Below are 288,358 nucleotides of genomic sequence, written 5' to 3'. Positions count from 1 at the left end.
CAAAGCCAGACTCAGCAACTTAGCAAACCCTAAGCAACTCATCAAAATAAAATATAAAAGGGTTGGGGTTATGGCTCAGTGATTAAGTGCCCCTGGGTTCCATCCTTGGTACTAAAAAAAGGAAGGGGGAGGGGGAATAATAAACATTCCTTTGGCAATAGTTTCTTCACATGACCACAATTAGCCACAAGGAAGTCTGGGGAATGTACTCTTCACCTAAGTGGCCATGTGCCCAGATAATAATCCTTGTACTTTGAATAAAGGGGAGAGTGGATATAAATGAAAAATGAACAGTCCTGAGCAAAAGGCTAGGTCATCACAAGTGTCCTCATTCATGTAAAGGAAAAAAATAACATCTTTAAAAATTGTTTATGTCTTAGAGTTTTCAGGAGAAAAGGATTAACCTCTTTGTCTTCTGACCATAAACACCCCTAGACAGCCACTAAAACAGGATTGACACTCAGCAGATCTGTCCCAATAAGGCTGTTTCAGTTGTTAAATTCTTGGAATCCTTTCACACTGCTGGTAAGTAGATACTGCTCTAAGACCTCTCACCTGTTAGTTGATCCATCCCTCACCTCATTCTGCTCTATACTTCCCTTGATCCAGCATCTAAAGAGTTAAGACCTGGCCCAGCGATTGGCTTTGAAACCTGGCTCCAGAGCTAAGCCATTGTCTATTCGAATTGATTACTACAGGTCAGTACAGGTGGTAACTCATTTTGACTATCACTCCTAATGGAAGGATGCTCCAGCAGGAGGTCAACTTGAGATTTTTCAGTTGCTTGATTACACACACCTTACCTAGTGTTAGCAAACAGCTCACAAACCTGGCTGACACTGCGTCTGTTTTGGTTTTTCTATCCCTAAAATGTGACAGTTTCTTTATGTAATTAAGACAGGATGTTGACAAGGAAAGGAAATAGTGATATTACTAACCAGATACAAATGTATAACAGTAAGGAATTTCATCATGACTCTAGTCAAAGAGAAAATTTAAGAGAGACTATTCCATAAAGGGAACAAAAGGAACCATTAAATGAGGTTTAAAACGACACGGTGTGGATTAGGGCTGGCAAAAAGAAGAGGCCGTGTCCTACAAGAAAATGTAATGAAAACAAGAGCAAAGCTAGATGGAGTCTCTAGGTAGCAATACTAGCATCTTAAAAGGCAGAATTATAAATGAGTGCCTTCCCTCATCCAGGCAGAGAGGCCTGATGACTGGCCTCCTCTCTGTTATTTCCCAGGGGAACACCAAACATACAGTATGTGTGGAGACTCAAAATAATGTCATAATGCTAATCACACCCAATGCACACTTTGCCCCATAAATATTCAGTCTGCCTTTGTGTTCCCAAGGAAGCACAGCAAGAAAACGAGGCTCAGACAAGTGAGTTTCTTAATCTTTCCAAGCCTTGACAATTTTCATTTGTAAAACAAGATAACTCAACCTGCCTTTCATGATGGTTGTGAGGTTTAAAATGAGAAAATTCACAAATGTATCCTGTGGCCCTGGTAAATGGTAGATGCTCAGAAATTTTCAGTTTCTTCCTTGTAAGTTACTGGACATTTGTATGTCACTGGTTACTATCAAGAATAAGAATTTAAGCTCAGCACAGACCTTCTACCTAATTTCTCATACTCAATCTTTCTAAAAAAGAAGTCTTAATATTATTAAAGTGTCTATTCTATAAAATTCAACTCCAGATCATTCTACTCTGCCTGTCATCTCTGCTCCTTCCTCGCGACTGCAGTACTCTGTTGTAGATAACCATATTAGCATGCTCATTGGTGCTGTATGATCTACAGGCCCAACTGAATTCTTTCTTTTTTTGTAGTTGTAGATGGACAGAATGTCTTTATTTTATTTATTTTTATGTGATGCTAAGGATCGAATCCAGTGCCTCACATGTGCTAGGCAAGTGCTCTGACACTGAACTACAGCCCCAGCCTCCAACTGAATTCTTTTTTTTTTATTGGTTGTTCAAAACATTACAAAGCTCTTGACATATCATATTTCATACATTAGATTCAAGTCCAACTGAATTCTTAACATGAAACCACCCTTTAATGGGTCCAGTTTTCCCAGCAGTCTTTCATTTTCCACACCCTTTTAACCATTGCTAGTCTCAGCCTCACTGTCCTCCTTTCTCCATCACAAAGCATCTGGTTTCCTACTCACTAAGAAAACAGATTAAGCACTGCCTATGAGTTTATCTGTACCCCTCCTTTAACGCTTTATCTTTTGATTTGATAGGAAAGGAATCCTGCTATTTGCTAAGACTTAATCATACTACCTGTACATGAATAAATCCAATCCCATCCCATTCTCTTTTTGGTGACTTCAGACTTTCTCTCTCCTTCCCTCTATGTCTATATCATCTATATCCATATCTATATCTACATATTAGCTCCTTCTCATTAGAATTTTAAGCAGATTCAAATGTGTACTATCTTTTTAAAAAACTCCACAATTGATACTTTGTTCCACTGTAGCCTCTGCCTTTTCTTTTACAGATATGCTCCCTGAAAGAAGCTCCTATTCATTCCTTAGCCATTTAGTCTTCTATGTCTAACATTCCAATTTCCAATATAAGATGCTAGTATTGCTACCTAGAGACTCCATTTAGCTTTGCTCTTGTTTTCCTTGTGTTAGATCCAAAAGATATTTTTTTTATTTTGTTCATTGATTTATTTATTCTTTTGCTGCACTGTGATAAAAAAAGGAATAGAAAAGTAGGGACTAGGGTGAGGGTAATGTAGCTCAATGGTATCAGCACTGCAAAAAAATAAAGATAAGTTAAAAAGAAGGTGCTATTATTGTCTTCATTTTATGGATGAGGAAAATGAGGTTTATCAAGGGTAAGAAATTTACCCAGACCTAGTAGGTATCCAAGATTATATAGCTACCAAGTGGCAGAGCTAGGACTGGAACCTGAATCTATCTCCTGTTCTTCTTATACCTCATAGATTATTATTCCTAGAAGGATTTGTGAAATTTTTCCTATACCATTTGCTACCCACTGGGATGGAGAGTGACACAAGATTAGACCAGTTATCATAAATAAATAAGATGTCCTAAATAAATAAATGTGGGTGTCATATTTTTGTACTATGTAGTATATGTTATTAATCATACAAAAGAGGAAATAGACATCTTTAGTATTTTTTTAGTTTAAAAAAAAATTTATTACTTCTAATCAGTTATACATGACAGCAGAAAGCTCTTTGATTCACTGTACATAAATGGAGTAGAATTTTTCACTTCTGTGGTTGTACTCAAAGTAGAGTCACACCATTTATGCAATCATACATGTACCTAGGATAATGATGTCCATCTCATTTCACCATCTTTCCTACTTGCATTTCCCCTGCCCCCTCCCCTTCACTGCATCCAAACTTCCTCCACTCATCCCATGTCCCCCCATTATGGGTTAACATCCACTTATCAGAGAAAACATTTGGCTCCTGGTTTTCTGGGATTGGCTTATTTCACTTAGTATGGTATTTTCTAACTCCATCTGTTTGCTTGTGAATGCCTTAATTCTATTCTCTTTTAATGCTGAGTAATATTTTATTGTGTATATATACCACAGTTTCTTTATTCATTCACCTGTTGAAGGGTATCAAGGTTGGTTCCACAGTTTAGCTATTTGAATTGTGCTGTTATAAACATTGAAGTGGCTGCATCACTGTAGTATGCTGTTTTTAAGCCCTTTGGGTATAGACCAAGGAGTGAAATAGCTGGGTCAAATGGTGGTTCCATTCCAAGTTTTCTAAGGAATCTCCATACTGATTTCCAGATTGGTTGCACCAACCAGCAATGTATGAGTGTGCCTTTTCCCCCACATCCTCGCCAACATTTATTGGTGTTTGCATTCTTGACAACTGTCATTCTGACTGGAGTGAAATTAAATCTTAGATTATTTTTTATTTGCATTTCTGTAATTTCTAGAGACGTTGAACATTTTTTCATATATTAATCAATTGTACATTGTCTTCTAGGAAGTGTCTGTTCATCTCCTTAGCCCATTTATTGAATGGGTTGTTTGATTTTTTTGGTGTTAAGTTTTTGGGTTCTTTATATATCCTGGAGATTAGTGCTGTGACATGTGTGTGACAAAAATTTGCTCCCAAAATATTTCACCTCATTGTTTCTTTTGCTGAGAAGAAGCTTTTTGTTTGAATCCATCCCATTTATTGATTCTTGATTTTATTTCTTGTGCTTTAGGAGTCTTGTTAAAGAAGTTGGGGCCTAACCCAACATGATGGAGATTTGGGCCTACTTTTTCTTCTAATAGGCGCAAGGTCTCTGGTCTAATTCCCAGGTTCTTGATCCACTTTGAGTTGAGTTTTGTGCATGGTGAGGCATAAGGATTTAGTTTCATTTTGCTGCACATGGATTTCCAGTTTTTCCAGCACCATTTGTTGAAGAGGCTACCTTTTCCCCAGTGTATTTTTTTGGTGCCTTTGTCTAGTATGAGATAATTGTATTTATGTGGGTTGTCTCTGTGTCTTCTATTCTGTACCATTGGCGTATATGTCTATTTTGATGCCAATACCATGCCATTTTGTTACTATACCTTTGTAGTATAGTTTAAGGTCTGGTATGGTGATGCCTCCTGCTTCTCTCTTCTTGCTAAGGATTACCTTGGATATTCTGGGTTTCTTATTTTTTCGAATGCATTTCATGATTGGCTTTTCTAGTTCTATGAAGAATGTTGTTGGGATTTTAATTGCAATCACATTGAATCAATATAGTGCTTTGGGTAGTATGGCCATTTAAAATTTTTGTTTTAGTTGTAGATGGACATAATATATTTATTTACTTATTTTTATGTGGTGCTGAGGATCAAACCCAGTGCCTCACATGTGCGAGGCAGGCGCTCTACCACTGAGCTACAGCACCAGCCCAGTAGGGCCATTTTGACAATATTAATTCTGCCTATCCAAGAGCATGGGAGATCTTTCCATCTTTTAAGGTCTTCTTCAATTTCTTTCTTTAGTGTTCTGTAATTTCATTGTAGAGGTCCTTTACCACTTTTGTTAAATTGATTCTCAAGTATTTTATTTATTTTTTTTGAGGCTATTGTGAATGGGTTAGTTTTTCTAATGTCTCTTCCAGAGGATTCATTACTGATGTATAGAAATGCATTTGACCTATGAATATTGATTTTATATCCTGCTACTTTGCTGAATTCATTTATTAATTCTATAAGTTTTCTGGTGGAATTTTTTGGATCCTCTAAGTATAGAATCATGTCATCTTCAAATAATGATAATTTGAGTTTTTCTTTTCCTATTCATATTCCCTTAATTTCTTTTGTCTGTCTAATTGCTCTGGATAGAGTTTCCAGGACTGTGTTGGATAGAAGTGGTAAAAAAAGGGCAACCCTGTCTTGTTTCAGTTTTTAGAGGGAATGCTTTCAATTTTTCTCCATTTAGAATGATGTTGGCCTTGGACTTAGCATAGATGGCTTTTACAATGTTGAGAAATATTCCCACTGTCCCTAGTTTTTTCTAGTATTTTGAACTTGAAAGGGTGCTGCATTTTATCAAATGCTATCTCTGCTTCAATTGATATAATCATATGATTCATATCTTTAATGTGATATGATGTGATTAATTATGTTTATTGATGTGATGAACTATGTTTATTGATTTCTGTATGTTGAACCAACCTTTCATCCCTGGAATGAACCTCACATGACCATGGTGCACTACTTTTTTCATATGTTTTTGTATGCTATTTGCCAAAAATTTATTGAGAATTTTTGCATCTATGTTCATCAGGGATATTGGTCTGAAATTTTCTTTCCTTGATGTGTTGTTGTCTGGTTTTGGTATCATGATGATATTAGCCTCATAGAATGAGTTTGGAAGGGTTCCTTTCTTTTCTAATACATGGAATAAATTTCAGCAGTATTGGTGTTGATTCTTCTTTGTATGTCTTATAGAACTCGACTGAGAATCCATCTGGTCCTAGGCTTTTCTTTGTTGGTAGGCTTTTGATGATGTCTTCTATTTCCTTGGTTGAAATTGATCTATTTAAATTGTGTATCTCCTCTTGATTCAGTTTGGGTAGATCATATGCCTCTAGAAATTTGCTGGTGTCTTTGAGGTTTTCTATTTTATTGGAATATAAATTTTCAAAATAGTTTCTAATTGTCTTCTGTATTTCAATAGTGTCTATCATGATATTTCCTTTTCATCACAAATTTTAGTAGTTTGACTTTTCTGTTTCCTTCTTTTCATTGGGGTGGCTAACGGATTGTCAATTTTATTTATTTTTTCAAAGAACCAGCTTTTTGTTTTGTCAATTTTTTGAATTGTTATTTTGTTTCAGTTTCATTGATTTTCAGCCTTGATTTTATTATTTCCTGTCTTCTACCACTTTTGGTGTGATTTGTTCTTCTTTTTCTAGGGTTTTGAGATGTAATGTCAGGTTGTTTATTTGTTGACATTTTATTCTTTGAATGAATGAGCTCAATGCAATAAACTTTCCCCTTAGCATTGCCTTCATAGTGTCCCAGAGATTTTGGTACATTGTATTAGAGTTGTCATTTACCTCCAAGAATTTTTTTTAATCTCTGTCCTAAGGTCTTCTGTTATCCATGCATAATTCAATAGCATATCATTTATTCTTCAGGTGTTGGAGTAGCTTCTATTTTTTAATTTTATCATTGATTTCTAATTTCATTCCATTATGGTCTGATAGAATGCAGGGTAGTATCTCTATTTTTTTTGGTACTTGCTAAGACTTGCTTTGTGGCATGACATATGGTCTATGTTGGAGAAGGATCCATGTGCTGCTGAGAAAAAATGTATTAGCTTGTTGATGGACAGAGTATTTTATATATGTGTGTTAAATCTAAATTATTGATTGTTTTATTGAGTTCTATAGTTTCTTTGTTTAGTTTTTGTTTGGAGGATCTATCCAGTGGCAAAAGAGGTGTGTTAAAATCACCCAATATTATTATGTTGTGGTCCATTTGATTCTTGTAGTTGGGAAAGGTTTGTTTGATATTCATAGATGATCCATTCTCAAGGTAGTGAATTTGAATGGATGAGTTGAAAGACTTGGCTTTACTGCTATAATGATCCTATCTTTGATTTTTACTCAGTTTTAAAAACATTGTTGCATTATTATTTAATCTAATTGTATAAGAAATCAAAATTGCAACTCATTCCAATTTTTAAGAAGAAGGTCATGCATGCCTCCACAATCAGTTCTACACTGTTATGTTTGAACCATACTGTTAATTTTACATTATGATGGGGAAGTCTGAAATTTACATATAAAGCTTCAAATTACAAACTGGAAGCAGTTTTTAAAACTCTTTGGAAAGTGTTCATATTAAAGATAAAGCCATTTTTAAATTGTTTTCTTTCTCTCTTTTTTTTTTGCTTTTTATTATTACTCCATTGTGTATACATATGAAATTTTAAAAAATCCATTCATCTGTTGAGGGACACCTGGGCTGGTTCCATAATTTGACTATTGTGAATTTTGCTGCTATAAACACTGATGTGGCTGCATCCTTATAGTTTGCTGAATTTAGATTTTTTGGATATATACTGAGGAGTAGGATAACTGGGTCATCTGGTGTTTCCATTCCTAGTCTTTTAAGGAATCTCCATACTGCTTACCAGAGTGGTTGCACCAACTTGCAGTCTCACCAGCAATGTTTGAGTGTACCTTTATCCCCACATCCTTGCCAACATTTATTGTTACTTGTATTCTTGATAATTACCATTCTGACTGGAGTGAGATGAAATCTTAGTATAGTTTTGATTTGCATTTCCCTGATTGATGGAGATGTTGAATTCTTTTATATATTTATTGGCCATTTGTATTTCTTATTTTTTTCGGAAGTGTCTATTTAGTTCTTTTGCCCATTTATTGTGTTATTTGTTTTTTTGATGTGAATTTTTGGAGTTCTTTATATATTCTGTGTATTAATCCCCTATCTGAGGATTAGGTGACAAAGATTTTCTCCCACTCTGTGGACTTTCTCTTCATGCTCATGTTTCCTTTCCTGGGCAGAAGCTTTAATTTGATACCATCCCACTTATTTATTTTTAATTTTATTTCTTATGCTTTAGGAATGTTCTTAAAGAAGTTTGTGCCTATGCCAATACTTTGGAGTGTTGGGCCTACATTTTCTTCTAGTAGTTCCAGAGTTTCTGGTCTAATTCTTAGGTCTTTTATCCACTTTAAGTTGACTTTTCTGCAGGGTGAGTGATAGGGATCAAGTTATATTCCTCTACAAATGGATATCCAGTATTCTCAGCATCATTTGTTATTAAAAAGGCTATCTTTTCTTCAATTTATGTTTTTGCCACTTTTGTCAAGTGTCAAATGACTGTATCTATGTGGATTGGTCTCTGTGTCTTCCATTCTATTCCATTCGTCTTCATGTTTGTTTTGGTGCCAATATTATGCTGTAAAATTCATTTTAATGGTAACTTATTTTAAGTTACAATACACCAGGTTGCTGCTAAACTTTAAAAAGTTAGTCACTAAATATATGGACCTTGGGGCTGAGGCTGTGGCTCAGTGGTAGAGTGCTTACCTAGCATGTGGGAGGCACTGGGTTCGATTCTCAGCACCACATATAAATAAATGAATAAAATAAAGGCCCATACATATAAAAATATTTTTAAAAATAAATATATGGACCTTGAACTGGCTTCAATTCCTAAAAAATAGATATCTACTAATAATCACTTAGGGAATCATAATTCCCTTCACTTCAAAAGACTAATCCATAGTTCGTTGTGTTTCCTGTAAAGTAAGAACTGGATAACCAATAGCTTTCTATGGGTTATGAACAATGATAACAGTGGGTTCAACTGACTATTCTACAACTATGCTAATATTTTATTAACTCAAAAGCACTTTACAAGAATATACAAGTATAGCTTCCAAATAGGAATGTTATACCTACACTTGGTACCAAGCTCATAAATTCAAGTATGCAAGGAAAAACAGGCTTTTAAGCTAAACAATAATTTGTAACCAAAACTTTAATCTCAAGTATTCTTATAAAATATACTATAGTATTCACTTTCAAAACACATGTATTAAAATTGGAATAATATAGAGAAGATTAGCCTGGCTCCTAAAATAAATACATACATACATACATACATACATACATACATACAAATGATATCAAGAAAAAGAATCTTGCACAGTAACTCAAAAGTTCATCTCTACAATGTACCCTTAATGTAGCAGGATATTGGTATTGCAAAATCTCAAATTTACAAATAAAGAATGTTACATATAGTTATGTATTTACATATAGCAATCATATAAATAATTTATAACGAAAGGAAAATTAAACTTTCCTGAAACTTAACATATTCTATACTAACTAAGTAACCTCTGCCTAGGTTGCTACTAAACTTTAAAAAGTTAGTCACTAAATATATGGACCTTGGGGCTGAGGCTGTGGCTCAGTGGTAGAGTGCTTACCACTGAGTTAAACTTTTTTTCAAAAATGTGTAAAGACTAGTTAAATTTTTTTCAAAAATGTGTAATATAGTTTAATTGTGCAGCTTTTATCTTTACTTGCTGCTTTTAAAGACGGTTCTTCTATAGCCACCTATATCAGTTACAAAGAAAAGTAAATCTGAGTTCAATTTTTGCCACTTTTGTTTTTATGATATTAAAATATCACACTTTTGCTTGGCAGAAATTTGAGGTTTGTTTTCAGTCTGTGCAAGACTAAAGTTCAAAGCAAATTAAATTTGCTCAAGGGAACATTGTAAAGTAACAATTCTTGGTGTTATATGCCTCAGATGATCCATTTCACACCTCACAGAATTACATCTTTATTATGAGTATCACTGTTGCAAGAGTCAAATGAATTTGAAGAGCTTAAACATCTTAAAAATGCACCAAGCTTATGAAGTCTCAAACAAAACTTGAAATATGTGTAATACTCCTGTCAAATGAAGTTCTTTCCTGTACACCACTTCTCTTGCAAACTGGGTTTAATTTCATTTCATTTCACCTACATCATCTATAAGACTTAGAGGATAGTGAGGCTGGCAGTTTCTCTCCAGAGACAGTAATCTTGCTCTTCTCCCATCTTTAGAAAGGGACATGTTCCAGCTGCAAGTGGAGCTTCTCCTTGGAGATCTGCAGCAAGGCAGAGGATTCCTTCTATGATTATCATCTCCTGATGACCCTGAGAGGCAGGTGGGACATGATTTCAATTTTTTTCTTCAGTATTTGATAGTTCCACTCTTATGCAATAGGTACATAGTGCCTTTTCATGTAGCTGTTTCACTGCATCGACTGCACCTCAGGGCTCTTCAAATTCAACAAAAGCAAAGCCAGCAGGGTTTGTAGCAACCCACACACTTTTGAGTAGTCCAAAGTAGCCAAATACCTGTTATGATTCAGTCTTATTGCCATTGTTTCCAAGATTACCTATATAAACCTTATAGTATAATGGACAGCAAAAATGATGCATATTGAAATCTGGGGTTAGAAGTGTGGAGACTGAAATCCACTCCCTCAAATGGGTCTTTCTGCTTCTTCCTACTTGGCTCCCCCAGGTGCTCTCACCTAGTATTAAAGAAAGGACCTGCTTTAAACCACCTTTATGGCCATAGAAAATTTGCCAGCATCTCAGAAGTTGTGTTTTCAATGGATATTCTAGTTCTTGTACAGATTACATAATTATGATGAGGACAGATTATGATTTCAAAGCCCATATGTAAATTCATTAATTTTGTTAACTTTTAAATATTATATAAGCATAAGATTGTTTTTAAAGGTCCACTGAGTCTGAAAATGTTGATCCATTCTGATATTTTTTTAAAGTTCTTAATCTACCTTTTATATAATGATGCCCTCTGCTGTTCTTTTTTATTATCTACTTCAGATCAAATGGTTCATATCATCATTCTGTTTCAGACTATTTGAGTTGGAATGATACTTGAATATCAACTACTCTAATTTAAAAGATGAGAACAAAAAAGGGCATATATAATAGCAAATTGCTATCAGTCAAACCAGGACCAGTCCTCAGCCTTCTTAACTCCAAGTTCAGAGTTTTTTAATGAGGATGCTGATATAGAAGCATAAAAATACTATTGGGTTTGACTTAAATGTCCAAACAGACTTTATAATCCTGACCAGCACTTGCTTTTCCTCCTAAATTCATTACCCCTGTTTAAAGAGTTATTAGTGGCATTCATCTAGTTATTCAATATAGAAACCCCTGAATCATTTTTAATTCTGTCTTCTCCTATATTCATCAAATATATTTTGTTATGTGGTCTCATGTATTCCACCTTCTAAGCCTTTCACCCTCTTCTCCATGTAGACTGTCCTCATTAAGCCATCATCTTTTTAGCTTCCTAAATGTGTTAACATCCTTTGGGTTCATTCAAATTTCCTTCCTTTACTCAATAAATTCTTGCTTAAAATCCTTACAATATTCCAGGCAATATGCTAGATATGAAGAATTTAAAGATGAAGCAGACCTTGTCTGAGCTCTCAAGGAACTCAAAATCTATTAGAAAGAAATATGTAAATAAATATGAAATTATGATTTCCCCAAAATATAAAAAAAAACAACTTGTTGATGATACAAAATTGCATTTATTCTCTCTGCAATAAGGGGTAGCACTACCTCAACAGACTTAGTAGTATCTACAAATAAAAAGGGCAAATAGGAATATCCAGGCAATTTTGAAGTCTAGTCAAAGGCACATCTATTAATGGGAAGGGGGATTGTTATAGTTAAGTGAAGATCTAATATAATAGTTTCAGTTTGGAGGATCCAGCATGTAAGGATTTAAATATAAATGGATACAATGCTTTTATTTTATTTTTATATGGTATTGAGGATCAAACCCAGTGCCTCACGCGTGCTAGGTGAGCACCCTACCACTAAGCCACAGCCTCAGCCTAGCATGTAAGGATTTTGATAAGGGCTTGTTTGAATGTAAACTATTGGCTGATGAGTGGAGGATTCTTTTTGTAAGTTCCCAAAATTTATAACAAAGTTCATTTGCAACTTTAATCTTTCTAGGTAAGTTTCCAGGTATTATAGAACTATGTTGTTAAAGACGGTAGAAGAGTAAAGTCATGTTGATGTAGATAGTAACCTGTGTGGTGGTAGATGGTTTCAGTTCTTGTAACTAAGTATAGTAAGACATTATAGACACATGTATGGAGTACTGTGGGAGCATGGAAGAGGGCATAGTTAATGATCCCTTAAGCCAGAGTAGGGAAGAATCCTGAAAGAATCTGTAGACTTGAACTTTTTAAAAAATTAATTAATTAATTAATTAATTATTTTTTTAGGTGTAGATGGACACAACACAATGCCTTTATTTTTATGTGTGCTGAGGATCCATCCTGGGTCCCGCCCATGCTAAGAAAGCACTCTACTGCTGAGCCACAATCCCAGCCCCACTTGAACTGTTTTTAAAAATCTGAATAATATTCCATTTATGGATGTATCATGTTTTATTTATACATTCATCAGCTGATATACATTTGGGTTGTTTCCACTATTGGCTATTATGAATAATGTTTCTATGAACATTCATGTACACATTTTTGTGAACACAGGCTTCATTTTTCTTAGATATATATTTCAGAGTGAAATTTCTGGGTCATATGGTAATTCTATGTATAACTATTTTAGTAAATGCCAAGCTATTTTTCAAAGAGATTGAATCACTTTGTTTCTACCAGCAATGTGTGAAAGTTAAATATTCTCCACATTTTTGTCAATGTTTTTTGTTTCTGGTTTTAAATTTTTTTTTTATTAGAGCCATCCTAGGGATGTGAAATGGTCCCTCTCTCTCTCTCTCTCTCTCTCTCTCTCTCTCTCTCTCTCTCTCTCTCTCACCAGGGATTGAAATAAGTTGCTGAGGCTGGCTTTGAACTTGTGATCCTCTTCCTCAGCCTCCTGAGCAGCTGGGATTGCAGGTGTGTGACACCAGGCCCAGTAATATCTAACTTAGATTTTGATTTGCATCTCCCTAATGATTAGTGTTATGAATATCTTTTCAGCTACTTATCAGCCATTTGTGTAACTGTGTAGAAACTCTTTTCTAATCCTGTGCTCCCTTTCATTGAATAATTTGCCTTTTTATTATTTGTATTTATTGGTTCTTTTTAGTTATATATGATAGTAGAATCCATTTTGATCAAATTATATAAACATGGAATATATCTTATTCTAATTAGGACCCCATTGTGCGTGGACATAATGGTGGGATTCATTAAGTATTTTCTTGCATGTACATAGGAAAGTTATGTCAGATTAATTCCACTGTCTTTATTTTTCCTATCCCCCTCCCTTCCTTCATTCTCCTTTGTCTAATCCACTGAACTTCTCTCCCCACCCCTTATTGAGGGTTAGCTTCCACATATCAGGAAAAATATTCAACCTTTGGTTTTTTGGGATTGCCTTATTTCACTTAGCATGATAGTCTCCAGATCCATCCATTTACTGGCAAATATCATAAAGTCATTCTTCTTTATGGATGAGTACTATTCCATTGTGTATATATACGACAACTTCTTTATCCATTTATCTGTTGAAGGGCACCTAGGTTGTTTCCATGACTTAGCTATTGTGAATTGAGCTACTATAAACATTGATGTGGCTGCATCACTGTGGTATGCTGACTTAAAATCCTTTGAATATATGCCGAGGAGTGGGATAACTGGGTCAAATGGTGGTAGCATTTCTAGTTTATCGAGGAATCTCCATACTGTTTTCCAGAGTGGTTTCACTAATTTGTAGTCCCACCAGCAATGTGTAAGTGTTCCTTTTCCAAGATTTATTGTTATTTGTATTCTTGATAGTTGCCATTCTGACTGGAGTGAGATGAAATCTCAGTGTAGTTGTAATTTGCATTTCTTTAATTGATGGAGATTTTGAACCTTTTTTATATATTAGTTGACTATTTGCATTTCTTCTTTTGAGAATGTCTGTCTAGTTCCCTTGCCCATTTATTGATTGTGTTATTTGATTTTTGATTTTAAGCCTTTTGAGTTCTTTGTATATCCTGGAAGTTAATGCTTTATTTGAGTTGCAGCTGGCAAAGATTTTCTCCCCTTGTGTAGGCTTGCCCTTGATTATTTCCTTTGCTGTGAAGAAGCTTTCTAGTTTGAGGCCATCCCATTTATTTGTCTTTTTATTGTTGAGTGGTAAAATCTCATCACTTTGGATGTAATTACCTTGCAGATGTACAATTTTTAAGTATTTCTCCCATTCCATGGCTTCCTTCCCTTTTTTACTTTAATGATGGTATCCTTTGGAGCACAAAAGTTTTTAATTTTTAAAATTGAGGTGAAAGTCACATAACAAAAAATTAACCTTGTTAAGTGAACAATTTAGTGGCATTTAGTAAATTTAAAATGATCTCTAACCATGATCTCTATCTAGTTCCAAAATATTTTCATCATCCCAGAAGGAAATTCCATACTCATTAAGCAATTATTCCCATTCCTTCATTCCTCCAGCCCCTAGCAACCACCATTTCATGTTCTGTCTCAATGGATTTGCCTATTCTGAATATTCCAAGTAAATGTAATCATGCAAGATGTAACCTTTTGTGTCTGGTTTCTTTCACTTACTAAAATGTTTTCAAGGCTGTTGCACATGTCTTCATATTTCATTCCTTTGGATAACTGAATAAATAGGGAAATGTGAGTCCTCTAACTTTGTTCTTTTTCAAGATTGTTTCAGCTACTTGAGGCCCCTCAAAGTTCCATACTAACTTCAACATCTGCTTTTCCATTTCTATGAAAAAGACAATGGACTTTTGATAGGGATTGCATTGAATCTATAGGTTGCTTTGGATAGTACTGTCATATTAACGATATTAAGCCCAATCTTTGAAAGCAGGATGTCTTTCTAATTTATTAGTTATTTTTTATCTTCTTCCAGCAATGATTTCAATTTTTAGTCTATAAGTCTTCCACCTCCTTGGTAAAGGTACTTAATTATTACTTATTATTTTGAGTGCTATAGTAAATGAAATTCTTTCCTTAACTTATTTTTGGGATTTTTTTTTATTGCCAATGCATAGAAACATGACTGATTTTTATTTGTAGATCTTTAACTCTGTAACTTTGCTGAATTTGTTTGTAAGTTCCAGGAGGTTTTTGTGGGTTCTATTGAATGTTCTATATATAGAATCATATCATCTTGCAAATAGAGATGGTTTTGTTTTTCCCTTTCCAATTTGAGTGACTTATTTATTTTTTGCTTAATTGACCTGACTAGAACTTCTAGTACAATGTTGAATTGCAGTAGCAAAAGTGAGCATCCTTGTCTTGCTCTTTGTTTTCAGGGAATATTTCCATTTTCTTTTTCATTTTTGAGTACAATATTGGCTATCAGTTTCTCATAAATATTCTTTATCATGCCAAAGGAGATCCCCTATATTATTAGTTTGTTGAAAATTTTTATCAAGAAAATGTGATTAAACTTTGCCAAATTGCTTTTCCTGCCTTAATGGAAATCATTAAATAGCTTTATTCCTCCTTATGTTAATCTGCTATATTAAATTGATTAATTTTCTTATGCTAAAACATCATTGCATTCTTGGGATAAATTTCACTTGCTTATGTTATACCTTTTAACATGCAATTGGATTTGTTTTGCTGGTATTTTGTTGAGAATATTTGTATCTATAGTCACATGGGATATTTATCTGTAGTTTTCTTGTGATACCTTTGTATAGCTTTGGTATCAGGGTAAAAGTGATCTCATAGAATGTTGTTTCCGGGCTGGGGAGGTGGCTCAAGCGGTAGCGCGCTCTCCTGGCATGCGTGCGGCCCGGGTTCGATCCTCAGCACCACATACAAACAAAGATGTTGTGTCTGCCAAAAACTAAAAATAAATAAATAAAAATTCTCTCTCTCTCTCTCTCTCTCTCTCTCTCTCCTCTCTCTTTAAAAAAAAAGAATGTTGTTTTCTTCTCTTCTATATTTTGGAAGAGCTTAAGAAAGATTGGTATTAATTCTTCTTTAAACATTTGGTAAAATTCACAAGTGAAGCCTTCTGTTCCTGGAATTTTCTTTGTTGGGAGTTTTAAAAAATATTATTAATGATTTGGCCTTTTAAATTATTATGTGTCTATGATTTTCTATTTTTTCTTGATTCACTTTTGGTAATTTGTATGTTTCTAGAAATTTGTCAGTTTTATCTGGGTATGTAATTTTTGAATACCAAACAAGTTTTGGTAGAGATCAAGTTTTCTTCTTTTTCTCGTGTTGCTTACTCTTTTATTATCATATCTAAGAAGACTTTGCCAAACTCAAGGTAGTGAGATTGACTGTCATGTTTTCCTTCAAGAATTTTATAGTTTTAGCTCATTTGTTTATGTCTATAATCCATTTAATCTGTTAAATGTTTGTATATGGTATGAGATAATGGTTGAATCTCATTGTTTATCCTTGCATCAAATTACCCAATTATGGGGCTGAGGATATAGTTCAGATGGTAGAGATCTTGCCTCACATGCATAAGGCCCTAGGTTCAATCCCCAGAACCACACACACACACACACACACACACACACACACACACAATTACCCAATTGTTTCTGGGTCATTTTAGAAACTATTATGATTTTAATGTCCATCAGTACACCAAACTTGGTATAGACTTAAGCATCAGGGCAGGGTTATTACAGGGAGAGTTTTAGTTTAGTGTCAGGTTGGAGGAGAGGGAAGTGCAGCTGTCTGGAAAAGGCCTTACTTGTTGGGCAATTAAGAACAAAGCAGGACATTTTTTTTCAGCTTTTTAAATAGCTTTTCTTTTTAGTTATACATGACAGTTGAATGTATTATACATACATATTATACATATAAGGAGTATAACTCATTCTAATTAGGATCCCATTCTTGTGGATGTACATGATGTTGAGTTACACTGGTTGTGTATTCATATATGAACATAGAAAAGTTATGTCTGATTCAGTCTACTGTCTTTTCTTGCCTTCATTCCCCTTTGTCTAACCTAGTGAACTTCTATACCCACCCTCTTATTGTGTATTAGCATCTGCATATCAGAGAGAACATTTGGCCTTTAGTTTTTGGGGATTGGCTATTTCAATTAGCATTATAGTCTCCATTCATTTATTGGCAAATGCCATAATTTCATTCTTCTTTATTCATTTATCTGTTGAAGGCCACCTAGGTTGGTTCCATAGCTTAGCTCTTGTGAATTGAACTTCTATAAACATTGCTGTGGTGATGTCACTATAATATGCTTATTTTAAGTACTTTGGGTTATGCAAAAGAGTGGTATAACTGGATGAAATGGTTGTTACATTCCAAGTTTTCTGAGGAATCTCCATACTGTTTTCCAGAGTGGTAAGGCAGGACATATTGACATGTCCCTTAGGCTTCAATCCTAAGCCAGAGGACAGAAAGCTGGTGCTTGTCTTCATTTAAGTATTTATAGTGCTCCATGTTCCTATCCAACTGCTTGAGGTTTATCTAACATGAGGTAACTGGGATGAGCTGATGTCTGGGCTGCTCGTAGTTCTAAGTGCATAACCTTTTCTCCTCTCATTCAATCCTTTTGGACTCTTCCCTTATGCTTTTCAAAGTGGCTACAAATAATGTGGGGGATCATCTAAGATTCTATAGTTGGTAGTGGTGGTGGAGATGGTGGTGGAGGCAGTAGTAGGAAGCAGTAGTAGTAGAGATAAGAAGAAGAGATGGGAAGAAATAAGGATGTGCTTGGCAGGACATGTGGAAGAAGAAATAGGGGAAATAGAAATGAACAAGAAGGGCATTCAAAAACTCAGCAGTAAGGCTTTAGCTTTTTAGCTTTTTCAGGGAGGAGTGATAGAACAGCACTTCAGGCATGCAACATCTGGCTATGACATCAGTCAAATTGGAGAAAAGTCAGAGGGGTAGGGAAGGTAAAAGAGAGCACTCAGAAACAGTAATAGAAGAAAAACAAAAAAATAAGAAACTTCTATTTCACTGTAGACAATATTCAAGAATTTTGAACATAGGTGGGGAACAGTTTCTTTCTTTCCTCCAGCAAACATTGCTTAATTCTCTTGGGGCTTAATCTCTACACTGTAGGCTTTTCTAGAAGACCCAAAACAACTCTAATAATATTAACTCAATATAGAAGCTGAGAAAAGTGTAATTTGTCCCTGTCCAGCTAACATGGGCAGTTTTTAAGGAACTGTGACTGGTTTGTGAAGAGCAATTGAAGAGGGTGAATTTCAGCTGCATTATTCAAACTTGACTCTGGGGGTCAGTATGGTAGAGTTGAAAGATCACAAGCATCATAGCCAGACATGAGTCCAAATCTTGATTCTGCCACTTTATTCCTTGTGTGCTTTTGGACAAGTTAGTTACCCTCTCTAAGACTTGACATTTCTCCCTCCAAAATGCTTATTATAAGTACCTCCTAGGGTTTTTGTGAGAATCAAATGAGAATGTCACCAAAATAGCCTGCACAATGTCTAAGTACTCAGTATGTCCCAATTCCTTCCCTCAGTCTCTGATCCCTCACTGCATTCTAGATACAAACTAAAGTTGTCTATTGTTTTTAAAGGTATTGATTTAATAATCTTACTTCCAATTTTTCTTAAAAGGAAACAACCCAGAGAACAAAATATTTTGTGATCAAGGATGATCACTGTGTCTCTTAATTATTTTAATATTAAAAATATTCTGAGCACCCTCCAAAAATATTCTTTTACTAAAAGAATAGTATTAACAAAAATGACATCTATGAATACTTTTAATAGTATAAGGACATGTTTACAATCTAGCATTAGAGAAATACAATTTATAAACAAACTTCTATGTACCACTATCTTTTTTTGAATATATGCATTTTTTGTCAATGAACCTTTTTTAAAAATTTATTTACATGTGGTGCTGAGAATCAAATCCAGTGCCTCACACATGCTAGGCAAGTGCTCTTCCAGTGAGCCACAGCCCCAGACCCATCTACACTATCTTATTTTAATTCTAATGAAAAATATATGTAGAAATAATACAGAAGTGAAATATATCAAAGTATTAATTATGGTTGTCTTTGGGTGGAGGGTTATGAGTGACTTTTAACTTTTTTTCCTACCATTCATACAACCTTTTTTAAATTTTTTTTTTTTAGTTGTAGATGGGCACAATATTTATTTATTTATTTATTTATTTATTTATTTAATGTGGTGCTAAGGATCGAACCCAGTGCCACACACATGCCAGACGAGTGCTCTACCACTGAGCCACAAACCCAGCCCCTCATACAACATTTTTATAGTGAAAAATAAAATTTAATTGAAGAATAATTTCTTTGTTTTCTTCTCCATTTTTTTTGGTCCTGGGATTGAACTCAAGCATGCTTAACCACTGAGCCACATCTCCAGCCCTTTTTATGTTTTATTTTGAGACAGGTTCTCACAAAGTTGCTTAGGGCCTTGCTAAATTGGCTTTGAACTTGTGGTCCTTCTGCCTCAGCCTTCCAAGTCACTGGGATTACTGGCATGTGCCACCACTCCTGGCTTAATTGCAGAATAATTTCTAAGAATCTTTTAAGGAATACTCTACAGCAGCAAGAGTGATCTAAAACCACATGCAGCAATATAGATGAATTTCACAAGCATAATATTGAGTAAAAGTAAACAGATTAAAAAGTATACATAGTAAAATCTTTACTCTGTACTAAGTACAAAAAAGCAAAGATAATCTATACTATCATTAGGGTAGTGGTAACTTGGAGGAGAGGTGACTAGCAACTTTTATATTTGGCTTCTTTTGCCCAATATTGTGTTTATGAAATGCATTATTTTTAGGGGATTGGAGGGAGGTTTGTAGTGACTGAAAAAGGACTCAAGGGGTCTTCTGTGATTCGGAAATGTTTTTTTTATGATCTATATGCTAGGTGTGCTCAGTTTGTGAAAATTTATCACCTTTATGAATGCTATATTTCATATGTGTGTGTTATACTTCAATAAAAATTAGCAATAAGATAGAAAATGAACCAAAGTATCACAAATCATCATTGATGTTCTAGTCTGAGGAAAGAGTCCTTAGAACAAAAAACCCTCCAAAAACAAAACTTGTTTTTTCCACAAGATGGCAGCATTAGTTGCTTACAAATCAAATTCTGAGGTTCTTCCACACAAACATTTTAGGAACCGAATATTTGGTGTATTGTTTTAGTAGAAAGAAGACAGCTTAAGGATTTTGTAGTCTGACCTTCTCTTATTTTCCAGATGAAAAACAATGCTATTGAAGGAGGATGTGCTCAAGGACACATCACTAGGGGACAATCTCGGCTGAAAACTCAGGTTTCTGGGCTATCACTTGCTCTATCACACTTAAAAAACAAAACAAAACAAAACACTCATATTTTCATCTTTAATTCCTTCCTATCATGCTTTGGAATAGAAGATTTGCCAAGAAGAAGTGCCCCTTCTTTTATAACTGCAGAAAATAGATGTCTCAGACGGAATAGAAAATGCATGACTAGAATTGGCAGTATTGACATGCTGCAGTGTAAAATTTCCTTATATGGGCTTTTAAAAATATTGTATGGCCAATTCTGCCTGAGCTAGCTTAGGCTTCTACTTCCTTCAGTGTGAAGGATAAACCAGATGACCTTTCTTCTCTCTCTCTCTCTGTTTCTCTCTTTTCTCCTATCCCTCTCTTTCTCTTTTTGGTCAATCCATATTTAGTTGTATAACTTTGTTTTTAATTTTTTCTTAGGCAAGAAGCATGAAAGTCAGTTTTTAAAAAATCAAGTATCTGTTATGCACAAGGAAGGCATAGTACAAATTTACCAAGGAGACTCCTGAAGGTCTGAGTTACAAGGTGAGGGGGTCAACATTAGCCTGTTATTTCCCTCTCCTCTGTTCTCTTTCTAAAATGATGACAAAGGAATTTGAATCTGAGTCTCTTCAAAAGAACTGATAAACATCCCCTGGCATCACTCATATTTCATAATGATCAAGTTCACTCCTACCACTAATAAGAACATAATTGTCAGCCTGCCCTGCATCCCACTGAGTTCATACTTCAGCTTTCCTGACTTCTACCTTTGGTCCTGCTTCTTGTCAACATCAAGCATAAAGTACACAAGAAAGAAAAGCTTATCAGAGGGAAGCCTCAGGTTACGTTGATTCTTGGTGGCCAAAGGGAAGGTTCTGGTTGATTTATTTTTCCAAGTAACTAAGAGATAGCCAGAAAAGGCATTGTTTCAGCCCTTGTGGCTGAAAATCTTTTTAACATATATGACTCTTTTCTGTACTAGGAAGTAAGAAAACATGGAGAACATGGTCAATGCAGATGTTTTCATGGTGTTAGTTATTATCTTGCTCATAAATGACCTTATTCTAGGGCTGGAAATCGTAACTAGAATATGAAAACTTTGAAAGTAGCTCAATTCTTCATTGTATAATGATGGAAATGAGGGCCTGTGATAGATATGAACTCTCTAAAACTTCTTCTGAAATTTGGAAGAAAAATAATCTTGCTTAATTTAAAAGAACTGGCTAGCTTAAATAGAAGGTATAAGTTTCCCTATTCCTCAACTACTTCTCCAAGTACCAGCCAGAACTTTACAGAGAAAGTAAAGGACTGAAGCAATTTTCTGAATCATTTGGACTAAAACCCCATTGCATAGCTATAGCCTTTAAATATATGTGGTGTGGCTATAAAGTAATGTGACCAGTTTCCACAAACCACACAAGAAAACTGGGCATACTATTATATATTCATACAGCATGCTCTGGATTTTCCATGAATGCAGGGGACAGGAAATCCAGAAATAACCCCAAACTTGTTTTGAAACCAATTTCTACCTCCACCTTCAACAAACCTTTTGCAAAAGGCCAGTAAAGAGAAGCAAAATTGACTTATTCATGCCATCACAGTTGTTCTTATCTTTTCTCTTGTGCCTGTTTATTTCATCACTCTTGGTGCTAATACCAAGGAAAATGGCAAAAAGGTCAAAAGGAAGGAGGATTATATGGTGATGATAATGAAAAGTGGCCTACTTACAGGATAAAAGATTAAAAAAACCAGAATACTTGAAGTAAAAGAGGGTTTATTGGCCTCTCTCCTTTTAAAAAAACTTTTTATTTTTAAATATATATATTTTTAGTTGTCAATGGACCTTTTTATTTTATTTGTTTATATGTGATGCTGAGAATTGAACTGAGTGTCTCATTCATGCTAGGCAAGCCCTCTACCACTGAGCCACAACCCCAACCCCTTTCTCCCCCTTAATGCCCAATAACCTTGCTACTCAAGATGGGGTTCAAGTCCCAGGGGCACTGGTATCATTTGGAAACTTGTTACAAATGCAAAATATCAGCCCCCCCATGGTATATCTTAAAAAGAGATAATGAAATTATCATGTACAAGAGAAAAGATAAGAAGTGTGATGACATGATTAAACCAATTTCACTTCTCCTTAATGTCCATTTACAAAAGACCCCCAAGTGAATTGTGTGCACGCTGAAGTTTGTGAGACACTTATGTAGAGTATATAAGAATAATTCTAAAGTGGAACTTGGAAAATCAGGTTTCTCTCCATGCTTCTGCCACTTAGTGGTTTAATAAATTTATCCAAACCACTTCCCTTTTCTGAGCTTCAGTTTTCTCATGAATAAAATGAGGAGATTTTACCCAAAGATCTATGAGCATGTTTATGACCAAAGTTCTGGAAATATAATTAACAGTGGACATTTGATTTTGGATGCTTCCTTGAAAAGAGCTTTATTTTCATCAGATTAGTGAAATTTATGATTGAAACCCAGGTGATAATATCTTGGCTTCTTTGTCCATTTCCTTTTTGTTTGCCCCATTGGTTTGGCCCTTCCAAGGATTCTAGGATGGGGTGGCCATAGCTATCACTATTCCCAGTTTTTCAAATGGAGCCCACCTGAAGCAACAAGAAAAGATAGCGGTGCTGACAATGGAAAAGAGCCAGCATCTGCAGCTTTTCCCCTGGAGCTGGAGCAGAGGTAAATGTAGAGGTAAATTCTCAGGAGACAGAGAAATAAGGATGGCTTCAGAAGCTGAGCCTAGTACACCTGGCACTTTCTCTTCACAAGAACACTAAGGAGCATTAATTTTACCCTTAGTATTTATTTTACTCTTCCTATTCTTCCATCTCTGGGTTCAGGTCAAGTTGACCATACCACCTCTTTGTGTTTGGGCACAGCCTTATTTTTAAAAATGAGCTAAAGTGAGGCAGAAGAGAAGTATTACCAGAAAGCTAGGGTCCTGTTCTATAAGAAGAAGAAGAAGTGGCTATTGTATCTTGTGTGTATATTTCTCTCGCTCTGAAGAGGTAAAAGAGCTTTCCCCCTACTTTTTCAGTACAGAACTTCTGGTCACCAAAATGTGCATGAAGATTTCTCCCTACCAACAACCAGTCTTCAGTGGATACCAACTGGGTATGCCATACTTTAATTCAATTCTGACAATATCTACTGGGATATATAATCAAATCACAAAGGATGAGAGCTCAATCCCACAGATTGCCTCACTTCATTTCAGATACCAGTTAAAAATAGTAGTTTTTCCCCTCTAACTTTTCACTGACTATAAATTGGGAGTTTCCACTATCCACCCTTTGGAGTCAAATAACTTTCTGCTGTGACTCAGAATTCATGGAAACATTCTGGTGATGTTTGCTGGTATATTATATTAATATAGGACATAAAATGTATACAGATGACTGACCAGATGAAGAGATACATAGGGCATGGTCTGAAAGGGTTCTGAGTGCAGGAGATTCAGTCTATATAGTGTTAGGGGTTTGCCAACCTCCTGACAGATGGGTTTGCCAACTAGGATACTCTCTAAACTCTGGCCTATGTTTCTTTTTTTTAAATTCATTATGTTGACATAATTGATTATATCATTGTTCATTGGGGATTAACTCAAACATCAGCTCTTTTCTCCTTCTAGGAGAATGGGAGGTGGAGCTGAAAGTTCCAATTTTCTCATTATGGTTGGTTCCTGTGGCAACCTGTGCCCCCACCTCTGTATCCAGTAGCTATGTAGGAATCCTGAAATTATCAGTCAACTCACTAGCATACAAAAAGACACTTATCATTTTTATTCCAAAGGGTTTAGGAGATTTGGGCCTGACTTTAGTCAGAGATCAAATATATATTTCTTTTTAGATCATAATATCTCACCCATGAACCTTAATTAACCATCTGCAGATGTTAAAGACCTGTTGCATTGACAATTACTGAATAAATAACTGCCTTAACCTTAGTGGCACAACAGTAATTTCATTATTTTCATGGATTTTGAGGTTCAGAAATTTGTTCAGAGCTTGGCCAGGTGATTATTTTGTTACTTATGGTGTCAACTGTGGTTACTCAGGGGTATTTAGATGATGTATCAGATAGTCTGGAAGATTCAAAATGGCTTCACTCCCATGTCTGATGCCTTGGTGGGAATCATAATACTGGATGGCATTCTCAAGGTAAACTTCTTACATGGGCACTGGTTTCCTCCAGATGGATTATCTTTTTAAAAAATAGGTAGAAGTGCCAAGCATGATGGCATACACCTATAGAATCCCATCTACTTAAGAGGCTTAGATAGGAGGATTGCAAGTTTAAGATCAGCCTCAGCAACTTAGTGAGGACCTAAGCAACTTAGGAGATCCTGTCTCAAAATAAAAATAAAATAAAAATAAAAAAGGGCTGGAGATGTTGCTCAGTGGTTAAGTGCCCCTGGATTCAATCCCCAGTACCACACAACAAAAAAATAACAATAGGTGGAAGCTGTATAGCTTTTTATAACCTAACACCAGAAGTCACATACTGTCATTTCTGCCATATAGTAGTGGTTGAAGCAGTCACAAGCCCACATTGATTCAAGGGGAGGGAATGTAGACCACACTTCTCAATGGGAGGAGTGATAATGAATTAGCAGTTATTAAAAAACACCCTCTTCTACATCCATGAGATAAACAATAGTGAGGAAACATTACCCAGTCCTAAATTGGAGCATGCATGCTGCCAAGGATTACTTTTTCACATATAATTTGGGGTCCACACAAAAGGGCAACTTCAGCAGATGCTGAAAATGCTCTTTGGTTCTTTTCTGCATGTATCACATCGTATCTTGGTTCAGTGGATCTTAGAGCTTTGGCCTGAAAGGAAGGAGTAAGGACATAGCAAAAAGTGTACACAATCTCTTTCTGTGCCTTGCTTTCACCTCTTCCCACCATTTGTCTCCCTCCTTCTTTTTTATAGGATCTCGATGGGCTATGCTACACACTCTCTATCTCCCTACTCTTGAGCCATCCCTTGTTTCTGTTCCAGTTTCCAAGAACTGAGGAATAGTGTCTTGCTGCACCAGCCCTCCAGGATCAGAAAAAAATTTTAAAAATCAAATTATGCAAAAAGAGGGGGGAGATCAAGAGAACCAAAAGAAAGTAAAAGTTGCCTGCCTTAGGCCAATTCTATTTAAATTTCCTATATTCCATCCTAGCAGGGTGGTCTAATTGTGTGGCTCTGTGGATTCCAGAATTTCATTTTATTCTTGATCCACACCAGAGATCTTGCTCTCTGTGTAGGAGGAGGGACTTTAAATCCCCTACTTGTCTACTTCTCTAAATTGTGTTCACTGGTCACTTATTCTGTGCCAAACACTTTATATACATTACCCATTTAAACCTTATAAAATCCTGTGACATATGTAATATTTTCTATGAGTTACAAGTAAGAAAACCAAGGTTAGTAAGCTGAAATAACTTGTTCTAGCTCACACTATTAGAATACAAAAGAACTTAGTTTGGAACCTCAGGCAGTCTGAGTTCCTAAAACCTTCAAGTGGCAATGGCTCTATGTTTTTATCAGCTGAGGAACAATAGTATTTATCATAAATCTAGAAGAACAACTTATTTACAGGCAATAAGATCATAGCATATGCACTGTGTGCAACTGACTGACATAAATAACCAATATTAATAAAAATACATATTTAAGAGAGGTTAGATAAGCTGGGCATGGTGGCATGAGCCTGTGATCCCAGCTACTCAGGAAGTTGAAACAAGGGTATCACAAGTTCAAGGCCTATCTCAGCAACTAGCAAGATTCTGTCAAAATATAATAAAAAATGTTTGGGTGTAGCTCAGTGGTAGAGTGCTTGCCTAGCTTGTGTGAGACCCTTTGTTTAATCCCTAGTACCATGTGTGCGTGCGCGTGTGCGTGTGTGTGTGTGTGTGTGTGTGTGTGTGTGTGAAAGAGAGAGAGAAGGAGAGAGAGAGAGAGAGAGAGAGAGAGAGAGAGAGAGAGAGAGAGAGAGAGAGAAAGACTAGGTAATGATAACAATGGAAGTTGAGATTTACCAAAAGCTTACAATGTACCATGCACTAATGAAATTTTATACCTATATTAATTTCTTAACTACTCATAACAATTTGAGTGATAGGTGGTATTATTATCATATTTTATAATTGAGGAAAACAAGGCATAGAGAGGGTAATTTAGTTGTCCTCAGGCAAACTCTAATAGACTCAGCAAATATTTGAATTCAGGCATCTTAACTAGAGAGCCCATGTGCTCAACCATTATATAATTCTTCTTCTTTTGATTGTATCTGCTCTTGAAAGTTGAAATCAAAGACACTATTAATCTTTCTGAGAGTCTGAAGCTATGTAGTCTACTTTAAAGGTACAGAGTATTAAATATCTAAGAGCTATTTTGGTTAAGACCTTTCATTACCCCTCCAGGAGATCTTTTTTTGATTTTTTTAACTAGTTCAATAGCAGTGATTTTCACATAGTAAAATGCTTGATAATTTACTTTATGATAGTTAAATTTTATGATAAGAGGTTTAAGAGGTTTAAGATTAAGAGGTTTAAGATTGTCTGAACTAGTAAACTAAATGAAAACAAACTGTTTCCTTTCTGCTCAGACTTGTTGAGAATCATCAGTGAATGAGGCTGTATACTAAACATTTGGGGAAACACAAGATGTGAAAATGGCCATCAATAGTTATCTTTCTATATCTGACCCCTTAATCCTAGAGAACTTACATTGTGATAAGTTAGTCTTGTTCCCAACTCCTACCTCCCCCATTTCTTTAGGTATGGTCCTTCACACAGAGATGGCTTTCTGTCTTGCCATATTCCAGCAAACATGTATGTGGAGTTGAAGTTGCCCACTAGCTTGATAGAAGAATGGGGGCAGAAACCCAGTATGGCTGCATTTTGGCTTTTCTTTCATGTGGTTTCCTCAACAAAAACCAGCCAACCCATTAATTTACTACATGGAAATGAATGAAAATGAAAACACAATATATCAACATTTGTTGGACATTGCTAAAGCAATGCAGGGAGGGAAATTTATAGCACTGAATGTACAGAGTCACAAAGAAGAAAGGTCTTAATAAACCCCAATTGAGTAGAAGGAAGAAAATAAGAATAATGTAGGAATCAATGAAATTAAAAGAAAAACAACAGGAAATAAATATGGTCCTTAGAAAACGTCCATAAAACTGACAAATGTCTATAACGACTGATTTAAAAAGAGAAAGCACAAATTACTAATATTAGGAATGAAGCACAGAATATCAGTACAGACTCTGCAGATATCAAAAGGATAATAAGGGAATACTATGAAAAACTCTACACCTGATTTGGCCACTTTGACTAAATGAACCACTTTCTTGAAAAAACAAAAGTACCATAATTCTCCTAATACCAAATAGTTCATATGAAGAGCCCTAAATTAGTAATGAAATTGTTGTTTTTAAAACTCCAAAAAGAAATATCAAAGTTCAAATAATTTTACTGAAAAATTCTTCCAAATGTTTAAAGAATAATTAACATAATTCTGCATAGTATCTTCCAGAAAATAAAAGAGGGAGCACTTCCCAATTCATTTTCACAATAGCTAGACTGTGGAACCAACCTAGATGCCCTTCAATAGATGAATGGATAAAAAAAATGTGGCATCTATACACAATGGAGTATTATGCAGCACTAAGAAATGACAAAATCATAGAATTTTCAGGGAAATGGATGGCATTAGAGCAGATTATGCTAAGTGAAGTTAGCCAAGCCCTAAAAAACAAATGCCAAATGTCTTCTTTGATATAAAGACAGCAACTAAGAACAGAACAGGAAGGAAGAGCATGAGGAAAAGACTAATAGTAAACAAAGACGAATGGGGGGAGAGAAAGGGAGAGAGAAGGGAAAGCATATGGAAATGGTAGGAGACCTTCAAAGATACACAAAATTATAAGAGGTTATGAGGGGCAAGGGGGAGGGGGGGAAAAGGGGAGAGAATTGAACAACAGCAGAGGAGGTAGAGAGGGAAGATGGGAGGGGAGGAGAGGGGAGGGGGGATAGTAGGGGATAGGAAAGGTAGCAGAATACAACAGTCACTAATATGCCATTATGTAAAAATGTGAGTGTGTAACCGATGTGATTCTGCAATCTGTATTTGGGGTAAAAATGGGAGTTCAAAACCCAATTGATATGATATATCATGAGCTCTGTAATGTTTTGAACAATCAATAAAAAAAAGAACCTTAAATTACCTTGATACCAAAAGAAGACAAAGAAAGATCAAGAAGAAAAAGTAAAAGACAAGGAGTAGTAGGACAGTAAGCAAGCAGAAAAAGACCATTACAGATCAGTATCCCTCATGAATGTAGATTTAAAAGTTCTTTAAAAATATTAACAGACTGAGGGCTGAGGTTGTGCCTCAGTTGTAGAGCACTCGCCTAGCAAGAGTGAGGCCCTGGGTTCGATCCTCAGCGCCACATATAAATAAATAAAATAAAGGTATTGTGTTCAACTACAACTAAAAAGATATTTAAAAAATATTGACAGGCCAGGCATGGCATTATACAGCTGTAACCACAGCTACTCAGGAGGATGAAGTAAGAGGATCACAAGTTTGAGGCCAGTCTCAGCAACTTAGCAAGATCCTGTCTCAAAATTTTAAAAAAGACATAGAAAGGGATAGGGATATAACTCAGTGGTAAAACACCCCAGGTTCAAACCCCAGTACCAAGAGACAAACAAACAAACAAATTAATTAATGGAATTCAGCAATACATAAAAAGAATTCTACACCATGACCAATGGAACTTATTTAATTGTAAAGGTAGCCACATAGGTTATTATAAAAGCCAACAGTTTTATATATTTTTTGGTTTATAATTCTTATTTTTCCTCTATGATGTTAAAAGCAAGTACTGCTGGTGAGACTGCAAATTAGTGCAGCCAATTTGAAAAGCAGTATGGAGATTCCTTGGAAATCTGGGAATGGAACCACCATTTGACCCAGCTATTCCTCTTCTCAGACTATACCCAAAGGACTTAAAAACAGCATACTACAGGGACACAGCCACTCAATGTTTATAGCAGCACAGTTCACAATAGCTAAACTGTGGAGCCAACCTAGATGTCCTTCAGTGGATGAATGGATAAAAAAATGTGGCATATATACACAATGGAATATCACTTAGCAATAAAAGAGAATAAAATCATGGCATTTACAGGTAAATGGATGTCGTTAAAGAAGATAATACTAAGTAAAGTTAGCCAATCCCCAAAAAATAAATGCCAAATGTTTTCTCTGATATAAGGAGGGTGGCTCAAAGTGGGGTAGAGAGGGAGAGCATGGGAGGAAAATTACCTCTGGATAGGGAATAGGGGTGGGAGGGAAAGGGAGGGAGAAGGGGAATAGCTAGGATGGTGGAAGTAGACCCTCATCATTATACAAAATACATGTATGAAGATGTGAATTTTGTGTCAACATATCTTATAAACAAACAGTGATATGATAAATGGTGGTATAAAGGTGTATTAAGAATTATAATGCAAAAAAACAAGAGAGTTCATGGATAATGGCATAACTTGGTGTGAACATACTTTATATAGAGAGTTACAAAAAATTGTGCTGTGAATGGATAATTATGAATGTAATGCACTCCACTATTGTCATGTATGAAATAAATAAATAAGAAAGAAAAAAATGAATATATAAATAAATGGCAATACTTGAGTTTAAAAAATAAGCATAAATCTATATTATTGGGCATACAATGTGTAAAACATGTATCACAATGTGTATTTGTGAAAGGATAATAACAAAGATGACATGGAGCTATAAAGCAGCAGAGTTTTTGTACTATATTTATACTATAACCAAGTTTTTTATTCATTCCAATTTGACTGTTATAAAGTTAAGGTGCTAATTATAATTCCCAGAGTAACCACTAAAGAAACAACTTACAAATATAGAGAAAAAGAAATGAGAAGGGAATCACAACAATTCATTGGGGAAAAATCAATGAGTCACATAAAAGGCAATAATGGAAGCATTAAAGAACAAAGATTATAAACTATACAGAGAATAGCTTATAAGCAAAAAGGCAGAAGCAAGACTTTCCTTATCATTAATTACTTTAAATGTAAAATGATTAAACTTTACAATTAAAGACAACATTGGCAGAATGCATTTTAAAACCTTCATCCTGTCTAGATATGCTGTCTACAAGAGGCTCACTTTTTAATTTTTTATCCCACTATTTTAAAATTATTTTCTCATTTGTCTTCCAGAAATTGTATGTTTAAAGAAATTTAAAATATACCAAACCCTAATGTCCTTGTCACTTGACATAATTTTTTAAGCCGGTTCACATTTATATGGTGCACACCTAGCACTCTCACTTGCACAGAGTAGGCAATGAAGAATTGATTGTTATGATATTTTAAAACATTTGTTAATTAACTAGATTAAACCTCTCTTTCTTTCTCCAAATATATATGTATATATATATGTGTATATATTTTAAAATATCATGTTACACATGTTAAATACATACATTTTTATCTTTTAATTTAAGAGAGAGAAAAATATTCTTTTTTGACTATTCAGAAGTTTTTAATCAGTGTTAGATGTAGTGGTTTTCTACCCTGGCTATACAAGAATTACCTGGGACTAAAGAGACCCTAAGCAACTTAGAGAGACCGTGTATCAAAATAAAAAATAAAAATGGCTGGGGATGTGGCTCAGTGGTTAAGTGCCCCTGGGTTCAATCACTGGTACCAGAGGGAGGAAAAAAAAGAATTACCTAGGGATCTTTTTTCCCCCATGTTTTATTGGTATGTTATAATTATATACAGTAGTGGGATTTATTGTTACATATTCATACATCCACATGATATAAGAATATTTGGTCAATTTCATTCTCCAGTATTTCCCCTGCCCCTTACTATTTTTCCTCTCCTTGGTCCCCTTCCTCCATTCCATTGATCTCCCTTCTATTTTTATTAGACCCCACCCCCTACCTGCTGTACCTTTCTTTTCTTTTATCCTTTCTAGCTTCCCCATATAAGGGAAAATATGTCAGACTTGACTTTCTGAGTTTGGTTTATTTTAATATAATACTATCAAGTTCCATCTACTTTCCCACAAATAACATAATTTCATTCTTTTTTGTGGTTGATAAAACTCCATTTGAGATATATATATATATATATATATATATATATACACACACACACACACACACACACACACACACACACACACACATATATATATATATATACTACATTTTATTTACCCATTCATTCATTGATACCAACCTAGTCTAGTTCTATGATTTGGCTATTGTGAATTGTGCTGCCATAAGCATGGGCATGTATGTATTGCTATAGTATGATGATTTTAATTCTTTAGGGTAAATACTGAGGAGTAGTGTAGCTGGGTCATATGGTGGTTCCATTCCTAGTCTTTTGAGGAACCTCCATTCTATTACCATAGTGGTTGTACTAATTTATAATTCTACCATCAGTGTAAAAGTGTTCTTTTCTCCTACATCCTCTCCAGCATTTGTTATTATTTGTATTCTTGATGGTTGCCACATTCTCACTGGGGTGAGATAAAATCTCAGTGTAGTTTTGATTTGTATTTTACTAATTATAAAGATGTTGAATGTTTTTTTCATATATTTGTTGTTCACTTGTATTTCTGTTTTTGAAATATGTCCCTTTAGTTTATTTGTGATTTTACTGATTGGATTATTATTATATTTTTTGGTGTGTTTATTTTCAGTTTTTTCCTTTCTTTTTTTTTGGGGGGGGGTACCAGGGATTGAACCCAGGGGCACTTAACCACTGAGCCACATCCCCAGCCTCTTTTATTTTTTATTTTGAAACAGTCTCACTAAGTTGTTTAGGGCCTTACTAAATTGGTAAGTCTGGCTTTGAACTTGGGATCCTCTTGTCTCAGCCTTCTTAGTTGCTGGGATGACAGGCATTTACTATTGCACCCAGCTTTTTTAGTTCTTTATATATTCTGGATATTAATCTTCTGTCAGAAGAGTAGCTAGCCAGAGTAGCTATATTTTCTCCTCTCTCTTCACTTTCTTAATTGTTTTCTTTGCTGTTCAGAAGCTTTTAAATATATATATTTTACTTTTAGTTGGACACAATGACTTTATTTTACTTATTTATTTTTATGTGGTGCTGAGGATGGAACCCAGTGCCTCACACCTGCTAGGCAAGCACTCTACCACTGAGCCACAACCCCAGCCTTGTTCAGAAGCTTTTTAATTTGATGCTATCCCATATCTTAATTCTTGGTACTATTTTCTGAGCTTTATGAGTCATATTGAGGGAATTGTTGCCTGTGCCTATATGCTGTGGTGAGACTATGTTTTATTCTAGGATTTGCAAAATTTTTGGTCTAATTTCTAGGTCTTTGATCCATTTTGAGTTGACTTTTGTCAAAAGGGTGAGAGATAAGGATCTAGTCTCATTCTTCTATATATGGATAACCAGTTTTCCCAGAACAAGCTCTCTTTTCTTCAGTGTTTTTGTTCATCAAAGATAAAGATGACTGTACCTGTGTGGAGTTGTCTCTGTGTCTTCTGTTTTGTCCCCTGATCTCTGTGTCTGTTTTTATTCCAGTACCATGCAGTTTTTGTTAGTATAGCTCTGTAGTATAATTTGCAATTGCATATTGTGATGCCTCTAGCATTGCTTTTTTAAATTTTGAATTGCTTTGATCACACTGGGTGTTTTGTTCTTCCAAATAATTTTTTGGAGGGTACCAGGGATTGAACTCAACCACTGATCCATATTTCTAGTCCTATTTTGTATTGTATTTAGAGACAGGGTCTCACTGAGTTGCTTAGTGCCTTGCTAAATTGCTAAGGCTGACTTTGAACTGGTGATCCTTCTGCCTCAGCCTCCTGAGCTGCTGGGATTACAGGTGTGCCACTGATCTGGCTTGTTAAAGACTTTTGCATCAAAATTCATTGGGGATATTGGTCTATAGTTTTTGTTCCTTAATGTGTCCTTCTCTGGATTTGGTATGAGGGTGCTATTGGCTTTATAGAATGGTAGGGAAATGTTTCACCCTTTCTGTTTCATGAGATAATTTGAGAAGCATTGGCATTAGTTCATCTTTAAAGATCTGGTAGGATTCAGCTGAGAATCCATCTGGTCCTTGGCTTTTTTTTGTTGGAAGGTTTTTAATTACTGCTTGTTTCATGCTTGTTATTGGTCTGTTTAGGTTTTTCTATATACTTTTGGCACTATTTTGGCAGGAGAGACTCACTTTAGGCCTGAAAAACTATTGATACATGAAAGAACCTGGATAAATCTACAGAGATTTATGCTGAATTACAAAGGACAATCCCAAAAAATTATATACTGTATTTATCATACATAATATTCTTGATATGGACAAAATTATTGAAATGGAGAACAGATTCTTAGTTGTCAGAGGATAAGTGTATGTGTATGTGAAAAAAGTGTATGAAGCTGTGAATGGGCAACCATGAGGGATTCTTACTGTGATAGAACTCTTCTGTATCTTGATTGGGTCAATGTCACTGTCTTAGTTATGATAATGTATTATAGTCTTGCAAGATGTTTCCACTGGGGTAATCTGGGTAATGGGTACATGGGATCTCTCTTTGCTGTTTATTGCAAATGTGTGTAAATCTACAAGTATCTCAAAGTTTAAAAAAATAATTAAAAATCAGAATGCATAGAAAGAAAATTCAGGATGACAATGTACTATCATTGGGATAGGATTATAGCTGTTTTTTACTTTTTCCTTTGGGATTTAAAAGATTTTTGAATTTATGTAGTAGGAACTGTGTTATTTGTGCATTGTTTGTATTTTATGTGCAGAACAGTGTGGGAATCATGGAAATTGGCTTCCCTCTCCTCCTCTTTCCCACAACACACCAAGGTTACTTAAGCAATCTATTCACATGATTCCAAACTCCACTGTACCCCACCTCATCTTCATTCGTATCTTACGTTTACACTATATAGTCTGACTACTTACCTAGCAGGAATCAAAGCCTTACCTTAAGGTTAGAATCTGTTCATGAATTTCAGATTTTAATCTGGGAAAAGGGCAGGAATAGAATTTGGAGGATTAAAGGGGAGGTCATAAGGGCCTTTGCTACATCCTCAATAAAAAACAAATTATACAAGATGGTAAATGAGAGAAGGACTCCCGGGAAATGGTTGTGCTTCTTATCTTGCAGTCGCCCACATAGCTTTAAAAATAAATCAGGAAATAGGCATCTGCTTCCCTTATCTCGAGAAATGCTGATTCTTTTCTTCTGAGGAAGGGGTGCTTTCTCCTTCTCCTAAACAATAAAGCAAAACTCTGAATTTTTTTTGATCGACACCAAGGTTTGTCCTTGATTAATTTCTTTTTTCACCCTCTCCTTGCCTAATGCTAAAAGCATGTGGTGTGTTTCAGTCTTAAATGACAGCTGCTAGCCTGTATTCTTGAAGGATATTCCTTGTCACTTATTTTTTGGAAGGAAAGAATTTCAGTTAAAAATTTCTAGTGTTTTATTATGAAATTTTCAAAGATACAAAAAAATTGAAATAATTTTGCCATGAGCATATGTGAAAATACCTAGATTCTATGATTTATATTTCATTGAATTTGCTTTATTACATACTTATGCATTTAGCCATGGTATATATTCATTCATCAATTAATTTGATTTCATTACAGACTTCAGTACATTTCCCCCAATCACATTACTATGCATACCATTAGTTAGAGTTTAACAATTGGCTAAGGTTCTCTTTTACTTTGATGTCAAATTTATATATAATAAAATATGCAAATCTTATGTGGTACATTGGCTGAGTTCTCATATACATGCAACTGTGTAATTCAAACCTCTGTCAAGATGCAGAACATAATCATCACCAAGAAAAATTTCCCTCATACCTGTTCTCTGTCATTCCCCACCCCCAACACCCTGCAGAGGTAACTAGTGTTCTAATGTTTTTACATGAGTCCTAGAGTTTCATAATAGAATTATGCAGCGTGTACTCTTTATGAAAGGCTTCTTTCACTCAGTATAATACCCTTAAGTGTCATTCATGTTGCATGCATCAGTGTCAGCTTATGTTTTTTTGTTTAATATTTTATTGTATGAGAATATCCCAGTTTATCCATTTTTCTATGGATAGATACTTGTCCTATTTTCAGTTTTTTTGCTATTATGAATAGAGCTGTTATTATTGCTTTTGTGTTAATAGATTTATCTAATTTGAGGAAGTACTCTAGAATATTTCAGTTGCAGAAGTGAGGAGTAGAGGCGGGAATTATGGTTGAATCCTATATGGTAGCCCATGAACTGGACCTTGGCTTAGTGGTGGGTCTCCTGAAATGGTCTCAGGCCCTAACCATCCCTCAGCCCCATGCAGTGTGATGCTGGTGTCTTTGGGTTTAGCTCCTTTCAACTCATAAATTGCTACTTTTAAGCAGGCCTGAGTGCTTTTAATGTTTGATTTAGCTTTTAAATTTTCAAATCAGTTGCTTTTTCTCATTGTCCACCAGCACCACCTTCTATTATGTATAAGGTGAACTGCTATAGTAGGCTCACATTGGTTGTCTCCATTTCCATCCTTGGTTACCTAGCATAACAAAGCCACTGCATGTTAATTTTGATTATTACATTTTAGAATTATCATAAAGTAACAGACTAGGAGTTGTATATTTCTGTGAATTTAACACATTATAGAAAAGAATTGTATGTATCTTTTTAATACTGAGGATTGAACTCAGGGTCTGGCACATGCTAGGTTAGTGCTCCACCACTGAGCTACATCCCCTTCCTTTCTATTTTTTTTTGTTTGTTTTGAGATAGGGTCTTGCTATTGTGCCCAGGCTGGCCTCGAAGTTGCCATCCTCCTGCTTCAACCTCCCAAGTAACTGGGATTGCCAATGTATGCCAACATACCTGGTCAAAAATTGTATTTTAATGGAAAACTATGCATACTTAGAACATCCTTATAGCTTATCTGATTCAGCTAGTTTTTTGTTTTTCAGTAATTTTGCAAAGAGCAAAATCATTTTGTAAACTGTAGATAACTGACAGATATGCAAGCTCTATGATTTATTTATTTATTTGTAGCACTGATGATGAAACCTAGGGCCTTGTGCATGCTAGGCAAGCACTCTAACTAATGAGCTACATCCTCAGAACTCCATTAGAGTTTTGATTGGTTTCTCTTCTTTTCTGTGGAAAAAACGGTTTTGCCTCTATTTGCAATTCAATTTCTTCATATAATTATGTGCTTTTAAACGTTTCCTTTGAATCAGTTATAACATCTGCTTACATTCTTCATATGAGAAAAATAAATCTTCAGCTCATGTTCATTTTTATAACTATATAAGAGCTATGATTTCACTTTTTTCTGAAAATTATTTTTTACCTGTTTTAATTACTGTAACTAAAATGAAAATGGGTTTTCAATATCATAAAATTCATCCTTTTAAAGTACAATTCAGGAGTTTTTAGTACATTCACAAAGTGCAGTGTCAAGTCTCAGAACATCAGATTCCAAAATGTGGCCCCGTGGCATACTATTTTAAGTTGAAGGGAATTGAGAAAACCACAGAAGCAAGAAAGTCTCTCTGTCCTTCTACTTCCTCTTCTCTCCTGAAGAGGGTCAAAGAAACTTGAATTCCCTCTATCCATTCTTTCCTGAAGCAGGACATAAAACCTAGGAAGGTTACTCTCTGACCTTCCTCCTCCTTTCTTTCCTGAAGATCTTTATGTAACAGATGCCCACTCTATGCCAAGAGGGAAGGAATTTACTTATCTCTGAAGGTATAGAGACACAGAAAAGAATTGGAACAAACAAGTTTTGCTGAAGTCCCACTCAGTTTATTACCACTATATCATGCCCCATTTTTTGTTTAATCGTGTTTCTCCACAGCAACCCACTTCTTTAGACTTACCATAAAAATAGATAGTTTTCCCTGGGTCTTTGATTCTTAATTTCTGAAGGCTTCTGAGTCATGGAAAATTTACTTAAAAAATTTTGTATACCTTTCTTCTGTTAATCTAGTTTTTTTTTTCAGTTTTATTTTCAAGCTGAGCAAGAAAACCTAAGGGGGTTGAATAAAACTTCCTTCCCTACAGCAGCAATTAACAGGTAATTCCAGAACACTGAAAATGTTCTTTTAGCTTACTTTTGAGATGCAGCCGAGTTATTGCATTTATCAGTTGCTCATTTCTTTCTATTGTTGATCAATATTCTGCTGGATGGTGAAAGCATAGTTCAACTGTTAAATATTGAAGTGTATTTGTGTTATTTCCAGTTTGGGGAGATTATGAATAAAGTGGCTATAAACATACATGCACAGAGTTTTAAAAAATTTTTAAATTTATTTTTAGTTATATACAACACAAGGATACACCCTGACATTATCACAAAAGCATGGAAATACAACCTGCTCCAATTCAGTCCCCAGTTCTCCCTAAGCCCCAGCCCATTTCTCTTCTTTCATTCTACCCATCCGTCTTCAATCCATTTATGGTTTGCTTTTTTTTTTTTTTTAACTTTTTTTTGTAGTTAAAGATGGACAGCATGCCTTTATTTTATTTGTTTATTTTTATGTGGTATTAAGGATTGAACCCAGTGCCTCACACATGCTAGGCAAGCGATCTACCACTGAGCCACAACCACAGCCCTAGTTTTTAAAAAAAGTTTTAAAATTAATGTCCTATGAAGACACCCAGTGCCAGGACCCACCAGGTCCATACAAAAGTTCACTCAGATTCATTCCACTGTTTTTACATTTTCTTGTTCCTTCGTCCTCCACCTCAATCCCTTCATATACTCTACTGATCTTTCTTCTATTTTGATGAAATTCCCTCTCCCTTTTATTCCCTTGTGTCACTCTAAATCCCTTCTCTCCTTATTTTAAATTAGCTTCTGCATGTTTTTTTTTTCTTCAGAGATAACCTTTGACCTTTGACTTTTGGGGACTGGCTTATTTTACTTCGCATGGTAGACTCTAGTTCCATCCATTTACCAGCAAATGTTATAATGTCATTCTTAGTTATGTCTTAGTAATACTCCAATGTGCATATTTACCACATTTTCTTTGTACATTCATCTGTTGAAGGGCACCTAGGTTGGCTTCGTAGCTTGGCTATTGTAAATTGTGCTGCTATAAACATTGATATGACTGTGTCACTTTAGTATGCTGATTTTAAATCCTTCAGGTATATACCAAAGAGTGGGATTGCTGAGTCATATAGTGGTTCCATTCCTAGTTTTTTTTTTTTTTAAGGAATCTTCATACTGCTTCCCAGAGTGGTTGCATCATTTTGCAGTCCCACCAACTGTATGAGTGTACCTTCCCTCCCACATCCTCACCAACATATATTATTATTTGTATTCTTGATAATTGCCATTCTGAATGGTGTGAGATTAAATGTACTTTTGATTTATATTTCCCTAATTACTAGAGATGTTGAACATTATTTTCATGTATTTGTTGACCATTTGTATTTCTTCTTTTGAAAAGTGTCTGTTTAGTTCTTTTGCCCATTTATTGATTGAGGGTTTTTTTTTTTTTGGTGTTAAATGTTTTGAGTTCTTTGTATATTCTGCATATTAATGCCCTACGTTAGGAGAAGGTGGCAAAGATCGTCTAACCTATAGGTTCTCCATGATCTTGTTTGCTTTACTGTATGCAAAGAGTTTTTTATGTATAATTTAAAATCTTTTATGTCAATCTTATGTTTAACACCCCAAATTTTAATGTTGTTAGTTTAAAAAATCAATAGCAACTAGGTGTGGTGGCACACACTTGTAATCCCAGCAACTCAGGAGGCTGAGGCAGGAGCATCATAAATTCAAGGTCAGCCTCAGCAACTTTGTGAGATCCTCTTTCAAAAAAAAAAAAAAAGCTGAAATGGGCTGGGGATGTAACTCAGTGGTAGAGTGCCCTGGGTTTAATCCCCAGTATTGAAAAGTAAAAACAAACAAAGATCAATGGCTATTTATATTTGTACATAGATTAATTTCTTAATTTATTTTTAATTAATTTTTTAATTTACTGTGGCAAGTTGTACTTTCCTAAGATAGAGGCAATCATATCTTCTATCCCACAAACTCTTTTGCAGGTGACCTTGCCATTTTCCTTTAATTTGGGGTGGCCTGTTAATCAAAAGAATGCGGTGGAGGAGATAATGTTTGAGTTCTCAGGCTATATCACAAGGGGCAATGTGGCTTGAATTCTCTCTCTCTCCCTTTCTTTCCCCCTTTCTTTTGGAATGCCAACTCTCTGGACATGCACATTGAGAGACCATTTGTAGGTGCTACAATCAATAGTCTCCACTAACTATACTCTTTGAGGTAATCCTAGCTCACCCGCTAGATGTGTGAGTTAAGATAATGCCAGATGTTTTCATCCCTCAACCACTTGAGTTAGCCCCAGATATTGAAGACATTCTAGCTAAGGCCTCAGACATCATGAAGTAGAGACAGATCATTCTTGCTGTGTACACAGGTTTTTGTGTAGACACAATTTGTTTTTTATTTTTCTTGGGTAAGTACCCAGGCATATGTTTAAATAAACGAAAGTTAAACAAATTAAGTGTAATGATCTAATTGGCTTCTATTCACAATTCTTGAATCAGGCAGCATCTCATGCAGAAAATAGGTGCTCCACTGAGAAAGGCATAACAATTGTTTTGTTTTGTAAGAGACCTCAAGTCAGTACAAGGAAACAGCATAATGCAAAAAGGAGATTGTTTTACATCAGGTTATTTCAAGTAAGTTTTCTTCCAGGGTTAAACAGAGGGGCTTCATTATTATATTGGTTCGGGTTGACAGGGTCCCTTTGAATTTGTTGCTGTGAATGTCTTTTTTTTTTTTTTTAACTCTTTAAGTTCAGTCTATTTGGCACCTAGCATAAGGGACTTCATTCTGATTTGTTCTGGTCTGTTGGGCCTAGTGCAGGGGCTCAGTCCAAAACTATGGTCTTCTTTAAATTTTATTTAGCAAGTGGGATTACTCAGACATATGATAGGTGTATGTTTGATTTTATCAGAAACTGTCAATGTGTTTTCCAGAGTAGCTGTACAGTTTTGCATTCCTACCAGTAAAAATGCATGAGTGGTACTACTGTTTATAATCTTTGGCAACACCTGGAATTGGCATTATTTTTTATTTTAACTGTTCTGGTAGGTGTGCAATAATATCTTATTGAGACTTTAATTTGCATATTCTTAATGGAAAATGAGGTGGAAAATATTTTCACGTGCCTAATTGCCATCCATATATCTTCTTTAGTAAAATACCTAAATTTTAATATGCATTTTAATTGGTTGTTTCAGACTGACTCTCAAAATTTCAAATCTGATAATATCTGACATCCCCTCTTCCCCAAACATGACATTTCTCATTCAATTTTTCTTTTTGATGAGCATTCACTGAGTTTTGACAAAGGCATACATGTATGGAACCTAAACCCCAATGAAGTGACATAACATGATAATCACCCCAGAAAGTCTACTCCTGCTCTCTCTCCCCAGTTATTCTCAGCTCCCCAAGACCTCAAATGTAGTGTTCTTTTTTTCCACCATAGATTTTTCCTTGTTTCAAAACTTATATAAGTGGAATTATACAAAATGTACTCTTTTGTATAAAGCTTCTTAGCATAATTTTTTTGAGACTCAACCATTTAGCATGTATTAGTAGTTCATTCCTTTTTATTGCTGAATAGTGTTCTCTTCTATTGTATGAGTAAATCATAATTTGTTTATCCATTCCTCTGTTAATGAACACCTGGGCTGTTTCCAGTGGACTATTATGAATCAAGTTAATATGAATAATCATACATGGTTTTTTTTTGGAATATGAGTTGTCATTTATCTTGGATAAATACCTAATGGTTGAATTGTTGGATCATAAGATAGATATATATGTAACTATAACCAACTGTCATTATCTTTTCCAAAATGTAGATAAGTACTTCTATCATCAAGATGCCTTAGGAATCTCTGACTCATGGGTTTCCCAGGAATAGAAGTGCTCTTTATTCTGGAAATTGTGGAGGTGGAATGATTTCCACCCCCTTCTTGGATCAGAATTGATTCAAGAATATGTGTGCCTCTCCTAGCAGCTCTGCTCTCCCAGCTGTCAGCTCTGGTCACAGGGAGGCGGGGAGGTTTAATTATAATGCTTTTGACAGCTCTGAGCCGAGAGCCCAGTGCCTGCTGCACCAACAGCTGAGCTCAGCCTGAAGCTGCCATGCTGTCTCACCTCACAATATCTGCCTCTGCCTCTGCAGGCTTGCTTAATGGTTTCCAAATTTCGTGTTTCCACCTGCTCAGTCCTGGTCAGTGCAGGTGGCAATCATCGTGCAATTTAAGAGGCTTGCATTACTTGCCCCATCCACCATTGAATTAACTGCCCATTCAGAATACAGCCCAGCAGAGCCCAAACCACTTAAGAATGGAATCCTCAACACAACCTGTATTCTCAGGGTTCATCTTATTTGAACATATAGCTAGTGAACAGCTCTGTTGGGTTCCCTCTGGGATCCATTTATGTGCCCTTCAACTTCTTTCTCCTATGGCTGATTAGGAATGCAGGGACACTGAGATACAGCAATAGTAAGGTGCTCTTGGTTTTTCTCCTTCTAGGAATTCTCTTTATGTCCTGTCAAAGCACATTTTTCCCCTTGAAAATATTATTAGTTATAGATGGACATGATATGTTTGTTCATTTTTTTCCCATGGTGCTGAGATTCAAACCCAGTGCCTCACACATGCTAGGCAAGTGCTCTACCACTGAGCCACAACTCCAACCCCTGTCAAAGTAGTTTAACTGTGCATATTGTATGGCACTGGATACTTTTTAACTGGTATCATCACCATTTGAAGTGATTTATTTACTTAAAACCCCACCTTGCCCCAGAAAGGATTCAAAGTGACTCATGAGGATGAATCACATGCAAATAGATAGCATAAAAATAGAGTGAAAGAAAAACAAGGATATGAACTGAAGCCAGAAATGTTATTTTCATTCATTTTATATCCTAATAAGAATATAATGAAAGGACTGTATTGTATTCATCTTTTTACTTCTCAGAAGGCCAAACCAATTCTTTTTTTAAAGTAGTTTTATTGAGATACAATTTGCTAATCACAAAATGCACTCATTTAAGTGTAAAATTGAACAATTTTTAGTATATCCACAGAGATGTGCAATCATCATCACAATAATTTTGGAATGTTTTAATTATTCCCCAAAGAACCCCATCAACTAGCAGTTATTCCCCATTCACCCAACATCCAAACTCTGGCAACCATGAATCTATTCTCTTGTCTCAGTGGATTTGCCTATTCTGGATATTTCATTCAAATGGACTCATACAATATGTGGCCTTTTATGTCTGGTTTCTTTCACTTGGGATGTTTTCATAGGTCATTCATGCTATCGAATGTATCAGTACTTGATTTATTTTATGGCTACATAATATTTCATTGTATGGCTATACATTTTGTTTATCCACTTGTTTTTGGTAAGCACTTCCACTTTTTGTCAATTTTGAATAAAGCTTGTGTGTACAAATGTGTACACGTTTTTCATATCTCTTGGGTTTATACCAAGAAGTAGAATTGGTGGATCATATGATTAATCAGGGCTTCCTGTTTTCCAAAATGGTTGCACCAATCCTACAACAAGTATATGAGGGTTCCAATTTCTGCACATGGGTTTTTATTGGTGGTGGTGCACATCTGTAATTTTATTTATTTTATTTATATATGACAGAAGAATGCATTACAATCCTTATTACACAAATAGAGCACAATTTTTCATATCTTTGGTTGTATACAAAGTATATTCATTCCAATTCGTGTCTTCATACATGTACTTTGAATAATAGTGATCATCACATTCCACCATCATTTATAACCCCATGCTCCCTCCCTTCCCCTCCCACCCCTCTGACCTATCTAGAGTTCATCTATTCCTCTCATGTTCCCCCTCCGTACCCCACTATGAATCAGCCTCCTTATATCAGAGAAAACATTTAGCATTTGTTTTTTTGGGATTGGCTAACTTCACTTAGTATTATCTTCTCCAACCCCATCCATTTACCTGCAAATGCCATGATTTTATTCTTTTTTTATTGCTGAGTAATGTTTCATTGTGTATATATACCACATTTTTTAATCCATTCATCTACTGAAGGACATCTAGGTTGGTTCCACAGTTTAGCTATTGTGAACTGTGCTGCTATAAACATTGAGTGGCTGTGTCCCTGTAGTATGCTGTTTTTAAGTCCTTTGGGTATAGACGGAGGAGAGGGATAGCTGGGTCAAATGATGGTTCCATTCCCAAGAAATCTCCATACTACTGCTTTCTTGATTGGCTGTACCAACTTGCAGTCCCACCAGCAATGTATGAGTATGCCTTTTCCCCCACATCCTCGCCAAAACTTATTGTTGTTTGTATATATAGCTGCCATTCTGACTGGAGTCTGCACATGCTTTTTATTATCTGTCTTTTAAAAATTTTTTCTATCCTTGTGAATGTGAATTTATCTCATTTTAAAGAATTTTTCTTTTTATATCTTTATTTATTGTATTTAGTTTTCTTATGTGGTGCTGAGGATCGAACCCAGTACCTCACATATCTCATTTTTGTTTTGATTTGAATTTCCCTAATGACTAATAATGCTAAACATCTTGCCATGTACTTATTAGCATTTTGTGTATCTTCTTTGGACAAATATCTATCCAGATTTTTTGCTCATTTTAAAAATTTGATTGCTTTTTTTTGAGTTGCAAGAACTCTCTATATATTCTAGATATGTTTCTTATCAGCTATATATTTTGCCAATATTTTCCCTCATTCTGTGCGTTGTCTTTGTGTTTCTTGATATCATTTTTTAAAATTTATTTTTTTAGTTGTAGTTGGACACAATACCTTTATTTTAATGTGGTGTTGAGGATCGAACCCAGGGCCTTGCACATGCTAGGTGAGTGCTCTACCACTGAGCCACAACCCCATCCTCTTGATGATATCATTTGAGGTACAACTGTTTTTAATTTTATGAAGTATATTGTACCAATGTTTTATTTTGTCACATGTGCTTTTGATGTTATATGTGAGATAATTTTGTTCAATATAAGGTAGTGAAAATTTCTCATCCCTTTTGCATAAATTTTATTTTAATTAATTAATTTTATTAAAGCATTCAAGTTATACATAGTAGTTGGGTTTATTTTGACAAAATCATACTTGCATAGAATTTGATTTACTCCATTTTAGTTCCCATTACCCTCATTTTCCCTCCTCTCCTTCCAGGGACTATTCTCAGCTTTCTTTTGCACAGACTGGACATATAAATGTTTTACAACAGCTACCATTTGCTGAGCACTTGCCTAGAACTTGACATCATGCCATGCTCTTTGCAGGGGATATCAATGTCAATAAGAAATAGTAGCAGCTTACTTTTTTGAGCTTGTGTATGAATGAACTCATAACAAATTTTTCAGTAAATATAAATGTCTCCATTTTAAAGATAGGAAAACTGAGGGCCACAGATATTATTTGCATATGGTGTATAGAATTGCTGTAGCCATTTTCTGACCACAAAATAAAGCACTGATGCCAAATTCTGGGGGACAGAAGGGAAAGATGGAAAGAAGCTACCAAGTTAAGAGCAAAAATAATAACACCAACCACAATAGTAACAGCTGACATTTATTGAGCACTTTACAAGAGTTAACTCATATAATAATCAAAGCAATTCTTGAAGAAAATATATATTATGAGGGCTCCTACTATGATGCTCAGATATATTAGATAGTATGGAAAACCTTGTTGCTTTCTTATAATTTTTCCACACTAAAAGATTTTTACCTTTTTTATCTTCCTCTGAGTAACCATACTTTTCTGGAGAGACTGAACTCTCTCCCATCCTGAGAAGGTGAATCATGAATAATTTTAGCCTATCAGTGATCTCCCTCCTCTTGCTAGTAATTGCTTTGGACATGGAAATGTAATTAATCCTGGCCAATGGAACCTGAAGGGAAATCTGCTGAGAAGCTACTAGGAGAGATTTTCATTGAGAATAAAAAGACTCATGGGAACAAATGTTCTCTCCTTCATTTAAAATGGTTGGTTTTACATGTTATAACTAGAACATCTATAATCTAGTAGCTCATTTGAACAGATATTGCCAATAAATCCAGGAGGACAGAAAAGCTATAAGAAAAGAACAGGACTCCTGACAAGCCACTGAATTGTTAAGAACCCTAGAATTTCCCTACTTCCAGGCCTATTGGTATGCCACTCTTCTCCTAGGAATTGTACCCATGGATGCTTTACCACTGAGCTCCATCCCCAGTCCTTTTTATTTTGACATAGGGTCTTGATAAGTTGCTGAGGCTGGCCTTGGACTTGGTGATCCTCCTGCCTCCACCTTCTGAGTGGCTGGTATTATAGGCATGCACCACCACACCTTGCTGATTAAGGCATTCTTAGTTGGTCTTTATATCACTGACAGCTATGTCTACTCTGATCCAAATACATAGGTAGTAGACTGCAGACCCAGGAACCAATCCAAGGTCTCTCTGGCTCCAAAGTGCTTGAGTATAATCACTAAAGTATCTATGAATGGATGAATTTTCTCTGGTGGACTAAGGGCCTATAATATTATATAAGATTCTATAATATAGAAATCATTTCATATTGGTAAATATTACAAGCGTGCATTTTAGAAAAGAAAATTAATCTTAAGAGTTGTTAAAAAAATGAAAGTCCCTATATAATTCTGGACTTGATATAGTGATTTCCTTTCCAGCATTTCTAACTGATGGTTCCTATGATCTCCTTAAAGAATTCCAATGGAAAGGCAATGGGGAAAAGTTAGACTTAAAAGTCTGGCCTGTACCTGAATCTTAACTCTGCTACTACTTTAGCCTTTTTGTGTCATATTTATAAAATGGGTACAATCATATACATTCAAGATTGTGGTGATGGTTAGTATAATAATTAATATAAAATATCTGACTCAAAATAAGTAGTGATGAAGGCACTATTTTATAAGGCAGATCATTTCATTGTGGTATATCCAGTTTTTAACATAAAATAATGATTATGATTTAAAAGAAATAAGAAAATAGCTTATTATGAACCAAATATGAGTGATGATAGCTCAGGAATAGGGATTCATGTTACCTGGATGATTCCATTGTGGAAGAAGTTGCATGGACTTTTATAGTTAAAGAACAAAAGTAAGTAAAAAATCAATACATTTACCAATTATATTGGTGGGAGCATCAAGCAAACAGGCTACAACAAAATGGGGAAATCTCTCCTATGGTTTTATTTTTATTTATTTATTAATGTTTATTTGTTCTTTTTAAATCTACATGACAGAAGAATATATTTTGACATAGTATATATACACAGAGTATTACTTATTCTAATTAGGATCTCATTCTTGTGGTTATACATGATGTGGAGTCTTCTGTGGTTTTAGATGTTGCTAGGGCTAGTGGAGATTAAATGTCTCCTGAGCTTAGTGATACATTTTGAGAAGTTTGTTAATCAGTAACATGAATGAATGTTCAGATACAAAAATTAAGTAAATGGTTATTAAAGGGGCCTAAGATAGCTCAAGATAATTCTGGTTCTTTACCTGTAGCATTCTATCTCTCTACAACAATCATAATATGTTCCTCTCATCTAATGTCAGTCTGTAGGATCTTCAATATAGACATGACTTCTTCAGATAACTCCAATTCACACAGTCATTTCCAACGAAAATAAATTGAGCTCTATCCAAGCATATAGGAAGAAGAAAGACAATCTTCATTTTTCAAGGGCTAAAGAGTTTGAAGGGCATCAGCTGATGCTAAGTACAACAAATGTCCCATTCTATAGGGAGAGGGAGTTCTGGGATTCTCTCTGACATTTGCTCCTCTGAATTTACAGATTTGGATTATATGAAAGTTCATACTTCTTATATGACTACAACAATATCTTGAATCCCATTTGCTCTCCTTAAAACATGACCTCAATGTTCCTCCCACTGAGGAGTGTGTTTCCTCTCCTTGAATCTGGGTGGGGTGTATGACAGTTCCAATCAATGAAGTACATAAGAGTGATGCTATATTATTTCAGAAGCTAGATTATTATAAACAAACAGACATACAAAAGAGCTTCTTGAGATGAAGGCATTTGGGTTTCCAAAATTCCTTATCTTTCAAAAAATAGAGGCTCCCAAAAGAACTCAATAATCATAAACCCCCTTCCCACAGCAATTCTAATCTTAACTTTTCAGAGATGTAAAGTGGGCACCAACTATCATATCTCCTATGGGCCCATTTTCTTTCCCAAAAGTCATTTCTTTTTCTACAAATATTCTTTTTTCTTTCCTTTTAAAAGGCAATTTATTCTCCCAGAAATTGCTCTCTGCCTATCTCTGACTGCTGTTAAGATAGTATATAGGGGGCTGGGGATGTGGCTCAAGCGGTAGAGCGCTCGCCTGGCATGCGTGCGGCCCGGGTTCGATCCTCAGCACCACATACAAACAAAGTCTGCTGAAAACTAAAAAAAAAATATTAAAAAAATTCTCTCTCTCTCTCTCTCTTTCTCTCTCTCTCTCTCTCTCTCTTAAAAAAAAGATACTATATAGGTACCAAATTCAAACCTCTTCCTGGAGTCACATTTCTTTGTGAAATCCCATATATATGTATATGATTACATCTATTTTTTCTCTTACTAATCTGTCTATTGTCAATTTAATTTGTAGGCCCCAAAATAATGAACATAAGAGGGTAGAAGAAAAATTTTTCCTCCCTAACATCCCTCTTCATCATACTGTGAGACAAATCAAATTAGCCCAAGTAGAAAGACTCAACCAGGAATGCCAACATAGTGAGAGGAAACTCACTATGTTGAAGAACTGAAGACCCAGCTGATAGTCTACAACAACTGCCAGAATTTTTTATTTTTTTGGTACTGGGAATTGAACTAGGGGCACTTAACTACCGAGCCACATCCCCAGCCCTTTTAATATTTTATTTAGAAACAGGGTCCCACGGAGTTTCTTAGGGCCTTGTTAAGTTGCTGAGGCTGGCTTTGAACTCATGATCCTCCTGCCTCAGTCTCCTGAGCTGCTGGGATTACAAGTGTGCACCACCATGCCTGGTAACTGCCAGAAATTTTTGTGAACTAACCTAGAGGTGATTCCAGCCCCCCAGCCTTTGAGAATCCCAGCTGATACCTGGACATTATAGAGCTAAGATAAGCCTTTTCTACTATGTCTTGTCCAAATTTCTGACCCATAGAATTCATGAGAATGATAAATGGTTGCTTTATGCTTGTAAGATTTGAGGCAATTATTTATGCAGCCATACTAACTGGAACAAGTGACAAAGACACAAAAGTTCAATAACATATCTGCAGGGTAACTTTTAAGCATGACTCTATGAATCATAAGTATTATTTTTTATTACCAACTATTAGCTGAGAATTTTGTACACATTATTTCATTTAATTCTTAAAAATTGCCTACAGGGCTGACCCTGTTATTATCCATATTACATAGCTGAGTTAACTAAAGCTCAGTGAGATTAAATAATTTGCTCTGGGCCATACAGTTAAAGTGCACGCTGTTTCCCCCATGCCATATGGCTTCCTTAGGAAGAAGTATATTTCAAATGTGCAATGAAAGATGGGATCTCTAGGATAAAAGAGATAAAGCCACTTTCACTAAACACCTGTTATTATTATATTGGCTTCTGGTTGTTTTTCCTGTTTTCAGGGTGCAAAATTCCTACAGTCTATGATATTGAGGTTCTTCAAACACCAATAGTTTCATTTTGTCTTTCACCCATGACCTTGATGTAATAGCTTCATTCAAAAAGCTTCCCTCTCTTCTGAAAGACTCAACCAGGAATGCCATTTCTTCAAAGATCAGGGTCTACCACTGCTTCCTTATTTGTCTTTTAGTCAATTCAAAAGTCTTTCAGTGACATTTAGTCACTCAGTACCTAGCGTAAAGACTGGAACATAGCATAAACTCAGGAACTATTTTGTGGGATGAACTCTCTTGAGTATACTATTGTGTATTATTAGTTTCCACCTTCTTTGATTTTATGGGTAACTTTCACTTTGTTCTATACAATGGCAGTTTAGATAAGCAATAATCCCTGGTAATACTTATATATGAGGAGCTACTTTCTAGAAGTTGTTTCCTGGGACTTAACTTAGGCCAATGACCACAGGTATCCCTCACATTCTTCTAAATGTCTAGAAAAGCTACATAAGTAGTCATATTCTTTTTTTGGATATAGGTTAATAATATTATGTTTTGTTTGCTTTGAACAGTATTTATGGGTAACACCTTTCACATACTTGCCAAACTTTCTTCCAGATGAGAAAGAGGTTATATCTCATTTTAAAAATTGTTAATTATATGAATAATGCATAAATGCTCAAGCATAATTTCCTTAACATACTTCCTTTTCACAAATTAGTTTTTCTTCTTGCTGAAGTATATTCTCTAATAATTATTTCTGAGAATATCTGAAGGTAGGCGATTTTCTGTTTTTTTTATAGGTCCAAAATTAAGACCAATAGGTCTTAATTTCTCCATCCAACTAATGCAATAGTTTGACTTGATATTAAATTTGAATTTGGGAATTATTTTAGCTCAATAGTTTGAAGATATTGCACCATTACTTTCCTGCCTCTGGTGTTCCTAATGGGAAATCTGATATCAAATGGATTTTTAGTCCATTGTGCGTGGTCTTTATTTTCTCTCTGAAAGTTATTGCTATTTTCATATTATCATTGATGCTCTAAAATGTCAATGTGGTGTGTGTAGACTTCTTTTTTTTTTAAAAAAAATACTGTTCTTGTTTTTATAACTCATTCTGATTGATACTTTAAAGGGACCTTTCAGTCTGAGGACTATTGATTTCAATGCTGGGGAGGTTTTCTTTGTTTATTTAGTCTTTGAATATTGCTTCCTAGCCATTATCTTCAATTTTACCCTTAATGGAATAAATGTAAAATATAAAAATCTTTTGATTTATCCTCCATGCCTCTTACCTTTTAATTCCTGTTTTCCATTCTGTATACTTTTATCTTGCCCTTTGGGAGAATGCCTTTGCTTAATTTTCTAGATCATTAATTCAATATCCATTTGTGTCCACACAGATGTTCCATTCATCTATTGAAAAATTATTTATTTACTTTTTAATATGTCTATTTTTAATTGACACATAATAATTATACACATTTATATGGTACAGTGTGATGTTTCAATACATGAATACATCATATAATGATCAAATTGGGCAATTATAATACCCATTGCTTCCACTATTTGTCATTTGTTGGTGCTGATAATATTAAAAATCCTTTCTTCTAGCTACTTTAAAATATATATTATTTTTAACTGTAGTCACCCTATGGTACAATAGGACACTAGTACATATTATTTTTATCTAACTATAACTTTGTACCTATTAGCCATGCTCCTCCCCCAGCCTCCTACTCTCACCAGATACTTTAATTGCACCTGTTATTTACCTTTTAAAATCTCTTTTCATTTACTTACTATTGTTTCATATTAATTTCCTTTCATGGAAGAGAGATTTTTTTCTTATTCTGAGGTCATTATGATCATTTTATTTTCATGTTCTGGGACCAATTTCTTTAGTAAAAGTCTTTTCATTTGTTGAGTTTTTTTGTCTACATTTCATAGGATTTTTAAAGTGTTTCATGAATCTCTTATTATGTACTTCTTATTATGTTGAGATTTCTTAACTCTCTGATTGAAGCAGCCTGTTTCAGAGAATAAGGGAAACAGACATAGATGCTATTTTCCATGAGCATGGGTGAGATGGAGAAAATGCCATAAGGAAGTGTACCTTGATGAATTTGTGTGCTATTTCTTATAAATACTATTATTTATTTAGCCATTGCATACTTCCAAAGATACTACCCTGCTTCACTGCCTTAAATCTCATACTCATTGCATTTACTTGAAGATAAACTTGTTACTGTTTGCTAGTCCATGTGATAAGTAAAGTGATGGGAAAAAGTTAAGTCTTCTAGATTTTCTTCCTATAACATTGAGTGGTTGCCTCTAACACTACTCCTTAATCTTAGTTTTAACCTATTATCATAGAGAACACTTGGTGTATTTTCATCATCCCTCTATAATACATGATATATGATACTTCATGTGCTGGGAGTCTGTTAAGTATATTCTTCATACACATCATGCATATAACTAGATAATTTATATATGACATTTAGATTTGACATTTCAAAACAACCTTTATATAATCCTAGTTTATAAATTTACTCCACTACCTTTTTCAAGATTGTGTAACTAATAAGCAATAGGACTAGAATTTGATCCCAGATCTAGCTCCAAATTCTATATCATTAGCTTATTTCCACTATACCAGTGGTTCTCATCATTGGATGTATATTAGAATCACTGGAGTAGACTGAAAAATACAAATTCTTGGGACCTACATCAAACTGATGAAATCAGAGTAAAAAACTATTTTGTAAAAGCTTCCCATCTGGCTATATTTGAAATCATGGTTGCATAATACTTCACTGTCTAAATTGTTTCTCCTTTTTTTTTTCTGTTTCTTTTTTTTTTAATTTTTTATTGATTATTTAAAGCATTACATAGCTCATGATATATCATCTTTCATACATTAGACTCAAATTGTGTTTTGAACTCCCATTTTCACCCCAAATATAGATTGCAGAATCACATCTGTTACATATTCACATTTTTACATAATGCCATATTAGTGTCTGTTGTATTCTGCTACCTTTCCTATCCCCTACTATCCCCCCTCCCCTCCCCTCCCCTCCCATCTTCCCTCTCTATCTCCCCTGCTGTTGTTCAATTCTCTCCCTTTTTTTCCCTCCCCCTTGCCCCTCATAGCCTCTTATAATTTTATGTATCCTTGAAGGTCTCCTACCATTTCCATATGCTTTCCCTTCTCTCTCCGTTTCTCTCCCCCCATTCGTCTTTGTGTTTCTCCTTTTGAGTGTGTAAGCTACATGTCCTCCTGCCACATATTTTCTTGAGAATCTGATTGCTTACATTCTGCTCAAGTCTTTTACTTTTTGTGTAATTTTTTAAAAAATATCTTGAAGAGGTACAAAAGTGTATCTTATTTCACATTTGCTTCAATTAAGAAAAAAATCATTGGAAAATGTATCAGACATTCAAAATTATACAAATTTGAAAATCCATCTGTGTAATCAACCATATTAACCAAGTAAACAAGAATATCACTATCATTGGTTGTAGAGAAAGCATTTGATAAAATTAAAGACCCATCTATGATTTTAAAAACCTCAAAGAAAACCCTACATATAAAAGTGAACTTGCTCAATTTGATGAAAATGGTATTTCAACAAATGCCTTTTAAGCTAACACTGCACTTAATGATAAAGATTCAATGCTTTCCAGCGAAGATTGGAAGCTAGTTAAGGATGTCCATTTTCACTATTACTACTCAATGTAGTACTAGAGGTTTTAGCAAATGCAATAAGTCAAGAAAGACAAAAGGCATTAAGCTTGGAAAAGAAGATATAAAATCTATCTCTATTTGAAGATGACATGATGATCTATGTAGAAAACCCTATGGTAATTAAAAAAAACTCCTGGATCTAAGAAGTGAATTCAGTAGAATAACAAGGTATAAGATCAACATTCACAAATAAGTCACATTTCTACCTGCTAACAATGATGGGAAGCAAATTTTTAAATTCAATATCATTTGACAATATTAAAAATGCAATATTTAAGTGTAAATCTAACAAAATATGTACAGAGCATGTATGCTGAAAGTTAAACACTAAGAAATCAAAGAAGTTCTAAATAAATGGAAAGACATATGTTGTACATAGAGTGGAAGACTAAATATACTAAAGATGTCAATTCTCCCCAAATTGCCCTATATGTTTAACACATTCCTATAAAAAAGTCCAAAAAGATTTTATATATGGACAAGATTATTATAAAAATCAAAAGTCCTAGGCAGCCAAAACAACTTTGAAAAAGTAAAATAAAACTGGAGAGCTCTACCTGGTTTCAAGACATTAAGTGATGACATTAATCAAGACTGTTTGATATTGGAGAAAGCATAAATTCATTGAGTAGATAAAGAATCCAGAATTAGAATCATATCAATATACTCAACTTTTCAAAAATTTCGACTGACCCAAATAATTGTACATATTTATTGGATACAGTGTAATAATTCGATAATGTACACAATGTAAACCAGGACAATTAGCATTTCCATTTCCTCAAAAATTTGTCATTTTTTTGTGTTGGATACTGTAGAACTCTTCTAGTTATTTTGAAATATATAATAAACTGATGAAAGCAACAAGAGAAAAAGAGCAAGTTAAATATAAAGATATCCTCTTAGACTAACAGCATATTTCTCAGCAGAAACATTATAAGAAAGGAGAGAATGTGATGATATATTCAGGGTACTGAAATTTAAAAAAAATGCCAGCTAAAGATACTATACCTAGCAAAGTTATCTTTCAAACATGAGTAAAAATAATGTCTTTCCAAGATAAGCAAAAAGTGATGAAATTCATCCTTAATAGACAGTCCAGTCTATAAGAATTGTTTGAGGAAGTCTTGTACCTGGAAATGAAAGGATGATAATTTCCACTATGAAAACACAGAAAATTATAAAATCCACTGGTAGGACTGATACATAAATGAGAAAGAGAAAAGGATCAAACATTGTTGATACAGAAAACCACTGAACTGCAAATATTAACTAAGAAAGGAACAAATTATCTTAAAAAACAAAATGATCAATAAAATGACAGGAGTAACTTCTTAACTATAAATAATAACCTTGAATGTAAGCATATTAAATTCCCCAATTAAGAGATCTAGACTGGCTGAATGGGTTAAAAAAAAAGAATACCCAATTATATGTACTTAGGAGAAACTCACTTCATTGGAAAAGACTCACAAAAGAAAAAAAAAAGAAAGTGAAGAGATGGAAAATGATATTCTGTGATAATGGAAACCAAAATCCAATAAGAGTAGTTATATCAGATTAAATAGACTTTAAGTCAGAAACTATAAAAGAGACAAAGAATATCATTTTATAATGATAAAAGCAGTGATTCAGGAAGGGAATATTACAATCAGGAATATATTGTTCCCCAAACCAGTGCAGTGAAGTATATAAAGTAAACATTACTAGTTCTACACTGAGAGATTCCAATACAGTAACAATTGGGGACTTTGACACCACAGTTTCATTAATGTATAGACCATGAAGGCAAAAAATAAAAACAACAACAACAACACAACAACAAAAACATGGGAATGAAATTATACTACAGACCAAATGTACCCAAAAAACATTTACAGAACATTTCATACAAATGTGCAGAATGCACATTCTTCTCATCAACACATGGAATATACTTATGGATAGACCATATATTAGGCCAAAAAGTGAGTCTCAAAATTTTTTTAAAGTTCAAATTATATCATGCATCGTCTTTGCCCACAATGAGACAAAAATAGAAGACAGCAAAATAGGAACTTTAGAAATTGTACAAATACATAGAAAGAAAACATTCTCCAGAATGACCAGTGGGTCAATATAGAAATCAGAAGAGAAATTTTAAAATTCTTGATAAATGAAAATGGCAGGATGGGGCTGTAGCTTAGTGGTACTGCACTTGCCTGGCATGTGTGAGGCACTGGGTTTGATTCTCAGCACTACATATAAATAAATAAAGGTCTATCAACAATTAAAAAATATTTTTACAAAGAGCTTCTACTATATTTAAAAAATGAAAATGGCTAAATAAACCAAAACCTATGTGCTATGATTTTGATATAGTTTAAGTGTGTCCCACAAGAGTTCCTGTGTCAAAAGCTTGATCCTCACTGTTGCAATGTTGGGGGGTTGGGATGGAACCCTTCAGAGGTGGGGCCTAGGGACTGGTGGTTATGTCATTAGGGTTGCAACCCAAGAAAGAATTAATGCTGGTTATAGAGTGAGTTAATTCTCATGAGAATAAGTTGTTATTAAAAGAGCAAGCCTGACTCCTAAATCACAGTCCAACATACTCTCTTGCCATATGATCGCCCACTCCCATACACACTTACACCATAATGGCATCTAATATGCTGAGATTTAGGGGGGGCCCTCGCCAGAGCTGAGCAGATACTGGCACCATGCTCTTGCATTTCCAAACTATGAGTTCTATAAATGTTTTTGCTTTATAAGTATTTTATAAATACTTATAAAGAGTTTATAAATACTTATAAAGAATGTGCATTCTGCACTTTTGTTTTTTTTTATTTTTTTATTGGTTGTTCACAACATTACAAAGCTCTTGACATATCATACTTCATACATTAGATTGAAGTGGGTTATGAACCCCCAATTTTACCCCAAATGCAGATTGCAGAATCACATCGGTTACACATCCACAATTTTACATAATGCCCTATTAGTAATTGTTGTATTCTGCTACCTTTCCTATCCCCTACTATCCCCCCTCCCCTCCCACTTTTGTTTTTTTTAATGTCAATCATTTCTTTTTTTTGACATATCATATTTCATACATTAGATTGAAGTGGGTTATGAACTCCCAATTTTACCCCAAATGCAGATTGCAGAATCACGTCGGTTACACATTCACAAATTTACATAATGCCCTATTAGTAATTGTTGTATTCTGCTACCTTTCCTATCCCCTACTATCCCCCCTCCCCTCCCCTCCCATCTTCTCTCTCTAACCCATCTACTGTAATTCATTTCTCTCCTTGTTTATTTTCCCATTCCCCTCACAACCTCTTATATGTAATTTTGTATAGCAATGAGGGTCTCCCTTCATTTCCATGCAATTTCCCTTTTCTCTCCCTTTCCCTCCCATCACATGTCTCTGTTCAATGTTACTCTTTTCTTCCTGCTCTTCCTCCCTGCTCTGTTCTTAGTTGCTCTCATTATATCAAAGAAGACATTTGGTATTTGTTTTTTAGGGATTGGCTAGCTTTACTTAGCATAATCTGCTCTAGTGCCATCCATTTCCCTGCAAATTCCATGATTTTGTCATGTTTTAATGCTGCGTAATATTCCATGGTGTATAAATGCCACATTTTTTTTATCCATTCATCTATTTTTTTGTGTGTGTGTTTTCTTCAAACAGTAGTAACTATTTTTTTTCTTTTTTTTATTGGTTGTTCACAACTTTACAAAGCTCTTGACATATCATACTTCATACATTAGATTGAAGTGGGTTATGAACCCCCAATTTTACCCCAAATGCAGATTGCAGAATCACGTCAGTTACACATCCATAATTTTACATACTGCCCTTTTAGTAATTGTTGTATTCTGCTACCTTTCCTATCCCCTAATATCCCCCCTCCCTTCCCCTCCCTTCTTCTCTCTCTACCCCATCTACTGTAATTCATTTCTCTCCTTGTTTATTTTCCCATTCCCTTCCCAACCTCTTATATGTAATTTTGTATAGCAATGAGGGTCTCCCTTCATTTCCATGCAATTTTCCTCTTCTCTCCCTTTCCCTCCCATCTCATGTCACTGATTAATGTTACTCTTTTCTTCCTACTCTTCCTCCCTGCTCTGTTCATATTTGCTCTCATTATATCAAAGAAGACATTTGGCATTTGTTTTTTAGGGATTGGCTAGCTTCACTGAGCATAATCTGCTCTAGTGCTGTCCATTTCCCTGCAAATTCTATGATTTTGTCATTTTTTATTGCTGCATAGTACTCCATTGTGTATAGATGCCACATTTTTTTTATCCATTCATCTACTGAGGGGCATCTGGGTTGGTTCCACAGTCTAGCAATTGTGAATTGTGCTGCTATGAACATCGATGTGGCAGTATCCCTGTAGCATGCTCTTTTAAGGTCTTCAGGGAATAATCCGAGAAGGGCAATAGCAGGGTCAAATGGTGGTTCCATTCCCATCTTTCCCAGGAATCTCCAAACTGCTTTCCAAATTGGCCACACCAATTTGCAGTCCCACCAGCAATGTACAAGTGTACCCTTTTCGCCACATCCTCGCCAGCACTTGTTGTTGTTTGACTTCATAGTGGCTGCCAATCTTACTGGAGTGAAATGGTATCTTAGGGTGGTTTTGATTTGCATTTCTCTGACTGCTAGAGATGGTGAGCATTTTTTCATGTACTTGTTGATTGATTGTATATCCTCCTCTGAGAAGTGTCTGTTCAGGTCCTTGGCCCATTTGTTGATTGGGTTATTTGTTATCTTATTGTCTATTTTTTTGAGTTTTTTGTATACTCTGGATATTAGGGCTCTATCTGAAGTGTGAGGAGTAAAAATTTGTTCCCAGGATGTAGGCTCCCTATTTACCTCTCTTATTGTCTCTCTTGCTGAGAAAAAACTTTTAAGTTTAAGTAAGTCCCATTTGTTGATTCTTGTTGTTAACTCTTGTGCTATGGGTGTCCTATTAAGGAATTTGGAGCCCGACCCCACAATCTGTAGATCGGAGCCAACTTTTTCTTCTATCAGACGCAGAGTCTCTGGTTTGATATCAAGCTCCTTGATCCATTTTGAGTTAACTTTTGTGCATGGCGAGAGAAAGGGATTCAGTTTCATTTTGTTGCATATGGATTTCCAGTTTTCCCAACACCATTTGTTGAAGATGCTATCCTTCCTCCATTGCATGCTTTTAGCCCCTTTATCAAATATAAGATAGTTGTAACTTTGTGGATTAGTCTCTGTGTCCTCTATTCTAAACCATTGGTCCACCCGCCTGTTTTGGTACCAGTACCATGCTGTTTTTGTCACTATTGCTTTGTAATATAGTTTGAAATCTGGTATTGCTATACCGCCTGATTCACACTTCCTGCTTAGAATTGCTTTTGCTATTCTGGGTCTTTTATTTTTCCATATGAATTTCATGATTGCTTTGTCAATTTCTACAAGATATGTCGTTGGGATTTTGATTGGCATTGCATTAAACCTATAGAGAACTTTTGGTAATATCGCCATTTTGATGATGTTAGTTCTGCCTATCCATGAACAGGGTATGTTTTTCCATCTTCTAAGATCTTCATCAACTTCTCTCTTTAGGGTTCTGTAGTTTTCATTGTATAAATCTTTCACCTCTTTTGTTAGGTTGATTCCCAAGTATTTTATTTTTTTTGAGGATATTGTGAATGGAGTGTTTTTCCTCATTTCCGTTTCAGAAGTTTTGTCGCTGATATACAGAAATGCCTTTGATTTATGCGTGTTGATTTTATATCCTGCCACTTTGCTGAATTCATTTATTAGTTCTAGTAGTTTCTTTGTAGACCCTTTTGGGTCTGCTAGGTATAGAATCATATCATCTGCAAATAGTGATAATTTAAGTTCTTCTTTTCCAATTTTTATGCCTTTAATTTCTTTCGTCTGTCTAATTGCTCTGGCCAGTGTTTCGAGAACTATATTGAATAGAAGTGGAGATAGAGGGCATCCCTGTCTTGTTCCGGATTTTAGAGGGAATGCCTTCAACTTTTGTCCATTCAGAATGATGCTAGCCTGAGGCTTAGCATAGATAGCTTTTACAATGTCAAGGTAATTTCCTGTTATCCCTAATTTTTCTAATGTTTTGAACATAAAGGGATGCTGTACTTTGTCAAATGCTTTCTCTGCATCTATCGAAATGATCATATGGTTCTTATATTTAAGTCTATTGATGTGGTGAATAACATTTATTGATTTCCGTATGTTGAACCATCCTTGCATCCCAGGGATGAATCCTACTTGATCATGGAGCACAATTTTTTTGATATGCCTTTGTATTCGATTCACCAGAATTTTATTGAGGATTTTTGCATCTAGGTTCATTAGAGATATTGGTCTGTAGTTTTCTTTCTTTGAGGTGTCTTTGTCTGATTTCGGAATCAGGGTGATGTTGGCCTCATAGAATGAATTTGGAAGAGCTCCCTCTTTTTCTATTTCCTGAAATACTTGAAAAGTATTGGTATTAATTCTTCTTTAAAAGTTTTGTAAAACTCCGCTGTATACCCATCCGGTCCTGGGCTTTTCTTGGTTGGTAGTCTTTTGATGGCTTCTTCAATTTCATCCATTGATATTGGTCTGTTCAAATTGTGTGTATCCTCCTGACTCAGTCTGGGTAAATCATATGACTTAAGAAATTTATCGATGTCTTCACTATCTTCTATTTTGTTGGAATATAGGTTTTCAAAATAATTTCTAATTGTCTTCTGTAGTTCTGTAGCATCTGTTGTGATATTGCCTTTTTCATCCCGTATGTTAGTAATTTGAGTTCTCTCTCTTCTTCTCTTCGTTAGCATGGCTAAAGGTCTGTCGATCTTATTTATTTTTTCGAAGAACCAACTTTTAGTTTTGTTAATTTTTTCAATAGTTTCTTTTGTTTCAATTTCATTGATTTCCGCTCTGATTTTAATTATTTCTAGCCTTCTGCTACATTTGCTGTTGTTTTGCTCTTCCTTTTCTAGGGCTTTGAGATGAAGTGTGAGCTCATTTATTTGTTGGTTTTTTCTTTTTTTGAGGAATGACCACCAGGCGATGAATTTTCCTCTTAAAACTGCTTTCATTGTGTCCCATAGATTCCGATATGTTGTGTCTGTATTTTCATTTATCTCTAAGAATTTTTTGATTTCCTCCTTTATGTCTTCTGTAACCCATTGATCATTCAGTAACATATTGTTCATTTTCCATGTGATGTAGGATTTTTCCTTCCTTCTTTTATCATTGATTTCCAGTTTCATTCCATTATGATCAGATAAAATGCATGGTATTATCTCCACCCCTTTATATTTACTGAGGGTTGCCCTATGGCATAATATATGGTCTATTTTTGAGAAGGATCCATGTGCTGCTGAGAAAAAAGTATATCCATTTGATGATGGTTGATATATTCTAAATATGTCAGTTAAGTCTATGTTATTGATTGTGATATTGAGTTCTATAGTTTCTTTATTCAACTTTTGTTTGGACGATCTGTCCAATGGTGAGAGAGGTGTGTTGAAGTCACCCATAATTATTGTGTTGTGGTCTATTTGATTCTTGAACTTGAGGAGAATTTGTTTTATGAATGTCGCAGCACCATTGTTTGGTGCATAAATATTGATAATTGTTATGTCTTGTTGGTGAATGGTTCCTTTTAACAGTATATAATGACCTTCTTTATCCCTTTTGATTAACTTAGTCTTGAAGTCGATTTTATTCGATATGAGGATGGCCACTCCTGCTTGCTTACGAGAACTGTGTGCGTGGTATATTTTTTCCCATCCTTTCACCTTCAGCCTGTGTATGTCTTTTCCAATCAGATGTGTCTCCTGGAGGCAGCATATTGTTGGATTTGTTTTTTTAATCCATGATACCAGCCTATGTTGCTTTATTGGAGAGTTTAGGCCATTAACATTCAGAGTTACTATTGATATATGGTTTGTAATTCCATCCATGTTTGATTGTTTATCCTTTTTTTTTTTTAAATTTAGTTTGTTTCTCTGTGATTATCTTTCCCCTCGCCCACTGTCTTTATTGAGGCACTTCCCACTGATGGTTTTGGTTATTGTTTTTCATTTCTTCCTCATGTAGTGTTTTGCTCAAAATGCTTTGCAATGCAGGTTTTCTGGCTGCAAATTCTTTTAACGTTTGTTTATCATGAAAGATCTTTATTTCGTTGTCATACCTGAAGCTTAATTTTGCTGGATACAGAATTCTTGGTTGGCATCCATTGTCTTTCAGTGTTTGATATACATTGTTCCATGACCTTCTTGCTTTCAGTGTCTGTGATGAAAAATCCGTTGTTAACCGTATTGGTTTACCCCTAAATGTAATCTGTCTCCTTTCTCTTGTAGCTTTTAATATTTTCTCTTTGTTCTGTATATTGGATATCTTCATAACAATGTGTCTTGGCATTGGTCTACTGTGATTTTCTGTGCTCGGTGTCCTGTATGCATCTTCAATTTGTATATCTGTTTCCTTTTTTATTTCTGGAAAGTTTTCTGTAATTATTTCATTCAGCAGGTTTCTCATTCCCTTGGTTTGAATCTCTGTACCTTCTTCTATCCCGATGACTCGTAAATTTGGTTTCTTCATGTTATCCCATAACTCTTGGATGTTTTTCTCGTGATTTTTTACCAGCCTTTCTGAGTTGGCTAGACTCTTTTTAAGATGGTATATTTTGTCTTCATTGTCTGACGTTCTGGTTTCTACTTCCTCCACTCTGTTAGTGATACTCTCAATTGAGTTTTTAATTTGGTTTATCATTTCCTTCATTTCTAAAATTGTTTGATTATTTTTTATAATCTCTATCTCGTGATAAAGATGCTTAGCTTCTTCTTTTAGCTGTTTATGTAATTCCTTCTCAATGTGTTCTTTCGCTGCTTGAATTTGCTGTCTTGTATCCTCTTTAAGGTTCCATTCCATCTGTCTAAGGTGTTCCTTGAGGTCTTTATATCACCATTTTTCTGATGACTCTAGGTACTCCTGAATATTTAGGCTGTCCTGCATTGTTTGCACTCCTTTTCTTCCTTGTTTCTTGAAGCTGCTCATGTTGCTTCTTGTTCTGTTTGACTGCTGAGTTACTGCTTATTCCTATAAATTTATTAGATGCTTGGGAGGAAAGGTATTAGAAGGGAAGGGAAGAAGTCACTAAGGAGAATGAGAGTAGGCAGGTAGAATTCAAGGAAGGGGGGATAAGAAAAATGAAAAGAAAAAAGAAGAAAGAAATAGGAACTAAAAAAGAAAAAAAAAATTAAAAAAAAATTAAAAAAAATAATAATAATTAAAAAAATTAAAATTAAAATTAGAAGAGAAAGAAGAAAAAAAAGAAGAAAGAAAAAAAAACCAAGATATAAAAATGAAGATGAAAGAAAAACCCAAATCAAAAAAAAAAAACTAATAAATGCCATCTTAGAGTTTGATTAACTTCTCTTCCACTAGGTGGCGCTGTGCCCACCAGGCCAAGTCTCTCCTGTCAGTACGCGGGAACCAATCACTGTGCAGCAGCTCCTCCCAGACTGGGCGAGTCTCCAATCCTGAGTGCCTAGGTCCTCCTCTTGTGTCCAATCACTTCTACTTTTCCTCTAGCCAGGCCCCTCTCACCGCAATACTGGCAACAGGCCAGGTCTGCTGCTCCCGGGAGCCCTGTTTTCATGAATGACTGGGCACACTCCTCCAGATTGCCATTCCCTCAGACCCTAAGTTTGTAGAGCTTGGGGCTGAGAATCCTCAGCGAATTTTACTTGCCCTCCAGTAGCCACTCCCCCATAGCTGGTGCAAGAGACCTCAGCAGTCAGCCCTGGCGGGAGCGGCAGACCCACGCCACTGACTCCCTCGGGCTGGCTGTAGCACTCACGGGAGAGCTGGGAGGGGCCCTTAAGGTTTCCCCGATGCGTGGAGAGGGAAAGCCAGGGGTCCACACACCTGTAGCAGCAGGCTTCAATGAAGTTATCTCCACCGCCGCAGTCCTGCGACGCCAGCCCTCCGCCACAGTGGTGTCCCCCGCAAACGGCGACAGTTCGCCTCCCCCTGCCGGGTGACCAACGCAACGGGCGGGTCTCCACTGTCTCTCCCAAGCCCCGCCTGGACCCTGCGGCCACTACCCACGAAGGCCCGGCAGGCATCCACCTCCGTAGGATGTGAAGGGCTGACCAGCCGCCTCAGCTGGATGGATTAATGCCGAGTCGCAGCTGTCTGTCTCAGCTTTTCAGACGTGGCGGCACGGGGCGCGGAGCACGGAGAGGCTTACTCACTTCCCGCCGCCATCTTCCTCTTCTCGCTATTTCGGGATGATGGCGGGGCGCTAGCTCGCTTTCTCTGGTGTGTCTCAGCCTCGGGCTCCCACGCCTCTCTCCGCGCGGCCTCCACAGCCAGCGCTGCCCCAGTTGCTCTCTCCGCTCCCGGCGTTCCCGGCTTCTAGCCGCACCGCGGCCCGGTCCGTGTCTTTCTGGCTCGCGGCTCCAGCGGCGCCTGGGTCGGGGAGGCGACAGCCCCTCTCCGGCAAGTACCGCAGTCCCCGGGCCCCGAGTCCCGGTGGCCACAAACTGACACTTCTAATAGACCTACTAATTCCCGGCGGGACCCCTCTTCACGGAATTTTGCTAGAAGTTCCTCGGTATGTAGACTGCCACTGTTCCAAAGGGTCTTTTTGATCCCGTTAATGTGGAGACATTAGAATCGCTGCTTCCTCCTCGGCGGCCATGTTCCAACCTCCATTCATCTATTGAAGGGCATCTTGGTTGGTTCCACAGTATAGCTATTGTGAATTGTGCTGCTATGAACATCGATGTGGCAGTATCCCTGTAGCATGCTCTTTTAAGGTCTTCAGGGAATAATCCGAGAAGGGCAATAGCAGGGTCAAATGGTGGTTCCATTCCCTTCTTTCCCAGGAATCTCCAAACTGCTTTCCAAATTGGCCACACCAATTTGCAGTCCCACCAACAATGAACAAGTGTACCCTTTTCTCCACATCCTCACCAGCACTTGTTGTTGTTTGACTTCATAATGGCTGCCAATCTTACTGGAGTGAGATGGTATCTTAGGGTGGTTTTGATTTGCATTTCTCTGACTGCTAGAGATGGTGAGCATTTTTTCATGTACTTGTTGATTGATTGTATATCCTTCTCTCAGAAGTGTCTGTTCAGGTCCTTGGCCTGTCGCGACCCCCTTGCCCGCAAGGAAGACGCAACACCGGGAATCTTCTTCCAGTCGTTTATTCAGGTCCTTGATATTTCTTCTTCCTCCCCGAATGCTCCTACCAGCCTTAATAAAGCATCTCAAGCCCCAATGCGAAGCTGCCACGTGGAGCTTTCTCATAGGGTGTTAGAAAACCACGCACCAACTCTCCCAATTAAGGAGTTGTTTGTCACAAACCACAGTCGAGCCAGCGCCATCTTGTAATGGCGACCGCAGTCCGCAGAAACGGCTCACTACAGTTCCCCCTTTTGTTTTCTAAAAACAATACAGGCGAGAGTAGAGGTCCTATCCCACTGTGCAGAAGTGGCTGCATAGTATGGCTCAGCCCCAAGGAGGGCCCTTCCCCAGATCTGAGACCATATCAGCCGACGCTTTTCTCGTGGGACGGGGCGTGGACGCGTCTAACCCGCATGCAATAGGACATGCTCTCCTTGAGGTCCACTTCAAGGATCACTCAAGTGCAGTGCCTTGCCTCGCATCCTGTATCGTGATGGACGAAGGGGGATAGCCGAGGCTGAACTGTGGCTGTTTAGAAACACAACGACAAACAAGTTGGTAACACCCTAAAAGAAAGGCACGGGTCTTAAGGCGATAGAAAAGCACTAGTGTGGAAACCCATCTGCGTGCAATGGCAGTAAAGCCGGCAGAGTGCAAGGGCTTTCCAACACTAAGAGAATAACAAAGAAAGACATGTCGATCCCAGTGCAATGTTCATAAAACTTGGGGTGTAACGACCATGTCAAAGATTTACTGTTTAATCTACGCAAGCCAGACTTGAGGTGAATTGCCATTACTCATACTAAGCCTTCAACCAGGAACCTTATCAGACCCAAGCAGGTCAGGACGTTCCCACATGACCGTTATTGGCTGAATATGAAAACAGACACCACAAATCTTTCAAGGCCTTGTGAGCTCCTTCAAGGTCTTGTGAGCTGGCCTCTTTGACATGCACAAAAATCAGGGCTGGATCCAAGCCCTGGGGGCCGGGGGGAATCCGTGCCAGCAGTTCCCCCCCTTTTGTTTGTTGCACGTCAAAGGGAATCAAGTAGCCCCTGTCTTAGGTCGTTCACTGCCCCTACACTGCTTACCCGTCTTTGGGGAGGCCCCATTCCCCTGTCTTAGGTTGCAGTGCAAGCGTGAAAGTTGCCCGTCTCTAGGTACTACAAGATCAGCTTGTTGTTGCCAAGGCGTTCAGTGGTATTTATTCAGCCAGTCATTATTGGGTCTTTAATTGGTTCCGGTTCAACAAGGCATAGAGTAAAAATAAAGAAGAAAAAGGGGGCAAAAGGAGGAAGGCATGAAGCAGGGATCATTGTAGAAAAATCATCTTCGAATTGGTCGGAGACAAACTTCAGCAAGATCATCCTTGGTCTGCAGGCGTTGATAATGGATCTGTATTGGCTTAGAAGTCAGAATGTTAATTTGGTCTTTAATAAATTGTGTCATTCTCTTACCTAGGCAGGGGCCTACAGCAGCTATAAGGAGGAGACCGAAAAGCGGTCCCATTACAGTGGATATCAAAGGAGTTAACCATGGGGTATTTTTAAACCACTGTTCAAACCATCCTTGTTGTGCTTCAAACTCCTTTTGTCTTTTAGCCAATCTTTCCGTGACCTTTTCCATAGTTTCACGGATTACCCCAGTATGATCTTCATAAAAACAACACTGTTCCTTTAAGGCTATACATAGTCCTCCTTCCCTTAGGAACAATAAATCTAGTCCCCTCCTATTTTGTAACACAACTTCTGAGAGGGAGGTGAGGGACTTTTTCAAAGCAGTAATTGACTTGGCCATGGCTGTTAAATCTTATAGCTGGGTAGAGATTAACATTTAGGATCTACAGTGGTATTAGAGGATAATTTAGACAGTATTGCTGCCCCTTCATAATAGGGCGGCCTGGAGGTTAAGCATAGCCAGCAATCTTGGGTCCTGTTAGGACTAGTGGCATTGAGAGCGAAAAAGGCTCCTTGGATCAAATCAAAAAGATGATCTCCAGTTCCAGGGTGTATGGGCCCAGGGGCACAATCAAAGGTTTGATAGCCCACAGTTATTGTTTGACCGCTGGGGGAAGATATTACTGCTGGGGCTATGGGCTGTTTGGGTCCAGATGGGGCCTTTTGATCTCCGAGCACCTGATTGGGTCCTATTAAACTTCCAGTAGGCTGTTCTGTGGTCAATTTAAGCCGAAAAAGCAGACCAGGATTGTACTGTCCGGGGGTGCAAACACCCAGCCCCCAGAGATATCCTTAAGTCCAATCTGGCTGCTGTTTTCCATTGGAAGTAAACTGAATAGTAATATCTGATTCTCCCTCTATTGTTTGCCAGAAGTGGGTAACATCAGTTTGCCAGACATCATTGGTGTGTAAGCCTCTAGGATTAACACTTAGACTAGGGGAATGAATGAATGGAGCACACACTGGGCATAAGAAAACAATTTGTAGAGTCTGATCACGTGAGCACCCCGCACAGAAGCGTAAGGATTGTGCATTTAGATGGAATTTAGCATGGAGCTAAGGAGTTGATCCGTTTGTAATTGTTCCATGATAGTAAATTGTCTGCCAATATAAGGGGTTGCCTCAATAACTGAGGCTAAATTAGCAACATAGAGACTATCAGTATACACATCAAGTGGGATGGAATTGTATAGTTTAAGGACCATAATTAGAGCCTCAACTTCTGATATTTGGGCAGACAGTCTAGGAACAGGGTGTCGAATTACTTGAGATCCATCAAAAACAACAGCAAACCCCCCTCTTGCTCCGTCTGTATAAACAGTCTGAGCTCCCGGGATAGATTCCCCTTTAATAATTTTAGGAGAAATAATAGGACATTTTTTGAGGTCTTCTAGAAGTTTATGTCGGGGAAAGTGATTATTAATTTGACCTTTGAAATTACAAGGGAAGAGACACCAAAGATCATGTTCTTGTTGGAAATTTAAAATCATATCCTGGGTATAAGGTTGAATGAGAATGTCAAAAGTCTTTCCAAACAGTGCATCACCCAAATATTTGGCCTTCCAGATCAAATTTGTCACTAGTTCATAAAAGGGAGTTATTACCCGAGAGTTAGAAGCAGGTAAATGGACCCAATAGATGGGACCTATTTGTCAAAACACTGTAGTAGGAGTTAATTTTGATGGCAGGATTATAAATGATAGGGGTATAGAGTAGTTTATCTGGGTAACCTGCATGTCTTGTAGGGCCTTCTCTATCAGTCTTAATGATTGTAGAGCCTCAGGTGTGGGATTCTCTTGTAGGGCCTTCTCTATCAGTCTTAATGATTGTAGAGCCTCAGGTGTGGGATTCTCTTGTAGGGCCTTCTCTATCAGTCTTAATGATTGTAGAGCCTCAGGTGTGGGATTCTCTTGTAGGGCCTTCTCTATCAGTCTTAATGATTGTAGAGCCTCAGGTGTGGGATTCCTGACTGAGCTGGGGGAAGGGTCTCCTTGGAGGAGATCATACAGAGGCTTAAATTCCTGGAAAGAGAGGAGTTGGCACTGTTGTCAAAGTTATAAACATACCTCTTAAGAGAGGGGGAAAGGGAGAAACCTTTAGCAACTTGACGTTTCTCCCAAGAATGATCCTGACAAGGCGTAAATGTTGGGGGGAAACCAAGATTAGGGGTACAGTAAGGAGAGGCCTTAAAATGAGTGGCATTATAAAGACTATTAGAAGAAGGAGGCACTGGGATTAGTACTTCGGAGATAATAGCCAAGGTAGTTATGTTTAAAGCAGAGCTATTTACGGGGGTTCCTGAGCCTGATTGTTCCCCTGAGGCTACTTAGCTCAATACAGCACTGAGAATGCTCCCTGAGACCTGACTGGACCGCAATGGGTCCTTCCAGTTAATCAAATTCTTGGTCTTAAGGCTAATACAATGAGCGTTCCCGAAGCCAAAACAAGAAACTCCTGTGAGATTAACTTGAGATTGATTAAAAATGCTTTCCACCTGAGTTAGTGTGAAGGCGGCATCCACTCCATAAGTGCGCACAGACTCTGCCAGGGTCTTCAATTTATCATCTTATGAGTTTAACATAGAAACCTGTGGAATCAAATTTTGTCTGAAAAAGATATCTTCCGTTAGCATTTACAGGTAGGCATTTTTAAAAATACAGTTTCTGAGTAGCTCCGGTAGAAATCTGAAACGCAGCAGTACAGGTTAGTGGCTGGAAGGCGGGACTAGAAGTCCTGTCTGAGTGACTGTGGAAGAACCAATCGGTAGCCCCCAAGAGTGTGGGAGGTGGGACCAGGAAGTCGCTCTCCCGCCAGGCAGCCCATGGTTACCATGGTGATGCAAGCAACACGGAGTCCGTCGCTCACCCTCGGGGCAAAAGTTCCCCAAGATTTCCTAGCCGACCGCACCTTGCCTGATTTTGTTTGCATTTTTCCCCGCCTGGCCAAGCTCTTACTGCGGCAGCAGCCTGCTCTGTTTCTGGACCATCCCCGCACACTCCGGCTTCCGGGCCGGGGCGGGCTCCTGTTCCCTTTTCCCGGCTGCAGTGGGCGTCCCTGGGCATAGATCCCAGGGTCATAATTAATCTGCTGCTGCGGCACCCATGGCACAGCAACAGAAGGAACACAGAAAACGAAAGACACAGACGACAAAAAAAGAACACAGAAAACAAAAATGAAAGTACACATAGCAGCTGCAATAAAATATGAGGCCTACGGGGTCCCGCTCTCGGGGACGAGGGGTCCACTCACGGGACGAGGGGTCCACTCACGGGACGAGGGGTCCACTCACGGGACGAGGGGTCCACTCACGGGACGAGGGGTCCACTCACGGGACGAGGGGTCCACTCATGGGACGATTGGTGCACCACTCCTGACGATCGAAAGCTCTGATTTTCCCGGGTCTCGGCACCATTTGTCGCGACCCCCTTGCCCGCAAGGAAGACGCAACACCGGGAATCTTCTTCCAGTCGTTTATTCAGGTCCTTGATATTTCTTCTTCCTCCCCGAATGCTCCTACCAGCCTTAATAAAGCATCTCAAGCCCCAATGCGAAGCTGCCACGTGGAGCTTTCTCATAGGGTGTTAGAAAACCACGCACCAACTCTCCCAATTAAGGAGTTGTTTGTCACAAACCACAGTCGAGCCAGCGCCATCTTGTAATGGCGACCGCAGTCCGCAGAAACGGCTCACTACATTGGCCCATTTGTTGATTGGGTTATTTGTTATCTTATTGTCTAATTTTTTGAGTTCTTTGTATACTCTGGATATTAGGGCTCTATCTGAAGTGTGAGGAGTAAAAATTTGTTCCCAGGATGTAGGCTCCCTATTTATCTCTCTTATTGTTTCTCTTGCTGAGAAAAAAACTTTTTAGTTTAAGTAAGTCCCATTTGTTGATTCTTGTTATTAACTCTTGTGCTATGGGTGTCCTATTAAGGAATTTGGAGCCCGACCCCACAATATGTGGATCGGAGCCAACATTTTCTTCTATCAGATGCAGAGTCTCTGATTTGATATCAAGCTCCTTGATCCATTTTGAGTTAACTTTTGTCATTCTGCACTTTTGTATGAAATGTTCTGTAAATGTTTGTTGGGTCTATTTGGTCTGTAGTATAATTTCATTCCCATGTTTTTGTTTTTGTGTTGTTGTTGTTGTTTTTATTTTTTGCCTTCATGGTCTATACATTAATGAAACTGTGGTGTCAAAGTCCCCAATTGTTAATGTATTGGAATTGTTACTGTATAAATACCAGATTCAGGTGTTTGTTACAACAACATAAAATGGAATAATTATACTATGAGATACAGAAAAAATAGTACTGAGAGGGAAGGTTATAGTGATGAATTTCTACATTGAAAAGATAGATTACAAATAAGCAACCTAACAATACAACACAAAGACACAGAAAAAAAAGAACAAACTAAGCCCCAAATGAGTACAAGGAAAGAAATTGTAAAAATTACAGCAGAAATAAATGAAATTGAGACTATAAAATACAAAATATTGACAAAACAAGAAGTTTTTTAAACAAAGATATACAAAATTTATAAATCTTTATCTAGACTAAGAAAAAGAGAGACAAAAACCAAATAAATAAAATAGGAGATGAAAATAGAGGCATTATAGCTAATACCACAGAATAGAAAGGATTGTTAGGGACTATTATGAACAACTATTTGTCAGCAAATTGGAAAATCGAGAAGAAAGGATAAGTTCCTGGATCCATTTATCCCACTAAGATTGAACCATGAAGAACTAGATCATTTAAACAGAGCAATAACAAACAACAAAATTCAATCAGTAATAAAAAGTTTCCCAACAAAGAAAAGCCCATGACCTGGTGACTTCACTGATGAATTCTTTTAAAGAAGAAATATCACCAATAATTCTCTAATCCAGAAAATTGAAATGGAGGGTATTATTCCAAATCCACCCTATAAGGCCAGCATTACTGTAATACCAAAACCAAACAAAGATATAACAACAACAAAAAAAGAAGATTGGAGACCAATACCTCAGATGGACATAGATGCAAAAATTCTCAATACTAACAAACCAAATCCAACAGCACATCAAAAAGATTATATATTATGATTAAGTGGTAATGAACCTAGGGATGTTTCAGCTTATGCAAATCAATAAATCTGATGCATCACATCAACAGAATGAAAGACAAAAACCATGTGATCACCTCAACAAATTCAGAAAAAAAAATTTGATGAAATTTAACATCTCTTCATGTTAAAAACTCTCAAAGATTTGAATAAACATTTTTTTTTCAAAAGAAAATATACAAATGGCAAATAGGTGTAGATGTAGAAGGAAAATACCTTATCACATTTAAGACTACCCATAACAAACTCACAGCCAACAGCATACTGAGTAAGAAAAACTGATAGCATTTTATCTAGACAAGGAACGGTGCCCACTTTCACCACTATTCAACATAATACTGGAAGTTCTAGCCAGAGCAATTAGTCAAGAGAAAGAAATAAAGGGCCTCCAAATTGAAAAGGAGGAAGTTACATTCTTCGTTTTCAGATGATATGATATTTTATATGAAAATCCTAGAGATTCTACCAAAAAACTATTAGAAGTGATAAGCAAATTCTGTAAATTTTCAGAGTATAAGATGAACATACACAATTAATATTTCTTTAATAAATAATTTTCTAAAAGAATAAATTAAAAAATCCCCATTCATGATAGATTAAAAATATCGGGGGCTAGGGCTGTAGCTCAGTGGTAGAGTACTTGCCTAACATGTTTGAGCATTGTGTTTGATTCTCAGCCCCTCAAATAAATAAATAAATAAATAAACAAACAAAATAGTGGTTCATTGACATTAAAATTTTTTTTAAATGCATAGAAATATCTCTGATGAAAAATATAAAGTACTGATGAAAACATTGATCAGGACACACAAACACACACAAAAAATACAAAGACATTCTATGCTCATGGATTGGAAGAATTCATGTTATTAAAATGTTCATACCATCTAAAGTGATTTATAGATTCAATGCAGTCCCCATTAAATTACTAATGTCTTTCTTCACAGAAATAGAAAAAAAGAAAAGAATAATTTTTGTCTGATTACAAAATATCCTGAAGAGTCAAAGTAGTCCTGAGTAAAAATAAAACAAAGAAACAACAAACCACAAAAAGCTTGAGGTATCACACTACTTAACTTCAAAATATACCATTAAGTCATAATAACCAAAATTGCATGGTATTTACATGAAAGCAGACACATAGATGAATGAAACAGAGTAGAAAGTCCTCTAATAAATCTATGTATTTACAACTCATTGATTTTTCAATAAAGTCACTAAGAACATACACTGAAGGAGGACTCTCTTTTCAATAAATGATCTAGGAAAACTGGATATCTATATACAGAAGAATGAAAGAACAAAAGTTGATCTGTATCTCTAATCATATACAAAAATCAAGTCAAAATGGGTCAGAAGCATAAACATAAGACCCAAAGCTCTGAAAATACTAAGAGAAAATGGGGGAAACTCTCAGTACATTCATTTGGGCAAAGATTCTTTGGTAGAACTCCAAAAGCATAGGCAACATTTCCTTCCTTCTTTTATCATTGATTTCCAGTTTCATTCCATTATGATCAGATATGGTGCATGGTATTATCTCCACACCTTTATATTTACTAAGTGTTGCCTTATGGCATAATATATGGTCTATCTTTGAGTAAGATCCATGTGCTGCTGAGAAGAACGTGTATCCACTTGATGATGGTTGATATATTCTATATATGTCGGTTAAGTCTAGGTTATTGATTGTGCTGTTGAGTTCTATAGTTTCTTTATTCAGTTTTTGTCTAGAGGATCTGTCTAATGGCGAGAGCGGTGTGTTGAAGTCACCCATGATTATTGTGTTGTGGTCAATTTGACTCTTGAACTTGAGGAGAGTTTGTTTTATGAACGTTGCTGCACCATTATTTGGTGCATATAAATTGATAATTGTTATGTCTTGTTGGTGGATGGTTCCTTTTAACAGTATATAGTGTCCTTCTTTATCCCTTTTGATTAACTTAGGTTTGAAGTTGATTTTATTCGATATGAATATGGCCACTCCAGCTTGCTTCCGAGGGCCATGTGAGTGGTATGATTTTTCCCAACCTTTTACCTTCAGCCTGTGTATGTCTTTTCCTATCATATGAGTCTCCTGAAGGCAGCATATTGTTGGGTTTGTTTTTTTGATCCAGGTTACTAGCCTGTGTCTCTTGATTGGTGAGTTTAGTCTATTAACATTTAAGGTTACAATTGAAATATGATTTGTACTTCCAGTCATGTTTATTTATTTATTTATTTTAGTTTGGCTAGTTTTTACTTTTTGGTTTTTTTTTCCTCCCCCTTTACTGAGATACCTCCCACTGTTGGTTTTGGGCACTATTTTTCCATTCCTCTTCTTCTAGAATTTTGCCCAAAATGCTTTGCAGTGCTGGTTTTCTGGCTGCGAATTCTTTTAGCTTTTGTTTATCATGAAAGATTTTAATTTCATTGTCAAATCTGAAGCTTAATTTTGCTGGATACAGTATTCTTGGTTGGAGACCATTATTTTTCAGTGTTTGAAATACATTGTTCCAGGATCTTCTCGCTTTCAAAGTCTGTGATGAAAAATCAGCCGTTAACCTAATTGGTTTACCCCTGAATGTAATCTGCCTCCTTTCTCTTGTAGCTTTTAATATTCTCTCCTTGTTCTGTACGTTGGCTATCTTCATAATTATATGTCTTGGAGTTGGTCTATTACAGTTTTGGACGTTTGGGGTCCTGTAGGCTTCCAGGATTTGGCAATTCATTCCATCTTTCATCTCTGGGAAGTTTTCTAGGATTATTTCATTTAATAAGTTGTGCATTCCTTTGGTTTGAACCTCTGTGCCTTCTTCTATCCCAATGACTCTCAAATTTGGTTTTTTGACGAGATCCCATAACTCTTGGATAGATTGCTCGTGAGATTTAAGCATCTTTTCAGTGTTGACTATACTCTTTTCAAGTTGATAAACTTTGTCTTCATTATCAGATGTTCTGACTTCTACTTGATCTAGTCTATTTGTAATATTCTCATTAGCATTTTTAATCTGGTTTATGGTTTCTTGCATTTCTAAAATTACTGTGTTTTTTTTTAAGATCTCTATCTCCATTGGCAGCCATTATGAAGTCAAACAACAATAAGTGCTGGCGAGGATGTGGGGAAAAGGGTACACTTATACATTGCTGGTGGGACTGCAAATTGGTGCAGCCAATATGGAAAGCAGTATGGAGATTCCTAGGAAAGCTGGGAATGGAACCACCATTTGACCCAGCTATCGCCCTTCTCGGTCTATTCCCTGAGGACCTTAAAAGAGCATACTATAGGGATACTGCCACATCAATGATCATAGCAGCACAATTCACAATAGCTAGACTTTGGAATCAACCTAGATGCCCTTCAATAGATGAATGGATTAAAAAACTGTGGCATTTATACACCATGGAATATTACGCAGCAATAAAAAATGACAAAACCATGGAATTTGCAGGGAAATGGATGGCATTAGAGCAGATAATGCTAAGTGAAGCTAGCCAATCCTTAAAAAACAAATGCCAAATGTCTTCTTTGATATAAAGAAAGCAACTAAGATCAGAACAGGGAAGAAGAACATGAGGAAAAGATTAACATTAAACAGGGACGAGTGGGGTGGGAGAAAGGGAGAGAGAAGGGAAAATGTATGGAAATGGAAGGAGACCCTCATTGTTACACAAAATTACATATAAGAGTTTGTGAGGGGAAAGGGGAAAAAAAAAACAAGGGAGAGAATTAAACAACAGCAGATGGGATAGAGAGGGAAAATGAGAGGGAAGGGGAGGGGGGATAGTAGGAGATAGGAAAGGTAGCAGAATACAACAGTCATTAATATGGTATTATGTAAAAATATGGATGTGTAACCGATGTGATTCTGCAACTTGTATTTGGGGTAAAAAAGGGGAGTTCATAACCCACTTGAATCAAATGTATGGAAGATGATATGTCATGAGCTTTATAATGTCTTGAACAACCAATAAAAAAAAATTAAAAAAATTAAAAAAAAGAAAATAAAGAAAGAAAAAAAAAGCATAGGCAACAAAACCAAAAATTAACAAATGGGATTTCATGAAACGAAAACACTTCTGCACAGCAAAGGAAACAATAAACAAAGTGAAGAGATAATTTACAGAATGACATAAAATATTTGTAAGCTATTTATCCAATAAGGTATTAATATCTAGAATATATAAGGAACTCAATAACGACTCCCCCAATGATATGATTAATTAGTTGGCAAATGACTTGGATAAACGTTTTTTTTTTTTCAAAAGAAAATATACAAATGGCAAAGAAATATAGACATAATTTGTTATATTTTGCTTCATTTTATTGCTTAGATGTTGCATTTTTTACAAATCCAAGTTTTGTGATAACTCTGCATTGAGAATTCTTTCAGCATTATTTTTCTTCAATAGCTTGTTCTCACTTTGTGTTTCTGTCACATTTTGATAATTCTCACTATACTTCAAACTTTTGATTATTATTATGTCTGTTATGTTGATCTGTGATCAGTGATCCTTAATGTTACTATTTTAATTGTGTGGAGATGCCACAATTGGGCCCGTGTAAGATAGCAAACTTAATTGACAAATTCTGGCTGTATTCTAATAGTTCCACTGACCAGCTGTTTCTCTATTTCTTTTCCCTTCTTTGGGCCTTCCTGTTCCCTGAGGCACAAAATTGTTGACATTGGGCCAATTAATAAAACTACAATGGCCTCTGAATGCTCATATGAAATGAAGATTATCATGTCTCACTTTAAATCAAAAGCTAGGAATGATTAAACTTAGGAAAAAAATAAGACAGGCCAAAAGCTAGACCTCTTATGACAAATAGTTAGCAAAGTTGTGAATGCAAAGGAAAAGTTCTTGAAGAAAGTAAACATATAAATGATAAGAAAATGAAACAGACTTATTGCTGATATGGACAAAGTTTCAGTGATTTAGAAAGAAGACCAAACCATCCACAAGAGTCCCTAACCCAGAGCAAGGCCCTAACTCTTTTTAACACAGTGAAGTATAAGAGAAGGAGGAAGCTCCAGAAGAAACGTTTCAAGCTTTCAGAGTTTGGTTTGTGAGGTTTAAGAAAAGATATCTTCATGACATTAAAATTGAAAGTTGTGACAGACTTAGTGGCACATTCCTGTAATCCTAGCTACTCTGGAGTCTGAGGCAGGAGGATCACAAATTCAAGGTCATCCTCAGTAATTATCAAGACCCTGTCTCGAGGTAAAATTTTAAATGGGGTCTGGGGATTTAGCCCAGTGGTAGATGGTACTGGGTTCCATTCCTAGTACTGAAAAATATATGCAAGTCAAAACAACAACTGGCAATGTAGAAGCTGCATCAAATTATCAGGAGATCGAAGAAAGTTGATGAATTTATTATACTAAACAATACATTTTTAATGTAGTAAAACAGTTTTATATTACAAGAAGGTGGCATCTAGGACTTTCATAGTTATAAAGGAGATGTTTGTGTCTGGCTTCAAAACTTCATAGAACAGTCTAAATCTCTTCTGAGGGACATAGCAGGTGGTATCTTTAAGAAGAAACTAATGATTATTTGCCATTCCTCAAACCCTACAGCCTTAAGAATTATATTAAACTTATTCTGCCTGTGCCTTATAAATGGAGCAACAAATTCCAGATCATAGCCCATCTGTTTATAACATGGTTAAATGAATATGTTGAATCTATCCTTGAGAACTAACTCCTCTTCATAAAAATGAGTTTTTTCAAAATATCACTGCTCATTGATAATACACCTGGTTACCCAAGACCTCTGATGGAGATATACAAAAAGATTGATATTGCCTATATGCCTGCTCATACAGCATCCATTCTTTATGCATCAAAGAATAATTTCAACTTTAAGCTTATTATTTAAGACATATATTTTTGCCATAAATGGTGCTTCCTCTGATGGATCTGGGCAAAGTAAATTGAAAACCTTCTGGAAAGGATTCACCATTCAAGATGCTATTCAGAACATTCATGATTTAATGGAGGAGGTTACGATATTAACATTGGTAGGATTTTGGAAGAAGTTGATTCAAATCCTCATGGATGACTTTGAGAGGTTCAAGACCTCAGTGAAAAAAGTAATGGTAGATGTGGTGGAAATAGTAAGAAAGATAGAATTAGGAGGAGGCTTGAAGATGTGACCAAACTGCTGCAATCCTATGATCAAAGTTTATTACATGAGAAAGTTGTTTATTGTGTTTTCTTTCTTTCTTTCTTTTTTTAGGTATTGAGCATTCACGGGGCACTTGACCACTGAACCACATACCCAGCCCTATTTTGTATTTTATTTAGAGACAGGGTCTTGCTGAGTTGCTTAACACCTCACTAAGTTGCTGAGGATGGCTTTGAACTTGTGATGCTTCTGCCTCAGCCTCCCATGTCACTGGGATTACAGGCATGCACCACTGTACCCGGGCAAAAAGTTATTTCTTAAGTATGAGCAAAGAAAGTGGTTTCTTGGGATGGAATCTACTCCTGGTGAATATGCTGTGAACAAGAAATGACAAGGAAGGATTTAGAATATTACATAAAGTTACTTTGTTCAATAGCAGCAGGGTTTGAGAAGATTGATTCCAATTTTGAAAGACGTTTGGCTGTGGGTGAAATGCTACCAAACAGCATCACATGCTACAGAGAAATCTTTCAAGAAAGAAAAGAGTCAATCAGTATGGCAAACTTGATTGTTGTCTTATTTTAAGGAGTTGCCACAGCAGCTCAGCCTTTAGAAACCATCACCATGATCAGCTACAGCCATCAGCATCAAGGCAAAAACCTTCACCATCAAGCATATTGCAATTTGCTGAAGGCTTAAATGATCATTAGTATCTTTAGCAATAAGATATAACAAGTAAAGCATGTACGATATATTTTTAAAATGATGTTATTACTGTTAAAATTATAATGTAAAAATAATTTTAATATGTGCTGGGAAAACAAAAAAATCATGTAATTTGCAAAATTTTGATATTCACCTTTTTGAGGTGGTCTGGAACCAAGCCCACAGTATCTTTGAAGTATGCCTGTACAGGAAAAAAAATGCTTAAACAAATCATCAGGGGAATGCAAATCAAAACAATAAGACATTATTTCACTCCAATTAGGACAGCTATTATCAAAACAACAAAAAGTAACAAATTCTGGCAAGGATGTAGAGAAATAGAAACTCTCATACATACACATATATGTTTTTATAAATGAGATATAATTCACATACCATAAAATTCACTCCTTTAAAGTGCATAATTCAGAGGATTTGGGTGTATTTACAAGGTTGTGCAACTGTTTTAGTCAGCCTCATTTTTTGCTGCTGTGGCTAAAAGACCTGACCAGAATGACTGTAGAAGAGAAGTTTATTTAGGAGCTCATGATTTCAGAGGTCTCAGTCCGTGGACAGCAGGCTCCATTCCTCTGGGCTCAAGGTGAGACAGAACATCATGTTCGAAGACAATGGCAGAGAGAGGTGGCTTGCATGATGATCAGGAAGCAGAGTGGAAAGGTAGAGAGATTCCACTGGCCAGGAACAAAAATATAGCCCAAGGGCACACTTCCAATGCCCCACCTCTTCCAGTCACACCCTACCTCCCTTCAGTAACCACTCAATTAATCCCACCAGGTGATTAATTCACTGACTGGGTTAAGGCTCTCACAACCCAATCATTTCTCCTTGAAACCTTCTCACATTGTCTCACATGTGAGCATTTAGGGAACACCTCACATCCAAACCATAACAGGGTCATTAAATAATAATGATCAATGCCATCTCCATTTCCATTCTTTGATATCCTGGCTATAAGACAAATATTGGTACCTGGGTCAGAGAACATACTATACTCATAGGATAATAACCTCAAATTCATGATGTATGGTCAACCAGCTGAGGGCATAGCTGACTTAGCATTAAGTAATCCAACATTCTGTAAGACTAGATGCTTCTGGGTGATTCCACTCATGGTAAGGATATGAGAACATTGCCTTTCTTTTGGGGGCTGTTAAATGAATTATTTAACTAGAAGCAATATTGCAAAAGATACTGTGATGATGAAAGTATTCAGTAAATCCTTGGATGTTGGTACTGTCAGAAGCATTTTGGATATGAATGTCAGCATATATAAAGATTAATTATCCGTTTCATTTAGGGCAAATGTCTTCTCCCAAATGATGGGTGTAATTATCCTGTTACCAGGTGCCTACATAGATACACTGAGTTATGATAGCAAATTGGCAGTTTAGCAATGGTCTCTGCTATAGGCAGATTGGGCACACAACAGTAGTATAGATTGGGCTGTAGCCAGATTAGTTATTTGATAAGGGGAGCATCATGTTATTTATCTGTATCTTCTATCCTTACTATGAACATTTTACTCATGAGCCTACTTGAACAAGCTCTGATGTACCTGAATGTTTTAATTAGGTTTTTCATTGCTATGATTGAAGGACCTTACAAGAACACTTAGAGGAGGAAAAGTTTACTTAGGGGCTCACAGTTTCAGAGGTCTTGGTCTATAGATGGCCAACTCAATTCCTTGGGGCTTGAGGTAAGGCAGAACATCATGTTGGAAGGGTGTGGTAGAGGAAAACAGTTGGGAACATGACACTATTGTGCTCAACTAGTGTTGAGCTCCTCTCAACAAGGACAAAATATATACCCCAAACACATGTCACCAGTGACCCACCTATTCTAGCCACAACCTACTCACTTTCAGTTACTACTCAGTGAATCCCTATCAGGGAATTAATTCACTAATTGGGTTAAGGTTCTTATGACCCAATAATTTAATCTCTAAACTTTCTTGTATTGTTTCATACATGAGCTTTTGGGGGGCACTTAATATCTAAATAATAACACACTGGGCAAGGACATCTACAGATGAAATGCCTACCTTCACATGAGATTTTAGGACATACTTAATTCTGATCTTGTATATCATTTCCATTTGAAGATGTAATACTTCTGTGCATGCTCAACTTTATGACCTGATGTATCAAATAAGACTCATATGTGACAGGCAGCTTGCATTCCAGGATCAATTTGTTTCCCATTGTGAGGCATTTATTTGGTCTTTTTTTAAACAAGAAAATATTTTCATTTTTATTTTTGCTTATTATTCTCAAGTACACATGTACAATAGTGTCACATTTTCTTTATATGAATTTCTTAAGTATTCTAATATGTATATAGAGGAAGGGACATATAATATTTAATAGGAAAGTTCTGTGGGACAATAACTTATGTGGTAAAAATTTGTACCTCTACAAAAAATTAAACTGAAACGTCAACTTTTTAGTTTTGCTAATCAAATTCAAGAATTCAAATCAGCCTGTAACTAACAGTATTTAACAATAAGTACAGTTTAATTTTTCTTCATACGTTTTTGTTTTTATTGGCTGCCAGCAATTGACAGTGGAATCCATTTTGACATAATTATACAAGCATTGAATATATCTTGTTTTAATTCAGTCCCCAGTACCTCTCCTTCCCCTTCCCTCCCATGACCTCCTGCTCCCTTCCCTCTATGGATCTTTCTGCCATTTACCATAGTTATTTTTTAAAAATAAATGACAGTGGAATTCATTACCATTTTATTGCACATATATAGCACATTTTTCATATCTCTGGTTGACCATAGTTATTTTTTATTAATTTCTAGTGGATGTACATGATGGTGAGATTCACTGTGATATACTCACATATGAACATAGCAAGGTTATGTCAGATTCTTCCACTGTCTTTCCTTTTCCCATTCCCCCTCCCTTCCCTTCATTCCCCTTTGTCTAATACACTGAACAATAAGCCCCTGCTTATTGTGGGTTAGCTTCCACATCAGAGAAAACATTCGACCTTTTTTCAAATCATATTTACTTGACCATACTCTTAATTATTACCTTTTAAAGGTTATAATATTATGCTTAGAAAACAAAACACCCATGTATGTCTCCAGACTATATAAAAAATATGATGTAAAATGTAGTATTCTTTATCTTTCAGTTTATTTAAAATATAAATGTTGTTTATCTGTATTAATTTTGAAGAATGGTTTTAGATTCCTAAGTTTAAATTTTTCTTTTTTTAAATATGTTTTAGTTGTAGGTGGACACAATATCTTTATTTTCTTTATTTTTATGTGGTGCCGGGGATTGAACCCAGTGCCTCACGTAAGCAAGGCAAACATTTTACCACTGAGCTACAATCCCAGCCCCCTAAGTTTAAATTTTTATTTAAACATTTCCTTTTATATTATTTCAGATAAGCAGCATTTGATTCTTAACCAGGACACACCAATGAATCAAGAAATTTGTCTCAAAACAAAAGGTTCTTTTCTCCAAAACCTTTGGGGAAGGAAAGAGCTTATGTAAGTGTTAGGACTTGCCACCATCTCTACACAGCAGCCTGAATTGCTATGGATACTTTGACCAGCAGAACTTTGTTGAGTCATAAAGCCTAGATGACATAAATGAGGCAAACCAGCCAAGTTCTGGCAATATTTCACCCACTGGGACAGTGTGATACCAAGGTTCCTTAGGACTGGGTTGTGATACCGATCCAGAGAATTGATCTACCTCTGAATTAAGATGGTAAGAATATACGGATATTAGAAGGCTATAGTTAGGATACTTAGGATATATAGTAAGGGTAAACAAATGAAAGTAAACTTTACTGTTTCTTGGTTACTAGCACAGAGAAAAATATCAGATAGTAACTGTATATCAGGTTCTAAGTTGTATTTATTTATTGAATTAAAGATACCCTTATCTGAAGGAACTGTTTACAATTGGAATTATCATCATGATCATGAAAATCTACTGTCATTTGCTAAGTCTTAATCCATCCCAAGTAGGGACTTAAATGAAAATGTGATAAAAACTACTACCCTTATATATTTTAATTCTTTTAAGGGTGTAGTACTATCTATTCCCACCTCAAGGTTATGGACTTGCTTTGGTAGACTTTTTTTTAGTATACTAATTTTTTGGAATTTATAGTATTTCAACTTAGAGCTTTGAGGAAATAATGAGTTCAGTTTTTGTTCAATAAAAAGAGCTTAGACCCACTCTAGCATACTAAATCTAAACTTTTCTAATAAGCATAATATATGTGATGATTTTGACAAAGTCTAAGATTATTTTCCCTTATTCCTTTAGGTTTTTGTCAGTAAATAGTTATAAAACCTTATGATTATTTTAGTATATAATATTTTCCCTTTTGGGGGTAAGGCTTTGAATGACTTCACATTGGGTAATACTGGGATCTGACTCTTGTTATAGGTCTGGAGAACAGTAGATTGATAAAGATCGGAGACAAGGAGAACCGGAATCCATTACTTGGTGTCTTATCAAGGTAGGACAAACTTTGTCATAGCAAGTGGGCTGCTTCTGCTGACAGGAGTGATTTGCTAGTGTTTTTGAATTCAGGATACTTAGTTTATTTGAAATAAACACAATGTTCCTATTCCAATACATGGAGTCTCACTTTACCCCCATTAATGCCTTAACACTCATAGAAGTGATTGGGAAGGATTGGAATTCAACTTATGTTGTAATTCAGCCCCATGGAAAATTGGACACTGTGTCTGATTCTAGGTTTTGAAGTCTGACTACAAAATATAAGATTAGTTGAGGGAAGTCATAAAAAGTTCTCTATTCTTGATTGTGCCTAGAGCTGAGAACTTTAACCCTGACCATGCTACATTATTTAAGACTCCAGCACACTCAGAAATAGCCACACTGCTCCACAGACTTGATAATCATCATCAAACTCTGCTGCAGCAGCCATTTGGACTTTCAAAACTTTGCCTTCAAACTCAACTAATTAGATAAGCAATCACAGAATACCATCCTTGGTGGTCTGTTGCCAAAACTTATTTCTGGTTTAAACACTTTAATTCTCAGGAATCAGTTGTAGAAAACAGAAGTAATTCAAGCTATTTTAAGAACAAGGGATTTAATATAAGAAACTAGGTCCTTAGAAAATTCATGGAAGGGCTGGAGGATCAGGCTGTCTACTTATTATTAGAATTCTGAAAATGCATGACTTTTATTACATCAGGAAGAGGCTCCTTCATTATATCAGCAGGCCATTAAGACCAGTAATATATCACTGATGGAAGGGATCAAAAAGTCACTATTGTGGGGCTGGGGTTGTGGCTCAGTGGTAGAGCATTCGTCTAGCACATCTGAGGCCCTGGGTTCGATCCTCAGCACCACACAAAAATAACTAAGTAAAATAAACATATTGTGTCCAACTACAACTAAAAAAATATTTTAAAAAGTCACTGTTGTAATAGCAATGGCCTTTTTAAAAATATTTTTAATCATAGATGTACACATGTCTTTATTTTATTTGTTTTTATTTTTAAGGTGTGCCAGGGATGAAACCCAGTGTCTCATGCATGATAGGCAAGCACTTTACCACTGAGCCACAACTCTGGCCCCGTAGCAATGTCCTTTTGATACTCAAAATGTTGTTGCTGGATACTGCAATGCTGTTGGAGAAAAATGCTGACTTTCCATGATTATACTGCTGTCAGGGGCAATATAATCAAAGCAGCAGGAAGATGGTCCCGGCCTTGCTGACCCATTCTAATCCCCATGCAAATATATATAATCGGAGGAGCTTAAGTTACTTAACAAATGTAGTTTTTCAGGGTGGGGATGTTGCTCAGTGGTAGAGCACTTGGCTGGCATGTGGGAAACCCTAGGTTCAATTCCCAGTACAGAAAGAAAAAAGAGAAAAGAAATCTAGTTTTCATCTTTCCAAACTCTCCAATTCAAAGAGGCAAGCTTAGAAGGATGTTGAATGGATGCTGGAACCAATTCACCATAACCACCACTTAAACTTAGCTCTCCTTTATTCTTTTTCACTGTTTATGGTATTCTAATCAAATTAGTATGTCAAATTACTAATTACTAATCAAATTAGTATGCCACTGATTGGCTTTGGGTTGCTTTTATTTTTTTCAATATTTCAAATAGTACTTTATTGAATATACTTGTTAACTGTCTCCTTCAACACATGTATGAGAGTTTTGCTAGAATGGTATCTTATTCTGCCACTGCTGCTATAACAAAATACCACACAGTGGTAATTTAGAAAGTGATTTCTCATAATCCTGGAAGCTGGGAAGTCCAAGATCAAGGCATCTTCATATGTCTACTGACATCTTCCGTGTCTAGTGATGGGTCACTCTCAGCTTCCAAGATGGCACCATATTGTTGCATCCTTACATTGTAGAAGGTGAAAGAGCAAAAAGAAACTAAGGGACTTGCTTCAATCTTTTTTTTTTTTAAAGAGAGAGTGAAGAGGAGAGAGAGAGAGAGAGAGAGAGAGAGAGAGAGAGAGAGAATTTTTAATATTTATTTTTTAGTTCTCGGCGGACACAACATCTTTGTTGGTATGTGGTGCTGAGGATCGAACCCGGGCCGCACGCATGCCAGGCGAGCGCGCTACCGCTTGAGCTACATCCCCAGCCCCTTAAATCTTTTTTTTAAGAGTAATAATTCCATTCAGAAGGAGCAGGAGGGAGTGCTTATGACTTAATCATTTACCAAAAGGTCCCAGCTCTTAAAACTTTACTTTGCATATGAGGTCCTAAAATATAAAATTTGGAGGGGCACATGCATTCAATCCCTAGCTCATGGATACTTAAAAGTAGAATTCTGTATCAGAGGCTGATGTGCATTTTCAACTTTGCTAGTTACTGGCAAAATCTGCTGTCCAAAACTGTACTGGTTTATGTACCCTTTAACAGCATGAATTCTAGTTGTTCTTTGTTCTTACCTATACTTGTTTTCCATGCTTTAAAAATTATATCAATTTAATGGTTGTGAAATATATAATTGCTGTTTTAACCTGTATTTCTCTAGTTATGTGTGAGGGTGAGCTTATTTTCACATATTTGTTTGCCATTTAGAGTTTCTTTCTCTATGAATAATTTGGACATTCCCTTTGCCTATTTTTTATATTGGAGTTTACCTTTTAATGATATTATATAACTTTATATATATGTTAATATATATAACTTTATATATCTAGTTGTATGTATATAACTTTACATATGTGTGTATGTGTGTGTGTGTATACACACACACACACACACACACACACAGAAACACTAATCCTTTATCAGTTATATATGTTTCAAATACCTTAAGTCTATTGTTTTTTTCAGGCTTTTAAAATGGTTTTTATTTTTTAAAAGTTAATATGTGCATTACAGGAAAAATAAACACACAAGCAAAGAACAGTTATCCAATCACAAGCAGCTTAGTTAGATGTGTCTCTCTAGGTTGTGCGTATATATACACAATATCTCATTTTGTGTGATTGAGATCATAGTGTGTATCATGCTTTTGCATAAGGCTATTACTTTTTAACATTTTGATTCTTTTTCCTTCAGAAGCTTGGAATTTTTACTTAACCAAATTTACAAATATTTTCTTATAAGAGTTTTGCTTTCTGTGTGTAAGAAAATCTTTACCACAATAATTTAAAGATAATTTAAAAAAATTTATTCTAATACTTTTAAAGGTTTTTTTTTTGTTGTTGTTTGTTTGTTTGTAGTACCAGAGATTTAACCTGGGGGTGCTTAACCAGTGAACCACATCCCCAGCCATTTTTATTTTTTATTTTGAAACAGGGTCTCACTAAGTTGCTTAGGGCCTCACTAAATTGCTGAGGCAGGCTTTGAACTTGGGATCCTCCTACCTCACTCTTTGGTCACTAGGATTACAAGCGTGGGTTACTGCACCCTGCCTTAAAGTTCTGTTCTTTATATTCAGGTGTTTAACATATCTGGAAATTATTTTTATGTATGATGTGAGGTGGGTTACTAAAATTTTTTCACATGAAAGTCGTGTTAATACCATCTACTGAATACTCCATACCTTCCTTAGTCTATACAATTCAACAAAGTGAAATTCAAAAGAAATTCACCAAAGTAAATTCAGAAATTTGGAGTGCTGTGTTGGGAGAGAAGTATAACTTTATTTTTTTTCCTTTAATTTTGAAGTATAACTTTAAGTAGGACAATCTTGGTTGTCTTCCTGAGGAGTTGACCTTGGTGGAAGTCTTGGAATAAGTTGGGGAGTTGGAATGTGAATATTTGTAGGATTGTTAAAGCTAGTTTTTATATTATGCTTAATATGTGTTAGGGTCTTTTGTATATTTGTTCACAATCTTCAACACAACTGAGATAGGTTGTTATTTTCATCACTCCTGTGTAACAGATGGGTGAACTGAGGCACACAGAGATTAATTAACTGACCCAACGTCACCATCTAATAATTAGTAGTCAGAATTTGAACCCAGGCAGTCTGGCTACAAGTCCAGGCTCTTACCATTATATTATTCTATAGCAAGATGCCATTGATGTTGATATCTGTTTCATTCCATTGATCTGTGTCCTTTAGTCCTACATCACATTACCTTCATTCCTATAATTTTATAATAAATCTTGGTAGGGTAAATCTCAACTTCTAATTCTCCCTTTTTATAATGGGCTTGATTGTTCTTTGAGTTCTATATTATTCCATACAAAATTAAAATTCCATAAAATTTTGACATCAATTTTGAGGTCTCACAAACTCCTGTTGGGAGTTTTTAACTGGAATTTCTTCATATTTATAGACTTCTTTGGAAATAATTGATACAACATTGTATCTTGCTATCCATTCTCATTATCTGGCATTAATTCACAGCGTCTCTTATGTTCTTCAGTAATTTTATTTTGACAAGAAATATCTTACATATTTTTATATTTATTCTTAGGTTCCTTGTAGTTTTTTGATCCACCTAAAAAGTTTATATATTGTTCTTACCTCGCTTGCTATTTGCTTAGTTGCCACATACCAGATCATACTCTGTTCTTCTGATATGTTACAATAAACTACCACTTTGTGTGTGTGTGTGTGTGTGTGTGTGTGTGTGTGTGTGACAGAGAAAGAGAGAGAGAGAGAGAGAGAGAGAGAGAGAGAGAGGGTTTGTTTCCTGATCTTGTTTGTTAGTCTGAGTTTGATTAACCCAGAATGCAGCATGTCAAGAGAGATCTAAGCCCTTCTCCTTCATGATTTTTGCAAGGCACATAGTTCTGTCCTGTCTTCTCCATGTGTCCTCAAGCTTTTCAATGGGTAGTGATGGATGTCTCCTACTCTGTATCTTGCCTGTAGTATTGGGCACATAGTAATTACTTAAAGGATCTTAGTGCTGCATTTCTCACAATGGTTTTCTATTCTTTTCCTTCAATCTGCTTACTCCATTGAGCTTTTGACAATGACTCTTCCTTGGTCCTTAAATTGATTTCCATATTTAAATGCACTTGAGACCTTTTCTTCTGTCAGTGGCCCTTTTCTTCTGAGGAAGTGAAGAAAAGGGCTTTAGTGACAGCTGAGAGTTCTTTGAGAAGACATATCTTTGTGAGATAATCTAGACCAGTTGTTGCAAAAGTCCCCCCCCACACACACACAAATCATTAGATTGTGGCATGCTTGGTGGGAAAATAAAGGTTCTGATCTTAAAAAAAAGAGGGAGGGAAGGCTTTTATACTAATTTTTCATCCTAGAGAATGTGCCATATTTTAAGTATGTTAAAGGCTCTGATAAGTTTTATGATAAATAAAAGTAACTTCATATTTAGCCCATCACTTTTTCAACATTTTTGACCACAGATTTTGTTTTTTAAAAAATGTTGGTCTTGTCTATCCCTGTTATATATAAAGCAAATTCATTTATCCTAGGCTGTCTACTAAAGACATCAGTGGCATCCAGTGTTGGTGCAAAGCCTTTATCATGAGGAAATTGCCTCTACAATCTATTCCAAATCATTCATGTTTAAGTTTTATCATCTCATCCATTCTTATATCCTTACCGGAAATAAAGCCATCTTGAGTTCTGATGCAAAATCAGTTGCAGCATACTTACTTGAGTACATACAATGTGTAAGAAAGGAGTTTTAAAACACTAACTTTGCTGGGATTCTCATATTTCATGCTCTTATTCCTTGATATTTCTCTGCTCTTGACCTGAATAAGTCTGATTTTTCAAGAGGTGTCCACAATGTAAGGCAATTTCATATGAAAGAGAAAAAGAAAGACACATGGACTCCCCTGAGATTCTGATAGAATAACCAGGAGACCAGCAGCAAGGTGTTAAGGGGACTCTAACTGGATATGATGTTGCACCCTTGAGGCTGTCCACCTGACTTACATACATAGCTTAGGCTTTTCTGAGCTAATAGCTTTCAGAGAAGAAAGATGATCATTTTTTAAAAAGTCTTACTTGGAAGCATGCTTTTAGAGCTGAATTACCTGGAAGCCAAGCAAAAATGGAACCAGGATAGTTTTAGCCTTCTATACATTAATGTATGTAGTCTTGATTGTGAATATGATAGCAACCCCCCCCCCCCCATTTAGTTTCTCATCTTTCTCTTCTGTATTATAGTTTGGCTTGATCAAAGGAGTTCAGTTTTGACGCTTCCTTGTTCTTGACAACATACATGATATAAAGAAGCAAGTTAATGACATATAGACAGTTTGAGGAGAGACTTGTTAATATTTATGTTGTAGATAACAGATTCACTTCCCATGGAAAGATCTATGGGTTGGATTTGAACTCTCAAACTCTTAAAAGAAAACAAAGCAAATTTTATTAAACAAATTCTTATACCAACCAAAAAGGTTTTGGGTGTCCTTTTCCGCGTTTACCTTCCATGCAATTCTACAAATATTTTCTCTTGTCATTTTCCTATTTCCTCTTAGTCTACTTCACTGAGTTCATATTAAAAAACAACCAGTTATTGGATGTCTGAACTAAAATGCCTTAAAGAATTTGCAGATTTGATTGTTGTCTCTCAATAGGGTAAAAGGAAGAGAGCTACAATTTCTATGAAGCCTGGTTTGGCTGTCAAGTCTGGCCTCCAGGCAGATTAGGCCAAGGTTTTGGCCAAGTGAAATTGCCAATTTTCTAAAAGAAAGGGCTAGCACATTGCTCATTAGAGCATTCTGAACTTGCCTGTGCAATCTTTTTTGCTACCCTGCAATTTCCTGTTGGTTATAAATGAAACCTTTCTAGCTGTTAATGCAGGCTGTGAATTGAAAAAAAAAGCATGTAATTAATCATAGGAGGTTGGTGGGGGGAGTGGGATTCACTAAGCCTGAATAACAGGGGAGAAGCTGGACAAGGCACTAGGACCTAGAAGGCATCTATCCACCCTGGCAGGAATTTCTTGCTTGGAGCTCAGACAACAAAGGCATAGAGAGATTGGTTTTCTTTCTCTCAGCATCTCCACCCAACCAGCAGAAAACCGGTGAGTGGGGCTTTCGAGTGATTTTCAGCAGAATGTAACAGATGTCAAAGGGGGAAAAGCACAAGGCAAAGTGCTCTCTCTCTCTCTCTGTCTCTCTCTGTTTCTCTCTCTCTCTCTCTCTCTCTCTTCTCCTTTTTTGCCTTATTCTATTGGATTTTTTGCCCTAAGCTTCTACCTGGGATTTTTCCTTTGGAAAAGTGAGTTTGATATTCCTTTGTTTTCACTATAATGTTAATATAAGATAATATCATCTCTGATCCTAAAGCAAAGCGAAGCATTATTGGCTCACCTGGGGAAATGCTTACTACTTGTCTAGAGGAGGTGGGGTCTTACTACTGTAGGTGGTCTGACAGAGACAATGCTGAGCTCAGCGTAGGTCACGGTGACATTGGAAAAAAAAAGGGGACTGAGCCTGACAAGCCCACTAGGCACCAGTCCCCCTTTATCTCCTGGTCCCTTGCAAATATTTCGATGTGGCAGTGTATAGCAGCTGAGCCCTGCTTGCTTTGTGAGTCCTTTTATCCCCATCTGTGAGATGCATGTTAATAGTTTGGTTCCTAGAATGTAACTACCTTTTCTAGTGTTTGGCGCTTTGGTTGTGTTTGGTTTCATGTTTTCATTGTTTTTTTTAAAAATATTTTATTTTGAGGTTTTGTTGGGGGGGGAGGGTTCAATAGAAAGGGAAAAATCAAAGCCTGACAGATAACCGTTTTTAACCTTTGCAAATGCACCTGGGCAAATAGACAAGTTTGGGGTGAATTGTCTACTATGAAAGCAAAATGCCCCTTCGGTCAGGGTAGAAGCCCAGAACAATGAGAGGTGTGCTTGCTTCTAAAGTCCCATATGTTGTTCAGGGACTCATTTGAGAATCTTTCAACAATTAAATTATTCCATTAAGAAATATTGCTGCATTGGTGGGGAGGGGTTGAAGCACCTGGGGTGGGGGAAAAGGATTTTGTGAACAAATGGTTACCAAGAAGAAAGCAGAGCTAAAAACTTGTTAAATAACTGATTTTTTTCTAATCCTTTTTTTCAGCATATTTCTTCTTATGAATGTTGATAACTGCACCAGCTTGGTGGGGAGAGGGTTTGATGAATAGCACAAAGACACTGGGTATTCCCTAGAGGCTGTCCCTTTAAAAGAGAATTCTAGTTTATTCTGGGGGAGGGGATGCACACATTAGAGTAGGAAAAGGGATTTGGAATAAAATTAAAACACCCCCTTCATAGTCATTGTACTGAGGTGTAAAGACTGCTTCTTAAGCTGGAGATGCTAACCTTGGCTAGCTCCTTCTGTTGTCTTCAAGGGGAATTTTGTCAGGCTATGGATTCATTTACAACTGTTAGTCATGTGGGCTTGTGTGAGGAAACAGATGCCAGTTTTAATGTATTTAGCCCGAAGTTACAATTTGATAGGAGCCACTGTTAGTAAGTTCCAGGATTTTAAGCTATTTCAAAATCCCTCCCTCTTCTCTGTTTGGAATAGTGCCAAAAAGTGCCTCCCTTTCTATCTCTTAGTCCCAACCCCCACACCCACCAGCACCCCCGCCCAGCCCCTCCTTCTTCTCTATTAAGATCAATATTCCTGCAGGTCAGGGGCAAGCAGCAGATGGGTCACAGCCTCCCTTCAACCAGTTCTTTTCACAAGCAGCAGATTGCATATCTGAATCTGGCTAATATTTGAATTCTCTTCTTTTTTCTCCTTACCCCTTTTTCTCTGCCTCTCCTTATCCCCACCCCTTTCTCCAACACTCAGGTCTCTGAGGTTTTTTCAAAATATGGAACTTGATTTTGGACACTTTGACGAACGAGATAAAACATCTAGGAACATGAGAGGCTCACGAATGAATGGGTTGCCCAGTCCAACTCACAGCGCCCACTGTAGCTTCTATAGAACCAGAACCTTGCAGGCATTGAGCAATGAGAAAAAAGCCAAGAAGGTACGTTTCTACCGCAATGGGGACCGCTACTTCAAAGGGATTGTGTATGCTGTGTCTTCTGACCGTTTTCGCAGCTTCGATGCTTTATTGGCGGACCTCACGAGATCTCTGTCTGACAACATCAATCTGCCTCAGGGAGTGCGTTATATATACACCATTGATGGATCCAGGAAAATTGGAAGTATGGAAGAACTAGAAGAAGGTAATTCAAGTAGTGGGTGGTCGTCCTTAGTGGGAAAGGGCATCCTTGGTTGTGATTACATTCCTGGATTTCATTGAAAGAAATTAGGCAATGTGTTTCTCCAAACATCGGGCTGACTGATGCTCAGACTTCTGATCCTATAGGCATCAACAGAGCCATTAGCTATCACTGTTCATGAGCTTCAGTCTCTGCTAGCGTTGAAATATGTAGATGGTGGTGATAATGTGTGGTGCTTATCTGCCAGTCTATACAAAGGAAAATCTGAATTGTGGCATTTAGTGAATCTTGTTCATAATTAACTCTGAGTGGCATTATTAAGGCAGACTATGATATCATCAGGGGAGTAACAAGGAAGGACACATGGTTGGGTTAATAGAGAAATTATTATGTCCAAATTTCCTTTGAACTACTGTAAAATTATTTGTGAATTGCAACTCACTGGAAATATACACCCTAAAAACAGGACTTTCTGGACATACAGAAGATTATACTTTTAGGTAAGTTGTCACTGCTCAGCTGTTGCTTCTAAAAAGCCCACTTCAGGGTGTGTCCCTGAGGCTGAGATCATTGGGAGAAATACCAAAGGAAGCTGTAGGTATGTCTGGTATTTTAATACAAAAAATCCTATTAGAATGGGAACTGACTCACTGTACCTCAATCCTTTTAAATCCTCTCTAGATGTGGGTATTGCAACTGAATTTTCTGACTAGATTGCTGAACATGCTGACAACCTGTGTATCCACCTGAAAATAGGGGGAACCCCAGCTCTTTACCAAAACTTACTCAGCCATAAAGTCTTCTTTGTGATCATTTAGAAAATAGATCTCAGGTTATGTTGTTAATATTACATTATTGGATGAATTATATTGATGATATTTCCCTACCCCTACTTTTAAATTGGTGGGTATGACATATGTTATTAATTTGAGCTGATACAGTGCATTAGTGCATTAAAGGACAGCTTCAAGAAATGGTGATAATGAAAATATTCCTCCTCAAACCCCTCCCCCATTATCCAGTCCTCCCTCCTCCCTCCCTTCATTCCCTGAGCAAAGGTGAGTTTAGAGCAAACAGATCTCTAGGGAGACCAGATTATGAAATGGCCAACAAAGCAGGAGAAACCACATACTTAATGACTTGGTGTGGGAATACCCTGCCTCTGCTTCACTGCTTCTAGGTTTCTTGTGTTCCTAGACAAAGGAGCATGAGAGCTTCCCTTGTACAAGATTCCATTTCTCTTGAGTAGCTGCTATTTCCCAAGTAGTCAGGCAAAGTGATTTGGGCCAGTTACTTAGAGAAAGAGAAAGTGTTCATATGGTTGTGACATCTCAGTCTCAGGATTCAAGTCTGAGATTATTTACATAGATGACCTTGAAAAGCAATTCCAAGGAGGTTTAGATCATTTGATCACATGCAGAATGGGCAGGCAGAGGTTAATCTTAGGCCTTTCCTGACCATCAAGGGGTTGGAGGTTCTAGTACATTTCTTAAAAGAAAGGTGAAGCAGGACAGACTCAAAGAGCTTGAAGCTAGGTTGAAGGAGCTGTCCAACTGAGTAATCAATAGGATGTGTGTCTTTGTTACTGTAAAATTCAAAATTCAGTCAAATTTGAGAGATTTCTCTGTAATAACTTTCAGGAACAAAGCACCCTGAATCATTCAATTGGCTTCATTTCTACTAGCTATGATCTTCTAAAGACCATCATAGATGCTAAGGAAGAATTCTGAACCAAGTGATACTGTATTTGGAACAAGGATTGGAACTATTGTTTTACCTGATCTCGGACAGGTGTTAGGCACAGATTTCCCCCCAAAATCCATTTTCACATTTTTTTTCTTTCTGGATGTGTGTGTGTGTGTGCGCATGTGCGTGTGCACACGTGCATGCACACGCGTGTGCAATGTTTTGGGAGAGGTGATAAATAATCTCAGTTCAATATAGGTATGTATCAAATGTAATTTTGAAAGGACTGCAGCTTTCTCTTCACCTGAGTCCTCTTGAATCCTTGATAGATTGCATTCCTCTCATCTATCATCTCTGGGCCACTTTGGGTGCAGTGTTACTTCCTGATTAATTCCCAGATAATGTAGACTATAAATAGGGCTCAGTTGAATTTATTCACATGTCATCTATAAACATAAGTCACGATGGATGTCAGTGTTCCTCCAGTCCTGAGTACTGACCATTCTGTCAAGCAAATTCAGGGGTATCTCTGGGTTAATGTTGATAAATGTGATCAATTTTCCTACTGCTATAGAGACAAATGGGCAAGGGTACTAGGAGAGGAGAATAAAGAAAATGGCTTTTTTCCTCTTCTAATTTGTTCTATTCATCTAGGAAAATTGGATGCTTTCCCCTTTCACTTTATTTACCTTTGGAAGAGGTTAAATGAAAGTTTAAAAATCATGCACATTGTTTTCTGTTAGCTTCAAATTGAAAAAGTTTGGAAAGATTCCTGCATGAAGAATCAGGAGTACTGGGTTCTAGTCTTAGAGGCAGCAGGTTATAATGGGAAGAGAAGTGTTTGGAATTAGATTTAGTTCAGATTTGGGGTCTTCAGATGCTAGTGTGTGTGAACTTTGGGAAAGCATTAGAAACACTGAGCTTCAGTTTTCCATCTGTAATATAGGAGTAGCTGCTTTGAGAATTAAATAAAATAATGGATATGAAGTGCTTACAGAGTGTCTCTGTGCCAGGAAGGAACAGTAAGTACTTCATATCCATTATTTTTGAGTCTTTCCAGCTTGTAACTGGTTAGCTACCTGAGCATAGATTTGCCATTATCATCAATGTGATGAATGTTTTCTTTTTCAAAAGGGTTTTTTTCCTTAAAAAAACCTTTCAAAGCATAATTTGCATATCAAAAAACATCGTTTTAAGTTACAATTCAATGATTTTTAGAAAATTAACTAAATGATGCAATTATCACTGTAATCTAATTTTAGACCATTTTCATCTTTTGAAAAAGAAACCCTGTACCAATTAGCTGTCACTGCCTATCCTTCTAGCCTCTGCATACCTAGGCAATCATTTATCTAATTTCTGTCTCAATAGATTTACCCATTTTGGACATTTCATGTAAGTTAAATCATACAATATGTGTTCTTCTGTGCTTCTTTCTCTTAGAATAATGTTCTCAAGCTTTGTCCATGTTGTACAATGTATCAGCACTTTGTTCCTTTTTATTGTGGAATGATGTTTCATTGTGTATCCAGATCACATTTTGCATATCTCTTGTGAGTAATATTCATAACTACAAAGGGAGACTTGTAACACCTGCCTTTTCATTAGGGTGATTGTGAGGATAAAATTAGATATGGTATGGTAGAATAGTGACAAGGTACAACTATATAAAGTGTCATTATCATTAATGATGAAAGACTAATAATAATGAAAACAATAATAATAATGAGAATAACGATGCTAATGAGGGATCCTAATGGCCAGTGATCCCCAAACCTGGCTAACTTTAAAAATCTTTCAGAGCTTTAGAAAAATATAGATTCTTGGGCCACACCTCAGACTTATTGTATAAGAATCCCCAGGGATAGCACCCCAGAATTTGTTTTTACAGATCTTGATGGGTGATTCTTATGAGCACTTAGAATTGGGAAGTATTGGATTAGGTGATCTTGATAATCCTCTTCAGCAATAAACAATGTTAGGAATTCCTATGAATGCAGAAATCATTTTTGTTGTTGTTGTTGTTTGCTTTGTAGATCTTAAAGATGTTTTCAAGAGTCCACACTATTAAATAGTTAATCTAAAATGAAATGAAATAAATAGTAACTGCTTAATAATCACTGTGACCTTGTGTTCCCCTTTGTCTAGTGTCTCTAGTACACTGTCCTCTGCCAGATGCTGAAAGTATCAAGGGAAGTAGATAGCACAAAAGTTGGGTTTTTGATGTCAGCTTTTCCATAGGTCCTTGGGTATACCAAGGGTCTTAGCAAGGTCACATAGGATGTGGCCCTAGATAACTGTATTCCCAGTAGGTCAGTGAATGAAATCCACTGATGGTATTGTTTTTTTGTCTTGTCTTTCCTTATATAATCATTCTCCTTTGCTTTATATACTGTCTAATGTTTTTCTAACTCCCTTGTATATGTACCAAATCAATTGTATGGGTATATTTAAGACTAGATATTTTTTATTAATGCAAATTTAGACAAGTTTGAGCATTATTATGTAGACAATGGGACAGACTATTTATAATTGGGACAGTCTTGGAAAATCTGAGCTGTATGGTGACGTTATGATCCAGTTTCTTTGACATAGCTTGTTTGTTCCAATGAGATGAAATCACCTTTCACTAATTTATTCTCTACTAAAGCAAGCACATTGACAAAAAAATCTAGGAATTTTAAGATATCTAGGAGTGATTCATTATTAATAGGCATGATAATATAAGAAAGCATAATGTAATATTTTAATATAAAATACAATAATGTATCATTTAATATTTTATTTCTTGAGTTAGGAATCCCAGGAGAGGGAAAAGTCCATGTAAAATTGCTTTTGCTTTGAGAAGAGATAAACATATTTAATGCTTTTGAAAATGAGGTCCTTCTAAAAGTGAAGGGATGTAGACGTTAGATCATTTTGAACCCACAGCTTGTTCCATTTCTGCCCTTTAGCTGTGCTTCCATGACTTCATTTCCTCAGTCCCTCACCCTAAAGCCAGCTGTCAACTCCTGCAAATTGTCACCTTGGTTGGCTCTGAAACCAGCTTTCCTTCCAGGTTCCCAGCAGGTGGGAAGCCTCTGGAAGCTATGGCAGGATGGGAACCCAGCTGTGTAAAGGTGCAACACACCTCACCCAGCTTCCATTGCCAGGCAGCTAAATGAGTAAGAGGCACCAAGCTCTGGCAGTAGACATTGCAAATGCTTTCAAAATCAGAATAAGGAAGCCTTAGTATAGTAAAGCAGCACATTTGATATCTTTCCAGTAGTAGAAGTGAAGGGTCCTTGGTGGGAGCACCTACTTTTTTATCATTTAATTACTGTAAAAAGTTTTATTTTCTCAAATGTGCTTGGGATGGAAGAGAAGAAGAAAATCCCTTCTTATAGATCTTTAGACCTAGAAGGGATTCAGGTATCCCTGGTGAAATACTTTCAAGTTGTGAATGAAAAAGCTGAGACTGAGAGAGACAAGTGATTTGCCCGAGGTCATACAGTTCCTAAGTACCTGGTTTGGATTTGAATCCAAGTCTGTCTGATCCCCAAGTCACTACTCTTAACCCCTATAAATACTCTATCCTCATTGGGAATCATCAGTGGCTTTGCTGAGTCTTAGCTACAGATCTTCATTTGGCATTTGCAGCAATTGGAAACCCCTCCCAAGTGGCAAGAAATCTTGCTTTTGAGGGTGGGATCCCAGCAGTGCTCAAGCTATATAATGATCACAGCTCAGGGCTAAGAGTACTGACTTGATGCTTTCTATTTTCTTTCCTTCAGTTCTCACTTCTCATTCCATTTTCCTTTCTCTTAACTTTTTCTTCCTCTTCCTTTTTCACACTTTCCTCCTTGTTCTCTCCTCTATTCCATCATTTGAGGGGCTTAATAGTAACAATAAAAATTTATGAAGTGCTTATTGTGTTCTAGTCTCTGGGCTCAGCACTTTCTATCCACTATTTGGTTCAAACCCACAATTCTATAAGGTATTATTAGCATCCTCACATTGCAGAAAAGTCACTGGAGTCAAGGAAGACTAGGTATCTGGCCCAAGGGGAATAACTATGAAGTGTTAGGGACCCAATTCTGACTGACATCATATCAGCTGTTCTTTTTCCATTACTCAGTATTCAGGCCAAAAGGAGAGAGTGGAATGACTCAAATGTACCCTCAAAAGGTGCTCAACATAGATTTGGCTGAGTGCTGGGCCCTCTGGAAAGTTCTTAGGTGCCATATGATACTCTAGCTGTTTGCCATCATGTTCATTTTCATCTAGGGGTAGTTAATCATACTCATAGTTTAGAGGCTTAAGAGGTTTAAGAGATGGGGGCAAAAATGTCCAGAGTCCTGATAGGGCTACACAGCTGACTCTACAGAAGAGACTGTGGATGAGGGAAATCATAAATATATAGACTTGCACATTTCCACACCACACAGTTGTCTGACAAAGTTTCAAAGTACATGACAAGTTGTGGAAAAAATCTGACTCAAAGGCAGTAGGACCTCTTGGAAGGTACCCATGAATCTGGTGAAGTGCTAAGGCAAGAGGCTATTTCTAGTGGGTGTAGGATATTAGATATGAATATATGGGGTAATTGAAAGAGCCCCCTTTCCCTATTAATTCACAAAATAAAGACCCTAGACTCTAATCACTTGAATAGAATTGGACTAGCTAGAAAGAAAGCCAGAAAAATTAAGGTTTCTATTAGCTGGTGTCTTTGTTTCTCCCATCCTGGGTGTTCATGTGTGTACTAAGTGGAAATTGGTGTCTCTGTTTTACCTACAAGTCATCCCTTGGTTCTCCTATCAAGACAGAACACAAGCAGCCTCTCAGATTGAGGGAAGTTTAGAATACTTACCTTCCCCCTCCACACAAGCATAAATGTCCTTGAAGTTACCCTAGAGATTCTGACTGAATCTTCTCTTAGCACCAACTGAGAAATTTATTAATTAATATGACTTAAAGGATTTTGTGTTATGGCAAAACAATTGATATTTGCAAAGGCAGTGAGTTATCAGCCTGGCATGTCTAAATGTCTCTGTGTGGTTATCCTGCTGAGACCAAAGGAAGGAGAAGAGCCATCAGACTATAATTGTGTTTAATGTTTTATTTGCACTGGCTAGGGTTTATTTATTTATTTATTTAGGGTCATTACTGATGATGTAAGCCTGATTAAATCAGACTGCTTCTGCAGCTCAGCCTCTGAATGAACTTCTGTATACCTTGAGGCTACTGTGTTTTACTGAAAATTCAACCTTTCTCAATATTTTCTCCCCCAGGCTGAGCCTACCTCTTTTCCTACTTTCTTCAATGTCTAGTCTCAGGTGTCTAATCCCTCTTCTTGCCTCTGGACCATTTCTTCCTGTGCATTAGTCATTTCCTCTAGCCCAAGGTAAATGTAAAATTTACACTAGATCTCTCCAATTCATAAATCAGACTATATGATATATTCTCACATCTGTCCTGTATTACTATGGTAATCAAGGGAAGTACTAGTGAAGATGACCCCAAATACAGAGGTCTAATATGCAGTATCTAGGAGGATAAAAAGATGCAACATGGGTTGTAGAAGCCGGGAAGAGTACTTTCATGCAAGAGCCAGACTTAAAGAATGGTGTGTGTGTGTGTGTGTGTGTGTGTGTGTGTGCACGTGTGCACACATGTGTACAGTTTGTTATTTAGACTCTTTCTCTACCTAGATATGGGAGTGAGCAATAAAGGAAAGGACATACTTAAACACACATATAGACATTCAAAACACACATACACACACACATTTCAATATTCCACCACTTAAATATTCTGTACAAATGATGGACTGGCTTCTTACCAAGAGTGAACAATATGCCTCATATTCAAGGTTAATTGGTTCACTTTAACTTGGAATAAAAATGTAATAAGTTTGAACTTTCTCATTGGTTTATAATATAATGAAGGGATGGGGCTAGGAGTTCAAAACCAGTATAGGAAAATTAGAAAATAAAGACATGGTAAAAAACCTCCAGTAATGCCCCAGAAGTTAATAAATATCCTAGAAACTAACATAAATGTCTAAACTCCAACAAAACCATATTAAGCTTGAGAACTCCACTAGTTAGATTAAATTTAGGAGTGTTCATTGTCCTTATAACACTTAACTTTACAGGGTTCTTCAACAAGTTATGCCATTATATTGAAGCATGTTTTGTTGATTACTTTTGAATTTGAATGAGCCAAGTTAGCCCATTTAGGAATTCTACTTAAGGTTGGTTACTGTCACCTTTTCTCCAAAAGTCCTACTCCAATGTCAGTGTATATTAGTTTGGTTAGAGTCCATATATCTGCTATTGAACTTATCACTTAACTACTTATTTCTTCCCTTAGGGGAAAGCTATGTCTGTTCATCAGACAACTTCTTTAAGAAGGTAGAGTACACCAAGAACGTCAACCCCAACTGGTCTGTCAATGTGAAAACATCTGCCAACATGAAAGCTCCCCAGTCCCTGGCTAGTAGCAACAGTGCCCAGGCGAGAGAGAACAAAGACTTTGTCCGCCCCAAGCTCGTGACCATCATCCGCAGTGGGGTGAAGCCTCGGAAGGCTGTCCGTGTGCTTCTGAACAAGAAGACCGCCCACTCTTTTGAGCAAGTGCTCACTGATATCACCGAAGCCATAAAGCTAGAGACTGGGGTCGTCAAAAAACTCTATACTCTGGATGGAAAACAGGTAAGTACCTTTTCAAAGTAGTCTTCTCATTTTTCACAATCCTTGGATAACTATCTTATAGACAAGCTATTGTTTCTGGTTGAGGGACTCTTTCTCCACATCTCATCCTTACATGATATTATATAATACCAGCAGAAAAAGCAATGGGCCAGGAATCTGAGGCTTTGAAATTCAATTTGCCTCAGACTTGCCAAGTATAATGGTTATTTAGCCTCAGCTTTCTTATCTGCCAAGGAAAAAATTTTCTTAGAAACTAGATCCTATAAATTCTTATAAATATAAAGTGAGCAAGTACACAAATAAACCTTGATTATTCAATACATATGACTAAACATGAGATCTTATCACTTGTTTTTTTTTTCTTAAATACCCCCATATTGGTGTTTTGTATCCAGTCTGATGAAAGGAGGTTAAAGTGACTCTCATATGTTATCAAAAGGAGTCAGATATAGGGGAAGCACTGAAGCCTCTAGTTCATTGTCTTTGCCTTATACACATTTTTTTCCTCTCTCCCTTTTTACATGTGACATGGTTGTCTTAATTTGGTTCTACTGATGGTTTGTGTGAGAAAAGGACTATTTCGGGAACCTAAAATTAGCCCAAGAAAGATGGTGCCATCTGTTCCCCTCCAAATCAGGTTCTTTATGTCATTGGTTATACTACTGAAGTGCCACCTATATTAATATCTAGGAAAGAATGCAGCCAGGCGTCTCCATCAGACAGATGCACCATTCTCTTGAGCATAGGGATCTGTAAATATATGACAAAAAATGTTCCAAGAGAATTGGAACAGTGGCTGGTTCTATTGGCTCTAAGAGAATCCTGGTTCCCCATCAAAGCAGACAAATGTGGATTATTATCAGTCCATAATTCTATCTCTTAAAATACATTTTGTATTTGAACAACTATATAGATTCTAAAAAAGCATATTCACTATACATCAAAATGAATGATGAGTGTTCAAATGCAGTCATGCCTTCTCCTGATTCTGATTATAATGTGTGCTCCAAGATTTTAAATTTTAGGGAAAAATAACTCAAATAATGTATACTTAACAATATTGATACATTAGTGGCTTCCATTTACTTCCTAGAATTATGTGATCTGAGAAATACCTAGAGGCAAGTATCTCTTATTTGTGTTTGTTGTACCAACACAGTGGGTTTACCTATGATGTCAGGATAAGTGCCAACTTTTAAGCACCTATCTAATAAGAGTATTTTTCTTTTGAGCACTGTGTATATAATAAAAAAAGGAGCTGCTTAGGAACAGGCTTAATTACCAAAACCTCATCTGAGGGAAATAGGATCTAGGAATTTTAGAATCTTTGGATCTTAGAGTAGACAGTGAACTTAGAAGACATGATATTTACTCTCCTACCTAAGTTAGGGATATCCTCTTCAACCATTTCAGAGAACATTCTAGTCCACTATTCAACAGTTGTGAGATTTAGAAATATTTTCTTTATTTTAGGCATAAGTCTACTTTCCTATACCTTCAGCCTTTTGATGTAATATAAGAAAAATGCAAATCAAAGACATAAGATTAGGATTCAGAAGATTTTGTTTCTAGTCTTTATATTGCCACTTACTATATGACCTTGGACTAACCACTTAAGTGTCCTGAACTGCACAATCCTCCTTTGGTACAAATGGACCAATCCTACCTTCCCTACTCATGTTCACAGGATTCTTGTAAGGATCAAATGAAATAACAGGGGTGAGAGCACTCTGTAAATCAAAACACACATACATTTATATACAATTCATCATTAAATGACATTTATGGCAAATTACATATATTTTAAAGTTATCTGTGCCCCACCTACTTTACTTCTATCATTATTATTAAAAGTTTCCAACATTTTGTAGAAATGTAGCATATCTGGGCATTCTGTAATCACTCCTAATATAAAAAATGGCACCTTCATCTCCTAGGTAGGTGACTCCAATCTAATTTTCATCTTCAGCAGGCCATGCAGAGTGGCAAACCCTCTCAAATCCTTTAAGCATAAGTCCTCATTTCTTTGAGGAACACTACAAAACACCACCATGTGATATGGTGTGAATATACAGAAACATAAGGGCTTGATGCTCATTGGAGCAGAAGAGTGTCTTTTCAGACATCTGCATGTCTCTCTATATAGTTCCTTCTCCTTAAAATGTCTCATTCTGCCCACTCTGACCCAACAAGGCCATCTTTTAAGGGCTTTTTCAAATATTATTTTTTATTTTTGAAAATTTATGTCTCCACTAGATACAGTAAAAGCAGTTCTAACCTTCCTTTTCCTTTCCTTCTCTTATCTTCTCTCTTATTTATTTATATTCATCTCCTGATATATACTACAGATACTCTATATATGTTTGGTATTTGAATGAACTGACAGACACTCACATGGCTCAGGGAGATGTTCTGAGAAGCTCTCCTCATCCAATGTTCCAGACACTACCCTTAGGTCTATCAGAAGTGATAGGAGGTTTCCAAAGGAGTGCATATCCTACCTGGGCTCTTACATCTGGTATTTTATTTGGAGGTCACTGAGGGCAGATATTTATTTATTTGTTCTTTTTTTTAGATATACATGACAGCAGAGTGTATTATATACACATGGAGTACAACTTACTGTAATGAGGATTCCATTCTTGTGGTTGTACATGATGAGGAGTTTCAATGGTCATATATTCATATATGAACATAGGAAAGTTATGTCTGATTCATTATACTGTTTTTCCTATTCCTATCCTCCCTCCCTTTCCTTCATTCCCCTTTGTCTAATCCAATGAACTTCTATTCTTCCATCTCCCACCCTTTTTTATGTGTTAGCATCTGCATATCAGTGAGAACATTTGGCCTTTGTTTTTTTGGGGATGGCTTATTTCTCTTAGCATGATAGTCTACAGTTCCATCTATTTACCAGTAAATGCCATAATTTTATTCTTATTTATATCTAAATAATATTCCATTGTGTATATATACCACAACTTCTTTATTCATTCATCTGTTGATGTGCAACTAGGTTTTTTCCATAGCTTAGCTATTGTGCATTCAGCTGCTATAAAGATCCAGGTGGCTGTATCACTGTAGTATGCTGATTTTAAGTCCTTTGGGTATATACTGAGATGTGGAATAACTGGATCAAATGGTGGTTTTATTCCAAGTTTTCTGAGGAATATCCATATTGCTTTTCAGAGTGGTTGCACGAGTTTGTAGTACCATCAGCAATGTATGAGTGTACCTTTTCCCCACATCCTCACCAACATTTATTGTTATTTGTATTCTTGATAATTGCCATTCTGACTGGAATGAGATGAAATCTCAGTGTAGTTGTAATTTTCATTTCTCTAATTGCTAGAGATATTGAACATTTTTTTCATATATTTGTTGACCATTCGTATTTCTTCTTCTGTGAATTGCCTGTTCAGTTCCTTTGCCAATTTATTAATTGGGTTATTTGTGGGGTTTTTTAGTGTTAAGTTTTTAAAGTTTTTTTTGTATATCTTGGAGATTAATGCTCTATTTGAGGTACAGCTGTCCAAGGTTTTCTCCTATTCTGTAGGCTCTCTATTCTCATTCTTGATTGTTTCTTTTGCTTTGAAGAAGCTTTTTAGTTTGATACCTTCCCATTTATTGATTTTTAATTTTACTTGGCTTCAGGAGTCTTGTTGAGGAAGTTGGTTCCTAAGCTGATATGATGTAGTGTTGGGCCTACATTTTTTCCCTAGTTAGGTGCATGGTCTTTGGTCTAATGCCTAGGTCCTTGATCTACTTTGAGATTAAGGGCAGGCATTTAAATCAGTATTTCCCAAAGTATATTCTAAGGAGAACTGTCTCCATATCCTCACTCCAGAAGTTCTTCAGGAAAGGTTTTGTAATCAGATAATGTTATAAAATTCTATAAATGTTATGCCCATCTTAGAAATTCACAGTGCTCACTAGCACATTAAATATGTTCTGAGAACTTAGACAGTGAGGAAACATTTAATTAGACCCAGTATTTCCCAATCTTTAGCCATAAACATTTTAAATAAAATTATAAGAATATATATATATATAATTTAATAATGGAAGAGAACAAAGAAATGCTGTTTATAGAGAAGATGCTGAATAATTTAGAACTAACTACCCTTACTTTCAATGGTAAGACTGGTATGCATTGGGTAACCCACAAATCAAATATTGTTGTGTTGGTACAGCAGGGACATTAAATAACAAAATTTGGGAGTGCATGGACCAAACTACTAATTACAGAATAGCTGCTGACTCTACTGAAAGTTGATGCCAAACTCAAAATTTTGGAGCCCATCCCATTTCCCAGTGCTAGTGATGACAGACAGCTCTAATATTACCACCTGTCAGTCACTTTGATTATTTGGTGGGTATTCTCACTACTGCAATATGATCTTCTGTAGAGGCCAAAGGCACAAGTGCTGCAATGGTTTGAACATACTTGGATGAGATTCCAGTGACTGTCTTTGGCTACATGTGGCACTAAGTTGGAAAGGATAAAGTACAGTGAAGCCTATTTGTTATAAAATATTTTATTCATGAAATCAAGGCCATAACTTGATGTCAGTATATTTTCTAATTGAATCCCAGATCAACCAAACCAAGTGGTTTTGTCCCCTTCTTTTAAGTAATGATCAGCTAAAAGACTCCAGTTGATTTATTTGATTATACTGAGTTGTTGTTATTTCTGTTCTTGAGTATACCAGTTGGCTAATTGTTTTATATGGATGGACAAGAAACCATAGATATGGCTTTTTTTCTGTTAGCTTTTATTTTGCTTGGATATGCTTTTGGAGTCTTCAACCTTTTAGGGCTTATGTTTTGCTGGAATAGAAGACTGGTTTCCTGACTTCTTGCAGAGGAAATATTTGTCTAAAGTTGTTAGAAAAGCAAATCGCTTGTACATAGAGGTCCAAACTGATTTGTGTCCTCAATAAAGAGTAGTTGGTAGGACCCTGTCTACTCCGAGAAGCCAAAATGAATTTCTAGGAGGGTCAATCAAGGAGGAAATGATGGAGGGTTGGATGATTATATGTATTACTATATTCTCAGATGAGGCTATTCTTTTGATTTTTTGACTTCAAAAGTAGTTGTGGTGTTTTGGCAAAATTATCCAAATATTAATTTCCCTATCAAATGACATATTAATCTTCATGCATAAAGGTCATGGATGCATAAAAATTGAAAAACAAATTTCTGGTTCACTTGATAATAGTGGTTTAATTAGATACATAATCTAGCCTTAAAATCAATTCCAAAAGCAGAAAACATGATGCTTCTGTTAGAGGTACAGAGCTTTAATAATAGATTTCCAGGTTTTGGGCATTATACATAGGAGTGCAGCTGGTCTTCACACTATCCATTTTCATGCTACACTGATTGGCATCTCTAGGTTCAGTTTTGTCCACACACAGGATATGTGTAAGAAAAGATTCATTATTGCCTCAAGATATGTACCTAAGACATAAGCATAGCTTTACTATTTATGTTAGCTTTGTTAGGCAAATTTTCAACTGGATGAATTTATTTCATGTTTCTGTTTGTATCTTTCTAGTAGCCACTACTTGGACCAGGGATTTTAAGTCTCAGAATAATAGGAGAGGTTTAGACTGATTCCAAGAGATTATATATAGCCTTGGATCTCTAGAATAGGAAATTTGGGGGGAGTACTGGGTATTGAACTCAGGGGTACTCAACCACTGAGCCACATCCCCAGCCCCCCTTTTATTTATTTTATTTATTGCTAAGTTGCTTAGGAGCTTGGTAAGTTGCTGAGGCTGGCTTTGAACTCAAGATCCTCTTGCCTCAGCCTTAGAATAGGAATTTTAAGAAAACATTTGATGCACAATAGGAAAACAACAGCATAAAGGACATTTTAGCTGCTGCTAAATATTCTAGGAAAGACTTGAGACTTCCATCTTACCATACAGAATGATTTGGTACCATGAGCACAAAGGCAATTTCAGAACTACAGGAAGATGGGTGGGATTTAATCTTGGAAATGTTGAATGCATTTCCCAAGATGGATGTATCTTTTGTCCATATAGCTAGTTTTTCTCTCCCTTATTATCTCTACTTGCTATAGTTACATCAGGTCTTACATACATTTTTTGGCATTTAGCTCTCCCAGAGCCAACCTCTCTCCTTCCAGTTTTGTGACCCTGTCAGTCAATGTTGGACTTAATAGATAAGGTCATGTGGCCATAAATTATGCCCCAACAGGAAGGTCATTTATCATTGACCTTCACTTAAGAAAAATCAAGGCTGGGAACGTATGTATATTATGAAAACTTCCCCTTCCCAACCTGTCATAGATTCCTGGAGACAGGCTTTGGGAAGACTGGCTTGAGCATACAGTAGAAAAGAATAAAGGTGGAAAGCCAGGTGGGCTCTGTGAAAGGAAAGAGTTCACAAACTACTTCCCCATATGTTGCAGTATTTTGCACTTTAAAAAGAGGGCTTATGGGCTGAGGTTGTTGCTCAGCGGTAGAACGCTCACCTCACACATGTGAGACCCTGGGTTTGATCCTCAGTATCACATGAAAATAAATAAGTGAAATAAAGGTGTTGTGTCCAACTACAACTAAAATATAAAATTTTAAAAAAAGAGGACTTATGATGGAGGTGGTCAAACATTCTGCCCTTACAGAAAAAAGGGCCAATTTTACCCTGGCAATTTATTATTTCTTCAGTGATTCAACTTCTTGGAGTTTTGTTGTTGATGTGATGGTTCTGGTTCTGGGCAGTTATGAAGGTAGGACTTGGATATTTTAATCAAAAGCTGTGACTTAGTATTCCTATCTCCCATACCGACTAATTTGTCACTGTCTAACATTCAGCAAGTGGAAAGATCCCTAGACAAAATCAGAGACTTGAGTTCTAATCTTCACACTGTTCTCTACTAGCTATGTGATGTGAGACCAATCACATCTCTTCTTTAGGTCTCAGTTTTTGAGTGGATCTTAGTATATGACCATAGCATATAATTCTAGGATAATAGAGTATTCATCTCAGAATGTTGTTTCTGTCTAAACATTTTTCCCACCAGGCTACTATTTTCAGTGCACTTCACTTTTCTATGTTCCTTGGATTGCCAGCATGATGTTTTACTCACTTTGGTGGATATGTTGTTTTCTAGGATGGCCCTTAAATGATATTTGCATAGTACTTATATTCAGATCTTGTTACCTCTAATGACTTGACCAAGACATATTTTTATACTTATGATTTTAATTTGACCTTTTCTTTCCAATGTGGATAGTATGAGGGGTAGAAAGTGAAGATTCACAAACAAGCAAGACAAAAGGCAGACAGCTAGAATTGTGTTAAATATTTGACAGTACCATTATTAAGGCTTGTTCACTGCAGTAGTACTATTTTCAGTGCTGGAGAAGGATGGTTGCTAGTGGGGATGGCTAGCATTAGAGTTGACTGCATTCCTATTTCTTGAATAGCCTGAAGAGGCTCATCAAGTGGAGACTGATCTATTCAGGGATACAGAATGTTCCATTTCCAACTGTTGAAGTGGCTGACCTCTTTTTACTTAAATATTTGTCATTATTTCCATTCCTATGAAGTGGCACAAAGAGCATTGTCTGAAAGATACATTTTTAAACAGTTTTATTGAGATATAATTCCTATGCTATACAACTCACCTATTTTAGTATGCAAACCAATGACTTTTAGTATATTTAAACAAATTCTGCATCCATCAGCATAAAAATTTTCAGAATATTTTCATTATCCCCAAAGAAACTCAAATTTAGGCATCATCTAGGCCCAACTCCTTCCTCTATCCTATCCCTAGGTACTCGCTTAGCTACTTTCTGTCTCTATATATTTTCCTATTCAGGACATTTAATAAAAATAGAATCATGGGCTGGGGTTGTGGCTCAGCAGTAGAGCACTTACCTAGCATGTGGGAGGCCCTGGGTTCCATCCTCAGCCCCACATAAAAATAAATAAATAAAGTTACTGTGTCCAACTACAACTAAAAAAAATACTAAAAAATAGAATCATATATGGTATTTTGTGCCTGGATTTCTTCATTTAGCATATTTTCAAGGTTTATCCATACTGTAAAAAGTATCAGTACTTCATTCATTGTTATACATGAATAACATTCTATTGTTTGAATATGTCAAATTTTGTTTAGTCATTCATCTGTTGATTGACATTTGAATTGCTTCCACCTTTTTTCTATTATGAATAATGCTGCTATGAATATTCATGTACAGATTTTTTGTAGATATATATCCTTATTTATATTTGGGAAATAACTAGGAATTGTGTTACTGGGTTGTATGTTATCAGCGTACTTAAAATTTTAAAAACTGTCAAACTGTTTTCTAATGTGCTTTCATCATTTTTTCATCCCCACCAACAATGTATGAAAGTTCTCAGTTTCTCCACATCTTCCCCAAAACTTGTTATAGTTTTTCTTATTAGAGCTATCCTAGTCAGTGTGAAGGTAGTATCCCAATGTGGTTTTGATTTGCATTATCTGATGACTAATGGTTCAGACATAATTTTGTATGCTTGTTGGATACATGCATGTTTTCTTTGGGAAAATACCTATTCATATCCTTGGCCCACTTTTTAAATTTGTTTTAATTAGCTATACATGACAGTAGAATCCATTTTGACACATCATACATAAATGGAGCATACAATCATTTTTTCTGGTTGTACATGTTGTAGAATTACACTAGTTGTGTAATCATATATGCACATAGGGTAATAAATGTTTAACTCATTCCACTCTCTACTTTTATTTAAAAAAATTTTTAGTCATATATATCACCAGGATACACCCTGACATAATCACAAAAGCATGAAACACAATCCATTCCAATTCAGTCCTTACCACTTCTTGCCCCCCTCTACTCCACCGAGCTCTCTTCAATATATATATTTTACTTCCTTACTTTTTATTTTTTATATTAGTGTCCTAGTGGATACAAGGACAATGCTAGGACTCACCGTACCACATCCATGCAGGCACATACAAAAATTCATTAAGAGTCATTCCACTGTTCCCTTTTCCTGTCCTTTTTTCCTCCTCAATCCTCTTCATCTACTCTACTTATCTTTCCTCTATTTTGATGAAATTCCCTCTCCTTTTTCCCCCTTCCTCTCTCTATCTTAATTTTATCCTTCACCCCAATTTTGCATTAGCTTCTGCATATTAGAGAAAACATTTGACCTTTGACTTTTGGGGAGCTGGATTATTTAACTTAACATGATGATCTCCAGTTCCATCTATTTACCAGCAAATGCCATAATATTATTATTCTTTATATATGTATATATACATTTGTGTATATGTGTGTATATATATATCACATTTTCTTTATTCATTCATCTGTTGAAGGGCAAATAAGTTGTGGTTCCATAGCTTAGATATTGTGAATTGTGTTGCTATAAACATTGATGTGGTTGTGTCACTGCAGTATGCTGATTTTAAATATTTGGGGTATACTGAGGAGTGGGATAGCTAGGTGATAATGGTGGTTCCATTCCTATTTTTTGAGGAATCTTCAAACTGCTTTCCAGAGTAGTTTCACCAGTTTGCAGTCCCACCAATAATATGTGATTGTACCTTTTTACCCATATCTCTGCCAACATTTATTATAATTTGTATTCTTGATAATTGCCATTCTGACTGGAGTGAGATGAAATCTCAGTGTAATTTTGGTTTGCATTTCCCTAATTGCTAGAGATGATGGAATTTTTTCACATATTTGTTGTCCATTGTATTTCTTTTTTTGAGAAGCATCTGTTCAGTTCCTTTGACCATTTATTGATTGGGTGTTTTTTTTTGGGGGGGAGTTAAGATTTCTGAGTTCTTTGTATATTCTGGATATTAACACCCCATCTTAAGAGCAAGTCGTGAAGATTTTTGCCCATTCTGTTGGCTCTCTCTTCACACTGTTTCCTTTGCTGTTCAGAAGCTTTTAAATTTGATGCTATCCCACTTGTTGATTTTTAAATTTTATTTCTTATGCTTTAGGAGTCTTGTTAAGATAGTTGGTTCCTGTCCCAACATGTTGGAGTATTGGACCTACATTGTTTTCTTGCAGTTTCAGGGTTTCTATTCTTATTCTTAGGTCTTTGATCCAATTTGAGTTGACTTTTGTGCAAGGTTAGAGATAAGGGTTAAATTTCATTCTATTACATATGGATTTCCAGTTTTCCTGGCACCATTTGTTAAAAGACTGTCTTTTCTCATGGTGGCACACACTGTAATCCTAGTGACTTGGGAGGCTAAAGCAGGAGGATCACAAATTTGAGGCCAGCTTCAGCAACTTAGTGAGACCCTAAGCAACTTAGTGAGCTCTTGTCTCAAAATAAAAAGTGAAAAGGACTGGAAATGTACTCATTGGTAAAGCGACCCTGGGTTCCACCCCAGTACCAAACAACAACAACAACAATAATAAAAAGCTTTCTAAACAGAAGGGAAGGTGTAGGGGGGGCACAGAAGTTGTGTATAATTATCCCAGTGGTTCTAAGCCAGGGAAATTTTGTTCCCCAGAGGATATTGTCAATGTCAGGAGATATTTTTGGTTGTTATTACTAGCAGAAGTGTTCCACTGACATCCAGTTGATATAGGCCAGGATGCTGCTAAACATCTTACAGTACGTAGAAAGGCTCTTCACAACAAAGACTTATCTGGCTCAAAATGTCAAAAGTTCTATAGTTGAGAAAATCTGCATTATAGATAAAGCACAGGGAAGACATGGGAGAAGATGAAGCTGAGAGGGAGGACAATATCTGCCAATGATCTTATGAACTATGTTAAGGAGCTTTGATGTTTTTCAATGGGAATAGAAGCCAATGAATGATTTTAAGCAGGGGAATAACAAGATCAATTTTGCAGTTTGGGTAGGTTGTTTTGGATTTGAGAAAAGCAAGACTGGTAGGGAGTCTAGGTGGGAGGTTTCTAGTAGTATGGTACTATAGAAAGGAGAACAGAAGGAACTAAACCTAGGCAATGGTAGTGAAGATGTTAAAAAGCAGGAAACAGATTCTAATGTGAAGTAGAAACTGGAAAACTCAATGATTAATTGAATTGGAAGGTATATTAATTTTCCATTGCTGTGTAACAAATTGTCACAAATACAACAGCTTAGAATGACACTCATTTATTATCTCACAGCTCTGTATGTCAGAATCAAAGCAGGCATGGCTGGGTTCTCTCTTGAGGTATCTCAAGGCTGAAGTCAAGGTATCAAGGTGTGAGGCAAACTAGCCTGTTCTCTGGAATCTTTAGGGATGAACCCATTTCAAGGGTCATTTAGCTTTGGGGTAGATTTTAATTCCTTGTGACCATATGCCTGAAGTTCCCATTTCCTTACTGATTGTCAGCTGGGAACTATTTTCAGCTTCTAGAGGATACCTACGAACTTTTTACATGGTTCCCTCTATTTTCAAGCCAAAAGGTACATCAGATCTTTGTTATACATAGTATCTCTCTAATTACTGTTCTGCCACCAGCCAGAGCAAACTCTCTGCTTTTACTGGGCTCTTATGATTGGTCCCAAATATACAATCTCCCCTTTGATTAACCCAGAGTCAACTAATTAGTAATCTTATATTATATCTGAAAACACTCCTTTTGCCATGTAATACAACATAATCATGGAAATGATATTTTATCATATTCATAATTCAAAGAGAGGAAATCATATGAAGGCAAAGGTCTTTAGAGGTCATTCTCAGAATTCTGTCTACCACAGTTGAGGCAGTAGGAGGATTCAGGTAACTTTCAGGTTTACAGCTAAGGTATATGTGTGGATGATGGGACCATACATTGAGATAGGGAAATCAGGGCAAGAAGTGGCATGTAGATATGTTTAGTTTGGTTTACCTTGCTTAATCTAAGTGAAGGCTCTAAAACATAGTAGTATTTGTTGGTCTGGAGTTCAGGAGATAGGTCTGAGTGGAGATAGAGATTTGGGACTAATCTGCAATCATGGTAGTTAAAGTCAAGCAAGGAGATAAGATCAACATGGGTATATGTGAGAAGCTGCCACAGGGAAAGATAGTGGGGGATTTGCACTGAAGTAATGGGTGAAAGAAGGAGCCCATTGTTAGAGATAACGATGAAAAACTAGCTGAAGATGTGTCTGGAGTGGCTAAAAGAATGGTTTTGAGGCTGGAGTGGCAGCTGTGATAAATGTAGCAGATGGATTCTATTTCCAATAAAGATTTAGGATTGTAAATCAACTAAATCCAGGTGATTTGAATGGTCATTATTGCTGGGAAAAGGAAGCAAAATTCTCTGGTAGACTAGAGGGCAAGGCCTGGCTCAGCGAGACTTTCAGAAGTGACTAGGCAGAGGGAGCCATAATTGAATCAGGCTATGGTGATCTCAAAGTTTCTGTCAGCTCTTAATGCTCCAGATCTATCAAAACTTGCCTATCTTGGGCTGGGGATGTGGCTCAAGCAGTAGCGCGCTCGCCTGGCATGCGTGTGGCCCAGGTTCCATCCTCAGCACCACATACAAACAAAGATGTTGTGTCTGCTGGAAACTAAATAAATAAATAAATATGAAAAAATTCTCTCTCTTAAAAAAAACTTGCCTATCTAGTGTCCCATTTTTTTAATCTTCTATCTTTTGTGTTATATGTGATTGGTTTCTAAAATGCCTTTTATGTATAACTTATGTATGTTAGACCTTAGTCTAATAGTACTCTTGTTCTATCTTATCACTTAAAGCCCTGTTCCTGGAAGAATCAGACTATTTCTGGGGTCATATTTTCTTAGAGGCTTGATCTCAGCTCACAGATTCAGTTGGTAAAGTTCAACAAATGAGTCCTCAAAGTAATATTAGTGTATCAATTTTGAGTGCATTCCCCAAATTGTGATTGTGTAACATCAATCTGATCAAATGTTCTTCAGTTAAATAAGTTGAATAATAATGCATAGTATATTTTCTTCTTAGAAATAAGTCTCCAATAACCTCTCTATAAAGGAACCTGCTTGATTTTGTTTAGATCAATAATTCCCCAAACTTACTTGGACAACAAACCTTTTAAAAAAATCTATGACCATATGGTATAATGCTCTTTGGGAATTATTGGCCTCTGCTTCAGGTATTTATTTGCAATTTAATTAGAGAATCTCAAAAAGGAAAAATCTTCAAGGCCCAACAGAATAATTAAACAGGCATCAATGCATTTTGACAGGGCTTATAAACTGGAACAAGAAGGCATTTGTTGATATCTTTGTACCACAAAGGTAATACCTATTCACCTCACCCATGGCTTGGGGAAGGCTTGAGGGCATCCATCTCTGATACAGACTCTACAATGAAAAGAAACTGAATAAAAGGAGAAATTTTATGGAAGACATTTCAAGAGTCCTTCAAAATTGTAAGAGATTTGAAAATCCTTTTGGTTATAATAATTAAAGCTTAGTTAACCCTAAACACAATGGTAAAGAGGCAGCAATATCAATCGCCATGTTTAGGACCTTCACATTAGATTTATTTCAATACAGACCAGTTCTCCTTCCAATATTAAATGCTGCAGAGTTTCACTGGAAGAATCAGACAGGTTTGTTAATTATACTTAGCTTTCAGAAGTAGTGCTTACCATTTAAAATAGACTATACACTTTCTATTGCACCAGGTCCATGCTTCTTCAACTGGCAGCAATTTGGCAGACTCTAGAGGTCCAAATGGCTCTCCCAGTACAATATCATCCCTTAAAAGAGATTTTGGATTAGAAATAAGTACCTCCCAAAGTCTCTTTGTGTCTGCATACACACACTTGTGCTTCTATTTCTTTTAAGTATTGGCTGTCTCATCTGATGAAGTTGTATATAAATATTTATATGTCAGGACATTTCTGGTCTTATTCACCAGAGGCATTAGAGCCTTGATATAAAGCTTCCCTCTGGCAGTATTTGCCTCCACAGTTTATTTAATATAGCAGTTGATAGGTGAACTTCCTCTTGCTGTTTGCAAAGAGGATAGAGCCTTGCCTTGCTTAGAGTTCCAAGTGTTCGACTTGCCACCTGCTGGGAATTGATGTTTGTATTTTCCCAGATTTCCCTGATTAAAAGAAGTATGGGTTCTCTAGTGGGCCATCCCTTGCCCTTTATATTTCAGATCTTCAGAAATAATTGATATACTTTAGAATGCATCATGACTTTTGTGGGCCATAGACACTTTTGCTTTTGTGAATCCCTTCCTCCATTATGAGATGCCACTGTGTTGGCATAAAGAGGACTATATATAATTATTATACATTTAAAATTTTCTCTTTTTAAATATTTTTATTAGTTGTTGATGACATTTTAATTTTATTTTATGTGGTGCTGAGAATCAAACCCAGTGCCTCACACATGCTAGGCAAGCACTCTACCACTGAACCACAATCCCAGCCCTTAAAAATTTTCTTCAACCTAAAAATTCACTTATGTTTCTGATTTCCTGGGCCCATAAAAGTATTGTGGGTCTTAGGCATTGTACTTAATGTATAACGAACTCTGGACATACTGGGATTTCTGATACCTGGGCTGGTATTGTGAGTTCATATGTACTAAGCAGTTAATTAAAATGCTATGTCCAAAGGATCACTTCAAGAGAGTGATGATTTCTTGGAATTACCAACTAATAATTGATATATACCTAGAAGTTTCTTTCCCCTAACATATTTTACCCACTGTACAAAACATGATAAAATGTTGATGATAGTTGAATTTTTTCTGGCTTGAAGGACTCCAAATTGGGATAGAGATTTGCTTCCTCAGCATTTTCCATGAGCAGTTTCTGGAATTGATGAATAGCATCATTCATTTCCAGGCTGAAACTGCTTCTGTCATTTAGCTGGTAGCCCTGCAGAAAGCAGCTGTGAAACTGGAGTGGAAATTGATTAGCAAAGAGATAGTTTACTGCATTTCATCCAGAGAAAAAAGGGTGGGGTTGGTTTAATGAATGCCTTTATTTAGTGATAATTAATATAAATACCTCTACTCAACCCCTATCATAATCTTGCTTAGCAAGAGTCACTTACCTTTGCATGGGGTTCTGAATGTTACCACTGCTGTTAAATTGACTGAAGAGCTTTTTTGGCTAAAGTTTTACCATCTGGAAGCTGGTAGTTGTTGGGTTTAGGGACAAACTGATATAAAAGATGAGAATTTAAATGGGAAGCTCTTATGGGACTTAAGTCTTAAGCCGCCCTTGATTTTAGAATTTCCCCCAGCTGGGACTGGGGATAGAACTTGGACTCTAGGGACAACAGCTATTATTGTGCAGGCTAAAAAGTTCATACATGCAATCCCACTCTGCTTAACAGCCCCAGTTCTGGTTCAGTTCAACGAGTGGTATGGAGTTTGGCTACTCCACAGGGACCTTGTAGAGACCTTGAGGTCAGACAGCAATCACTCCCCCTCCCTTCTGGAAGAGTGAAAAATCTGTTTAAATCAATATGTTCCCACTCACCCCCAGTTGAATGTGGCTTTCAGGGATGACAGCATATGCTCTGTACTGCCCTTGCCCTTGTCAAATCTGAGCCTGAAACAGAACAGAATAGTGTGGGTAGCTAGGTTTGTATATGTAACACATGCATAAATGCAAAGGTACAGACCCTGGAAATCTTCAGACAGAAGACAGAGCTAGTGGGGATATAAAACAAGAGTAATCAGAGTGAAATATAATTAGAAAGAATTAAGGCTGATCAGAGTTTGCAGTCTCTAAGTACATGTCCCTTAGGAAAACTTGATTTTCCATGACTCACAATCAGAGGTCATCAAACTATAAGACTTAAAAAAGGAAGAAAAATATGTGACAGAGACCATATGGGACTGAAAAACCCAAAATATTTGCTTATTTTTTATTGACACATAATAATTGCACATATTTATATTGCACAATATATTTTGAAATGTGTATATCTTGTATAATCAAATCAGGGTAAATTAATATACTTATCACTTTAAACATTTATCATTGTTGGTGAAGTCAGATGGAGGCTAATTCAGGATGGCTTTGTGGAAGAGAGGGTATAATGAGCTCAAGAGAGGAAGGCAATAACCAAGGGTGATATTTATGAAATGTTGGATTTCTACAAATGTATATAGGCTAAAGTCAGGGTTATGAACCTTGGCACATAAAATGTATTCTAGATAATTCCTAATCCAAAATATTCATTTAGGGTTTTCTTTTCCAGTTCTACTAACATCCCACTGTAAAATTTAGAGAAAAGTAACTTTGAGGAGTACTTCATAAAAGTACTTGCATGAAAAGAGACTTATTTTCTTATCAACTTCAATTGTTTAAAAAGAAAAGAATCATACAGATAGGGACACTAGGTAAACTAAAGTCTGCTTGAAAGAGAAGTCTAAAGCTTTGAAGCAGAAAGTCAGATAATTTGGTCTTTAATCCACCTTAGAACTGACTCAGTCTTTGACTTATGGTAGTCATTTAGCTCCTCCATGCTTCTGTTCACTCGTCCATAAAATGAAAATGACATCTGCACTCAGAATGTCAGACCTGGAAGAGACCTTAGACCTCATCTAGTCCAGCGAGTTTCAGTCCTGGCTGCTTATTAGAATCCTTGGGGAACTTTTAGAAGGCTCAATACCCAGGTCTGACCCCACACCAATTACATCAAAATCTCTGGAATTGGGACCCAGGTGTCAGAATCAATATTTTTAAAACCTCCCCATGCAAGTCAATGTTCAGCCTACATTGAAAACCATTGTTCTAGTCCAACCCTCTCATTTTATATATGAATAAAATGAAGACCAGAGCAGGTTAAGGAACCTTATTCAACTTGCCTCATAGGACCACAGGGGATATTAGGTCATAAAAATTTAGAGCTAAAAGGGACTTTAGATATCAAGATATCTGTAAAAGTGGTCTGTACAACATAACACATTATTTGTTTAGAAGGGATTATCATGCCAACAGAACGAGAAAATATTAAATTGGCAACCAGACAAGGTATCCCCTGTCATTAAATTATACGAATAGGACAATGGATGAAGTCCACATTCTTTTTCATTTTTCTGGTTTCTTCTCTCTGAGCTAGCAAATGAGTAAGTGTTCCATCTCAAAAGTTAGGCTATAGACTATTTGATTGAATACTCAGCAAATAAAGATGCCACACAATGCCCTGACAATTCGTTTTTTCAAGAAGAAATTTAAACATATTGTAAATGTAGAGGACATGGATTTATAGCAGGGGTGCTGTTTAGCTTAGTTCTAGCATAATTCTAGTCTACATCATCCTTTCGGGGCATTGTAATGCCTGGGAGTAGAGAAATGTGGCTTGGAAATTTTAGCAGAATTTTGGTTATCAGACAGTTTTGCTTGGGAACACCCTTCGCTTGCTCCTGACTTGAGTATCTTCAGCCTGCACTGAGCTTACAGATACCAAGCATCACAGAGGATGAAAATCCAGGGTAATTTCCCTTCAAGATCCATTTCCTCATTTTACCCACTTCTTATTTAATCAGATCCATGCTTTGTAGTTCATTCTTCTATACAAAAGCAGAAGGTGCATTTTCTAGTTCTCCCATTTAGCTCCATGAGTTAAATTTGTCCTTTGTCTGAAAGATCATTTTCATTGAATGATTTCCTAGGGGGAAAAATAATAAAATATATGATGCCCTATTGCATGCCCATGGCCCACTTCGTTTGTGAAATTTTCTAATTCACAAATTTGTTTCAATATTAATTATACTAAGAATTCCAGAGAGTTTTCAATTTCTTACTGTGTAATTATTTTCATTTCTAGGTCTAGCCAAGAGATACTTCTTGTATCTTCTTGTATCTCCCCCATCCTAGTATTTAGCACATTATTTTTACAAAAAAATCAATGTTTGAGCCACTTATTTGAACAACTTCCAGTTGCTTAATGACTTTCAAAATCCCAGTAAAATACTTCTTTGTTGAACACATTTACTACCCAAGGAAATTTCTAAAAGAGTAAGATAACAGTTTGTATATGGGGAGAGGTGGGGAGGTTGATATAAAAATATGATAGGCTATCACTAGTCTAGAGCAATGTTTCCAAAACATGGTTGTATCTCAGAATCACCTGGGAATTGAATTTCCATAGAAGGACCTGGAAATCCATAAATTTCAAAGTCCCCAAGTAACTCTGATGAGCAGGTAGGTCTGGAAATCACTGGCCACAACGTACTCTAAGCTCTTCTCAAACTTTCATTTCTATGCAACTTTTTATTTATTTGTTGTTTTTAAATATACATGACAGTAGAGTGTATTTTTACATATTGTACTATACAACTTTTGTGTTCCTAACAAGTTCTGAATGATATTGATGCTGCTGGTTAAAGACCAAAGAAATCTAGAAGGTAGTGATTTTCAACCTGTGGTCCCTAAGCCAACATCATCAGCATCACCTGGAAATTTATTAGAAATACTAATTCTCTTAGTTCCTACTCTAAATCTACTGAGTGCAAACTGAACTGGGGCCTATCAATCTGAATTTAAATAATCTTTGTAGATTACTCTGACAAATTGTCAAAGAATGAAAATAACTACTATAAATAATATAGTAATAAGGCACAGGGGAGGGGGTACAGAGGATTCAGAAAACTTGAATTTATATCAGTTCTTTTATTTGGCTATCCCTTACTCTCTCTGAGCCTTGATTTTCTTCATAAAGCAAGATAGAAGTGTAATATACATCAATTCAAAAAACATTTATTCTTTTAGGCATTTCATTAGGTATCAGGAGTATATTTCAAGATGAATAAGATACATTTCCTGCCCTTGAGGAATTAAATGTTGCCTTGTCTAATGAAAAAGTGTATTGTGGATCTTAAATGAGATCTTACATTAAGATGCTCTGTGAATTATAAGGTATGTTGAAAATATTAGTTATAACTCTGATTAAAACAACAAAATATTGCCCCCTTTTCTTACATTGGGGGCTTGTAGTAATTCTCTGTAGTACTTCAGTTTTAGCAGACATACCACTGGTAAAAGCTGGTAGAATAGAATTGAGTAGTAATAAAAATAGCTTATACTTGTAATTCATACTTTTAGATGTCCTTTTATTATTTTTTTAATTGTTACAATAACTCTATAAGGTAACCTGGATGGATATGCTTATCTTCATTTGGTATATGCAGAGTCTGATAATTCATGATGTGACTCAACCAAGGTCACAGAACTGATCAATAGTAGAACCAGAACTAGAACTGAGATAGCTTGACTCCTAGGTCAGCATTCTTCTCCCATATCATGCTGATTAATCAAGTAAAAGTCATTTCCAAGACTCACTGCATGTTAATTAGGTTACTGCAAGCACAGATGTGAAACAAGCTGTAACCTTTTTTAGAAATCTTAAACATGTCCAGCTTTTCTTATCTGCTTGAGTTAAAGCATACAGCAACTATCAGAGAGACATAGCTAAATTCTTCTGTTTTGAATTTTTATATATCAGAAACCTTATCAACTGCTGGCAGGCTGTTGGATTACATATGCATTTTAAGAATCAAAGGCCTGCATTAGATAGCTACATTAGGAAAGCATAATAATATTCTTGCATCATCAAAACCCCTTTAGAATGGATTAGAAATAAGAACCTATATCTTCTAATACAGGCAAAACTAGAGGACTCCTCTGTTGAATTTTTTTGACACATGGCCTAATTTTTAGTGTAAATGTGTGTTGAGGAATTTCAACTTTGGACAACCATAGTTACTGAGACTTACATCTTAATGCAGACATTTCCCATTTGCAAGTAAGTGCCAGAGAATGACATATTCTGCTTGAACAGACAAAAGTGAGGGATAAAATATGTTTGTTTTTAAAAGAGGATTTCTTTGAAATAGGTTCTGGACAGAGTTGTCATCTTTATAGAATAGGCAGAACAAACAGATGCCTGGCTTCAGTTGTGAAGGCCATTCTGCACTCCTCCATGCCAACTGATCCACTCCCTTCTGTAAAAATCTAACACCCACACTGCTCTACACAGATAATCTTCAACCACATAAAATTCTGTTAAAAGTTCTCCCTTTAGATATGTGTTTTTTTGTAGTACTTTGTCTTGGGCCATGTACTTCACTGGTACTGTCATTCAGCACTGTATCCTGTCCAGTCTTTTGCACTACATTTTGGATTTTGCAGATATCTTTTGATCCAGGAAACAAATGCTACACAAATATTTTAACCTTTTTAGATTCTGATAAAATAAATATATATGTCTGAAAATATAAGGACATTGAATAGGCACAGTAAAAATATCTTATTATTAAAGAACACTTTGGAAAAAGCAAAAGAGGAAAAAGTAGAATTATGTTCCAATCATAAAAGTAACAATTCTTTCAAGAACATCTTTTCTGGCATTTAAATTTTTTTTTTTAAGAAACAAAGAAAGTGGGCTGGGTTTCGGTTTCAGCTCTACCAAGAAGTCAACTACTTAAAAAATGAGAAAAATAAATGTTCTACTAAATCACAAGTGTCAGAAGGTAGTTTTAAAAAGGATAAAACCAAGTATTGTACTGACATAATGTAGATCAAGGAATAGAGTTGAGAGTTGAGAAATAAACATTTACAGTCAAATGATTCTTTTTAAAAAGTCCCAGGGTACAGGGAATAGGAAAAGGGAGGAACAGTGGAATGACACTGACCAAACTATCCTGTTTACAAATATGAATATACTACAGTGAATTACACCTTTATATATATCCATAATGCACTAATTTTAAAAACTATAAATAAATAGAAGACAGACCAGTCGAGTAGAGGAAGGGGAATGGTGGGAGGGAGAAGGGAAGGGAAAAGGGGAAGTACTAGAGTCTGAATTGGAGCAAATTATATCCTGTGCTTGTATAATTATGTCAAAATGAACCCCATATTATGTATAACTATAATGCACTAATAAAAAATGGGAAAAGAGTTCCATGAGAATTAAGTGGGGAAAGGGTAGTCTTTTCAAAAAATTGTGCTGTAGCAACTGATTATCCACATGAAAAAGAATAAAGTTAGATCTCTACTTCACACCATACACAAAAATTAACTCAAAATGGATCTTAAAGGAGATATATATATCTTGAATTTAGGAAATGGTTCCTTAAATACAACACTCATACTGCAAATAATCAAAGAAAAATCAGCAAATTGGGTGTCATCAGAATTCAAAAATCTTTGTTCTGTAAAGGACAGCATCAAGAAAGTGGAAAGACAAGTCATGTGCAGTCTTTAATCCTAGTTTCTGAGAAGGCTGAGGCAGGACAGTTACAAGTTTCAGGACAGACTGGGGAATTTAGTGGACACTGTCTCAAAATAAAATGAAAAGGGCTAAGGATGTTGCTCAGTGGTAGAGCAGTTGTGAGGTCCTTAGTTCAGTTCCTAGTACCAAAAAGAAAAAAGAAAAAAAATGTTTGAAAGACAATTCATAAAATAGAAGAAAATATTTGGATAATCTCAGTGGTGACTTACACCTAGATATATACATTAAAACAAACAAACAAACAATCAAAAAAACCTCTGGCTGGGTGTGAAGACTCATATCCGTAATCCTAGCTACTCAGAAGACTGAGGCCGGAGGATCAGAAGTTCCAGGCCAGCCTGAGGAATTTAGTGAAACACAATCTCAAAACTTTAAAAAAGGGGGTTTGGCTGTGGGTGTTACTATGTGGCAGAGTGTTTCCTAGAATGTGTGAAGCCCTGGGGTTGATCCTTGATACCTGAACAAACAGAAAACAAAGAAAAGACCCTGCAGATTTTGTGGATTCCCCACCCCAGACCTACTAAATCAGATTTGCTAGAGGGTGGGACTCAGAACTCCAAATTTAAAGTAGCTGACTAGGAGGAAAGAGAGAGAGGGAGAGAGGGAGAGGGAGAGAAAGAGAGAGAGAGAGAGAGAGAGAGAGAGAGAGAGAGAGAGAGAGAGAGAGAGAGAGAGAGAGAGAGAGAAAGGAAAGAAGGACCCAGTCATCTGAGACATATTGAAGATTGAAGGAATGCTCCATTGTTAAAGAATAAAAGAGACATACTTTACACAGAGTGTTTGACATCTCTGTGAAACATCTTTATTCCCACCCTCCCTCAACTCTCTCATTTTCACATCTAGGAGTGACTACTAGAGCACGTAGATGTGACAGAAGCCTGAACCCAAGCATCCAGACTTGAAAACCAAGCAATTGGTTTTCAACTGGAAGAGGCTTCAATTCCCGTTATCTTCTCTCACTTGAGCATAGTATTAGACCACAAGACAAAGCTCATATTGATGCAGTCCCCACCCCACCCTTCTTCTTCTGGCTTCTTTTCTATAAGTCATGTTTTCAGTGTTTGGAGTCTGGCAGCTGCAAGGCCTGGTTGCTAGGTAACAATTTCTCAGCACAAAGAACCCTCAGCTGGGAAGGTCAGGTCTGTCAGTATGAAACAGCTGTACAGAATTTTTATTTGTCTTCCTCTTGTTTTGGTTAATCACAGGGCATGGAACCAGAATGAAACTTTTCATAGAAATGAGAAATGCTGGAGGGTACCAGTTCAGCTGCTGCTAGATATTTTTTTTTCCTTTTCAAATTACAGCCTTTCTACTCTGGCTCAATAGAGCCCCCAACAAAATGGGCAGGCTAGAACAGGAGGAACGATGTGGAGGGATCAGGTATTCCTTAGCTTCTTTAGTGCTTGGGCCATGGAGGGCATAGCTAAATCATGAACTAAATTAACTCCTTTTTTTTCCTAATTGAGTGGCAGAATTTTAGGATTATGATTATCAGAATAAATGCAGTATGTCCAATTAAATTTAGTTTCAGATAGACAATGAGAAATTCAAATTTAACTGGGTATCCTGTGTTTTTATTTGCTAAATCTGGCAACCTTAATTAGTATGTAATAAATATGCTATAAATTTTGTATGGGATCAATACCAAAAGAGTAAGAAAAGTAGAGACAGAGATGATTCTAGTGCCATTATGGAGAGGTAAATCTCAGCCCTGGCTTGTCATTGCTTTGATCAGTATACTGAAAGTTGCAGTCAGGAGTTTGTATAGAGTCACAAAGAAAAGGCAGAATCCATTTCTGTTGCTGCCAATTTTCCTTCTAGTTATTCATCAGATGCTAGTCTAGTGATTATACTTGAGTGTGGTACAAGATGATGGTCACTTATTTGCAAATCAGAAGGCCTGGACTGTAGGATTGGATAGGTGGACTTTTAACCAGCTGAGGGTTCTTGGACAAGTCAGTGCTCTTTTGGGACTCAGTTACCTTTCTTAGGACCTAAACGAGTTTGAATAGAGTGTTTGCCCAAGATTGACCCCTCCTTTATCAGCAGCATCAGCAAACCTGGGTATTTATTATAAATGCAGATTATCAAGCCACAATTTACACCTTCTGAATCGGAAACTAGGGGTTGGGTCCTGAAGTCTGCATTTTATTTATTTATATAATGATTTTCATTACTGGGGATTGAACCCAAAGGATCTCTACCACTGAGTTCAATCCTCATCTTTTTTTTTGGGGGGGGGCGGGGATAAGTTCTGGCAATGAGGTGGCCTTGAATTTGTGGTGTTCCTTCATCAGCATCTCACATGACTGGGATTATAGGTGTGCATCACCATACCTTGTGCAATCTGTGTTTTAACCATCCTCCTGGTAATTGTGATACAAACTCACATTTGATAACCTTTGAGCTAAAGAATCTTCAATGACTGTTTCAACTTTTACTTTCATTGATTCTGCTAACCAATTGGCAAGCTCCAGTGGTCAGTTGGTTATTTGAAATGGTATGTTCTTCTCATTCCCACCCTCTCTAGGGATTTATTCCAAATTAGTTTGTTAAGGGGCTCTATGTCATAACAAAGAGTATTCCCTTATATTTCCACCTTGTGGCTTCTCCTGTTTTCATATACCCCCTCTCCTCCTTAGGCAGCAAGAACTATTAAGGTCCATTCTTCCAGCAGACCAGTGCCAAAAGGTTTATGAAAGGATGAACAAGACCCTGACAGCTGAATGCATGCTTCATCTCACCACTAAATAAGACTGAGTGTAAATATACAGGATTACTGGGCTAAGAACACATCTCAGTTTGCTTTTGTTGCTTTGAACCACAGCTGCCTTCAATTCTAATTTTTCCTTAAAAACCTATGGTGTCCCAAAGTCCCTTCCCTACCTTTTCCCCGATTCTTGCTATAAAGCAGCATAGAAACCTAGCCCACTGCCTTCATAAATATCTGATTAATAAAGAGAGGGAAGCAGAATCAAGAGGGGAAACTCATGGAGGTAATAAGCCCAATAGCCTGTTTTCCACAATAGCTGGTATTGTAGTGTTGTCCATGGTGCTGAATGTGGTTGTTGATCCTGAATTTAAAAATCTCTGTGAGAAACGTGGATAGGCAAAGGGAAGAGAAGCAGGATTGTTGTAATAGTTTGTCCTTTGCTTGTTTCATTTCCCCTTGGAGACAACATAATGAATTTGGCAATCAAATCATGCAACTTAGTCAAGATGAGCAGGACAATTATGTTGTTTTATAGGTCAGTGCCTTTCTCTGGTGCTTTCCTACTGGAGTAGCAGAGAAAGGCACTCCAAGCTTGGGTAACTGTATTTTGTTCTGACAAAGAGTGTTTGATATAAAGTGTGTGTTTACTTAAGAGCAACGGATCATTGCACAAATGCTGCACTGAAAATATGAATGAGTGAGGAGAACACTAAGATAAGAAGTTAGCAATCAAAGCCTAGAGTAGAACTCACAAATCTTCTTAATTATCTAGTAGCTTTAAGTGTGTGGAGACCCAAGCATGTGTCTTTAGTAATTTCCAGGCTACTTGCAGAAATCTGTTTTATTTTTTCATCTTTTTATTTTGAAATCATAACAGATTCATAGGCAGCCACAAAAATACAACAATGAGTGTACCTTTTACCTTTCCCCAATATTCTATCAACAGTAACATCTTACATAACTATGGTACAGTATCAAAACCAGGATACTGACATTAGTGCAATGCCCATACCTTATTTGGATTTTACCAAGGCTAATTACATTCTTTTGTGTCTCTGTGTATATACAGATTTATGCACACATAGTATTTTTTATCATGTGTAAATTTGTGCAACTACCTGCATTCATCCTCTTTTCATTACTATACTAAAATATCTAACATAGGTTAATTACGAAGAAATGGAGCTTTATTAAGTTCACAGTTTTGGAGGTTTGAAGTTCAAGATCAAGAAGGGAACCATTGATTTATCTTCTGGTGAGGGTGACAGATGGTGAATCATGGTGGTCATGCATGTAGGAACAAGCAGTATATCAAATAGGAAGCCCAAGAGGATGGGAGGAGCTGGGGCTTCTTTTTAAACAACCATTTCTTGAAAACTCAAGGGGGTCCTATGAGAACTACCTTACAAAACAGAAGCATGTCCACAATGACCTAAGAATATTCCATTGGGCTACATCTCTTAAAAGTCTCACTATCCCAATAGTGCCACCTTGGGGACCAAGTTCCAATCACATAACCTTTGATGGTATAACAAGCCATATTCAAACCATAGTAATACCACTGCAATCAAAATGCAGAACTGTTTCATCACCATAAAAATATCTCATGCCAACTCTTCACAGTTATACTCATATCCCATACCCCATCCTACCCTACCTTTGCTTTAACCCTTGGCAACCAGTAATCTGTTCTATATCTCAATAATGTTGTCAATTCTAGAAGGTTATAAAATGAGAATCATATGATAGGTAAAATTTTGAGATTGGCTTTTATTTGTCATAATTTCCTTGAGGTTCAACTAAGATGTTGCATGTATCAACAATTTGTTCCTTTTTATTGCCACATAGTATGGTAACCAATAGGTGAGAAGCCCAACAGGAGGCAGTGAGGCAACCATACATTAATAATAGCAGCAAGCTGTTACCAACGCTTCCTAGGACTGGAGAAACAAAAGGTTAATGTCATTAGAGCTCAGACCAGGGTCACCTGGTAGAAGGTAGAATCATGGTCAGCTCTCCTGTGGGAACAGGACTCATGCAAGAGCTGTGGTCACCATCATAGGAAATGCTATCTAAGATGGGAGTAAGGGGGTGGTAGTTGAGAAATATCCTGGTTTTTACTTTCCTCTAAATCTTCTATTCTCCCTCCATTGCTTGAATCCAACTGGAAGCTAGACAACATGGACACCAAAGATAGGTAGCCTGAAGCAGTCATTCTGCTGTAAAACTGAACATATCCGGAGATAGATTTGAGAGCAAACATGCCCAAAGCCTGCACAGTAGTATATGTGAGTGTTCAGTATTATAACAAAATACTACACTGATGTTCTCAACAATTTGTACATATATATATATATATATATATATATATATATATATATATATCTCCCCATAAGCAATATTAGAAAATGATCTCATGGATTTATATGCTCTTCAGCAACTTGGATTGTCTATGGATATGTTAACAGGAAGTATCCCACAGAAGCTACTGTAGGCTATTCTCAAATGGTCAGATAGTGGGACCCAGAGAGCTAGCACAGAATAAATAGCCCAAACCTAACAAGCCTGCCAATCCTTCCCACTTTCTTCATCTCCTTTTGAAGATTTTTTAATGGTATGGGCTCCCCTTTAATAACTTTTAAAGCAAATTCTTAAGTGTCCTATGCCCTACATGGACACCTACTCTGATTTCTGTGTAATCTTATGGAATCTCTAATGACCTATGGGATCAAAATAGGAAAAGGGGAGACTGAGGAAACCCATATCTGTTGTTCTAGGGTTCTTGGGATTGTGTACAAGAGAAAAAGGGAGTATGCATCCAATTCCAAATTTGTTTAAAGTGTCACATTCAATTATCATTTCTGAGCATAACTAAGTTACTGAGCTTCAATGGAGTCTTATATCAACTGTAAAATGGGTTCAATAATACTGAACAAATACTGTTTATTGAGTATATGCCAGACACTATTCTTATTCAAGGCTCTTGTAATAATTAGATAGAATGCTTGTTAAGTGCCTGGTGCATAGTAGGCACTCTTTTGAGTGCCATCCATTAATATTATTGACAACAAGTATTTACTTCTAAGGAGATCTGAATTCATTTGGACCATTCATGGTAGATCAGACTCTCTTGTTGACCATGAGCTACCTAATGTTAACTCTTAGCCTATCTGACAAATGTATCCCAGGAACCACAAATATTCCTGGAGACAAGAGTAAATGCAACTAATTCTTCCAATTTCTTGATGCAGCAAACACTATTCTCATGTACTAATAATCCTGAATAAAGATCAGAGCCATCCCTAAAGTATTCGATTCTTTAGATTGAAAATCAAAGCATCCACATGAGCAAAGTCTCTTAAAGGGCTGGGCCAATCATTGCTGGCCAATATGCACACAAATATCTTGCATCTCTTCATGGAATCAGACACAAGGGAAGGAATTTCTTGTGAATTAATCTTGGCCCTTAAGTTTCTTGCGCTCTATATCCAAATGAACTGCACAGCCCCTCTGGAGAGAGAAGGATAGTGATGGAAAGGACAGCTTTGCTATGTTTGGGCCACAAGTCCAATAGCTCAAAGTTTCCAATTATGGCAGTGATTATACTGGGGACATTAACTCCATGGGTTCTGTGATAATGCAACATTGACCTCCCTAACAGAGAACCACATTTCACTGCATTGTTATCAGCTTTACTCTATTGGAAAGCATTACTTAATTGCTGACTTCATCATAACCCCAGGCATTCATTTTGCTAAATTGTCAACTATTTCCCTTCCCTAGTAGAAGGGTCCCTAATAAGCCTTCACATGATTAAAAGAAGCCTGGCAGCCTGAAATTCCAAAGGAGCTACTGAGCTTGAAGTCTCAGCACCTCTCTTTATTCTTTCCCCACTCTCTCTGCTGCCTGCCTGCTGAACTGAGATTCCAAAGCTTTGAAATTGATTTACCAACCATTTGTAGGCTTCCTGGTAGTGATAAAAGGAAGCTCTGTTCTGTTTTCAGCTGTCACCAGGCTTCCTTCTTAATGCTCAGCTATAGATTTTTCTACCAGATATTCATCTGCTGCCCTCCCCAGAGCATGCCACTCTTCTCTTTGCCAGCCAACTAGTATCATCTAGCCTGTAAGGACAGGCTATTAGACTGAGTAGCCCAATAGGGGAGACTGAGGGACAAAATGGCTTCTTGTAGTGCTGCCTTAGGAAGAAAATGGCCCCTGATGTGCATAAACAGCCACCTTGAATGGAGTGTGGATAATTGTCCAATTTAATGGGATTTTCATTAGGGGGAAGGGTAGCATAATGTAGCTTAAGTGAGCCCCAGCCCTGCCCATTCTCTGGTTCTGTGGAGATGTTAATCATGCTGCTCCTGGCAAGTCTGTCAGAGCTGAAGCTGATGATGTAACCGATTTTCCAGCAAGCCCTTTGTCTGAATGACTGCAGCACAGCTGCAGAATAGAGCGCCAGGGAGTAGAATGTGTTAATGGAAAAAACGCTTTCCCCAGTTCTTTCTTCCAGACAGATCTTGTCACTGGGAGCTTTGTGTGTTGGTCAGCAAAACTGTTTTGGTGTGTGTGTGTGTGTGTGTGTGTGTGTGTGTGTGTGTGTGTGCTGGTGGCCAGGCTTATTGCAGGCATTTTTCAAAGTTATGATGGAAAGGGCATTGTTAGGAACACAATAGATACAAATGCTCATACCAAGGTGCTGACCAGACAACATTGGGCTGCTGAGGTTTCTAGGCTTTTTCTGTGTTTAGATGAGAGACTCCATACCATTATTTTGATGAAACTGAATAGATTATATAATGGGTACATATATAAATGGATATATATATATATATATATATATATATAATCTGATGTGTGTGTGTATATATATAATGAAATGCATATAATAAACATATAGCATTTTGACCTCTCTGTGTCATGCATAGAGAAGGAAGTGTAGAGTTGACAGTATGAGAATATGGTCCTTAGAGTGAAACCACTTTCAGATTATATTCTGGACCTTCCAATTATTAACAGTATGATTTGGGACAAGTTACTTATTCCTTCTAAGTCTCTTTTTCCTATCTGTTAAGGAGATCCTACTAACAGTAGGAATGATTAGATGAGATAATTCATACTATTAGCTTAGTTCCTAACAAAATGTAAGCCTTTAACAAACATTAACTTTGTTACTAATATAATTATAATATGTTATTTAAATCTCTCAATTGACCTTGTATGGTAAGCACTATTATGATCCTTATTTTATAGGTAAGAAACTGGTATTTACACAGATTACCTTACCAGAAATGTCACAGATAGCATTGGTCAAGCTGGAATTGGCCTGAAGTTTGTGAATACTAGAGCTGTTAGCCAAAAGGCAGTACAGCCTCAATTACAAAGTGCTGGGGAGCTGAAATGTGCCTGTTTCCCTTTAAGAGATTCTGCTCCTTGGTTACAAATTGGAATCACCTGGAAAAAATCAGCGCCAAACAGTGATTGCCTCTCAAGGGTAGGGATGGGTGTTTACTGAAAAGATGCATGAGAGAATTTGCTCCTTCTTGATATGACTTTGGCATTATCCAGGTTTATACATTTGTCAAAACTCATCAAATTGCACACTTACATTTTGTGTATTTCACTGTGTGCGAGTTACCTAGTAAAAGAAAATTTAAACAAACATTGGAGTCTAGTTAATGGCATGCCTTCAGAAGTATTTAAAGGTGAAATGCACTGATGTCTGTAAGCTATTTTGAAATGTATCAAAAATAAGTGGATAGAGGGAGGGATAAAAGGATAAATAATAAATCAAATATAGCACATATTAAATGTAGAATCTAGGTGACACAGACTTCACTACATGTTTGAAAATGGTCATTGAAAAATGTTGAAAAGAAATTTGAATCACCTTGAGGAGCTTTTTATAAAATACTGATGTCTGGGTCCCCTCATAGTTTCAGAAATGATTAGTCTGGAGTAGGACACAGATATGTTTTTTTTCCAAAAGCTCCCTAGATGATTCTAACACATAGACAAGGTTGAAAAGCATTCCCAGAGTAAGACTGCTTTTGGTCTGTGAGCTTCCTAATGAGTAATGTTCCTTAGGTCTTCACAAGAAACACTGGGCTCTCAAAGCCAGTTCATAATAAGTAATTCTGGGTTCCAAACTGAAAGTGTTCTGACAGACTATTTCTGAAACTCTAACAGATGACAGGTACAGGTTTGTCCATCCACACCCTAAAGAAAGAATTATCCAGCTCAAAATGTCAGTAGTGCCAAGGTTGAGAAATCCTGCTATAGACCAGTGTCGTTCAAACTTAAAAGTACCTGTGAGTCACATAGGAGTTTTGTTAAAATGGAGATTCTGATTTAGGAAGTGTGAGGTGAGGTGAGATTATACATTTCTGACAAGCCCCTAGTGTTGCTCATGCTGCTAATCTATAGCTCACACATTGAGTAACCAGTACATATAACTTCTCTCTCCATCTTTTCACCAAATTCTGCCTGAGTTGTATCCTCTCTAGAATTTACTCTGGGATTGGCTCTTCTGAAAAACTAGGAAGGAGTCAATAGTTGACAATAGATTAATATGTTTCTTGGAATTAGTGTGTCCCTTAAAGTCTGAAACAGAAGGCAAACATGGATGAGAATTTTAGGAATGAAGCATAATTAAAAAGACAGATGCATTTGTTCTAGGATACCTGTTGGAGGATAGGGCAGCATTTTAATTTTGTAAAATATTTTTAAATTGTTGATAGACCTTTATTTTATTTATTTATTTCTATGTGGTGCTGAGAATTGAACCCAGTGCCTCACACATGCTAGGCAAGTGCGCTACCACTGAGCCCCAGGCCCAGCCTGATAGGGGAGCATTTTAAAGCCGAGTTTTCCACAAAAACCAGGTATACTAGACTGGGTTTGTGGAAGCAGTCTTATTTATTTTCTTGTCCCTGGTTTCCAGAAAAGCACCTGGCTCATAGTAGATGTCCAAAACATATTTGTTGAACCAATTGACAAATTACCCATTGCTCTGAACATAGCTGCTAAAATAACAGAACAAAGGTATCTTCTAAGACAGGAAGGACACTATCATGGATCCCTGCAAGGCTTGGAAACGATGCACCTCAGCAACTTTTCAGGTGCTCTAAAATTAAAGCATCCTCAGGGAATGCACCCTTCTACCCAACTAATGGATAGCAGCAGGATCAGTTAAAGTGCATGTTCTCATTCTCCCTTGTTGTAAATTAGAATCATATAGAGCAGGGTGAGTGGGGGGGGCAGGTTGTTGGGCACTTGACGTGTCCCTTTTCATTTCTCAGAAAGGAAACTTTGTGTTAAGGACTGAAGACTCAGGCTCTGGAAAAGGAACTGGACTGGAGAAAAAGAGGCATCATCCAGCAGTGCTGGTGTCTTCTGCTGTCAGTGTCCCCTTATCCTCTACCTCTGACTCTTAGAAATGTGTGCTGATAGATGATGTGATTTAATGTGTGCCAGCTATATGGCCATCCATGCTCCCAATGTGCCATGTTATGGGCCTGTCTAGGTATCTGGAATCACCTCTTTGGGACTATTCCTTTAGATAATTCAGGTTTTCTATTAAAATATATGGGTTTGAGACTGGGGTTCAGAGGTAGAACACATGCTTAGCATGTATGTGGGTTCAATACCTAGCACACAAATAATTTGATGATATGGGTTGCTAGATACAGGGAAAGTAAATAGTTTGGTTGCCCAGGGCTGGGAGGATTAGAGAATATGGGGAGTAACTGCCAAGAGGTAGGAGGTTTTTTTTGGAGCAATGAACCTGACTTAAAATTAATCACAACTCTATGAACATACTAAAACTCATTGAAACATACTTTATTTTTTTATTATTATTTTTTTTATTGGTTGTTCACCACATTACAAAGCTCTTGACATATCATATTTCATACATTAGATAGAAGTGGGTTATGAACCCCCAATTTTACCCCAAATGCAGATTGCAGAATCACGTCAGTTACACATCCACAATTTTACATAATGCCCTATTAGTAACTGTTGTATTCTGCTACCTTTCCTATCCCCTACTATCCCCACTCCCATCCCCTCCCATCTTCTCTCTCTACCCCATCTACTGTAATTCATTTCTCTCCTTGTTTATTTTCCCATTCCCCTCACAACCTCTTATATGTAATTTTGTATAGCAATGAGGGTCTCCCTTCATTTCCATGCAATTTCCCTTTTCTCTCCCTTTCCCTCCCATCTCATGTCTCTGTTTAATATTAATCTTTTCTTCCTACTCTTCCTCCCTGCTCTGTTCATAGTTTCTCTCATTATATCAAAGAAGACATTAGGTATTTGTTTTTTAGGGATTGGCTAGCTTCACTAAGCATAATCTGCTCTAGTGCCATCCATTTCCCTGCAAATTCTATGATTTTGTCATTTTTTATTGCTGCATAGTACTCCATTGTGTATAGATGCCGCATTTTTTTTATCCATTCATCTATTGAAGGGCATCTGGGTTGGTTCCACAGTCTAGCTATTGTGAATTATGCTGCTATGAACATCGATGTGGCAATATCCCTATAGCATGCTCTTTTAAGGTCTTCAGGGAATAGTCCGAGAAGGGCAATAGCAGGGTCAAATGGTGGTTCCATTCCCATCTTTCCCAGGAATCTCCAAACTGCTTTCCAAATTGGCCACACCAATTTGAAGTCCCACCAGCAATGTACAAGTGTACCCTTTTCTCCACATCCTCGCCAGCACTTGTTGTTGTTTGACTTCATAGTGGCTGCCAATCTTACTAGAGTGAGATGGTATCTTAGGGTGGTTTTGATTTGCATTTCTCTGACTGCTAGAGATGGTGAGCATTTTTTCATGTACTTGTTGATTGATTGTATATCCTCCTCTGAGAAGTGTCTGTTCAGGTCCTTGGCCCATTTGTTGATTGGGTTATTTGTTATCTTATTGTCTAATTTTTTGAGTTCTTTGTATACTCTGGATATTAGGGCTCTATCTGAAGTGTGAGGAGTAAAAATTTGTTCCCAGGATGTAGGCTCCCTATTTACCTCTCTGATTGTTTCACTTGCTGAGAAAAAACGTTTTAATTTAAGTAAGTCCCATTTGTTGATTCTTGTTATTAACTCTTGTGCTATGGGTGTCCTATTAAGGAATTTGGAGCCCGACCCCACAATATGTAGATCGGAGCCAACTTTTCTATCAGACGCAGAGTCTCTGATTTGATATCAAGCTCCTTGATCCATTTTGAGTTAACTTTTGTGCATGGCGAGTGAAAGGGATTCAGTTTCATTTTGTTGCATATGGATTTCCAGTTTTCCCAACACCATTTGTTGAAGATGCTATCCTTCTTCCATTGCATGCTTTTAGCCCCTTTATCAAATATAAGATAGTTGTAACTTTGTGGATTAGTCTCTGTGTCCTCTATTCTATACCATTGGTCCACCCGCCTGTTTTGGTACCAGTACCATGCTGTTTTTGTCACTATTGCTCTGTAATATAGTTTGAAATCTGGTATTGCTATACCGCCTGATTCACACTTCCTGTTTAGAATTGCTTTTGCTATTCTGGGTCTTTTATTTTTCCATATGAACTTCATGATTGCTTTATCTATTTCTACAAGAAATGCCGTTGGGATTTTGATTGGCATTGCATTAAACCTATAGAGAACTTTTGGTAATATCGCCATTTTGATGATGTTAGTTCTGCCTATCCATGAACAGGGTACATTTTTCCATCTTCTAAGATCTTCTTCTACTTCTCTCTTTAGGGTTCTGTAGTTTTCATTGTATAAATCTTTCACCTCTTTTGTTAGGTTGATTCCCAAGTATTTTATTTTTTTTTGAGGATATTGTGAATGGAGTGTTTTTCCTCATTTCCGTTTCAGAAGTTTTGCGCTGATATACAGAAATGCCTTTGATTTATGCGTGTTGATTTTATATCCTGCCACTTTGCTGAATTCATTTATTAGTTCTATTAGTTTCTTTGTAGACCCTTTTGGGTCTGCTAGGTATAGAATCATGTCATCTGCAAATAGTGATAATTTAAGTTCTTCTTTTCCTATTTTTATGCCTTTAATTTCTTTCATCTGTCTAATTGCTCTGGCCAGTGTTTCGAGAACTATATTGAATAGAAGTGGAGATAGAGGGCATCCCTGTCTTGTTCCAGATTTTGGAGGGAATGCCTTCAACTTTTGTCCATTCAGAATGATGCTAGACTGAGGCTTAGCATAGATAGCTTTTACAATGTCAAGGTAAGTTCCTGTTATCCCTAGTTTTTCTAATGTTTTGAACATAAAGGGATGCTGTACTTTGTCAAATGCTTTCTCTGCATCTATCGAGATGATCATATGGTTCTTATATTTAAGTCTATTGATGTGGTGAATAACATTTATTGATTTCCGTATGTTGAACCATCCTTGCATCCCAGGGATGAATCCTACTTGATCATGGTGCACAATTTTTTTGATGTGTTTTTGTATTCGATTCACCAGAATTTTATTGAGGATTTTTGCATCTAGGTTCATTAGAGATATTGGTCTGTAGTTTTCTTTCTTGGAGGTGTCTTTGTCTGGTTTCGGAATCAGGGTGATGTTGGCCTCATAGAATGAATTTGGAAGAGCTCCCTCTTTTTCTATTTCCTGAAATAACTTGAAAAGTATTGCTATTAATTCTTCTTTAAAGGTTTTGTAAAACTCCGCTGTATACCCATCCGGTCCTGGGCTTTTCTTGGTTGGTAGTCTTTTGATGGCTTCTTCAATTTCATCCATTGATATTGGTCTGTTCAAATTGTGTGTATCCTCCTGACTCAGTCTGGGCAAATCATATGCCTTAAGAAATTTATCGATGTCTTCACTATCTTCTATTTTATTGGAATATAGTTTTTCAAAATAATTTCTAATTGTCTTCTGTATTTCTGTAGCATCTGTTGTGATATTGCCTTTTTCATCCCGTATGTTAGTAATTTGAGTTCTCTCTCTTCTTCTCTTCGTTAGCATGGCTAAAGGTCTGTCGATCTTATTTATTTTTTCGAAGAACCAACTTTTAGTTTTGTTAGTTTTTTCAATAGTTTCTTTTGTTTCAATTTAATTGATTTCCGCTCTGATTTTAATTATTTCTTGCCTTCTGCTACATTTGCTGTTGTTTTGCTCTTCCTTTTCTAGGGCTTTGAGATGAAGTGTGAGCTCATTTATTTGTTGGTTTTTTCTTTTTTTGAGGAATGACCACCAGGCGATGAATTTTCCTCTTAAAACTGCTTTCATTGTGTCCCATAGATTCCGATATGTTGTGTCTGTATTTTCATTTATCTCTAAGAATTTTTGATTTCCTCCTTTATGTCTTCTGTAACCCATTGATCATTCAGTAACATATTGTTCATTTTCCATGTGATGTAGGATTTTTCCTTCCTTCTTTTATCATTGATTTCCAGTTTCATTCCATTATGATCAGATAAAATGCAAGGTATTATCTCCACCCCTTTATATTTACTGAGGGTTGCCCTATAGCATAATATATGGTCTATTTTTGAGAAGGATCCATGTGCAGCTGAGAAAAAAGTATATCCATTTGATGATGGTTGATATATTCTATATAAGTCAGTTAAATCTAGGTTATTGATTGTGGTATTGAGTTCTGTAGTTTCTTTATTCAACTTTTGTTTGGAGGATCTGTCCAATGGTGAGAGAGGTGTGTTGAAGTCACCCATAATTATTGTGTTGTGGTCTATTTGATTCTTGAACTTGAGGAGAATTTGTTTTATGAATGTTGCAGCACCATTATTTGGTGCATAAATATTGATAATTGTTATGTCTTGTTGGTGAATGGTTCCTTTTAACAGTATATAATGACCTTCTTTATCCCTTTTGATTAACTTAGTCTTGAAGTCGATTTTATTCGATATGAGGATGGCCACCCCTGCTTGCTTACGAGGACCGTGTGCATGGTATATTTTTTCCCATCCTTTCACCTTCAGCCTGTGTATGTCTTTTCCAATCAGATGTGTCTCCTGGAGGCAGCATATTGTTGGATTTGTTTTTTTAATCCATGATACCAGACTATGTCGCTTTATTGGAGAGTTTAAGCCATTAACATTCAGAGTTACTATTGATATATGGTTTGTACTTCCATCCATGTTTGATTATTTATCCTTTTTAAAAAAAAATTTAGTTTGTTTCTCCATGATTCTTTCCCCTCGCCCTCTGTCTTTACCGAGGCACTTCCTACTGATGGTTTTGGTTATTGTTTTTCATTTCTTCCTCGTGGAGTGTCTTGCTCAAAATGCTTTGCAATGCTGGTTTTCTAGCTGCAAATTCTTTTAACTTTTGTTTATCATGAAAGATTTTTATTTCATTGTCATACCTGAAGCTTAATTTTGCTGGATACAGAATTCTTGGTTGGCATCCATTGTCTTTCAGTGTTTGAAATACATTGTTCCATGACCTTCTTGCTTTCAGTGTCTGTGATGAAAAATCCGTTGTTAACCTTATTGGTTTACCCCTGAATGTAATCTGTCTCCTTTCTCTTGTAGCTTTTAATATTTTCTCTTTGTTCAGTATATTGGATATCTTCATAACAATGTATCTTGGCGTTGGTCTACTGTGATTTTGTGTGCTCGGTGTCCTGTATGCATCTTCAATTTGTATATCTGTTTCCTTTTTTATTTCTGGAAAGTTTTCTGTAATTATTTCATTCAGCACGTTACTCATTCCCTTGGTTTGAATCTCTGTACCTTCTTCTATCCCGATGACTCGTAAGTTTGGTTTTTTTATGTTATCCCATAACTCTTGGATGTTTTTCTCGTGATTTTTTACCAGCCTTTCTGAGTTGGCTAGACTCTTTTCAAAATGATATATTTTATCTTCATTATCTGACGTTCTGGCTTCTACTTGCTCCACTCTGTTAGTGATACTCTCAATTGAGTTTTTAATTTGGTTTATCGTTTCCTTCATTTCTAGAATTGTTTGATTATTTTTTATAATCTCTATCTCCTGATAAAGATGCTTAACTTCTTCTTTTATCTATTTATGTAATTCATTCTCAATGTGTTCTTTCACTGCTTGAATTTGCTGTCTTGTATCCTCTTTAAGGTTCCATTCCATCTGTCTAAGGTGTTCCTTGAGTTCTTTATATGACCATTTTTCTGATGACTCTAGGTCCTCCTGAATATTTAGGCTGTCCTGCATTGTTTGTACTCGTTTTCTTCCTTGCTTTTTGAAACTGCTCATGTTACTTCTTGTTCTGTTTGACTGATGAGTTACTGTTTACTCCTATAAATTTATTAGATGCTTGGGAGGAAAGGTATTAGAAGGGAAGGGAAGAAGTCACTAAAGAGAATGAGAGTAAGCAGGTAGAATTCAAGGAATGGGGGGATAAGATAATTGATAAGAAATGAAAAGACAAAATAAGAAAAAAATAGGAAATAAAAATATAAAAAAAATTTTTAAAAAATAATAAAAAAATTAAAATTAAAATTAGAAGAAAAAAATTTAAAAAATTGTAAAAAAAATTTTAAAAAAACAACAAGAAAGAAAAATGAAAATGAAAGAAAAACCCAAATCAAAAAAAAAAGAAAAAAAAAGAAAAAAAAACTAATAAATGCAGTCTTAGAGTTTGATTAACTTCTCTTCCAGTAGGTGGCGCTGTGCCCACCAGGCCAAGTTTCTCCTGTCAATACGCGGGAACCAATCACTGTGCAGCAGCTCCTCCCAGACTTTGCAAGTCTCCAATCCTGAGTGCCTAGGGCCTCCTCTTGTGTCTATTCACTTCCCACTTTTCCTCTAGCCAGGCCCCTCTCACGGGTGCCGCTCACCACAATACTGGCTACACGCCAGGTCTGCTGCTCCCGGGAGCCCTGTTTTCATGAACGACTGGGCACACTCTTCCAGTTTGCCATTCCCTCAGACCCTAAGTTTGTAGAGCTTGGGGCTGAGAATCCTCAGCGAATTTTACTTGCCCTCTGGTAGCCACGCCTCGGGTAGCTGGTGCAAGAGACCTCAGCTGTCAGCACTGGTGGGAGTGGTAGTTCCGCGCTGCAGGTCCCGTGCCACCTCTGATTCCCTGGGTCTGGCTATCGTGCTCACAGGAGAGCTGGGAGGGGCCCTTATGGGAGAGCTGGGAGGGTCCCTTAAGGTTTCCCCGATGTGTGGAGAGGGAAGGCTAGGGAATTACACACCTGTAGCCGTAGGTTTCAATGAAGTTATCTCCTCCGCCGCAGTCTGATGACGTCAGTTCTCTGCCATGGTGGTATCTCTTGCAAATGGCGACAGTTCGTTTCCCTTTGCCGTGCGACCAATGCAACAGGTGGGTCCTTACTGTCTCTCCCAAGCCCCATTTCAAACCTGTGACCACTACCTATGAAGGCCTATGAAGGCTCGGTTGGCATTTACCTCCGTAGGATGAGAAGGGCTGACCAGTTGTTTCAGCTGGATGGATTAGTGCTGAGTCACAGCTGTTTGTCTGCGGGAAGCAGGCGAACGGGAGCTGAAACATACTTTAAATAAGTGAATTGTATAGTATATGAATTATATTAAATAAACTGTTATAAATATAAAAATATATGGATTAAATTAGAGGGTACATATTAACTTAGTGATAACTGGACAAATAATGGAGTCACACATGTTAGGGGGAAGGGGTGAGTCCACCAAAAGTCAGGGGAAACACAGGAACAAAACATACAAGGCAGGAATTAGGATTCATCCTACATTTTCAACTCTCCATAAACCCCTTTCTACTCTTTCAGATCGAATTGTAAATAATCTCAGCTGTTATCAAATTGCACACCATTAGATTTTTTTTGCTTGGAAAGACAGGAAATGCTTGAATACCGTAAGTAACTAAATCCAGGTCCCTTAAGATAAAATAATCATAACATCATTAATAAACCATAGGATCTGACACTACCCAAGGGTTCTGGAAGCTCTTTAAATTAGATCAGGCATCTTGGACCACTGATGCTTACTACAGAGAGCTGCATAACTTGAGGCCTGAGAAAATTGGATTTTTTTTCACTGAAATGGAGCCTATGGTTTTGGAAGAGGTGGTGTTAAAACCACAATTCTCTCATATGCCCTGTGGCCAAAGGCTCCAAAGCCACAGAGGGAGAACCCTGTCTCTCCACAGTGGTTTTCCATGAACCCACTGTAATTCCAAGTTGGTATGGAGTATAAATAGCAGGGCCAGGGTCACTTTAATAACCTGTTTAAAGAAATGACAGAGACTAGAACCCAGAATCCCTGCTTCTAGGCCTGAGCTCATATTAGTTGAATACCTAAGAAATATGGTTTCAAAGGTGGTAGAAATTTTTCCACCCTCCAACTTGTGACTCAAAATGCTTTGGGAAGAAAAATCACAAAATTAGGCATTATATAAATGCTCTAAGGAGTAGATCATGATGGGAATTTGGGAAAAGAAAGACCCCCAAGTGGGGGAAGGGGATGCGAAACAGAAGGTCATAGGTTAACAATGACTTTGTATTTTGTTTCATTTAGCTCTAGGCTTCCCATTTGTGTCTGTGTCTAGAAATTCCTGGACTTATAAATTAAGGACCCAGAATTATAACACCAGCCCCAAAGAACCACTGAGTGTCCATTATTCGTAACCTGTCACTCCTTTAAATTCTCCTAATGCCAGAGAAACCCAGAACAAAGGAAAGGCTACAGGAAGACAAAGGGAATGGCATTATTAAATATGTGTTTCATAGCAAAGCATTATCTCTATTGGATGCCAATTGGTGGTAGTATTTGGCCAAATGCATTTGTCCAGTGACTGACTCTGGATACAGTAAAACCCTAATATTCAACAAAATATTGTGGAAAATCCTCTGATTGAATTCATCTGATTTTCAGAGAATCATGGGTTATTTTCAAGGCATAATGCTATCCTGCAATGCTCCCTTTCCTGCTAAGAAGAGACTTTATCATCTCTCCAGATTTCACACCAGGGTCAGTCTCACTTGGCTCCATTTCCTTGTGTCTGCAGACTTCAAATAATCAGGGAACATCTTGTCAGGAAAAGGCCAGATGGGCAGACAGGGAAGCGATCCAGCCCCTGAGGAAATAAAGTGTTCAGCCTATCTGCTCCCCTACAGCACTGGCAAGTGAGGAGCCAGACAGAGATGCAAGAACGGGTACCTCCAACTTAGTTCAGAGCTGCAGAAACCTGGAGCCAGAAGAGCAGTTTTTGGAATTTTGGGAGCAGGAAATTCAAAGTTCCGTATTGTAAGCTCACACGATGAAATCTAATACCACCCTTCTTATGCTATGGAAATGAACTAAGTCCTTTCCTTGAACTGAACTCTCAGAGCCACAGAACCTCACAAGGCAATTTTTTCCTCCCCATACCTTGTGCAAATGGGAAGTAAAGTGAAATATTGAGAACATAGGCATGGCTAGTGATACATGATCTAACTAAATGCTCAAAATGAGGGGCATTCTCATTGCTTTTACATTTGATTCCTAAGAGATACTTTTTTCTGGAGATTATGTGGTAAATAGATTTTAGACTAAAATATTTCAGAGTCATATGTGCATCCCCAGCAGGTAGAGCATGTGGCAGCATTAAATATTTCCTTAAAGAATAGGCCTGACTTCTGACATTAAACTCTATTTCTTTGAAATATTAGGACACCGAGGTCTCTATTTCTTTCTTTTGTTTTAGTTGTAGATGGACACAGTGCCTTTATTTTATTTATTTTTATGTGGTGCTGAGTATTGAACCCAGTGCTTCACACATGGTAGGCAAGCTCTCCACCACCAAGTCACAACCCTAGCCTAGCCCCTGAGGTCTCTATTTCTTGATCTCATCATGCAGGTGCCATCCCTTCTATGACCTATGTCTGCCACCTCGATTGACTATGCCCTGGGATCCTGGATAATATCTAGATAAAGCAGACAAGAATGACGGAAGCATTATTAACCAAGCAATCATGCATTTGATTGTTCTGAGAGCTGATCCTGGGGTGAGCTCTGGTTGGCTTTCTCTTCTCAGCCTTGACCCCTTGGCCCCATGGCTTTGAACCACAGCTGTGTGTCTGGACTGATTAGTTTCTGCAGTCTTATTAGGTATCTTGATTACTGTCCCTATTCCCTGACCCATGATATGAATATTGGTCCACAGATGTCAGGATAAGAGGCTTGGCTTTTACTGTTAATTGCTTTTGTGGTGATGAGTCAGAGTACAGTTCTGGATTGAGGAATCCCAAACCAACTAATTTAGAAAAGGAAGTCAGAAAACAAGGCCAGTTTGCCAAAGCCTATGTTGGATTTATACAGACTAGGATCTAAGAATAATAAAACAGACACAATACTCTGGCATTAAGTTTGGAGGCATGGATACGTTATAAAGATTCATATCATGATGCTGTGCTAATTATGTTTTCAACTAATAATTCTCAACCAAGAGCAATTTTCCCCACCAGGGAACACATAACCATGTCCATAGACTTTTGATTATTATATATGTGAGGGTGCTACTGGCACCTAGTGGGTATTGGCCTGGGATGCTATTAAACATATTATGATGCTAAGTGCAGCTCTCCACAGCACAGAATTATCTGAATTAAAATGCCAGTAATGCCAAGGTTGATAAATCCTGTTTTAAACAAAAAAGGAAGATACAAATTATAGATCACAATTACATAAATTATGAAGATGAAGAAAAGACTGGAAAGTTACACACCACATTAATAATAGTGGATATGCCTGTGGGGCAGATATATGCATTTTTTTCTTTTCCTCTGGCTTGTAAACTTTCTAACATAACTATTTTACCTTTAAATGTAAAAATTGTAATTATTTATGTAATATGTGAACACATCCCTCTTGCAAATATTACAGTGTTAGAATTAAGACTGAATATCTATTTGATGAACGCTGTTTTTTCCCCCTCAGTCTCCTTCCCAGAGGAGATGAAAAAGTCTGCAGACCCATCCAAGTTTTGTGGATGTGGTTTTTAAAAATTTTATCTATGCATTTACATATATTATGTACAGCTATAGAAAATATTTACTAGTACAACCCTTTTAACAGCTTCAAAGTACTCTGAAGTTTGTCAGTTTTTCTACTGAAGAACATTTAAGTTGCTTCCACTGTGAGGCTATTACAACAAATGCTGCATTGTGGATGTGACCTTTAAGAGCTTTATCCACGCATTTACACATATATTATGTGCAGCTTTAGAAAATATGTACAGGCACATCCTTTTTAACAGCTGCATGGTACGTGCCTCCTTGAATATGTTTGCAAAGCCATCCTGAAGTGAATGTGGGAATCTAAAACTGCTGGGTTATGGAAAGTGCATATTTAAAATTATATCAGTTACTACGAATTGACTTCCAAAGCACCCACAAATTTAATTTCCAGACACCCTAACCAACATTTGATAGTTATCTGTGTTTTTTTTTTTACATTTTCCAATTGGGTAGATATAAATAGCACCTTTTTTGTTTTAATTAGCATCTCCTTTGTTACTGATGAGGTTGAGAACCTCTTGATATATTTGTGGAACCTATCATATGGTCTTTTCTGTGAACAGTGGTGTTCACATCCCTTGCTTACATTTGGATTGAGATACCTTTCCAATATTTTTAAGAACAAGCAAACACAGAATCTGGTTTGTATCAAAACAGAAGTGAGCCTACCCAGCTTCTTGCCTATCCTCTCTAGACAGAGCTTGAGCCTCACCAGAACAAAATGACCATTTCCTGCCATTACTAAGAACCCAAGAAAACAAGCTATATTAGAAAACAAATTAGCCAGACCCATTCCCACCACTGCTCCATGTTTCTGTGGACTGTGAGCCTTTACAATGCCAGCATCTTGACACAAAGCAGCCATCAGGTACTGCCAGTCAGATTCGCTTCAGTTACATACAAATCTGATATGTGGTAAAGCATAAAGGACCATGAAAGGCAGCGTGTGAACTGGATGGTATCTGCAGCCCATGCAAATGGCAATTAGTACCATTAAATTTCACTTAATCTTCATTAAGAACATCTGTTGTCTAGCCCACATGAGAACATGGGGGTGGGTGATTGTGACCACTGCAAGAAGTAGTTTTATCAACTAGTTTTTCCCTACCTTGAGCATAAACTGAAAGAGATGTGGCAAGGGAATTTTATAATATATGACACATATGGCTAAAATATAAAACTAGATGGAAAGCTTCTTTAGATTTTCAGTGTTATTTGAAACTAGGGGACACGTGGACTATGTTCCTTTGTGATGGAGATGGTTAATTTTGTTGTGGTGAATTTCGGGTTCAGCGGAAAGGATTGCAAAGACTCAATCAAAATTCAGTCAGCTTGGATATGGCAAAATTGGGCCATACCAAATCTAGCCTTTCTGTTCCCCTGTAGTCCTTTTGGTTACCCCATTCCATACACCTTCCTACCCTTTTCCCTTGGGGCCATGTGGTCTGCTAGAGGACTATAGATTTAAATCATTACAAATTTCTGCAGACATATTGCCTGTCTGCCACCCTTCCTCTTGCAGGAGCAGGACATCTTCTGCCTGATCACCCCTGTGTTCCTTGGTGGAACAGAGAGCCTAAAAAGCATTTATATCATTTCCAGAAGGGATGTTAGGGGAAGGGCAGAGATTTCTGTACATTGCCCTGAGTGTAAACAGGTTAGGTTTTATTCGATAATCAATTCATTGATGGTCTTTCTTTCTGAGTGAGGAGTTGGGTGGGAATTAAATAGGTAAGTAAGTAGTCTAAATTCTGTTCTTTTGTTATACGCACCAAGTACCTCACTTTGGTAGCCTTACCACAGTTGTAATTCTAAAATTTATTTGGGTGACTGGTCAATGTCAATCTTCCTTACCAGACTATAGCAATATGGGAGTAGGAACCACATCTTTTTTGTTGTTGTTGTTGTTGTTAGTCACCGAATCCCCGAAATTTATCACAGGTCTCTGCCACATGTTAAGTGTTAAATAGCATTTGTTGAATAAATAAATAAATAAATGGCTGTGGCTCTGATGTTCTTAGAATAGAGGAAATTCAGAGATCCAGGCAGGTGGATAGGGGAAAGGCATTTGTGAGGGGTAGGGCATCTCACCTTTCCTCTCACAGAGAGATATTTCACTCTGACTCCACAGTTCACTTTTGAATAAGGCTGTCCAAAGTCACAGGCATCTCCTGAATCTGCCAACAGGATTTGGAATGACTGAGGGTGAAGCATCCTTTGATAATTTACCATTTCCCAGTAGTCTCAAAGCTACTGTCTTCTTCGGGGCAGACACACATTTCTTATGAGGGACTAGAAAGAAAATTATGCCAGTAGGTTGTGAAGCTGATATGGCAGGGAAACTGAATGATTTAAGGACTGCATTTCTATTAAATTTGAAATACTTGTATATTTCTTGTGTTATAATTGCTCCAAGAATCTACCAGTTTATCTGTCCCTTGCCTGTCAAAGAGAATTGCCATGGAAGGAGAAATGGATGAAATATCTCACAAAGATGCTGGAAATGAAACAAAGATAGCATTTTGAAGAAACTTTAACTCAGGCTTTGATTCAAGAGAATATTTATGAACTGAAGCAATGATTCTTTCTCCACCTCTTTTCAATTATTCCTTTTCACCTCCTTCCCCATCCTTGCTCCTTTTTCACAAATCTTCTCTTGATTTCTTGACTATTGCCCTGAATTCTTGCAAGACCTTGTACCTCTGTCCATTAATAGCAAAAATGAGGTTCCAACTGAATCCCTAGCCACTCCTATATGACAGAAATGAGGAGCAAGCTGAAAAATCAGATGCTTTAACTACCTCAGCTCCAAAGTTATTACTAATTGGAATAGTTTTTATTCATAAAACCAAACACAGAGATTCCCAATGCAACCATTGCTAATCCCATAGACTCAGGAGCTAGATAAAGCAATTGGCTTGGGTATCACTAATTTCATCTTCATGTTATGTTTGCCATCATTCACTGAAGGACAAGAACAAGTCAACTATGATAAAGAACATACCCTGGATTAGTGCTGTACATTGTTGTTGTAAATGAAATGTACAGATAATTTAAAGACAGTTATAGAGGAAATAAGAAGCAAAAAATGAGACTTTCATGGAAAATCACTTGGTTATTAGCTTAGTTATGTATTGGGAATTGGTTTATTTCTCATGTTTTACAAGGAGATAGTTCCCTATGAGCCTGAAAGATTGGATTTATAATAACAGTTTAGGAGCTTACTGGAATTGATAAAATAAAACTTCAGAATGTGCTGAAATAAAAGTAAGAGTCCCTGGCTATCTTAATGATACTAACAATTTCTCCTTTTAGAAACATGAAACATTTTAGGGCCAAAGAATAAACTTTATGGGCTCATCCAATCTTACCTCTCATGCAAAACAAAAACTCTCCTTAAAGTAATCCTTTAAACTCTGAATATCTCCAAAGACAGAAAGCTTATTGTTCTTTATCATCATTTAAAAAATTCATAGTATATTACCCAATTGTCATTTTTAGGTGATTCTGGCAGTGCAAATGTATAGAGAGAATATGTGAAAGTTCTCTCTTCTCCCTTTCCCCACTCCCCCTTTTTCTTTCCATAGTTAACCACTCTTAACTGTCTAACGTGTATCCTTCAAGCCCTTTTTCTATACATTTACATCAGTGGTTCTCAACAAGATCAGTTTTGTGCCTGCCACCCCAGGGGACATTTGGCAATGTCTGAAAACATTTTTAGTTGTCACAGCTGGGGGTAGGATGCTACTGGCACCTAGTGGGTAAAAGCAAAGGATACTGCTAAACATCTTACAAGTGTCAGGACACCTCCTCACAAAAATGAATTATTTCATGCCAAATGTCAATAGCATCAAGGTTAAGAAATCCTAATTTACACATTTAGAAATACATCTTCTATTCTTAAGTATATAAAATCTCATAATCTTCATATTTCTGTGGTGTCCTTAGGCATTATTCAGAGTTCTTTCTATATGTGTGCACATATTTCTATTGCATTCATTTTAACAACCACACACTATTCTATGGTATGGATATATTTTAGTTTGTTATATAATCTCTTATTGGTGGATATTTAGGATGTTTCCAATTTTTGCAATTACATTCAATACTATATTAAGCATTTTGGTACAGATATCATATCATACATCCCTAGAAGAAAATAAGTATATCGAAATTTATATACTCTATTTGACTATTTTGCCAAATTTCCCACCCCAAAGATTTTATAAATGCATACTTCCATTCATAGTGATTAATAGTGCTGTTTTCTTCTACCTTTTGTGGTACTGTTTATTCATCATTTAAATTTTTACCAGTCTGAGGGGCAAGCAATAATATACAGTCAGTATTTTCATTTGCATTGCTCTGATACCATCAAGATTGAATAACAGTTATTTCCAGCCATTTAAAATTAATTAATTTGGGCTGGGGATGTGGCTCAAGCGGTAGCGCGCTCGCCTGGCATGCATGCAGCCCGGGTTCGATCCTCAGCACCACATACAAACAAAGATGTTGTGTCCGCCGAAAACTAAAAAATAAATATTGAAAAATTCTCCTCTCCCTCTCTCTCTCTCTCCCTCTCTCTCTCTCTCTCTCTCTCTCTCTCTCTCTCTCTCTCTCTCTTTAAAAATAAAATAAAATAAAGTAATAACAGAATTACCTATTTATGTATTTTGCCCATTTTTCTGCTGGATTTTAAAAATATATTTTTAGAAGTAATCCTTTGTTGAACACATTGCAAATATTCTGTCATACAGATTGTATTTTACATTTATTTACATTTTTTGTACAAAAATTTTAATTTGTGCATAATCAATTCATTATTCCTTTGTTTCATGGCTTCTGTGGTTTGAGTCTTGCTGAAGAAAGTCTTCCTTACCCAAAGATGATTAAGAATTTCTATGTTTTATTCAAATATTTATTTTCCTTTTATGTTCATCTCTTTTTTCAGTGTTTGCTATGAACTATGGAAGGTCTACCTTCTTTCCAAATACACAGTAATATCCAAATCCAGTTTATAAAATTATTTTTTCTTCTCATATCACCTTGTTCATATATACACTAAATTCCCATATACATACTGTTCTGTTTCTGGGCTCTCTGTTCATCTATAATCTCTATGCCATGGACTCATTTCTGCCTATTTCTGACCTAGTACCCATATTATTTTAAGTACTGTAGTCTAATTTGACATCTGGTATTTGAAGTCCTCACTTGTGAATTTTTTAAAAATATGTTTGTTGTTATTACACATTTCCCCTCTATGTAAACTTTAGGATCAGTTGTCAGTTCACAAAAGTACTGTTGAGATTTTTATTCTGACTACTTAGAGTTTTATATGTAAGTTCAGGTAAATATTTCCTGAACTTACATATAAGATATTTAAATATTTTTAAAATTCAAACATTTTCATTTTCTTAAGTAAAGATGTTTATATGTTTTCACCAAATGGTTCTAATACATTTATTGTAGATTTATTCCTATATGTTTTATAATTTTGCTTGCTATTATGAGTGTGGTATTTTTCCATAACCATTTTTACAGTTTACTCTGGCTGGTTATATAGGAAAACTAGTGCCTTTGTATGTTGATCTTTTATGTGGTCACCTAGAACTATCTTAGTGAAGCAATTTTTATTTAACTCTTTTTCTGAGATTTGATGAGTAGACAGTATGAAAAGAGTGCTACTCTATTCCTTTTCAACTCATTACTTTAAGGTTAAGAAATCCTAATTTACACATTTAGAAATACATCTTCTATTCTTAAGTATATAAAATCTTTGTAAGACTACAAGTTTAAAATTTCCCTCTTGTGTTGAATTAAAATATGCTCTGAAATTTTTCTGCCCAGTAATTCTAGTTTATTTTTCTACAAGATGAACAGAATAAGGCAAATCCTTTTTATACAAGGTAGCACTTCAAATATTTTAATATTATTAATATGGTCAAACACCCATCTTCTATTTTCCAGGATATGCCACTCTTACTTTAAATCTGTGGTGCGACTTCTGTGACTCTCACCCTTGTCATCTTTCCTAAATGAACTCATTTTGTCAATGTCTCTCTTAAATCAAAGTGTCCAGACTAGAAGAAATTTCAGGTATTGTGTGAACATTGCATAATATAGAGAAACTAATTTCATTAATATACACATAATACTCCTACCCAGGTAAGTGTAAGATGGCAATGTTTGAGCTAAATTGTTTAAAATATTATTTTTTTGGCACTGGAATTCCTTTATAAGTGAAATCTTAACCAGAACTCCAGTTTTTAAAATGTTTAAGAGTAAAATCTCTCTTCTTGAAATGAAAGGAGGATGAGAGATTACAGAATCTTCATTGTCTTGACTTTTGTCCTGTCCCACAAGGTAGCCCAAAATCCTAAGGATCAGAAGAACAACTTGAAAAACACTAATTGCATTCAACTTCTTCAGAGGACAGTATGGCCCAGAGAGGAGAAATGGAACATACCAATATCACACAGTTACTTAGTGAAATAGACAGAACTAAACTTGGGCTTCCTAACTCCCATTTCAGAGATCTTTTCACTACATTGTGGTATTTCTCACTATAAATGCCCCACTTACAAGATTCTTATTAACCTTGAGATCAACCCAAATCCTTCAGCTTCAGTTAATATCCATTTTGCTCCATCTTATACAGTTGAATTTTGAAAATGTAAATGTGGAATCTTAAATTTATTAAATATATTAACTACAATATCCCAGAAATCCAAGAGACATTAAAATGTATTACTTTGGCTCTTCAGTCCTACCTTTTAAAAACTTTCTGAATCTTGATTATGTCATCCAATACTAACTAATCTTTTGATTAATTTTTATTCTTTTTGGTAAGACTGTGCAATTAAAGTTGTTCAATTTACCAAGCTTCAGACTCAGTTTTTCATTTCTTTTCTTTACCTGAAGAACTCCGAATTCTTACTCAATAACTGAAATCATTTCAAATGTCACTTCCTCTGTAGAATGCTCCTAAGTCCTCAGTTCCCATCTTTGAAGCAGAACAGATAGATCCCATTTTTGTACTATAACAGAATTATAATATTTAATACTCTTTCTCTACTATGTGGTGAATTCCTCAAGAGTCTTATGCATTTTCTGCATCTTCAGACCCCGAGCCCAAGATGGTAGGTGGACTATTGAGAAAAGCTATGTGGATGGGTAGAAAGTGAGGGGCAAAGAGTGCTTTAAGGGGTTAATGATTTCTGTCATAGACTATGGAGGAGATATTTTGCCAACCCTGACCTTGAACATAGTCAGTACTCAAAATATATTTTTCAATGGACTTTCACCCACTCCCAGATGTCTAGTAATTTTATCAAAATAAAAGTTATCTGGGTAAGGCTTGTGTCAACCCTTTTTTATGTCTACTGATTGTAATTTCTCTAGAGTGTTCACAAACTACATTCTAATAATAATTTTTAGTTTTTCTCTGAGAATCATTATAACTTAATTATTGGTTTATATTTTCTGAGATATACTTCTTCCCCTTTGCAAAAATTAGGACAACATTTCTTTGTCTTTAGCCTTCTGGCACCTGTTCCATTTTCCAAGAACTTTCCAGGTGGTGGTGACTCATTTGGAGAAAATGGTTTCTTTCACTCGGACCTTTCAACAGCATTGTTTGTAATGGTCAGGGGCCATGACTAGGAGAGCTGTTTCTTGGAAAAAGTATATTTAAATTGGGCAAATCAGAGGCTGAAGTCAGGATGGCCAATAAATGTGTTATTGACAGAGGCCTGGCCTAGAAAGAGAGCCAAGTTAGAAAGGCAGTTTTCTCTGAACCGTGGTCCAACAAGCATTTCAGATGGCCTTCCCTGTCCTTCCCTTCCCCTTCTCTTGGCTCTGTGTTCTCTTCTTAGCTGTACTTTATCTCCTCTGAGCTGAATTTGGATGGCTAAAGTGTAGCCTCAGCACAAAAATGAACAGAAGAATGCACATCTGCCCTTGAATTCCCAATTAAGGCCTAGGTCAGTAACTGTTAGTGACAGAGATAATAAGCAAAACAGAAAACAATTTAAAAAAGTAAAGATATCAGATTAATAATTGGTTCACTTCTAGTTACGTATGTTTGAAAAAGAGAGGACATCAGGTATTATAGATACTTAAAAACACAGTAAAAGGGTGATTTTTTCAATCCTAAAAGCAACAGATTTTTTATTACTGCATTTTAATTATACAGAATAGTGGGTTTTTTGTTTGTATAGTCATTATGTGTAAATAACATACTTTGATCATATCCATCCCCTACCAACCTCCCTTACTCCTCTCCCTTCTTGCCCTGATAAGCAATAGGTATGTTGTGAGTCTTATGTGTGCCCAGTCTTGTGCTAGATACTAGGAGGGTTGCAAAGACATGATCCTAAAAATGTTGCAATAATTAATTTTTCTTTCTATCTTAATAAGAGAATGAAAAACATGGGTTCGATTTTTTAAGTCTGTTTTTAAACAAGATTTGGAGCAAAAAATTAAGTGAATTTTTAAAAAGGCTAGCCTCCAATGACCGGAAGATGAAATTCATCCAAAATCTCTGTTCCAAATATGTATTAGTTAAGTGACCCTTGATCTACTGTAAATGTGAAGAGAATGAGATTGCAAAGACTGCAGCTTGATTCCCCACCCAATACTGTGGGTTGCTTTGTAAAGTTTGCGACAGGCATGGTTGTAACTGGGACTGGGAAATCTCATCATGCAGGTTCAATACAACTGAGGTCCCTGTCCCTTCAATGTGGATGGTACCACTTATTTAGGCGATACAGTGGGAAAGGGGCCTTCAACCTTCCAAGGGGTTGTCTTGCTACTGTATGCCATTGAGAGGTAGACTCTTGATCAGCAGCCCATGCAATGGGTGAATGTAAACAGGGGATGCTTTGCTCGAAGTGGAAAGGTTTGAGTTGAGCTGCTTCCAGGTAATCACACTGGTTGCCATTTTATACAGTCTATTTCTGTCTTCCTGTACACATCCCTCAATTTGCATTCCTGCTGAAACTTGCCACTAGTCCTGCCTGTGTGGGAGGTGGAATGGATTTGGATGGTAAAAGAAAGACCTTTTTGTGAGGGGCGGGGGGTAGAATCCAGAACTTTCACTAGCTATTTCTCCTATATACCTTCAGAGAGCATTTTGTCCCCTGGCCTCTTTTGAGGGTTGTTACAGAAACTCTCTTTTAGCCCAGACATCAGCCTTGGTTCTTTATGTATTTGACTTTTGGTTGATCTTGAACCAGTTTGTCTCATTATAAAAAGTGATTGGCTTAATGGAAAGATGAGCTCAAGGGAGGTAGAAACAAAACTCTAAAAATAGTTTACATGCATAGGGTGATTTGAATGAACCATCATAGGCCTTCACTATTTTTAATAAGATTTTAAGGGGTATGAGATGTCTGCTATTAAAGCTTTAATCCTTCAGATTCGGTTCTGGTCCTCTCTAGGCATCTACTTCCTGTTTGGGGTTGGGGCAATACCTAGAGAGGACCAGAACTGAACACAATATGAATTAGCATTTCAAAAATTTGCAGTCCATTCGACCTTTCCCAGAAACCAGTTGTTGTTCATGGCCAATATGTCAAACCTAGACTACTTTTCCCTCATTTTTAAGGGAAACAAATTTAATTGTGTAAGTACACAATCTTAACAGGCTTGAAAAGCAATTGGTATGAGTCAAAACTTGGAACAGCCAAGAAGTTTAGATAATTGTATAAGCAAGGTCCAAAAGTTAGTTTTTTGGAACATTAAATGTAGGTTAGATGCAAAAAAAAGAGAATTAAATTGTGACAAAAGCAACTCAAATGAGAAATTTCCACTGGACAAAGAACTCTTTGAGGATAGGAGTCATATCTTATTCTTTCCTAAACCTCTAATAGTTACCATGTTGGGTGAATTATCATAGGACTAAATGAAATTTATTCAATAAGTGGATCATCTGAGAAAAATTTTCATGACTAAACGATGGATTCTGGAGTATATTAATAATTCTTGGAGATCCTTTTTCAAAAAAAATAGAGATTTTGTAAAATAATATAATAATAACAAAGACAATTACTACTATGTCAAAAACATGGAAGTCAGGTGCTCTATAGGGACAGAGAAAAATAAAGTGGATTTCTTTCTGATTTTTGTTTTTCACATTTTGCCAAACAAGGATTCACTTTTCCAGCTCTTATTGGTCTCACCTTATTTGCCTTTATTTCTCTTCAGATCACATATTCTTGCAAAGTAGTTATAACAATCTGTATTCATATAGAACTGAAGATTTTAAAAGCACTTTCATATGTACAATCTCTTTCTGTTCTAAATTGAAAAAAAAAACTATATAAGGAGGTTAAAGTAGTATTTACTCAATTTTTCAAATGAGGAATCTGAGATACAGACCAGTTAAGTGACATGTCCATGATCATACTGAAGTGTGTGACTGAACCAAAATTAGAAGCCAGCCCCTTTCCTCAAAACCACCCAAACTTCAAAATTCATGTCGTGTATAACTAATTAGAACAAATAAAATAAATAAGTAAATAAATAACTGATAATAATGATAATTCAGGAATGAAGGTTTGTTAGGGAAAGAGCCGTTAATTCTGTTGCTTTCATGGTCATACTTTTGTTGTTGTTTTAAATTCCTTCTTCATGCTCTCTTGTAGGCATATAAGGCTGACACTTGAGAAATGGTCAAACCAGACATTATCTCAACAGTAGTGGTGGGGTGTCAATTTATTCTTTGAATATGAAATTGATGCTTAACTGACTCTAAATCACCATTGTGTAGGGCATCTTTCTATCTCTGCTCAAGAAAACTGACACAGAAATCTTCAAAAATGTGTAACCCCAGAATGCATCTCTCTCTTTCATAGCTTTTTATTTATTTTTGACAGTCACTGCAGGAAGACCTCTTGTACGAGTTGATAGTTCATTGACTCATTTCTTTCCTGGTGCTGGCACCTTCCTCACAGAGATTCAAGAGGAAGCAGGTCCAATGAAATTACCAGCCCAAACCCTATTTGGTGTCCCAGAATGGAATGAGTAAAGCAGTGTTGTAGTGGAATCATGGATGAAGTTGGACCTCAGAGCCTGGGAAGGATGCCAGGACTAGAAGAGTTTGCAAAAACTAGAGGTCACAGAGTTGCAGGCTGTGAGTCATTAACAAGACCAGCAGTTTGGAACTAGGAAATAAGCTTCTATTGGGGTTAAAGCAGGGTCAAGGGTCAAAAAGTACATAGCAATGGACAATAGTGACAACAGTACCCTGGAAAATGGGATAAATTCTGTTTTAGCCTAGAAGTCTACTGAGATCTAGCTGATTCTAGGAGTGGAAGCCTGGGACCCACAGTGGGAGGAAGAAAAACCATCTGTAGAGGTGAGGAGTGAAGAATGAGGTGCCCAAAGGTCAGATAGTATCATGATTGTCACCAAATGTCCTAGAGCAGGGTTTCTCAACTGTGACATTATTAATATCTTGCTCTTTGTTGTAGGGGGTCATCTCATACATTATAGGAGCACCCTTGAGCTCTACTCATTAGCTGTCAAGTAGCACCCTCCACACATGTTACAACAAGAAAATGTCTCTAGATATTGTCCGGTGTCCCCTGGGAGGGAGATGTTGGAGGGAAGCAAAATGGTCCTTGGTTGAGAACCACTGCTCTACAAGCTGTGAATTGTGAAAGCTTATTGATCTTGAGCCTTCTGGAATTTATCAACATCTATATTATCTTCCAAGCCAGGAGTCTAAGGTAGCAGGAATAGGCATTGCAATATCATCCTTCCCAAATGTTCTTTCATATCTGGTGCCTGGCTCATCACTTCCATTAGGCACTATTGCAATTCCTAAAAATACTGAACTCAGGGCTGAGGTTGTGGCTCAGCAGTAGAGTGCTTGCCTAGCATGTGCAAAGCCCTGGGTTTGATCCTCAGCACCACATAAAAATAAGTAAATAAAATAAAGATATTGTGCCCAACTACAACTGAAAAAAATTTATATATATATATATATATATATATATATATATATATATATATATATATATCAGAATTTTCTCCAAATACCACTTAAGTGCAAACTCAAAGGTGGATTTCCTCATCATTTTGATTTTTGAACACTCAATAGGTGGTTTAAATGCAAATTGAAACAAAAGTGAAAATACTTTTTACTTCTGCAGCTGAATTCTAGTACACATTGTTTCTATTTTCTTATTGCTTACCTTGAGTTTGTCATTTCTTTATTTCCATTTCTTCCTTTATTTTCATTCAACAATACATTTTTTTGCACTGAAAGTATATAGTTGATAAACTTGGATATCAAGAGGCCAGGAAAGCAGTAGAGGGAGAGAAGATAGGAAAACATTACCAAGGCAGTTTAGCAAAAACTGAGTCTAAGAAGCTCTGCTTTGAAAAGTAGTATAAAGAATATTATATGAACTTACCTATCTTGCAACTTGGCCTGTTCCCTCACAACCCAGCACAATGACCTTTTCTTAAAAATGTAAGGAAGAAGTTATTGCCCTTGCATGTATTTTCATGTCTGTCAGAAAAAACAGGAGTCCTTTGAAGGCCTGTTTGAATAGCTTTGTGAACTGAAACATGATACAGAGGAAACAATACAATACACTGGAAATGGTCCTAGGACCAAGAATTCAAACCCAAGTTCTGGTCTCTGTTCTTTTTATACAGACTAGAACTGATCTTGCATACCATCTAACCTTGGATGAACCTCAGTTTCCTTATCTCTAAAATTGGCTTACCTGTTTGCCTACATGATAACAATATGGTTCATATGAGACAATGAGTTAAAATAGCATGAAATATATATTCTTTTACAAATGCAAAAGTATGTTGTTATTGCTCTTAATTGTTATGCATGCCTCCTCTATATTCTGGGCTATAACAATAGTCCCTTCCTCTTGCCTAAAGTAGCACATGTATTCCCTAAGACTTTCCATCATATATACTTTTCACTTTCTACTCTATTCCTCCTTGCTCTGTGCCCTTGGAAGCTGACCCATATCAATGGCTCCCTTGTCTTCTAGATTTCAGTTGTGTTTGGCTAATGTAAAGTTCTGACAGGGAGGAGAAAAGTGGGATTAGGGTATTTCCTGGCATCCTGCCTGAAAGATTGTTGGACATCCCTTGAATAAAAGTCACAGGTTCTACCAGGGATCCCTGTCCATATAATTGCCTTTCTCCTCCTTCTGCTTCTGGTAACTTGTACTTCCTCTCTCTCCTTCAGCCTAAGATTGGTAATGGAAATTTATCCACTCTAAAAATGCCATATGTTTTCTACTGAGACCCTGACTGAGGTACCTATCAAACCTCTTTCTTTACTTCTCCCCCTGGCCCCTTTGGGCACTAAATACTTACCAAGGAGGAGACATGATACAGGTTTATGGCCTTTTGTATTCTGTACAACCATGTTGATAATTAGCTCTGAAATCACCATGTCAGAACATTTACAGCAGAGTTGTATGTTCTTTACCAATTGAGCAATCATGCTTTATTGTACTATCCCTAACCAACCATGATAGAAGCCATGACTCTTGCACCTACCCTCTTCTGCAAGGTTAGTGTCCTTGATAAATTACAACAACCTTGGAGGCAAGGGTCTGATGCATACTCAAGTCTCTGGTTTGCTGTAAATCAGTTTGCACTCCTTTGCTTCCCTTGGACCCAGTTTGCAGAGAATGAGCTTACATCCTTTTGCTTCCCTTGGACTGGAGTCTCAGGAAGCCTGGGAAGGGGGGTACAGTTAAGCCTCTGGGATTCCACGACAGCTGCCAGCATTCTGGCCTGAGTGTCTCTGTTCATTAACTGTGTCCAACCTGGAATGTTTCATAGACTGTCAGAGCTAGAAGAGACCTCAGAAATCAATGAGTCCAGAGGCTCTTAACTTAGGATCTATGCATGGGCTTCAGGGAAATTCTTAAACCCCCTAGATTATATGGAAAATTATTTCTGTATGCACACATATGCATTTTTCCTGTGAGAGAAGATCCATAACTTTCATTCTTTCATTAAAGTCTCCAAAGCTTGTGACACAAAACAGACATAAAACTCAAAAGGCCCCAGACCAGCTTCTTTACCTTACAGCAGAGGAAACTGAGGCCAAAATAGAAAACAGTGAGTTAATAGCAAGATTGAACTCAGAATGTAGGTAGATATTAACTTACTTAAAAAAAAATCTTTTCTTCCCCCATTGAATTCCAAAACCATACCCCCACAATGCTTTGTATGTAGCAGATACCAGATAACTGTTGCATGCAATAGATAACTGAAATGAGCCCTACAAACACACTTTCTTATTTTAATTGACCTTACTACACAGAACCTGGAGTTGTGTGGGGCCCAGGGCCAATCTTAGAGCTTAATGGTGCCAAGGGATCAAGCAGGGTTTTTCCACCCCAGTTCTCTCTGATGAATGGAGTTCTGTCTTGTCCCTGTTTCTCTGAGCCAACTTGTCCCCAGGGCCCTGTGGAAGGGCAGGTGTCAGTCCTGGGCATGGACTCAGCAGTCCAACTTCAGCGCTTTTGCAGCTGTTCTCATCCGTGAGAGGCCCCCAGTGGGAACTGACACAGACTCTTGGAAAAATGGCAAAGGAAAACTAAGGAAAAAACACCCCTGAGCACTGAGGGGTTGCCAGGCTTCCAAGGGGGCTGGCACTGCCTAACTCGGTTATTAAATCACAACTAGCTCCTGGTAAAATAAAGTAAAAAGCCTTATTCCTTCCCATTTTCCCTGCATATCCCCTCTTTCTTGTACCAGTGGTATATTCATGCTACCCAGAGTCCTCTACTAGCTTTCCTTACCTAGGTCTCCCCTGTCAAAGATAAGGGCCTTTGACACATACCTTGAGTACGCAGTGTGTCAGAGTAAAATAAGCTATCTTCAGTTCTAGAATCAGCTCTGTCACTAAATAACAATGTGACCTATAGGAATCACTTGATTTCATGCTTGATTTATTAATATTAAGCTAATGAACCAAATGAGATAATGGAGGTAAGAGCACCAGACAAATATAAAAAAGCAAAAATAATGTAAGATTATTATCATCTCTCACCAAAAACAAATTGTTATAAAGATTGAAACTGACAAATGCAAGGGCCAATATCACAAGTGAAATCTGACTGCTCAGATTTCAGTATAACTCTGTCTGGAGGAAATTCCAGAATGGGGTTAGAAGAATGTTTTGGTCAGTTGTTTCATCTCTGTGACCAAAATACCTGACAAGAACAATCTTAAGGATGAAATGTTTATTTGGGGTTCATGGTTTCAGAGTTTGTGGTCTATACATGGCTGACTCCATTGTTCTGGGCCTAAGAAAAAGGGACCATCAAGGAAAGCTGCTCAGCTCATTCAGAGAGAGAGAGGGAGGGAAGGTGCCACAGGAAAGATGGACCCTTCTAGGGCATGCCCTCAGTCACCTACCTCCCCTGGTCATGCCCCACCTGCCTACAATTACCACCCAGTCGATCCATTCAAACTAATATGGACTGATTAGGTTATAGCTATCATAATCCAATTATTTTACCTCTGAATATTTCTGCATTAACAGGAACTATTGGGGGACACCTCATATACAATCCATAGCAGAGAGTCACAATTGGTTGTGAGACTAAGACCAAAAGTGGAAAGATCCATTGACAAAATCGCAACCTCATGGTACTTTACCCATGAGACCTATAAAAAACATTTTTGAGAACTAGTCACTATTCATCAAACAAAGATGGAGAGGGACCCAAATCAGGTCTAGGGCTGAAGGATCACAGGAAGTCAACCTCAACATGACTTATCATAGGAATAAGTAAACTGCTATGGGAAGTCCCAGAAAATGACAGAAATAATGGAACATGATATCAATCTTATTATATTTCAAAATAAACCTTAATATGAATCTAAGATTTATGTTTTTATATTTTTTAAAAATATTTTTAGTTGTAGTTGGACACAATGCCTTTATTTATTTATATGTGGTGCTGAGGATCAAACCCAGGGCCTCGCACATGCTAGGCAAGTGCTCTACCGCTGAGCCCCAGCCCCAGCCCTATGTTTTTGTATTCTTACTGTTATAGTTACTGAAGATAACATTTTAAAATATGTAACTTTTTACTTTTAGAGTTAGTGGACATATAATATTGAACAAAACAAATGGGGTTTCCACTTCTGTGGAGCTTGATTCTCATGGTGGTGGTGTTAGTTCTATTTTAGATTAAGCAAGAGAGAAAACCTCCTTGGATAGTGAAATTTGAGTTCTGCTTCTGTAATACAGCAGACCAAATATTCTTTTTTTTAATTGGATTCTTTTTTTTATTGGTTGTTCACAACATTACAAAGCTCTTGACATATCATACATCATACATTAGATTGAAGTGGGTTATGAACCCCCAATTTTACCACAAATGCAGATTGCAGAATCACGTCGGTTACACATCCACAATTTTACATAATGCCCTATTAGTAATTGTTGTATTCTGCTACCTTTCCTATCCCCTACTATCCCCCTTCCCCTCCCCTCCCTTCTTCTCTCCCTACCCCATCTACTGTAATTCATTTCTCTCCTTGTTTATTTTCTCATTCCCCTCACAACCTCATATATGTAATTTTGTATAGCTATGAGGGTCTCCCTTCATTTCCATGCAGTTTTCCTCTTCTCTCCCTTTCCCTCCCATCTCATGTCACTGATTACTGTTACTCTTTTCTTCCTACTCTTCCTCCATGCTCTGTTCATATTTGCTCTCATTATATCAAAGAAGACATTTGGTATTTGTTTTTTAGGGATTGGCTAGCTTCACTAAGCATAATCTGCTCTAGTGCCGTCCATTTCCCTGCAAATTCTATGATTTTGTCATTTTTTATTGCTGCATAGTACTCCATTGTGTATAGATGCCACATTTTTTTTATCCATTCATCTATTGAGGGGCATCTGGGTTGGTTCCACAGTCTAGCAATTGTGAATTGTGCTGCTATGAACATCGATGTGGCAATATCCCTGTAGCATGCTCTTTTAAGGTCTTCAGGGAATAGTCCGAGAAGGGCAATAGCAGGGTCAAATGGTGGTTCCATTCCCATCTTTCCCAGGAATCTCCAAACTGCTTTCCAAATTGGCCGCACCAATTTGCAGTCCCACCAGCAATGTACAAGTGTACCCTTTTCTCCACATCCTCGCCAGCACTTGTTGTTGTTTGACTTCATAGTGGCTGCCAATCTTACTGGAGTGAAATGGTATCTTAGGGTGGTTTTGATTTGCATTTCTCTGACTGCTAGAGATGGTGAGCATTTTTTCATGTACTTGTTGATTGATTGTATGTCCTCCAAATCTGTTCAGGTCCTTGGCCCATTTGTCGATTGGGTTGTTTGTTTTCCTATTGTTTAATTTTTTGAGTTCTTTGTATACTCTGGATATTAGGGCTCTATCTGAAGTGTGAGGAGTAAAAATTTGTTCCCAGGATGTAGGCTCCCTATTTACCTCTGTTATTGTTTCTCTTGCTGAGAAAAAACTTTTTAGTTTAAGTAAGTCCCATTTGTTGATTCTTGTTATTAACTCTTGTGCTATGGGTATCCTATTGAGGAATTTGGAGCCCGACCCCACAATATGTAGATCGGAGCCAACTTTTTCTTCTATCAGACGCAGAGTCTCTGATTTGTGCTGCTGAGATAAAAGTATATCCATTTGATGATGGTTGATATATTCTATATATGTCAGTTAAGTCTAGGTTATTGATTGTGATATTGAGTTCTATAGTTTCTTTATTCAACTTTTGTTTGGAAGATCTGTCCAATGGTGAGAGAGGTGTGTTGAAGTCACCCATAATTATTGTGTTGTGGTCTATTTGATTCTTGAACTTGAGGAGAATTTGTTTTATGAATGTTGCAGCACCATTATTTGGTGCATAAATATTGATAATTGTTATGTCTTGTTGGTGAATGGTTCCTTTTAACAGTATATAATGACCTTCTTTATCCCTTTTGATTAACTTAGTCTTGAAGTCGATTTTATTCGATATGAGGATGGCCACCCCTGCTTGCTTACGAGAACTGTGTGCGTGGTATATTTTTTCCCATCCTTTCATCTTCAGCCTGTGTATGTCTTTTCCAATCAGATGTGTCTCCTGGAGGCAGCATATTGTTGGATTTGTTTTTTTAATCCATGATACCAGACTATGTCGCTTTATTGGAGAGTTTAAGCCATTAACATTCAGAGTTACTATTGATATATGGTTTGAACTTCCATCCATGTTTGATTGTTTATCCTTTTTTTAAAAAAAAATTTAGTTTGTTTCTCCGTGATTATCTTTCCCCTTGCCCTCTGTCTTTACTGAGGCACTTCCCACTGATGGTTTTGGTTATTGGTTTTCATTTCTTCCTCGTGGAGTGTTTTGCTCAAAATGCTTTGCAATGCTGGTTTTCTAGCTGCAAATTCTTTTAACTTTTGTTTATCATGAAAGATCTTTATTTCATTGTCATACCTGAAGCTTAATTTTGCTGGATACAGAATTCTTGGTTGGCATCCATTGTCTTTCAGTGTTTGAAATACGTTGTTCCATGACCTTCTTGCTTTCAGTGTCTGTGATGAAAAATCCGTTGTTAACCTTATTGGTTTACCCCTGAATGTAATCTGTCTCCTTTCTCTTGTAGCTTTTAATATTTTCTCTTTGCTCTGTATATTGGATATCTTCATAACAATGTGTCTTGGCGTTGGTCTACTGTGATTTTCTGTGCTCGGTGTCCTGTATGCATCTTCAATTTGTATATCTGTTTCCTTTTTTATCTCTGGAAAGTTTTCTGTAATTATTTCATTCAGCAGGTTTCTCATTCCCTTGGTTTGAATCTCTGTACCTTCTTCTATCCCGATGACTCGTAAGTTTGGTTTTTTTATGTTATCCCATAACTCTTGGATGTTTTTCTCGTGATTTTTTACCAGCCTTTCTGAGTTGGCTAGACTCTTTTCAAGATGGTATATTTTGTCTTCATTATCTGACGTTCTGGCTTCTACTTGCTCCACTCTGTTAGTGATACTCTCAATTGAGTTTTTAATTTGGTTTATCGTTTCCTTCATTTCTAGAATTATTGTTTGATTATTTTTTATAATCTCTATCTCCTGATAAAGATGCTTAACTTCTTCTTTTAGCTGTTTATGTAATTCCTTCTCAATGTGTTCTTTCGCTGCTTGAATTTGCTGTCTTGTATCCTCTTTAAGGTTCCATTCCATCTGTCTAAGGTGTTCCTTGAGTTCTTTATATGACCATTTTTCTGATGACTCTAGGTCCTCCTGAATATTTAGGCTGTCCTGCATTGTTTGTACTCCTTTTCTTCCTTGCTTCTTGAAACTGCTCATGTTGCTTCTTGTTCTGTTTGACTGCTGAGTTACTGTTTACTCCTATAAATTTATTTGATGCTTGGGAGGAAAGATATTAGAAGGGAAGGGAAGAAGTCACTAAAGAGAATGAGAGTAGGCAGGCAGAATTCAAGGAAGGGGGGATAAGAAAAATGAAAAGACAAAAGAATAAAGAAATAGGAACTAAAAAAAGAAAAAAATTTAAAAAAATAATAATAATAATTTAAAAAAATTAAAATTAAAATTAGAAGAGAAAAAAGAAAAAGAAAGAAAAAAAGAAAAAAAGAAGAAAAGAAAAAAATAAAAACCAAAAAAAAACAACGAGATGGAAAAATGAAGATGAAAGAAAAACCCAAATCAAAAAAAAAAAAAACTAATAAATGCCGTCTTAGAGTTTGATTAACTTCTCTTACAGTAGGTGGCGCTGTGCCCACCAGCTCAAGTTTCTCCTGTCAGTACGCAGGAACCAATCACTGTGCAGCAGCTCCTCCCAGACTGGGCGAGTCTCCGATCCTGAGTGTCTAGGGCCTCCTCTTGTGTCTAGTCACTTCCCACTTTTCCTCTAGCCAGGCCCCTCTCACCACAATACTGGCTACACGCCAAGTCTGCTGCTCCCGGGAGCCCTGTTTTCATGAACGACTGGGCACACTCTTCCAGTTTGCCATTCCCTCAGACCCTAAGTTTGTAGAGCTTGGGGCTGAGAATCCTCAGCGAATTTTACTTGCACTCCGGTAGCCACTCCCCTGTAGCTGGTGCAAGAGACCTCAGCAGTCAGCCCTGGTGGGAGCGGTAGTCCCGGGTCCCGCACCACCTCTGATTCCCTCGGGCTGGCTGTAGCACTCACGGGAGAACTGGGAGGGGCCCGTAAGTTTTCCCCGATGTGTGGAGAGGGAAGGCTAGGGGGATTACACACCTGTAGCAGCAGGTTTCAATGAAGTTATCTCCTCCGCCGCAGTCTGGTGACGTCAGTTCTCTGCCATAGAGGTGTCTCTTGCAAATGGCGACAGTTCGTTTCCCTTTGCCGGGCGACCAATGCAACGGGTGGGTCCTTACTGTCTCTCTCAAGCCCCGTTTGGAACCTGTGGCCAATACTTATGAAGGCTCGGTAGGCATTTACCTCCGTAGGATGAGAAGGGCTAATCAGTTGTTTCAGCCGGATGGATTAATGCTGATTCACAGCTGTTTGTCTCATCTTTTCAGACGCAGCGGCGCGGGGCGCGGAGCACGGAGCGGCTTACTCACTTCCCGCAGCCATCTTCCTCTTCTCGCTATTTTGGGATGATGGCGGGGCGCTCGCTCCGCTCCCTCCGGTGTGTCTCAGCCTCGGGCACCCGCGCCTCGCTCCACTGCGGCCTCCACAGCCAGCGCCGCCCCGGCCACTCTCTCCGCCCCCGGCGTTCCCGGCTTCTGGCCGCGCTGCAGCCCGCTCCATGTCTCTCCGGCTCGCGGCTCCAGCTGCGCCCCGGGCCGGGGAGGCGACAGCCCCTCCCCGGCAAATACCGCAGTCCCCGGGCCCCGAGTCCCTGCGGCCACAAACTGACACTTCTAATAAACCTACCAATTCCTGGCAGGTCCCCTCTTCACAGAATTTTGCTAGAAGTTCCTCAGTAGGTAGACTGCTGCTGTTCCAATGGGTCTTTCTGATCCCGTTAATGTGGAGACATTGGAATCGCTACTTCCTCGCTGGCGGCCATGTTGGATCCCCCCGGACCAAATATTCTAAAAAGCATACCTGATTCATTACAACTGGATCCTATAAATTATGATAAATATTTCTTTACATTTCTCCTTTTTTAGAAGCTTTATGGTTCATAAACCATACAACATATCTATTTAAATTATATAATTCAATGGTTTGATATTTATTAGCATTTTAAATTGGGTAAAATATATAATATATAAATATATCATTTTAATAATTGTACATGCACAATTAAACAGCATTAATTACATTGAAAATGTTGTCCAAGCAATATTTAGTTCATAACTTTTTTAACAAAAAATGTCTCTATCAAGACCTCAGGTGAAAACAAAATAAATTATTGCTGCTGCTGTGGCTGCTTCTCCTGAAGTATATTCTTGAGAGTTTGCAACCTAAAGTTTGCTTTTAGTTCAAGTGTATACTACTCATGTGGCAAAATAAATCATAGTAGAGAAATTAAAAAGTGGTTTTCCATTGTTGGTAACTCCTGAAACCTGGCAAAAGCAAATTCACATATCTTTAGAGGGCAGCACCCCCAATCTAGGTCTATCAAGATTCCCAGATATTTAGTTCAACCAAATATAAACTCACAATAAAAAATGTAATGAACAGTTAAGTAAACAAGTCACCATGAGGAAGAATTAGTAGAAACAACAAATTTAGAGTCACAAGGTCTTTAGCTATTAGAATTATAAAAATATAGGACATAAAATAACTTTATTATGGGTTGTTAAAAGAAACAAAACATGGAATGAAAATAGTATAAAAAGACTATCCTTTGTGAGCAGAAAAGAATTGGGAAGAAATAAATATAATTTCTAAAAATCAGAAATATAATCATTGGACTGGGGTTGTAGCTCAGTGGTAGAGTACTTGCCTAGCATGGGTGAAGCACTGGGTTTGATCCTCAACACCACATAAAAAAACAAATTTTTAAAAAGGTTAAGTTCTTTAAAAAATATAATCACTGAAATTTGAAGTTAAATGAATGGGTTAAAGAAAAAATGAAACGGGCTGGGGATGTGGCTCAAGCGGTAACGCGCTTGCCTGGCATGTGCGGGGCTCTGGGTTCGATCCTCAGCACCACATAAAAATAAAATAAATATGTTGTGTCCACTGAAACTGAAAAATAAATATTAAAAAATTCTCTCTCTCTCTCTCTCAAAAAAAAGAAAGAAAAAATGAAACATATAAAGAGAGGCAGAGTGAACTGACAGATTTTGAGGACATTTTCCATAATGTCATATCAAGAGATAAGCAGTTTGGAAAATGTGAGAGCAAGAGTAAGATATATGGAAGACAGAATGGGAAGGTCCAATATGTGGCTAATTTTAAAATGACCCCAGGAGTAAGACCTGAGATATAACGTGAGATATGGTGAGAGGGCTGGGGATACAGCTCAGTTGGTAGATTGCTTGCCTTACATGCACAAGGCCCTGGGTTCAATCCCCAGCAAAACACACACACACATACACACACACACACACACACACACAGAGAAGTGGTGAGAAAATAAACTGGCAAATATGTAGGCAAATCTAGACAATATTGACTTTATAATATAAAATAATTTAAGTAATAGTACCTAATTTGCATGGTTAAAATAGCACAATAACATGTAAATTATAGATTGCTCAGTCTTTGTGATATTGTAGATTTAACTGTGTAGAAAACTAGTCCTTTGAATATCTGGAAGGGAAGCTTCTAGGTTGAGGGAAATACAAGAATGAAAGCCTTGAAGCAGGAAAGATCTTTATGTGTTTGAGGAACAAAAAGATGGCCAGTATGGCTGGAGCAAGCTAGCATATTTGATACAAAGGGCTGCGTAACACAAAATCAAGATAAAAGCTTTGGAGGGTTTTAAGCAGAAGAATTAAATACACAATTGAAACTATAAAATATGGGCTGGGGATCTAGTTGGTGGTAGAGTGGTTTTGCACAGCATGCTCAAGGCCCTGGGTTCAATCCCCAGTAAAGAGAGAGAGAGAGAGAGAGAGAGAGAGAGAGAGAGAGAGAGAGAAAAGAAGAAGAAGGAGGAGGAGGAGGAGGAGGAGGAGGAGGAGGAGTTGTTGTAAAATTCTACTGGGACTGCTATACGGAGAACAGAATAATTGTTATGTTGGAGCATGGGGGACTTATGGAATGGACATATGGAGACCAGTTATGAGGTTACTGTAGTATATCTCAGACTATGACAATGATAATAGAGAAGGAGAAAAGTGATTCAAAAATGACTCTCAAGTTTCTGATTGGGCAACTGGGAGAATTGTGGTACCATTTGTTGAAATGAGGAAAATGAGAAATACTGTTTGGAAAGGGGGGAATAAAATTTTAGTTTGGGGCATATTAAATTTGGAATGACTTTCTGATAACCAAGTAGAGATAGTAAGCATGAAATTAGATATATATTAGATATATATTTCTAAAATTCAGGGTAAGAAGGGTTGGGTAATATCAATGTGAGTCATCAGTATATGGATGATGTATAGTGCTTTGGGATTGAATATGACCACTTAGTAACAAAACACGAATAAAGAAAAGTGACCTGAGAATTGAACCACTACCAGGGTTTTCAAATATTGAGAGGTCTGGAATAGAAATAGAATCCAGCAAAGGAGATTGAGGCAGAAAGAATTCCAAAAGACCATAGTATCCCAAAAACAGAGAAAGGAAAATATTTAAGGAGAAAGACTTGCTTAACTTATGTCTATGTTACTGAAGGTTTAATATGAGGTCAAAAAGTTACCATTGGATTTGACAACATAGAAGTCACTATTGACCTTGACATAAGCAGCCTTACTGGAAAGATGGAAATGGAAGCCCTTGGGTTGACAAGAGAATTAGAGGTGTGGAAGAGAGTATACAATATTTATAAATGTGGAAGGATTTTTATGCTTTATATTTATATTATGCATTATAGTTATACAAAATAGTTGTGTTCATTTTGGCATAGTCATACATTCATGGAATTTAGTTTATTCCATTTCAGTCTCTGGTGCCTCCTTTCCCTCACCTCCTCTTTCCCCCTGTTCCCTTTCCTCTGCCCTAGTGGTCTTCCTTTGTGCAAGGGTTTTAAAAACAGTAAAAATATTATAGCAATGCAAGTGGAATTCCTCTTATTTCAGCAGAGATTGTTAGGAAGTTCAAGGCATTCAATAACAAGACTTGTGCCAAAAGAGGCACTGCAGAACTAATGAGCTGCTTGCCCAGGCAAAAAAAATGTCATGAGAAACCCACAACCAAAATTATAAGATAAGCCCAAGACAATGAGTTTGATAAGAAAGCCAGGGTTGTCTCATAAGCATTGCTGCAGCCCCCCAAGCTAACTCAATGCCAACCTCTGACTGGAGCTAGGAGATGTTCCATAATGAGAATGGCAGTGACTTTTAGAAAAAGACTCAACTGTAATGTTCACTGACTTTTTCATTAACTCATTTTTGCAAAGCTTGCTAGCCATTCTCTATGGGCAGAACACACTGTTGGCAAGATTGGGATATTAGTGTGGTTTGTCTTCCTTTCCGCAGGGGTTACCTCTTCTTCACAATGGGGGGGGGCACCATCCCAGTAGACATTCTTTGCCCTCCTCTTCACCCTGAATTCTACCAGTAGACAATTGTATATTTTGTCTATGAAGAAGGTTGGCAGATGGATCTGGGCAATTGTGCTGTGCACAGCCTTGGAGGGTGAGAATCTGTAAGTATAGCCAACAAGATACAACTCTTTTTCTCCAGGGCTGTTAAGAAAAAAGGCATGTTCTTAGCATGATAAGGAAAAAAAAGAAAAGCAAAGTAGAGGATTTCTATAAAAATAGAAGAAAGATCAGTGGAGTAGAAGAAGTAGTTTGAGGGGAGAGAGGAGTGATGGGATAAGGGAAGAACCGTGGAACGAATCTGATCTAACTTTCTTCTGTACATATATGAATATACCACAGTGAATCTCACCATAATGTATATCCACAAGATGCTGAAGGGAAGGGAAGAGGGATAGGAATAGGAAAGATAGTGGAATGGTTCTGACATAACATTTATATGTACATATATAAATACAGCACAGTGAATCTCCACATCATGTACAACCACAAGACTGGGATCCTAATTAGCATTAGATATACTCTGTATAAATATGTCAAAATACACTCTACCATCATGTGTAACTAAAAAGAACAAGTAAAAAGCTATAAGTAAATATCAGAAAGAACAATAGAGAGTAGGGAAGCAAACAGGGGGAGGTCGAAGAGGAGAGCCTGGGGAAGCACTAGGAACTGAATTAGAACAAACTATATTCCATGCTTTTATAATTATGTCAAAATGAATCCCATTGATAAGTATAACTAAAAAGAACCAAGAAAAAAGAAAAAGGCACATTCTGGCCTCTCTGCCTTTGTTCATGCAGTTATCTCTGCCTGGAACATCTCCTATCTCCAGAAACATATATCCCACCCATTCTTCAACACTCAGTTATTTTTTTATCATCTTCTCTATGAAGCCTTCCCCAGTTCTCATTGTTAGAATTGTTCTCTTTGTCTTCTACGCTTTCCCCTTACTTTTTGTGCCTCTACAGTAGTGCTAACAACAGCCTGCCTTGTATTCTAATTATTTGTGTAGTACTAACTTGCTTATTATGTTGTCAACTCTGAAGACGGGGTCCCTTATTGTACATTTCTGTGTCTCTCGCATAATTCCTTTGCCCCAATAATTGTCTGATGTATCAATACTAGTGGAAGGGAATTTTCAGTGAAAATATTTTGCATATTGAAAGTGAGCCACATAGATTTCTAAGACCTTACTTCCTGAAGTAACATTCTTTCTGAACAATTAGGTAATAAGTGAAATGAGGAATCTAATAGCAGCAGGCAGGTGTAAGTATCTGTAATATGTGGCTGGAGAATCTAATCAAGCCTAAATCAAGCCACGGAGTAAATTTTCCGTTTTTCAGCTAATAGATTCAAACTGCTCCCACAAAGTGATCTGTTATCTCCATTTGTACTTTGACATTTAAGACACCAGACCATCCATATAATATATTACTCATGCTAATGCATAAGCAAGCTGGCCTCCCTTTGCCTAACACCTGACACTTTTTTTTAAAAGAATAGGATTGAGTTAATGGATCATTGTTAATGTGAGTTGATTTTATTGATTTTGTGTTCAAACTTGATTAGTTGTGAAGATAGGTGTCATGCTTTCATGTTCCCTTCTCTGACTTAAATACCCAAGTATGACTCATACTGAAGCTGATGTCAGCAAAACCTTTACTCTCTGAGGATGATGTAAGTGGTATTGCAATGATTATTATATTTACTACTTTTGTTGCCTTGTGATGGAAATTTTATTTCAAAAAAGCGAATTTTGAAATCATGCCTTTGTAATATAAGCCTGGGTGGACTTTGTGTCATATTATCTCAATTGATTTTTTTAAAAAGGCATTAAATGAGTGTGAGCTTTATTTGAAAGTTATATTTTATATTCCATTCTTCTCTTCTTCCTCTCTTCCCTTTTTCCTCCTCCTTCTTTCTTTTATTCATCTTTCTCCTGTTCTTCACTACATACTCAATTGTTAGTAAATTTTCTCTTCCATAGATTAAGAATATGATTAATAAAGAAAATTATTTTTTTTCAATTCAGTAGTTGTGATGCATATAAGGCATCAAATGGGACAATGGAGACTCTTCTGCCTGGCCTATATATAAGCCTTTCAAGTCAGGGCTTTATTTTTTTTCATTAAGCCTACAAGCATTTATTATATATCTATTGTGTACCAAACACTACTGTGGGGAATACAAAAATGAGCTGGATAGTCTTGTCTTTGGGTACCTGAAGGAGAAAATACATGTCCATCAATGGCTGTAACACAGGCAGAATGCAGTATGGGAAAAATACCAACAGGATCTGTAGGAGCTGAGGGAAAGAGAAAACTTTACAAAGAACCAGCAAAGTCTCCATGTAGGGGTTCTTGGCCAATTTTATCCCATGGGATCCCTCTGGAAGTTTGATGAAGCCAATAGTTCCAAGTCAAGGCTTTAGAAAGCCCTGAATTATTTTGTCCTGAATTGAAGCTGGACAAATGAATGCTAGTCTCAAGTCTGCTATGAGCCAGCTGTGTATCCTTGTGCCATTTTGACTTTTGTGCTTCGGGCTTCTCATTTAAGATGGAGAATATTCTATTTTCCCAACCTATTAAAATTATGAGGGCTATTGTGTCTTGGTATCTAAGTACTTAGGAAAGCTAGGTATCCACATTGTTATGGTTTGGATGTGAGATGTCCCCCAAAAGTTCATGTGTGACATAATGCAAGAAGTTTTGGAGGTGAAATGATTGGGTTATGAGAGCCTTAACCTAATCAGTGCATCCCCTGAAAGGGATTAATTTAGTGGTAACTGTAGGCAGATAGGGTGTAGTTGGTGGAGTTGAGTCCCTAGGGTCATGCCTTTGGGGTTTATATTTTGTCCTTGTTGAGCAGAGCTCTCTCTGCTTTTTGGTGCAAGGTCCTGAACCACTTTCCTCTACCACAGTCTTCACCGTGATATTCTGCTCTCCCTGGGCCCTGAGGAATGGAATAGGACGTTTATGGACTGAGACCTCTGAAACTATGAGCCCCAAAATAAATTTTTTCTTCCTCCAATTGTTCTTATCAGGTCTTTTGGTCACAACAGCAAAAAAAGCTGATTAAAACACACATATGTTGGGCTGGGGATGTGGCTCAAGCAGTAGCACACTCCCCTGGCATACACGGGGCTCTGGGTTCGATCCTCAGCACCACATACAAATAAAATAAAAATGTTGTGTCCACCTATAACTAAAAAAATAAATATTAAAAAATTCTCTCTCTCTTTAAAAAAAAACACACACACATATGCAATGTGAATTTTTCTGTTTGTGAGCCAGTAAAATATGGGGTAGAATCACACAAGAAATCTGATGCCAAGCAGCTGCATTATAACACGAATATATTTGAAACCATTGTGAGTTTGTCAGAAGCACAAGAACTTTGCCTTTCTTAGAAGCTCCCCAAAGGAGGTTTTATCCAAAGGCTTTTTTGAAAAGCCTGGCTGGAGTTGGTGAGGCTTGGGTTGGTGGAGGGTAGGTAATTGTAACAGCCACCCCCCTAACAATCTTCAAGGCTTTGTTATCCTACATTGAGACATCATGTAAAAATCATCCATTTAAAACTAATTATTTTATTATATGAATAATTTCTCAACTCAGTCATTTCTCCTTTCTTATTCATAAATTTTTATGGTTTTGTTACTTTTTCAAAGCTTCTGAATGCCAAACTTCGCTGTCTGTCACAATTGATTTCTTCTTCCTGTTCCTTCTTCTCTGTCCTTTTATATCTTTACAAATCCTATGAATGTTCCTCTTTATGTCTTTTTTGCATGCAGTAGAAGCAGAACTGGGGTTTGGCTAAATTCTCATTATATCTTAAGCTCTCTACCATGAACCATGGGGAGAAACAGAGGGAGAGATATACTTGATCTTTACATTCAGAAACCTGTGATCTACTGGGGGAGCTAGCTGAAATCTATGAAGGCACAGGCAGGTCATGAAACTAAGTACACAATTCCTTGTGACCATTATCAGAGGGACATCCAAGGTTGAAGTTTATAGTACTCATGACCAAAACTAAAAGCAGCTACTCAGGGGTCAAGGACAGTCTCGAACAAGAAGATACAATAGAAATCTTCAGGGTTAAGGAGGTAGCAGGTGGTAAACAATGAAAACACACCGGTGCATCAAAGTTAGAGTCTCTAGGTTGTATTAAACCAAGGTCTAAAACATTAGCTTGAGGTCTGTAGTGGGGCTCAAAGCCATGTATCCTTCATTATTGGATCTGCTATATAGACCATATACAATGTGCCTATTGAATGAATAGTGTCAGCTAGAGACTGAGTTGCTTGGATGTGGCCATCAAATCACTCTCACAGCACCTACTGATTCTCCCATCCTAGCATATAAAGTGAATTAAATTGAAATACTCTGTTTCAATGTATCTCACTCCATCAGACTTTGAGCTTCATGAAGTGATGGTCTCAGTCTTACTTGTCTCCCCAGTATCCAAACTGTATGTGTTTTGTATTGCTAAGTAGTTTAAAGCAAGGCTTTGAAGTCAGATAGATCTGTATTTGTTTGGATTTGTTGGTTTCCTTCTGGGCAATTTATTTATTGTCTCTGGGTCTCAGATTTCTCATTTCTAAAATAGCGATGACAATAATACCAACCTCTAAGGATTTGTTGTGAGGATAAAATGTGATGACAGATTTGGAAGCAGAGTGCCTGTCACAAAGTAAGCATTCAATCAATGATAACTCTGATTGTCATTAAATGATTGTGGAATGAATAGGTGAGAGACAAGTGGGTTGAAGAAGGGTGTTAGTTTATTTGATGAGGTTGGGACTCAGGACTGGGAAGATGCTATGAAATATGATATGTCAAGAGCTTTGTAATGTTGTGAACAACCAATAATAAAAAAAAAAAAAGAGTGACCCGGGCAGTCCTCCAAGAGTTTCTCCCTTCTCTGAGCATCTCATAGATGATTGGAAGGCTAAAACAATGGGGATAATCTTTAAGCATTTCTCCCTTTGTGTAAAGCTTGCAATCATCTTGACTGGGAGAACAGGGACTGAATAGACCTTGGGTGGGGGCGATGTTATTAATATAAACAGTTTTCAAATGTAACATATTGCTCTCTGCACCCGGCAAGCTGTTGTTAGTTTGTGAGCACTATGTCTTTGGAAAGCCATTGCTGGCAGCTTGAATGGGAAGCTTAGAACAATTAGAGGCTTTGAACACTTACAAGCCAAGGATTTGGATAAGCATGTTTTGACTCTATAGCTTCTCCTGGGGTTTCCCTGATTTGTGCTGGACTAATTATCAGTTGTAATTAGAAAAGCTGAGAAGTGGGGAGACTGCAGGGAGCAGCATACTTTCCCAGGGACCCTCATTTATTTCTGCAGAAAGGGGGCTGGGGAGACTGTATTGTGAAGAAACAGGCATGCATAGGGTGCTCGAGGACAGGAAGGTACTGGGAACATGGCTTTACAGGAAAGACTCAAATCTACGGGATCCATTGCTCCTGATGAAGTTTCAAGTGGTCAGCAGTTTTCCCTTCTTAGATTCTCAGTGAGCAATGATATTCTGGGCCAAGACCAGGTTCTAGGCTCATTATAGCCAAGGTCCAATTTTTGTGGGTACAAAGCAGTCAAGAAGTGGTATCCTTTAGAGCTCATGTACGTGAAGAGAGGAATTTCAACTTCTGGATCAGCTCCAGGTTTTATCCACTGCAGGTTGTAGAAAATATTTCTCATGTGCCTTAGCCTAGATCCCTGGCTCCAGAATTGGGCCAACAATAGTTTGTATTTGAAAGTCTGAGAAAAAGTGACATTTGTAGGACCAACTGACTTTACTTTGGTAGGGGCCATTCCATTTAGTTATGGTTCTAATCTTACTTTAGATGCTATGGAAACAAGACTACCATACATGAAACATAGAAAGCAATAGCACTTGATCTTCACTTACTGTGAATCATAGTGCAGACTATGAGTGTGATAGGTGTTTTGAGGAAAAGGAGCTCCCTGGTTGAAAGAGACAATGGCTTTCATGTGAAGCTTTCCACACTGCCAACATGGCATGAAGTTCATTGTCACAAGAACACCAAATACAAATCTAGTGTTTCTGTTTTCTCCACAGGTAACCTGTCTTCATGATTTCTTTGGTGATGATGATGTTTTTATTGCCTGTGGTCCTGAAAAATTTCGCTATGCTCAGGATGATTTCTCCCTGGATGAAAATGGTAAGCACAACCATTGGGTTTTTAAATTTTGTTGGTTTTGCTTTTTAGGCATTGGGTTTTATTGCCGAATTTTTCTCCTTACTTCTATTCCTTATGATTTACATGAGTTTATGTTGGCCTGGAGAACATCCAAGCATGGCCCCTCAAGGGCAGATACTATTAGTCTTTCTCCTATATATTTGAATACATGGGCCACTAAGTGAAAGTATGTCCCAGAAATCTAGCCTTCAAACTCAATAAGACTCACCATCTTCCATAATAGTGACCATATTTCTGGAAATGCATATTGTGTCATATGGGCTAATAGATACCATTAGACTGCAGGAAGGAAAATTTGGAGGAAGAAATTGAATCCAATGTATACTCTTTTTTTCTAGGTAACATCCTCCAGCTATTTGGTCCATGTTAATGGTCTCATTTTAGAAAGGTTTTCCCATGATATTCTTAGTCTCAGACCCTCTCCCCACCTTTGAGTTTGCTGTAATGTTCACCTTACTTTGTGATTCAGGATTCCAGAAGAATCATCTCAGGAAGGACCTGAACATGTATCTCCTTTGGTTAAGCTCCAGGTGTAAGATAAAGGTGACTTAGCTCACTCAACAACAGGGTTAGGATATGATCTTGATGGAAAGACACATTCAAAACATGTTTTCCTTTTAAGAGGAGTAAAGTATTAAAAAAGCAAAGGCAGTTTTACTAATATAAACTTTACAAACAACTCAAGTGACAAGAACCCTAAAAAAATAGTATTTCTGCTGTTGTTCCTTTGAGAGGAGGCAAATGATCATCAAATAGCTAAACAAATACAGGTTATGTGCAGTTTCCTATGCCTTTCTACATCTCTAACTCTGGGCAGTGATTACTAAAGTTCATCAACCAAACAAGAAGTGAAGCAAACAAAAATGAGCTTTCCACTCAGTTCAGTTTCCTAATAAGCTTGATTTACCAGAATAGCTCCCAAAATCTTTATGGTTAATTTACATTTCAGTGCACCTTTAAATAGCAGGCAAAAGGAGGTGTCTAAAAGAAAACACTATCCTCTACCCATCTGTATGATTCCACTTTTCATAAGGCTTAAGTACTTTCTACCTTCCTCAGCAAAATGAATAGAATGATCCTCCTAGTAAATCAGCACTATCAGTGCCCAAGTTTACCATAACAGAGGAAAGTAAGTGACCTGTCTAGAAAGAGTGCTACAAATATGTCAGATTGGGGCTGGGGTGAATGCAGGAATATTTGGCAGACTGTACTATACTCCTGTGAGCATTCTGAAGTTACAAGGGGCAGTCATTGATGACTCATTTATTCATTAAACAACCATCATAAAGGGATTATGATAACTTGCATTGAAAATCAAAAAGAGCTCTGTAAATGTAAGATGGTGGTGGTGGTACTTATTCATGTAAAATGACATAATATTCGTAATGTGCCATTACAAAGTGTGGTATATAATAGACAATAATTCTTACTGCTTATCCTGCCTATAAATTACTCATGGATGTTTCATCTGTGTAACTATAACCTCTGAGATGTCAACCTCTACTCCAAGGAAATTAATTAAACATTATATCCAAAAGTACTATTCTGAGACATGGCTAAGTCATCCTCAAATGACTGACTTTACTTATTACTTACTTGACCTGCTTCTAAACTCCTGTCCTTGTTCCACAATCTAGAAATTTAAATGCCTTGTTTAGCCCAGGTGACTTTTGGAAGTTTTCCTCATGCATCTCTCTTCAGGGCCATAATTCCTACAAACAATGAAGACTGCCTTGTAGTCCTGAACCATATAAGTGCTTTGGCCTGTGCTGTTTATCCCATTTTCCAAAGGCTGGTATAATATGCTGAGCCTGAGTTTTACCCTCTGCTAAGCTCTCTGTGTCCTTTTGCCCAGAATGCCGAGTCATGAAGGGAAATCCGTCAGCCACAGCTGGCCCAAAGGCATCTCCAACACCTCAGAAGAGTTCAGCCAAGAGCCCTGGCCCTATGCGCCGAAGTAAGTCTCCAGCTGATTCAGGTAACGACCAAGACGGTGAGTGCTCTTTTCTTAACTGTGCACGCTGACTTCATTTATGGAGGCCAATACCTTCTGCATGCAGAGAAATGAATTCCTCATGATCATCACTGTGTGTCCATGATTATCAACTTTTTAAGGGAAAAAACTCTCAAACTTGGTCGGAGTCATGGAGGCACAGTCACAAACCCTCATTCCACTCATAATGGACACAGACCAGAAATCTGGCCTTTTTGCCATTCTTGCTATAATGCTTATTGTCATGGTTATCATTATTGTCATCATCTTCAATATCATCCAGCCAAAACATATTCAATGAAATAATCAAGGCAAACATAAATCTGGAATTAAAAATCAGAATCAAGGACAAAAGCCTAAAAATCGACACCCAAAAGTATCAACTTAGCTGATGCACTTGCACTTCAAACTTGACTCTGAACTAATTAGATATCATAAAATAAAAAGAGAGACCAGTACACAATACATATTTATATTTTTTTTTAAAAAAAAGGAAGATGAGATTGCACGACTCTCACAATAGGAAAAGACAACACAGGGTTCTGAAAACATGCAAAGAGATTTGTCATAAAGCATTTTATTTAGTGGATTGTGAGTAATCTGAAAATTGTGGCATATGGATCACTGCCAACTAGTGAGCTGTTTGTTATCAGTCAGTCTGTGATGAGATTAGGTGCTTGTGCCAAATGTAAATTAACTATGCCACTAAGCAAACCATTTAGATCAGCTGACTTTTTTTCTCCAGAGCATTATTTCATTGAGAAAGGCAGCAGTGTGCTGATTTACATTCTGGCAGAAACTCTTAAACTTGTCTTAGAGTGGCACTGATCTAAAAGGAAATGTCTTCCATTCTTTTATAACAGATGCTATTAAAACTAAAAAGCTACAGAAGTCCAAGCTGAGAATACAGTAGACTTGCACCCAGACAATTTGATTTCTTCACACTAAGACTTACACATTTGCCCTCCCAAGGCTCAGACAGGACTCATCATGAGAATCCTTCAATCCTGAAAGACTTGGGAAACCACAAGGGCCCTTTGTTTATATGTTTATTTGGTACCCAGCATTGAAACCAGAGGCACTTAACCACTGGGCCACATCCCAGATATATAAATTTAGAGATAGTGCCTCACTAAGTTCCTGAGGCTGGCTTTGAGCTTGTGATCCTCCTGCCTCAGTCTCCCAAGCCACTGGAATTACACCATGCACCACTGCACCTTTAATTTGGGGCAGCTTGAGTAGCCTCTTGGCTTGGAAATACCTTTTCCTGGAAAAATAGCCTGTCCTGCCTACACCACACTGCTACGAGTATGTACATGACCAGCCATCTCTTGGTTCTCAAGCAACAGAAACTAAAGTATAAAAGGTCATCCCAGGCTTTTCATACCTCAATGTCTTTGCACACTGTTCCCCCACACCTGGAATACTATCTTTCCAATTCAGCACTCTTCACTTGAAAATTCCTATTCATCCTTCATGATCTCTCATAGAAATTATTTTTTCCATTGTCATGCTATATCATTGCATGCTGTTTATATTTCTGGGGTAATATTCAGCAGCCTGTGTTGTAAAGTATGTGTTTGTCTACTTCCCTAACTATTGAACCCCTCAAGAGCAAGGTGTCACATTTGTTTTTGTCTCCTCAGTACGAAACAAAGTGTATGCTCCCTAGTAAATGCTCAAATAATGTCATTAAGTGAATATATGCACAAAATGACCTATTTCACCCAGCATAGTAAGACTTTAGGTAATTTGGGGCTGGGGTTGTGGCTCAGCAGTACACCACTTGCCTCACATGTGTAAGACCATGGGTTCAATCCTCAGTACCACATAAAAATAAATAAACAAAATAAAGACATTGTGTCCATGTATAATTAAAAATATTTTTAAAAAGAATTTAGATAAGTTTTCCTGAAGGAATAAAAATAGGTGTGTCTTGATGACATCTTGTTCAAGTGTACAAAAGGGCACATGAATTTATCTAAGCACATTCATATTGCTGAAACTATTAAGCCTCAGGTTTTAACACTTGGATGGGGAATAAAATTATTTGGACAATTTCTAAGCAGAGACTTGAAAAAAAATTCAAAAGAACTTTAAAGCATTTAGTCAAGATTTATAAAATCTAGCAATAATTGCTTACCTAATCATTTTTCAGAAATAGCACTAGCTATTTCTAGGGATTTCTAACTGTACTTATATCTTGCTGTGAAACAAATTATCCCAAGACTTAGTGGCTTAAAATAAGCTTTTATTATCTCACAATTTCTGTGGGTTAGAAATTCTGGAGTGGCTTAGCTGGGTGGTTCTGGCTCAGGGTCTCTCATATTGTTGTGGTTAGGCTATTGGGAGGGGCTGTGATCATCTGAAGGCTCCACTGGGCTGTAGGATCCACTTCCAAAATGGCTTTTGGCAGGATCTCCCACTCAACTGAAAGATTCAAAAGAATGAACAAAGAAGATGTAGTGCCTTTTATTATCTAGTCTTCAAAGCCAACACTGTCACTTCTACTTTATTCTAATAATTAGAAGCAGTCATCAAGTTCAGTCTGTGTTTAAGGGGAAAAGAATTAGCATCCACCCTTTTGAGGGAGCTATTGCAGGATTTGTGAACCTGTTTTTTAAACTGCCACATAAACTATTAGTTAGAAATATTCAGGGTGCATAAGCTTGAATTTAAAAAGATTCTCTTTGTAGACTACATATAATTGGTTACCTAGTACACATGAACACAACCACCTGTAATTAAACTGTTTAAATGTGAAATCATTGATCTCCAGCATGCTACAGAACTTCCCTTCTACAAAATATGCCTCTCACTGACAGAGACAGAACAGGAATATATTAGGACTCAATAAATATTTGTCAAATTGAAGAATTGTGGTAGATTCCAGTCCAGGCCCAGGCAGCCAAGATATGCTATTGCTCCTTCAGAACTCCCTTGCTAAAGAAAAGAAATGAGAATTTATTCACTCTCACCAGGCAAATAGAATAATAAATGTGTGTGGCAGGTATCAGATTTACAAACAACTTCTATTTCTTACCACCAAAGTAAAGTGGTGTTTTCGGTAGAGAGAATTGGAATCCTCATTGCAGATAGTTCATGGACATAGATGAAGCCAAACCCTAGTATAGAACAACTTTCATGACAGTTTCCAGAATATTTGAGCTCACCTTTTTTGATATGTCTAGAACCTCTGCATGATTACATCCCCAAAAGGTAAGAAAATCCATGTAAAATGATTATGCTCATTCCATAGCAGTTTGTTTAGAGCCAAGTCCAACGTATCCACTCAGTGAATATTCCAGAGGGGCAAAGTTGATCTCAGACAAAACAGTATCATAGGACCATTCCAAGTGGGGAGGTCAAGTGGGGGATGGTGGTAGATAGGATATGGAAGAGGAGAGGGAGACATCTAAGAAGGCCCAGCCACATCACTTCCTACTTTTGTGATCTTGGGCAAATTTCTTTTCTTCTCTGAGATTTGGTGGACTTATTGTCTTATTCCTTATTTGGAATAAGATAGGATTTGCATGTTTATAGTTGAGAATAGTTTTCCATTATTAATATTATTAGTTATTTATTTACTTATTAATTTATTTTATTTGTTCTTATTAGTTATACATGATAGCAGAATCCATTTTGACACTTTGAAGGTAAATGAATGGGGCTGGAGTTATTTATATTTATAATTTATAGCATTATAAAATAGCACTCATGGGTTCAGAATCAGATAAAGAAAATAATGAAGTATAGACAATCTATAGTTTTCAGTTTGCATAACTTTTTTCTAAAAAGATATTATTTGAGATTTAAGAAGAAACAATCATTTCATAAAATGTTAAGAGTTTTCTGAACTGTTAGCAAGGGACATATGAAGGTTAATATACATTTAACCAAAGAGTAAGTGGTGCTGGGTGAAACTGAAAGTCTTTGTTCTTTTCTAGGACATAGTAGGTAGTACCACTGTGTTTCCAACTTGTATTGGTCTATCTTGGATCTGGAACTCATGGATAGATTCACATACCTTCATTCCAACTGAAAAACTAAAGATTGTAGGAGATAGGCCATTTCCATGGAATTTTAACTAACTTCCTTCAAAGGCAAAAGAAATCCAAAAATGTTTCTCTTTAGCAGGAATTCAAACCAAATGAAACATTAGCTCAGTTCAAGTTCAGATAAAGGAATGTTTTCATGTTCTAGTTCATTAGAAAATATATAGGTTTGATTCTGGTTTGAACAAGTTTGCTAGGAGATTATATATATATATATATATATATATATATATATATAGAGAGAGAGAGAGAGAGAGAGAGAGAGAGAGAGAGTGTCCAATTTATGGTTCAGTTAATATCTTTGTTCAGTTTGACTTGAGATTTAGTAATTGATGCTATTTGGCCTGTAATTTGCATCATAATTTCCTTCCTTAGTTCATAGTCCTTAAATTATGTCTTTCCTATTCTACCCTATGAATAAATCAGAATCCTTCTACTTTAATCCCTTCATGTTCAATCCCTACTCCTGCCAATATTGAGTTTGCCCCATAAATTTGAGTTAAGAAGGGATTTGGTTGTCCATATAATATTCCTGTAAGGAGATCATTCTCACCGAGCAGAGCTGATGGACTCTTGGAACCCAAGTCAGATTAGCCATATCTGTCTTTAAATAGGCCAGGGAATTGTAGTAAGCAGATAAAATCTGAACCCAGATAGTCCAATGGGATACTTGAAGAAAATTTGTGTAGTGCCACATTTTGATTAACACAGGACTTGGCGTTAAGATAGGCAAAAAGCCTTGCTTCAGAACTGAAGGAAGACATTTCTAGTATATGTCTCCATTTTCATTTTAGCCTTTAAAGTGTTAATTTTCCCTTCTGTAATTTTTCTACCAATTGAAGTGAATTGAATTAAAAGGACAAAATAGTTGCTTGGAAGGGATCTTTTTCTTTTTCTTTTTTTTTTTTTAAGGAACTCCCATGGAAGTGAATTACCTACCATGGTAGGCAGAGAGAATTGTAATGTGATAATTACTTTGCTATTCTTCAGCAGTAAGCCACTGTAGCAACCCAGTGTTCTCTATCTCCCTTCCCCCAACTCATGTGCACCTATTTCTGCAAAATCAATCTTCTCTGTTCCTAAACTTCCAAGGAAGAGTGTCTTCTCTACCAAAATATACAGCCTTTAAAAGGGAAGGTCAAAGGACACAAAACAGTAGGGGGTCCATGAGAGAATTTATCCCAGGGTCCTTTTCTGAACCTGCACAGCGTGCTTTGGGTTGCCCAAGATGGAGGCGTCTGGCTCTTCTGACTTCCCTGCATGTAACTGCCTAGATCAGCTCTGCTCAACAGAAATACAATGTTGAGCCACAAACGAAAGCCACATATATAATTTAAAATTTTCCAGTAGCCACATTTCTAAAAGTTAAAAGGAAAAGACTAAATTTTGATGTAATTTATGTAGCAATACCTTCAAAATATTATAATTTCAACATGTAATCAACGAAGAAGTTATTGAGATATTTACATTCTTTAAAATTGACATGTAGTTTACACTTAATACCACATCTTAATTCTGACTAGCTACATTTTGGTGGGGGGAACTGGGGATTGAACTCAGGGGCACTCAACCACTGAGCCACATCCCAGTCCTTTTTTGTATTTTATTTAGAGACAGGGTCTTATTGAGTTGCTTAGGGCCTTACAATTGCTGAGGCTGGCTTTGAACTCACAATCCTCCTGCCTCAGCCTTCCGAGCCGCTGGGATTACAGGCCTGCGCCACTATGCCCAGCCTGACCAGCCATATTTCTAATGTTGAACAGTAATATATGACCAGTGGCTATTAAATTAAAAAGTAATTAAAAAGTATAATACCTTTCTTTTCTTGCTAATAAAGGTTCAAGATAACAATCCTTCGCATGAATTAAGTGTTGTGCACTTTGCAAAGCATTTCCTGGACCATGGCTATCCCTCATAATAGCACCATGAATTAGTTTGGAGCAGCATAATTATCCAAGTTTGCTTCTAAAAAATCAGGGAACTCAAGAGCCAGAACTCAGCTCATCTCACTTCCTGGCAGGCATTTTTGCACTACCTGCCTGGCATAAGGCAGGGTGTGGGAGATCCAGTGTGGTGAATGCAAAGGTCTGTTTTGAATGGTCTTTGCTTCTAAGCTTCCTTCTTCCTTCCTCCATCTTCAGGTCAGAGATTTGGGATGGTGTGGTGTCTGTCATTCTCTTTGTGCTGCATTGAACCCAGCACCAGAAATAATTAAGTGCCTTTGTTTGGAGTGCTCTGGCGTAGACATTCCATCAACTCTCAACTGTCACTCCAAGGGGAAGTGGTGCCCTTGGCAGAGCTATGGGAAAATAAAAACTTCCTTATCACCCTCACCCATTTGATTCTTTCTAAACCTGCAGCTCTTGTCAAGTTTAACTGCAAGAGCTTCCCCAGATGGAAGACAATTTTTCTATCACTATTGCAGAGCCCCTTATGAAATGGTTGGAGCAAGCAGCATAATAGAGGCCACTGAGGACCCTGTAGTGTATGAATATAGTGTACCTCCCTACAACAGGAGTCTTATCAGCCTGCCTTGCCTGGAACTTATGTTTAAATACAGTTGAATCTCCAAAGTTTGGCTGGAGTATCTAGAAATTCTAGGTGCTATGAGGAAAAACAGTAAGACAAATATTTGTCACTAAGAAGATTGGTGTTTTTTTTTTTTTCAGGAACCAGGGTATATGTAAATTTCAAACTTTTTTATTTCAAAATACTTATATAGTTCTTATTATTAGTATAGTCTTGCAGACTAATTTAGTCTTTACAGCAACTTTATAAGGCAGGTGCTATTATCCCCATTTTGCAGATGAAGAAACTGAGGCACACAAAAGTTGAGTGATCTGCTCCAGGTCAAACAGACTTGCTCCATCAGAAACTTCTGAAAAGAACCACCTTCAACAGTAAATAAGCATTGACAGCATTGTCAAGCTTAAGAAAACAACTCTGGCAATTCTAGCCTCCTTACAGATGTGCTTTTCTTAAAGGAAAACCATCTGTATTAAAATATTGCAGGATTGGATACATAAATTTGTTCTACAGTAGGGAATAATCTTACTTTTTTTCCCTTATTTAAGATTCATAAGTGTATGCTATATAAGACTCTGTAGGATATAGATTTAAAATTCAAATTTCATCTTCTGAGCTACAGTATCTCACAGCCTGTGATGGAATTTGGCCTGAGAAACAACCCAATGACCAAAGCATTGAGGAATTGTTTCTGGGCCCTCAGTTCTTGCTTTCCTAATGAATGGGTCTGTGGAAAGGGACAAAAGCTTTTCTACTGAGCAGAAACAATTAGTCAAAGCAATCTAGATACCCTACCCAAACACTCTTTGGAATGGATGTGTGAAAACCACAGGGTCTGTCTTTTGGATTTATTCTGATGTAAGTTGAAACCACCTTGGTTTCACTTGGATGGTCTTCCAGAAAAACTTCTTGTATGTGTAAAGAGGAAACAGGGTATCTTTGGACTAGAATAAAGAAAAGCTCAGAGTGTCTCCATATGAAAAAATGAGGAAGTGAGTGACATAGGAGTTAGAGAACACATGACAGATAATGAAATCACTAAAAGATCACAGTGGCTGATATATGATATGCTAACCCTAAGGGAATTTTGAAATGGATTCTGTGAGCAAATTCTGGAAGCCATCATCCATGGAATAGAGACAGTTTATACCAGTTAAACAAATCATACCCTCTCTGAACCTCTATCTTTGTTGTTTAAAAGAAGACTAGTCATTTCTGGTCATCATGTTTTAGGATTATCAGGAGAATTATGTGAGTTCTGGTATTGTAAATGATTTGAAAATGTAGAAATACAATTATTAAGGAGGATCTGAAATTCTTATCATGACTTTTTTGTTAGACTGGGGTTATTTTCAGGGAGCAGTATTTCAGAAGAGACATCAAATCAAAAACAAAAGACTTGATTTTAAGTTGGGCTGAAGTATTGGGATTAGGATGAGAAGGTCAGGGCTAATTGAATAAGCATTTAATCAGTTTCGTCTCCATCAGATGTTGGAAGAAAAGCAGATGCCAAATTGACCCTTCTTTTTCTGTCCCATTCTGGTCAAGAAAATTTGAACCCAGAGTGTTAATGACATGTCTAAATTACTTCCCAGACAGCTCTTCAGTCACTAATTCCTGAGGCAACTTACACCCAAATTCTATTTTTTCAGGATCAGTCTAGCTTCCAGGCAAAGGAATCCACAGTCTGAGAGCCTCAGCATCAACTCAGCCTGACTGGTGATTCCATAATTCTGTCCTTGACAATCTATACCAGAAACTGGACTCTTTCATTGGTTTTTGGAAACTAGCCCCTTGCTACCACCACCAGCATTTTATTCCTCACTCTCAGGAGACCATTTTCCCACATATATTTTCAATCCCTCTAAATCTAGATAATCAGCCTACTTGCCCTAACAGCCATCCTGTTGAGGCTTGTCCCTTTCCATTCTGACAGGAAAGTCTGACAGAGCCAAGGAGCTAAAGATAAGTATAAGGGCAAGGACAGGAATAATCATTGAGAAAAGCCAGTGTGCCAAGACTGCACAGGGCCAGGCTTGGCAATTGTACTGCATAGCTGAAGGGCACCAACTAAGGGAGGAGACAGGGCACAAATACCATCTTCCCAGAGCACTCTGTGGCATGAGGGTAGTTACATGGCATGCTGGCTTGTCTGCCTTCTATTGTTTCATGACATTGTGTATGCACCCAGCCAAATTGGTGAATGAAAAAGAGCTCTTGCTAACCACTTTCAAATTTAAATCTGATCAAATAGGATAGAAGTCTTAAAGATGGGTATCAGCTCTGGTGTCTGCTTTTAACTGTTTATTCCTTTCTCTTTTCTCTGCCAACACTATATAGCAAATGCTGGGGGTGGGGGAAGAATATATGAAAGCTTCAGGGTTTGGAAAAGACCTAAGTTTGAATCCTGACTTTGCTTCCTGTAACTGGAGTGTGTGTGTGTGTGTGTGTGTGTGTGTGTGTGTGTGTGTGAGAGAGAGAGAGAGAGAGAGAGAGAGAGAGAGAGAGAGAGAGAAGAGCGCGCACATACCTGACTTACCATAGACACTCAACAAATAATAATTATCCTTTATTTGTTGAAAAAGTTTGAAATGTTTTTGACATACCTTGTTGCAAAGGGGGAAATGAACTGTATAAAGAGAAGAAAGAAATGAGAGGATTTGGACTATATATAAATAAAAGGTGAGAATAATGAGAGCTGTGGTTCTGAGGTAGAAAATGAAAGACACTAACTAGTCAAAGAGGGAGAAGACGCCCCCCATCCCAAGGCATTTTCAAACCACCAGAGAGCTAAGGATATTTAATAAAGAAGAATAAAGGAAAATGAAGATCAAACAATGGTGCTATTTCCATTCTCACTCAAAATGAAATGTGACAGCCTTTCTACAATGGGTTTACCAATCCAAGAGCACACAGAATTCATCAGATCCTATTTGCATTATTTCCTGCTGCCTCTTTTAGTTGATATTTATATGAATCGACTTCAGAATCCATATCAAATGGCACTTTTCCAGATTTTTCCCCATAGAATCCAAATGCAAAAATGTGTATATGAATATATTTTCACCTATGCTCTAAATGAAGGAGCTCTTTTAGCTTGTAAGGAACCTACTTTTGCCTGTGCATGTCAATGTTTTCTCATTTCTCTATGTCTATCTTTGGATTTCATTCCATCACGGAACTCTGGGAAAATATTGGGAAGTGTCTGCATTTTTTCAACAATGCAGTGCATGGCAGTTAAATTATTAAAAACTGATCTTCAAAATGTTTGTTGAATGCTGATGACAAAGTAAGATCCTTTATTTACAGCTAGCTTAAGATTGATTCTCTGGAGGTAGCAACCTGGAGAGCATATATAAATATTTACACATATGCAGATAATATGGAGAGGCATATATGGAACATGTATTTATATACTGTTTCTAAAGTTACTGGGTGAAAGAGTTTTAGAATATATTGAGAAAAAAATCTGGAACTTATGGAAAAACCTATATGTTAAGATCTGTGGCCAATAAAAACTAACTCACATGTAGACATGTTTGTGACTAACAATTTCTCTTATCTTGGCAAGGCCAATGGGTTCATTCTCAGTTAAGTGTGTAGATTTTTAAAAAGACAGTGTTAATACTTGGGATATAATAGTCACCCTTTTGCATCATGACTGACAAGTGCTGGGCAACTAGAATCTGCAAAGTATATAGTGACCTTGTAGAATAAAGCACCAGAACATACCCAGGGATGCCCACATCTGAGAGACCTCAGGAGGCTGATACCAGGGCTCTTTTTGGAAACTTCAGGTGTCAGCTCACACAGGTCTCTTAAGATTGTTCCTTATCCTGAATGCTAGGGACCAGGTCCTGATGGGAAAGCCCTCAGGCACTGTAGGCGGTCCATTAACTCTTTCATTAATTAACTCCCTCATTTCTTAAAAAGAGCAGCTGACTGCTTCAAGCAGTTGTGACTCCTCAGACTCTTGCCTTTCCTACAGTGCAGTCTTTGTTTGCCAGAAAGCCAGATGCTTTGGCAGTCTGGCACCCACATTCTCTGTGCTGCCTGGTGCAGGTCATGTTCTTTGGGTGGCTTACATGGTATGTATACATAGCACTCTAAGCTTATCTGGCCTCTAGGTCCCTCTGTATTGCTGAGTCCCTTCTTTCTCTCCCCATTGCCTTGGTTATCACCATTATCATTATCACCTAAGCAACATCTCTGTTTATTTTACCCTTAACCCAGCCCACTCCAAACCAGTATTGCCATGGCAGCTGAAGTGATAGTTCTAAAATTCAGATCACTTTCAACTTAAAATTTTTTTGACTTTTTTCAAAAATCACACCCAAACTTAATAGGCCCCACAAAAGACTCTGAAGGTCTGGCTCTTATCTTCTATCTCCAGCATCATCTCCTTGAACTCCCTGCTGACATTATAAACTTGAGCCATTATAAGCTACTTGCACTTTGTAAGCACTATATTCTTTCACATTTTCATGACTTTGCCCATTGGTGCAATTCTAATGTATAGAATACCCCTTCTGTCCTGTTGGTGTAGCTGGTTCCCATTCATCTTTAAAAAAAAAACAGCTTTATTGAGGTAAATTCACATAACATAAAATTCATTCATTTAAAATGTGCAATTCGATGGGTTTTAGTTCAGCCACAGAGTTGTGCAACGATTACCATGATTTAATGCCAGAATAACTTTGTCTCACCAAAAGAAACCTCCTATGAATTAGCAGCCACTTTCCATTTCCCTCCAACTTCTTTCCCCACCCAGCCCTAGCAACTGTTAATCTGCTGGCTCTCTGTATAGATTTGTCTATACCAGATTCTTCTTTAAAGATTTCTCAGGTGTTGCATCTCCCTCCCCGCCCCACCCCGGGCTTCAAAAATATCCTATGCATGGCTCTGTCTTCAATCTTACTCCATGGTGTCCTTACCTGCCTCCCCACAGGAAGTTTCTTATTCATCTCTGAAACCCTTTATCTTTATCTTTATCACTTTCTAGTACTTTGCCTGAATATCTAGTACTTTGCCTGACTCATGAGCAGTACTCTATAACTATTGGCTAAACAAATGAATGATGAGGAGGGAAGCCTCTCAAAAACCAGACAGTGGTGGGAGCTTATGTGCTCATTTTCCAACTCATTTGCACTTGGATAAATTCAGCAACCACCACACTGATATATTTTCCATCTCTACCATTGCTATGCATGTTCCAGAACCTAGGGAAACATAATTATAAATAGTGTAGAAGTATATCTTCAGAAAATATTCATGATAACACAGTTTAAACTTTATCTGTTAGACTAACAGTGGCATTCTCAGGTCATCTTTCTACTTGCTCAATTTTCTGTTTATTCTTTCTCTCTCTTTCAATACTTTCTCTCTCCTTCATTCTCTAAACTTGCTTTTTTTGAAAAAAAAAGTTTAGTTGTTGATGGACCTTTATTTTATTTGCTTATTTATATGTGGTGCTGGGAATCAAACCCAGTGCCTCACACATGTGAGACAAGAGCTCTACCGCTGAGCTAAACTCCAGCCCCTGCTTTTTTTTGAAACACATTTCAGAATATCTCTGTTTAACAATGTACTCCCTAAAATTTAAAAAAAAATCACTTCAGTATGAGGTGTCTGAACATGAATCCACTTTGAAAACTGTTTAATTTTTCCATTTCAATGCAACACATTTCTTTTTTTTATTGTTGGTCGTTCAAAACATTACATAGTTCTTAATATATCATATTGCACAGTTTGATTCAAGTGGGTTATGAACTCCCATTTTTACCCCGTATACAGATTGCTGTGTCACATCAGTTACACTTCCATTGATTTACATATTGCCATTCTAGTGTCTGATGTATTCTGCTGTCTATCCTATTCTCTACTATCCCCCCTCCCCTCCCCTCCCCTCCCCTCCCCTCCCCTCTTCTCTCTCTACCCCCTCTACTGTAAATCATTTCTTCCACTTGTATTATTATTCTTCTCTTACCCCTCATTTCCTCTTATATGTAATTTTGTATAACCCTGAGGATCACCTTCCATTTCCATGCGATTTCCCTTCTCTCTCCCTTTCCCTCCCACCTCTCATTCCTGTTTAATGTTGATCTTCTTCTCAAGCTCTTTGTCCCTACCCTGTCCTTGGTTACTCCCCTTATATCAAAGAAGTCATTTGGCATTTGTTTTTTAAGGATTGGCTAGCTTCACTTAGCATAATCTGCTCTAATGCCATCCATTTCCCTCCAAATTCTATGATTTTGTCATTTTTTTAATGCAGAGTAATACTCCATTGTGTATAAATGCCACATTTTTTTATCCATTCATCTATTGAAGGGCATCTAGGTTGGTTCCACAATCTTGCTATCGTGAATTGTGCTGCTATGAACATCGATGTAGCAGTGTCCCTGTAGCATGCTCTTATTAGGTCTTTAGGGAATAGACCGAGAAGGGGAATAGCTGGGTCAAATGGTGGTTCCATTCCCAGCTTTCCAAGAAATCTCCATACTGCTTTCCAAAATGGCTGCACCAATTTGCAGTCCCACCAACAATGAACAAGTGTACCCTTTTCCCCGCATCCTCTCCAGCACTTGTTGTTGTTTGACTTCATAATGGCTGCCAATCTTACTGGAGTGAGATGGTATCTTAGGGTGGTTTTGATTTGCATTTCTCTGATTGCTAGCGATGGTGAGCATTTTTTCATGTACTTATTGATTGATTGTATGTCCTCCTCTGAGAAGTGTCTGTTCAGGTCCTTGGCCCATTTGTTGATTGGGTTATTTGTTATCTTATTGTCTAATTTTTTGAGTTCTTTGTATACTCTGGATATTAGGGCTCTATCTGAAGTGTGTGAAGTAAAGATTTGTTCCCAGGATGTAGGCTCCCTATTTACCTCTGTTATTGTTTCTCTTGCTGAGAAAAAACGTTTTAGTTTGAGTAAGTCCCAATTGTTGATTCTAGTTGTTAACTCTTGCGCTACGGGTATCCTATTGAGGAATTTGGAGCCCGACCCCACAGTATGTAGATCATAGCCAACTTTTTCTTCTATCAGACGCCGTGTCTCTGATTTAATATCAAGCTCCTTGATCCATTTTGAGTTAACTTTTGTGCATGGCGAGAGAAAGGGATTCAGTTTCATTTTGATGCAAATGGATTTCCAATTTTCCCAGCACCATTTGTTGAAGATGCTATCCTTCCTCCATTGCATGCTTTTAGCCCCTTTATCAAATATAAGATAGTTGTAGTTTTGTGGATTGGTTACTGTGTCCTCTATTCTGTACCATTGGTCCACCCGCCTGTTTTGGTACCAGTACCATGCTGTTTTTGTTACTATTGCTCTGTAGTATAGTTTGAAGTCTGGTATCACTATACCGCCTGATTCACACTTCCTGCTTAGCATTGTTTTTGCTATTCTGGGTCTTTTATTATTCCATATAAATTTCATGATTGTTTTATCTATTTCTACAAGAAATGCTGTTGGGATTTTGATTGGCATTGCATTGAACTTATAGAGAACTTTTGGTAATATCGCCATTTTGATGATGTTAGTTCTGCCTATCCATAAACAGGGTATATTTTTCCATCTTCTAAGGTCTTCTTCTATATCTCTCTTTAGGGTTCTGTAGTTTTCATTGTATAAGTCTTTTACCTCTTTTGTTAGGTTGATTCCCAAGTATTTTATTTTTTTTGAGGATATTGTGAATGGAGTGTTTTTCCTCATTTCCGTTTCAGAAGTTTTGTCGCTGATATACAGAAATGCCTTTGATTTATGCGTGTTGATTTTATATCCTGCCACTTTGCTGAATTCATTTATTAGCTCTAATAGTTTCTTTGTAGACCCTTTTGGGTCTGCTAGGTATAAAATCATGTCATCTGCAAATAGTGATAATTTAAGTTCTTCTTTTCCTATTTTTATGCCTTTAATTTCTTTCGTCTGTCTAATTGCTCTGGCCAGTGTTTCAAGGACTATGTTGAACAGAAGTGGTGAGAGAGGGCATCCCTGTCTTGTTCCAGATTTTAGAGGGAATGCCTTCAATTTTTCTCCATTCAGAATGATGCTGACCTGTGGCTTATCATAGATTGCTTTTACAATGTTGACGTATGATCCTGTTATCCCTAATTTTTCTAGAGTTTTGAACATAAAGGGATGCTGTACTTTGTCGAATGCTTTTTCTGCATCTATCTAGATGATCATATGGTTCTTATTTTTAAGTCTATTGATGTGGTGAATAACATTTATTGATTTCCGTATATTGAACCAGCCTTGCATCCCAGGGATGAATCCTACTTGATCATGGTGTATAATTTTTTTGATATGTTTTTGAATCCGATTCGCCAGAATTTTATTGAGGATTTTTGCATCTAGGTTCATTAGAGATATTGGTCTGTAGTTTTCTTTCTTTGAAGTGTCTTTGTCTGGTTTAGGTATCAGGGTGATGTTGGCCTCATAGAATGTATTTGGAAGTTCTCCCTCTTTTTCTATTTCCTGAAATAGCTTGAAAAGTATTGGTGTTAGTTCCTCTTTAAAGGTTTTGTAAAACTCTGCTGTATACCCATCTGGTCCTGGGCTTTTCTTAGTTGGTAGTCTTTTGATGGTTTCTTCTAGTTCCTCAATTGATATTGGTCTGTTTAGGTTGTCTATATCCTCCTGACTCAATCTGGGCAGATCATATGACTTAAGAAATTTATCTATGCCTTCACTATCTTCTATTTTATTGGAGTATAAGGATTCAAAATAATTTCTGATTATCTTCTGTATTTCTGAAGTGTCTGTTGTGATATTGCCTTTTTCATCCCGTATGCTAGTAATTTGAGTTCTCTCTCCTCTTCGTTAGCATGGCTAAGGGTCTGTCGATTTTATTTATTTTTTCAAAGAACCAACTTTTAGTTTTGTCAATTTTTTCAATTGTTTCTTTTGTTTCGATTTCATTAATATCAGCTCTGTTTTTAATTATTTCTTGCCTTCTACTTCTTTTGCTGTTGTTTTGCTCTTCTTTTTCTAGGATTTTGAGATGAAGTATGAGATCATTTATTTGTTGGTTTTTTCTTTTTTTAAGGACTGAACTCCAAGCAATGAATTTTCCTCTTAGAACTGCTTTCAATGTGTCCCATAGATTCCGATATGTTGTGTCTGCGTTTTCATTTAACTCTAATTAGTTTTTAATTTCCTCCTTGATGTCTTCTAAAACCCATTGATCATTCAGTAACCTATTGTTCATTCTCCAAGTGATGCCTGATTTTTCCTTCCTTCTTTTGTCGTTGATTTTCAGTTTCATTCCATTATGATCAGATAGGATGCATGGTATTATCTCTACTCCTTTATATTGTTTAAGAGTTGCCCTGTGACATAATATATGATCTATTTTTGAGAAGGATCCATGTGCTGCTGAGAAAAAAGTGTAACTTCTTGATGTTGGGTGGTATATTCTATATATGTCAATTAAGTCTAGGTTATTAATTGTGTTATTGAGTTCTATAGTTTCCTTATTTAACTTTTGTTTGGAAGATCTGTCCAGTGGTGAGAGAGGTGTGTTGAAGTCTCCCATGATTATTGTATGGTGGTCTATTAGACTCTTGAACTTGAGAAGAGTTTGCTTGATATAGCTGCACCATTGTTTGGGGCATATATATTTATGATTGTTATGTCTTGTTGGTATATGGTTCCCTTGAGCAGTATGTAGTGTCCCTCTTTATCCCTTTTGATTAACTTTGGCTTGAAATCTATTTTATTAGATATGAGTATGGACACTCCTGCTTATTTCCGCAGTCCATATGAGTGATATGATTTTTCCCAACCTTTCACCTTCAGTCTATGTATATCTTTTCCTATCAAATGCGTCTCCTGTAGGCAGCATATTGTTGGGGCTTGTTTTGTGATCCATTCAACTAGCCTGTGTCTCTTAAGTGGTGAGTTTAAGCTATTAACATTTAGGGTTATTATTGAGATATGGTTTGTTCTTCCAGCCATATTTGTTTATTAATGTTACTAAACCTGATTTGTTTTCCTCTTTGATTACTTTCCCCCCTGTACTGTCCTACCTCCCACTGTTGGTTTTCATTGTTATTTTCCATTTCCTCTTCCTGTAATGTTTTGCCAAGGATTTTTTGAAGAGATGGTTTTCTAGCTGCAAATTCTTTTAACTTTTGTTTATCGTGGAAGGTTTTAATTTCATCTTCCATCCTGAAGCTTAATTTCGCCAGATACACGATTCTTGGTTGGAACCCATTTTCTTTCAGTGTTTGAAATATGTTATTCCAGGATCTTCTAGCTTTCAGAGTCTGTGTTGAGAGATCAGCTGTTATCCTGATTGGTTTACCCCTAAATGTAATCTGCTTCCTTTCTCTTGTAGCTTTTAAAATTCTCTCCTTATTCTGTATGTTGGGCATCTTCATTATAATGTGTCTAGGTGTGGATCTCTTATGATTTTGCACATTCGGCGTCCTGTAGGCTTCTAGGATTTGGGATTCTGTCTCATTCTTCAAGTCTGGGAAGTTTTCTCGTATTATTTCATTGAATAGATTGTTTATTCCTTTGGTTTGGAGCTCTGTGCCTTCCTGTATCCCAATGACTCTTAAGTTTGGTCTTTTAATGTTATCCCATATTTCTTGGATGTTCTGCTCATGGTTTCTTAGCAGACTTGCTGAGCTGTCTATGTTCTTCTCAAGTTGAAATACTTTGTCTTCATTGTCTGATGTTCTATCTTCTAAGTGTTCTACTCTGCTGGTAGTATTCTCAATTGAGTTTTTAAGTTGGTTTATTGCTTCCTGCATTTCTAGGATTTCTATTTGTTTGTTTTTTATTACCTCTATCTCCCTGTGTAATTGATCTTTTGCTTCCTGGATTTGTTTATGTAGTTCCTTGTCAAAGTGATCTTTCATTGTCTGATTTTGCTGTCTCATGTCTTCCTTGAGACTCCAGATCATCTGAAGCATGTATATCCTGAACTCTTTATCTGACATTCCATCTGTTGCAGCTATTACCTCTTCTAAAGTTGAGTTGACCTGCATTGCTTGTGGTCCTTTCTTTCCTTGTCTTTTCATACTGCTCGCGTTTCTTTCTGCTTGGTGAAACTGTTGTGTTTTTGAAATTTTCCCCCTATTTATTTATATTGCTCTTGTATAGTTGGAAAATCTCCCTTGCAGGGCGGGTAGTGGCTGTGCTCCTCCTCTAATTAGGGTGATCTGTCTACCACGCTGGTCGGTCGCAGGTCTGCCCACCCTGCGGGAGCAGGTGGCGGCTCTGCTCTGCCCCCACTCCAATTGTGGTGACGTGTGACGTGTCTACCACGCTGGCAGGCCTCTAGGCCTGTTCCGCCGGTGGGTTGCAGGTCTGCCTACCTTGCGGGCTCGGGCGGCAGTTCTGCTCGGCCCCCACTCCAAATGGGGCTACCTGACTGCCTCTCCAACGGGTCGCTGGGCCTTTTCCGGACACGGGTGGCAGCTCTGTTCCACCCCCACTCCAACCAGTGTGACGTGACTGCCTCGGTGCTACGTGTCCACCACGCTGGCAGGCTACCGGGCCTGTCCTGCCAGTGGGTCGCAGGTCTGCCTACCTTGCAGGCTCAGATGGCAGTTCTACACAGCCCCTACTCCAAATGGGTGACTTGGCTACCGCACCGTTGGGTCGCTGGTCCTGTTCCAGGCGTAGGCGGCTACTCTCTTCGGCCCCAGCTGCAGTTGGGGTATCGTGATACCATGCCGGCGGGTCACTTGGCCTGTTCTGGGCGCAGGCGGCAGCTCCCCTCTGCCCCTCTGGCCCCCACTGCACCCAGCAGGACCCGGACCGAGAAGCAGTTACCGCGGGGTCCCCGTCCCTGGGCCAAAGCCGCTCAGGGAGCCAGAACCCAGCCTCTCCGAGCCCGGTGCACGCTCCGCTAGGAGCAGGCTCCAAGGAGCGATCTCTGCGGGTTCCCCAGCCCTAGGCCAAAGCAGCTCCGGGAGCCAGAGCCCGGCCGCTCCAAGCTCTCCAAGCTCAGTGCACGCTCTGCTGGGAGCAGGCTCAAAGATGCAGACCCCACGTGTTCCCCAGCCCTGGGCCAAAACTGTTCCGGGGGTCAGAACCCAGCTGCTTCGAGCTCGATGCACGCTCCACTAGGAGCTGGCTTCAATACGCAGTCTCCGCGGGTTCCCCAGCCCTGGGCCAAAGCAGCTGCGGGAACCAGAACCTGGCCGCTCAGAGCTCGGTGCACGCTTTGCTAGGAGCGAGCCCCAAGGAGTATTCTCCACAGGTTCTCTAGCCCTGAGCCTGAGCGATCTGTCTGCGAGACGCAGGCAAATGCCAGCCTGAAATCACCTGTTCCGTAGCTGAATGAGCTGAGATCAGTAGAAAACAGGGATGATTCCATCAGCTCTCCAAGATGGCGGCCGCTGTCCTCCTCCGTGGTCCGACCGGTGTCGAGAACCAAACTGGACGGCTTCTCTCCTCCGTCTCAAAGCCAGAACTCAGCACTAAGCATGGCCATTACGCCGCTGGCAGGAGCCCCCAGAATCCGCATCGCTACACCCCCGCTCCGGCACCTCGCCGCTTCCCAGCGCGCGCCGCAGACTCCAGCCACGGGGTTATCCGCCGATCAGGCAATGCGACCCTCCGTGCGGAGAAATCGCCCGCGTCCGAGCCCCCGCAGCCGAACCTCATGCGATGGAAATCCCTCTACTAGATTCTGGAGCACCTCAATTTCGCTGGAATTTCCCAACAAGACAGCCTTCAGCTGTTTCACCTCGTCTTTCTTCCGCACAGTGACGCGGCGCCGGGGGTGATGCACTCCCTTCGCTGCCATCTTCAATCCAACACATTTCTTTTTTCACAATTGGATATTAAAAAACTCATTAGGGAATATAAAACAATTTCAAAGCAAAATGGAATATAAAGATGTTCAAAACTAAATCAGCATTTTATTGACTAGAGACAAATGAGGATATATGCTGACTCTGGCCACAGTTGTCTACCTTTGTCTCTATGCCTTTCTCCCAGTTCTCATTCTTTTCTTAACCAATATTTTTCAACCCTTCCTCTCCCCTATTCCCAGCTCCTCCCTGCCTCTCTAATTCTCTCCCCTGCCCCATTTTTCTGTTTGGGCCCTTCTTTATGTTTCAATTTCTTTTTCTCCTCTACTTTACCTTTCATTCTTCTTCTTCCTGATTAGTCTACTTCTCTCTCTTTCCTTAGGATCCTTTTTTCCACCTAGAATGAGGTAGCAAAGGCAGGAGGAGGTGAACAGGAAAAGAGAGGGAAACAGATCTACATCGGTATTGTCCCACTCCTACCCCATCATCTGCCACCAAAGTGGATGCACCCTGGTCTGAAGCACTTATATTTCTTGCCTTTTATGTAAGGCACATAACCTCTCTGTGCCTCACTTTTCTCCTCTCTAAAATTAAAGTAAACTAATACTTGTCCAGACTACCTCCCAGAGATGTTAGGGTCAGACCTGGGAATGAATATGAAAAGGTTTGAAAAGAAACAGGCCCCTGTGATTGGGAAGCACTCAGGGAGGGCTCTGGTGGGAAGGGTGGGAGGATGTCTGCCTTGCACTGCATAGGGACCTAATTAACTGAGGATTGCAGTTCTTGTCCTTTTCAGGAATGTGTTTCTTTTCACCTTTGTTCTGCTCATCAAATCACTTGGTTGTCTGTGTGCCTTGTTTGAATGTTCTTAGTGTCTTCGGAGGGGTCGGATAACTTGCTCCTTTGTATGCTGTTGATTTTTATCCCTTCCTTTTCTCTTGCCTTGGGCTAGCAAACGGAACCTCCAGCAGCCAGCTCTCTACCCCCAAGTCTAAGCAGTCTCCCATCTCTACGCCTACCAGTCCTGGCAGCCTCCGGAAGCACAAGGTATTATGTCTCTTATACCTTACTAAACTCCTTTGCACTCAGTTTCTTGAATGGCAGGGTGGAAGTTTTCTCTTCCATTCTACTTCAATGGCATATTAAAGCCAGAATTTCCCTTCATCTGGCTCTGCTAGCTTGATGTCCTGAGAATCCCAACACGGATCAAGCTTCTTGTCACTTTTATTTATTCCTCAGACACCTGCTTTTTTAGATTTCCAGTTACATCTATATCTTTTCCAAAAGGAAGAAGTACAAAGATCCCATGTACCTCCTTCTGAGGTAATTGTGTAACCAAACAATGTCTTGGGGGATGGATTGAACATTTGCCTCCCCAATTCAGAAACATAGTAAATTGATACCCTTTGAGGGCAACACCAGGTACCAGTCAAGGGAAGTAACATAAAGATAGAAGTCAAGAAACACTTACACCAAGTTACTCCCTTTAGATTTGCTGGACATCTATGAATAGACTCTTGTTTTACTCTGTTTATTGTGTGGCAGATTCTGGTGCAGTGTTTCGAGAAAAGACACAAACATATTGCAGTGGCTTTGGCACCATTTGCACCTCTTTAGCTATCCCAAATAAATATATCATTAAGATAATAGAAGTGTAGGGGCTAGGGGACTAGCATGGAACCTTCAAGGACCTGGGTTCCATAACCAGAACCACAAGTAATAATAGAAGTACATAAATTTCCTAGCTGTACTTTCCAAGCAGATTGCTGCCCAGAAATCTCTCCTGTATAAAATAAGCAAGGTGGTCACTGCCTTAAATTTCTTATACCTGAAGAATGTGTACATGGTTTCACCTCTGATGACTACACTATGAAGCAGGTTCCTCTAAAATTCTCTTGTTTTCTTCTGATTCACAAGACTTGATGTGAGATTAAGAGAGGGAAAAAAAAGGCTAACTCCATCACAGACCCATAAATGGTGACAGGTGGTGGAAGACCCCCTCAGATGGAGATGAATTCATTTCATTTGATTCTTTCACTAACTTATGAGGTTGCCATTTTACAGATGAGAAAATTGATACCTAAATGGCTAAGTTACTTACCAGGAAAACATAATTAGCTATGGGACTGGTACTGAGGTCACTACCAGTGTAATGCTAGAGTCAGTTCACACTAGCTTTTGAGAGCTGATTGTGTATATCACTACCTGTATTCAGTAACATCATGTTGGTAATTTGAACTTGGCCACAGTGGGAATATTTACACCATGAAAATCAGTTATTTCTTTTCCCCATAGAAAGTCAGTTGTTAAACATTGAACAGCATGCTACTGCCTGACATCCATTTTCATTTTATTTTTTCTACATCAGACTTTTAATTTGTCTACATCAGACAGCTGTTGCCTGTCCTATCATTCCTAATGTCCATTCCATTCCCTTAATTACCCTTTAACTTCTGATATTGATCCTGACAAGGACCTTCTGATTATCCTGCTGAGCTATTTGGTTTCAGAATTTTCTGACCTGTCTCAGTAGACGTTTACTCAGAGACTGTGAGATGGATGAAAGTTACTTTTACAATTAGCTTTCAGTTATTCTTTGCTGAACACCAAAGCTTGTTAATATTCACATTCCAAGATGGGAGCAGCCTTTACTGTTGTTCTGCTGCCCATAATGAACCTCCTACACTACGCTGCATTTTACTATATCTTTGCCTTGTGCCTTTCTGCCCCTGCCTTCCTTCTGGGAAGTGTAATCATTACCTTCCCCAAAGTGCTAGAGGCAGCTTGGGTATTTGTTCTGCACACTTGAGTCGTTCAACTTCAACTGACATGTCTGGTTCATTTAGGCTGAAGACCCATCATCCATAAACCCATTGAGGTGAGTGTTGGTATTGTTAAACCGTTTCTCCTGGTTGGGCTTGCAGGAACTTGTGGCTTGCTCGTTTTTTTTTTTTTTTTTTTTTCAATATAAGTCTAAAAATGATTTTAATTATTGAAGGACTAGAACAAGCTCACAAGTGCAGCATTACAGGGCCTCACTATTTTCTTCACTGTGGAATTTTCAGTGTATCATTTTATTTTTAAAATTATTCTTCCTTAAGAATGTTTAAAAAAACGAACAAGTAATATATCATATAATTTTCTAGAACAAACTGTAAAATAAAATAAACACTTGAATTTTTATATAATGCACTATTTTAAAAACTTGCTATTTTTATATCTTTTCAAACTTACAAAAAAGGTTGAAGGACTGGGCTGGTGTTGTGGCTCAGTGGTAGAGCGCTTGCCTAGCATGCATGAGGCACTGGGTTTGATCCTCAGCACCACACAAAAATAAAATAAAGATGTTGTGTCCACCTAAAAACTAAAAAAATAAATATTAAAAAAGTTTTAAGACTAATAAATGCTTCTGTATTTCCTTTGTACAGATTCACCAGCTGTTTTTATTTTTCCCAAATTATTGAGGATCCCCTTTGGAGATAAAATCACCTTTTTGTGTGTTCTCTTTCCCTAACCTCACAGACATACCTATATGCATTTTACTATTTTTCTGAATCATTTGAGATTAAGTTGCAAACATCATGCTCCTTTACACTGAATGCTAAAGTGTGTATTTTTTAAGAACAATAGTATTTTCTTTCATAACCACAATCAGGAAATTTAACACTGACATAATACAGTCTGTATTCAAACTTTGTCAATTCTCAGTAATGTTCTTTTTCTGGTTCAGCATCTAGGATAGAACACATTGCATTCAATTACACTATCCTTGTGGTCTTCTTTAATTTGGAAAAGTTCCTGAGACTTAATCTTTTGGTACAGTATGTTATAGAAAGGAAGAGAATAGGTCAGTTACTTGGTAGAATGTCCTTCAATTTGGATTTGTCTGCTATTTCCTTGTGATTAGATTCAGATTGTGCATTTGGAGCTGGGCTATCATAAGAATGATGTTGCATCCCCCTCAGTGCATCCTATTGAGGGGCAATAAGCCTCATGCTTACACCAGTAATGAAGCTTGAAATTATTTTTCTGTGTAAGCTAAAATGTGTCTTGTGACCTTGGCTCAATCCCCCTGGGTCTCAGGTCCCAGCTTCATACCCCTCCTTTCACACAGGTACCTGAGCCTTAGAACTATCAATATCCCAGGGCAGTGGGCCTGAGCATATCTCATCTGAACTTCTATCCAAGTGAACCTGAAAGGTGTGAGTCATGGTGGAGACAGGAAGCAGGTGGCTGAGGCCGTGACTTTCCTCCTGCACAATTGGAAACAAACTTGAAGTCCCAGAATCCCTTTGGTAACTTTTGATGGCTGTGATGGGGCCCTAAGCTGTAATCAGCCTTTTGGCTTCTCCTCTTAAGCAGCTCATGGAGAATCCTTAATGCAGCTGCAATGGGGTTAGCCAAAGTCCGCATACTCAAATGCTACAATATGGACACAAAGTAAATTTTTGGGTACTTAATGAGAACAACATTTTACATTTCTATAAAGGTTCAGCCTTTTCCACAGTCATTTCTCCTTTTCCCTTGTTATATTCCTGTGGAAGAGATAGAGCAGATAGTATTCCCATTTTGTAGATGAGAACGAAGAGGTGCAGAGATTAAAAACAGCTTCAGTACGATTCAACAAAAAAATTATTGAGGATCCCCTTTGGAGATAGTACCACCTTCATGATCTTAAAAAATTAAAAACAGGGAATCTCGTTCAATTAAAAGTTTTCCCAGATTAATAATTGCACCCATGGCTTTAAACTTGGAGGCATTTTGTCTGCAAAGTATCTAAACATAACATATTATCTGAATATATAACTAACATTATTTAAATATACATTTTCCTTTATGTTTCCAAAAATTCTTTCTTCTTTCTAGAAGTGGCCAGGGAGATAGCTGGATGAATAAAACAGAGTCCTGACCCCTAAATCACAAGGGCAAAAAATCTAATATGCATGGCTGTGCATAGTGTAATGGAGACTAAGAAAAGGACTGAAAGAGGACAAAATAGGGTGGGAAAGACATCAGACTGGGGGAGGGTGGGAGATGGGGAAAGCTTTTCAAAGAAGTGACATTTAAGTGGGGCCTTGAAGACTGGGTAAGCTTTTGATGGCTGGTAAAGAGAACAGGCATTTCAGCTTTAAAAAAATAAAAACCCAGCAAGAACAAAGTCACGCCACCATAAAAGTGCAGCATTCATTTGAGAAATAGCAAACTCAAACTAGAAGCCAGTTTTTTCAAAACTCTTTCCTGATTTCCTTTGGACTATAGCTCCTTGGACCAGAGACCAATTTATTTTTTTCTCTAACGCAATAGTATCTCCAGCACAGCTGTATTTGTTACAAACATTTTGTTCTGTAGGGCTCCAAGGGACTAAGCAAATGAATTTCAGGTGCAAATTATTTGTATTGTTAAGCAATATGTGTGTTTCTGTATTTCTACATATCAATCAACAAAACCAGAATGTTAAGATAATTCTTTTTCCTGAGCATTGTTCTACCCACACAAGAAAACACATTTTGAATGTGAAATAAATTGATGAAGGTACAGAGGTTCAGAAGTTCATGCCTAGCTCTGGTCTTGTGAATTCTCTTCTTAGCCTTTACCTCTAACCCATTCTACGTCACAGCAGCTCCAAGTGAGTCGCCTCACAATTCTACTCTATGCCTTCACCCATTGTTCCAATACAACTTCACTAAAGTATCTGTTACTTGAAAATTAAGAGCAGAGATAAACGGTAAAGCCCAGTGAGTTAGTATGATAAGACTCAAAGTGACCTTCATATTTTTAAGAGCACTTTTGTACTGCCTGAGAAATATCCAGGGAGTTTGTTAACTTGGCAGTATCCTTCTCATTCTTGTGATTTAGTGCAACTAAAGAAAAAAAATGTAATGAGTATATTTTATAGAATTTTAGCACTAAAAGGAACATTAAAGATCTTATAGTTTATAAGTTCCTCAATTTTCAGATGTAGAAAGCAAAGTCCTGGAAGAGGAAGTTAAATAGCAGAGTTGGGCCTAAAATTTGAGTCCCGTGACTCTTAATCCTGTGTTTTTTCTACTACAGCAAAATTTCATTATATGCAAATTTATATTATGAAATTCATCAGTAGCCACAATAGAGGATAGAAAAAGCTACTACAAAACTCTCTCTTACATTTATACACATCATTACATTCTGAGTATTACTATATTAATTATACAACTATACATACTGTGTATGGTTGTGTTCTCAGAAATCACATGAGCAGCATTCTACTGTTAATGTCAGGGATTTTTTAAAGTATATTTTAAAATAACATCTCATTCACACATGATTCTCATATTATAAAAACCACCATTTTAAAGTATACATTTTAGCAGGTTTTAGTATAGTAACAAAATTGTTCAACATTTACTGTCTCCTAATTTTAGAACATCTTTATCACTTTTAAAAGAAACCACATGCCCATTAGTAATCACAGCTCCTTCCCCTGGCAACCACTGTATCAATGGGTTAGTACATTTAGAACATTTCATATAAATCTCCCTCTGAGAACTGCTTTAACTGCATCCCATAAGTTTTTACATGTTGTAACTTCATTTTTCTTTATCTTAAAGTATTTTCTAATCTTCCTAATTCTTTAATCACTGGTTAGTCAGCAGTGGGTTAATTTCCACATATTTGTGAATTTCTCAGATGTCTATTATAACTTTCTATTTTAATTACCGTAGTTAAACAATATACTTTTTATGATTTTGACCCTTTTAAATTTATTGAGACTCATTTTGTGGCTTAGCATATGATCCATCCTGGAGAATGTTCCATGGGCAATTGAGAATAATGTATATTCTGCTGTCCTCCAGTATTCCATAAATGTTTGTTTGCTCATAGTATTGTTCAAGTACTCTATTTACTTCTTGGTGTTCTGCCTAGTTGTTCTATTCATTATTGAAGGTGGGGGTATTAAAATTTTCAGCTAAAATAGTTGAATTGTTAGTATCTGCTTTTGATTCCATCAGGTTTTGCTTCATGTACTTTGGGGCTCTATTGTTAAGGTGCATATACATTTATTACTTTGTTTTCTGGAGTCATTGACCCTTTTAAAATTTATTTTTAGTTGGGTATGGACACAATACCTTTATTTATTTATTTGTATGTGGTGCTGAGGATCAAACCCAGTGCCTCACACCTGCAAGGCAAGCGCTCTACCACTAAGCTACAATCCCAGCCCCTCATTGGCCCTTTTATCATTATAAAAAATTCTTTGTCTCCAGTAACAATTTTTTTGTCTTAAAGTCAGTTGTTTTCCAATATTAGTGTAGTTATTCTAGTTCTCTTTTAATTATTGATTTCATGATAGATATTTTCCCATCATTTTACTTTCAACATATTTATGTTTTTCAATCTAAATTGTTTCCATTAGCATAAGGCTGGATACTATTTTTTTAAGTCCATTCTTCCAATCATTGTGACTGAAATTAAATTTGAGTGTTTAATCTACTAGTGCTTAATGTAATTACTGGTAAAGTAGAAATTAAATCTGTTATTTTGCCATTTTCTATATGTCTTCTGTCTTTTTGTTTCTTTCTTACTCAATTCTTGCCCTTTTTTGTTGAATATGCATTGTCTAGTGTAACATTTAACTCCAGTGTTGATTTTTTTTTACAGAGAGAGAGAGAGAGAGAGAGAGAGAGAGAGAGAGAGAGAGAATTTTTAATATTTATTTATTTTTTTTAGTTCTCGGCGGACACAACATCTTTGTTGGTATGTGGTGCTGAGGATCGAACCCGGGCCGCACGCATGCCAGGCGAGCGCGCTACCGCTTGAGCCACATCCCCAGCCCCAGTGTTGATTTTTTTAACTGATTTTATTTTGAGCTATTTTCTCAGTGTTGCCCTAAGGATTATAATTAATATTTTACTACAATCTACTTTAGATTAATAGCAACTTGATTTAAATCATACATAAAATTTTTGCTACAGTGTTCCCGTTTCTTCCCTCTTCCTTTGTGTTGTTACAGACATACAAATTACATCTTTATGCACAATAAGTCCATCAACACATTTTTATAATTACCACTTCATGCGTTTGTCTTTTGAAATAAGCCAGACACAGAAAGAAAAATATTACATGATCTCACTTATATGTGGAATCTAAAAAGAAAAGAAGAAAGGTCAAATATGCAGAAGTGGAGAATAAAACAGTGTGTTACCAGGGGAACTGCAGGGGAGGGGTGAAAAAAATGGGGAGATGTAGGTCAGAGGATACAAAGTAGCAGAAATTTAGAATGAACAAATATAGAAACCATATATACAATATATGTAAGAACTATAGTTAATAAAATTGTATTGTATTAGAGAGTAAGTAAATTTCAGCTGCTCTTGTCACACAAAAAAATGTGAGATCATAGATATTAATTTGTTCCACTATGGTAACCACTTACTATCTATATGTATCCCATAACACCATGCCGTAAACCTCAAATATACAAAGTAAAATTTATTTTAAAAGACAAGAAGAGGGGCTTGGGCTATAGCTCAGTGGCAAAGCGCTTGCCTTTCATGTGTGAGGCACTAGGTTTGATCCTCAGCACCACATTAAAAAAATTAAAGATATTGTCTCCATATACAACTAAAAATTAAAAAAAAAAAAGAAGAGGAGGCAGGCATTATGGCACAGGCCTGTAATCCCAGCAGCTCAGGAGGCTGAAGCAGGAGATTGCAGGTTGGAAGCCATCCTCAGCAACTTAGTGAGGCTGTAAGCAACCTAGTGAGACCCTATCTCAAAATAAAAAATAAAAAGGGCTGGAGATGTGCCTCAGTGGTTAAGGACCCTGGGTTCAATTTCTGTTACCAAAAAAAAATAAAGATAGTTAGAAAAAAAATAGTTACAAACACAAATTTGTACTGTCTCTAGAACCCGGATCCATTAAGTCTCCTAACCTTCGCTAAGGGGGTCTGTGCATGTGTTGGAGCAGGTTTCAATGCTCTGACAGGTAGGTTACTACTCTACCTTAACTCTTTACTTGCTGCTTACACAGGGCCTCAAGTTCAGCCAAAGGTGAGAGATTAGGGCCTTTAGTCTTTTTTAAGATTACTCTCAGTCCTTGACACATGCCTCACCTTCTAGAATCCCAGGAATATATGTTAGAGCATTTCAAAGTCCCTTATGGAGAGTGCTAACCTTTTCCTTGTAAGTTTTTTGTTGTTGTTTTTATTTTTTTGGTACTGGGGATTGAACCCAGGGGTGCTTTACTGCTAAGCCACATTCCCAGCCCTTTTTATTATTTTTTTTTATTTTGAGACAAGATCTTGCTAAATTGCTAAGGATGGCTTTGAACTTTCAATCCTCCTGTCTTAGCCTCCCAAACCATTGGGATTATAGGCGTGCACTACCACACCTGGCTCCAGTAAGGTTTATTTTCCCCTACTTTTGCTCCCACGTTAGGCAACTGCAATTTTTTGAGGGGTGGGGGTTGGGTACAAGAGAGTGAACTCAGGGACACTCGACCACTGAGACACATCCCCTGCCCTATTTTGTCTTTTATTTAGAAACAGGGGGTCTCACTGAGTTGCTTAGCACCTCGCTTTTGCTGAGGCTGGCTTTGAGCTCACTATCCTCCTGCCTCAGCCTCCTGAGCCACTGAGGTTACAGGGGTGTGCCACCGCGCCTGGCAGGCCATTGCAACTTTTAAACAATTGCATGATATTAATGCCCCCTGAAAATACTGTTAACAGCAAGTGTGCTCTGTCACGCGAATAAAGAAGAACTCTGTAAGCAGAAGTTTCCAGGGAACTCCCACACTGGTCAAAGATTTGGCCATTTTCTTTCAATAAACACTTCTCAGATTGTTATAAATATTTGATCCACTTCCAGGGTTTTGAAAAAGTTGTTTTGCCAATGTCATTACACTTATGGAAGAAAAGATTTTCAGTCTTTTTTTTTTTAAGATTTTCAGTCTTAAGCCATATTTCTGGATTTCTGCAGCTTAAAGCTACCTTTGATTATGTTCAATTTTCAGTTTTCTCAAGTAATTGAGAACTAAATCCTTTAGAGACACAACTCCATCGTATGTCACTTTGCCTCAAATCAAGTTCACAAGTTTTTGTTGTAGTTTTATTATTCCCTCAGTTTTGTATTTAGTGCTATTTATTAGTTTTCTAATTAACTTTAAAAAATATTTTTAGTTGTAGTTAGACATAATACCTTTATTTAATTTACTGATTTTTATGTGATGCTGAGGGTCAAACCCAGCTCCTTGCACATGCTAGGTGAGAGCTCTACTTCTGACCCCCTCTAATTAACTTTCATTTGGTAGTTTAGAATGGAAGTGCCAAATCCTACCAGGGTTCTGGCTCTGTTTGCATAGATAACTCACTCATATAAAAATGGCTTTTGCATCTTTAAATGATTGTAAAAGAAACAAAACCCTAAGAAGTGTATGTGACTGAGATCATACATGGTCGTCAAAGAAAGCCTAAAATATTTACATCTAACCTATTATAGTGAAGATTGCCAAAGCCTGATTTACAGTGAGGGGATGGGGGATGGTAGGTTTAAAAGAAGTGGGTCCATTTGCTACAGTTGCCTTTGTAGTGTTTTTAAATCATTTAGTGTTCCTTTGAGAGTCCCAGATTATAGTCTCAGTACTGGTAGAAACCTTACAGATTGTCTTCTCCAAAGTCTTACACTAGTGAAGAAACCAACATTCAAAGACATTTCAGTATCATATTGCAAATTATCCAGGTTTAAAACCTTAGGTTTCTGAATGTGGTTTACTTTTCTTTCCATTCTCAGTAGCCTAAAATTTTTTTCTGCCACATCTTTCTCAATAAAAGTCATTCTTTCTCTGATTCTATCTCCTCTTTCGTGTGTGTGTGTGTGTGTGTGTGTGTGTGTGTGTTTGTGTGTATCTGTGTGATAATGAGGATAACCCAGGGCCTCATGCATGCTAGGCAAGCACTCTACAACTACTCACAGCTCTTTTCATTTTTTATTTTGAGACAAAGTTTTACTAAGTTGCTGAGGCTGGCCTCGAACTTGTGATCCTCCTGCCTCAAACTCCTGAGTTACTGGGATTACAAGCATGTACCACTGCACCTGGCTGGCAAAAATCATTATTTTTTATTGTTGTTGTTTGCTTGTTTATTTGGTACCAGGGATTGAACCCAGGAGCACTTAACCTGGGTTAAGTGCTGAGCCACATCCCCAGATCCCCAGGCCCTTTTATTTTTTACTGTGAGACAGGATCTCCCTAAATTGTTCACAGCCTTGCTAAATTGCTGAGACTAGTATGAACTTGTGATCCTTCTGCCTCAGCCTCCCAAACAGCTAAGATTAGAGGTATGTGCCACTATGCCTTGTAGAAAGCATTCTTTTTTTATTGGTTGTTCAAAACATTACAAAGCTCTTGACATATCATATTTCATACATTAGATTCAAGTGGGTTATGAACTCCCATTTTTACCCCAAATACAGATTGCAGAATCACATTGGTTACACATCCACATTTTTACATAATGCCATATTAGTAACTGTTGTATTCTGCTACCTTTCGTATCCTCTACTACCCCCCCTCCCCTCCCCTCCTATCTTCTCTCTCTACCCCATCTACTGTAATTCATTTCTCTCCTTGTTTTTTTCCCATTCCCCTCACAACCTCTTATATGTAATTTTGTATAACAATGAGGGTCTCCTTCCATTTCCATGCAATTTCCCTTTTTTCTCCCTTTCCCTCCCATCTCATGTCTCTGTTTAATGTTAATCTTTTCCTCCTGCTCTTCCTCCCTGCTCTGTTCTTAGTTGCTCTCATTATATCAAAGAAGACATTTGGCATTTGTTTTTGAGGGATTGGCTAGCTTCACTTAGCATAATCTGCTCTAATGCCATCCATTTCCCTGCAAATTCCATGATTTTGTCATTTTTTAGTGCTGCGTAATATTCCATGGTGTATAAATGCCACATTTTTTTATCCATTCATCTATTGAAGGGCATCTGGGTTGGTTCCACAGTCTAGCTATTGTGAATTGTGCTGCTATGAACATCGATGTGGCAGTATCCCTGTAGTATGCACTTTTAAGGTCTTCAGGGAATAGTCCGAGAAGGGCAATAGCAGGGTCAAATGGTGGTTCCATTCCCAGCTTTCCCAGGAATCTCCATACTGCTTTCCAAATTGGCCGCACCAATTTGCAGTCCCACCAACAATGTACAAGAGTACCCTTTTCCCCACATCCTCGCCAGCACTTGTTGTTGTTTGACTTCATAATGGCTGCCAATCTTACAGGAGTGAGATGGTATCTTAGGGTGGTTTTGATTTGCATTTCTCTGACTGCTAGAGATGGTGAGCATTTTTTCATGTACTTGTTGATTGATTGTATGTCCTCCTCTGAGAAGTGTCTGTTCAGGTCCTTGGCCCATTTGTTGATTGGGTTATTTGTTATCTTATTGTTTAATTCTTTGAGTTCTTCGTATACTCTGGATATTAGGGCTCTATCTGAAGTGTGAGGAGTAAAAATTTGTTCCCAGGATGTAGGCTCCCTATTTACCTCTGTTATTGTTTCTCTTGCTGAGAAAAAACGTTTTAGTTTAAGTAAGTCCCATTTGTTGATTCTTGTTATTAACTCTTGTGCTATGGGTGTCCTATTAAGGAATTTGGAGCCCGACCCCACAATATGTAGATTAGAGCCAACTTTTTCTTCTATCAGACGCAGAGTCTCTGATTTGATATCAAGCTCCTTGATCCATTTTGAGTTAATTTTTGTGCATGGCTAGAGAAAGGGATTCAGCTTCATTTTGTTGCATATGGATTTCCAATTTTCCCAGCACCATTTGTTGAAGATGCTATCCTTCCTCCATTGCATGCTTTTAGCCCCTTTATCAAATATAAGATAGTTGTAACTTTGTGGATTAGTCTCTGTGTCCTCTATTCTGTACCATTGGTCCACCCGCCTGTTTTGGTACCAGTACCATGCTGTTTTTGTCACTATTGCTCTGTAATATAGTTTGAAATCTGGTATCGCTATACCACCTGATTCACACTTCCTGTTTAGAATTGCTTTTGCTATTCTGGGTCTTTTATTTTTCCATATGAATTTCATGATTGCTTTATCTATTTCTACAAGAAATGCTGTTGGGATTTTGATTGGCATTGCATTAAACCTATAGAGAACTTTTGGTAATATCGCCATTTTGATGATGTCTTGATAGTAAATGAATTTCTCTTTCCCACTGTTCTTTTTCCTTCCTCAGTTCCACTTTTTCCTCTACCTTGAGCAGAAGGTGTTCTCCAATTTTCTTAGACAATCCTCTATTGAAGTTATTTTCTCCCATTTTACCAAATATCCACATCGTTGATTCTAGATTTTCTATTCTCTTTGGTATCTTGCTAATATCAAGCACAAAAATAGTGGTTTTCAAACTTTGCTACATTTGAAGGTGCAGAGAAAGATGGAACTGGGTAAAAATCTGCCACCCCACCTTTTCTCATGAATTGGATTTCCAAGTAATATTTCACTTAAATATAGGGGTTAAAAAGAGGAAAGAGCATGAGGGAGAGGGAGAGAGGGAGGGCGGGAGGGAGGGAGGGAAGGAGGGAGGGAGAGAGAACAATTTACAGGAGAAAAAAATTGATAAATTGTATAGGTTGGACCTAACCAAAATTAGAAACTTTTGCTCTGCCAAAGACCATGCAAAAGTTATGAAAATACAAACTACTCACAGTGAGGAAAATATCTGCAAGTCCACATATCTACAATAGACTTATTTAAAGAACATATAAATAACTCTTAAAACTGACAAGAAAAGGTCCAATTAGGAAATGAACAAAATATATGAAGAAACATTTCACTCAGAGGAAATACAGATATCATTTAAATACATGATGAGATATTTTAGTATCATTAGCCTATCACAGAAACGCAAATTAAAATCTCAATGAGATATTACTACAAATCCACAAGAATGGTTAAAATAAAAAGTAGTGAAAGCACCAAATGCTGGTGAGGATGTGTAGACACTGAAATCACTAATATTTGGTTAGTGAGAAGGTAAAAATGTACAGCCATTCTGGAAAACAATATGGTAGTCCTGATAAAACTCAGTATGCATGTGGAAGACCCTGGATTTGATCCCCAGTACCAAAACAAAAAAAAAAAATTAAAAAGGAAAAAAGAATAAAGAAAACCCTAAATTAAACATGCAATTACCATATAACTCAGGAATTGTGCTCTTGAGCATTTATTCCAGAAAAAATGAAAACTTACATTCACATAAAAACATGTACTTGAATATTTACAGCAGCTTTATTTACAATGGTCCCAAATTGGAATCATTCCACATGCCCTTCAGTGAGTGTATTGTTAAGCAATCTGTTTACTTCTGTACCATGGAAGACAACTCAGGGATACAAAGGAGTAAACTATTGATATATTTATACATGTAACAACTTGTTTGAATCTCCAGGGAATTATGCTGGCTAAGAAGATCAATCCCCAAATCTTATTAACTTCACGATTCTATTTAGCCAACATCCTTGAAATTCAAAAATTACAGAGGAGGGAAGCATCTCTGTTGGTTGTCAGGGCTTGGGGAAGCAAATGTGGATGGATATAGTTATAAAAGGGTATCACAAGAGAGCCCTGTGCTGAGAGTTCTGCATCTTGACTCTGGTGATAGTCACACAAATGTGCATGCAATACAATTGTATAGGATTATTCACTCAAACAAATGAGTGCAAATAGAACTCTAAGATGTTATGTTTGGGGAAAGTTGGGTGAAGGCTACATTAGCATATGGTTATCTCCCTATGCATTTTTCTGTTTCTTATGAATAAATAATTATTTAAAAATAAAAATTAGGGAAAAACTAGTTATAAAAACTAAAACAGTCATTCCAAATCTCAAGATGTCAAGAAAGGGAAAGTTAACTTTGCCTCTTCTCTTCTTATAGGACCTGTACCTGCCCCTGTCCTTGGATGACTCTGACTCGCTTGGTGATTCCATGTGAAGGAGGACGGAGTGTGTAGAATCCAGAGTACAAATCCAATCCTACCACTAAAGTAGGATACTTCACTCTGAAGTGTCCAACAGGGCTATTGGTGCTTTCAATTTTTCGTTTGTTGTTGTTGTTATTTTTCAAAAACACACTGTAGTATGTTGGGTTTATTTTCCTGTGATTTCTCCTCTGGGCCACTGATCCACAGTTACCAATTATGAGAGATAGATTGATAACCGTCCTTTGAGTAACTTTCCAGGGATGCCAAATGTGCTAGTCCATGACCTTTCTACTGAATATTTAGGCGCCTTCATTATTTTTCCTATCTCACTTACTCATACACTATAGCAGTCTTCCTTCTGTAGAGGGCTGTTTACATACTTAGCATTTAAAATGTTTGTGTGGGGAAAAAAATCTTATTGGTGCATCCAAGAGTGACAAACACAAGTGCCCCTTGTCTCCGGATCTTAATAATGCTGGAGGCTCCCAGGAAGATGGCAAGGCGGCTCCCCAGCCTTGCCCTTTACTCCTGATTGAGCCCCAGTTTGTTGTCTAGCACCAACCCTGTCTGTCAAGGGGTAGAAACACCAGCAGCTAATAACTATGGCACCAGATGCTTAGGACTGTGGGGGCAGGACTAGCTAAAAGAGATGAAGCAGAAACTTCTAAGATGTTTCAGTAGAAGTTAAAAAGCACAGTCAATTCCTGGTCAACTTCTCCACTGGGGCAATTTGGAATCAATAAGTAATTGATAAGACTTTGGAATAAAGGATGTTATATATTTGATTCATCTTGAAAGCTGTCCAACATACCAAGTTATTACAATGAACTGTACGGTATCCATCTATCTCTGTTCTATTGAATGCCTTGTAAACAGCTAACACTGAAAACACTGTGAGAATTTGTTTTCAGGTCTGACACCTTTCGGTCACTTTTTATAGCAAGAAACCAATATCCTTTTTATAAAAACTCATGTCTGTATTTCAGGAGCAAACTCTTCAGGCTCCTTTTTTATAAACTGGTGATTTTTCTTTTGTCTAAAAAACACATGCAGAAAATTTACCAAAAAAAATGCAGAAGAATAATGTAGTTTAGAAATCATGCTGTCACTGCCAAACAGTAACCTCCAGGAGAATATGAAATGAATAGCAGAGGCCAATTCAATAGAATCAGTCTTTTGATAGCTTTTTAACAGTTATGCTTACATTAATAATTTCAATGTGGACCAGACATTCTAATTATATTTTAAATGAAATGTTATGGCATATTTTAAGCAACTCTTTTTTATCTATAATCCTAATATTTCATACTGAAGATACAGAAACCTTTCACTTTAACACTAGAAAGGATTTCTCTTTATTAAGGACTGATCATTTAAAATAATTCTCAGTCTTTGAGGTACAGGTTCATAACACTGCTTTTTTGTCTGTAATCATAGCCCATAATGGCAAAGACAACTAAATTTAGGTGAAAGCCATGCATGCTAATTCTGTGTTTGCTTTGAGCAGATATGAAGATTTCCTTTATTGCTTTGTAATTGTTCAGATATTTTGAAAGGTGCATCATTCAAAGCCAAGCTATTGTTTGGCTACTGAATGACATGCAGTTGTCCCTCCCATGAATGGAATGAGCTTGCTGTGTGTGTCTGTGTGTATGTGTATGTGTGTGTGTGTGTGTGTGTGTGCACGCACACACGTGCGTAGACATGCACATGCTCCTTTGCAGCTGATTCACAATTAGGAAATATACTGTAAGACAACCCAACATGGATTGATGGCAACTTGGTGGCATTGCTGATGTGCAGGGAGAAACACCGGGTGGAAGGGGTAGCTAGAGGTCCCTAGACAATTTCAGAAGTTCTTAATTACCAGAAACAGTTTTGATTCAGAAGTGAGATGATGTTAATACTGGTTTCTGCTTCTTCTGATCATTCACTGAAGAACCCCCAAATTATGAGGATCTCCTTTTGATCTCTCCTGCATTTGTAGATCCATTCAAAGCATTTGAGAAACTCATTTCACCTAGCCCCTATTTCTTTCTAGAAGCTCACAGTTTTCATATTGCCTCCTAAAATAATCAAAAATTAATTAGAAAAAAATGGTACTTTGGAATGGGAGTTGGGGATAGAGAATGATGGGGGGTCTATTTTTAAACTTTACACCAGGTCTTTCTAAAGACTCCATCCACTGTCTTTCTTAAAATCTCATTTAGTCCCACACCTTCATTTTAAGATAAAGAAATAGAGAGGCAGCTTAATGACTGCTGGGAGAGTAGGTAGGACCAGAGGAAGAAACCAGATTTCCTCATGCTCTACACAAGCTGAGAACTTCCTTGCATGTGGCTTATGTACCACTAGAAAATACTAAATGGACATATTGTATTTATAATAATCTTGGAATCAGCAGTCTTCTGTAACAATAGTACAGTTTCCATCTTTCTTTTAATTATTATAAGGAAATGTTTCTGTATTGCCACTTTGAGGGGCTTGGCGTAGTTCAAAATTCAAGCCTCCAATAATTGCATTTTAAATTAGCCCATGTTTTCAAGGCAAAAAAGTGTCACTGAGCTCATTTACCCCTATTATTTGTTCCCAATTTATCCAGTTCAGTTTTACCACTCTAGTCCCATTGTGTTGACTGCTTCATGGTTAGCAAACATCAAGTCAGCAAGCATTTGCCACCACTCCCCATAACTTCTTCTCTCTTATACACTCAAACACACACACATGTGCACACACACAATCCATCTGTTGCTTGTTCCTACCTCCTAATTTTTCTTCCCTACATAAATAGAAATAGGGACAAAGAAGGGGAAATGTATATATAGGGGCTGGGCTGAACAACTAACTTCATAAGTAGTGTTAACTAGAGGTAAATTGAGAGAAAATCTCCTTTTCTCTTCACTGTTTTGGAAAGGATAGCCATTAGCATGACTACTTTGTGTCCTTATGGACTTTAGTATTAGCCTAGATTGAATCATAGAGTTTTCTAGCTGGAAGGAACCTTAAGATCACATCATCCACTCCCAAATTCCTCATTTTTTTTTCAGGCCAGGAAATGGAGACACAGAGGTAAAGTAATTTCCCTGAGGTCACACAGTTGGCTAGGGGCAGGGTTGGGATTAGAACCCGCATCTCTTGGCTCTTATTCCAGGGCCTTTTCCCACTAACCAGTATTGCCTTCCATTAGGCTCCTGAGAATTCTTTCCCAGGGTCATGTTGCATCTTGGAGCCATATGCTGCTGCCCTGATCTCAGTGGGAAATCCACCCAGCAACTTAATATGGCCCTTTCTCCCCACATTCACATGGTTCCCATTCACATGGGCTGCAGATGTCCCCAAAGAGAGGGAGGCATTTAAGACCAATAGGAACAACAGTCTATCTAACTCAGGGGATGCCCCATCTTGAGGCGCCTTTGGAATAGTCCTCTGAGCTACTTACTCTGTTAAAAATGGAATAAAAGAAAAGTAGTTTTCCCTATCTGCTCCACACATGTCACCACATACTGATTTGTCCTCCCAGGCAAAGGACTAAAGGTTTCTTGTTTCAAGAGCAGGGAAAGGAAGAAAGGAAGAGTGAAGTAATAGCTTTGTTCATCCTGATTTTCTGAGATGGCTTTTCAGCATTTTAAAAACTAGTGCAGCTACCATTGCTACTGGTAATGATTGCTTTTAAAATAGCAATGATTTCTTTCCACTAGACCAGCTAGAGAAAATAACCTAGTCTTTCTGTGGTTGTCCTCATACACAATGTCCCCATAGCCATCCTCCCCTGATGGGGAGAGTTTCCATGTATAAGCAAGGGGCATTGTGACTAAAATGTTCCCTGGTTGATGTTAAACATTGGTTCCTTGTGTTTTCACCAAAATAGCAAGCAGTGTGCTCTATGCACCATACTCATCTTCTTGTGTACACTGCTCCTGTGGCCTTCCATGGCAGAAACCATGGAAACAAGGTCTGAACATGCAGCAAGGCTCTTCCTGGGAACTAAAGGGTATTCATTAATTGAGTTCTAAGAGACCTCCTACTAGGCTTACTCCATTCCTCAGGTACTTCCTTCTTCCTTTGCTCCTCCTCAAACAAAAGTAGCCAAGGAATCTTAATGTAGATATGTAGCTATCCTCTTAGATCCTTCTTAGAATCACCTAGCCCAGGTCACAGACAAGGAATTCAGTGCTTGCCTTGGACAGAATTGTATCTCCAACCCTAATCTCTTCAATACTCGGGGTAGAGATGCACCTACTCCCTCTCAAATTTTATTCTAAATGTATTTTCTTTAAAAAAAATTGCACGTCTCCCTGGGATTGGAGAAAGAACATACCCATGTCCTCAGAATGAACTTCAGCATAATACACACCAGTGGGAATTTTTCAAAATACAGCACATGTCAGAAACATCTATGTCAAGAGACTTCCCTAGACAGAAGCATTGGAACAGTGTGGTTTGAATGACTTCCTTCACAGTTGTCTATTTGTTATGGAAATAAAAGGCACTGGGTATTATTTTTTGAAGGTGAATAAAACTTGGTTTTGGCTACATGGAGCCATAGGATTCATGGCCAGGCCTCAAGCATCTTTTGTCTTTGATGCATTAAGACACTTGGCTTTTAGACTCAGATTGGTTTCCTGAATAACCCATCAGCACTTTGCGGAGTGGGGAAGGAGCAGGAGTTCTATGTTATGAGACCTGGAGCCCAGAGAAGGAAGAAGCTGAGCACTGGCCCACAGCCTTTGATAGTATGTCAGGAGTGATATGGGATCTTTTTTGTAGCAATTGAGCCTTGCAAATCTCCTGAGTCTCTTTTCTAGGATGGAGTTTAGAAACTGTCATATTTCTGCCTCTGCTCTAAGAGGACTTCATATAAAGCTTCATCCACTGTTCTATGAGTCCATGCAGGTTTTCTTCTTCCTTGCAGGTATGACCACCTGAAGCAAGGATAGTTCATTGATTTTCATGCCTGCCTTTTGGCCAGAGAGGCATCTGTCAAATTTTCTGGCTGTTGGTGGCCCAGAGTCAGTCTAGTGCTATTACCATTCAGTATATTGCCATTAGATAGCCCTTAAAACCTGTGATTACATATAAGACAATATGGGTCATTTTTTAAAAAAATGAATTCCCAATTTTATTCTTCTGGCTAGCAGATCTCACTTCTTTGGTATGTAAAAGACAGGTGGTTCTTGTTACACAGCAGCAAAGACACAAGTGTGGAGAGGTAAACAAATTTCTAGAATCACAGAGCAATGATTTCAGAGGGCAACCTACTATGGGCTGAGACTATTAGCAGATTCTCCTAGCCCCTTCCATTTTCTCTCCTCACAGTCTAGAAGTCTCACTCTTCATCAGTCTATCTTTCAGTATGCCTGACCCTCTTATCCCTTCAGGAAAATGGGTGTTTCTTCTCTATCTCCTCTACTCTGCTTCCCAGAGCTTGCTTCCATTCCCAAAGCTCTGCTGTGGTCTTCACACGCAGCCTCTTGATGTTGCTTCCTGCTTGTTTTCTTGTTAAGGATCCATGCAGCCCTCAACATTAGCCAAGCTTGTTGGCATAGGCTACCATTTGCGATGACTGACTTTTTATCCCTTAGTTTATTGGCTTCAACATCTCCTAGAATTAGAGGTGAATTTTTCTTACCTTGGATGTCTGGGGCTAGGGGAGTATAGGATGCCCATTCGGAATTAAGGCCTCTTCCTTCTCCTGATCACAGAAGGTGGGTTAGTTGAGGGAGATCAGATGACATAATAGAAGTCAGAATAAACACCTTGTAAACTAAGGCGAAGACTTGAAGGCATAGGAATTTCTCATTTCTGGGAAATAACCTGAAGAAATCAACGGCTTTTTGCCACTTTACCTCCACCATGTATCACTTTTTTTTCTTTTCTATTTCCCTATATTTGTTCTCAGTTTATGCTCTGTTATCACTCTTTTTACTGTGCAATTCTTTGATCATTTTTTGGTTTTTCCTCCTCCCTGTCTAGGCACTGAGCATATGCTTTTTCTTAGCCTGTGATTTTTGCCTTGGAATTGATGCAAAATTATTTCCAGACTCAACCAGCCCTAGTCTTACCCCAGTATAGTCAGAAGCATATTGGTGGGAATTAACCTGACCCTGGCCCTTTGTCTTTTCCATTTTCGGTCTCAGCAGACCTCAATCATTTTTCTTAGAGCTCATTTATCTTTAGGTTGTTGCCTTCCAAGCACTGTACAGAATACTTTGTGGTTCCTTTGTAGTCTGCCATTTTTGTGGAGCAGTGAAGTGTGCTCAGAGAAATACTCAGCTGAACAGAAAAAATCCACCCATGGATTCATATCAGCTAAATACTATTAGTTGATTTTGTTTAATTTGCTCATAGTTGAAAAAGCTGCAATATAATGAGAGACCACAGGTGATTGCTCCTGCCATTTGGTTTGGCTGGGTGGGGATGGGGGGCAGGAGCAATTTGTTTAAACTTTTACCACTACTCATTAAGCTCTCTGTAATAACCTTTTGTTTTGCATTTGCCAACTGTTGAGTTGGTCAAGCTCAACTGGTAGGCAACTGGGGTTAATTTAAATGAAAAGGGTATTTAACAAATCCATACTATAAAAAGAAACATTCATTTAATTGAGATGTAGTTTTTCCTTCTGTTACAGATTCACCTCAACCTTTTATTTTTGACACCAACTGCACAGGCAGTCCCTATATATGTAATCAGTGGGCCTAGAGAAGCTAACTTGTTAGGTGTTCATTTATTCAGGAGAGTTCACAGCCCCTGGGAATGTCACTGCTTGGCAATATCATATGGGATGCCAAAATTTCCAATGAGTTTCTTTATAATTTCTCTTAATGGGGCTTAAGCAAGTAGGAGGTTATACCAAAATGTCTCCAGTGTATGGTCCTGTAATATATTGCAGCTTGAAGCCAATGATCCCTTATGACTTGTACACAACTAATGCATGTTTTGATTGAATTTTGCATTTCTCATATGTGGTAAGTTCTTTAAAACATTTTTGGTCACCTTTTTGTGCCATTAAACTTGTATAGAAAAATGTTTTTATGGCCATTTTCAAAGGGAGAAAGTTTAAAATGGAAACAGCCCACCCTTTGTGCCCTATAGCTGTAGTTAGGATTGAGTAACTGTAGTAAAACAGCTGTAATTGGTGGTTGTAGTGTTAGAGGCGTTAGCTTGCTAGTGACTAGCTTTGGAGAGTAAATGCATGGTATTGTACATCACATTTCTTAACTAACTCATTTTAACCTCTGAAAAGAATATATTCTTCCTTGTGGCCCTTCTCCCCTCTCCCGCTCCCTGCTTCCAGATATCTTCCCTGCTCCCAGGTATCTTGTAAATAAATGATTTAGGGGCCAATCATTCTTGCCAAGTAAAGTCAGCAAAGAATAAATAAGCCAAAAGGGGAGAAAGACATTTCTCAGCAGTTATTGACCATTTCTCAAGGAATGGCATAGTGATCAAAGACTCAATTCCCTTTCACATAAAAATCAGTGGCAAATTGGGAGTGTCTTTGTTTGATCACATTACAGAATTGAATAGTTCTCAGAATCACATGAAATCCAAAGACAATAGGCAATGATGTCCTTATCCCTGCAGTAGTTTTGGGGAATTTGGAGACATCCAAAGACCAATGACCAATAATTATTTGAAAAGAAAAAAGAAAATAAAAGCAGAGAAATATAACATACTTATGAGTTTTAGTCATCTCTTTAGAATGGTTATTATCGGAAAAGACGAGGACCTGGGTTTATATACATTGTTGTTTCCCAGGTACTGCCTAGCCCACTCTTAGATTGCAATTTTCCTTTTTGGTTTGCTGTTACCTTTGGACTGGTAGGTTTGGTGAGGCCCATGTAAAACTGGTTGGGGCAGACCCTTTTTATCTCCTGTGCCTGTTAACATCCCTTTCCCCCCTCCCCCTTCATACTTTGATGAGGGCTCTTTGGTCAGAGGACTTCAAGGTCGTCTAGAGAAGTTCCCCATTCGTGTCAAGTGTTGTGAACTGTGAATGCTGCAGATTCACAGTGTTCAATACTGTGCAGCCAAAGAGCTGCTCTTGCAATCATTTTGGCTCTCAAGCTCTGTTCTCCATTGCATTCTCTTTTTTGTGTACATTTGCAAGATGGGTGTAATGTCATTTTCCAAAAATAAAATTTGATTTCAATATTTTTGGCTGACATTCTATTTTTTTAACCATTAAACAAATAATCATATAACCATAAAATGTCCAAGCTGGCACAAGACTTGGACAGTATATTGCCCAACCCTTTAATTTTACAGAAAATAAAGCTGAGGATCAATGTATGATGGAAAAACCATGATTGACAGCATCTCCCTCCAGAGTTGAGCAGCAATCAAATGACTTCTTTTTGTATCTAAAATCCTTTGCCCAGGGTCAGATCGTGTCTTCAGAATAGGTGGTCACTTCTAGTACTCTGCAGAAATCCAAGAAAGATTTGAAAATATCTCTACCTGCTGCCTGCAATTCATTAAACAGTACAGCTTTCCATTCTCAATAGGTTATGGTGCAGCTACTCTCTGGGAGAGGGAACACATAAATATTTTATTCACCCTAAGGCATAAATAACTAGTTAAATATTTTTCTCAGATTGGGTTTTAATGGGGTCAATAACACAAGGAACTGTATGTGGGAAGAGGTTGATGTCAAGGGTGGGAGGAAACAGCACAGAAAGAGGAGGCTGAGATCTTGGGAAACACTTTGGTCAACCCCACAATTCTAAAGGCCAACACTGAAGTTCCCATCTGACCTGTGTTTCCAGAAGCAAAGATGCCAACATACATTAGGCATTTCCAAGGACTGAGGTAAGTTGGAATGTCTCCTCCATACAATATTTTAGCAACCAGACCCATCAACATCACTCTGGTGAGAACAAAGAAAGTAGATGGAGATGGCATTTCTTGGTGTGCCTAATCCAAAGGAAAGTTGGATGCAACAATCAGACTGGCTAGACCTCTGTAACAACAATTTTGTAATAAATTTTTCACAAAGGACTGGGTATGTATTACAAGCAAACATAAGTTCTGCTCAGTTACCAGCAGCGCAGAACAAACAAAAATCACCAGACTCTGGTGGAAAGCAAAAACTGTGCCCCCTTAAAAAACTGTAGTGTTTTCCTCATAGACATAACATACTTCATATAAATGACAAGTTTTAATTTTGAGATTATCTATTTTACCTTTTGGTATTAAAATGTCAATTCCTTTTTATTTGTTCTAATTAGTTATAAATGACAATACAATGCATTTTGACATGTACATAAGTGGAGTATAACTTCTTATTCCTCTGGTTGTACATGATGTAGAATCACACAGGTCATATAATCATATATTCACATAGCTTAATATCTTATTTATTCTACTATCCATTCTTTTATGAAATTTTGGTTACAGTAAAAGATAGGCATGTATTTGTTTTTAATATCTCAAGTGGCTAATCATGGGAGCGACTCAGACAAATCTTTTTTTGGGGGGGTGTACCAGAGACTAGGCTCAAGGGCTCTGGTTAACTGAGCCACATCCCCAGCCCTATTTATTTTTTTCTTTTTAGGCAGGTTCCCACTAGATTTCTTACAGCCTTGCTAAATTGTTGAGACTGACTTCAAACCTATCATCTTCCTGCCTCAGCCTCCCAAGCTGCTGGGATTACAGGCCTGCACCAGCATGCCCAGCCTATTTTTCTTTTTGAAATTTTAAAGATTTGGAAGTCTAGAAATTTGGAAACCACTTGTTTAGACTAAAAGAATGGAGATGTGGAGAAACAAGTATGGGTGGGGTTATAAGAAAAAAAAAGGTATTCAACAATGGAGTTTAATTCAGCCATAAAGAAGAATGAAATAAATTTGCAGGAATATGAATGGAACTGGAGAGAATCATGCTAAGCAAAATAAGCCAGACTCAGAAAGTTAAGGGTTTTATGTTCCCTCTAATATGGGAAGCTAGCTATAGAGAAAAAAAATTAAAGGGAATCTCATAAAAATAAAAGGGAGACCAGTAAAATAGAGGACGTGGATTGGGAAGAGGGGAGGGAAAGGGGAAGTAGTAGGGAATGAAATTGATCAAATTATGTTATGTGCATGTACAAATATATCACAACATATTTCACTATTATGTATAATCATAATGTATCAATAAAAAAGAAAAAGGTTGTTTAGTATTTGAAGGAAATTCTTCCTCAGGGTATTTGATCTTCTCCCCTTCCACCTCTCCCTTCTCTTCTAGGCTTTCCCCATTCCTCTCTCATTCTCCCTTCAGCTTTCCCTGTTCCCCACGGTATAAGCACCCCCCAAAACAGTGCATAGGCACCAATTAGGAACCTGTCAAAAATGCACATCCTTGGGCCCCACCCCACATAAATGGGATTAGAAACTCTGAAAGTGAGGCTTAGTGATTCCTGTGTCAACAAGCCCTCCAAGGGAATTCTGAAGCCATCTCTTGTTTAGGAATTCCCTGCTCTGATGAATTCTACTTTCTTTCCCCCAGGACTCAGAATCTATGTAACGGGTATGATGTGGGCCATTTGGTTTAGAGTTTGCATCTCTCCTCAAAGAACTTACTCAAGAAACTTACTTCTAGAGAGATCTCTATATATTTAGTTTTTTGAAAGACATCTTTTTTCAAAACCAAACTTGTGTAGGTAAAGACACAAGGTCTTCACAGCTGTTACAAAGGCCAAGATGGGGATGTAAGCAGATCATGAGTTAAGGCCAGAGCTGGTGGACCATGGAACTGCTGATATAGAAGTGCGAAGATTTGGTGGGCAAATTGGATGTAGGGAAGAAATACGAAAGAGGGAAATCCCTAACTTGAGCAATTCAGCCTGAGCTTCTCTTGGTCCCAGACCCTCTTCTGCTCTGGACAGCTCAGTAGCCTCTTGCATACCTCCTCCCCTAACTTCAGCCCTGGCTCTGCAATGCTCATTCACACTTCACCCTTGCTGACAGACTCTACCCTTCTTTCCCTGCCTAGAAAAATACCCTCTGAATGCCCTTCCACATTCTCCCCACCTGTCTAAATCTCAGACGTAGCCAAAACCTACCAGCAACGGAACTTAAGGCATATTTATAAGAAAAACAAATCCAAACATGGAGAAAAACTGGCAACTTTCTATTCCCGAACTTTCCAGAGCAGTCCTGATCTTGTGTAACTTTTTTTTTTCCTTTTCCAAATAAAGGTGATTTGTTAAACATATAACTAAATGTGATTTAGTTTTTATATGTTTCTAAAAAAGAATCCATATAAATAAACTCACAAATCAGAAAACATCCCTTGTCAGGCCACATATCCATTCTGAGAGTTTGGAAAAATAGGATTGATTTCAGGGAGAGGCTTCCCCTAGGTTTTCTTGTCAACTTGTCCGCCCACCATTCTCCGGCCCTACTTGCCAGTATGGGAGAGGTGGTACACCCTTCGTTTCTCTTCCCCCTTTCTCAAAACTCTAAGAGGGTCATTCAGATTGCCTGATTATATCCTGATTGCTTTGAGGAGACAACTTTGAGTAAGCAGGTAATTTGTCTTTGAACCCCGGAGACTGCTGATTTTCTTCAATCAAGGAGACCCCTTGCTTAAATTTTTTTAATCCTTTCTTTCCCTGCCTGAATAGATGTGACTGATTCTGCAAATGCTTCCCCCAACTGAGAGAGGGATAAGTCCCAGAGTTCTGAATTAGGTACCACTATTTACTACTCTCAGAAATGAACCAGTGCATATAGAATTGCAGAATGTCAAAGGCAGAAAGACTTTCATAAATCACTTATCCAATGTTTTCCAAACTTCACGGATATGAGTCACATGAAGTACTTGTTACAAATACTAATTCCGGGACTCCACCTTAGTCTCACTTCATTAGAGTCTCCAGGACAACAATCTGGAAAGCTGTATGTTGAACAAGAGCTTCAGTGATCATTTCCTCTGGGAAGTTTACAGTACTTCCCAAACTTTGCTGTGGACAGTATCACCTGGGGAACTTGTTAAAATAGAGTCTGATTTCAGAGATTTAGTTTGGGACCCAGACTGCATTTCTCACAAGCTACCCACCCCCGCTTGCTCCATGCTTAGGCCACACTTGAAGCAGCAAAAGACTAAGTTCAAACCTCTCATGGTTCAAGAGGAAGAAACTGAGTCCCAGGGATGGAAGGGAGTCACCGTGTTCCAACATTTGGATAAAGGCAGAGATGGTTAGTACTGGGGACTCCTGAGTCCTGGTTCAGCACTCTTTCCATATGACCAGGTTGCCAATCACCAGCAAACACATAAAGCAGCCCAGCTGTAATGGCACTATTTCCAATCAAAGGCTAATTGGAAAAATGATGCTTCCTGAAAGGGAAGCAGCCCTGGCTTGTCTCAGTAATGAGTGGGCATACTGGCAGGGAAAGACAAAGAGTGGGGGAAGGAAAGAATTTATGTTTCATTTTAATTGAAGAAATGAGTCAAGGTCCCCTTACAAGAAGCCAGGGGCTGGGGGAGGAGTTAAGGTCATATAATGTCCTCCTACAACATGGAGGGCAGGATGGGGTGGGGCGGAATCTAAACTAAACAAACAGAAACCCATCCCCCAAAACCTTGTGGAAGTGCTGTGACAGAGGTGCTGCAAGGAGCTGAGGGTGCAGAGGAGGGGCAGTGTAACTGCTGGAATGGGGTGATGAAGGCTGCTACATATTGGAGTTAGTATAATAAAGTATTAATGATGAAGAATGAGCTAAGAATTACCCTGCCTAGAATAAATCCTTATTTTAATGGTCCCCTTCAAGCACAGACTTCTCTGAGGAGGTGAAACTTGAGCTGAGACTTAAACAACAAGATGGAGTTTGTTAGAAAAAGGGGGAGAACAAGGGCATTTCAGCCAGAAAGACAAAGACAAAGAGGTATGATCCAGGCCCAATATGTCTGCAGATCAGAAAGGCCTCCAGTGAGGTAGGGGAGCCTTAGCTGTGGAGTGCAGGGGAGTGAGTAGAAGGAAAGGTTAACCAGGATTCATTCACTTGACAGATATGCAATGCACTCTGTTCCAGGTACTGTAGTAGACTCTCAGGAGTAAGTAAACATGTCCCCTCACCTCCCAGAGCTCCAAGTCTAGCTAAGGTAGATGGTAATTATGACACAGCATGTCCAGTGCTAGGATGTGAGGAAGCATAGGCAGAGGAATCACCTAATTCACTCTCAGAGACATTTGGAGAGCCCTCCCAGAGGAAGTAACATCTTAACTGAGGCCTAAAGTTAGCTGGAGGGAGGAAGAATGTTGTAGGTGAGGGGAAAATAACATGTGAAGGGCCTGAAAAAAGTGCTATGCTCTTGAGCAACTAAACAATGTGGCTCAAGTATGGAGTGTGATAGAGGGAAGGTGAAAAGTGATGTTGGAGAGGCAAACAGAGGCCAGACCACATGGGGCCTATAAGGCACAATTAAGAAATTTGAATTTCCCTCTGAACAGCACCCGGGGTCATTAAAGAGTTTGAAGCAGCTAGGCACAGTGGTGCACGCCTGTAATCCTAAAGGCTTGGGAGGCTGAGGCAGGAGGATTGAACCATGCATTCAAAGTCAGCCTCAGCAACTTAGCAAGGTGCTAAGCAACTTACTGAGACCCTGTCTCAAAATAAAAAAATAATAAAAGAGCTGGGGTCATGGCCCAGAGGTTAAGCACCCCTGAATTCAATCCCCAGTACCAAAAAGGGGAAAACAAGTTTGAAGCAGAAGAGTGAGATGAGCTGATAAAAGTTGTAGATAGGCCACTCTTACTGTTGCCATGTGAAGACAGAGCCACAGGAAACCCGAGTGCCAGAGACAAGGTGTGCACTAGGGGCTGATGTCATGAACCAGGTGAGAAATTAATGAAGCTTGGACAAGGATTGTGGTGGCATAGATGGACACTTCAGTTTATCTCTGGCAGAGGGAAGTGAGTCCGAGAATACGAAGAACTCTGGGCTAGGAAGAACTGAGGGCCACTGGTATACTTTGGGCCTCCTGCTGGGCAATGGCAGGCTTTCACTTTTCCTGTCCCTTCCACCACCTCCATTGTTGTGCTGTTTCTGAGTATAACAGGCTTTGGCTGCCTATGCTTCATCCTGACTGAAAGTCCAGGCCCAGTAGGAGGAACTACCAATTGCTGAATCTCCCCCATTATGTGACAGGCACTGTGCTCAGCACTCAACATACTTTACCAGAATAACCATTAACAAACTACAGCAGAGTGGTTGAAGATAGGAAACTAGGGCCCAGAGAGGTGAAGTGACCTGGAAGTAATCACACAGCCAGAAAATGATAGCCTGGCAATCTTTCCATTAAACTGACTTGCCTCTTTATAAAAGTTTGTATTTAAAATGGCTTTCCTGGGGCTGGGGTTGTGGCTTAGTGGTGGAGCACTTGCCTAGTATGTGTGAGGCCCTGGGTTCTATTCTCAGCACCACATACAAGTAAATAAAATAAAGGTCTATAGACAACTAAAAAAAAAAAGAATATATGAATACACAACCAATGAACTCCACAGCATGTACAACCACAAGAATGGAATCCTAATTAGAATAAATTACACTCCATATATTATAATAGGCCAAAATATACTCCACTTTCATGTGTATCTAAAAAGAATTTTTTTAAATGGCTTAATACAAAGTCCTAATGCTATGGATTTACCATCTTCTGTACCTAGAATGACAAAGAATTTACAAGTAGATTTGAGGTTTCCAGATCTGAAAAGGTAGATCACACAAGCATGGTCAAAGCAACAAGGAAGTTGTGGGTGTTAAAGGTAAATGGATGGTACTAAGAATAGGGCCCTTTATCACTAGAACAAGCCTGGTGCTGATTGATTAAAGACAAAAACAAAGAAGTGTCTCAAGGCATCAGCAGGAAGGAACTCAAAAACATGAGTCTCCAAGGACTTGGAGAAATCATTTAATCTGGCATCAATCATTCTTTTTTTTTTCTTAGTACTGGTGATTGAACCCAGGAACACTTAACCACTGAGCCACATCCCCAGCCTTTTTGTTTTGTGATTTTTATTTTATTTTATTTATTTATTTTTGAGACGGTCTTGCTAAGTTGCTCAGGGCCTCACTAAATTTCTGAGGCTGGCTTTGAATTTGTGATCCTCCTGCCTCAGCCTCCTGAGCCACTGGGATTACAAGCATGCACCACTTAAACCTGGACCTGGGCATCATTCTTGATGTGCTCTTTTTTCCATTTTAATACATTTTGCTTATTTTAAAAATGTGGACTCTTCTAGTGTTCTCACCAAAAAAAAAAAATGATAAGCAGAGATGACTCATGCATTAATTAGCTTGACTTAACTACTCCATGATGTATACATATTTCAAAACCTCATACTGTATACCATAAATATATGATTTGTGTTTTTCAATTAAAATTTGTTTTAAAATGTGAGCTGGAGCATCAAAGGACATAATCAACAGACTGAACACAAAACTTGTAGAATAGCAGAAAATACTAAGAAAATATATATTTTATAAAGGATTACTATCTGGAATACATAAAGAATTGCTATAACCCAACAGCAAGAAAATGAATAACTTGATTTAAAATGGGCAAATTACTTGAATAGGCAAAGGTATACAAATGTCCACTAAGTATAGGTAAAGATGCTCAACAGCAGTAATCATTAAGGAAATACAAATCAAAATCACAATGAGATATCACCTCACTCCCATAAAGAAGTTTATCATTTAAAAAAAACAAGTGTTGCAAGCATATAGAGACATTAAAACTCTTGTGCACTGGTGGCAAGAATATAAATAAAATGGTGAAGCCATTATGGAAAACAATATGGTGGTTTCTGAAAAAAAATAAAAAATAGAGTTATCATATACCTACTTCTGAGTATATATAAAAAATGAAAGTGGGATTTCAAGGATATATTTTCACAACTGTGTTCTTTGCATTCACAATAGCCATGAGGTAGAAGCAACCCATCACCATCAACAGATGAATTGATAAACAAAATGTGATACATAAGTACAATGGACTATTATGTAGCCGTCTTAATAAGGGAAGGAATTCTGACACATGGATGAACCTTAAGGACATTATACTAAGTGAAATAAACCCATCACAAAAATTTAAATACTTAATAATTCCACATATATGAAGTATTTGCTGTAATCAAATTCACAGAAAGAGAAAGTAAAATAGTAATTACTGGAAACCAAGGGAAGGGAGAAATGAAGAAATGCTGAATGATTTAGAGTTTGAATTAGACAAGATAATAAGGTTCTGGAGATCTAAAATATGTGAACATATTTCACACTGCTGAACTGTACACTTAAAGATGGTTAAGATAGTAAATTTTGTGCTACATGCATTTGATCACAATTCTATCTTCAAAAGTCTTTTTTTAAAAAATGTGGTTGGGATCAATGTTTATGGGAGTTCCTTCTCTCTCCAGTAAATCTTAGCTCCCCCCACCCCAAGTTTTCCAGAGCACTCCTCCTAAGCCTCCACCAGAAACTTTTTTCAGGCAATGGGAAGAATGGGAAGGATTCTCTCTGACCAGGCTCCATGAAGACCCCTTTCTGTCTCCCCAGTCTGAGGAGTCCTCCCTCCTTAGCCCAGTGGATAGTCTTAGTCAATTTTGCATGTGTTCATGGAATGTATGTTCTCAGAGGTACTGGACGAGGGCTGTCAAGGAGAAGGAGAAAGGTGTGGACAGCTTGTTCCAGCTCTGTAAGTTATAAGGAGCTCTCTGCTTGTCCGGCAATGGCATAACTTTGTAGATTTCAGGCAAGCCTGTGCTTCCTCTGAAACGTTCTTTCACTGCAGGCAGAAAAACACAGTAAACCGCGATCCAAAAAAAACCTGTCCACCCGTGAATGGCGCTTTGTAAGCAGGTTAATGTATAACACTTTAGAAAGCTGGGCAGGGAGCATGTTTGCTTTTCCAACAGGAACCACATCAGGGGTGTCAGATGCCAATAATCCCAGGATTCCGTGGTCACAGGCTTTGAATCTGCAGCCAAACTTTGGCATCCAGACGTGGAGGCCAGTGATTTCCAACCTTTTACCACCAAGGATCCCTTTTATTATTTTTCCCCCTGTGGGCCCCACGTTTGGAAAGATTTGTATCTAGCAAAGCTACATTTATTATGGAATAATTCATTTCCCCAATTTTTTATTCATTCAGAGCTTCTAATCCACATGAGATAACCACACCAAAATAATATAATTTCAGTCAAAAGTAAAGAAATATGATATTGTACTTAGTTCTCTGTGGCTTTGTCTTGGCTGAGTTCACAATTGCTATTAGGCTTTTTTAACATTGAAAAATAGTTTAATGACACCAGTTACTACCTTCAGAGACCCCAGATTGAGAACTGCCAGTACAAAGCAGTGAAGCACTGATAGGATGACCATCAGTTTAAGAAGCTCCAAAGTCCACAAACCACAAATAGAACAAAATCTGTTCAGTAAGACCTGCTTTAATTCACTAAATTTTCCCTAGGTTGAGATTGCTTTTCCATGTAAAGGGAATGATGAAAGAGATTGTTTCCAAAGTAAAAATAATACTTGTTTATCAAGCACCCATTAGGTACCTGATATTGCAACAGATCAAGTCCCAGATATATGGATCTGCCTCCCCCCCAGACCTGACGCTTCCCAGATCTAATGCATTCTCCTTCTAGATCATGGATCTTAAGTCAGAAGGTATCATAGAGGCTCATCTAATCCAAGCACTCCTTACCACTCTGAATACAAATGGGGGTCAATTATTTTCTGTATGTCTGCATACCAACGACCAGTGCAGTGCAGTACCCAGCATCAGCAAATGCCAGTAGAATTAATGACATTAACCTCTAGGCTTGATGAATAGTTCAATTGCTCAGAATTTTCTAGAAGTTAGACTGTGAGCTTCTTAGGAAAGAGAGTCATAATCAATTAACTGTTTCCATTGCCTGGCACAATGTGGTCACTCAACGAATGCCTGAGTGAACAAAGGAATGGATAGATTCCATTTTCAAAGAGCTGGTACCCTGAGGCTGAACACTCAGTTATTACAGGCACACAGGTCAAGGGACACAGATATAACTTATTCCTCACCATTTATTTTTGTGAGTTGTCACTGAGTCCCCTTCTGTCTTTGGCTAATAGTTACCCACCACATCCCCTTCTTTGAGACTCAGAATAACTCCCCTCTCTCCCATATCTCATCACCCTCAACCTTGCCATTGTTTGCATACATAAACCCACACACACTCATCTGATAAAAGAACATGGGTCAGAACCCTGGCACCCCATTTTGGAAATATTGCTGACCCTTGCTCTAAAAGAAGCTCAGAAAGGACAGAAAATGAGTGCAGCCTAGACATGTCTCTCCCTGTGATGTCAGTGGGTGTAATTTAAGCAGAGGCATTCCTGCAGTTGTTACACCCAGGCAAGTGTGGGGAATGAAACAGTTGTCTGTGACTGATTTAAACTGTGGTTTTTTGACAACTGTGCCCTGGATTGAAGTGTCCCATCTGTTAATTTTAGTGTCCAAGGGAGCTGTGAACATGAGCTCCAATAGCAGCAGCTTCAATTCTGTGGGGTCCTTGACAACTCAGGAAAAGTTTCTATCCCCAAACCAAATTGAGCATTTTTTCTACATCTAAGTGCTGTTTAATTAATACAGTTATTTCTGGAAGGCTCCTGCAGGACAGGAACAAGGTGGGCAGAACATGAGGGAATCGAAAGAGAATGGGGGGTCTCTTTTCAAACATTTATGAAATAAGTAAGACTATTCTTATTCAAAGGTCACCAAAAGGCCCTCTTCTCAAATTTCCACCCTTACCCCCATCTTCACCCCATCCCCATCCCCCCATCTCTAAGCTAAAGTCCCATGACTGCCTCTGTTTCTAGCAAAGGCATTGAAGGCTCCCATTCATATTTCAATATTATTAAGACATTACCAATTATTAATATCTACTGTGACTTTATCATGTTTGTGCTCAGGAACATAAGTGAAAATGGTAGGATTTGGATAGAACAAGAAAAGGGGATTAATAGTGAGACAAAAAGATATTTCTTAGGAAATGTGGTACTGTGTGAGATTCTGCCAGTGACAGAAGGTGAGGACTATGTGCCAAAGGGCATAATGGAGGTAATGAAATACAAGGAGAAAAGAGAGCAAAATGTGGAGGTGAAGTACCCAAGGTACACAGTTTCATGATAAGTGGACCCTTACTTGCCATTTCCATTCCAGAGGAACTTGACAAGAAAGAAGTTTCAATTATATTATCCACCCCCAGTGGCAGCCTTCCCAGCTGCCCAGTCAACTAATCCATGACTGTCTTTATGGCTATATTTGGCTAGGCAGGCTCCTGTGTCTCCTCATACCAGTTTGTAGAACTCACGTAAACTCTTAACTCCAGATTTAGGCTCTACCCAGTCTGATCTTCCATTATTTGCCAACATGAACTCTGAAGTCAGATCCCACCCATCCTCCTTACTCTTCTTCTGTAGGACCCATACAAACACACATCCCGTTTCCACCTAATGCAAGACCTTCAACTCTAAAGATCTCTTTTCCTCATGCCTCAAATGCTTGCTTTCTCTCAAAACCTTATTATCCTTCCAGGCTTAGCTCAAGTGTCACCTGTTCCACAAAGAAGTTTCCCTTGCAACCCTTAAGAGGAGACTTATAAAGTCTGGTTAAATTGTCACACTTATCTTAGAAGTGTTTGTGGATGCCCTATCCCTGTGGGTGTCCATGCTTTTCTGGATGGGGTGTCTCAGGATTTGAAGCTTCTGGAGAGTGAAAAATGGAAGGAAGGAAGGAAGGAAGGAAGGAAGGAAGGAAGGAAGGAAGGAATGAAGGAAGGAAGGAAGGAAGGAAGGAAGGAAATTAGTGTAAGAATGTCTCCATACCCCAAACTTTGTTGCAGCTAATCATTGCACCATGGCACAATGAAATTGGCCAGGACTTGTCATGAGAAAACTTAATTTTGAATCTCAACTCTGCTTCTGAGAGATCTATTTTAATAGTATGAAGACTAGGCAAGACAATATGCAAGAAGCATATTGCACATGATAGGTGCTTGATCAAAGGGAGATTAATCAGAAGTGCTAAGGAAGTACTTATTTGCTGTGTGTGGAACATCAGTTCCTTTGGAGAACTGTGTGTATGTTCTTTCTCTGAACCTGTCCCTCCAAGTGCTTTCCAGCAGTCCAAACTGCCCATCACTCTTGTAACCCTTTTCCTTTGTTCTTTACTTAAATGATCCAAGATTTAGCCTAACCTCAGGGTGGGAGCAGATCTCCTGTGTACTTTAAAGCAATTATCGGGTCTGCAGTCTCTGGGCTTTGGTTTTGTCATTGCCTGGTAAGTCTACTGTGTGCCACTATTTTTTCTCACACCCATTCCTTATCTACTTCTTCTTGTCACTCATCTTACCAAATCCAGGCTGAAACTTAGAGGCCTAATTCAATATCCTCATCTTATGAATCCTGTACCCATGCCCTATCATTTTTAATGTATCCCACACATATTGATACTTGATTATACTATAAACAGTTGTACAAAATGGAAATCATTTCTCTTTGTCTTGTTTACCCCAAGCAGAATGGAAGCAATCTGAGAGCTAGGGTAATCATGTCTCTCTTTTTTGTATTCTTGAATTCCTTTGAAAAACAAGCTCTATGCTAGGTACTGGAGCTATGGAGATGAACTTGACATAGACCCCATCCTCAAAATGAGAAAAACATCTCAAAGATTTGAAAGGACTGCTATGCCATTTGAGGTAGCTGGCCAGGGGAAGATATTCAATATGTAGTAAAGGGCATGTGGAAAAGCCCAAGGAAAGGAAAAGTCATGCCATGTTCTGGGATGATTAAACGCTATGTAATATGGCTGGGTGACTAAGTGGTAGAGCACTTGCCTGGCATGTGTAAGGCACTGGGTTCGGTTCTCAGCACCACATAAAATAAATAAATAAATAAATATCCATCAACATCTATTTTTTTTCTAAAGCTATGTAATACAGTGTAGGCTTTGGTCACACAGTAGAAAATAAGGCTGAGGGTGAAGTGAAGTTACCCCTGAAGTGCTTAGAAATAATGGAAAACCCAAAGAGGTTCCTCTATCAAAGCAGTTATCACATTCTATATCAATTATTTGTCAACTTGTCAGTTGACTCTAAAACCGTGGTTCTCAACTGGGGGTGTTTTGCCACCCATTGCATCTAGTCATATGTGTGGAAATTTTGGGTCGTCATGACTTGGATAATGCTAATGTCTTCTAGTTGGCAGGGGCCAGGGATATTGCTAAACATTGAACAAGCATAGAACAGCCCCCCTACAACAGAGTTATCTAGTCCTTTATGATATGTCGATTGTATTGAGGTTGAGAAACATGTCCTACAAGAACGTTATATGATTCTTGAGGGCAGAAACTGTCTCTAGCTCCAAGACCCACCAAGGTCCTTAGACATCATGAGTAATTGGGAGCCTAATGAATAATAAATGAATGAAAAGCTGACTGATGCAAGATCCTTTTCTGGGAAAATTATGTATCTGAGTAGATACTCCTCTACTTAGTTCCTCTTTTCCCCCAACACACATTCCCTGTTATCTCTGACTCCACCTATTAGAGCATAATGCTATATGAGGACAGAGATTCTTTCTTTTTCCTTGTCCTCTCCCCAGCAGCTGGATGAATAGTTGGCAAATGTTAAGTGTTCATAAATGTTCATTGAATGAGTAAATGGTAGACTTCATGGTTGGGCCTAGGGATAAAGGACAGAGAAAGTCAGGGCTTGAAGTGAGCTGTTAAGATGCGGAAACTAGAGACTGGTAGCATACCTTGGCATGGATTTCTTTTTTTTTAATACCTTTATGTTATTTATTTATCTTTATGTGGTGCTGAGGATCGAACCTAGGACCTCGCACATGTGAGGTGAGTACTCTATCGCTGAGCCACAACCCCAGCCCTCTTATTTATTTTTTAAGTTGTCGATGGGCCTTTATTTATTTATACGCAGTGCTGAGAATCAAAGCCAGTGCCTCACACATGCTAGGCAAGCACTCTACCACTGAGCTCCAACCCCAGGCCCTGGCATGGATTTCTTTGAGTTTATTCTATTTGAGGTTTACTCGGCTTCTTGAATTTGTAGGTTTATATCTTGACAAATTTGATGGTCTTATAAGCTAGATTTTCTTCAAATATATTTTTGTACTCTTTAATCTTTCCTTCCATAACTTCAATGGTACAAGTGTTAGTGCTTTTGTTATTGTCCCACAGGTCCCTGAGTCCCTGTTCCCTTTTTAATGTCTAAGTTTTTGGGTTTCTTTTTATGTTGGATACATTTTATTGATCTGTTCTCAAGTTCACTGATTCTGTCTTCTGTTATCTCAGTTATTTCAGTTATTGTGTATTTCAACTTTGTAATTTCCCCTTTTTAACATTTTCTTTGCTGAGATTTTTCACTTTTCAATTTGTTTCAAGATAATTAGTAATTGCATGCTGAAGTCAATTAGCACTGCATCGCCTTGTTCAGTCTTTTTGCTGCTATTGGGGGTGAGGACTTAGCTTACTGCTGGACTAACACTATTTTGATGGGGGAATTAAAGCATCATTTGTTTCTACCAGGCAAGGCATAAAGATCAACTCCCCACTTAGCCCTACTGACAACCTAGAGGAGTGGCTTACATTTGTTCCATTGATGTTTAGTTACAATAGGATAAATATTGCCAAAAAAAGATTTTCCATTGTTAAGTTACTATTTTTCCCAGTTTTGTGACTAAAGGGAACAGGCCTTTCTTGGAACAGTTTTGACTGTGCTTGCAGGAAGTTCCAGGTTGGAGGTTTCTACAACATCCTGTCTGAGATATATGAGGGGGAAAGCCCCAGAGAATTCAAAGGTGTGTTATTTCTGATTCTTAGACTGTCTGCCTTCTTCCAAACTTCCAATCTTCCTATGTTTCTTTGTTGTGTTATGCCCAGCATTTTTAGTTTTAAGAAGGAGGACCTGGAGGCTACAGAATGCAGTTCAGTGGTAGTGCACTTGCTTAGCATGCATGAGACCCTGGGTTCAATCTCCAGCACCACAAAAAAAAAAAAAAAAAAAGGTGGACCTGGGCTCAGGGGTGGAGAGTGGCACTACTCTCTCTTGTTCAGAACTGGAAGTCTGGCTCATGCATTTTATTCTTACCTTCTTTCAGACATCAGATCAGGCCAGCCACCACCTGCTGGGAAAGGCTTAGGGGTACATGTATAAAAATCAGACTGGCTGCTATTCTGAGATGTCTTACATTTCTACCCACCATGAGAGTTTCCACAGTGTTTTCTTTTTTTTTTTGATATTTTTTTATTGATTATTTAAAGCATTACATAGCTCATGATATATCATCTTTCAAAACACAATTTGAGTCCACAGTGTTTTCATATCCATGATTCTATTTGATTCTCAAACAATCCAATGAGAAAAGTACTATTGTTATTATCTCTATCTTACAGAAGAAGAAACTGACACATTAGAGATGAATTAATTAGCACAAGAATGGGAAAGTTTGCATATGAGTCCAGGCCTCAGGACTGTAGTTTAGTGCTCTATGTATGGCAACACATTTAGCCTGAGCTACTTCTCACCAGCCTCCCTTTTGCCAGTGGGCACCAGATTTTTCCAGCCTGCCTTCTGCTTCTGGGCTCTACCCTCTCTTATTCTATATCTGATCTATGTGGCAGCAGTCCATTCCATCAGTCAGCAGGGATTTTTGACGTACCCATCATCAACGCTGCACAGTGAATAGGTCCCAAAGGGCCACTTGGCCCTCAACCATCTCAGTCAATCCAGTAGGGAGGGGCTGGAAAGGAGGTGATGTTCTGCTTTCTCTAGATGTTGCAGCTGTGGGGATTTATCATAAATATTAACTGGGGCCAGGACATGTGTAGTCACGCAGGACTCTGTGCTTAGAGGGGCCCCCTGCCTATTTTAATGTTCTGTAGTTGCTGTCATGAAATTCCTAATACATTTTGGACAAGAGGCCCCACACTTTCATTTTACACTGGGCCCAGCAAATTATTTAGCTAGTTCTGGCTGAGGTCTATTGTGGCCAGGTCTCTGGAGTAGAGTTCATTCTCCCAGCAAAGAGCAGAGGAACAAGCAGTTACAGCCTTGAAGGAAACGCCCCAAAGCATGAACTCCCCTTTGAATTTCACACCACACTCCCATTTCCTTGCACTCAGTCAGCTTACATTCCCTCCAAGGCTTAGCTAGACTGCTCAAAAATACCAGACCATTGTAACTTCACCTTTTGGAAAATATGCCCATTGGATTAGAGAGAATACATTTGAATTATAGATAAACCTTCTCACTACATATCATCTCTTAGTTTTGAAAATTTTAAGGTAATTATGTATGCACACCAAATTGTAAAAAATAGTACAGAGATCCTGCTTTATTCTTTTCTTAGCTTTCCCCAGTGGTAACATTTTGCAAAATTCTGGTACACCATCACAAATAGGATATTGACTTTGATATAATTCACCCATCTTATTCAGATTTCTCTTTACTTATAGTTATCTACGTGTATTATTTTTATACAATTTTATCACATTAGGTTCATGTATTCATTGTCACAGAGCCAAGATATTCAACAGTGCTATCATATCAGGGATCCATCATGGTATTGCTTTCCTTTTTATAACCACACCCACCTCCCTCCTGCAATCCTCACTCTCAACCCTTGGCAAACACTAATATAGTCTTGGTTTCTAAAACAAGTACATCTGGGCTGTTTCCAGTTTGGGGTTATTACAAATATCACCTCCATTTTTGAACATGTGTTCTCATGAATTCACAGCCACTTAAATGCATAATAAAACAAGATTTATTTAAAAAGTTTTTGAATACTCTATTAGTCAATGCTTATTTTCAGTTAATAGGCAACCTGCTCCAAAGAAAAGCAGGAGAGATTTGGAGTCGGAATAATTATTTTTTTAGAAGTGGGGCTCCATTATTTCCTTCCTTTGTGGTCAGAGGCTTGTTACTTAACAACCCCTGTCACACATGTTCCCTCCAGGAAGAACAATACCTCTGCCACAGAGTTGTTTTTGTGATGATTAAATGAGATAGCATATTATGGTTCCCAGTACTTTGGGGATTTTCATACTATAGTCCTTTCATTCTTGGCTCCAAATTGAAGAGGAGAGACAAGTCTAAGAGACTGAAAAGTCAGAATTGTAGGGTTTTTTTTAAAAAATGCAGTTTTAATACTCCTAAGTATTTACAAGAAGAGAAAATAGGACAAGAATACAACAGGACGTATAATTAGCTTAATGAGGCTTCTAAAGAGCTCTAGGAGGGAACTGGGAAAATTTATTTTAACTGAGTAAAACAAGACCTCTCTCCATTCCCCTGCTCCCTCTGCCAACATGGAGGATGCTTAATTAGTTTAGCAACTCTTTTCTTCCAAGATCCTTTTGTATCAAGCAATAGCCTCCCTTAGTCCAATTTTTCTAAAATCCCAAATTAGAGGAGGCCAGATGAATGACATTTTTCTGGGATTGAAAAGGAGTCTTTTCCCTATGTTGGAAATTTTTTTTTATAATTCTGTTTGTTTCTAGCCCCTTCCCTACCTTTATATCACCTTCAGATTTAATGACAACTCAAGGCTGCCTCCTCCCATGTTTTCCAATTCTATCAATGTTCCCAGCTCTCAAAGGACTGTTTATGCACATGCAGCTCTGGCAAAGAGATACTATAATTCCTCCCAGACCTTCCCATTTCTAAGTTTTTAAATACCAGAAGATGATTGTACTTGATTTTTTTCAGAGAGAGAGAGAGAGAGAGAGAGAGAGAGAGAGAGAGAATAAATATGAATGTGTGATTCACTTTTCTTGCTTTGTTGCTACTGACTTTCCTTCTGAATATCTCTGGAGTTCATTGCCAAGTAGTTATTGCATACCTACTGGTTCCTGTCCCTGTACTTCATACTGTGAAGACTGTAGAAGTGCAGAAGCCAAAGATGCTATCCTCCAGGAGTTTGTAGACTGAAGAAATTAAAGTATGTGCACGCTACATGGAAGAATAATTAACCAGACCTCTGAGTGATACTGACTCAAAGTGAGATGATTATTCAAAGAGGTTGGATCAGTGAGAGAGGAAGAAGACTTTGCAGAGTTAATAAGATTGCAAAATCAAAAAACAAGCAAGACCTGTGTAGATAGAAAGGTGAGAAAAAAAAGGTCATAGTTGGGGGACAACTTGAATAAAAGATAGAGGCAGGGTTCAATCATGCCAGCCTTCGAACACTCACTTATCATGAAGTACATGATGTTTGGCTTTGTCTTTCACTTTTCCTTTTAGTTATTTGGCTCCATCCCATCTTGCACATTGCTTCGTGATCTGTGAGTTCTGGATCACACTAATTCTTGCCTTTTTGCCTCAACTTCTGACTTTGCCCACTCACTGCTCAATTCTCTGTGGCTGACCCTTCCTTGATTATAATTTGTACCTAAGGCTTAGATGATATCTATATCTAAAGTGTCACCCCTATGCAACCTTTCCCAGCCCCAAGTTTTGTGGCTTAACACCAGCCCAGTGGTGGTTAATTTCCTGAAAAATTCGTCTAGCCCTTAGAAAGAAATTGAGCAAAAAGACCAGCCAGACCAAGTAATGCAGAAACCAATCCCTTGGTGGAGAAAGGCTCCTGATGACCCAACAGAGCAGTATGAATATGATATAGTCAGAGATTATCCACCACTGTAACCATTTGTTTCCATTACTAGAGACAGAGGTTTTGTTTGATTAATACTGAGAAACTAGAGCCCTTTCGATGACAAGGCAAACAAATGCTTCCCTTGATTAAAGGATGTGGAGCTCATGATGATGGCCCAGTGAAGCATATTTTTGTGTTAACCAGGCCAAAGGGAAAGACATCCAATTTACCCCCTTTCAAAATATTAATTGAACTCCACCCAATGCTGGCCCATGACTACTTGGTTTGGAAGCTGACAATCTATCCTCTTTGTGGCTTCTGTTTACACTTTTACTGGCCTTGAGGGATTGTAAAGTCAAAAAAGCCAGGAACTGTGGCTAGCTAGCCAAAGCCAAATGGTACTACCCTACACTACCATACACTACTGAGCCATACTACACTAGTATAGACCTCCCACCACTACCATTAGCACACCAGGTGCAGCTGGAATCCCCTTTCCAACATAGGGAATTCTATTTTATAACCTAGAGATGGAAAATGCCTAAGATAGGGAATTGATTGAGCTAGGCATAAAGCTGGAAAAGGCAAAGGGGCAGAACCCAAGACTCAAGTGAAGTCTGAGATGAAATTAATGAGAATCTATAGCACCTTGGAGAAAAAAGCCATCAACTTGTTCCCCAAGCCCTAGGCTATTGGGTGAAAAGCCTCTATTACTATTCCCACAAACTTTGAAAGAGGTTGGTTTAAGATAATTAAAATGTACCACTTTATCCAGATAATGGAATAATGAACAGTGAAAACTGAAAACTTCCACAAAATTAATTAATGGCTGATCTTTAATGTATTGAGAGCTGAGATTCATGGTTCTTGTTGTTCACCATTATATCCTCAGCACCTAGCATAGTCTATAACACATAGTCAGAGCTCAGTAAATGCTTGTTGAATGAATAAATAAATTATAGTAATAATGACAGCAAGTAACATTTGTTGAACCTTAATTATAGGCCAGACACTCTTCTAGGTACTTTACACATATTAACTAGCTCATTTAATCCTCACAAAAACCCTCCAAAATAGGCCCATTATTATTCCTATGTTATAGAGCAGGAAACCAAGGATCAGGAGAACTGTGCCTTGCCCTAGGGTGTTTAACTAGTAATCAGCAGAGCTTGAATGACTAGTTCTTAAGGAAAGGTTGGAACACTCTGGTTCTCTCTTGACCATTTGTGGCCCCTGTGTTCATAACGATCAACCAAGTAGAGTCTGAAGCATACTCAAGGTGCTTTATTATTTTTCTTACTTCCCCCACCTGGGATGCCATCTCAGTCTCCTCCATCATCGCTACCAACATATTCACACATCACTTCCTTTTTTCCTTTGATCTATTCATTCTTTAAGATTTAGCTGAAAGTTTACTTCTTTGATGAAACCTACCTTGAAAATTCTTGTTAGACAACCTCTCTCTCTGACTTTGGGATTCATATAGCACTCATAAGCCATACCACTCACTTGTTACTGGAAAGCTACACAGCATTCTGGTTAAGAGGCAGACTTCAGAGGCAGACAGGGTGGGATTTAAATCCCAGCTCTGCCAATTTACTAGGTGTGTGACTGTGGGCAAGTTACTTAACCTCTCCCTCAAAGAGCATGATCTTTGAACTGGAAGGAGAATTAAAGCTCAAGATAGATGAGGAGATAATAAGGGAGTACTTAACTACCTTCAATGAGTTCAAGTTTCCAGACCCAGACAAATTACATCCGAGGCTACTGAGAGAATGTGCAGATGTGATCGTAGTGCCAATCTTGTTAAACTTTGAGAAATTATGACAAAGAGAAGAGCTGAGAAATGGAAAGAGGAAGACAAATAATAAAATCTTAGTGAAGGTGAGTGGTGGTATTGGGGGTGTGTGAAAAATGTAGATCTTAGAAACTGAAGACCAGCGAACACAGCGTTGATCCTTGGCAAAAAGTACAGAATGCACTATTAAGCAGGTAATTTGTGAGGCTTTAGAAAGGGAGCGGAAATCACTAGGGGTAAGCATGAACTCAGTAAAAGCAAGTCATGCCTAACTAAGCCCATTTCCTTTTTGAAAGGGTATCTAGAAGGGGAGATGACAGGAATACCACAGCATAATGTATCTGGATTTCAGTAAGACATCTGAAAGAGTCTTATATATATCCTGGTAGAGATGATGGGAAAATAAGAGCTGGGTAGTGGCAGAAGTTTCATGGATTGCTTCAATTTGAGCAACAGTATTAAAAGTGACTGTTAATAAGGAGAGAACTCTAAGGTTACACTGCAATATTCTGTCCTGAACCCTATCTTATTCAAAACATCTATTACTCTGGCTGATCAAATATTCAGATAAAAAAACTTAGTGGTATAGGATATGCACTCTCATTTGGGGCAATATTGCCTCTAAGGGCAAAAATTGGTTCTCGAGGAGTAAACAATTATCTTTTATTTTTATATATAGAAGACAGATATACTTGCAGCACATAAACACATACACAGTATATCTCTATTATTATAGTGTTTAGGGAATGTTGTAGGAAAAATGTCTAAAAAGACTCTTCAGCGATGCAATAATGAAAAAGAAAATGTTGGGAAAGGGAGTAAAGGAATAGGTTGAAATAAACAAGGCAATGGTTTTTGAAGATGAATACAAAATCCAGCACCTAAGTTTAAAGTCAATTGTGCAAACAGAATAAGGCACACAATAGTAGTTCATGCAAGAAACTACAGAGGGTTTTAATTAAGCTACAAGCTACACACTAGCAGGTTTATGCTCAAAAGACAACCAGAGTGGCAAAAGATCTGGAAACCATATTCTATGAGGCATGGTTTAAAAGAACTGTGGATGTTTATGCCAGAGAATAGATGACTTGGGGTGACATAATAGATATCCTAAAGGGCTGCCACATGAAAAAGGAATTAGAAAATTTGTGTGAAGCTAATTTTTGCTCAATCCAAGGAAAATGTTTTTAACAATTAGTGAATGTCCAAATATGGAATAAACTGCTTTAGGAGGGTGAGTTTTCCATATTATCTGGAGGATATTTCTGCACTTAGTGGGAGTGTACATATGGCCTCCAAATTTCCTTTCAATTTTCAGGTTCTATGATTTCCTACTTTCTTTAAAAAAAACAATTATGGAGGTTCAAAATATGGCTAAATGTGAGCCCAGGCAAACCATCCTCCTTTGATTTCTAAACCCAAATCCTACCACATGGGGGATATTTACTTAAGAAATCTCTCACTCTTGAACAAATTGGGTACAAATATTCAAAGTCCTAACTCTCCTGGGCTCTGGCATTTTGTATTGCCCCCTAACTCTAGTTTGATTTCCATCTTGGCATAGAAGGCACAGAGGGAGTTGTAGCGAAATGTCAAGGGGGAGGTCTCAGAGACTGAGTTATAAAAATGCTCAGATCTGTTTCATAAAAATATTGGTATGGGGCCAGTGGGCGGGGAGAGCAGACTTCCTTTCTTTGTTAGGCTCTACCTTGCTCATTTGTTCTCTCTCTCCTGCTCTCTCTCTCCCTCCTTCTCCCCTTCCCTCTCTCCCCCACTTCCTTTCATCCTTCATCTCTTAGATCTTCAACTAACCAGAAGGAGGGTCAGTACAGAGGTAGGGGTGGAAGTTAATTTCAGGTTCAAGGGCGAACAACACACCAGTCAGGAAAACTGGTGAATGAGATAATGGGATCCTTCATCATTTGTGAACATGAAATGAGCAAAATAACTTGACAATCATATCCCTGGAATTGTATCCCAATGAATATCCCAGGAAGAAGGGAGCAGGACCTTGACTGGAATGTGGCATAATTTTTTACAAGGGTCTGAGCACCCCACCAAAGACTCTTGGTTGACCTTTCAGAGTAAACACAGTTATTTGCTCTGCTTTTCACATGGCACTGCTTGGTAAAATCTCCGTTGCACTGTTGTTAGAAATTTGGCTTCTCATGGCTGCCATGGAATCAAATGCCATTCACCTCCTTTCTCCCTGCCCTTGACCAAATATTACCTGCTTTTTCGCAAAGTGACCTTTTCTTCCCTGCATCCCATTAGCTGCTCTTTCATTTCCATTCCCTTGCTGAAGTCCTCATCACTATCATAGATGTGATTTTTGTAAGAGGGCCATGTTTGCAGCCTAAGCTCACCAGAACTTTGCCAACACTTCAACATTTTCCTCCCTGTGTCCTCTCTTGGGTAATGCCCATGCCTGCTGTGTTAACCCTGGGACAGAAAAGTCAGAAACCTATCAGACCCTCTCCCTGAAAGTTTTATTTCTCTGTGGAACACACACACAAAAAAAACTTTCAAAAGTGGCTTTCTAGCCTTTCCAACTTGCTGGTGGGTGGATCTGGAGTGGGCATCCCGTCTGCACATCTGGCAGGGGTGCCTTCCAGATTTTCCTCATGACTCAGGATCAGTTTCTGAATGCTGGGCGGGGCAAAGGCTCCTGAAGTTGCTGAGAGGCACCTCCCCCTATGAGCAGAGCTTGGTACAGCCCAAATAGTTTTCAGGTTAAGAAAGCCAGAATCTTTGTTCAGCCACACTGACTGAACAGACTTAGTTGGGTTACCTGGCTAAGAACAGCAGCAGCGGCGGTGGAAGTGGCAGCAGCAGCAGCAGCAGCAGCAGCAGCAGCAGCAACAACAGCAGCAGCAGCAGCAGCAACAGCAGCAGAAGGCTCCTGGGATAACTCAGGTGAGGAGAGATTTAGCTAGAGTTTTATTTGCTGGATATGTTAGCATCTAAGAGAAGTGAAGGAATGTTAACTTTTATAGTTAATTGAATTTTACAGCTATAATTTTATATTCTGTCTCAATCAAATGTGTGCACGTTAGTAGTAATTTGTGAACTTCAAAACTAACAGTTATTTTGGTTGGTTATTTTGGGTGCTGTGTGTGGTGATTGTGGTTGTCTGGCAATAAGATTTTTCAGGATATATCTGGTCAGTTTTGTGTGCATGTATGTGTGTGTGGGTGCCACACACACCTTCTGATAAATACTTGGTAAGCAAGGACAAACCTGGAGAGAGGGTATGTGGGAGAGAAGCCTGGCTGACTGTCAGAACTTCTTTCTAGTTTCTGCTGACCCAGAGGTATAGACAGATTATTGAAATGCAGGCAAATCTTGGAGCCACACTGTGTGCAAAAAGCCTCTGAGCCCTGGCAGTGAAGTGCACAGACTGTGCTATGTCGCACAGGAGGGAGTGGAAGCTGAGACTGTCTTAACTCCTTGTCTGCACAGCCGGGGGCCTTCCTGCCTCTGGTGACAGGTTGATCTTGGTTATTCCATTGTCAACCCCTGGCATGGTTTTGTTACTCTCAGATTCTACCTTTGGTTTAAATTTTGATTTGTAGTTGAGTCCCTGTTCTTCACCCGCACCCCCCACCCCAACTACACTGTTGGAGGGACTTAACTGGGCTACTTGACCAGAGCGGGCTTCTGCTGGGGCAAGAAAAAGAAGTGGGTATGTACTGCAATTGAAATAATTGGTTCTAAAGATTTAAAATTCAAAGTTTGATGAAAAGCCCATAGGAAAATTCAACAAATTCTGCTGTTCTGATGGTCAATTCTGGCTTGCTTCAGGATAAAACATTCTAGTTTGTTTTAAGATTTTATGGAAATTCAGCTAATGCTTCATTTGCTAATCTTTGTTGTGAAATTAGGGACATTTTTATAGTCTGAATGAGTAAACAAAAATATTTGGGGACTGCTAATTAACTCTTGCAAATTCTTCTGGCAGTTTGTGCATGTATACATGCATGTGTGCGTGCTAATGTGCACATGTGTGTGCAAGAGTGTGTGTGAAAACTTCAGATTTGAATAGCATTCTTTATTAGTCCTTAAAGTTCCTAGCAGTCCAGGGAAAGCCTAAACACTAATGTGGTCAGGAATAGGTTAAAAAGTAAGCTTTTCATATCCTTGGGAGTTTTCAGTTCCTAAATTAAGAGCAGAAAAAGCCCCTTTGTGACCCCCAAACAGTGTTTCTTTGATTAGCCTTGATTTGAAATCATCTCACCTTCTGACAGCTTGCAATTCAAAAACAAAACTCTTAAGTGCATTCTTGCAAGAAGAAGACAATGAGAATTTTCAGAAGCAATGTCTTGCTTGAGGTTTCATGTTTGCATGCTTCTCCCGCCACCTCTTTTTTTGAACAACAACAAAAAAAAAGTGGTGAAAAGAGTCATTAAGTTCCAGTTTTGGTGGTGACCCTGTTACTGTGTAACCTTGGGCAAGGCCCTTCACCTTACAGTAAAAGAAAAAAGTTTTACTAAGTAGTTTCTAAGAGTCCTTCCAGCATAGCCATCTATAAAAATCAGGATTAGATTCTCAAAGGACTATAAAATTAGACTTTTAGGTTAGGCTTATTCAGTCAACAGGGCAGGTCAGCAGAATAGAAGAGGTGGAATAGGGAGTAAAGAATGGCAGAGGGGTCATTTTACACTGTTTTTTTTTTTTTTTAATGCTTGTGTGTGTCTTATTTGAAGCATGCGATTGACTTTCCTCAGTTTCTACCAAGGACAGAAAGAGAATTTAATTTGCTACATATGACCATTTCCCAATACTACTGCCCTGCATTGCCTAATCCTTAACAATTAAAATGTCTACTGCATACTTAACTTCATTAGATCTTCCCAATAACACCCTGAGATGGGCAGGGCAGCCATTGTATTTGCATTGTGCTTTGGGGGAAACTGAGGAACAGAGATGTTATGTACATTAAATGGTGGCATTTGGGATTTGATCCTGGATCTTATGACTAGCATGTGTTCTTTTCATGATTTAAAATTGCTTTTATTTTTAAGAGAGTTTTCAATAATGTAATAAAAGGAAATTGTGTGCTCTTTTTTTCCCTGTGTATATACAGAAAGCACTGTTCTCTGTGTAACATGTGGATGCTGAATTTTTGTCCTTCCCTTTAGAATTCCCATTTCTCTCACCACAGAGCATCTAATTGTGGGGAATAAAGGGTGTCGATTATGTCTAAAGTGGGCCTACTTCATGCTAGGACAGAGTTGGGGCTCCTGTACTCAAATTGTCTGCAAACCCTTAGTTAACTTCTACCTCCATTTTTTTGCATAAAATACAGAACAAAGGGGGAAACTGGGAAATGGGAGAAACTAGCTAAAGGCAATGCTTCTGAGGCCGTGTGTTGCCTCCTTCACCTCCTTAAGTGCCCTCACTTCCTCTCCACTCACCCCAATCCAAAGTGATTTGTGAACCACAGATCTGATTTCCTTTATCAGATATTTTTAGAGCAAAACTTGGTTTCTACTCTAAGGATGACCTTGAGGTAAAGAAGCAAATGATTTTTGCTCCAAAAATTTGCCTAGTTCCCCCATGCTTTCAGGTCCAGTGAGTAGCTAGAGTTCCCACTCCTAGCTGCAGTTTTGCATTCCACGTGGCAAGCTTCCTCAACTCCCCCCTGGCAATTCCCAACTCTCCATAATCTGCTCCCTTGAAAGACACGGTGCTCTTCATATTCTTTCTCTAGGCACTGAGTCTGAGTTCAGATAATATAGTCTAAGATCATGACCTCAGTGCTAAACCCCACTCTCTGCCTCAACCAGCCACCCATGCCACTAGCCCTCAGGTCACAGTGTCCTTCTTTATAAGTGTTCACATTTGCCTCGCATTCACTAGCTCCCTTTGAGCTAGAGACTTTCTGGGTTTTACTGAAATCCCTCACTTTTATTTTGTCTACCAACTCTTCTCATATGTGGTCTTTTAACTTAAGGGCTCTCTCCTCCCGACAACATTGGCTGCAGTGGGACAGTAAAGAAAACATTCTCTTCTCAACACTCCTCCACTCTGACAGGGCAAATCATTTATGATAATTCCATCTTTCAAGTTTCTGGTTTTCCAAAAGTTTTCTGAGGGTTAATCGATAAATCCTCAGATGTAAAGGGTTTGGATTCTCCCATGATCATCAAACCAGGAAAATAAAGAATCTTTTCAATATCCACTGTGGCAGCAAATTCTAGGCAGAATGCCTCAAAGTTGGGCATCGTGTTTGTTTTGGAGGTTTTCCTCGTTTGAATTAAAAAACTCGTTCTTAAAAAATGTAGTGACCAAAAGAAGCAGTGTGGTGTGATGGAAAGTCACACACCAAATCTAACATTAAACAGACCCGGGTTTGAGTCTGCCAGGTTCTGGCTGCTGCATCTCTGAGCTGCCCTTTCTGCAGGTACAAAATGAAGGGCACAGATCATGGCCATAAACCTGGTCACTCTGAAGAGAATGTGAACTGAAATTTAAAATGCACATTTTGAATAGTAAATTGCCATACAAGCACTGATTTGCTACTTAAAACATTTTTTTCCTGAACAATGGTATACGCAAAGCTCCGTGCCTAGCAACGAGGGGGCTTCAGTGTGTCTCTAGCATTCACAGAGCACTTTCTACTTACTCCAAATTATTTTTACACTAATCATCTCAGTATGTACAGTCACATTGTAAAGGCGCGGGGTTGATAACATCACTATCTTAATGAAAAAAAACTGAGGCACAAAGAGACCAAGGTCACAGAGCCAACGGGCACATTTCTCCTGTTACCTACACAGAAATGGGGGTCAGTTCAACTGTGATTTTAACAGCACTTGGGACTATAATGGTACTCTATTGAAAGTTCATTCAGACTCTTAGCCTGAAGCTCCTTATGTGTCCCCAAAATGCAGGCATTTTCACTCAGAAGGCATTCTATCAAACTTTGACCCATTCATACTAGCTATACATTCTACCTCTGAAAGGGAGAGATCAGTCTGTTTCTTTAAAATGAGACCTATTTTTCTTTAAATTGATGCTGCTCTGTCTGTAGCTAGGTCCTCTTTAAAACAGGGATTCCCTTTGCAGGCTCTTGCCTGCCTCATTATTTGCCTAAATAGCAAGGGAGACTTATGAGGGCAGATGACTTTTTTTTTTTTTTTTTTGAGAGCAGGAAATGCCCATTTATCTGGAATGCTTAGGGACTAGGAGGTTCTGGCAAACTAAATGTCCTAATTGCCTCAGAATATTCCGCATTTACAGTCCCCAGCCTTTGGCAATCCACCAAACCTAGGGAAATCAAGAAGCAGAGTAGCTTTTGCTGTAAGTTTGAGCCTACATGAAAATTGGGGTCCATTTTTAACAGGCTCCACAAAGGAGCCTGGGCAAACATTCAGATTGGCCCTGATGCTGTTTAATTGAAAATTTTTACTGATACCACCCATGCCTTCAAATACAATAAAATATACTAATATTTAAAACACATGGACAGAGTTAAATCTGATTAACAGAAAACATTTCAGCAGTTTTCAGTGTCTCTGCAGTTCTCAGTTTGTAAAGTCATTGTCAATAAAGAAGGCTATGAAAAATATGTGGTTTTGTTCAGCTTTTTATTCCTATTCCTTGGTTTCAGAGAAATTGTATGCTTGTTGCACATATATTAGAAGTATCATTGCCATAACGTAGCAAGAAATTAAATTTTTTATCATTTTCAAATGAGGTGACTTATTTACTAGTGAGGCATTTCAATGTGATACTGAAAGAACATGAAAGGGGCTAGAAGAGAGGTCTGATTAATATTTTACTTTTTATAAAATAGCAACTGCCTCACAGGTATGCCACAGAGATACTTTTTAAAGTGCTAATGTAGCCAATTTTGTGGGGTTTTTGTTTTTGCAAAAATTGTCCAATTTTTATCACTCTGAATCTTAAGTTTTTTTGCTCATAGAATATAGACTTTTTTTGCTCATAGAATATAGACTTTTGCTCATAGAATATAGACTGTAACCCTTAAAATATATTTTTAGAATAATTGACATCAAAAATTCACAATCCTCTCTTCATGGAAGAAGAGGATCATTAAAATCATTACAACTCTCTTTGTAAATCAAGTTAAGACAGTGAAAACCCTATTATCACCCAAAAGCTATTTGAAATCAAATTTGCCTTTCAAAGTATCTTCATAAAAACCAGTTGTTAAGGCCATTTGAGTGTGGGGCACTCTGATACACATTGTCTGAAGAGCCACTATATTAATTCTCCGTTTAACCATGTGAAGTTTCTTTCTTTCTTTTAGAGGAAAGAAAGCAACAGTGTATTGCTATGGGATAAGAATCTATAGTCCACCAAATTAGTGTAATTGAATTTCGGAGTCTGCCTTTTGATTTCAGAGTCTGCAAATGATTGTACATTAGACTTTGAAGAAAAAAAAGATCATACAATCTTTCTATCTTTCCTTGTCTTTGGAGGCCATCTGCTGAGCTCTTTTTCTTGCATTAGCCTTCTTGGTTAGTAATAAAACATGCAAAGCTCTTTCAATGATAAAAGAGAAGTAATTGTGCAAAAGAATTGGAAGGGGCTGCTTCTCCCCTTGTGCACAAAGTGTGACTCTCCAAGGCACCAACTTATTCTGAATGCAGTAAAATGATAGTTATACTTTTATCTTCAAATTTAAAATAGTACTTTGCCTTGAACTCTTCTTTGCCACGTAAATGGAAGACTGCCTTTCAAATGATAAATGAGTCATGCTTAACTTGCCATCTTCATGTTCATTATCTATTTTACCAGTGAGAATGTTATTACTTACATTGCCCCCATTTGGTAGATAAAGAAACCAAGGGTCTAAAATGGTTAGGTGCCTTACCCAAGGCACCTGAGAACTTGTTTCTCCAAAGACAACACTTTTTTTTTCTCATTCTAGGCATAGTTTGACACTATGGGTCCTCCTCTGAAGCTCTTCAAAAACCAGAAATACCAAGAACTGAAGCAGGAATGCATCAAAGACAGTAGACTTTTCTGTGACCCAACTTTTCTGCCTGAGAATGATTCTCTTTTTTATAACCGACTGCTCCCGGGAAAGGTGGTGTGGAAACGTCCCCAGGTAACTTTCCTTATTTTCCCCAATTTCTGTCTTCTTCTTGACCTCCTTCATCAAAATCCTATTTGATCCACTCTTTCCCTTACACAGGCCTACTGTGTACACTATTTCGGATATTAACTTCCTTCCTTTCCCTGTCTCTTTTTCTAGCTTTACCAAGGTATAGTTGAGAAATAAAAATTGTATATATTTACAGTGTACAGCATTATGTTTTCATATACCTATATTTTGTGAAATGATTACCACACTCAAGCTAATTCATATGTCCATCACCACACAGAGACAATTTTAAAATGGGAATCTTAGAAAAGCCTGCCATTGGGCGCCCTCTCTCTCTCAGCAAGCATTCTGATTCTTTTCACTGGAATAAATCCTACTACTTCATATTAAAAAAAAAGAAGGCTAGGGGAATGCTTCATGGATCTGCGCTCCCAGCTCTATTTTGAGGAGACCTGAATTTTAGTCAAATTTTGTTAGACAGTAATTTCAAAATATCAACAACAACAACAACAAAAGGAAATATTGGGGCTGGGGATGTAACTCAGTGGCAGAGCACTTGCCCAACATGTGCATGTCTCTGTTTCAATCACCACCTCTCCACACACACACACACACATACACACACACACACACACACCACAGGAAATATTCCCATGCTTATTACCTTTCAGAAGTTCATTTGAGTAGATCAACATAATCTCATACCAATAAGGAGAAAAAACTCCTTAAAGTGTGAACATAAATGAAATTAAATCAATAGGGAGAAGATGGATTTGTCATCTGGGGAAGGAAACTTCTTTTGCTGCTCTTTGGACATCATCACCCATATCATCCCATGGTTGGCCATGTGGGATCCACATAGAACTGCAGCTCTTTCACCATCTATTAATAGTAACTATTAATAGATGCTATGGTTCTCTGTGGAACCATACATTGTGTCTCAAGGCAAGTCTCAGTCCTACAAGAGTGGGCACTCATACGATAATAAGATATGATGATGGAGTCTGGAGAATAAATAGCAAATAAACATGCTATATGTAAAGGTAGTAACTGAAGAGAAGGATATTCCTCCTGGGCTTCTTTCCAATATGAGTTGCCTGGTGTATAGACCACAGGGGGTTGTTGTAAAATGCAAGTTCTTGAACTTTCACAAAATCTTGAAGATGTTCTATTTAATGAGGTGCACGATGATGGAACCACCTCGGCCAGTACTCAATGGTTGCCTTCTTTAAGGATCCAACTATCACTTTTGCTTGTAATTTCTACAGCTTATACTCCTAAATGGAGTTTCAAGAGCTCCTTCAGTTTATGCAAATTGCCACCAGGTGGTGCCAAGATACACTAGTTACATGAAGACTTGTTTTCTGTGCAACTTGAAATATGTATCTTAGTGTTTGCTTGCAAAGAATGATGACCATTGAAAGTATGAAACTGAGGGCTGGGGGTATAGCTCAGTGGTAGAGCAGAGGCCCTGAATTCAATCCCCAGTAGAAAAATATAAAAAAGAATAAAAATGAAAGTATGAGACCGGGAGAAATTTCTCTCCATCAGAAGGGGAATTGCACTTCTCCTGCCGTTCTGTGCCTCTAGTTGTTGATATCTCTGCAGATCACTTTGTTGACCAACAATAAAAATCTTGGAAACATGAGCAGAATTCATTAATTGCTATCGATATGCAGAGAGGTAAGACTTTTTTTCCCAAAGAAAATACGCGGAGAAATATAACTATGTTGTCTAGGAACCACTCTTATAAACTAATGATGGTAATAAAGGGCATAAGTATTTTGTGATGCTTGGCCATGATTGAAAGGACATCAGTTGGGCAGAAGTAGCTGAAAAGGAAGCAGGAAATTGAGAAAGGTTTATTAGGTGGGTGTCTTTTTAAAACAGGACAGACTTGAACATATTTATAGGCTGACGAGTAGCCAGTAAACAAAAAGTTGAAGATGCAGGAGAGAGAAGGACTGATTGATGGGGGTGAGGGCTTGGAGGAGGTGGGAGGACATCTGGTGGGCCGCAAAATTGCAAGCCAACATGAAACCATTCCCCAGATGTGAACCAAGCAGACAGCGCTTCCTGTGCTGGCCTGTCTTAACACATATCTTTCCCCCCTCTCTCTTGGCTCAGTCCTTTGTCCTTCGTCTTCATCGTCCAAATTCTGTGGATTTAATCCTAGATGGATTAGCAGAGAAGGAAAAAACTTAATAACCATGAAAATAGTCCATTTTTCCTCTGAGGCAACTCTTGGATGAAGGAATGTCGGGGGTGGCGTTTGAACAAGGCGGAAGGGTGGAAAAATCAACATTTATGGAATGTATACTATGGGTCAGATACTGGGTTTAGAGTTTTCTATATATTATTTCATTTCATCCTATGTACCACAGCTTAATAAGGTAGGTATATTAGGAAGTTGGATATGTTAAATTCCTTTGATATAATTCTTTGGTGTAATTTTCCTGGTTGAAAAAAAATAATGGTAGATATAGTGCCCATTTTATTGATGAGGAAACTGAGTCTCCAATAGAAGGTAAGAATTTCCTTGGGATTGGACCACTAACAAGGTAAGATATGAATCCAGGTTTGACTTCAAAGCTCACATGAGTTTTCATTCCCATTACCATGTCAGGGAGATTGTTATTTGTGTCTCCTCTCTCTCTCTCTCTCTCTTTTTAAGTAAGCATCCTTCTAGTCAGTTCTCACATTCCTTCTCTTTGTTGATGTACTTTTGTTGATGTACTTTGATGCTGTACTTTCAATAATTGATCCAAACTGTCCCTTTTGAGAGCACTGTTTGAACTTATTCTCCAGTGGGAGAGTCATTTGAGAAATATTCATAGAACACCTGCTCTATATCAGCCTCTGTACAAGATATAGACACAGTCTGCAGTGAGGAAATCCCATACTCATCAAGAAAATGGATACAAAACCATCAAAGATTTAAATAATAATTTAATGCTGAATATATGAAATGCTATTTTCAGGCATATAGATAGTAACTTATGTAGGGTTTGTGAAGATGGGAAGATCATCATAGATTGGAATGGTTGAGAAAGGCTTCTGGGGAGTAGGAGGAAAAAACAAGATTCTGGACCAGCATCTGAGCCCCTCAAAAAGCTGTGGATTCTTCCAGGCAGAATGGAGGCCAAGTCTGTGGTCAAGAACCACGTCAAGATTCTCTAGCCTCTCATCAGGAAAGCCAAGAGCCTCTTTGAATTGGCTCAGGGAGACTAAATTGGTCTTTGCCCTCCCCCACCTCATTAGGAAGGTTGAGATCCTGGTTTTCAGGGAAGCTTATACACATCTTGTCTCTTGGCATGCCATACAGTCTCTCACTCAACCAGGGCAATTTTATGAAGTTTCCAAAATGGAGGCAACATGATTAACCTAGTATTTTCTGTCTCTTTCTTCATCCATTTTAAAAACTTCTGCCTTTATAAGCCTCCCATACCTCTAAACATCACTGATAGTTGAACAAACCTAACCCCAGGAAGGTACCCACCTTTATGGGGCAAAGTTCCCCTTTTACCACTTCTACTTCCTTGCTGTCTTTTAGGAAGCCTCTTTAGATAGGGATTCTGAGAATGTTTTCCAATTGTTCAGTGGCATATCATCTATTCACACCCTCCAGAAGAAAACCCATCTCTTTGACTCCTCCAGTGATCCCATGGCTCCAGCTACTGTCCTAGCTTTCTAGGCACATGGGTACATTGCCTGAGACCATGTGCTCCTGGACTTTCCTGTCCTGTTGGGCCTTAACATAAAAAGTCTTAAAAACTTATAAGATCCAGGTTACACTAAGTTGCAGTCTAAGACTGCAGGTAGGGTTTTCAGACTGGACTTTGCCTGCCAAATTCTCACAGAAAATCTCTTCTCCAGTTCCTTCCAGGCACTCTGGCTTTTTTCCTGACTGACTCATATCCACCTACAATACTGTCTTAGAGTCAGACACATCTAATCCCTGACTAAAATGGAACCAGGCCCCATGGGAATTTACACAGCCAGCTGTGGGGGGAGAAAGGGCACCTGCACAAAATCTTCTGTCAGCTCTCCTGGGCACGTTTGAGTCCAGGAATTCCACCACCATGGCCCTTGCCCAGTCTTTCTTTGGGAACTACCCTCCCCTGGGCTGTGTCACTACATTGTCTTGATAGAAGGGGAGGGTGGTAAGGTTCTGGATTAAAACAATGGTATTAGGAATGGAAAGGAAAACCTGATGAGGGAAAATATCAGAAGCAGAATATACAGGCTGGGGTAACAGAATGTGAAACAATAGTAAAAGAGAAAACACTTCTCTTTTACTCTCATGATCCCAACCCTCCCAGAGATCATGTCCCTCCACATCAGTAGTCCTAAATGTTTTTCACTGTTTACACTGAGTGGAGTAGGTCCACATTCTTTCCTCCAGCTCTCCTGTTTATTTTAAATTTTGCATGTGAACTTCTTTCACTTAGTATAATATTTTTGATGTTTAATATCATCCACGTGGTGCTATGTTTGTTCCTTCTTATTGCTGAATGATATTCCATTGTGTAGATTTTTAAAAATTCTTTACAATAAGCCATTGGGAACTATACCTGAAGTCTTCTGGCAGAAGTCTGAAGGTTCAAATGAGAATATCACTACATAGCGACTTGGTTTTCTATATTGGAAGGGGAAATTGGACTTAAGATCTTATTCCCAGGTTCCATGCTGAGCTTTCCTTGGAAGTTTTAGGAAGCAAAAGAATGTTAAATTATTCGTAAATAAAATTCTCAGTAGGCAAAATAAACTCCTTGAGAGACTTGTGCAACATTGGTCCCTGAGCCCACATCTACCTATAAATGTCCCATATGGAGGTGGCACTATTTTCTAAGGATAGATAATGGCTGCTTGGACTAGCTCACAAAACCCTCAGGTCCCGAATAACAGTTCTGTTTAAATTAGCCCCTGGGACTTTTGGGACTACTTAGGCCTTAGAGTTAGTCACAATGTACCTACTATAGGGCTGACCACACCCCTACCCCCAATACCACTAGGTTGCATATAGCACTTTTGAAAGTGCCTCCACTCTTCTGGATGCTAGTTTTCTGGGCAGCATTTTATTCATTTTATTGTGGTTCTGGAGGTTTAGCTGGGAACTCAATACTTACTGTCATCAAATTTCACCTGTGTAAAAATTGCTGAAGAATTAAGTGTGGTTAGTCAAAGGGAAACTCATAGGGTGACCCGTGCAGGGCTATGGACCTTATAATTGTATGCCCCCTCCCTGAAGACATCTCTGGGAAGGGGGAAGAGGTAAGGATAATTGAGAGATCCATAATGCTCAGCTAAGATAACAAATTTGCTAGAGGAGCTGCTTTGCTTACAGAAGGTTTTGGCTCGAGGGTAGGGGTATTAGAGGACCATTCCAGCTTTGCTTGTGATGTTCAGTTCCTGGTTGTGTGTTTCTTCCTAAGAAATTATTTTACCGTGACAAACAGTTCAGTTCAAGGATCACTTCAGCTGTGCCAACACAGCTGGGAGCCATTAGGGGCTCAGCATCTCCCCCCTACTCCCAAGCCACCCAAATATTGTGAATATGTGAGCTGTGACCTCTCCCCTAACTCCCTCCTACCACTCCAGCAAGGCTCAGGCTGAAATGTCCCATCTGCACTCTGTGTCTCAGCTTGGAGTTGCAGAAAAACTCCTCGAGCCTTCTTTCTTTAACTCCAACAGGAATATATCCAGTGTGCCCAAAACTAGAAGAAAAGTCAATAAACAGATATTGCATTATTTTCAAGTTATCATCAAAAGGTCCATGTGGCTGTTAGATTTGCATTAGCTCACCACTTTTACCGTTTCTAATTCCTTGGCTTCTTTCTGGTCTTTTTTGCCTCACTTCTTTAAAGAGGTAAAAGGGAAGGTTTAATAAAGGCTAGTCTCCCATGCTTCACATTGTAGTACATACATATATTATGAGCTTCATTCATATTTAGTGCACTGAATTGAGGAGATCAATGCCTATTTATGATATTTAGCCTGGAACCAAAAACTAAGAGTCTTTCAAATAATGTAGATCTGCACAACATTACCCTTTATAGGGGCACCAGTAAGCCTAAGGCAAATAGAAGGACTCACTGAGGTCTTGAGGTTAGGGAACATAACAGTATGTAGTTATGAAGAATTCAAAATTTTAGGTTTAGGTATCCTATTAACTAGACAACCAGAGAAGCAAGGTACTGCCCCTTGCTGAGCCTCTTTCCTGATCTGTCAAATACTAGATAGTTTTTAAAATTTCTTCTGGTTTTGACATTCCATAACTCTTTTCATGTTTTAAAAATCCATTGTTAAATAGATACAATGTATGAAGAGTGGAGAAATAGAAATGGGGAATAGGCTAGGTTATAAGAAAGAATAGGAAACAATGGGGATTTTGTCCAGAGTTACATTCTACCATGATTGCACACAGCTCTGTGTGTGTGAGTGTGTGTGTGATTGTGTGTGTGTGAGTGTGTGTGTGTGTGTGTGTGTGAGAGAGAGAGAGAGAGAGAGAGACAGAGAGAGAGAGACAGAGAGAGAGAGACAGAGGATATTCAATAACCAAATCCAATTCAGATCTACAGGACAATACTCACCCAGTTCCTCAGTGTGAATTCTGTTTATGTCTTTTTTGTTCACATATGTGATCTCTTATATCTTGAATAGATGTTTACATTGTCAGAAGTAATGGTTAAGCCTAGACCCCTGTTGTGAAATGAGTCTTATGGAAATTGAAGATGTTGTAAACTCCACCTACTAGTAACTACACAAAGCTAGCAAGTAATTTGTCTTATTAATCTAAAAGTACACTACTTCACATATCAGTGTTCACTTTATTGTTTTTCCAAACTAGGAAACTATAGTATATATCATTTAGATCCAAGAAATCACTATATAACTTTACATCTTGTTCCAAATAAAACAGTAACATCTGACATAGGGAGGGAAAACTATGCTTAATTTCTTCTTAGAAAAAGCAAAGAAACAAAGAGAAAAGAACATCAGGATCTAGCGCACCCAACACACCTGCTTTCTGTTCTAGAAGTGAAAAAAAATGGACAGCTCACAACCATAAAAATTTAATACGATAGAAATTTTCTCCTATGACACAAAGTAGTGATGAGACACAAGACATGCATCTTAAACAAAAACAAACAAACAAAAAACCCCCCAGAAAATCCAAAGCTGACAACCCATCTAACCATCTCCTTTTGGCAGAGGCATGCCCAATTAATCTTCAGTTTGGACTTGTCCCTGCCCAAAATGCCTATTTCTTTCCAGAGTTATTTTGGCTTTTAAAGAATATATGGAATGTTTCATTCTGTAGACCAGACCCTTCATCAAGGAGAATTATGTCCATTTAAAAAAAGAGGGTTGAGGACCAGAAAAATATAGCTGTCTCTATTTAATAATTTTTAAAAGGGTATATGTCTAGATTTTCTTTCCATTTTAGACTAGGATTTATTTCTGCTGGGTAAGCAGAATGTCAAGGTACAGGCCAACAGCCTCCTCCATGGAGCTTTCTCCATGTATCAAGACTTCATGGGTATTTCCTGCTTTTGAACACTGCGAGTGCTGATACTCTGTATCACACAATCATGTCTTCAATTATATGGTGTCATGCATGTCACTATATCTTTGCCCATGCCCATTTCTCTAGCTGCTATGCCTCCATATCCCTTCCTTGTCCAACAGCCTAACTCTAGTCAACTCAAGCATTACTATCATTGCAGCATTTATTCTATCATCAGGGGAACTTTGAAGCTTCTCCCCTAGGCACTGATAACATTTTGAAAATTGCTCCATGTGCTCTCCTCACATCTTGTTGAAATTACATTCTTTGGGTTTCATTTTGCCTACTCCAGAGGGAATTAAACATCTCATAATATGTTAGTGTGGAGACACATACATATACTCCAAACAAATACTGCCCCTACTCTCTGCCCAGATCACTTTGGAGGGATATCTGTTGAAGTGCTCCTGTGCATGGTCTATTATTGCTTGCTATTTAAAAAAAAATGGTTGTAGATGAATACAATACCTTTATTTTATTTATTTATTTTTATGTGGTACTGAGAATTGAACCCAGTGCCTCACATGTGCTAGGCAAGCACTCTACCACTGAGCCAGAACCCCAGCCCCAATACCTGCTATTAATGCTTTTGTCATCTATATCTATCCAAACATGGTAGAAATCTGGTTGCCATGAAAACTGTTGTTACCTCTGTTTTGTGTTAGAACAGGACTTCCTGTAAAGTCGTTTAACTCATTTTCTTAGAGCGAGAGACACATCAATGTTTGCTTTCGACGTCCTTGTCTCTTAAATGCAATCACCCTTCCACGGGCAGGTGCTTCAGAAAAAATCTCATCCTGACAAAATAGGATCAGACTGTAGTGTGCTAATCCTTAGTTTTCATCTTTCAAAGCTCACTGCATGGTGAAAACTCTTCCAAACCCCAATGACAAAGTTCCTCCACCAGCACGTCATGTTACTCACTGTATCCTCTCCTTTCATTTCTCTAGCCACTTCCCACCTGAAAGTTTTCTTATAGCTAGAGGATCTACTGCTTTGTTTTTTCTCACAATCCCTTCAACCTTTTCTTTATCCTATCTATGAAAATCCTAGTCACCTATCAACCCTAACCCCCGTTTTCTCTATGTCCTGCCTAGTTCATCTCACGCTGACTCTTGGAAAACTCTTATATAACCAATCATTGTATCCACAGGACATCTGTGATGACCCCCGTCTGATTGTGGGAAACATCAGCAATCACCAACTGATCCAGGGGAGACTGGGGCACAAGTTCATGGTTCCTGCATTTTCCTGTTTGGCTGTTCAGGAGTCTCACTGGACAAAGGTATCTCCTACTCTGTGGGAACTCATTCAGTTTTTAACTTCTTGCCCTCTTTAATAATTTTATGAAAAGATCAGCTTGACATAGTCTTAGATTGTTCTATTTCCTGAAGTCACAGATATTTACTAAGTGAATTCCTGCCATTTCATTATAAGAGTTTTCACAAACACAGAAAAATGAATTTTACAGGGAATACCCATATACCCACAATTATCATTTTACACTTTTTTAAAGATATTTTTTTTAGTTGTTGATACACCTTTATTTTTTATTTATTTATATGCGATGCTGAGAATTGAACCCAATGCATCATGCATGTCAGGCAAGTGTGCTACCACTGAGCAACAACCCCAGTCTGCATTTTACTCTTCTTGCTTTGTCACATATACAAATTGACCTGTTGTTGTCATTTGTAGTACTCTAACTCAGTATTTCTGCATACTTATATTCTGTGCCTACTGGAATATAAAGCCATCAGGAGCCAGGAAGTCATGGACATATACATTCTTAGCAGAAAAGGTGGAAAAAGATTACTGAAAATTTTCTAATAAATTATTAATAGAACAAAAGTTCTTTCTGTGTCTATATAGAATTTAAAGGAACAAAGTAATAACCCTCTATTAAGGACAAAGAACATTTTCTTCATAAAAGCAATTTTAGAATATTATATTTTAGAATATTTAGAATTAATTTCCTAAATGCAATTTTATTTTGGATGAAAATAAAATCTGTATTCTATAGAAGTTACATGAAATCTCCAGAATAGACATGAAATTCTGATTTCTTTTGAGGTGGGGGAGATAGAACCCAGGGCCTCACACATGCTAGGCAAGAGCTCTACAACTGAGTTACATCGTCAGTCCTTAAAATGGACATTTTAATATAAACTACAGTGGGCCTTGTATTCTGTTTTTACTTTTTAAAATGCCTTATTTATGGCTGGGGTTGTGGCTTATCAGTAGACTGGTCCCCTAGCATGTTCAAGGCCTGGGGTTTGATCCTCAGCACCACATAAAAATAATAAAATAAAGGTATTGTGTCCAACTACAACTAAAAAAAATAACTATTTTTTAAAATGTCTTATTTATTTGTTTAAACATGTAATCATGAATATATTTGTATAGTTTATTTATCATCATCTAGTTTATAGATTATCTGTGGGAAATACTTAACTCCTGACTGGCCATCCCATCAATCCTGTGTATTCTTGTGTGCATTTAGGGGTAAGTATGGTAATATCATCATCAGCAAAATGGAACTGGGGAAGCAGAAGTTATGGACAAAATGCCCTACCTACGACTTTCTAATCTAGACTCAAACCAGGTGTATTTGGTGTGCTTCCTTTTGTGATGTGGGTTTACCAGGAGTTAATTGTAATCTCAATATCTGGATGTGGTCTGATGAATAACTCTTGATTGAATGTGCTTACCTTTCCAGACAATTCCCAACCATAAGGAGCAGGAATGGGATCCTCGAAAACCAGATAAATATGCTGGGATATTTCGTTTCCGTTTCTGGCATTTTGGAGAATGGACTGAGGTGGTGATTGATGACTTGCTGCCCACCATCAATGGAGATCTGGTCTTCTCCTTCTCTACTTCCATGAATGAGTTTTGGAATGCTCTGCTGGAAAAAGCTTATGCAAAGTAAGGAAAGGGTTGTTTAGTCTGTAGTCTGGGTACATGAGGAAAGGAAAGCCACATTTGTCTTTGGGAGTCCATTCTCTCCCAAACCAATCCCAGAGATAAAACTGGGTTAAAACTCAGATTCAATGCATTGCTTTGGGTTTGGACCTGGCCTACAGAAGTCCTAGATGAGAAAGGAATCAGTTGTTCTGGCTTCCATTAAATCCTTACCCACTCATAAGACTCCTGGGGAAGCTCTGCTGTTGCTAATTTGCAGATCACCTCTTTTGTCCTTGCCTGATTTCTGCTTGGAGAAAGAAACTTCTGCATGGACTGTTCTTGATCAACATAACCTATGCTTAGAAATCTCTGACTGTAATCTCAAAATATTTCTCATTTCATATCTAGAAAAAAGCCAGCTGGTAAAGACGGGGCAGGGACTGTTTTAATTATTGGGAACATTATGTCCTTGACCTGGAAAAAATTTTTTACAAGGGTAACCATGCATATTTGACCCCAGGCTGCTAGGCTGTTATGAGGCTCTGGATGGTTTGACCATCACTGATATCATCGTGGATTTCACCGGCACATTGGCTGAAACTGTTGACATGCAGAAGGGAAGATACACTGAGCTTGTTGAGGAGAAGTACAAGCTGTTTGGAGAACTGTACAAAACATTCACCAAAGGAGGTCTGATCTGCTGCTCCATTGAGGTTTGTATTCACCAAAAACAACCACTCTATGCTCACTCCTGGCAGAAGAGACTTCAGAATTTAGTAGGAACATTGCCCTTAACCCGGAGAGCCACAAAAAGCCATTAATGGATTTGAAAAGCTAACATAGGCATTGAGCCTTGGCATGGAGGCTGGAGAACTTTAGCTTTTTATCCTTTTGAACCAGACCTTTCACTGGAGACCAATGAAGCATCTCAGTTGGTGTAAATAGCCTCTGGTAAATTATTCCTGTTTTCTGTTAAGATTGTGGGTATTTGCTCAAGGAATGGATTTGCTCTACCAAATTTTATCACAGTTATATAAATCGAGTACAGAGGGTAGTCTGAATCTAAATTTTTAAGTGAATTGTTATATTATATTCTTTATTTCTTAGCCTTCACTTGCTTTTGTGACAGGTTATATGTGAAGATTAACTTTCTATCTGCATAGGGAAAACTAAATTCATAGTGGAATAAAACCAATCAAGGAAGGAGAGCAAGGACTTGTGTCTCTCAATTCATTTTCTTTTTTTTGGGAGGGGGGAGTACCAGGGATTGAACTCAGGGGCACTCTACCACTAGCCACATCGCCAGCCCTATTTTGAATTTTATTTAGAGACAGGCTCTCACTGAGTTGCTTAGTGCCTCATGGTTGCCGAGGCTGGCTTTGAACTGGCTATCTCCCTGCCTCAGCCTCTTGAGCAGCTGAAACTACAGGCGTGCACCACTGTGCCCAGCTATGTTTCTCATTTCTTATGCCCTTATGTATATTTCTTTGCTCTCAGTCTCCCAGTCAGGAGGAACAAGAAGTTGAAACTGATTGGGGTCTACTGAAGGGCCATACCTACACCATGACTGATATTCGTAAGATCCGTCTTGGAGAAAGACTTGTGGAAGTCTTCAGTGCTGAGAAGCTGTATATGGTTCGCCTAAGGAACCCCCTGGGAAGACAGGAATGGAGTGGCCCCTGGAGTGAAATGTGAGTGGCATTCCACTTTCACTGCTACATCTCCAAAACTTGTAGTTCTCCCAAACTCATCCTTCCAGGCTGCTAGTGAGCTCTCAATGTTCAGTGACATTTATGAGTTCTATGGGCTTTGTGACCCAGCAGAGGTAAAATAAAGCAACTCTGATCTTCATACCTTTTGTTCCTTTGGCACTTTGTTTACTACAGAAAGTCAATAGCAAGCATAATGGCTTATACTTTTATTGTTTATTTGCATTTAGTTCTGAAGAGTGGCAGCAACTGACTGTAACTGATCGCAAGAATCTGGGGCTTGTTATGTCTGATGATGGAGAGTTTTGGTAAGGAGAAGTTTTCAGCATTAAGGGAATTAAGGCTTGGAACTAAAAGGGGTAAATATTAGGTACCATCTTCATTTTTCACCTGCACCCCTTTCATTTAGGATGAGTCTGGAAGACTTTTGCCGCAACTTTAACAAGCTGAGCGTCTGCCGTAATGTGAACAATCCTGTCTTTGGACGCAAGGAGCTGGAATCAGTGGTGGGATGCTGGACTGTGGATGATGATCCTCTAATGAACCGCTCTGGAGGCTGCTATAATAACCGTGATACCTTCCTGCAGAATCCCCAGGTTTGAGTCAATTATTTTCCTTTGCCTCCAAGTTATCTAGTCAGCAGGAATTCTGGTCTCATCTTGGTTCTCTCTGAAGTATTTCTTTAGCAACAAGACTTCCATGTGCAGCTATTGTTTAATATTCCTAAGCTGAGATCCCTAAGAATTGGTTCAGATGTTTGTAAAATACGGTTGACTATGTCTCTTTGCAGAGAGGTACCTTGGCAACATTATCAAATTTGAATCTCCTTCTCTGGCTTCCTCTCTCTGTCATATTGCTTGGTACAGCTGATTGGCAGCCCCTGCTTCCTTATGGTGGTTCCTCATTGGAGAGAGAGGATCTACTATCACATGCTGTCTCAATTCTTCTTCATTTGTTGTTACTGCCCTACTGTTTTCTTGGATGCATATATACTATATTTTTCCTCTTTAATGTAGGTATCTCTTTCTGTACCAGATCATTTTTCTCAGGACATGAATTAATGCCCTGTCAATGACACTGTCCCATTCATCTGTCATTACAATGCTATTCCAGATGACACATCAGTAGTCAAGCTCAGGCACATCCCAAAGTAAAAACAAACAAACAAACAAACAAAAAAAAAAAAAACTTCACATATCCCAAGCCCAGATTTATAATAACCTGGATGCTTTTATATTCAAATGTGCTAATGAGTTAACCTATAGGAGACAAGAATTCTGACTGTGTCACTGTGTCATTGCCCATGAGTGCATAGCTTCTTTTGACAGGCCTAATTTGGCCAGGCATTTTGGAGAACACTAAGACTGATGCACTAGGTTATCTAATTCATGCTTTTTAAATGCCCTTTCCTTCTTAATTGTCCACAAAGGAAAAGCAAAACTCCTGTTACTCCCTACCTGGCCTCACCCCCATTTACAATCTTGGAAGTATTTCAAGAATCAGACACATATACCAAACTGGGAAAATGGCTTCCTTTGTACGCATATGCACAGGATTGACTTTTGTGGGACTTACTTATGCATGTGTTTTCTGTTTCTTTCTCAACAGAAGAAGGGAAGGGCACAGAGATAGAGAAGAAAGAAAAAAATTGATTAATTTTACATTTATCTCTCAATAGCAACATGATTCCTGAGACGATGTTTGGAAAGTTCTGGTACAGGCCTGTAGCTTCCCTAAAGTAGTGATAGGAATGCATCAATCCCCCAAGGAAGTGTATCCAATCTTTGTATAAGCCACATGTCTGGCCTGACATTATGAGGCTATCCTGGGGCCATGCTGCAATGTCAGGTTGAGTAAAATAAGAATGTTTTCTGTCTTTATGATTTCTGGAATTCTTCTGTATAGAGCATTTAAAAACAATGGGACAGCAACAACAATAATAACAAATCAAGTTAGATGCAGTGGTACACGCCTGTAATACCAGCAACTTGGGAAACTGAGGCAGGAGTATTACAAGTTCAAGGCCAGCTTGGATAATTTAGCAAGATCCTATCTCAAAAATAAAATAAAAAGGGCTGTGGATGTAACAAAGTGGCAAAGTACCCTTGGATTCCATACCAGTACTGCAAAATAATAATGATAATAAACTAATAACATCAGGAACTTATAAAACCAAAAACATACCCTCTGATATCAAAGGCCTAAGAATAAAGTTGTCTCTTACTACATGCTGATTTTTTTTCTTGGTACTGGGGACTGAATCCAGGGGCACCTAACCATTGAGCCACATCCCCAGCCCTTTTTATTTTATTTTATTTTTTTTATTTTGAGACAGAATCTCACTAAGTTGCTGAGGCTGGCTTTGAACTTGCAATCCTACTGCCTCAGCCTTCTGAGCTGCTGGGGTCACAGGCATGCAGCACTGCACCTGCTACATGATGAATGTTATAAGGAGAAGCAAGTGTAATTCTATACACTTAACAAGTGAATGGATTATCTGTCCACAGTCCCATTGTCTGGTCAATAGTAAATCCCAGAAATGAATTCAAGGTTCTGTTTCCAAATGTAGAGTTTCTTCCTTGAAATGTAAACAGCTCATCTGAAATGGGAGTGCTAACTCAGCTCTTTGGTGGCCTCTTTCCCTTAGTATATCTTCACCATGCCTGAGGATGGGCATAAGGTCATCATGTCACTGCAGCAGAAGGACCTGCGCACTTACCGTCGAATGGGAAGACCTGACAATTACATCATTGGCTTTGAGCTCTTCAAGGTAAGAATGAGCATTTATAGCAGGTGGATTCAAAATTAGAATGGCTTAGAATTAGGGGAATTATGAAAGACCCAGAGCTAAAGAAGACAGAAGACGTAAGACATCCAACACAAAAAGTATGATGTGAGCAGAATGGAATATTTCATCCTATTTCAATTCTAGGTGGAAGTGAACCGCAAATTCCGCCTCCACCACCTCTACATCCAGGAGCGTGCTGGGACTTCCACCTACATTGATACCCGCACAGTGTTTCTGAGCAAGTACCTGAAGAAGGGCAACTATGTGCTTGTCCCAACCATGTTCCAGCATGGCCGCACCAGCGAGTTTCTCCTGAGAATCTTCTCTGAAGTGCCTGTCCAGCTCAGGTTCAGTTTCCTTGGCAAACCCCTCAAACTCCTGTTCTCTGCTTTGCCTCTACAACTAAACATTTTGACCCATCTCCCTCTGTGCATACACTCAATAGGACAACATGTTCAAGTCAAACGTAACTAATTGAAATGATGGTGGTTGAAATATTTCTCAAAGTAGGGGCTGGGGATGTGGCTCAAGCGGTAGCACGCTCGCCTGGCATGCGTGTGGCCCAGGTTCGATCCTCAGCACCACATACAAACAAAGATGTTGTGTCTGCCGAAAACTAAAAAATAAATATTAAACTCTCTCTCTCTCTCTTTAAAAAAAAAAAAAGAAAAGAAATATTTCTCAAAGTGGGGTTATGGGAAATTCCCCAGTGAAAGTCCGAGCCTCTGAGCTCCGAACTGCCATTTAAGGGGAGCAGATCTATTGCCCAAGTTTTTCCATTTATATTTTATCTTCTGTTCTTTGGCCAACTCTGTCTTTTCTTCAACAGTTGGCATTCCTCGGTGTTCTCTGTTATGTCCTCAGTGCCAAGTCACCAAACCTACCTTTTCCCCTGAGCCCTGCCTACTCTGATCTTTATCTGCTAGTTCTTAAAATATTCATAAAATAAAAGCCATATCTGAGGAGGAATGCACTAGGTCACATTGTGTCTCATGCCTTCTTCAGCAATGATGCCAGCTTTGGCAGGCCCATGTCATCAAAGGCTATGTTTCATCAGATGACACATCTTCTTTTTGATGCTCTAGGGAACTGACTCTGGACATGCCCAAGATGTCCTGCTGGAACCTGGCTCGTGGCTACCCAAAGGTAGTTACCCAGATCACTGTCCACAGTGCTGAGGGCCTGGAGAAGAAGTATGCCAATGAAAGTAAGAACCACAGGGGTGTCTGGAAAGCAAAATTCTGCTTCATTCATTGCACATATGGTTAGAAAAGATGATCAGAAATTAGTCTCTCCAGTGGTATTTCTAGTCTAGAGAAGTCAAGAAGGATGCCCACCATGGTAGGGAATGGGTATTAATGTCTTTGGGCAAGGTCTATGTAATATTCATTTTTATACTTCTATATGAAACGTGTGTAAGGCAAGGAAAGAGGGAATAAAAATCTTGAGTCCTAGATCATTCTGGTACCCAGGCATTATGCTAAATGTCCCAGATTTCACTTCATGAGATAGCCTCTTGTCTGTCTAGCAAAGAAACTTAAATCACTGTGTTACAAATAAATGTCACTTTATTCCAGCTGTAAACCCATATTTGATCATCAAGTGTGGAAAGGAGGAAGTCCGTTCTCCTGTCCAGAAAAATACTGTACATGCCATTTTTGACACCCAGGCCATTTTCTACAGAAGGACCACTGACATTCCTATCATAGTCCAGGTAAAAATATGAATAATATTTGTAGGGGCATTTATATTTTCTACAGATTGTTCCATGTGCCTCACATATATTTAGAATGCAGAGCAAGTGTTATCCTCTGTGTGTGTGTGTGTGTTTCATTTGTTTTGAACTTAAGAACACTTCTCGCCAAGCACAGATATGATCTTTCTTATTCATTTCCACCCTAAATCTACATTTATTTTATTGTAGGCAGAAACCTAGAAATTCATGAGTACACTAGTTAAACCAGATATTATAAAATCCCATGATGGATAGCATATGCCAGTTCAGAGGACCCTTACATTGCTAGGTCTTCTGCAGTCTGGCAGTTTTTCTGACTTAATAATAATAATAATTCTGACCATCTGCCTTTAGGTAACCCATCCCATAGATTAATGATGATCCTGAGTTCTTTGTTCTGGATTTTTATCTATATTCTTTGAGATATCCTCCTCTCAGCCAAAGGGCTATCAGGAAAGAAAATATCTCTTGGTTATATTTATTTATTTATTTTAGAGATGAGGTCTCATTATATTGCCCAGACTGGCCTCCAACCTGTGGTTTTCCTGCCTCAGCTTCTCAAGTAGATGGAATAACAAATGTGCACCATCACACCTAGCTGTTCCCTTGGTTTTAAAATGGATCTTTTCAACCTTGCTATTAGGGTTCTAAGTGTCACTGGGTAAGGACTAGTCTCATAGAAGGTTGTTCATCTTCATTTCCTTGACTTGTTTCTATAGGTCTGGAACAGCCGAAAATTCTGTGATCAGTTCTTGGGGCAAGTTACTCTGGATGCTGACCCCACTGACTGCCGTGATCTGAAGTCTCTGTACCTGCGTCAGAAGGGTGGTCCAACTGCCAAAGTGAAGCAAGGCCACATCAGCTTCAAGGTCATTTCCAGTGATGATCTCACTGAGCTCTAAGTCTCCAATCTCAGAGAGTCCTGACACAGTTTTCCATCCTTTTATTTTATGTCAGGTGCCAGGTGTTAGATAAGATTCACAATCATTGAAAAAAAAACAGTAATTTACTCTTCCTCTCTTCTGTTAAGTTTCCCATACCTCCCGATCCAAGTAGCATCAGTAGCTACATAACCTATATACCTCCAGCAGCTGGACGGGGGAGGTGACAGTCCTATCTGGAGATCATACACATGGTGTGCTAAGAAAAGATCTTTGGGGCTTCCGGGGGTGAGATTCAAGCAGGAAAATAACAGGAGCCTGGACACCGTACAGCTGTCTTTGCTGATTTTAGTTGCCCAGTATATTTTCCCTGTAGGTTTTGTTGAGGAAGGAGGAGGGATGATCAAGGCCAAGCTGGTCTAGCCTGACATTCCAGCTCCTGACTTGATGTTAAAGACTTGTCAGCAGCATTTCACCCAGCAGCTAGAGTCAACTTTAAAGGCCCCAAACCTTACCACCACCACTACCACCACCACCGACAACCACCATCACCACCACCACTACCAACACCACCTCCGGAAAGTATAGTCCTGCCTTAACCTAAGTCACCCCCCAGAGTAAGTTTTACCTTCATGTTGAGGAAGCTTCCTAGGTGCTTAATCAAAAGCTGGAGTTCAATGTGGCCTAGAGTGTGAGAAGGGCCTGTGCTTCAGCTCAGTGGAAGCCAGCTTTGTGCACAAGAGGGAAAAGTGGAAGAAGCTGCAGTGGGAGACAAAGCCTCTGTCCCCCACCCATCCACACACACCTACACTCACAAACGCACACATGGGCGTTCACGAACTACCGTTCAGGCAGTCAACGGGCGAGAGCAGGGACAATTAAATATCACACACGGAGAAGATGAGAGAATCCATCCAGGAATAGTATAGCCAGTTTGGGGCCCCTGACTGCAATGTGAAACCTCTTGCTGCTGCTAGGTTTACAAACAAGCCCGTTGTCCTGTGCCTCCTAATATCATTGGTACTGAAGACCCCATCTGGGAGCTTGAGACTTTGAGTCCCAGCCAGACTCCTCAAGCAATTCTTTCAGTTGAAAAGCTTCACTCTCCGGGAGGTGTTTGTTTGGCCTCTCATTTTTTCAGTACTTCTACAGAATTTTCTCTAAAGTTAAGTCATTATGAAATCTTCCTCCCTCCATCTTTATCTATCAATACTCTACCCCTCCTTCAAAGCCCAGCATAAATGCCACCTCCTCCATGAAGCCCTCCCTAATCCCACCCCAAACCCCCACCTCTGACAATATTTCAATATTTCAACACTTCTGCAATGATTAAAAAATAAAGAAATGTAGTTGTAGTACTTAGACTAGTCCCGCACGCATTCATTTTAAAAATGTATTTTGTAGTTTTTTTTTAGCTCATTCATTTTCTACCATGTTTTCCAGTCTGTGTAATTTCTGCAGTGCCTTCACCACACTGCCTTACATAAACCAAATCACAATAAAGTTCATATTCAATAAACTGACCAGTCTTGACTTGAGTTCATGGCACCAAAGTGATGGCAAGAGTAGCCATCTGTTGGGACTTGGAGGTGGGGATACTTCATGAAACTTGAGCCCAGGTACAAGACTGCTGGATTCAGAGATCTTGGCTGTACTCTGATGCGCTTCTTTGTCTAGGCGGTAGTATGGTTGGGAGAATTGAGAGGGGGCTTCTTTTATTCTATATTTAGGGACACTTGGGTGGTACTTGCAGTTATCTCTATTTTAGAATTCTTCTGGAATTGGACTCTTGGCCAAGGAAAGATCTGCAGACTAAAGAAAATTACAACTCCTCTCTTTCAGCATCTCCATCATAGCCAAGTGGATATGAAGGCTTCACTCATTTTCTTCCATGGTCAACCTTCCATCTTCCCAGTCTATGCTAGGCTATGGAGGATACTGTTCTCATTTTTACTTGAGCCATGCCTCTTGACATGAACGAATGAATAGCTAGGGCAAGGGTCTCCAAGGGAGTACACAGCAAAACACTTCTCAAACACAGTCATTATTATTTCCCTGCTATGCTAGCCCAGTACACATTAGGAATTTAATATGGTATATTTTTGTTAGAAATGAAATATCCCATACAGATAATGTAATCATTCTATATGGTCACCAGATGGCACTATGATATTACAATAAAGCTAAAAGATGTTACCACTTTTTCTTTTCTTTTTCTTTTTAAGAATGAGGATTTTCCCCTAAATCAAAAATAGTAGGAAAAAAAGGAGCTAACATCCTTGGGTTATCTGCTGTATGACAGACTCCAAGCTCAATGCTTTATATCATGATCTCATTTTACTGTCAATAATAACCACATGAAGTGTTTTCATTATCCCTGTTTTTCAAAGATAAGGAAATTAAGGAACAGAGATGTGAAATAAGATGCTCACAGGCCTGGGGTTGTGGCTCAGTGGTAGAGTGCTCGCCTAGCACCTGCAAGGCCCTGGGTTTGATCCTCAGCACCACATAAAAATAGATAAATAAAATAAAGGCACTATATCCAACTAAAACTAAAAAATAAATATTAAAAAATGCTCACAGTTGCTCAGAAAGTAAATGATGGATTCAGGATAATATCCTTTTGACTCTTGAACTTGAGTCTTTTCCATGAAAATTTGCTGTGACCCAGAAATTGGAAACATCTCACCTACCTCTATATTACCAGGTGTGTAACTATAATACTGTACCAAGGACTGTGCAAATAGCATACAAAATGTTTTCTCAGAATTTTTACCTCTTATAGTTCATCTATGTATATAATGTGTAGTTAGACTTGGTTTTCCCAAAAGGAATCTAATGCACTAATACATTCCAAAGTATATTTTCTTTCTTCTTTCTTTTCTTCTGCTTCCTTCCTTCCTTCCTTCCTTCCTTCCTTCCTTCCTTCCTTCCTTCCTTCCTTCCTTCCTCCCTCCCTCCCTCCCTCCCTCCCCCTCTCTCTTTCTTTCTTTCTTTCCTTCCTTCCTTCTTTGAAAGCCAAGTTCAGTTTATTTCATTTTCACACATACAAATGGGGACTATCCATCATAGCTCTCATAGGGGTTTCAAAGAATGAGTGTGGGTGTGATATTGATGGCAATTCACTCTTTTATTGATTAAAAACAACCATTCTGAGGCTGGGGTTGTGGCTCAGTGGTAAAGCATTTGCTTAGCATGTGTGAGGCACTGGGTTCAATCCTCAGTACCACATAAAAATATATAAAGGTATTGTGTCCAGCTACAACTGAAAAAAAAAGAACATCCATCTTGACATGCATATATAAAGTATCTTTGATACAACATGAGTGAATCTCAAAATAAGTATGCTGAGTGAAAGAAAAAATATTTGCTTCTTGATTTCATTCATATAATATGTAGAAAATGCAAACTACTTTCTTGTAACAGAGTACTATATTAGTTATGTGGAAGGAAAGAAATATAAGGAGACCTGACAAACTTTTGGGGCTGATGATTATGTTCATCTCATTGGAATTGCTCTATCTCCTATCCTGTTTTCTGTTTTACTTTATTATTTTTTTAAAAATTTTCCATATTTTATTTGGGCATTATAATTAAACATAATAGTGGAATTTGTTGTTAAATAGTCATAGACATGATATAACAGCATAATTTGGTCTGTATAGTTCCCCAGTACTCCCCTTTCCCTTTCATCCTTGATCCCCCTGGTCCTTTTCCTATTACTCAACTCCCTTCAATTTTCATGAGATCCCACTTTCTTATCTGTGTCCTCTCAAACTTCCACATATGAGAGAAAACATATGACCCTTGACTTTCTGAGTTTGGCTCATTTCACTTTAACATAATGCTCTAAAGTTCCATCCATTTCCCTGCAAATGACATTCTTCTGTATGGCTGATTAAAACTCCATACCATATTTTCTTTATTCATTCATTCACTGATGGACACCTGGGCTGGTTCCATAGTTTGGTTATTGTGAATTGTGCTGCTGTAATTTTATTTAGATCTTTTGCCCATTTTTCCATTTTATTATTTATTTGTTCTTTTTAGATATATGTGACAGTAGAGTATATTTGACATATTATTGATACATGGAGTATAACTTATTAAAATTAGGATCCCATTCTTGAGGTTGAACATGATATGGAGTTATACTGGTCGTGTATTCATATATAAACATAGGAAAGTTACGTCGGATTCATTCTACTGTCTTTTCTATTCCCTTCCTTCTCTTTGGTCTACTCAAATGAACTTCTATTCTTCCCTCCCCCCACATATTATATGTTAGCATCTGTATATCAGAGAGAACATTTGGCCTTTGTTTTTTGGGGATTGGATTATTTCACTTAGCACGACATTCTCCAGTTCTATCCATGTACCAGCAAATACCATAATTTCATTCTTCATTATGACTGAGTAATACTCCATTGTGTATATATAGCACATTTTCTTTTTTAAAAAAATTTATTTGTTCTTTTTAGATACACATGAAAGTAGAGTATATTTTGACATGTTATACACACATGGAATATAACTTCTTATTCTTGTATACCACATTTTCTTTATTCATTCATCTGTTGAAGGGCACCTAGGTTGGTTCTATAACTTAGCTATTGTGAATTCAGCTGCTATAAACATTGATATGGCCATGTCACTGTAGTATGGCTGATTTTAAGTCATTTGCCCATTTTTAATTAGGTTATTTATCATTTTATTATCGAATTGTAGGTGTTATATATTCTGGGTCTCAGCCATTTAACAGATATGTGTGTCCCAATGTATTTTCTTCCATTTTGTGGGTTCTTTTCTATTTCTTGATGATGTTCTGTGAAGCGCAAAATTTTTAATTTTGTTGATGCCTAATTTAGCTATTTTTTATTCTGTTACTTATGGCTTTGGTGTGATATCTATGTGTTCTTTTTAAGATTTTTGAAGTTTTAGCTTTTATGTTTAGGCCTTGAATGCACTTGAATTTATTTTTTTATATGATATGCAGTAAGTGTCCAAATTCATCCTCTTACAAGTGGGTTATTATTTTTTTTAGTTTTAGTTGGACCCAATACCTTTGTTTTTATTTATTTATATGTAGTGCTGAGGATCAAACCCAGGGCCTCGCATGCTAGGCAAGCACTCTACTGCTGAGCCACAATCCTAGCCCCTTTATATCTTATTTAGAGACAGGGTCTTGCTCTGTTGCTGAGTCTGGCCTTGAACTCTCAGTCCTCCTGCCTCAGACTCCTGAGTTGCTGGGATTATAGGCATGTACTATCATGCCTGGCTTCTCAGGGTAAAATTTTAAGAACCCACTTTAATCTAAAATAAAATATATGTGTCTAGCTCTAGATCACTATAGGTCCATTTCCAAGAATGCTAAATAAATCAATTTCATTCAGATTGCTAGTCAATTTCATTCAGAAGGCCCATACCTTCTGAAGCATCAAAATAAGAGGAAAATTAGTTAGCTTCCTTCCAGGATGGAGGCTGACCTGTAGCAACTGAAAAGACAAATCCAAACCCCATGGGATGGGAACAACTGAACAATTCTTCTCTGATGGAGAGTGCAAAAATATCTTCTCCTCCTTACTTCTCCATGAGTTCTCAGCCTTATAACTAATTATATCATCATGCTTATATACTTTTCCTACAAAACTATTGTACAGAAGAATTTGCTATTAGAAAATATAGTCAATGTTCTTCACCATCTTTTTTTGTACTCCTTCCTGGCTAAGTGATCACCAAATTTTCTTTTTGCAGTGCTGGGGGCTGAATCAGGGGCCTCTAACATGCGAGGCAAATGCCCCATCATTAACCTGCCTCAATTTTTATTTCTTTTTTAAGAATTTAACCTTAAGGGCTGGGATTGTAGCTCAGTGGTAGAGCGCTTGCTTCACACGCATGAGGCCCTGAGTTCAATCCTCAGCATCAAATAAAAATAAATAAATAAAAATAAAGATATTGTGTCCACCTAGAACTAATTTTTTTTAAAATTTAACCTTTATTTATTTATTTGTTTGTTTTTATGTGGTGCTGAGGATCCAACCCAGGGCTTCATGCATGCTAGGCAAGCACTCTGCCACTGAGCCACAACCCCAATCCTCAATTTTGATTTCTTGATGTGACTCTCCTATGTGGTTCCCAGATCCTTTGTGGACCTGCATCTAGGAGCTATACTTTCTGTTCTGAAAGTAATAGAGAAACTCTTGAGCTTCAGGGCAAGATCTACATAAGGAGATGTACCACAGAGCCACTGGCTCATCCTGATGGTGCCAGAGTCCTTGGAAAGAATTAAAACAAGGACATCACCTATTCAGATTCCATTTTAGCAACAACACTAGCAGCAGTGTGAATTAGAAAGATACCAAGAGTGGAATCTGAGATACCACTTTCCTCAGGACTTCATTTCTTATTTTCCTGGATTATTGAACTATTCCCAAATAATACTATAGGCAAAGAGAAAGGGATGGTTTAAGAGATATTTAATGGGATGAATCAAGAGAACTTGGCACTTCTCAGAAGAAGAAATACAATCAATCAATAAATATATGAAAAATTGTTCAACATCTCTAGTAATCAGAGAAATGCAAATCAAAACCACTTTAAGATTTTATCTCATGCCAGTCAGAATGGCAGCTATTATGCATACAAACAACAGTAAGTATTGGCAAGAATGCAGGGAAAATGGTGCACTCATACATTGCTGGTGGGACTGCAAATTGGTACAATCAATCTGGAAAGTAATATGGAGATTCCTTGGAAAACTGGGAATGGAACCTCCATTTGACCCAGCTGTCCCACTCCTTGGTCTATACCCAAAGGACTTAAAATCAGAATACTACTGTGACGCAGCGACTTCAATGTTGATAGCTGCACAATTCACAATAACTAAACAGTGGAAGCAACCTAGATGCCCTTCAGTGGATGAATGGATAAAGAAACTGTGGTATATATACACAATGTGTTATTACTCAACATTAAAAGAGAATAAAATCATAGCATTTGCAGGTAAATGGATGGAGTTGGATATTATCAGGCTAAGCGAAGTAAGCCAATCCCCCCCCAAAACAAAGGCTGAATGTTCTCTATGATAAGTGGATGCTGATCCATAATGGAAGGGGCATGGGAAAATGGAGGAACTGGGACTGGACAAAGGGGAGGGAGAGGTGGGGAGGGGGTATGGGGGCAGGAAAGAAGGTGGAATGAGATGGACATAATTACCTTAGGTACATGTATGACTGCAGATATGGTACAACTCTACATTGTGTACAACCAGAAAAATGAAAAATCATGCTCTATTTGTGTACAATGAATTGAAAAGATTTCTGCTTTCACATATAACTGATCAGAATTAATAAAAGAAGTATATTAAAAATGTTAATAAAGAACTCAAAAAAATTTAAAAAAGAGAACCTGGTAACTGAGGAAATAGTAAGGGTAAATCTTATGAAGGGGTACTCAGGAAGGGTGCCTAGACATCTGACTTGGGTGATACTGAGAGGAAGAATTCAAAGAATAGATCCAATATGATAAATGTGTTTTTTTATAACTTAAGATTGAGTATCTTTGGGACATATTAGTGGAGACTTTGAATAGGCATTTAGATTACAGTAAGTTTCTGGAGTTGACATGGGCTGAAGATATTAATTTTGGAGTCACAATATGGATGGGAGCTAGAGACATAGATGTGAATACAACAGACTATGGAAACATCCAGGAATACATCCACACATAAGGGATAGCTACAAGTAGCACTATAGAAAAGGAACTAGAGAACTGGTAACCAAAAAGGTAAGACAATGATTAGGAGAGAGTGGTTTCTGAACCAAGAGAAAACAGTTTGAAAAAGTAACAGTCAACCTTCACTTAGTCAACTAAATTTTATTGACTACCTTGTAACTGAGGAAGCCTGCCCTAGTAGTATTTACGTTTATCTATAAATAGTCTGACAATAGGCATAGTAAATTGTTGAGAGCCACAGCCAAAGGGGCCCCAGCAAACTTCCAGCTAGCTGATTGGCTCCTCTGCGGTGATGTTCATTGGGCTGTTTCCCCGCCCTTCAGACTGCCAGCTGATGATTGGTTCACAGCGGCCCCAGCAACATCTAGCTGATTGGCTCCTCTGTGGTGATGTTCATTGGGCTGTTTCCCTGCCCTTTAGACTGCCAGCTGATGATTGGCTCACAGCGGCCCCAGCAACATCTAGCTGATTGGCTCCTCCACGGAGCTGCTCATTGGGGGACTTCTTTGGCTCCGCCCACATGACCCAGCCAATCAGCCTCAAGAACAGGAGGATTGTGGGAGGTGGTGAGGGTTGTGTGGGGGTGAGAGGCTTGTGGGAAGCCGGTGGTGGCAGTTGGGCTCTGAGGGTTTTTCCTGAGGAGCTGTTTTGTTTGGCCTGTGTGGTTCTAAAAATAAAGTTAGTTTCTTTTGACAAGTGGCTCCTGAATTGTGCCCAGCCAGACTGCGGCATTTGGTGGCTCGAACGGGGAGCGACTGAGGGTAAGTAAACTGCTCGCCCCTGAGGGCAGGGCGAGAGGATGGATAGCCATTCTAAGTTTCCTCTTTGGTTTTGCTTCATTTTTGTTTTAACTTGCCTGTCCCTGGAGATGAGTGAGACGGAAGAAAAACCGCTCACATCTGAGGAAAAACTATTTGCGTCTGAGGAACAGATAGGGAGAAAGGACGAATGCACATGTCAGGAGGATAGAAAGGCTGATATAATGATTTTGTGTGGTTCCATTTTTATTGCATTCTGTCTCGGTTTTGTTTGGCATCATCTTGTTGGGTTGTATTATAGTAGAAATACGGGATCAGAAATTAGTAAAAAACAAACCGAAAGACTGTTAAGTAAATTGTTAGAGGAAGGAGGCATCTCAGTAAAATCAAGAACAGTCAGGGCATACGATGATACAATACAACAATGTAGCCCATGGCTTTTTAAGGAGGAGTTGTTAAATATATCACAGTGGGACCATCATGGTGAAGATTTAAAAAGAATAGAAAAGAACAACCCAGGGACTCTGCCAGTTGGCACATTGACATTGTGGGCGTTGGTATCTGGTTTGCTTAGTCCAAAGCCTTCAATTCAGACAAAGGTAGAGGAAGGAGAAGACATATTGATTCAAGTAAAAGAGAAGGTCTCTCAAGTTAGTCAGAAAGAGGAAAAGATTCAAGTAAAAGAGAAGGTCATTCGAGCTAGTGAGACAGAGGAAGGAAGTTTAGAGCAGAAAAAGCCATCAGGGGAAAAGTTACAACAGGAGAATGCTAATAACACCTTTCTATCAGACAGCGTAAGTGTCCAACCATCAGCACCACCTCTACAGGAGACTGCTACTAACAGCATTCTATCACCAGAGGGCATAAGTGTCCAATCAACAGCACCACCTCCATATGCTAGGAGACTCCCAACCCCCGCAGTTGATAGTTGGGATACTGAGACAGGATCTCAAGAATGCCCTGTATTTGAGGTAGGAGGGCAGCAAATTTACCAGGGTTTAAATTTCAAAACAGTGAAGGAGCTAAAAGAGGCTGTAACAACGTATGGTCCTCAAACACCCTTCACTGTAAGCTTGGTCGAATCCATTACCAACTTAAACATGACGCCAGCAGATTGGGCTAATATTTGTAAAGCTGTGCTAAATGGAGGACAATACCTGTTATGGAAGGTTGCCAATGAGGAATTTTGCAAGGAGACGGCTAGGCAAAATGCAGCAGCTGGTTATCCTCAGAGAAATCTAGATATGTTGTTAGGAAAGGGACCTTATGAGGATCAGCAGCAACAAATTGCATATGATCCTGGCGTATACTCACAAATTGCTGTAGATGCAGTTAAGGCATGGAAGACTTTACAAGGACATGGAGGTTTACACGGTCAATTATCTAAGATAATACAAGGAGCTAATGAACCTTATGCTGAATTTGTAGATAGGCTTATTCAAACAGCTACCAGAGTTTTTGGGAATACAGAACAAGCAATGCCATTAATAAAACAACTGGCTTATGACCAAGTGAATCGTTGGTGCAGAGATATCATTAGACCATGGAAACAGGAAGATTTAAACACATATATTAAATTATGTAGAGACATTAATGAACAAGAGCAAGTCATGGCAGCTGCAGTAAAACAGGCTTTAGATGCCAGAGACATTAATGAACAAGGGCAAATTGTGGCAGCTGCAGTAAAACAGGCTTTATATACCAGGCCAAGAACATGCTACAATTGTCAACAAACAGGACATTTTAAAAGGAATTGCCCCATAGGAGGAGGGTTTAACAAAACTAGGTATCAAAGGAGTAGAATACCGGGTATTTGCCCACGATGCCATAGAGGGAGACATTGGGCTAATGAATGCCGTTCTCAAACCACCACAGAGGGTACTCCATTATCAAAAAACGAACAAGGACAAGGTGTTTATCCACAATATCGTGGACAAAGGCATCGGGCTCCGTTGCCAAAAAATGGACAGGGGGCCCCAATGCTCCGGGGCCCCAAACCACAAATATACGGAGCACTGGAGGAACCCAGCAACCCCATCAGGGTAGTGACCAGGACACATTGTCCATCAGATCCCTCTTCAGACAAACCAGAGGGAGCGCAGGGTTGGACATCTGCGCCTCCGCCAGATCAGTACTAACTCCAGAGATGGGAGTTCAAATCATTCCCACAGGGGTAAAAGGACCTCTTCCCAAAGGAACAGTAGGCTTATTATTGGGACGCAGCTCTTCTACTCTAAAAGGACTTTTGATAAGTCCTGGGGTAATTGATCCCGATTATGAAGGTGAAATAAAAATTATAGCCAGTTCTCCAAAGGGTATATCAGTAATTTCACCAGGAGATAGAATAGCACAGTTACTAATAATACCAAGCCTACATGATAAATTTTCCAGTCATGCTGTAGAAAGAGGTTCCAAGGGATTAGGTTCCACAGGTGTAGATTGGGATTGGGCTATGCTGTCTTTAAATTTAGATTCTCGCCCCATGCTAAAACTAAATATTCAAGGACATGAATTTAATGGGCTACTGGATACAGGTGCAGACCTTAGCATCATCTCTCGTCAAGAATGGCCAAAACATTGGCCATTACAACAAGCCACTCAAACGCTTCGAGGCCTAGGAGTGGTGACTAATCCCGATAGAAGCGCAATGGTATTAGATTGGAAGGATCCTGAAGGATGTGAAGGAACTATACAGCCATATGTATTGGATCATCTTCCCGTAAATTTATGGGGACGAGATGTCTTAGATCAATTAGGTTTGACATTAACAAATAACATCAATCAAGATGCACCCACTATTATGGCTAGACAAGGTTTTAGGAAAGGAAAAAGATTAGAAAAACAAGAACAAGGTATAGCAGCACCAATACAAATAGATCAAGGAACAGACAGACATGGGTTGGATTTTCACAAAGGGCCACTGAGACAATAAAAATTACATGAAAATCAGAAAGACCAGTAGGGGTTCCTCAATGGCCCTTGACTAAAGAAAAGATACAAGTAGCCCATGATCTGGTCAAACAACAATTAGCGGAAGGACATATACAACCTTCTGTATCTCCCCATAATACTCCCATTTTTGTCATCAAAAAGAAATCTGGTAAATGGAGATTATTGCAAGACTTAAGAGCCATTAATAATGAAATGGTCATTATGGGACCTGCTCAATCGGGGATTCCTCAATTGTCTGCTTTGCCAAAAACTTGGTATATTTTAGTTATAGATATTAAAGATTGTTTTTTTTTTTTCAATTCCAATTCATCCTGAGGATAGTCCACGTTTTGCATTTACTATCCCTGCACTAAATCATGAAGGTCCTGATCAGAGATATGAATGGAAAGTACTCCCTCAAGGGATGGCTAACAGCCCAACTATGTGTCAAATTTTTGTTAAAGTAATCCAGCCACTTAGAAATCAAAATCCTGAACTACAAATATTTCACTATATGGATGATGTATTATTAGCACACAAAGCTAAAAACACATTGCTAGAATGTTATGCCACACTTACAAATTTATTAAAAAATTATAATCTAGAGATAGCAATAGATAAAGTACAATTAAATATTCCAATTAATTATTTAGGAGTTCTATTATCCTCAACCATGGTCCGTCCACCAAAAATTCAAATACGAGTAGATCAACTCAAATCACTTAATGACTTTCAAAAGAAAAAAAAAAAGTTATTAGGAGACATAAATTGGATAAGGCCTTATCTAGGTATTCCAACAGGAGAATTGGGACCTTTATTTGATATCCTAAAAGGTCCATCAGATCCAAATTCACCCCGAATGTTAACGCCTGAAGCAATAAAGGCATTAAAAATCATTGAAACATATATGGAAAATATGCATTTGGATAGAATTGATATGTTTGCCTTTATTATTTATTGTACTACCAACACAAAATATTCCTACAGGAGTATTTTGGCAAGAAGGTCCATTATTATGGATACATTTATCTTATTCTCCTAACACTATTCTTACTAGGTATCCTGAGGCTGTAGGACAATTAATACTCAAAGGAATAAAAACAGCAAAGGGAGTATTTGGAATTTCTCCCAATAAAATTATTACTCCATATACTATGAATCAAATTGATGAATTAGCTAATGAGTTAAATACTTGGGCAATAAACATGTGCAAATCTAATGTTTCATTTGATAACCACTTACCATGTAATCCTTTATTGTCTTTTTGGTCATTGCATCCTGTAATTTTTCCAAAAATTACAAGAAAAACACCTATCATGAATGCTCCAAATATATTCACTGATGGGTCAAATAATGGTACAGCAGCAATAGTTACACCTGATCAAACTTTTACATTTTTAGTACCCAAACAATCAGCTCAAAAGGTAGAGCTTAATGCAGTATTACAAGCTTTTGTGATGTTTAAAGATTCTGTATTTAATTTATTTTCTGATAGTCAGTATATAGTTAATGCTATAGTATCCCTTGAAGATGCTGGTAGGATTTCCCCTTCTTCTACTGTTTTCTCTTTGTTTTCCACTATACAAAGTTTAATCTGGGACAGAAAAGATCCATTCTTTATAGGACATATCAGGGCACATACAGGATTGCCTGGAGCCCTTAGTTTGGGCAATGATTTAGCAGATAAAACTACACATGACATACATATTTTCTCTACACTAGAAGAAGCTATAAATTTTCATAAAAGTTTCCATGTCAATGCTAATACTTTATAAAAGCATTTTAAAATAACTAAGGAACAAGCTAGACAAATAATAAAACAATGTCAAAATTGTGTAACCTTTTTACCACAAGTTAATCTTGGAGTCAATCCTAGAGGATTGATACCTAACCATATTTGGCAGATGGACGTCACACATCTGCCAGAATTTGGAAAATTAAAATATTTGCATGTTACAGTTGATACTTCTTCTGGATTTTTGATGGGCTCCCTTCATGCCGGAGAAAAAACTGAAGATGTTATAGCTCATTGCTTACAAAATTTTGCCACTGTGGGCATTCCAAAACAGTTAAAAACAGATAATGCCCCTGGTTATACTTCTACCTCTTTTAAACAATTTTGCTCATCATTTGGCATTACTCATATAACAGGAATCCCATACAATCCACAGGGACAAGGCATAGTTGAAAGAGCTCATCAAACTATTAAAATGTCCTTATTAAAGCAAAAAGATGGAATTGGGAAGGGGTATATATTCCCCAAAGATAAACTTAAAATAACCCTTTTTACTCTAAACTTTTTAAATTTGGATTCATCAGGACTTAGTGCTGCAGAAAGGCATATGTGTCCAAAAAATGTACATAAGCCCAAGGTACTTTGGAAAGATATTCTAACAGGACAATGGAAAGGTCCTGACCCAGTAATTGTCTGGAGTCGGGGGTCTGTTTGTGTGTTTCCACAGGAAGAACAGCAGCCGATTTGGGTTCCGGAAAGATTAACTAAAATCCTGACCCAGTGATTGTCTGGAGTCGGGGGCCTGTTTGTGTGTTTCCACAGGGAGAACAGCAGCCGATTTGGATTCCAGAGAGATTAACTAAAGCGATTTCTACAGACCAAAAAGAAGATGATTTGGCTCAAATCCATAACAGCTGATATCCAAAACACCAATTTGGCTATCCTTACATCTGCGACAGAACCAGGATGCTTTTTTCAATATCTATTTTATTATGGCCCTTTCCCATATCATGAAGTTCTATTTTGTTTTTTGAGCTCATACAGACCTAAGTTAATGTTTTGCTGATCAGTTCTATTTTTTTTTTGACTATAGAGTTTTTAAACATTGCAATGGAGATTTCACCTGTAAAAAGTTATAAGGCCTTTACTATTATGTTATGTGTTATATGTATTATATTATGTGTGCACACTTGTGTTTTGTATTATATGTTTGAATGTACGTATGTCCATATATCATATATGATGAGCGCTCATGAAAAAATGGATCCAAATATTTTTTTTATTCACGTGATTTAAATGGTTTAATTTAAATTGGGTAAATAACTATTAAGAATTGTTTTAATATGTAAACAAAAAAGAAGGTTAACAGATCTGTTTACTTTCACCTTTCCTTTTCATTATATTTAATAATTCTCTTCAAGATAATGTAAATTGTTAAGAAAATTGTTTTCTTTTCTCTTCAAGATAATGTAAATTGTTAAGAAAATTGTTTTCTTTTAGTGCCTTCTGGAATGTTACATAATTTTTTCTTTAGCCATTATTGCTAGAATTCCTATCTTCATCCCAGTGCCGGTGAAGACAAAGATAAAACTAATCTACAGTTTCTGCAATAGCCATCACTGAACTGCTTGCAGAACTTGCCTAAACTATGTGTCACTTGTATGCATTGTGAACTCACTTGTATGCATTGTGAACTATCTGTTGGTGCAGTGACTTGTGGTAGTGTTGGGGTATTTTTGCTGATGATGTCATCGGTGGTACAATTTTTCCAACAAGAGCCATCAATTGGCTTGGTGTATCTTCCTCCCTTCTGCTTGTCATGACAAAGACCTCTCCACAGGTGTGGCTGTATACTGGACTGGTAGTCAATGACGGGTAAGATCCAATTACAATGGTACCAACCTAAGACAGGAGGCTGACGCCCTGAGGTCAGCACATCCGAAGACGGGTAAGGACCATATGTAGTATTGGACAACCTAAGGCAGGCACGGTCCCCAAGCCACATGCTTGTTGTTTAAACAGAGAGGGGGAGATGTTGAGAGCCACAGCCAAAGGGGCCCCAGCAAACTTCCAGCTAGCTGATTGGCTCCTCTGCGGTGATGTTCATTGGGCTGTTTCCCCGCCCTTCAGACTGCCAGCTGATGATTGGTTCACAGCGGCCCCAGCAACATCTAGCTGATTGGCTCCTCTGTGGTGATGTTCATTGGGCTGTTTCCCTGCCCTTCAGACTGCCAGCTGATGATTGGCTCACAGCGGCCCCAGCAACATCTAGCTAATTGGCTCCTCCACGGAGCTGCTCATTGGGGGACTTCTTTGGCTCTGCCCACACGACCCAGCCAATCGGCCTCAAGAACAGGAGGATTGTGGGAGGTGGTGAGGGTTGTGTGGGGGTGAGAGGCTTGTGGGAAGCCGGTGGTGGCAGTTGGGCTCTGAGGGTTTTTCCTGAGGAGCTGTTTTGTTTGGCCTGTGTGGTTCTAAAAATAAAGTTAGTTTCTTTTGACAAGTGGCTCCTGAATTGTGCCCAGCCAGACTGCGGCAGTAAATAAATAAATTATAGAAACTGAAAGAATTTATAGATGTTATGAGGAAAAGTAGATAAGGAGTTCTGTTACAAAAAGTATAGTCTAAATGGGGCTATTATAAAAAAATCTCAAGAGTGATAAATATGACTTGGATCAAATGAGTTGCAGTGAAGATGGTGATAAGTGGTCAGATTATACATACACACATTCTTTTTCTCACACAAATACAATCATATAAGTTCTTTTTAAGTTTCAACTTCATTTAAGTATAATTTAAATACAATAAAGTTGCCTGATTTTAATGGGGATGCATGCACTGTCAGCATATTTTACCAACTGGAGCCCACATGGGTGTGCCCTACTGAGGACCAGAAGATCTCTATCAATGGCTATGATATTATGGAAAAACTTTTCTGCTTTTGGACTGCTGGGCAAAATTGACTCAGAGCAGTAAAAACTATGGAAGGTGTTCTAGTCAGCTTGGGAATTTTTTGAAAAGGTTAAATAATAAGAGTAGTAACTATTTATTGATTATCTACTTTGTGGCATGGTAAGCATATTGAACAGCTAAGTTTTTTTTTTTAATTCTTCACACTCTTCATGTACTTTTTGCTTTCCTTTTAAAATTGAGGAAATTAATGTTTAGAAAAGAAATTCTAATCTTTCTCTAAAATCTTAAATTTGATTCCATATTGGCCTAAGGGGCATCTATAATTTAGACTTGGCAGCTTGTAGTCTAGTAAAGTTGAGGCAAGAGCCACAGGCACTTGAAACCAATATTGGGCATTTTCTTGTACTGCTGTGCTAGGAAGGATGATTTTACCCTCCTGAGGCAGGAGGATCCAAAGTTCATAAGCAGCCTAAGAAACTCAGTGAGACCCTGTCTCTAAATAAAATATAAAAAGGGCTGGGGTATGGCTTAGTGGTTGAGTGCCCCTAAGTTCGATCCCTGGTACCCAATAAATAAATAGGAACCTGATATAGACTAAATTGGAAATTATTAGAAACGTGCAGGTTGACCTCTAAGGCATTTTGCAATAAACTTGAATGGAACAAACACGATCATGCTATTAGAGTTTGTTGACAGGAGCTGCATTAAGGGTTCTGGGTACTGTTGAGGAACTAAGGCCTACCTGCCCCCACCCTGGTGAGCCCAAAATGACTGCCCCATCTATATGGGAGCAAATGGGTTGGACCTATCATAGAAGGCTACAGTATATACTCCAGCCAATAGGAAATCTAAGGAAAGCAACCAGAACACCATCCATATGTTTATCAGCAAAGTAAGTGTCTCTCCAGACAGAGTTCATTCCTTTAATTCCCAGACACTTAGAGGCTAAGGAGCCAAGCTTGTATTTGTCCTTGGTCCCATAGCTGCAGGTGCCATATCTGCTAGAGCCAGGTACCACAACAATGATAAATATGGGGTAGGTGTTTCTTCAAAGATGGCAAAAGAAAAATGCTGGTAGAAAACCTGAAGATCTGAGAAAGATGTGAACTCAGATAGGTACATAGCATCTTATTGATTATTAAGCCTGAAACTATGTACTGCACCTCACAGTTCACATCAGAGGAACAATGGCTCCCAGAGGGGTCATAGAGAGTGTGTAGGCCCAGCATAACCAACATTGTACCCCATAAAATATAGATGTTAGTGAAAATGACACCAAGGACCTAGCTTCTTTAATAACCTATGCAGTGCTTCAGTTGACATATCATTTGATGGAGGTGCTTAAATTGGTGTTAGTAATACTCAAAAACCTATTGAGTTAGTAAAGATTACAAGAGTTTACCATAGAGCTAATTAAAGAGGATTTCATTGATCCTGGAATTGATGCCTTTGCTCCATATATGAGCACTTCTGAAAGGGAAATGTTCTGGATTACTATAATAATACACATGCCTGTATCACTGGTAAACAGATCAGCCCAAGTGTCATCCATACAACTTTGCCATACAAGCAGAATCTTCCATGGAATTGAAAAATTCATCTATGTTGCTTCTTTTCTTTATTACAGCATTGCAGTTATACATAGGAGTTGGGTTCATCCCTACAAAATCATACATGCATGGAATTCAATTTCAGTTCACAATCTGACCCTTTTCCCATCTATCCTCCCCTCTCCTCTTCTCCTTCCTCTACTCTGCTAGACTTCCTTACACTTATCTATTTATTTATTTTTGATTTGTTTTTATTTATACATAAAGGTGAACTTGCCTGTGGTATATTTATTTATTTTTTAAAATATTTTTTAGTTATAGTTGGACACAATACCTTTATTTCACTTATTTATTTTTATGTGGTGCTGAGGATTGAACTCAGGGCCTCGTGCGTGCGAGGTGAGTGCTCTACCACTGAGCCACAACCCCAGCCCCCTGTGGTATATTTAAATATGCATAAAGTGTGATTTTTTAAAAGAATTAATTTTGTGTTGCCTCCCTTTTCCCATCCCTCCACTCTGCTTCTTGATCTCTTTCTTCTACACTACTGATCTTCCCCATATCTTTAAGATATCCTATCCTTCTCTCCTTTCCATGCGTTGCTTCTTGTATGAACTTTTTAGTATTATTTCTTAATATGAAGGATACAACCTTCATTGTTCAGGATTTGGTAATATGACCCTGTCTACTGTGGGATGGGGTATTTTATATATATAAATACATTATATATTACATATAGCATCTTCATGTTAGTTAGGTATGATGGTGTTGGTTAGATTGATAACACAATCAACTCAATAAAGTCTTATGATAGAAATACCCTGAAAGTAGTTTATAAGAGATACAGTTCTACTTCAGGTGAAAAATAGCTTACTAAACACAATATACCCCAAATCAAAACAAAAATCATTGCTAAAGGTGGACATGGTAACAAAAGGGAGTAAGATTTTACTCAGGGGAATATTTTGGTAATTCCTGTTCCCTATTTGAATGCTTTTTAAATGATTTTAAAAATATCTGAATTGTATCAGCTAAATCAATTTAAATGTGAAAGGGAATTTAACTCCATTTATTAATATCTGTTCAAGGGAGTTTAGAAAGAAAATGTGGAAAACATGCCAGGGTTGTTCAGTTGTGCCTGTGGGGTTTCAGGACATATTGACAAGAGCTTTATTCTATAGTATAACGTTATTAGAACATGGCATTGTCCTTCTGTATTTTCAAAGCAATTTGGTTTTACCAGTTGCAAAATAAAAAGTTGTTTCTCATTACAAATTTTATTCCTATGTGACACTATAGGCAAAAGAGCAACTTGATCCATACTCACAGGGAATAACTCATAAGCAATAATATTTGAATTTTCTGCTTCCCCATTGAGACCTTATAAGTACCTTGAAGAGAAAGAGTAAGTCCTACTACCTAAAGTGCATGGGACAAGTGACAGGTGGAATTAAATTAGTAGGGAAGTCCTTGATAACAAGGTAATTGAGAGTTGGAAGTTGGCATGACCTCTGAAATGTCATGAGGGAGGTTGTCACATCCATTACTTTTCTTATTGCAAATTATGTTGATATAATTGTAGATTTACATGTAGTTTTAAGAACTGAGCTCTCATTTACCTTTTGCCTATTTCCCCTTAATGGTAATAGAGTCTTGCTTCTTGGTTTGTAGGAACATATGTCTCTAGAGAATAGGACCAGGATACTCTAGGTAAAATGTTCAAATACATGTACAATGGGGTCAAACGGCCAATTTCCTTTTTATTCCAAGGTTGGCTGCTTGAGAGAACACAGAAAGTGTATAAAGTAATGGCTATAGCAAAAGCTGTGGATTAACTTCTAATGGAGACAGTAGGCCCAAAATGGGCTGGGCTATGCAGAGGTTGACCAGACAAGATCCAGGAATGGACAGGGGGAAACTTACTCCCTGGTTCAGGGACTGTGGAAAACTGAAAAAGCACTCCCACAACAGGTGCAAAGACGCAAGTGAATGAGTCACCACAGTGCCCTACCCAGAGTTCTCTTAGCCTCAGGGACTGGGGAAAATATTATGGATACAATAATTAGAGTGGCAAGTAAGGAATAATCAGACAGTGGTACTGCTATAGGATTAATGCTAACTGGTATAGGCAATGTTAACAGCTATATATAGGTGTTTAATATAGATGTACAGGAATCCAACAGATGCCAATCAAATATTTGGGGGTTGAGACACACAGAATATGTAGAAGAATCATAAATCATGGTGCACCTTGGGTGTTAGCTCCTCCCTACTTCAGTAGGAAGTAAGGGACTTGAACCTGACTAGAGTTTCAGCAATCAAGCTAGGAGGGCTAAGCTGTGGAATAATGCTTGGACTCAGTACTTCCAAGTTTTTGTGGTAAGTGGAAAAGCCTTTTAAATTTATTTTTTGGTAGAAGATACAGTACTTTGCTAACACAAAAAAAATTATTTCTAGTTTATTTCTTAGAAATAGAAAAATAGTTGGAGGAAACCTGCCAGGGAAGGTGAGAAAGATGCATGGCTAACAAGTGGCAGAGGGAATGCAGTCATTTGTGCACACTGAAAGTAGAGAACTTGACCAAAAGCTCATTCTTGAGATCCTAATTCACTTATCCACTTATATTTACAGAAAAGATCTCTTTGACTTTCAATGTGGAGAGATACAATGAAAAATAAACCTTGTACAGTGAACTAGAAAACAATGAATTAACATTTGGTAAGACAGGTAATCCATGTGTGGAGAATATAGTATCAGTATGTATCCACCTACACAAAAATATATGATTATGTACACATGCTTCAGAAGGACCACTATGCCCACTGTGCAAGCAATAGTGGTGCAATAAAACTCCGGTTTTCTGAATCTGGTGTTTTTGTCTTGAGTCTTGAGGGCTCAAGAGAATCTCCTGATAAATGTGACTCAACGGGTGCATCTAGTGGCTTTCAATGAGCTTTACTATCAATTAGTCACCTTAGAGATGATTTTTACCGGAAATATTAACGTTAGCAGAAATGTCCATAGTTACCTGACAGACGATAGGAGTGCAATAAGTGCTCTTTGGGGGAGGGGTACCAGTAATACCCTTTTTATATTTTATTTTGAAACAGAGTCTCACCAAGTTTCTTAGGGTCTTGCTAAATTGCTGAGGCTAGCTTTTGAACTTGAGATTCTCTTACCTTAGTCCCAGTGCTGGGATCAATAAGTGCTTTTTAAGGAACAAGTGGATGAAGGTTCTTAGTAATGTAGGTTTGTAATCTATTCTGTGACCTGCAGAACTTGACACCAAATATAAGGCAAAAACTAAACATGGTGCAACATTGCTTTATATGTTCACAATTTTTCAAACACAAAGATGATAAAAATCAAATGATTTATTGCATGATGTCTCTTGGTGTTTTTCCTTCATCTGCCTTTAGAATCTACCAGCGTTTTGCCCTGCATTGAGCATACACATTAGCTTCTTTGAGCTTTTCTATGTCATAGCCAGATGGACACTCAGTTAGTTATTCAGTGACAGAATCTACAGAGCATTTTCTGTATTGCTCTATAGCTGGGCATTTTGTCACCTCCAAACATCTGAGACAGTCTACCCCTCCAACCTGTACAATAGGTAAAATGGCCAAAGCCAGGAGAACAGGTGAGAAGGTGACAGAAGAGAGAAGGATCAGCACATTGATGTTTGTCATTTTTATTTGCAATACTTTAGGTCCAAGTTTCAAACTGCAATATTTTTACACTCAAGACACAGTCATGCACAATCCATATTTCAATTTTCTATTGCTTCAACCACAATGTAAAGTAACAATATTGGAAACAAAAAAATCATTAAAAGATCAGATGCTGAGGTCATAAGGATGTAACCGTACCATCAGCATGTCTACAAAAGAAATAACTTACTTAAAAATCAAACAAACAAAAGACCATAAATACCTTTAATCCAAAGTTACAGAAGAATTTCACTACACATGGGTTTACAGATAACACATTTTGACAAAAGTAATGCACAACCAAATGAGATACAATTCGATAAACAGTGAAAAATGTAGATCCTCCTCAACTTATTTTATCTGGATGTTATGAGTATAATCCCAGTAGACATCAGTATCCTTGTGATCTGGCTCCTACTGGCTGATGTATTGAGATTTTAAACTCAACCCACTAATTGTTATTGGATTCTGTGAAACATCTTATCATCATTAATGAATATAGTATATGCGGGTCCATAAAGCACACCACACAAAGTACACACATTGAACTTGAATTTCGCACTCAGGGCTGGTTGGCACTCTGCTATAGGCAGGCAAGTGGGACCATCCTCTAACTAACTTCTGGTTTAACCTTTCCACAGCATACTCATACAACTGGCCAATCCCTGTGAGAGTTGTCATCAGAAACACTATCTTTGGTTTCCAACAAGTAAATTTGTCAACAATGCTAAAAGCATGCAATTACTTCTTCATTTCTCTCTCTGAATCTTGCAAGTGCTTAGGTCCCCTCTTTGTAGTCTCAGCCATTAATTTGCACAGGGTCTGCCATCTTGTGCCACTTTAGAATTTAACTCTATAAGGCCCAGCACTGCTTCATAGGAAAGGAGAGGCCCAAATACAGTTCTATTCTAGCAAATGTGACAGTGTATTTCTGTTCTAGTAGCAAATACTGGCCACAACTTAATGAATACCAGACTTTACATACAGAGTGTATGGAAAATGAAAACTGGAACACTCACCAGAAAAAGGACATTAAAACAAAAACAAAACCATTGTGAATGAACTGGAAGGCTGCCACAAGTTTTATCAACATTCTCTAGTACTACTGAGTTTTTCCATCTTACATGGTTCTATTTTTTTTAATTGAAATATAAGAGATTCAGGCTTAGGCATGTGGTATTTGCCATCACATTGTAAGATTGAATGTGCAAGGCAACCTATTATACCACAGGATGTTAGAGCTTTTGGAAAGACTCTGGAGAGCAGCTACACAAACACCCTTATTTGACATGAGAAAACAGTCATGGAAAGGTTATGCCTAGGGTCACAATGCAAGTTAGTAATAAAGTCCATTAGTATTCAGGTCTCCTTCTTCCTAGTCTAGAATTCTTTCCACTGTATCTGACTCATTCTCTAGAATTGCTGTCAATTTCCTCTTGGGTACTAAGTCAGGTGAACATAGTTCCTGCCTTACTATTGGTATTATAGGATAGCATTCACCTGATGGCAGCTTCCAAAGGAGATTGATGGCACTAACCAGATTCTACAAATTTATCTTTCAAGTTCAATCAAATTAAGTGACAGTAAATGCTACAAGTTGTATAGTATACTTATATGCAGAGGTGTGCACATGGAGGTGGCATGTCAGTTCCCGCATTTGCAGATTCAATTACATACTATTTAATATTAAACAGACATTCCCAATGTATGAGAAGTTGGGTTATATTCATTTGGTCACTAAAGGAGTGTGAATCAGAAAAAGGAGTGCAAACTAAAAGCTAACCAACAGAATAATTATAGTAGAAATAAATTTTTTAATGAAAAACTTTCATAAGAAAAATATTTCCATTATTTCCAAAGTCCCATTTATTTCCTTCCCAATCCACATGCAAATATATGTTCAGAGTCATGTATTAAGGTCACTCAAATTCCCAGGCCTATTAGACTGTCAGTTTACAAATACTGAATTTCCATCCTCTTGCTCAGAGACTGGGAGATGCTTGCACCACTGGCCTTTGTTTAACTAAATATTAACTGCAAGTAGCTCAGAAAAGGACCATGAGATTCAAGTGGGGATTGCAAGGTAAACACCTCTATGAGTACTTTTACACTGAGAATGGCTAATGAAAAGCCTGTGAATTTTCAAGGTATAGGGTCTGTATATGATGAAAGTGATTAACATATTTGAGGCCACTACTTCCTTATTAAAAGTCCTCACCTAAATTTTTTTTTATGAGTTGGAAGGAAATTTCTCTTTTGGTAGATGGTCTCCCTTTCTCTTAAAAACCACAATTACTGCGTACAACCTTTAATTAATCCATACAGAAGCACACGGAGACCACTCCAAGCCAAAACTAACAGGAATGAATGTAACTGAATGCCAACAGGTAGAGATAATCCTAAGTATTTGTCTTAATGATTTCAGAGTCAGCTTTTAATTGCAAGTCATAACTTCTATTGAAATCATTGAGACTTGCCTATTGGTCACTAAAAGAAGAAGTCTACTTAGATGATAAGATCTTGTTGGACAAAGAAATGGTGAGAGTTTGGGATTTTATCCTTTTAATCCTCCAAAATTCAACCTGAAAATCTGTTAAGATGATCCAGAAAGTTGTTACTGGAAACATTTATCAAGTGGGTAATCAAATGGTCATCCCTCTGACTTAAAGTAACCAAAGTAGACACCTGGATGTCATACCAAAGCAGAGGGCAGCCTGTTTTAAAGCAGAACAATGTATTTGGAGTTCTTGTAGTGGCCTCTCCCTAGTTAGGACTTAGATAATAGTCTCCTAAGAAAGCACGTGCCATACCTGAGCGTGTGCCAACCTTAGCACCCAGGCAAGTATAAAGCCTATGGAATATTGTAACTAGCAAATATCTGTGCCCTGCATGCTCTGGGCTCTGGCCAGAAGGCCTCTGCTTCTGGCATCTTTTCTATGTTTCTATAGTTCCCTTTCTGATGTTTATTCATTAAAAAGTAACAACATCAAAGAAAATTGCAAAAAGAAAAAAAATTCACATAATCCCACCACCCTAACACAACTGATTTCAATTATCTGTGTTCCCTCCCAGTCTTTGTCCATATGCACACTTATTTTAACATAGTTGTAATCCCTGTTTGTTATGTAAAAGTGATTTTATAGAATCTCTCTGAGAACTGGCAGCCTCATTAGAAATAAACAACCCATTCAGCAAAGGAATATAAGTATTTACACGATCTTTGAGCTGAGAAATATCCTTTATAGACAAACATCTCAAACTATCAAAACAGTTTACGGACAACAGGAAGCAATTTCGTATTTCTTTTTCTTTTAGCAATGGAATGTGCTTCACAGGGGAGGGATAGATGTGAGGATCAGATGTTTAAACTAAAAAACTGGGCGCAATTCACAAGCTGGAAAGA

General features: G+C 37.8%; 2 protein-coding genes across 2 annotated transcripts; both read left to right on the top strand.

Annotated features, from left to right (window-relative positions):
- Window positions 1-88,924: 88,924 nt before the first annotated feature.
- DCX (doublecortin) lies at window positions 88,925-208,523 on the top strand (the record flags this gene model as incomplete). The annotated part of the gene is made up of 7 exons (XM_081277923.1): window positions 88,925-88,931; window positions 90,688-91,073; window positions 99,111-99,451; window positions 172,061-172,163; window positions 174,058-174,195; window positions 194,503-194,597; window positions 208,467-208,523. Exons 2-7 carry the CDS (start codon window positions 90,710-90,712, stop codon window positions 208,521-208,523), a joined length of 1,098 nt encoding a protein of 365 aa, XP_081134049.1. The 5' UTR covers window positions 88,925-88,931; window positions 90,688-90,709.
- Window positions 208,524-239,725: 31,202 nt separating this feature from the next.
- On the top strand, window positions 239,726-265,134 carry CAPN6 (calpain 6). Its single transcript, XM_081277969.1, has 13 exons — window positions 239,726-239,871; window positions 245,858-246,037; window positions 254,758-254,889; window positions 256,324-256,532; window positions 257,032-257,224; window positions 258,009-258,202; window positions 258,451-258,528; window positions 258,630-258,816; window positions 260,868-260,990; window positions 261,153-261,355; window positions 262,094-262,215; window positions 262,586-262,722; window positions 263,463-265,134. The coding sequence occupies exons 2-13, from the start codon at window positions 245,873-245,875 to the stop codon at window positions 263,643-263,645; spliced, it is 1,926 nt and encodes a 641-aa protein (XP_081134095.1). The 5' UTR covers window positions 239,726-239,871; window positions 245,858-245,872; the 3' UTR covers window positions 263,646-265,134.
- Window positions 265,135-288,358: the final 23,224 nt, after the last annotated feature.

The sequence above is a fragment of the Spermophilus citellus genome (assembly GCF_964194105.1).
Source record: "Spermophilus citellus genome assembly, chromosome: X".
NCBI classification, from domain to species: domain Eukaryota; kingdom Metazoa; phylum Chordata; class Mammalia; order Rodentia; family Sciuridae; genus Spermophilus; species Spermophilus citellus.
Note: the sequence above shows the minus strand (reverse complement) of the source record. Positions and strands in the feature narration are given on the sequence as shown.

Excerpts from the sequence above, each read along its gene's own strand:
- CAPN6 (XM_081277969.1), top strand. The coding sequence starts at position 245,873 with ATGGGTCCTCCTCTGAAGCTCTTCAAAAACCAGAAATACCAAGAACTG. Across the intron at positions 256,533-257,031 it reads CTGGAAAAAGCTTATGCAAA|GCTGCTAGGCTGTTATGAGG; the intron begins GTAAGGAAAGGG and ends ATTTGACCCCAG. Across the intron at positions 258,817-260,867 it reads CCTTCCTGCAGAATCCCCAG|TATATCTTCACCATGCCTGA; the intron begins GTTTGAGTCAAT and ends TCTTTCCCTTAG.